General features: G+C 47.4%; 1 protein-coding gene and 1 long non-coding RNA gene across 2 annotated transcripts; one reads left to right on the top strand and one right to left on the bottom strand.

Annotated features, from left to right (window-relative positions):
- Nucleotides 1–3,313: 3,313 nt before the first annotated feature.
- LOC138567658 (zinc finger protein 585A-like) lies at nt 3,314–201,876 on the bottom strand. The gene is made up of 6 exons (XM_069646131.1): nt 201,648–201,876; nt 198,062–198,100; nt 147,210–149,618; nt 85,560–85,921; nt 35,300–35,375; nt 3,314–9,373 (listed from the first exon to the last, which is right to left on the bottom strand). The coding sequence occupies exons 3-6, from the start codon at nt 149,089–149,091 to the stop codon at nt 8,094–8,096; spliced, it is 3,600 nt and encodes a 1,199-aa protein (XP_069502232.1). The 5' UTR covers nt 149,092–149,618; nt 198,062–198,100; nt 201,648–201,876; the 3' UTR covers nt 3,314–8,093.
- A 10,956-nt stretch (nt 201,877–212,832) lies between these two features.
- Nucleotides 212,833–223,919, top strand: LOC138566131 (uncharacterized). Its single transcript, XR_011301845.1, has 2 exons — nt 212,833–213,024; nt 223,570–223,919. It is a non-coding gene; the product is annotated as an uncharacterized lncRNA (long non-coding RNA).
- Nucleotides 223,920–231,833: the final 7,914 nt, after the last annotated feature.

Here is a 231,833-nt window from a genome sequence, read left to right as displayed (position 1 = left end):
TACTGGGAGTGTCCAGGCCATTACTTTAACTAATCCACCCGAGGACGTGCTGCTTTCATCATTTTGGGCACGGATGATGATGAACTACCACTTGTGTGGGTCAGCACAGCGCAGGGTGTGGAGATCCTCGAGAGCAACCGATTGCAAAACGACCCGAAGGTGAGGGAAGCACCAAGGCTACACAATGTACGCGAAGTGACTTCAGGTTTGCCACTCTACCCCTGGAACTTACAGCACTGGCACCGCCTTGGGCCCCAAAGAGCCCCACAGCAGCAATAGAAAACGTGGACATAGATGATCAGGCTAACTTGTGTGTTGGTAAAGTTGCATGCCCCACCTCCATGGACAGACTCAAATAGGAATGGGGCGGCTGAATATGCACCCACTATACCCACCCACCTGGTTTGGCCGATGTGCATATTTTGCAAGCGGGGGGCACCAGGGGCGAGCTGCAAGGGGGGGGGGGGGGGCACCTGGGGCGAGTGGGTGCAGATGTACAGCTGCAAGGGGGTGGGGGGGCACCTGTGGCGAGTAGGTGCAGATGTAGAGCTGCAAGGGGGGGGGCACCTGTGGAGAGTGGGGGCAGATGTAGAGCTGCAAGGGGGGGCACCTGTGGCGAGTGGGGGCAGATGTAGAGCTGCAAGGGGGGGCACCTGTGGCGAGTGGGGGCAGATGTACAGCTGCAAGGGGGGGCACCTGGGGCGAGCTGCAAGGGGGGGCACCTGTGGCGAGCTGCAAGGGGGGGGCACCTGGGGCGAGCGGGTGCAGATGTACAGCTGCAAGGGGGGCACCTGTGGCGAGTGGGTGCAGATGTAGAGCTGCAAGGGGGGGCACCTGTGGCGAGTGGGGGCAGATGTACAGCTGCAAGGGGGGGTACCTGGGGCGAGTGGGGGCAGATGTAGAGCTGCAAGGGGGGGGCACCTGTGGCGAGTGGGGGCAGATGTAGAGCTGCAAGGGGGGGCACCTGGGGCGAGTGGGGGCAGATGTACAGCTGCAAGGGGGGGCACCTGTGGCGAGTGGGTGCAGATGTAGAGCTGCAAGGGGGGGCACCTGTGGCGAGTGGGTGCAGATGTAGAGCTGCAAGGGGGGGCACCTGTGGCGAGTGGGTGCAGATGTAGAGCTGCAAGGGGGGAACCTGTGGCGAGTGGGTGCAGATGTAGAGCTGCAAGGGGGGGCACCTGTGGCGAGTGGGTGCAGATGTACAGCTGCAAGGGGGGGGCACCTGTGGCGAGTGGGTGCAGATGTACAGCTGCAGGGGGGGGCCACCTGTGGCGAGTGGGTGCAGATGTAGAGCTGCAAGGGGGGGCACCTGTGGAGAGTGGGTGCAGATGTAGAGCTGCAAGGGGGGGGCACCTGTGGCGAGTGGGTGCAGATGTAGAGCTGCAAGGGGGGGGGCACCTGTGGCGAGTGGGTGCAGATGTAGAGCTGCAAGGGGGGGCACATGTGGCGAGTGGGGGCAGATGTAGAGCTGCAAGGGGGGGCACCTGTGGCGAGTGGGTGCAGATGTAGAGCTGCAAGGGGGGGCACCTGTGGCGAGTGGGGGCAGATGTAGAGCTGCAAGGGGGGTGCACCTGTGGCGAGTGGGGGCAGATTTAGAGCTGCAAGGGGGGGGGCACCTGTGGCGAGTGGGTGCAGATGTAGGGCTGCAAGGGGGGGGCACCTGTGGCGAGGGGGTGCAGATGTAGAGCTGCAAGGGGGGGCACCTGTGGCGAGTGGGTGCAGATGTAGAGCTGCAAGGGGGGGGCACCTGTGGCGAGCGGGTGCAGATGTAGAGCTGCAAGGGGGGGGGCACCTGTGGCGAGCGGGTGCAGATGTAGAGCTGCAAGGGGGGGGGCACCTGTGGCGAGCGGGTGCAGATGTACAGCTGCAAGGGAGGGGGGCACCTGTGGCGAGCGGGTGCAGATGTACAGCTGCAAGGGAGGGGGGCACCTGTGGCGAGTGGGTGCAGATGTAGAGCTGCAAGGGAGGGGGGCACCTGTGGAGAGCGGGTGCAGATGTAGAGCTGCAAGGGGGGGGCACCTATGGCGAGTGGGGGGCACCTGTGGCGAGTGGGTGCAGATGTAGAGCTGCAAGGGGGGGGCACCTGTGGAGAGTGGGTGCAGATGTAGAGCTGCAAGGGGGGGCACCTGTGGCGAGTGGGTGCAGATGTAGAGCTGCAAGGGGGGGGCACCTGTGGCGAGTGGGTGCAGATGTAGAGCTGCAAGGGGGGGGCACCTGTGGCGAGTGGGTGCAGATGTAGAGCTGCAAGGGGGGGGCACCTGTGGAGAGTGGGTGTAGTTTAGTCTTGGCCTAGCTTAAGAGGTCCTGCTCGATGCTCATGGAACGGGGGGGCTTCCATTGGGGGCTCCCCCATGACCCTCTGCGAGTGTAGCCCCCCCGCCCCCCATCATGTTCTGACTCACGCCCCTGTGGCATTGGCTCACGGGCCTGGAGACCAGGGAGAGGGGCCCCCCACCCTCTGAGGCCTGGGACTGGGGCCATGAGTTGGGCTCTGGATTCAGGCGCGCGGGGGGGTGAGGAGTTTGGGGGGCTGGCTGCGTGTACTGACCTCGGTCCCCGGAAGTGCTGCCTTCTCCTCCTCCGCAGACTCGGGGCTCCTCCTCGCCGCTGCTGCTGCTGCTTCCCGCCTTCCCAGATCCAGGGGGTTCAGGCTCGCAGAGGCGCTGCACATCCGCCCACTCTCCTCCAGCCCTGAGAACGCTCCCGTGCACCACAACCCGGAAGTCTCTCTCCTGCGCATGCTCAGTACTCAGCAAGCGTCTGCGCATGCTCCATGCACCTAACCCGGAGACTCTCCTGCGCATGCTCAGTACTCGGCAAGCGTCTGCGCATGCGCCATGCACCTAACTCGCAGGTCTCTCTCCTGCGCATCCTCCATGCACCTAACCCGGAAGTCTTTCTCCTGCGCGTAACTGAAGGCACGTGATCAGAAAGTGGCCGCGCATGCTCAGTGCTCAGACATTTCTGCGCGTGCTCAGGATACTCCTGAGTGGCGCCTCAGGGGCAATTCAAGAAACACAACAATAATCCACAGGGAAATGTTCACTTCCCCATTGCTGCCAAGTTTCAGTGATTGAATGAATGAATGAATAAACAAATGAATGTGCTCTCAGAATCACTTAAAGGAATGGGCCTTTGCCATAGCTCTCAACCATTTGTGTCGCAAAGGCGGGTGAAAGCACCCGATTTTATTTTTGGCGGGTGAGAGGCCCATTGAAACGAATGGGCGTGCAGGAGGCTTGGCGGTGAGTCCGCTGGTTACAAGGTCTTATACCTGGAGGGGGCATACGAAATTAAGGACAGACACACCGAGTTGGATTGCACGTCTTACTTTATTGGCGTACATACAAATCAGATTCTATGGCATGACAGGAGGCTTCATATTATGCATTTCCATCTTTACTCTGAAACCACAGCAGCAAAGAAAAAACTTTACAAACAAAAAGTTTCAACAACAGAACTAGATAAGAGTTCAATGTCCATGCATGGGGACCTCCCCAAACCATCATGGAGGACAGGTCATGCCCTGCAGGGAACCAATGAGCAGGGAGCCTCCTCTATATATATACATTACTCTAACCCCAACCCCTCTTTCTTTGCTGCTGACACCACAGAGCTAAGTCACCCCTTTCAGTTGTATCTTACATGTTAGTCAGTGTTTGCCATATTAATTGGTGTTGCATATATATGTGTGCCTTGCAGCTTTCACTTTGGAAAATTGTGTTTCCTTATTTTAAATTTATTTGCTGTTTTATTTGAACGGCCACTTACTTTGTGGCGTCTAACAGAATTAATGGGCCACGAGCGCCCGTGCTTCTTCCTGCAGTATGGTTCCTTTTATGGGTTTGGGGTGCCTGGCAGCGCCGAGCTGTGTGTTTATTTTACTTTCTTTCTGAGATAATGCGAGCAGTCGCATGGGCCCTTGTGGACGCTAAAGCTTTAGCTTCAGGCCTGTCCAGCGTGATTTATGTACAGAATGTCAGCTGTGCTGGGTCTTTGAAGCCTGGGCTTCAGACCTACCGTGCACACCCTTTGTTTATCTTGTTTATTTTTCGCGTGAGGCCCATTTAGAAGCTGTTGCTTACAGGCCTGTCACGCGTGGGTTGGTGTGCCTAGTGCGCCCAGTTATGTTTTCTTTTATTTTGAGAGTCTTTGTCAGCACAGGTCTTTGAAACCTTTGCTTCGGACCTCGCACGCACAGCCAAGGGGTAGGGCTGAGCAGCGCTTTTTTTCTCCTGTAGCTAGTACAGCCACCAGTGGCTCAAATGGTAAGTGCTTGGTCTTGGATTGCTGGAGACCTGAGTTCTAATCCAAGGTCTGGAACATCCTTGGCATTATTTAAAAACAAATTTAAATCTTTTTATGCTGAATTATGCATGTCAAATTTTTGAATTTATCCATAAGGGAATTTTCCTTTCTTATACGCTGCCCTGACCCAGGGGTAGGGTTGAGCAGCGCTCGGATACCTGTGGGTTTGTAGCGCTATATATATAATTGCTGACTTATGAATGCTAAATTGTTCACTTTATACCAAATGAGATAAAAAGGGGTTTTTCCCTTTAAAGTAATCCTTATGGGAAAGGTGCAGGCTTCCACATATGGGTCTCCCATTTCAAACCCCATGCGCGCCCTGGCAACAGCTTTGCTTACTGAAGCGCAGGTGAGGGGAGCGCCATGCACCACCTTTACATTTTAGAAATGAAATACAAAATACTACAAGGTGTCTCACTATTTTTGGGTATCTTGCGTCAGAATTTCAGCACCTTTATTTTGAGTGCCGCTGCCTGCTCGGCTTCAGGTTTCACCCGAGTTTGGATGCAAGGGTTGTTCCCTGGCGTGCTGCTGACTTCCATACCCTGCTCGGGTAAGCAGCTTGTGGTGCGCTTGCTTGGCGTATTCCTTTGACACAGCAATGGTCAAGCTGTGTGTGAAGCATTGCCGCTTCTCTTTGTTTAAACAACTATTTTGTTTGTTTTATTTGTTTTCTCACTTTATCCTTCAAAGAAAAGACAGGGGTTGGTGGAGGAGGTTGTTAAATGACCTAGAGGGGGCTTGGGCCTTCCTATCCAGCCATCATTCAGGCACAATCCTGTACTAGAATGATATTTCATGTGCCTTTACGGGGGAAAAGAAATGTCTGCTTAATTACCCCTCTCTCTCTCTTTTTCCGTTAGGTAAGTTCAGGACAACTCAGTCCGTTTTCCTTTAGGTTTCTCCTCCCCTGAAGGGGTTAAGTTCGCAGGTTAGGGGGTGTACCCACAGTTCTGGTCTGTTCCTCATATCCTGTTTTTTTAATATATATCTCCCCTAATGCATGGTTCTTGGTTTCTGTGTCAGTTAATTTGGCGGACCCTACTTGCCTTCATGAGGTGTTAAGAACCTTAGCCTTCTTCCCTCATCAGGGGGGCGGTCTTGGGAGACAGTGCCATCCTCTTGTTTTGTGAGCTAACCCTCTCGACATTGATTGCACAGTCCTGGGTATCCTTCTTTGCCCTAGGGGACATAAGGGGTAGGACCGTACGAAGGAAGAGGGTATCTGGGTTTTTTAGGACATGTATAACCCAGTTTGCTCACTGGCTAAAGAGGGATGTAACCTCTATGTTCACTATTTGATGTGCAAGTACTGGGCTACTTGATCGAGATCCGTTTGCCTGCTCGGCAACGACGGCGCCTCTGCTCTTACGGAGCAGCGTAGTTACCCCTCTTGTGAGAAGGGATGGCTCAAGGGCAATGCATTCCTCTGAGAGGTTAAACTATACAATCCAGGTTCGGATTATAATACTAGCACTTGAAAATGTGCGGATCATGAAGGACTGGATTATAAGAGCGATTGCCTGCTCGGCTTCGATGGAAAACCTTCACGGCCACAGAATGACCTAAGCCCTTACCCGTGCAATTTCATCTCAAATTATTATTGAACAGGTGGCTTTATTAAGATCTTGCCCCTAAAACATACTTTAAACATATTTTTAATGAAAGTTCCTATTTAAACACTTTTGAGCAAACGAGGCTCAAAGCGTTTACATGGGAGCATCCATTTAGCCATTTCAGGCAGCCTCCTCAGCTCATGTTAAGCTCTGCCCTGGCGGCACTAAACAAGCAGCAAAAGCCCCCTACTGGGAGCTTTTGTTTACGGCAGCCAGAGCAGAGCTGCATGAGCTGAGGAGGCTGCCTTCACTTTCATTTTACGTTTTCGGTGCTCCCCAAGCCCAGGGAAGCACAGAAAACAAAATGAAGGCAAAAAGCAAAGGGACAGCAATTACAAATACAACGTTGTTGTATTTGTGATTGCCTTGGTTGGAAAACCACGGAAATCAAATACAAGAACGTATTTCTGACCGTGGCGGCTTTCGCGTGGAGTCTCCTGGGCTCCGGGAGACACCAAGCAAAAGCCGCCGCTGTCAGAATAATAACGTTCCTGTATTTGTAAATACAGCGGAATTTGCAAATACAACAATGTTGCATTTCTCACTGCGGCACCTTTCGCTTGGAGTCTCCTGGGCTACCCTGGGGGAGCCCAGGGGACTGAAAGTGAAATCCACGGCAGGCAGAAATAGAACGCAGTTGTATTTAAAAATGCTGCGGTTTCTCTTTCTAAGTTTCTCGGGCTCCCCCGGCTCAGAGGAACGCGAGAAATTTGGAATGAAAATCACAGCGTTTTCAAATAATACAACGTTGTATTTATGTTTGCGGTAGCCTCCGCTTGGAGCCCAGGGGGCTACAAGCAGAAGCCACCGCAAACATAAATACAACATTTTAAAAGCTGCGGTTTTCTTTCTAAGTTTTCCATGTTCCTCCAAACTTGGAAAGAAAACTGCAGCTAGTGCTAAGTTAAAAAAAGAAATAAGCCCTTACCCAGATGCAGCTTTCCTGCCTGCAGTCTCTGGTCTCCGGCACCAATGAAGCAAAAGCCACCCAGTGGTAGCTTTTGTTTATTACAGCTGGCTGCCTTTTGCTTCATTAGTGCCGCAGGGGCAAGCACAGGAGGCATCCATTTCACAAAATGGATGCCTCCTAGTGCTTCACATTTTTGAGTTTGAGCTTCATTTGCTCAATACTTTACATAGGGACTTTGTTTAAAAATATATTTTAGATATATTTTTGATTATGGGCCATCTTTTTAGCCAATAATATTTTAGAGCACACTATTCTTTTAATCTGGGAATAAACTGCTGCCAGCCACAGCATCTCAGATACAAGTGAGAGCTCACAGGCAGATGGCGTGAGCACCAAGCTCGGAGGAATGCCAGGGAAGCATGCCAAGTGCCCGGTGCAACCCCAACAACCAATATGTACTGGTCAGTCACTGAGAAACCATTCACTCGTTCACAGTTATCAGACAGCTGGTATAGTGATACCTTTGCTGAGCTCCCAAATAAGCAGAAGAGGATCAGGCTGTTAATAAGGGACTCTGATATCAAATGCAGCATCATTACCGCTAATGCTCTATTATCCTGCAAGGATTGTACAAAGGATAAGTCTGAATCCCAGTGCAGGCATCTCATAGATTAAGTAGGAGCTGATGATTAATGGCGTCAAAGCAAACAGAGAGGTCCAAGAGAATTAGAAAGGTTTCCCACAATCACTTCACCAACGCGGGCTCTCATCTGCATATGTTCTCTTGCACCATCTACACAAATGACTACTCATTTAGTGCTAGGTGGCCACTTAGAAAATAATTCATAGGACAGTTCCCCAAATAAATCCAAAGAGTGTCTATAGTTATTGATTCAACTACTGAGTCTTTAAACTTTTTCAAAATGCTGTTGCACATTAATCTGCATGAGTTCCTTAGGCAAAGTGTTGTATAGGATGGGTACCTTAGTACAGAAAGTACAGTCTCCTTTTAGAATATTCCATAAGGTCTGCATTTGAAATAGCAGGAATTCAACCAATCATAATCAGCCACCATTTGTGTGCCAAAGGAAACTGGGAACAGCTGTGGTGATAAGTTCACAGTTTTAGTAAATAGCCATGCCAAAGTCAGGCCCATTGAAGAATCACCACCTCCTCTCTGAAGCTTCAATTGCAGAGGGGACTTCACCACATGTCCTCTCGTCTGGCAGATGAGAACACTGGAGTATTTTCCACATTCACGCCTCACACATGTTTATCTGGTGCCTAATAAGGTTACTGTTCACAATGCAGCTCTTTCCATGTTCTGCACACACAATTTCTGGGCACACATGACGTTTCTCAACTGTATGTGTTCGCTGGTGGTGCTTAAGATCGTGTTTCGCAGCAAACCCTTTCCCGCATTCAGTGCACACATGAGGTTTCTCTCCTGTATGTATTCTCTGGTGACAAATAAGTTGTCCCTTCTGAGCAAACCCTTTTCCACATTCAGTGCACTCATGAGGTTTCTCACCTGTGTGCGTTCTCTGGTGAAGAGTAAGATCTCGTTTCCCAGCAAACCCTTTCCCACATTCAGTGCATTCATGACGTTTATCACCTGTATGTGTTCTCTGGTGGATAGTAAGATCTCCCTTCAGAGCAAACCCTTTCCCACATTCAGTGCACTCATGAGGTTTCTCATCTGTATGTGTTCTCTGGTGACGAGTAAGATCTTGTTTCCTAGCAAACCCTTTCCCACATTCAGTGCACTCATACAGTTTCTCACCTGTATGTGTTCTCTGGTGGCTAATAAGATGTCCCTTCTGAGCAAACCCTTTCCCACATTCAGTGCACACATAAGGTTTCTCACCTGTATGTGCTCTCTGGTGGATAATAAGAGCTCCCTTCAGAGCAAACCCTTTCCCACATTCAGTGCACACATGAGGTTTCTCACCTGTATGTGTTCTCTGGTGGCAAATAAGACCTTCCTTCCGAGCAAACCCTTTCCCACATTCAGTACACACATGAGGTTTCTCGCCTGTATGTGTTCTCTGGTGATGAATAAGACTTCCCTTCTGAGCAAACCCTTTCCCACATTCAGTACACACATGAGGTTTCTCGCCTGTATGTGTTCTCTGGTGGTGAATAAGACCTCCCTTCTGAGCAAACCCTTTCCCACATTCATTGCACACATGATGTTTCCCACCTGTATGTGTTCTCTGGCGACGAGTAAGATCTTGTTTCCCAGCGAACCCTTTCCCACATTCAGTGCACTCGTGAGGTTTCTCACCTATGTGTGTTCTCTGGTGGATAGTAAGATGTTCCTTCTGAGCAAACCCTTTCCCACATTCAGTGCACAGGAGATGTGTTTCACCTGTATGCATTGTTTGGGGGCAGACAGGTGTATCATGCAAATGGACACTATTCTCAAATTCAGTGAACGGATAAGGTTGTTCACCCATGTTCTCACGTGGGCAATATCTATGTTCTTGAGATGGCAACTTTTCCCCTATTCTGTGCATGTGTAAGGTTTCTCGTCAATTTACTGCATCAGGTGCTTAATAAGAGGACACTTCCCACTGAATCTTTTGCCAAATTCAGAGCACAAATGAGCTCTCGTGTGAAGAACATTTCTGGTGACAAACACGATTTTTCCTCTGACTGAAAGTTTTAAAACATTCAGCCCAAGGATACATTTTGTCCAGTCACATTAGAAAGTACCTTTACATTCAGAATGCATATAAAATAACACTCACATGTGTGTTATCAGGAATACTAGTAAAAAAAAAAATGTCATTTCTTACTGCACATCAAACATTGTGGTTGTCATGCCCACTATCCCTCAACCCCAGGATTGACAGAAGAAACAAGCTTGGTTACTGGATGTAGCCAGGAAGGAGTTGCATGGACAGAAGCCTGACAGCTGGAACCCAAACTTGCACACTTGTCAGGTGCTTGTAAGTTGCATATTCTAATAATGACGCTTTTCACTGCATCAGTCCAGAGAATCTAACAGTCACTGCGGTTGCATTTCTGGGGCATCAGTCACCTGTTGAAATAAAAGGAGAATGTTGCAACACAATCACAGGCATCACATGTAAAAGGCAGACTGGTTCTCAGTAGTAGTGATGTGCACTAGTTAATTACTCACACAGTAGCTTATAAGACTTTGAATACTAGGGTGCCATCTATTGGGGACACAAAGTCTAGACGGCAGAGTAGTGGTTCTCTGATGATAACATAATCTGATGGAGACAGAGGAAATGATTTTTACGAAGACCATTTTAGTATCCAAGAATAGGAGAATGAAACATAGGGTGAACACAATTTAAGTGGGAACTTTAATGATCAGGGCCGTGTATATACATTCTACCATTTTATTTATTCAGAAATGACTAAAGTAGTTTGAAAGCGCCAGATTTCCATAAACAAACGATAAAGGCAGGTGTTTGACACTAGGTCAGCAGTTTGACACCAATCGGGCACATGTTTGTCTATTTTGTAATCACAGATTACTGCCTTACATTTAGGCAAATGTATATTCACCCAAACACAGACTGATAGAAAGCAATAAGGCAAATTGTACGGTAGACTCCCCTCCTACTTTTTTTTTATACATATGCCCCATTGCCATGTACTGAAGATAATTTGCCAAAGGGATACCACTTTTGTTGCCTTTTATATATACCACTGGGTAGCGTTCAGGAGGGGGAAGACACACGGTTTCATTGTTGAGTGGGTGTAAATGGGCCTGTTACTTGCCAGTTTCCCATAACCCGATCCAGACCCCCCCTTTTTTGTGGACTCTGATTATTGCACCCTAGGTTGCATCTCAGCAGCCCCTGTACCCGCTGCACTGTGAGGAAGGATTGCTTTCATGACATCTCCAGTAACCAATGGGAATGCAGCCCCAACATTGTAAATATCCAAGAAGAGATCAGCACCATTTACTGATTACACACCAGTTGTTTGTGTCCTATATGGCATTGATCCTGGAATAAGATTTATGTACTTGTGAATAGTATGCATAGTTAGTCACCCCATGATGAGCGGGCCGCCAGTTGTCTGCCTGTCTTTCAGACAGTCCTAGATTATTCGTTGTGTGACAGACTATATGAGAAACTATGAGCATTCCGGTATGGGACCCAAGCAGTAGTTTTAGGAGAACCGATGCAATCAATTCCCTTTTTGGCTTCCCCTTCTTGCAACTTCAAGAAATACAATGTATGTACTTGCGTGCGTGTATGTGCGTGTGCACGCTGATGGGAAAGATTTCCATTTACATGTAATTTTCCCTCCAGTTGGGCCCCCCTCCCCCAACTTGTTGCTATTGTCGGACCATCTTAGCCTGATTTTTGCCAGTGGAGCCCAGGCTTCTGCTGCACTCCGCTGAATTTTCGATCACTTTGTTATGTGGAAACTGACATGCCCTTGAAGACAGTCAGTACTGGGAGACTTGGTTTCCCTTAGTCTTTCACTTTGTTGCAAGTTCTCTGCAACATGTTTACCAGTGCAGAAAGTACCTTACAGTATAGTGCGCGGGGGTCTTCCTTTCATTTCATTTTCTAAGGCCCTAGACACCCTCAAATGATTTATGTTGAACTACTGATGTGCCTTGGACAGAGCTGTTGACAGCTGTTAATTTTCACATATGTTTAACCCTTTCTTTCGGTCCATATCGCGTTTACCACGTTTGGCCTTGGACAGTGGCTTGGCCCCAAAATAGCCATTCCACAAGATCCTTTGTTCTTTCCTTTGGCCATCTTGTCCCTTTGCCTTCCCCAGGTGGAGCTGACACGGGCCAGTGCTTATTTGGTCATGCATTCTCCCACGAAACTGCAACCTTTCGCAGGCTTCTGCATGCCTTGTGTTTGTGCTTCCAGGATGTGGGCTGGACTGTCTAGTTCCAATACACATCCTGGGTGCCAGAGAGTCTGGTGTGCTGGGAATGACTGGGACCACCGCAGTCCGTGATTGGTCCACGTCTGGCATGGCTGTATGTGAGCAGGTCTCTCATTGGGTCCTCTTCATTTTGGCACGAAGGAGATTCTGGATAATATAAGGGCCCAAACACCCACACCAGGTCAATCTCTTGAGTTCTCACTGAACCTAGGATAGGACCCATGCATCCTGAAGCTAAGAAGCTGAGTCAAGGAACCGCTGGTGACTCACTGGAAAGTTTGGCACCATGAGCCCGCTGTTGTCCCGCAGGACCCTTCTGCCTCTGATCGAACTAGGTCTGCAAAGGCGCTTCAACCCATTTAAATAGTGGGAACAACTATTCACAGCACCACCACCTTTACCTGCAAGTGAGCCTTTTCGGATGTGTCCCCGGGACCAACCAGTGAACTGACCAGCTTGCGCAGGACCTTTGCCCCGGACCTGCCACCGCCTCGAGTTAACTCTTGAGACTTTGGAGATTGTAAGTACTGGTCCAAGGCACTCTCTAGCCGTGTTTCGTACACCTAGGTGCCCTAGGTCTGGAATTAGGAGAGTATGCCTGAACCCGTGTACACATGGGCACCGTGTCGCCCAACTTTGTGGGTGCCCTGCTGCTGTGCCTTCCTCTGCCTTGCGACGAGATGCAGTGACATTGAGTTGATCCCTTCACCAGGAGAGGAGAAATCGCCACTGTCTTCACTAGTGAGAAAAGGACCTTGGTAATGAGCTAGCGGCACTCCCAAATGCCAAAAAACATATGAATATATTTTTTGACTTCCTTCATCTTGATAAATTACACTGATTTGTGTTTCTTCACACCAGTTGCGATTTATTCTTCAATCAATCTCTTTACTCAATTGTCGTTATTTTCAACTTTGCCTAGACAAGGGCCCATGCATTTCGTACATCACAGTCTTTCATCAGGGCCGGTTCCATCTTTATCAAGAAGCTCGAAATCATGATATTGAAAGAACCAAAGTAAAACTAAAATTAAAATAAATATTTCCATTTCGTCAGAATATTCAGTGTGTGTGCACCAAAAAGGAAAGTAAAAAAAAGTCCTGTTAAATGCTGTACATATGGTAACTGACTCATAATTTGTTCTGTAGAGTGAATAATCTACCTACTGACCTACATACTTAGTAAGTGTAGCTTACGTTCTGTGAAGGAGTCTCCGTCATCCACGGAGAAAGAATGTCCAGCTATGCTATCTTTGTGTCCGCTCGTCACTGTTAATAAGGGCTAAATGTAAAACTTGTCTGTCACTATCATGTATTTAGATGACAGTATAAAGTGCATCTTACCCAAAGGTTTGGCATTATGTAGACTTCGTGCGGGGCACTGTACGAATTCTTCCTGCTGGCTGTGCCGATAATCGTATGCACGTCCTAGGTGTAAATCAGCACTCGTTTAATACGTGTACATGCCTTATATTGTGAATAGAATAGTGTGCCTTATATTGTGAATAGAATAGTGTATAACTAACCAGAGTTCGATATACTCAAATCGCATTCCTGCAGTGATACGCCAACACCACAGCAAACAAGTCTGTAGTTGTGCGTTACTGTAAATGTAAACTCATGGTTACCATGGAGCTGGACCATGTGTTCAGGACAGCCATGTTGGGGTGGGAAAAGTGAAGTGAATATCCAACAAAATAGTGCATGTATGTTGACACATAGTTCGTATGGAACAAACTCATCAGAATATTGTCTAGATGCATAGGACAGTGTAAAAATATAATCATAATTGTGACCCCTTATACTAGGTCATGGCTGATCTGTATTATCTAGGGAGTGCAGCCCACACTGCTGGCTCATTAGCCAAGGCCCTTTTCTCACTATTGTGGAGTGGAGGCACCTTTTTTACTGGGTTTGCACCCCACGCAGACACAAATTCAACAAATAATTAAGGAATACATTGAAAAAATTGCTGTGCACACCCCCCACTCTTATAAATTACATCTGTGTATTTCTTTGAGTGGACGCACCCCTAACATGTCTTATGAGGAAATTGATCATCTTACAGAGAATAGAGCAACCACCCTCGGCTTCACAGCTGACAAAGCAGATGCGATCCTAAGACTGATCAAGGAGACGACTATATCAAGCACAGCTACTACTAATCCGCAAAGCAAAATCAAGCACTTACAATACGCAATTCACAAAGCAATTAATAGGAAACTTAACTCAGCTACATTAGGAAGATATTACAAAGCTCAAAGGATTCCGAGAGGACTAAGGGTTCCGTTATGACCAACCCTTTGTAAAGAAAGCAAAGATTTTGTGGCCAGATGGGAGCAGATATTGAACAAATGTTCCCTGGACTTAACTCTATTGACTATTCAAGAATTATCTAACAACATAGCACAACTTGACAAAGAAATTGAAACATTGAGTTAAGAAATCACTGATTTGACGGATGCGGCTTCTTTCAGCGAAATATTGTTAGACATTAATACCAAATTAGAGGGATACACAGATCTAGAAGCCTGTAAGGGTAAGAAATTTAAGCAGGATACATATGAATATTTAAATAATCAGGTCTAGACATGGGCCGACAAGTGTCAGTTTCAAGGAGCTAGACCCAGTAAGACATCCACAGATAATAGCAGTTCCAAATCTGATACCACAGAACCAAGAGACAACACAACAACAGATAGTCAAACAGCAAGCACTTCAGGTGCAACAAGAAAAACCACTAATCAAAAAGGAAAAGGACGAGGAGGGGGCCAAGGAAAGAAATCAAGGAATGCAAACCAGATTCCAAACACAGCGGAATTAGTGGTTAACTTATCCAAAAGGAGACTGTCTAATCATGAAATTCAAAGACTTAAAAAAGGTCTGAAGTATGTGCCCACGTATAGTACCAGTAGGTTTAATACTCAAGACGAACTACACAAATTAATACGTAAGCTTAAGCTGAAGGTATTTTTTGTTGAACTTCCACCCTCTACAAATCTGACTCTGGCAGAGAATGAATACAACAGGGTCGCATATGGGGACACTTTTTAGAGACATGGGGTCTTCATAATGCCTGAGATCTTTTGAAGAATGACTCGGATCACTTTACTTGGTTCAGGTGTGTTTACCACTGTAATTCATGATATTTTTTTCTCTGCACCAATGATGAATTCGGCAATGGACTATAAACTGCTGAGAACCAGATGTAGTAACCACAAGATTCTACAGCTAAAATGTGTGGGGGTGTGGAGTAATGCGTGTGATACTTTTTGTGAATCCAATTTACAGGTTATATACTGAAAACTTGGTGTTAATTATTCAACAACTTGAAGTTACTCTGCGACCCAATTATAACTTAATCGTCTATGATTGTGTCGCACTTCCAGGAGGGTTAGAGGCCCAGACCCCACCTCTAAACTTGAATCATAATGAAGAAAAACACCCTCCTGTATAGGAATGCGCCACACAAAGGAATTGCGTGATTCTGAACAAGTGTTTATTGTCACACTCAGTTCAAAATGCATGCTACATTGATAGCCCTGTATCGGTGACACGTGTTTCAGGGCTCTGTTCCAGAAATGAACAGTTTTATTTGCGCAGTCTGTAGATGCACCTAATAACTGGGTTAAATCCCCTGCATGTTTGTGGTTCTTCACGTCGTCATAGTAAGCTTACGTCGTTGTAGTAAGCTTACTACGACGACTGAAGAACCACAAACATGCAGGGGATTTAACCCGAAACACGACTCATTGATCTAGGGTTATCACCGATGTGCATTTGGGTGTGACGACGACGCAATTCCGTTGTGTGGCGCATTCATATACAGGAGGGTGTTTTTCTTCATTATGATTCAATTTACAGGTTAATGTGGCAAAAACGAGAATCATTTGGCATAAAGGCAATGTTGTGAAATTGAATGCAGATTTCCCGTCGGATTTTACCACCTTTAGCTATGGGAAAAAAAACAGTGTACACTAATGATTCCTTTTGCTATTATGTGGGGAATGTAATTAGGCAGTCTTTGGGTCGATCTGCAAATTCTGGTGTTCGGAAAAAACATTTGCATATCTATGATCATGTGATTACAACCTTTAAGAACAATAGAGCCAGGGAGCTGCGTAACCAAACAAAAACCAGTTTTCCATTGTCTAAAAAATTGAAATTAAGGAAAAAGATTAACAGCAAATGGAAATACAATATCAAGGCTCAACGTGCTGCACTTTATCAGGCAGACAGTGAAAATATGATTTCCTCTTTGAAAGACAACACAGCTAAAACCTTTTGGGCTCTTATGAACAACCAAATTAGCCAGGAACTGTGAGGCCCTTTCCTGCTCTATTTCTGAACTACAATGGGCTGGACATTTTGGGGATCTGTACAAACCAGCTCAGTGTCATTTGTTACTCCCAGAGGGTGTACGAGATGCTGTGTGGCTAATTAAGATCCAACAGGCGGATGTTGAAGCTCCGATTCAGAAGGTATCAGCATCTAGGGCGGCAGAACCGAATGGTCTTGCAAATGCCGTCTTTACGCAAAATCATGGTCTCAGGGCAAAAATCGTGTATATACGCTTTAATGACATTGTTAGGACTCGCACAATTCCCCTCTCATGGCACATTTCCTTTGTTGCGCCCATCTAGAAGAAAGATGATCGGTCTTGTCCTAAAAACTATAGGCTAATCGCCCTTACAGATGCAGACTCCAAGCTATTCTTTGGAATTATCTTAAAGTATATCCAAGATTGGATTAAGTCTAACAGCATTTTGTCCAGATTTCAATTTGGCTTCAGGAGAGGTGTGGGAACGGATGCTTGTGGTCTGCTCTTGAATGTTATGCAGGCAAAGGCGTGGAGAAAGGGCTCGGTACCAATCTATATCGCCTCCATCGATTTATCGATGGCGTTTGACAAGGTGGAGAGATGTGTGCTTTCGGGAAAATATTTTATTTTTTTACATTTGTAAAGCGTCACACAGCCCAGAGGCATCAGGGCGCTGTTGCACGAAAATGACTTAGTTGCAGTGCAGGGAGGGGTAGATCGAGGGTGTTACAGCGAGATCCTGTCTACCAAAAGCCTAGAAAAAAGGATGTTTGCCTTTACAGAGGTTATACAGTTGACAGGGCCCAGGTGGGGTTTATACAAACAGCATAGTTTTTATCGATTAGGGATGCCTTTGGACCTCCTTTCTATATTAGTTCATTTACAGGAGGGGTCAATGCTGCAGGTTAGGCAGAATAATCAGGGCGGTTTATCCCCTTTGATTGATGCCTCGAACGGCCTCCGACAAGGGTGCATATTCGCACACACCATCTTCAACCTCTGTTTCCGATGCCAAAGCTAAACTTGAAGAAGCTGCATTCGCTCCACCAATGGTGGAAGGAGTCAAATGTTTGCTCTTCGACCATACTCCAATTGGTTTACAGCGTTTACTGAGTACATTTAGAGACTACACTGTTGCCAACTTTCTCACCATAAATGAAAAAAAGACAGTAATCATACGGTTGCACCCTAGGCCCTATGCAGTGGAGTAACTTTGCTGAAAATGTTGGGGTCGAATGGTAGATTTGACTGAATTCGGTCACCACCATTAGTTCAAAGCCGAAGATACCGAACATGAAGAGCTGGGGTTGCGGGGGCGTCTCCCGTTCCCTATGTTTGGTATTTTTGGCTTCAGCAGTTGCTGGGGTGTCCCCTGCGTCCTCAGCATTGGTGGAAGGGGACACAACAAAAACAAAGAAAACGGGACCCTGCAGCGTCAGATCCAACCTGCGTTGGATGGATCTGACGGTCCAGGGTACAGGAGAGGCAGCCGATGGAGAAAAGGTAAGTTGGGGGGCGGGGGTTTATGGGTGTACTGGCGGTTTGGGGGATATGGGTTTGTTTTTTTGTATCGAGGTAAAAAGGTAGTCGCAGCGAAAATGACAACTGTCAATTCCGCTGTGATTTTGTAGATCAGTCAAACAACAAAAACACCGAGGGATAATAGACTACTACACCACAAGAGTCCATTGCTAACGCTCTGTTGTAACTTTCATGATAGGACTGGTGGCGTATCTTTAAAATTCAACTGGGCCCCCACACATCTTCAGCAAGCCTGCCATGCACCCAGTGACACAACATAACAGTCACAAACTTACTTCCAATAGAACATACAAACCATGCATTATTTATCATTCATTCAGACACAAAAGACAACACACTCATGCTTGCATACACTCTCACTCATACACAAATGCACCCAGCACCTCCATTGACATGTATATGTACATATACAATAACACATGGAAACAGTGGCGCAACGTCCATTGAGCAGACCAGACTTCATCACCCCTGACCCCTGAAATTTTGGGCTAAGTTGACTTGACCTAGCTGAACTATGAAGCCATGTCCGAAAGGACCAGATTCACTGGAATGTCAGCAATTCCCTTGATATTTCCTTTCATTCAAAGGCAGCAGCCATTCGTTAATGCAGTGCAGTGGGTGACCAAGTATACTTGCTATCAATTTCTAAATGCCATATATCTCCAAACTTGGGCTCTGCACAGCACCTTATACGTGTACATGCTGAAAGATTTTTTTCTACAAGATTCTGACAGATCAAAATTAAGGTATGTTTTCCTGTGTTCAAATGGCTCCAAGCAGTGGACTACCAAGCGGGAGAGGCAGTGGAAGGGCAAGCTGACCCCCATGGCTCTTTTAAGAGCCAGAGTGGGACATTTGTCATTGGGACACCTCTCCCGTACGGCACCTCAAAGAGGGTGCCCAACAGCAAAGGTGTCTCGCTGGTAGGACAATGTGTGCTGAGCAATTCCTGCTCAGCACGCTCATTGTCCTGGCAGCAGGACACCTTACCCGTTCGGAATGGTAGAGGTGTCCCACTGCCAGGACAATATCCCAGGGAAGTCCGGGCAGCAGAGGGTCCTCACGTTGGAGGATTAGAATGTGAGCCATAAGGCACTGGTGGGAGGGGGGGGTACTATAGCAGGGTCTTTTGTCCCTTTAGAAATGTGAATGGGAGGGAGTGATCAGAAGTGAGAAGGGTGCATAATGTTGCATACTTTATGAAATAATGACTATGGTTATACAACCCAAGGGGGATTTGTTTTGCTCACTTTAATCTACATGATGCTTTTGAGACTTTGCTTGCAGGATGGGGAGAATAAAACTAAAGCCATACTCCCATTGCTCAACATATTTATGACAATGTATATAGCGTATGGTTAGTTTACTATGAAAGGCTAGTTTATTATGTAATGTGGTTTGCTTCCAAGGCATTGCTATAAATAATGAAAGCACATGAAATGTAAAGCAAAACCTTTTTATTAAGTGTATATGGTTTATTACAAATCTTTCACAATCTACAGTTTAATTTTAAAAGACCATACACAGCAGACAAAGCCAGCCGAATCAGATACAAACAGTAGTCAATTTACACTTTAACGCTAATCTAAAATAAACATTAAAGTTTTGTGCAGCAGAGTTTTAGTTGATTTTGCTTAGTTTACCAACTTTTGGTAGTCCTAGTTGTCATCGTTCTCGCTAGGGTGTGCTAACACTTTAAATAATTGTTAGAGGAATTTGGATTTCGCATAATTAAATCTCGTTGTTCCACAATCATATCAAATTCCACCATTTTATTGATTCTAGGTCGCATAGATCTACGATGTTACACCTGAGATATATATTTCTTACATCTCTCAATTCTGTGCAGAATAATATCAGGTGACTTAGGGATTCTTTTTGTTTGCGGAATCTGCATTTTTTACATATTGGTTCTTTACTGTATCTCACCATAGTTGTTTTGTTATGTGAGATATTAAGGGGGTAATTCATAGAATTTAGCACACAAGTGGCGCACGCGGCTGGCGCACAGTGTGCGCGTGCGAGTGTCTGCGCCAGCCGCGTGCACTAAAATCAATTTCCGCGCACAGCGTATTCGTGGATTTTAGCTACCAAAACCAGCCGTAGCGCAGCGACCCTGCAGCAGCGCCAGCTACGCCCCCAAGAATGCCCCTAGCGCAGGGAAAAGCCATCAAAATCCCCAATCCAGTGCAAAGGACTGTGCTAACCCTGTACCAGTATACATGGCCGCCACACAGCACACGGCAAGCGGGGAACGCGTATTACTGGGGTTCGCGGGACGTTTTACACGCGACTGGCCCTGTGCGAGTGGAGTATGTGTATTACTGGGGTTCACAGGAAGTTTCACACGCGATTGGCCCTGTGCGAGTGGGGTAGATGTATTACTGGGGTTCGCGGGACGTTTCACACGCGAAGGGTCCTGTGCGAGTGGTGTATGTGTATTACTGGGGTTTGCGGGAAATTTTACACGCTAAGGGCTCTGTGCGAGTGGGGTACGTGTATTACTGGGGTGTGCGGGAAGTTTTACACGCGATTCCGCTGTCAGAGCAGGTACGTGTATCTAGTGGAGTGCACGGGGAGTCCCACACGTGAATTGGCAATGTGGGTCCTCCCAGGTGTGCCCTCCACCCCATCCACGGCCCCTGCAGGCAACCCACAACACAGGGGACTACCCTGCACCCCTGGCCATGCCCCCCAGCCAGCCCACATGTCACCTTCCACTAGTGATCACCAACTCATATCCCCCTGCACCCCCACCCCCCAGCAGTGAAGGGCACCTGCCAGCAGGCCCCCACTCATGTCCCCCTGCACCCCCACCCCCCAGCAGTCAGGAGCACCTGCCAGCAGGCCCCAGCTCATGTCCCACTCATGATCCCCTGCACCGCCCCCCCCCATCAGTGAGGGGCACCTGCCAGCAGGCCCCAACTCATGTCCCCCTGCACCTCCACCCCCCCCAGCAGTCAGGGGCACCTGCCAGCAGGCCCCCACTCATGTCCCCCTCATGTCCCCCCGCAACCCCACCCCCCAGCAGTGAGGCGCACCTGCCAGCAGACCGCCCACTCATGTCCCCCTGCACCCCCTGCACCCCCCTCCCCCCATCAGTGAGGGGAACCTGCGAGCAGACCCCCCACTCATGTCCCCCTGCACCCCCACCCCCCCCATCAGTCAGGGGCACCTGCCAGCAGGCCCCCACTCATGTCCCCCACCCACTCAGCAGTGACATGCCCATCTCATGACACAAACCAAAAGTCAACTATGTACATCAACACATGTCCATCAGTCACACACACACACACACACACACACACACACACACACACGTTGCCATTTGTATTGATTTATAAAGCACAGCCAGGCACGGGGGCATAAGGGCGCGTAAGTTAGATCCGGTTACAGTTACAATTAAAACAGTCAACAATGGTTACGTTACAGGTAGGTACAAACATAGTATTGAGTAGCATTGAGTAAACCCACATGTCAACATGCATGAACCCAATGAGTGAATCCCACACATTGAAGTAAAAGATCAAAATGTATTAACATGAAAAACAATTGAAAGTACTAAAAGCATAAAATAATGGCAAACATGAAATTAAATGCATGTCCAAATTTAAAAAAAAAAAAAATCCTCAAAAAGATCCAAGTCCAAAAGAAAAATGGCCAAACCTCTCTGTCCACCAAACCAAATCCAAATGAAACGCAAAAAGGTAAATCCATTGATCCATGGTGAAATGAAATTAAAATGTCCAAATAAATCCAACGTCCACCTATGTACAATACAATTTTCAAGGGTCCATGAGCCCAACGAAACAAATAAAACCTATCTAATAACCTACCTAACAAGAAAAACTATTTACAAAAGTGTGGGGCATAGTCCAAAAGCCCCAAAATAAAAGGAAACCTAACACTATAAACTATTTACAATGGCGACGGGCAAGTCCTGCGGCTCACTCATTGATGTTTTCGGCCAGGGCATCATCGAACTCCATGTCTATTTGCTGGAGGTGGGCCTCTGTCCTGGCCCCAAGGTCTCGCCTCGAGGCACTCTGCCCGCCTCAACGCCCGACGCATGGAGAATTCCGCCCTGACCATGGTGAGCCATGCCTCTTCCGCCCGCCGCCGCTCCGCACCTATACGCTGGCCCAACCGCAGCCACACGGAAGACACACCCATTCCAGGGTCCTCCTGCCCTCTGGCCGATGCCTGCCCCTCAGATGTTGATGGCCCCGAGCCATCATTGCTCCCACCTAGAGCCTGCTCCTGCTGCTGCTGTCCATGTGCCCTGTCCGATGGTGCCTGCACATCCTCCATCTGCTGGTGTCCACCCCTGCTGGACCGCCAACTCCCGACTGTGGCAGGGATGGGATCTCCACCAAGCTGGCTGTGTTGTTCAGGCCAGGTCCACAGCGGGCCCTGTTGGAATCTGGGCCGGAAGACGGCAGGGAGAACGACTGGCACATGGTCTCCACAGAGGAGAGGTCCGCCAGAGTGCGCATCACATGTAGGAACCCACCAACCAGGGCCCCTCCCAACAGTTCCACGTCGCAACGCTGCTCTTCGTGATGGCGGGCGTTCTCTGCCCAGGAAGAACGCACGTCATTACGAATGTCACGTGGGCGCAACGCGACACCAATCAGGACGGCGCCCATACGTTCATGGGACCCCTCGTCCGCAGGTAGTGGAGAGGCAGATGACATGGCACTCTCCCCTTTCTGCGGACGGGCCTGGGACGGGGCCTCCCTGCTGGTGCATGGTGGTGCAGTCACAGGGTCAAGGACAGGGACATGCACAGGCCCCTCCGCGGTGACCTGTGCTGCCTCCTGACCCTGGACTTCAACACTTGCACCAGTGGTACTACCCCCACCAGCCCCAATGTGCGGCTCAGTTGCGGGCTCCTCTTCCTCTGTGGAGACCACCAACCTGGATGTCTCGTACCGTCTTCCGCCATTGCAAGCCCCTGGGGCTCACCCGGCCCTTCCGCCACAGCCATAGTGGCAGACGCGGCACCAGCCCCCTCGCTCCCGGATGATGGCAAGTCCTGGGAGGGTGGCTGGGCCTTGCGTCGCCGCCCAGTGGGGGCATCCCCGCCGCTTGGCTCCACAGCGCCTTCTCCGCCCTCTTCTTCACTTGACGCTGCGTAGAGGGAGACATAGAACACAAGCATCAGGGTACAGTACAATATTCCCCTAGACAGGAAGCAATAACACATGAGTGGCAGTGTCTAACGTCACTTCCATCCTGTCCCTCCACAACACATGGGTGAATGCCCGCAAAACACATACATAAACAGGCATTGCGCCTGCAATCAGCAACCATGTACAAGGGCCTCTATTAATCAAAATGTTGCCTTCAAACTTACATGCATCCTGGCTCACACTGATCCCATGCACACACATCACCGGAGGGTCATGCATCATGCCTTGTACACCACAGACACAGTGGATAGACACAGTGCATACAACGGTGACCGCACTGCATGAGTGAATCTACACATCATCATGGACATGTGTCATGAATCCATGGCGTATCGAAGTCACAGACACTTCTCAGACACACACACACATGCACCATACATGTACATGACATCAGCACCCATCCCTCACACCCCAACCATGTGCAAGAACAGACACTGGAATGCTTTCATGTGTGCATTTGCCATACAGCTTCCCATGTAGCAGTGGAACTCATGCACCAACCATGTGGTTCGCACATTACTGGTCTCACATGCATGACCATGATGTCCCTGCACACATACATCCATACATGGCCCATGTCACACATACAGGCAAGTATCAGACTACCAGCACACTGCAACATGCCCCGTCTCACACACCAATGCTTGGCCACTTACCGCTCAACTCCAGACGGGTCTTACTCCGAAGGATCTGGGCGTGGAACGCTGGGCATACGTGTTCCAGGACCCTCGTCTGGATGTCACTCATGCTGACCCGGCCCCCCCTCTGCGAGGCGCCGGGCCTTGTGTAGGGTCCTGGACCTGAAGTAGTCCTAGCGCTTCTTGACGTGCTTGATGTCACGGGTTGCCACCCCCTCGTGTTGATGGCAACCACTACATCATCACAGATCCTCTACCATCCTTCCTTGTTGGCGCGTGATATTCCGAAGAGGGCATCATAATGCCCCAGGGCATGCTCCACCAGGACACCAACTTCCTTCACACTGAAGCTGGTGGTCCTCTACCTCTCTGACTGGGGGTCACCAGTGGTCTCAGATGGTGTTTGCCCCGACATGGCGACCCCCGAGGCAGGCGTGGGTGGGCAACTGGGTCCTGGGGCTGTGGAGCGATGGTATCCCAGTCGGGAGTCTTCTGTTCCAGCAGGGGTGGACAGAGCAACTGGAACCCTGGTTGACGTGCAGGCACCAAATAGAAGGGCACGTGGGCAGCAGGCAGCAGCAGAGGGCAGGTGGGAGCATGCTCTGGGCTCTGGGGGGCAGTAATTCGGCCTTCTGGGCAGGAGCGTGGTCTTCCGTGTGTTTTCGCGTGGCCAGCTTGATACGGAGTGATTTGGCACGTGAAAAAATTGCATGTCAGTGTGTAATTGGAGGAAATGCCCTTAGCGTGTAAGCGCGTCAGCACATGTACGCATTTTCATTGGACCAAAGGCCCTTAGTGCGTAAGCGCTTCTCTGATGTTACGCGCACAGGCGTTCCCTCGTGACGTGGGCATAGTGGTTCAGCGCACGTGAAAAACCGCATGTCCGTGGGTGAATGTGTGGAATCCGAGGAAAGGGCCTACGCGTAAGTGACGTGACGCGCTTGGGCATTTCCCTCAGCAAGGGTTAAGGTGAGCGGGGCCAGCAGTTCGCTGTACGTGCCTTTCGTTGAGACCGACGTATGTAGCTGCTTCGTGTTTCGCGCGCCATCACATCTTCACAGCGATCGAGGACGTATCTCTTCTTTTGGCGGGGGGTATTGGCTAAGCGTGTTATTCATTATCACGCTAGTCAGACGGTGAGTCGCGCACACTATTTTTCCCACTGCGGGTGCCCCTGTGTATCGCACCCATTTTCAAGGTCATAGTAGCCTGCGTGTCCCACGCGTACGCATTTTTTTGTGTTACTGGGTGCCGCTGCGTACTGTGGGAGGTTGATTCCACACGCATAGGCTGCAGGGTTGTGTGCACTGTTTTACTGCAGTTTTGGGGTGCCTGAGCGTAGCGTGACCCATCACTACATCTCTGACTGGGGTCACATACAGCCTTGCAGGTGCAGGGGGGCTGTTAACATCTTGCATCCCACCCCCTTCACCCCAATTGCCCAGGTCAATTGTGGTGTACACCTCCCATTGGCACTACTCCATCTGTGCCGGCACTACTCCATCTGTGCCATGGTTGGGAGGCCACCAAAGGTGAGGGGCGCCCCAGCTGGGCGTACTCCTCGTGGTGGGCGTGGCCAGGGACGTGGCCAGGGTGACCAGGGAGTAGGGGGACTCCAGGGTGGCCGCAGAGGGGTGTTAGGGAGAATTCTCTGTTTAGGCTGAATTTCCTAACCTAGTGAGTCCCCCAGCAGCTTTGCTGGATTTCTGGAGTTTGTTTTTTTCATCCTGCCAAGATTGAGACTCTTTTCCTCCCACTCTTGGACATGATTGTGGTATTTCTTTGAATGTTAATGTGTTCTATGGGGTCTTTTACTCCATAAGGCCTCATGTGTTTTGCTATGTGTGTTACACCGCACCCTCCGTGCCGTAACACTGGGGTGTCCTAGGTGACCCCCACCATAGACTCCATACCCTGGGACTGACTACTGTCTCCCAGGGCATGTAAAGTCAACATTGGCTTTACTAGACCTAAATTTACTAACAGAACCAGTACAAACCATCCTATTGTGGATGCACTGGTAGGGGTAATTCGATTACCCCTGGGTCTGTTGTTCGAGGGGGTACTGTCCCCCCTCGTCGGGTTTTGGCTGGTGGCAGTGGATACTACTTTTTATATTCGACCGCGAATATATCCCTATGGGATTTTCCCATTGTTCGAGGCTAATACTTGTTCTATGTAGCCACGGTCATACCGCCGGTTTATTAAATTAATATAAATTCACCGGTTGGTATTTTCTGCCAGAACTCGGTTTTTAAAATGGCGTATGTGTTCGCCTCTGTAACTCCAAACCAAAGGTTGCGCCCTTTGTTCCACTTTTGGCGGGCTTCTGCACAGAAGCCCTCCAGAGTGGTGCCATTCTGTCTGGGTGCCACAGGGGGGGTGGGAGGGGATTTAGGCACCCTGGACTGAGTTGCCTTGCCAACTCAAGTCGCACTCTGGTGTGATTGGCCCAAGTGGTGATCCGGACCGCTCACCACTTAGCGTGTGTTGATTGACAGCTAGGCTGAATGAATGGGGTTTTTCTGCATAAAAGCAGGGCTTTGGGGACTGGAACTTCAGAAGTTGCCACAGGACCTAAGAATCTGACGAGGATAAAGCTGAGCCGACCTGCAATGACGACACCTCCGGTGGAGCCCTGCTGAACCGACTCACCACTTCCCAACGACAGAGGAGATCTCCCTGCTGGAAAGTCTTCTTCCCCTGACTGGTGGGAACAACCAGTCCCTTGCTTTTTCTTCGCTTCGAGGACGTCAAGTGGTCAAATTGCCCGTGCCGAGCACCCCGGCAACCGGATAGCCACTACCCACTGTACCGCGACCAAAAGGTGGTGCCTTGTGACTCAGCACTCCGCGGCTGGTCTCTTCCCTGGTGGTGCAACGATCTTCAACTTTCCTCTACGACGAGATCATTTCTTCTTCTGGCAAAGCCCCGACTTGCATCCACCACCAGGAACAACTGCCCCCGCCGGAGCTGTCTCTTCACTCTCAAGGTACTGTGTCTGCCTGGCTTACCTTGAAACGGTTAGCGTGAGGGGTCTTAAATCCTTAGCTTTCCACTGGGTCGCCTACAGACGTTCTTAACTTTCGTTCTAAAACTGGTCCAACCTTGCTGTGACATTTTTGCTACAAAGACGAAGTGCATTTCCACTGTGGTACTTTTGGGACATACCGCCTTGCCTCTCTCCGAGTGGGCCTGGCCTCTGAACTTTGTGATCTACAGTAGACCCCGCCTTGCTTGCCTTGCATTTGTTTCGTAAAAGTGTTGGTACTGAGTTGGTTTCATACCCTGCCTTTTTCTCTCCCTTTCTAACGAATACTAGAGTGCCATCTAGGTTAAGCACTCACCTCTGTCTGCAAATAAGTGGTGCCTTTGAACCTAGACTTGTCGAAATATTGTTATGGGATTGATATATACTTATAGTAACTGTGATTGAAGTTGTTTGCCATATTAGTGCCAGTGTGTTTTTCATAGATGTGTTTTTAAATAAATAATTATATATCTTTACACCCAAGCTCTGATCCGTGTCTGCTTGTTCTACTGTGTAAATTGCCCCATCTTGTATACTCCAAATACTGCCCAACTCGTCTTGAGTGAAGTCTGACTGCTCAGCCACAGCTACCAGGTAAATCTGGGTGGTATAGACTGCTACCAATTGGGTTTACTGCTAACTCCTGTAGTCTTAAACTTTTTGCAGTGATCCCAGAGGGAACTGCACAGGTTTCTGCCTAACAAGGGGGAAAAGGCAAGGGTGCGCCACTTTAGCACATTGTTATGCCGGTGCAGTCATGCCACCACCCCCTGTGGTTCTGGGAGATGCAGATTCTGCATCTGGCACTGGTGCCTGTGTGACCCGGCAGTCCGTTTCATCGACTGCCACGGGCCCAAGGGTAGTGGTAGCTGCAGGTGCAGCTGTGGACACCACCACCCAGGCTCAGGGTCTGCCAGCGCAGGCTGCGTTGACAATTGAAGAGCCCTTGGAAGATTTCAAACAGGCCCGGAGGGAAACCGTAGGGGCACGCAGGGCTGCCCTGACCAAGACACGTGTCCCTGGGGCAGTAATGTCATCTGCTGCCCCGAACAGCTGGGTGTTGGCAAGTGCAGGGGCAGCCAACAACACCCCGGTTGTGAGTCTGCCAACCAGGACAGTCGAGGTCAATGACCCTGCCACAGTGGATGTAGCTGCGCAGGATCCATTAGAGGGCACCGAGCTGACACTGACACAAGTCAGCCCTTTGGTCATCCCGCCACCTGCCACTCACTTGTCTCAATCCACCAGTCCCACTGGCCATACTGATCAGGGCGGTATCAGCCAGCCAGGGTCTGCGCCACAATCCAAGAGGAGGAAGGTTGCACCTGCAGCACAGGCTGGGACCCCACGCACAGGCTGGCACCCCACACACAGCCACGACCTCCTGCACATCGAGGAAGAAGCCTTTCTGCAACCAGGAACTGGACTACCTCGTGGACTACGTGAGGGACCACAGCCGTGACATGCTAGTGTGTGCTAATTGTCAGACCACGGCTGCCCACCGTGATACCCACTGGAAGCAAGTTGCAGAACATGTGAGTGCATTCGGTCATGAGGTGTGCACGGCGCAAGAGTGCAAAAAGCGTTGGAATTACCTCAAACGCAGCGCTAAGGCTAAGTGTGCCTCAAATTACAACTGGACTCTGGTGACTGGCAGTGGGCCTGCACCGGAGGAGGGTGACCACACTCTGCATGAGTCACTCGTTACAGAGTTCATACCATCAGAATCAGTCGAAGGAGTGGGAAAGATGCCGGACTTTGATGCACAGTCCAGTGAGTGTTGATGCGTGTTTGTCGAGGACGTGTGCGTTTTACTTGTGTGATGTGATGTGCATGACTGCCACTACATGTCATGTGTACATAGTTATGATGTGTGAGTAATGCAATGCTTCCCTGATGCATGTCTACTCTGCTGGATGGTGGACATGTGGAGCAGACTGGGACTGTCCACATCACCACTTTTGCACCCTACTCACATGCTGGTTACCAGTTTGCTCCTCCAGTCCATGTTCCAGCTGACTGGCACTTCTGCATGTAGCGTGGGGTGAACTTCCCATCAGCCCAGGAACTATGCATAGCATGACTGACGTGCATGTGTACGCTGCCTGCAAGGGGGTACCCAATGTAGGCATGCTCCCTTGCCCCTCAACCCCCTGCTCTGCACCCCAATTCCACCTTAGCACTGGTCTGCTACAATATTGCTGTTGGGTACTTCCCTGTTCATGCCTCCTGTGTACATGCTAACATCCAGCGGCCAATCTGCCAGACATATCCTTTGTGGTACATCCTTAGTACTTGATGCAGGGTGTCTCACTTGGACTGTGCAGAGGTCAGATGCCCCGCAGGGACATGAGTGCCCATTCATGCTCCATGTGCATTCCACGCATGCCCATATGTTTCCATGACTGGATGATTACTGTAATACAAGTCCAGGATGACCTAAATTGCACAGCATTTCATCTGCATTCCCATGTCAACTGTGGCTCAGTACTGCGTTGCACACATGTTTAGGGTCTGACAATCTGAAGGTCACAGGCCTCAGCCTATTTAATGGCCAATGACTCTGTCCAACTGGTGTAGTGCCTTCTTCACACGTGGGTGGACTCCAGAGGTTTCATCATGTGTCCTGCTTACTGTCCCATCATCATTTGCAGTGTTGTTACTTGACTCACATGAAGCTGTTGATGCCAGTCAACACTGCCTGTCAATACACTGGTCTATGGTCAGCCTTTTGATACCATGCTAGGCATCCCTGCTTTTGCACTTGGGTGGAGGGGTGCTTTGCTTGTAGATATGCTACCCATAGAATGCACATTGCACACGATGCCTGAAGTTGACCTTGCACTGCCTTCACATTTTCTGACACACACCATGGAGTCCTTGTACATGTAGGTAGTGAGTAACATACATATTTGCTGCACTGCATAGACCCACTTCAGTGCAAACTGCCACCTTTCAACAGGTCTAATCACAGAAGCAATTTCAAGTTGACCCAGCATGCATGTCAGGTTCTATTTTGTGTGTCACATGTCTGCCTGATGTGTTTGCTGTCGGTGTGTGTGTGTTTTGTGTGCTTCATGTGTAGTGAACTATTTTCTCTCTATTTTTCAGATGATGACGCAATGGAGCCAGAGGATGGTGTTGTCATGCCAGGCACAGGGCTGGTATCACTACATCAACCCAGCACAAGTGGGGGTAGTGGGGTGGTAGGCCACGAAAACCCCCAAGTGCAACAGTCCATCTCGTCTCTGGCTGCCTAGGAGTCCAGCCCTGATGACGACCGACGTCCATGTTGAATTGGATGAGCATCAGGTCCATATGTCACGGGCAAGCGATTCTGATGTGGACACTCCTCTGTCCGCGACACCTGCACTGAGGTGTCAGACAGTCTTGGAACCTCCGCCCGTGGTGGATCGGGACGCAGGGCCATCCTCCACACCAGTCACTGATGTGCCTGGGACATCACATTGACAGGGGCATGTAGTAGTGCAGCCGTGGGCGGTGCTAACACAATGAGGACACCCGGTCCTTGGGTCCCGCAGGGATCAAGCCCAGCAACGTGGTCGCCGCGCACAACCACAGCATACTGAGTGGGAGCAAGACATGACTGCCAATTCTGAATGGCAGGGGGCAGCAATGGAGCATGGCGCATGTGGCCCAATCTGTGCTCCCCCCTGCTGGGCAGGTGCTTCTCCAGCAGCAGGCGGCACGGTCCACGGCCCGCTCTCAGGCTGGGCATGGCGGCCTCAGACGTGGCACGCCAGGCTGAAATGTCTCTGCGTCAAGCAATTGCAGCTCACGCAGAGGCACACATGAAGGCCCTGAGGGAGGCGCATGCTTCCCTCAGATCCACTCTGGGTGTCCTTCTGATGTCCCAGAGGGAGCGGGCAGAGGAGAGGTTTGCACAGCATGAGCGTACCATCTCGGCTGAGCTACATGCTTGCTGGGAGGTGCAGCGGTTGTCAAGCCAGGCCGTGCAGGACGAACTCTGTGTTATACATGCTACCTTGCAAGAGGAAGCACGTGTATCACGGGAGGTTCTGCATGCAGACCTACATGTCATCACCACACAGAACCAGGCTCACCCGTCTGGCAGACCTGCTGCCGACGAGGGGCAAGCAGCGGCTAGGCGTGGTCATGCTCCTGTGCCACGTCCTCCTTTCCAGGAAGAGCCAGACTCGGACGGCAATCTATCTCACATAGGTCGGGCTGTGCAGGCGTTGAGCCCATGGAGTTTTTTTTCCCCTCAGCATCATCGCATGTGGGTGTTGAGCAGCACCCTGTACCTCCCCCCCCACGGGTCGTATGTGGCCATTTTTGATTTTTCTTTTAGTTTAGTTAGTTAAGTTTCTGTTTGATAGTTAGTTTAAATAGGTAGAGTAGATTTTTCATAGTTAGTGTAATTAGTTAATATCGTTTAAAATTGCTAGTCTATTCTGCTTTCATGTGACTGTGTGGTGCTTTGTGGCTTTTGAAAGCATCCACCGTCTGTTCCAGCTGGGCCCTTCAAGCTTGTCTTGTGTATGTGTTTGCTGCTTGTGGTCCTTGACTCACATATGCCACTCCTGCTTCCCATATCATTGGGCTCGCAAGAATGGTTCGGTGTAACAGCCTATTACACAAGGGCAATTGACTGTCATATCTGTGGCATGTCTGCTGCTGTGGAACTTGTGCTAACACCCCTAGTGGGGTTGATTGGGGTGTAATTGTCCACTGTTCTTCTTTTGCTAGATGGGGTGTTTAATGATTCATGTGTACATTCATTGCTATGCATTGTGTAGTATGTTTCTTATCTTTAATGAACATGTGCTTGTTGCAAATCATGCCATAGATAGTGTGTTCCACACTGTTGCTGTGAAAGACGGACTGATGGTGTGATTTCTGATGCACATCTCTGACATGGTCCAGTCATGTAATGCCTGAAGAGACACACACAGATGAATATTAAGCATTAATCATGTGTTTCATGCACTTTCTGCAGGGGGATGAGCCTCAAGACCACCTTTGCCAGCAGACATGGGCCATTGGACGTCTGGAAGCAGGACACGTTTGGTGCTGCCGACATGCGCATGTGTGCGCAGGCAGAGGCACAGGGATTGCGATCATACATCCGAAAATCAATGACGTGTTTCAAGGGACTCCAGGCAAGGTGAGCACCACAGGGGGTGGGGGGGGGGTCACAACACAGCAAACCTTCCACCTGGCCAGTTGAACATGCATGCTTAGTAGCAGAACTGACGGTGAACTTGGACAAATATTGGTGTAGAAGCGCACAATACAGCTCAGATGTATTAGTGGACTGATGGCTTGTGCAGTGCATTTCATTTCCAAGTAGAAATTGATACATGCACTGGCTACTTTATTTTGGTCATGGTGGTACAGGACTTGTTCTGAAGTCAGACCTTGCTATATGCGTCCGTCTGCTTACACAGGGAACATTGCATGTTGTGTGAATCGTGACACATCGGTGTTCCATTTGCCACGCACCCACCGGTGCCTGACTTACTGCATTGACTGTGTATGAACCATCAGAGGGGTAATGTTACATATGGGTATGAAGCATCCACACAAGTTTGTCTGTTTGTAGTGTATTTTGTTACTTTGGGGCATATTTGGTAGTGTGTTTGTGTGTTTTGGCATTGAAATGCTCCTGTTACCGGACCTGAGAGTGCGCAGGCAGGAGGCCAGCACTCACCCCAGAGATAAGTTTCTCTTTGTCTTACATTTGAGTAATTTGGTGCTATGTGCATGTGAAAAAGTTTACTTTCCCGTGTCAATCTTACTCCCCTCTCCTGCCCCTCATTCCGGTTATCCAGCATGCCAATGCCTGTCCCGACTGCATATCCCTGACCCTCCTTCCCCACCAGGGTCTCTCCATGCAGGCACCCAGACCACGGTGTGGGTGGTTGTTTGGTGCCACTCCTGCGCCTGTACACTGGAGCTGTGACAGTAGACATCCATTTGTGGTGCATCATTCTATGTTATGTGCCACACATGGTTCAGATCCTGTTGTGACATTGTTTTACTGTGCTACCTTGGTTGTTAACATCATTGTGGTAGTACTTGGCCTTTGTGGCGTACTGCTACTTCAATTCATCTACTGGAGGCTGTTCTGGTTTGTTTTACTGCCTGTAGGCTATTTGCTTGGCTTCTGTGTTGTCCTGATTTGATTTCTGTTGGATTTTGTACTTTTGCAAATTGAGGTGGACTCTGAGGGTGCTGACAACTTTTTACACACAAGGTGGGAGATGGTGACAAAGGGGAAGGGTGATCCTGTGGCCAGGTGCAATTCAAGGATGTCGGATGAATAACCCAGATGCAGCTCAGTGGGTCGTGGTGATTTGTGAGAGAGAGAGGGGGGGGGGGGGTGTTTGTTGTTGATAGTTGCCTTGCCCTGCAGTGTGATGGGCACCCTGAAATTGTAATTGTGCTTTCCTATTTACATGATGTATTCTGCTGATCAATGCCTGTTCATGTGTTGTGTTTACCTTTCAGGTGTGAGGGGATAGTTGTGATTTGACATGCTGGGGTATACACATGGTGAATGTTCACATGTGATGTGTAGACGACACTGATGGTCACTTGATTTCACATGCATATGTTGAATGCATGTCCCTACTGACCCACACACTCGCACTATGATCCACTACATGTACAACCACCCTTCCATGTCCACCTGTACACTCCGTTTGCCTTCTGGTGCCCACTGTGTCCCTGCAGCACATGTTCGATGACCATTTGTGGATCCTGTACATGCCTATTTTGTTTTTTTTTAATGTAGTTTGTCGCTTAGATGTGATGCTCAGGGTGTGCATCACACACAATGGCTGTTCACTGTGCTGTGCGCTGAGCAGTGTGTTGCAGGAGGTGGACACGGCACACAGTAGCTGCAGTGTTGATTTTGCAATGCACATTGTGCATGTGAACAGGCATTCATTGTTATGTTTAAAATAAGACTTTTAGAATGCATTTGGTTATGACTTATTTTGGGGGGAGGTTGTTGGTCAGTCATTTCATCTGATTCCATGTCAGGCATCATTCTCTGATGCCCATTTAAATGTTTCACATGGCAATGTGTACCTCTTTGGTACTGTGTTGGTGTATGGCTATTGCCTGCCATGTCATGTTGTGGTTTTGGAGGGTTTGAGTGACATACCAGTGATAGTCATGTCCTGTTTTTGCAGGTCTGTGTGATTCACACCTTGCATGTGTGCCTTTTGGTCACACAGGATTGCTTGTGTTTAAGTAGCTAGGGATGTACACAATGTGGCAATTCCATGGCAACAATCTCAGGGTGGTAAGGTTGTGACAGTTGACTGTCTCTTTGCCATCATCGATTGTCACCTGGTATGTGCCAGGCCTGTGTGCACTCTGCAGGGTTGGGAGTTTAGGTGAAAAATCTGGCCACAAGCTGGGTCCGGACTTCCTCGCCACGTGCCCTATCCCCTCCCATGGGCAGCGCCTGTGCTTGGGGATGTGGGGGCACCACCATGTCCACCCGTACACCCTGTCGTGTTGCAACATTGTGCAGGACACATGCTGCCACAATGATCCTGCACACTACTGGGGGTGCATAGACTAGCTGCCCGCCAGAGCGGTCAAGGGAGCGGAAGCGTGACTTGAGCACTCCGAATGTGCGCTCCCCACTATGGGGGTGGGGTGGGGGGGAGGGGGAGAAGAGAGAGAGAGAGAGAGAGAGAGAGAGAGAGAGAGAGAGAGAGAGAGAGAGAGAGAGAGAGAGAGAGAGAGAGAGAGAGAGAGAGAGAGAGAGAGAGAGAGAGAGAGAGAGAGAGAGGTGTGTGTGTACACACAGGCATTTGTATTCACCTAGGAGCCATGTGTCGCCATGCTGCCCAGCTTCCAGGGCCCGGCTCAGGGTGGACATTCTGTATATGAAACTGTCATGGGTAGACCCAGGGTAATTTGCATTCATGTGCATCGCATGCAACCTGTACATTGATGGAATGCCAATGCTTGCGGTTTTGGTAGATGTGCTCAGTGGCCCTGGGTGGACGGAGGGCCACATGGGTGCAATCTACGGCACTGAGCACTTTGGGGAAGTGTGCCACCCTGTAAAAGTCCTGGACAATGGCCTGCCTTTCTGCGGGTGTTCTGGGCATCTATATGTGCCTGCGGACTGAGGGGCGCGCTGTCATGATTGCCAATACCTGGTGTAGGCAGCGTGACTGTGTGGCCTGTGAGACCCCCCCACTATGGCAGTAGTCCGCTGAAAAGACCCAGTCGCCAAAAAATGCAGGACATTGAGCACCTTCTCCAAGGGGCTCAATGCTTGGGAGCAGAGGGTGGGGGATGTTAGGTCATCTTCCCACTCCCTGACCAGGTCTAGGATGATATGGGGTGGAAACCTATACCTGCCATATACCTGGTCATCTGGCATCCCAATAAGGCTCTTCCGTGGTGAAAAAATGCACGCCCTGGATATTCTCCTCCTCCTGCGGTGTCCCACGGAAATGTGTTACTACTACTGGTTTTGTTAACCTGGACCAATTGTGGTGGAAAATTTGTGATGTCATCTTTCATGTCCTAAGTGTTAGTCTAAGCAGTGCACAGTGGTGGCGCGATTGGTTAGCTTACCATAATTGGCGAATTTCTGGGGGGAGGGGGGTTGTTTCGATTTTACTGGTAACCAGAACGTCCCTTTAACAACTTTTTTTTCATTGAATCCTATATATATATTCATTTGTTTTAGATGTTTTTAATTGTTACCAGGAAGGCGTCTCCCACCACAGCAACATTTTCACCCTCCCAACACACCATTAACTTCAAGGAAAAAAGCGTGCCAGCAAAACCTTAAAGAGTCAAAGATAATTTATCACCTGTAGGAGTGAACGGAACAAACTGCCAGACACACCCTATTTGGTTCCATGTGATTTCATCGCGGGATGTTTTTTCCTGCAGATTTAAAAAAAAATAATTACAGAATAATTTTTGGGGGGGGGTTACCCCCTAACCCCCGATCCCCTTTAATTTTTTTTTATATCCCCGTACACCCTCACCCAATTTATATAATTTTTTTAACCCCCCAAAAATGCGATGATATTTTAAAAAAAATATCTGCACCAAAAAACCCTGTGAAAAAACATCCGGCGATGAAACGCAGTCGTACCCCCTATTTCACCTGCCTTAGGTCGTCAATCCCATTCTAAGGGCAGAACTAGCGGAAGGCTTCTTAAATGATGTGTGTGAACATTTCCATAGGCCTTCATACTGCAGCCTGCCCCCCTCCCTCCAAACACCTGTCCCCGCAAGGTGTTTCCACAGCCTTACAAGTGTTTTTATTATTATTTTGTTAAGCTGGCATGAAGCTGTGATGTTGTGCTCCCTTCCATTCAATGCACTTTATAGGAGAGGTGAATGAAGGGACGGGTGGAAATCAGATGAAAATCAATTATGAGTTACTTATTGGACATTTGTATGGCGCCTATACACAAGTGTTTCCAGGCGCTACAGGACAAATTGGGGGGTGGGAGGCATTACAAAAACAATAACAGTAGTTATATTGGCCTTGTGACAATCCTACTGTGCAAGTCCAAGACAAAAGGGGGTAAGTGTGGGTGAGGGGGAGAAGTGCAGGAGGGGATGCCCAAAAAAGGGGGAAGGATATGAGCAAGTGCTGGAGGAGGGCCAGGATGGCAAGTGCCTGGGGAAAGAGAAGGGAAAGGGGGGGTATGTGCGATGCACAGGGTGGGCTAGTCCAGAGAGAGGGCCAGGGTGGCAAGTGCCAGGGGAAAGAGAAGGGAAATGGGGTTTTGTGCGATGCACAGGGTGGGCTAGTCCAGGGAGAGGGTGCAAGTGCTGGGAGGACTTGTGGGGGGGGGGGGGGGGGGGGGGGCTGGCACCCGTATGATTCAGAAGGGACCAGGCCCCAGTCATAACGGCAAAGGGACATTAGCTGGGGTGGGGGAGAGGGAAGGAAGAGGAGAAAAGGAAAGTCTTGAGAGGTTTACGGAACTAAAAAAGATCTGGCTCAAGTCTGAGGTGGGACACAGAGGCAGTTCTAGACAGAGGAACCTGCTGAGGAAAGATCTACGGCCCACACTCTGCTTGGAGAAACGTTTGACCAGCAGAGAGTTTAAGCCTGATGACCAAAGAATTCTGTCAGCGAGGTATTTAGAGAGGGAAAGGTGGATGTTGAGAGGTCCCAGGCCCCAGACAGCCTTGTGGATGATGCAAAGGGTCTTCTTTTTGATCATTGTGGTCACTGTGAGCCAGTGGAGAGACTTTAGGGCTGGAGAGATGCAGTCCCTGGGCTTGAGGCCAAGGATAACTCTTGCAGTCCTAGTTTGGATTAGCTGAAGGAGCAGAGGGAGGAGAGAGGCAGATTGAGGAAGAGGTTGTTACAGTAGTCCAGCCTGGAGAGACCCATGGCTCTGGAGACTGTGAGCTTCTGGGGGAAGGTGAGAAAGGGTAGAATGCATCTCAGGAGGTGGAGCTGAAAGTTGGACTTCTTGGCTAGGTCCGCGATGTGTGGAAAGAAAGAGAGGAGTCATAGAACCCCAAGGAGATTGGGGGGCGGGGGAGGTGCCCAAGGAGGGTGGCCAGAGAGCGGAGGGGGGGGGAACAAGGAGCAGGCGTCCCATTGAGAAGGATTTCTGTCTTACTGGCATTAAGTCAGAGATCGTTGGCAGGGCACCATGCCTAACTGGCAGTCAGGCATGAGAGGAAGGAGAGGAGGGCGAGGACGGCAACTTAAAGGAGAGCTGTGCGTCATCTGCATAACAGAATGGAATTCTGCAGGAAGAACACATTTTCCAGAGAAAATAATTAAATGAATCATGCAGACTCATGAAGATTGGGGGATAGGCGGCATAAGAAAGGTATCCTCGCAAAAAGGGACCATACTTTTTGGAGCAGGAAAAAGAAATTGCGAGAAGATCTTTGTGTTTTATTAAGCAAGGAAGACTGCTGCAAGCCTATCCAAACTGGCGTATAGGGTGTAAGAGATTGTTACATTCTGCCAGAAACAGCGAGTTCCGACAATGACATAACATGGAGGGAGTCAAAGAGTCACTGATGAAATAGAATGGGTACAGCTTTATGAAGGACATAGGCATAGGCATGAGCGAAGATTTCTTCATGCACATAGGTCTTTGGAATTTCATTAGTCTAAAGAAGAAACAGGTGAAGCTAGAGGAACATTAAATCCACCGGGCAAGCAGGTCCAAGATTCTGACCTGGGTATAATAAAATCAAACTCTAAACCCTGGACGGGGCTCAATTGGGAATGGGGATGGAGCAGCTCCGGGTTCCCTGAATTGGGAAATACCGGGCCCTCCAAGGTCGGAATGGCCCGGTATTTAACCATTCATGGAACCCGGATCCGAGTTTGGGGGTATTATGGGCATGGCTACCCCCAAACTCGTAATGAGGCCCCAAGACTTCAGATTCAGTGACCTCCCTTAATGAGAAAGGTTTTATGTTGTTCAGAGTGCTTTTAGTATCTGGGCAGGAAGTTGGGTTGGTCTGTTTAGAGAGGTTATTATGATGCTCTTCTATTTTCTTTTGCATCTGATGAGATTTAGTAGCTGGGGTGAGTAGCTCTTTGAAGATGGCAAAGAGTTTCTTAGACTCGGAGGTGGTGTTGATGAAGCGTTCGTTCTAGCAGGATGATTTGGCTGTCATTATTGCTTTCTTGTATTGAGTGGCTAAGGTCTTGTAGGAGGATAATGTGGATTACCTTGGGAAACATAACCACTTCCTTAGGGCTTTATATTTTGGATATGCAGTGCTTTCAGTTCTGCGGAGAACCAGGTATTGCAGCGTTTCATTTCTTTGCTTTTTTTACTTTGTAGGGGTGCAATGGTGTTGACCACTGTGGTCAGAGTGGCGTTGAAGATGTCCGCCAGTACCGAAAGGTCTGGGGAGGTTAAGTGCTAGTGGGTCAAGGTGAGGGAGGATCCTTTCTTTGGTAAGGTTCCATGCACTTCTTGCTAATGCAGGTGGGATAGGGCTGAGATTTTTAGGTCAGCTAGCACCGGTCGGTAAGAAGTGTATAAGGTGGTGGTCAGACCAAGGAGTAGGGGTGTTGGAACTGACGTGTATACCACCGTTAAGATCTACCAGACAATCAAGGGTGCCTCCTATACAGTGGGTGGGAGTGAGGATTTTTGGTAGGAAGCCGAGTTCCTGCAACGCCTGGGCCAAGGCTTTAGATGGTTTATCTTTCTGGTTGTTAGGTCCCAGGTTGAAGTCACCTAGAAGAATGAGGTTTTCACCTAGGAGGTAGGGTACCCGCTGTAGTGAGTGTTGCTCTCTGTGGGAAGTGCATTGTAGCTCGGGAAGGCAGGGCCGGTGTAAAAGAGATATCTGTGTGGTAGGTTGTGGTGTTGGGCTATGGGCTGGCTAGGGCTGCTATGAGTCAGTGTGCGCAAGGAGTTAGTAGTAGGGCAGGCTAGCGCAGCGCGCTCCAGGCAAGGAACTAGTATATCAAGGCAGTGGGGAGCAGTGCAGAGCGATTAGAACCTATACAGTACATTTTGCAACTTGTGACAAGCAGAATATTATCTACATAATTAAATGTCCATGTGGACTTTATTACTCAACTCAAATAGAGGACTTAAAATATAATGGCAAACTAGCCCTACTACTACTCTTGGACCTCTCTGCAGCCTTCGATCTGGTCAATCACCAGATCCTATGCCAACACCTGAAATCGGCTGCCCATTTTTCAGAAAACGCCACTAACTGGATCAGATCCTTCCTGGACAATAGACTAATGAGAGTATTCTCACCCACTGCATCTGCGACCCCATCGCCGGTCCCATGCTGAGTCCCTCGAGGGTCGTGCGTATCTCCTACGCTCTACAATGTTTTCACCAAACCATTGTTTGATGTGCTTGACTATCTGGGTGTCACCTATACCAACTATGCGGACGACACCCAGATACTCATCCCCATCACTGGTGACTACATTGCAGATGCCAAAGCTCTGAACGACGTATACCAAGGTGTACAAGCTTGGATGGCTCACCACAAGCTCTGTCTTAATGACGACAAGACAGAGCTCCTCATCCTTGGCACCCAACAAAAACTTAGCAAACTGGACCCATCCTTCAGCACCTTCAACATTGATGGTAACTCCATCAAAGTGGCGAAAGAGACCAAAACTTTAGGTATCTACCTTGATGCCACCCTATCCCTAAATCGACAAACTAATGCAGTCTCCGCAGCCTCGGCTTACACTTGTAAGTTGATTACAGCCTGTCGCCCATTCCTCTCTACCCAGAACTGCATCACTCTTGCCAGAACGCTGGTGATGTCAAAACTCGACTATTGAAACGCACTTTATCAAGGCACCAACCAACGTAACCTTAACAAATTGCAGATCTCCCAAAACAATGCTATCAGAGCAGCCCTCAATATTCCTAGGTCAGCGCACATATCCGACACTAGGAAGAGCTTACATTGGCTCTCGGTAGCCCAAAGAATATCGCTCAAATCACCGACTCTCACCCACAAATGTGTCAACCATCAGGCCCCCATCTACTTAACTTCCCGCTTTTCTCAGTACATTCCTGCACGGACTCTAAGATCTGCCCAAGCACAATCGCTCACCATTCCTAAATACAACTTACAGACTGCTGGAGGCGTTAGCTTCTGGGTCCTCGCTTCCAAACTTTGGAACTACGTGCCACTGTCCATCAGAACTATCCCGTCCGCCACGCTCTTCAAACACAAAGCCAAGCTCTGGCTAGCCTCTACTTCTCACCCACTACCAGCCTAGCCACATGTTTCACTACCCTTGAACTACTGGTATTGTTTGCATGAATAGTTAACTCTGCCTGCACCTGCTTTTATGCTCTTATGTCTAATGTGTACCTCGCGACCTAAGTTATGCTCCTGTGAATTTAATCTGTAACTGTATCAATGCCAGTATTGTACCCTGTGCCTCTAAGATATGCGCCTGGTTGCCCTCGGGCCTAGCGCGCTATACAAATAAACAAAATACAAATACAAATTACGTAGGACAATCAAAGAGAACTGCGAAGATCAGGTGGAACGAACACAGATCATGTATCCGAGATCACATCAACTAGGCAGTGGCGAGACACTGGTGGGGAAAAAAAACATTATCTTGCTCAGATCCACTTCCTGATCTTGGAAGTGGTAAGAAGAATGAACGCCCATGAGAACATCCAGAAAAGACTTGATCAAAGAGAATCCTTTTGGATCGATGATCTTGGAACATTGACACCAAAAGGTCTCAATGAGGAGATAAACTAGATGTGTTTTGTATGAGCTGGTTGTAAATGAGAACAATATAGGCGGCACATGAAAGAATGATTTGGGAAAGCTTGAAAAAACATGCGGTGTGGGATCATGCCTATTAGAGATATACAAAATCGCTCCCAAGAGAATGAATAGGGTCCTCTCTGCTAAACAGCTCTTTGGGCTTATAGTGGGGGAGAATATGCATTGGGCTCTGAAGCAATATGAAGGAAAGAAGACTAGAGTAGTGGAAATAGGCACACAACTGTGCATCTTGACACCTTTGAAAGAGATATGGTTAAGCGCCTGTACAACAGTAAAATGTACCATACACAATACACTCAGTTAAAATTGAATGCTTGTCTAATAAAATGTACCATATAATGCCCTGTAAAGCAAGTACCAAGTTGCATATTCAATAGAATGTTTAATATTTTGCGTTTTCAGAAAGAGTACGGATATGTAAATACATAGTGGCCACGACATCATGGAGATCGGACATTGATTGAATCTCCATTGACACACACAGAAACGAACCACAGGGAAGCATGTTAATAGTGTACACCCCGGAGAGCTTAAAAGGTAACAGTTAAACTGAGTGTGTTATGTTTATTTTGTTAGATTCACGCATAACGGTAAGATTACCTTGAATACACAACGCGTAGCCATGGAAACTATCCCACCCTCCCGTTGCCATGGGAGGGTGAGACGCGAGGCATACGGGCACTGGCTCCGAGGAGCACGAACCCTTGTTTGGTCGCCATGGCTACACATAAAAACCGAGAAGAGTAGCGTGTCCACGCAGCTCTCCCTCGGTTCGTGTAATGACAACAGAACTACGAGGGTAAGTGAAATGATCCTCGAAACTGTAATGCATGAACCAATTGCTGTTAATTCGCCGAATTGCTAAATATACACATGTATCTAGGTTACTACATTTTACCTATGTATCAGAATATGGGTTACACGTGTTTAAGAATACACAGCGGCACAGACTGGGGAATGAGGTACGATGTCTCTGTTAATGTGAGTTCATTAAGATTGTGTAACAATGGATGACCAGTGGATAATTGCTGACCTAGTTTCTTTTGTTTGTCTATGGGCCTCATTACACGGTAGGCGGTGGACCAAGGTGCTAATAGCACCTTGGTCCATGCCGGTAAAATACCGACACCGCCTTGGTGGAAAGAGGAATTACCGCCCTATTCCAAGGTTGGCGGGCGGTAATTCCCCCTTCCACCATTGCCCTTCCCCATTCCCATTTTTGCCTCATAGGGCATAATGGGAATGGGGAAGGTGCTAATTATGGTACCGCAAATTTGCGGTGCCGTAATTAGCACCAAGGTCCCTTAGCGGGTTGGTTTTTAACGCCTGCCACCCATGTCCTGCACTTCTCCTCCCCTTACCTCGGCACTTCCCCTGGAACTTTTCCCCCTTCCCTCTCCCATGCACTTGCGCAATCTCAATGTCACTGGGCCTAGTAAGATCGTTGCCTTGTCTCCCCCCTATGCCCCTATTGCCTTGTTGCGCTTTGAAACATTTGTGTATGGGCGCGCTATAAATAAAATATCATAAAACTGCTATTGCATGGGCCACCCCTTATGTAGTGGCAACATTCCATTATTGATGGATTATGGTGGCTTTTAAACAACTTGAGTCCATATTCGATAGACAATATGCCTTACAGTCACTACGCAATGAGTTTATGGGCATCTGTCAGGGAACCTCAGATCGCCTATTGTATATAGCTCATTTACGAGGATTTGTGGTGCAAACTAAGTGGCCTGAAGACGCCCAGCTATCCATATTCAATTAGAGGCTAAGAGAAGACTTAAAGAATGCACGTAGTACCGTTGTAGCCCCTCCTGATAATATGAATGACCTTGTCTCTCTCGTGATCAGAATAGACCAGAGAACTACATTATATAGGAAGGGCAAAAAAAAAGATGGGAAGATAAAAAACCAAACCCCCGATGGGAGAAAGGAAATCCTTCCTCAGCCGACCCCATGCAGCGAGGGAGTATTCAAGGTCTGATTACCATGGAAGAGAGCGAGGGAAAGGAAAAGAGAAAACAGAACATGTGTTATATTGCAGGGTCATTCCGTGTGAGTGTGCCCTAAAAGCCCTCTTCAGGGGGAAACACCCTGACTCGTTCTTGAAGGGGAATGCCAGTATGCGTTGATGTGAAAGATATTCCCCACATTATCTTTGCCCTGTTACACCTAGTCAATCAGAACATGTGTTTATACACATGTCACTCTCATGGGAAAATCAAAGAAGGCATACGGTCACTGCTTTAATAGCTAGTGGGGCCACAGGGAATTTCATGGATATCATGATCCCCTTGATTCCCAAACCTCATACTGATATCCATGGGCAGCTCGCCCCTCATTTCCAGACCCATTACTCTCCAGACCCCTAGCTTACTTGTGACTGGTGCCACTTACCACGATGAATATATGGCGTTTGAAGCCGAGCCGCTCCACACTACCAGATAATTCTTGAATACCCTGGCTAAAGCATCACAACCCCCATATAGATTTGAAGAAACAAAATGCCTTAAATTCCAAGGCGATCAATGCCCCTTATCTTGATCACAGACTCAGCCTCCTTTCTTCTATACTGATAAAATGACTGTTAGGAGGAGCTTAGTGTCATCCATGTACATCTCCTCTCATGTATTGTTGATACCATGCTACCTGCATCATGTATCCTAGTTACCGTGGAACCTACTTGTTATAATTCAGGAAAGGTTCCGGATCCTAGACAGTGAGAGTTGGAGGAGGAGGGAGAGAGGTGGACAAGGCAGTCCATGGCTGGGGGCCGTTTCTCCTGGATGAACCCATCTTTTGAATAAACCCTTCAACCCAAGTCATGTCTTTGGGGTGTATCCTTACAATTTAACATTGGCGACGAGGACTGGCCCAGGGAGTCACGGCCCCTGGCAAACAGCAGGAATTTATTAGCAGTTTGGAGTTCACCAGACGTGCGGGTGAACAGGAACAGTGTCACCGGCGATTGGAAATCGCATACCAGTGAGGAGAGCCTGGAGAACCAAGCATTTGCCCCAGAGCGGAATGCTGGTACCGAAAAGACACCGCTCCTCGACATTGGAAAGAGAGTGCCCGAGAATTCCAAGGACAGTGTCGTGGACGAAGGTCTGGATATATCAAGTTGAATGTGTACAGAGATTTTAACTGCTTGGTTGACAAAACGGTACTGTTACCTGATTGTGACCTGATACAGTCCCTGGACGCTATAATTGCACCCGCCGCCCACTGTTTACTTTTGAGGAGGCGAACGGAACTGTGCTTTGCCATTCTCCTGTTCCACATCTGCACGTCACTGCAGTCCCAAGGAAGGGAACCTGGAGCGTGACAGCCGCCGTCTTTGTCGATGCTCTCGCTGCGGCCGCACATCAACACGCTCTTAGAATAAGGGACCCTAAAACATGGCTTCCATCTTTGGCCTGTTTCAATTTCCTGCTTCTCGGAGCGATGCAACAGTTTCTTAATGTTGAAGGGCACTTGTGATTAACAGAGCGATAGTTTGCGGCTGCGAACTCATGTGTGTGATGACATTGGTGGGTGCATGTATGGAAATTCTGATAATTTTTCTTTGCAGATTGGGGATGCGTCTCTAAGTACTTATAACTTTAAGGTGCTCTACTCTTGAACAGAGTAATTGCTTGTATCTGAAGGTGATATTATACAGTCTTGAGCATGGCTAATGTACCAGCTCCGATATTCTTTCTTCCAACACCAGGCGAACCTAGAGTGCGTTGGTTGGACTGGAAGGAGGGATTTCATAAGTATGTGTTGGCAGTGTTTGGGCCCAACTTCTCCAATGAGCACAAAGAGGTGTTGCTCTTTCATTGTTTGGGTGCTTCAGGGCAGAAGGTATTGAAAAAAACTCACAGAACCTTCAGATATTCCTGAGGGGTACCTTATGAAAAAACATTAGCAAAATTGGATAAGCATTATTGTGTTCAAGAGAACATAATACTGGAACGATACAAGTTTGCTACAAGGAGCCAGAAGAGTGGAGAGAGCATTTAGGATTGTGTTACTGCCCTGAGGGGTTTGGCCGTTAAATGTAGATTTGACCATTGTCAAGACGAGCACTTAAGGGATCAGTTGATGATCAAGTGTTCTAATGACAATATCAGAAAGGAATTGTGGAAGGAAAGAAACCCTTCTCTAGACAGAGCAATTTAGATTGTGAAAACAGTAGAGCATACAGATAAATGCATAAGAGCACTTCAAGTTGACAAACCATCTCTTGATAAGCCCAAGTCAGATGACAATGAAGGAGCAATACAGAAGGTTTCCAAAGTGGTGCAGAGACATGGTGCAGGGCCTTCACCACACTCTACACAAATGGGCAGAAGGCCAGAGAGTCGTCAAGGTGCTACCCCCAGAGCGAGGGGCCCAACAATGGTCATCCATGAGGGTGACCAAAGGACCACCCAGCGAGACTAATGTTTTTAGGAGTGTTAGAGACTCTGGTTGCTCCATGGTTCCACCAGGGAGGAGGTGTTTCAAGTGTGGGAGCCTGTCACATCTGGCATCTGATAAAGCGTGTTATGCAATTCACATTATATGTAATGACTGTGGGGTGAGAGGACACATTGCCAGGTTTTGTAGGAATTTCAATGCAAATACGGGTCAAGTACATGGAGTTAGTGTAGAATATGAAGATGACCCAGACGGTGATACTGGGTCATCCCAAAGAGAGGTTGTGTTTCAGTTAATGCCAATGGTGGTAAGGTAAAGAAAAAGAAACCTTATGCCACTGTGATAATTGGAGGGGTACCAGTCTCGATGCTCATGGATAGTGGAGCGGATTACACTTTGATAAGTGTGTAAGTGTGGAGAGAAAAGTTTGGATGCTGTAATTTGTGGGAGAACATTGTGAGAGCAAATGCTTATGGAAACGTCCCCACAGAAATCATAGGATGTTTTGAGGCGGAGTTGCAGTTTAAAGACAGATGGTCGACAGGGACTGTCCATGTGGCCAATAGAGGTGGAGAACTTCTGTCTTGGAGTGATCAAGCAGAACTTAGAATACGACTTGAAGCAAGCCACCCTGATCAGGTGTTGGCGGTGGGGAGTGAGAGCACCACCATCACCACTGTGGGTGACACAAGAGTACAGACCAATTCCACATCTGATAAGTTAGGATGTTTGAAGGGGTTTGTGCATAAAATTCATTTAAGGAGAGATGCCATTCCAAAAATTGCCAAGCTGCGTACAATTCCTCTAGCTCTCAGAGAAGGTGTAGAGAAAGAATTGAAGAGGATGGAAAGAGAAGGAGTGATAGAGAAGATTAATTCTTCAGAGTGGGTTAGTCCTATAGTAGTAGTGTAAAAAAGTAATGGGCCTTTACGACTATGCATTGACCTCAGACATTTGAACAGATAGGTTTTCCCTTGCCCAGGATAGATGACCTTTTAGTGGGTGTGTCTGGTTCTAGGGTCTTCCCCATTCTTGACTTAAAATCTGCCTACCATCAGGTGGAGTTGCATCCCGACTCCAGGGAACTCACAGCATTCATTACACCAATTGGTCTTTTCAGATGTGTGCGTATGCCATTCGGATTGGTTTCGGCAGCAAGTGTTTTTTCAAAGCATAATGTACAAGTTACTAGGAAGCGAGAGAGGCGTCATGTGTTACCAAGACGATGTGCTTGTGTGTGGGAAAGATGAAATGGAACATGATAAGCAACTTGAGAGAGTTTTAAATATACTTAAAGAAGCAGGTCTCACGGTGTCTTTGGAGAAATGCACTTTCAAAGCTGACAAAGTAGTGTATCTTGGCCACAAAATCACAGGGGAAGGGGTCAAAACCAAAGAGCAAGCCATAGAAGCCATTTGTAGGATGGAAGCACCCAACTCTAAAAGGAGATGTTTTGTCTTTTCTTGGCCTAGTTGAATTTTATGGCACGTTTATTAGAGGCCTGTCTGATATGTCAAGAAATATGAGAATGTTGACTCGCAAGGGTATTCCACTCCAGAATCTAAACAAGAGTTTCTCCAACAAGACAGGTCCAGTACCGAAGAACAAGGGTTACTTTATCATGAACAATGGTTATGGTTAACCACCCGATGTATTTTGATGTGTTTTACTTTTGTGTTCTTTGGATATGGCGGGGTCAGTGTTGAAGCCCTCTTCTGGCACCCGAGTGTCTGGGGTGGACAGGATGTGAGGGAGGTGCCCGAAACTCCCTGTGCTTAGTCTCCTAGGAGACCTGAATGCACTCTGGTGTGATTGGCTGGCTGACAGTCCGGCAAGGACAGCCCTCCTACTGGGTGAGTGACAGCCAGGCTGAATGAATGGAAGAAAACTGTTTAAAAGGCGAGTCTCCAGGACTGGAAGGCAGAGTCGACCACTGGAACGAAAGAATCGAAGACCAGCTGAAGGAAGACAACTGCTGCAACTCCTGGACCTTTGGTTTGCCCGGTGAAGCCCTGCTGCAGGTCCGAATTGCCTGAAACGCCATCGACAGAGAAGCTCCTTCAAGGACAATTTCTTCCTTTGAGCTGGTGGTAACAACCAACTCGTAAGCCACCTGGACACCGTCTCCATACTGGCCTAATTTTCATCAGAGTGCTGTTGAAAACCGGATAGCCAGTGAGAAGGATACCAGTTTAGTGACTTTAAAGGCACTCGCACCTTAAAACCGACGCTTAGCCAAGCCTGTGGCCTCTTCCCTGGGCAGTGCAGGAACCTCGCGACAGCATCCTTGTCCCCATGACTGAAGCTCAGGAACAGCGAGATCTGCGAGAATAACTGCCTTAGCTACAGTTTTTCTTCATATTAAGGTACTGTGCAAACCCGGTGTGGAAATCCTTTCTGCCGCAGTGAAAGTTTGAGAAACTTTCCTAACTTTGGGGCCTTGTTTGCTCCTAAACCGACATAACTCTTTTTCTGGCAAACTACTTCCTCGAACATTGGCAAAGACTTAACCGTTTACTACCAGAACCGTGATAACCTATCCAATATTCTGAACCATTGGGGCCATTACAAGGTTGGAAGTAGCCATCCTGCTATTAGCGGCATGGCTACCCCTTTACCGGGTACCAGGTCCGGGTTCCTCGAATGAGGAATTACCAGGCCATTCCAACCTTGGAGGACCTGTTAATTCCTCTTTTAAGGAATCCGGACCCGGTACATCCCCATTCCCATTCAAGCCCCCATAGGGCTCAATGGGAATGGGGAGGGTGCCAACAACGGGCCCGTTAATAACGGGCCGGTTGTTAGCACCCTGGTCTGCTCACGGGACCCGCTAAGGGTGCCTGGTCACCCTTACCGGGTCTCATGAGCTCTACCGGCCCCGTTAAACCCCTACCGCCAACCTTGTAATGACCCCCATTGACTTTGGCCCAGGCCTATTGAATTGCTGGTTGTAGTGAAGTGAAACTATTCGCCCAGCCTATGGAAGTCATTGTGCTTTAAATACTTTTAACCCTATCTTTCTACACCTTTTGAAAGTAACTCAAGGGCCATTTTGCTCCCACTTCAAGGGAGCTTAACTTGTTCAGAGATGTAGTGGTTGTGTACAGTAGTGTATTAGATTGTGATATTGAGCTGCTTCCCTACTAGTGGAATGTTTTCCAAATGACTGTGTAAATAAATGTATATTCTTTTACCAAGAAACCCTGAATAGTGTTTGTTTGAACTACTATGATTGCAAGTCCTTTGTGCAACATCTTGTACTGCTCACATTACTCTTGAGATAAGTCTGGCTGCTCAGCCACTGCTACCACATAACTGTGCAGTACAGGCTTGTACCAAAGGGTACTGCATGTAATTCTGCCTAACAACCATTAAGAAAGATACCATAGATTGCGTTCAAGGGTGTGGGGTATGTACCCATTCCAAAACAGTTTGAAACAAACCTATGGGGTTACTTCATCCCTTACAGATTCCTGAAGACCCTTGGCAGACCTGCACTATGGATTGTATAACAGATCTAATGAAATAAAACAGATGCACCGTCATCATGACCATGTTAAGATTCCTTCACCAAGACGGATCACTTTGTCGCATTAAAAAACATACCGTCAGCTCCTACGTTGGCTCTGTTTTTTCTAAATAGCCATATACACGAGTACCTCACAACATCATAACTGATAGAGGAACTCCATTTGTATCGTATTCTGGAAGGCTCTAGGTAAAAAGAGTTGGTTATCCAACTTCATTACTCTGCTGCCTACCATCCCCAGAGCGAAGGTCAAAGCTGGGTCCTGTGCCTATGCTAGAACACAAATACCTGCACTGTGAAATGCTAATGGTGTCCAGCAAGATGAGGGAGTCAGGGGACTTCCATGCAGCTGGTTGTGATTGCTGCAGGTCAGCTTATTAAGGAGCAGGTATTAACAGGTGTGAAGAGGTCCGGGGAAAAGAGTCTTGGATTTCTACATTTCCTTTGATTGGATTGAAAGACGAATGTGGCTGCATAGGCCCCCAAAATAGGTCGAAGAGGGTTACAACATGACTTTTTAAAAACTGTTCATGGATAGCCTCATCCAAACGCTCTGTGGCGGTGCTGGGATGGCTCGCTATCCATCTTTGCTCCACGCAACATGTGGCCATTTGCAAAAGATTTTCCAGGGCCAATTTTGGTTCCTAGTCTACCCCTGGGAACGAGCGGAGGGAAAAAAAAGTAACGAGAGGGAACGGGTACACAGGTCAGTAGACGGAAGCAGAGAGGCATACATATATTACATTAGTTATTTATGTTTTGTAGCCTTTTCTCCTTACCTTTTGCTGAACATGACCAAACACCTAATGTATTGCTGTCTGGAGAAAGAAAAGATTATAAGAGTTACATAAATGAAACTCTCCACACATTCATCACATTTAATTGAAAAGAGGTCGCTGCCGAGTCACCCCGTCACTTGCTCCGAACCTCCCGCCAAGACCGGCCTACATTTCAGAATAAACCCTGAGATTCCTGCAGCCCGCGATGTGCGCACACGTTGCAGCACCTGTGGGTACCATAAACTCTGCCCTCATCACTACCCTAGCTAGAAAGGCGGAGATTATATATAAATAATTACATACACACAATGAAATAATGCAGCAACAGTAATTTAACACACTGTTGTAGCTTTTTCCTTCTAGCTCTTGAATGCAGGAATCTAAGTTCCAGAATGCAAAGCAATGCCAGTTAAAAAATGACCCTTATATTTTGCAGATGTGCTCTCAACATGTAGAGCTCCATTACAAAGGATATAGTGATGCCCATGTCTGCTTCGCTATGCCAGGCATCCTGATTGCTTACAGGTAGTGTGAAGAAAAAGTTACATTCTGCATAAATGCAAACCCTCCTTTGTGGGGTTCAAAATAGGAACGAATAAAGGTATTGAAAGACAGTTTAAATGCTTTTGCCTTGAAATAAGGCACAGACTTGGGCATACATCAATTATGATGCAAAATAGCTAATGGCGCCCCAAGTTCTTATCTATGGCCATAAACAACGCTGTTAAATGTTTAAAGGTCCCCGTGGGAGACCTGTGAACTTTGCTGCCCCTCCACAGACATCTTCTAATCACTGTCAAAGGAAGACATCCACACATTGCATTACAGCCTTGAAAACCCTGAGGCTCCGGGCAAAGCCGAAAGCTAGGCAGCGCCCCCCCACCAGCATCACCGGCCCCCCATCCCATGCACAGCTGAAAGGCTTAATGTAAGGCTAGGCAGACCCCTCCCCGCCGCACCAGCTTCACCCGCCCTCCATCCCATGCACAGGTGAAAGGCTTAATGTAAGGCTAGGCAGCCCCCCCCGCCCCACCAGCATCACCCCACCTCCATCCCATGCACAGGTGAAAGGCTTAATGTAAGGCTAGGCAGCCCCCTCCCCACCCCACCAGCATCACCCCACCCCCCCTCCATGCCATGCACAGGAGAAAGGCTTAATGGAAGGTTAGGCAGCCCCCTCCCGACCCCCACTAGCATCACCCCCCCTCCATCCCATGCACAGGTGAAAGGCTTAATGTAAGGCTAGGCAGACCCCTCCCCGCCGCACCAGCATCACCCCCCCTCCATCCCATGCACAGGTGAAAGGCTTAATGTAAGGCTAGTCAGCCCCCTCCCCCCCACCCCACCAGCATCACCCCACCCGCCCTCAATCCCATGCACAGGAGAAAGGCTTAATGTAAGGCTAAGCAGCCCCCTCCCCCCCAGCATCACCCCACCTCCATCCCATGCACAGGTGAAAGGCTTAATGTAAGGCTAGACAGACCCTCCCCGCCCCACCAGCATCACCCCCCCTCCATCCCATGCACAGGTGAAAGGCTTAATGTAAGGCTAGACAGACCCTCCCCGCCCCACCAGCATCACCCCCCCTCCATCCCATGCACAGGTGAAAGGCTTAATGTAAGGCTAGGCAGACCCCTCCCCTCCCCACCAGCATCACCCCCTCCATCCCATGCACAGGTGAAAGGCTTAATGTAAGGCTAGGCAGCCCCCTCCCCACCCCACCAGCATCACCCCACCCCCCCTCCATGCCATGCACAGGAGAAAGGCTTAATGGAAAGGTAGGCAGCCCCCTCCCCGCCCCCACCAGCATCACCCACCCTCCATCCCATGCACAGGAGAAAGGCTTAATGGGGGGCACCTGGGGCGAGATGTACAGCTTCAAGGGGGGGCACCTGTGGCGAGTGGGTGCAGATGTACAGCTGCAAGGGGGGGGGCGCCTGTGGCGAGTGGGTGCAGATGTACAGCTGCAAGGGGGGGGGCGCCTGTGGCGAGTGGGTGCAGATGTACAGCTGCAAGGGGGGCACTTGTGGCGAGTGGGTGCAGATGTAGAGCTGCAAGGGGGGGCACCTGTGGCGAGTGGGTGCAGATGTACAGCTGCAAGGGGGGGCACCTGTGGCGAGTGGGTGCAGATGTAGAGCTGCAAGGGGGGGGCACCTGTGGCGAGTGGGTGCAGATGTAGAGCTGCAAGGGGGGGCACCTGTGGCGAGTGGGTGCAGATGTAGAGCTGCAAGGGGGGGGCACCTGTGGCGAGTGGGTGCAGATGTAGAGCTGCAAGGGGGGGGGGGGCACCTGTGGCGAGTGGGTGCAGATGTAGAGCTGCAAGGGGGGGGCACCTGTGGCGAGTGGGTGCAGATGTAGAGCTGCAAGGGGGGGGCACCTGTGGCGAATGGGTGCAGATGTACAGCTGCAAGGGGGGGGCACCTGTGGCGAGTGGGTGCAGATGTAGAGCTGCAAGGGGGGGGCACCTGTGGCGAGTGGGTGCAGATGTAGAGCTGCAATGGGGGGGCACCTGTGGCGAGTGGGTGCAGATGTAGAGCTGCAATGGGGGGGCACCTGTGGCGAGTGGGTGCAGATATAGAGCTGCAAGGGGGGGCACCTGTGGCGAGTGGGTGCAGATGTAGAGCTGCAAGGGGGGGACCTGTGGCGAGTGGGTGCAGATGTAGAGCTGCAAGGGGGGGCACCTGGGGCGAGTGGGGGCAGATGTACAGCTGCAAGTGGGGGGGCACCTGTGGAGAGTAGGTGCAGATGTACAGCTGCAAGTGGGGGGGGCACCTGTGGAGAGTGGGTGCAGATGTACAGCTGCAAGTGGGGGGGGCACCTGTGGAGAGTGGGTGCAGATGTAGAGCTGCAAGGGGGGGCACCTGGGGCGAGTGGGTGCAGATGTAGAGCTGCAAGGGACGGGGGCACCTGTGGCGAGTGGGTGCAGATGTAGAGCTGCAAGGGGGGGGCACCTGTGGCGAGTGGGTGCAGATGTAGAGCTGCAAGGGGCGGGGGCACCTGTGGCGAGTGGGTGCAGATGTAGAGCAGCAAGGGGCGGGGGGCACCTGTGGCGAGTGGGTGCAGATGTACAGCTGCAAGGGGGGGCACCTGGGGCGAGTGGGTGCAGATGTACAGCTGCAAGGGGGGGGGGGCACCTGTGGCGAGTGGGTGCAGATGTAGAGCTGCAAGGGGGGGGCACCTGTGGCGAGTGGGTGCAGATGTAGAGCAGCAAGGGGCGGGGGGCACCTGTGGCGAGTGGGTGCAGATGTACAGCTGCAAGGGGGGGGCACCTGGGGCGAGTGGGTGCAGATGTACAGCTGCAAGGGGGGGGGGGCACCTGGGGCGAGTGGGTGCAGATGTACAGCTGCAAGGGAGGGGCACCTGGGGCGAGTGGGGGCAGATGTACAGCTGCAAGTGGGGGGGGGGCACCTGTGGAGAGTGGGTGCAGATGTACAGCTGCAAGTGGGGGGGCACCTGTGGAGAGTGGGTGCAGATGTACAGCTGCAAGGGGGGGGCACCTGTGGCGAGTGGGTGCAGATGTAGAGCTGCAAGGGGGGGGGCACCTGTGGAGAGTGGGTGCAGATGTACAGCTGCAAGGGGGGGGGCACCTGTGGAGAGTGGGTGTAGTTTAGTCTTGGCCTAGCTTAAGAGGTCCTGCTCGATGCTCATGGAACGGGGGAGCTTCCATTGGGGGCTCCCCCATGACCCTCTGCGAGTGTAGCCCCCCCGCCCCCCATCATGTTCTGACTCACGCCCCTGTGGCATTGGCTCACGGGCCTGGAGACCAGGGAGAGGGGCCCCCCACAAGGCCCCCCCTCTGAGGCCTGGGGCCATGAGTTGGGCTCTGGATTCAGGCGCGCGGGGGGCGGGGGGTGAGGAGTTTGGGGGGCTGGCTGCGTGTACTCACCTCGGTCCCCGGAAGTGCTGCCTTCTCCTCCTCCGCAGACTCGGGGCTCCTCCTCGCCGCTGCTGCTGCTTCCCGCCTGCCCAGATCCAGGGGGTTCAGGGGGTTCAGGGGGTTCAGGCTCGCAGAGGCACTGCACATCCGCCCACTCTCCTCCAGCCCTGAGAACGCTCCCGTGCACCACAACCCGGAAGTCTCTCTCCTGCGCATGCTCAGTACTCTGCATTCGTCTGCGCATGCGTCATGCCCTATCCCGAAAACTCTCCTGCGCATGCTCAGTACTCAGCAAGCGTCTGCGCATACTCCATGCACCTAACCCGAAGTCCCTCTCTCTTGCGCATGCTCAGTACTCAGCAAGCGTCTGCGCATGCGCCTTGCACCTAATCCGAAGTCTCTTTCCTGCGCATGCTCAGTATTCAGCAAGCGTCTGCGCATGCTCCATACACCTAACTCGAAAGTCTCCTGCGCGTAACTGTAGGCACGTGATCAGAAAGTGGCTGCGCATGCTCAGTGCTCAGACATTTCTGCGCGTGCTCAGGATACTCCTGAGTGGCGCCTCAGGGGCAATTCAAGAAACACAACAATAATCCACAGGCAAATGTTCACTTCCCCATTGCTGCCAAGTTTCAGTGATTGAATGAATGAATAAACAAACAAATGAATGTGCTCTCAGAATCACTTAAAGGAATGGGCCTTTGCCATAGCTCTCAACCATTTGTGTCGCAAAGGCGGGTGAAAGCACCCGATTTTATTTTTGGCGGGTGAGAGGCCCATTGAAACGAATGGGCGTGCAGGAGGCTTGGCGGTGAGTCCGCTGGTTACAAGGTCTTATACCTGGAGGGGGCATACGAAATTAAGGACAGACACACCGAGTTGGATTGCACGTCTTACTTTATTGGCGTACATACAAATCTGATTCTCCTTTGCACCCCCTCCCCCTTACGTGCTACGTCTCACGTGACATGGTGTCGTTCTCTTAAGAGACACAAACACTCTAACATCACCCCGGACGAAATGTCCTTACAACGTTCTCAGCACTCTTCAACCAGGCGTGCTGGCTTCTTCACGGCTCGTTGGGCACGACTACTAGTGCCTTCTCCTGGATCCTCATCAGGCTTCTCTGTTCTCTTCATTCCTGGACGAGGGGAGAATCTTGGAGGTGTCCACAGTGTGTCTCGAGAATCTATTGACATTGGTTCAGGATCTGGAGGCTGAAGTCTCTCATTTTCTGTGGTTGTTGCAAGCTTGAATTTTGAGCTGTTCCGTGTTATTTGTCGTTCTTCTTTGTTCCTTTGATGGCCGTGACTTGTAGTGTCTGTGGGGCGAATCTTGACTTAGTCTTCTTAACTGTTGACTGTTGCACCAGTACCTCGTCTCCTAATTGAAAGTCCTTTGGACGCGCTCCTCGTCTTTCATCTGTTTGGATGCAGGCTCGTTCCTTCTTCTCTGCATCTCTCCATAGGATTTGTGGATCTGTTTCTGGTTTGTTTATCGGATAGTGTATGATTCGTGTGCGAACTTGGTACTTTACCATGAGTTCGGCCGGGGTCTTGTTTGTGGCTTCATGAGGCGTATTTCGATAATCTCGAAGCATCCTACATAAGGCTTGGTGTGGATCAACATTTTCCAGTCTGGCTCTTTGCAACATCTTTTTAATCGATGACATGAATCTCTCGGCTATCCCGTTCGCCTGGGGCCACAGGGGTGTTATCTTCTGGTGCTTGAACCCTAAGTGCTTGGCGAATGTCGTGAAATCGTGGCCGCAGAAGGGCGGGCCATTGTCTGACTTGATAACGTCCGGTATGCCCCATTCTCTACACAACTTCATTGAAGATTACTGCGACTTGTGCAAAGGCTATGGATGATGATCTTTTTACAATTGGGAACCTTGAATATTCATCCATGAATAAAAGTAGGTATTCCCCTGATTCTAGGGGACCATAAAAGTCTACCACCACTGTTTCCCATGGATGTTCTGGTATCTGTGTCAGCAGTAGGGGTACTGGTGTTTCGGCTCTGGCCGTGCACTGGCACGCCATGCAATGCCTTACCCACCGGTCGACTAGGGCGTCAAGGAAGGGGAACCACACATGGCAGCGTAGTTGACATTTGGTGTTGTCTGCTCCTCAGTGTCCCTCATGGGCTGTCTTAATTATTTCTGATCGCAGGGCCGCTGGGATTACTATTCTGCACCCTCTGAGGAGTATGGGTTTGTCTTTTACAGCCAGCTCGGAGTGGATTCTTGCGAGCCTCTCCAGTTCGTCTCGGTTTGCCCCTGGATGCGTTGACAGCGATCTCTTGTAGTCTTTCCACTTGTTGTGTTCCGTGAGTTCAATCGCCAGGGCCATGGATGGATCAGCAGATGTCGCAAGTGCGACGGTTTCTAATGATAACCCTGGTGGTAGTGTGCTTTTGGTAACATAGCTTATATATTCCATGTCACCCTTTATAGCTTATATATTCCATTTCACGACATACAAACCTGTGTCTGCACTCCTCCCTTGAACCTTATGGATACTTGTGCCACCCCGCCTTTTCCTAGGGTGGCAACACCACATACAATGCCGTCACCAAAGCCATCCTAAACTCACAGGCGTGAGTCATACCTCACTCCCCCACATCGTGCTTGTCCGCATTTTTATTTTGCTGACCTATAGTCCTAATGCAATACCCAAAGTTAGCTGCCACTACCACTGCATTGTGCCTCTACTTATTATTACTTGTTAACAGTGCACATTGCCTAACTGTGTTAACAAATCACGCTTACAGCCCTTATCTATGTTTAATATGTTATGCATTCTTCTTCCTGCCTGATTATATACGTAATGGTCCTCAGAGTACCCCTACAATTGTACCTAGACTGACTATTTGCTCGCCTTCTGGCCACACAACCAATTTATAATAGCAGCATAATCCAACTGTATGTCGCCAAATGCCCCGACTACTAACCTTGCCAAACCTAGATGCCCTATCGCTGTGTGCATGTTAGTCACCTCTAGGTTTGCCAAATTTGGAGGCCTTTCTCTTCGCCGTCTGCATTTTAGCCACTGTCAGGAATGCCAAATCTAGACGTCTCTGTGTTATACGCATGTTAGTCACCATTAGGATTGCAAAATATAGATGCCTTCTTTTCACTGCTTGCATTTTAGCCACTGTTAAGAATGCCATATCTAGCTGTCTTTTTGCTGCATGTATTTTAAATCACTGCTAGGTCTGCCAAAGTTAAATGCTTCCTATTGCGTATATCCTAGACACAGATAAGACGGCCAAATCCAGATGTGCCTGCTGTGTACTTCTCAGTCAATGTTAGGATTGCCAAACTTTGAAGCCCTGTGCAGCGCACACCCTAGGCATTACTGGACTTCGAAACCCAGTATCCCCTTCGCTTAATGCCACTGTCCACTATGTGCACCTCTAAGACCTACCTCTTATACGCACTTTACTCCCTCCTCTGGACCATACTAACTATTATCTTAACAATGGACCAGTTCAATACCACTCCATGTAACCTGCTAGAGAGAAACATCCGGCTCAGAGCTAGACTGCCCCGTCTATATAACCTTAAAAATAAAAGAACTATTCCTCTAGGGGCCAGTCCTATCATGACTGCTCCCAACTGCAACTTGCTTACCCGATCTGCAGATAGACGACCCAAGATACAAATAGACCAACCGCAGGTCCAGAAGAAGCCTAACCTTCCCCCGCCTAGAATCACACAAGGGAAAACTATATCCTCCACCCTGCCAGGTGCCCTCATCAACGCTAGATCCCTCGTAGCACATAATACTGAAATTGCCGACATACTTGCCTCAGCTGACTTAGATCTTTTTGCGATCACTGAGACATGGCTCCATGATGCCGCAAGTCCCGCACTCATGATTGCCATACCCGACAATTACAATATACGATCGCCCCAACTCCAGGGGAGGTGGCCTTGCTATAATTTCCAAAACTAAATTAGCTGCTAGACTCTGCCCTCACCCTGAAATCACATCCTGCGAACTTCTCTCGGCTAAAATTCCTATTTCAAACAACAGTATCCTAACGGTCCTCCAGTATACAGACCACCAGGCCCTTTGGGTAATTGTGAAGAAGACCTATCCAGCCTCCTCAGTAACATCATCAAAGACCCCACCCAGCTCCTTCTGCTAGGCGACTTTAATCTGGGCTTTAATGATGTTGAGGATAAACAGACCCATTCTATCCAATCTATCCTAACCGATCATGGCCTTACCCAAAAAGTCTTAGCCCCTACACACATGAAAGGTCTCACATTAGACTGGATAGCTAACAGAAACTGCACTACCACCATTTCTAATATACTACCTCAGACATGGACTGACCACCACCTCATCTGCTTCTCATCCACCATAGAGCCTCCTAAACCAGCCAACCTGGAAACAGCTCCACCTGTGCATACAAGAAGCAAAAGAGACATTACGGTTGAAAAAATAATTCCGCTTCTCCTACCAGATCTTAGAGCTAGTACTATTGACACTAATCCAAATATGCTCGTGGAGACATTTAACAATACTATGTCCAAAGCATTGGATGCCATTGCCCCTATCAAAGAACGCAAAAGTAAACGAAAGGCCCACCTTAATTCATGGTTTACCCCCTATCTTAAAAAATTACGAACCCAAAAACGTAAACTACAAGCCATTCGGAGGCACACACCCTCAATTGAGAATAAAACTCTACTTGACAATCTTGGCAAACATTACAAGAAGGAAATAATTCAAACTAAAAAAAATACATTCAACGAGAGAATCAGCAAAGCTAACTCCAACTCGAAAGAACTCTTTTCCATCCTTCGGGAAATGGAAAATCCGATCGCTCCCATGGACAACGTTCCCAAGGACAAACAATGGTGCACGAGTATCCAAAATGCCTTAGCGAACAAAATTACAACTCTCCAATCTAAAATTGCTAAATAAAAACCCTACCTGAGTGCCACTGCAACCCAGACTACCCAATTGCCTGATACACCTAGAACAGTCACCCAATTCAACTGTGAACCATTCAGATTCACCAATATATCCATAGTGGAAACTGAAAAGGTGATATCTTCCCCGAAACCTTCCAATTGTCAAGGCGATAGCTGCCCTGCACAAGTCATTAAGGACGCAGCCAGAGACTTAGCACCCTTCATAGCTAAGCTAATTAACGCATCCTTTAGAACTAGCACTGTACCCACTAACCTAAAAGAATCTTGGGAACTGCCCCTCCTCAAAAAACAGACCCATGACCCAGCCATCCCTACTAATTACAGGCCCATCACTACGGTACCATTTCTCCTTAAAATCATCAACAGAGTAGCCTACCTCCAGATACAAAACTAGAGACAAACCAATTACTAGGATCGCGCCAATCTGCTTTCAGACCACTACACAGCACTGAAACGGCCCTAATTGCCCTTAAGACTCAAATCGACGAATTGAAGGATAAAGGCAACACAGCTATGCTCCTCCTCCTTGACTTATCGGCGGCCTTTGACCTGGTGGACCATGCAGTGTTATGCAACCACCTAGCCTCTGCCGCCTACTTCTCAAGTGAAGCGATAGCTTGGGTACAATCCTTCCTGGCCAACCGAACAATGAGAGTGTTCTTCCCTTCAGCCTCGGCGGACCCAATACATATCAGCTGTGGTGTCCCACAAGGTTCCTGTGTCTCCCCCACAATGTATAATATCTTCACTAAGCCACTCTTCGACAAGCTTGACAGACTGGGGATAACATACACCAACTATGCGAACGATACTCAGATCCTCATACCACTTTCTGGCAACTTTGTCGAAGATACAGCTCTAGTAAATAAGATTTATCTCCTCATTCAGGCATGGATGGCCTCACACGCCTCTGCCTGAACGATGACAAAACAGAGATACTGATCTTGGGCTCCGACTCCAACCTCAAAAAACTCAGTCCCAATTACCTTGCCTTCAATATTGATGGCAATTTAATCAAAGTGGCAACTGAGGTAAAAACTCTAGGTTTCTACCTTGACGCTACACTTTCTCTCAAAAAACAAACCAATGCCCTCGCATCGTTGACGGCCTACACTTGCAAATTAATCAGGGCTTGCAGACCTTAACTCTCCAAATCCAACTGCATAGCATTAGCCAACGCCCTAGTAACAAAATGCAAACACTACAAAATAATGCCCTTAGAGCAGCTCTGGACATACCTTGCAGAGCACACATATCCAATACTAGGAAAGAGAACCACTAGCTGAAAATTAGCGACAGAGTCCTCCTTAAAACACTACCCCTCACTCACAAAGAACTGAACAACAATGCCCCTCCATACATTTCGGATAAACTAAATAGAAAATCGTTCACATACCACACGAGAGCAGCTAACCACCTCTTGCTTGTAATTCCGAAATGTAGATTAAAAAAAAACAGGCGGAGCCAGTTTCCCTGTAAAAGCTGCTTGCGCATGAAACGCCCTCCCCGATGCACTGAGAGCTAATCTACCATACTAGAGCTTTAGACGCCACGTAAAAAAGTGGCTCTGGTCTAACGCCAACTAACTAACTCTCTTGGCCTGGACTCACCATTGGCTACCCACGGTGAATAACTACTTTGTCATTCCTGTTCCCTGACCTGACTTCCTCGTGGTATAGGAACCCCCCTCCTCCTGTACCCTTATACATGCCTGCTAAATTGTTAATAACATTTGTACTGTATCTTCTGTATGCACTATTGTATGTAACTAAGCTCAAGTATTCTTGTAACTGCTGCGCCCGGCTACCACTGGGTTTTGGTGCGCATTATCAAATAATAAACTAAACTAAATTAAACCCTGTCTTGGTGTCGGCTTTCCTGTAGGGTGTCTCGACAGATAGTCGGCTGGGTTGTGCTCACCCCCCGGACGATGTATTATGTGGCAGTCATATTCTTGTAGGCAGATGCCCCACCGTTCAATTCTGGGGGGCATCTTTGTTCGTGGGTTTCCAAACAATGACAATAGGGCTTGATGGTCCGTAATAAGGGTGAATCTTTTTCCTATAATGAAGTTGTGAAAATGTTCACATGCCCAGCCTGCCGCCAGACTCACTTTTTCCGCCTGGGAGTACGCAGATTCGGGGGGCGCCAGCGCCCTGTGGCGTAGGCCACAACGTGCCTCGGGTGAGTGTCGATTCCGCCCCACTGGGCTTGCATCGACCACAATTTCAGTGTACTAGTCCGGGTTGAAGTAGGCCAGTTTCCTGGCTTCTGCTAGGGACTGCTTGATGGTGTTGAATGTCCATTTGGCATTCTGCCGTCCAGGCGAAGAGCATGTCATTCTGGAGAAGTTTTCGGAGAGGTTCAGTCTAGAATTATTGATTGATTGATTGATTGATTGATTGGAAAAGCTGCCAGGAAAAGATCCTGGACATGGCGGGTCCATTGGTGAAAATTGGTGAAAATTATGGACCTGGCAGAACGGGCTAAGGACACCGGAGAAGAGGTGGACCCAGGAGTCCTAGCAAACTGGGCGCAAAGAGCCGTATGCTTTCTAGGCAACGCGAACTGCGCAATTTCTTCGGAGCGCAGAAGAGGCCTCCTGCTGAAAATAGACAAGAAACTAGGAGATCTGTCGTTTTTATGAAGCAGGCGAGGCAGCGCAAGGCCTTTTATTCGGTGACACATTCGGCAAAGAAATGGGGAGGTTCGTGGGAACTTACGCCTCCCTAGAAAAGGCGCAAGCCTCGATGAAGAAAATCTTTCCTGAAACAGTTTTCAGTGGGACCGGTCGGTTCAGAGGCCAAGCGGCCGGTCGTTTCCAATCGTACAGAAGGCCTCAAGGAAATAGAAACAACTACTGGGAGAGCCGACAACCAGACTCATTCTTCCCACCATGAGGACGCTTCCCGAGAGGGAGGAGAGGCAGAGGACAGGGAAGAGGACACAACTTCCCCACAGGTGAGAGTTTCTGCATACCCACCAGTGGGAGGGAGAACAGCGATGTTCTGGGAAAGCTGGCGCTCGCTTTCCAGCGACATCTGGGTCCTTCAGACAGTACAAGGCATGCACATAGAGTTCATAGGGACCCCCTACGAAAGCTAAACACCCCACCCTCTCGTCACAATGCAGATGGAGAAAAAGCTATTATACGCAGAATTGCAGAAGCTAGCAGAGAAGCGAGCGATAGAGCGATGCGTCACACACCCAAAATTCGTGAGCAATATGTTCTTAGTCCATTGAAAGGACAAAGTAAGACCGGTAATAAATCTAAAGAGCATGAACAGATGGGTAGTTTACAACCATTTCAAGTTGGAAGGGACCCATCAGCTCAGGGATACACTCAGGCAAGACAACTGGCTAGTAAGGATAGACTTAAATGATGCATACCTGACAGTACCAGTCCACAAGGAGTTTTATCCCTTTCTGGCATTCGACTGGGACGGGCAATTATGGCAATTCACCACAATGCCTTTTGGGCTGGCATCAGCGCCATGGGTGTTTACGAAGATCATGAATCCAGTAGCAGCAGCGATCAGGGAGAGGGGGATTCGTATGATCATATATCTGGACGATATCCTACTGATGGCCGGCTGCAAAGAAACACTCCTCTACCAAGCCGACTGGGTGGCGAAACTCCTGACGTCTCTAGGTTTCCTAGTGAACAAGGAGAAGTCGGAGATGATACCAACCAAGAGGATAGAATTCCTAGGATTCATGTTAGATACCTGAACGGCAACTCTAGAGATTCCGGGTAGGAAGATAAGAGACAAAGAGAGAATTGAGAGCATGCCTCAACAAAATAGTTATATGCCTCCGCACAGTGGCACGAGTGGTAGGCTTGTTAGCAGCCTCGATACAAGCAATCTTTCCGGGTCCACTTCACTATCGAGCTCTGCAAAGGTTAAAAATAAGATATTTGCAGCAGGGCCTCCAGTATCACCACTTAGTACACATCGATCAAGAGTCCAGGACGGAGTTACAGTGGTGGCTGGCGAACATGGTAGCATGGAACGGAAGAGCCATTTTTGGCGACCGCCCCGATCAGATAATAGAGTCGGATGAAAGCCGAGCAGGCTGGGGAGCCCGATGCAGGATCTCCAGACAGGGCGGAGGTGGAGCGCGGAAGAACTCCAGCTGCACATCAACTGTCTGGAACTATTAGCCGTATCTTTTGCGATCAAGGCTTTTACCAAAGGGAGAGTGAACTCCTGTATTCTGCTGAAGATGGACAACATTTCAGCAGTCAAATACATAAATCATTTAGGTGGAACGAGATCCAGATTACTGGCAGAAAAAGGATTTTTGGCACACCTGCCTGGAATCAGGGATTTCAGTGGTAGCCGAGTACCTCCTGGGATCGCTGAATGTTATAGCGGACTGGAACTCCAGATACCTATCAGACTCCAGCGATTGGATGCTGGAGAAGAGCATATTCCGACAGCTGGAAGAACTGTGGGGACCGATTCACACAGATCTGTTTGCGTCCAGACTGAACGCACAGAAAGAGAGATTCTTCAGCTGGAGATCAGACCAGCGGCAGTGGGAGCGGATGCTTTCCTGCAGGACTGGAGAGAACAAGTACTCTACGCTTTCCCGCCATTTATAATGATTAGCAGGGTACTGGCGAAAGTACGCAGAGAGGCAGCGAGCCTCATAGTAGTAGCCCCGATCTGGAAATCGCAAGTGTGGTTTCCGACGCTCATGGAGCTGTTAATAGACTGCCCGAGATTACTACCTCAAGAAGCAAGCCTGCTCACGGACCCAGCTGGGTCATATGACCCTCTGAGGGTGAAGGGGACACTGCCGCTGATGGCTTCCAGGATAGCAGGAGACGCTGGAATCTCCCAGGAATTTCGGCACAGGCTGCGAGCCTCATCGCCGAGTCTTGGGCACCCTCTACCAGAAGGAGCTACGATGCAGCTTTGAATAGGTGGGCGTCGTGGTGCAGAAGGAGAAATATTCATCCCGTTTCTGCCCCTCTAGTCGAAATAATACATTTCCTAGCAGAGCGGCTCCAAGACGGTAAAGCTTACAGGACTATAGGAGTGTATAGGTCTGCAATCTCAGCAGGACATCTGCCTATAGAAGGGGTTCCAGTGGGAGAAAACATAGCTGTGATAAGGCTCTTGAAAGGGATAAGATTTAGGAAACCCCTGCAACCAAAGTACGACACACTATGGGACATGTCGATAGTGTTAAGATTTCTGGCAGGCTGGCCGAACAATAGGTATCTGTCCCTGGCGCAGTTGTCTGGTAAGCTTGCTATGCTCCTGTGCATGATATCATGTAGGAGAGTAGCAGACGTTAAAGCATTAGAGATCAATCGGAAGACTTATGGCCCCGAGGGAGTGACATTCAACATAGCCAGGAGAACAAAGACAGATTCTGCTACTATCACTTACCCGTATATGCAAGAACATCCCAAGTGGTGCGTGGCATCATGTATTAAGGAATACGAGAACAGGACGGCGGAAGTGAGGCCAGCGGGAATAACCCAACTATTAATAGCGCGTAGGAAACCACATAGAGGAGTAGCAACAGCTACTATAGCGAGATGGGTCAGAGACATCATGAATCTGGCAGGCATTGACAATTCAAATTCGGTGCACATTCAGTCAGAGGAGCTATGGCCTCGAAGGCAGTAGGGCAAGACGCAGCATTACAAGACATCATGAAAGCAGCTGACTGGGCTAGCGATTCAACGTTCAGGACGTTTTATTTTAGACCAATAAATGTGATAGCAGAGACAGTGGCGCGAAGCTTTGAACAAGCTTAATGTTCGCCTCCGTCTTGACATAGAATGAAGATTCCCCCTGCTAATAGCGCAGGAAGCTCTTGATTCTATTAAAGACAAGGAGGCGAGCATTAAATTCCCGTCCCGAATACACAAATTAATGAAGTAAATGATGTAATGCATTGTTGATAATTAACATGACTATTTCTTCCAGAATAGGGTGTGTATTCCCCGCCCTAACATACACAATTTTGTTTCTTCCTGGCATTAGAAGATGAGCAAAAGAACAGCTGAAGATCCTGATTAGATCAGTTATCTGGAACAAGCTCGCAAGTTCGAATGTGAGAGTCCAATCCAGCACAAAGCAGGAAGTTCAGAGCAAGTTGGACAGTTTTTTACGCAGTTAAGAAGGATTGCAGTTCAAGCAGTCAAAGAAGAGGAAGGACAGAGGTACAGGAAGGACTAGGTCACATGGCCAGAGACTGTGGGACTACAGGAATGATGGGACTTGAAGTTTCTTTGTAAAACAAAAAAAAATGTTAAATTTTAAAGGAAAGTTTTACAAAGTTTATATTTGTTGAGACTGCTGGAGAGTGAAAAATAAAGAAGATGAAAGCTTAATGCTCGCCTCCTTGTCTTTAATAGAATCAAGAGCTCCCTGCGCTATTAGCAGGGGGAATCTTCACTGTATGCACAGTGTTGACCATGTTAAATGAAAATGTGCACATTTGTATAAATAACACTAAAGTCATTCAGTAAAGTCACCCTGACGTGACTCCAGCAGCAGTGGCAGACTGGCAGTGGCACCTGATCACTTGCCAGTTGCCAGCCAGCCTGCCTGCATCTTGCTTGCTTCCAGCGATTGCCTTCAGAAAGGTAAGACAAAAGGTAGGACCCGGGTCGACTCATAAAAAAACAAGCATTGGCAATGCCAACAGTTTGGGTCTGTGTTACCTGCCAAATGCCTTATATTTCTACAATAGCCAAAACTATTGGCTTTGCCAATGTTTGTAACAGGACTCCAGAGAAGGACACACAGTGCGCATACATTGAGTGGCTGAAGCAGATTCGGTTTTATTACACCAATAGCGGGTTTATAGCTCGAAATGAAGCCATTAACTCTGGCATGACTGCCTTGAAAAAACACTGGCAGGCACTTCCAGCACCAAGTTTAATGTTAAGGCTGGATTAAAGTGAGCAAAAAAAATTCCCACGAGGAGGTGTTTTGGATGGGCAGGGGTAGCAACTGGGTGGGAATGGCCATAGGGATTAGCATGACCAGTCAATGGATGAGCAAATAAACAAACCATGTCTCCCTCCTCATGTAGCATGTTTCCCTATCTGTACTCTAATGCTTTATTTTAAAGAAATTTCTGCATGGCTTAGTTGTAGCGCTACAATGCCTCACAGGCTTAAGTTTTCAGTTTTAACACGTGATTTAACACGTGCATGCTATCGTCATACCCATGCCCCTCCCTGTTTATGAGTAAACTGCAAAGTAATGGCGTTTGTGTCGGAGAACTTTGCCAAACCTGCCAACACTAGCCTACCGCATAGGCAATTGCATGGGAAGTACAATGAACTATGGTGGTTGCATAACCTATAACAGGTGGACTGTATAGTGGGAGACATGTGCCAAGATCACTGGCAGTAATAGCCCACGAAGTCAAGCAGGCCGAAGGAAAGTGGAAGCAGAAAGTGAACGAACAAACTCGCAATCCCGAGTGATGCGTCCCCCCAGAAGGTAACAGGAACAGTAATAAGTCCAGGAGGCAGCCGGGAAAACTTGAGCAGGTGATAACATAAGACGAGAGAGAAGTAGACCATTTTGTGAGGCAACTTCCTGGTCAGTTTCATAAGATCATGCAAGTGGAGCATCGAGAAAGACTGGGGAAACGTCTTCCTTGTCATCGTGTGTGGGTGCACTGAAGGACATCTGTGAAATCTTGAGGAAGCAAAGAGAGCTTGAGGAGCATCTCCTTAGTCCCGATAGGGGCAAGTCGAAGGACAGTGTGCAAGTAAAGTCAGGAGTGTGGGGGAATGCAGTTTTAGTCAGTGTGGCCGTAACCATCAGTGGTGGGCTAATAAGCCCTAATGTTGTATCTTAATGGCTCCCAGAACTATATTATCCAGGAGAACGAGGGGCCAGCATGCATTGCTAGATGCTTACCATCTGAAACGTGTAAAAGAGGGAGATGAGTGGAAAATGGCATTTAGGACAAAGTTCGGGTTGCTCAAATATTTGCTAATGCCATTTGGGCTGTGTAACCTCCCTGCTACATTTCAACATTTTATACAGGAGGTGTTAAGGGACTATATTGATGTGTTGGTCATTGTATACGTTGAAAATATTTTGATGCACTCTGAGTCAAGGGAACAACACGTCTTATAAGTTAAGGCAGTGCTTAAACGGTTGCAATTATATCAAGTGTATGCTAAATTGAAGAAGTGTGTGTGTGTGTTGCAGAAAAGGTGTAGTTCTTGGGAGGTGTTTTGGGAGTGGTCATGCACAAGGAAAAGGTGCAGTCTACAGTAACTGAGTGGCCCTCACTACAGTGCTTGAAGGATATGCAGTCGCTTTTGGGTTTTGCACATTTTAATCTGAGATTCATTACCATTTTCCCCCAATGATGACACCTATTAGACAGTAACTTAGGAAGAACAAGCCTTTTCCATGGAATAAGGAGGCAGATGGAGCATTTCATGAGCTAAAGACAGCTTTCACGAGAGCACTAGTATTAGGACACCCAGTGGTAGAGAGACCTTTTCAGGTTGAGACGGATGCGCCGAATTAGGCATTGGGGGCGGTATTGTCTCAGAGAGATCATGACAGAGTTTTGCAAACAGTGGCATTTTATTGCAGGAAACCTACGGGTTGAGAGCAATTACTGACACAGAGTTATTGTCCATTAGAGCAGCTTTTCAGGACTGGAGGCATTACCTCATGGGGGCATGTCACCAAGTCACAGTGGTGACGGACCATAAGAATATGCAGTATTTGGAGTCAGCTAGAACATTGAGTCAGGCTGTTGAGGTGATCCCAATACTTTAATGAATTCGATTTTGTGGTGACCTATCGGCCTGGAAAGAAGAATGGGAAAACAGATGCATTGACTAGCAACATCAGTAGGTTCCTATTACAGAAAGCAATGCAATAGTTCCCCCGCGGAGTGACAGAAGGCTTACTAAAACAAGTATGGACGAGTACTCTCCTGGGTGGCAGGTCATCCTTTAAGAACCCTTCGGGATGGGCTTTCTTACCATGCCCAGCATCTGTATTGGCCTATGTAGGCATTACGAGAGAAAGCCTTGTATTGGTGCCAAAACTCACGATTGGCAGTTCATTCTGGGGAATGAAATACCCAATGCATGCTGGGAAAATATTTATGGTGCCCTGGTATGAATAGGCATGTAACATAAATATGTGGAGGGTTGTGATGTATGCATGTGGAGCAAGTCGGATCATTCTAGCTTGGACTATTGTAACAGCCTCTTTCTAAATCTACCTGCCTCTACTCTCCACCCTCTGCAACTAATCCATAGCAGGACTGCTAGCCTTGTCCTTGGCCTCAAGCCCTGGGATCGTATCTTTCCAGCTCTGAAATCTCTCCACTGGCTCCCAGTGGATGCAAGGATTAAATTCAAAACCCTCTGCATTGTCCACAAGGCTTTCTGGGGCATGGGTCCAAAATACCTTCAGCTGTTTCTCTGCAAATACCTCCCCTCTCGAGCTCTTCGCTCCTCTACCTCCAACTCCCACAGGGTCAGTCGTTTTTCAAAGAAACGAGCTGGGGGTAGATCTCTGTCTTTGACTGGGGCCCCCCTTCTGGAACAGCCTCCTGACATTCTAAAACTTGAGGAGAACCATCTCTGGTTCCGGAAGCACCTCAAGACCTTCCTCTTTTCTTCTGCCTTCACTCCCCCTCTCCCCTGCTGATCTGTTCTCTCTTGGCACTGTGCACCTGGCCACCCTCTGTCCTCCGGGCCCAGGTACCCGCTCACCCTGCCACCCTCCCGCACTGCCTCCGGGCCACCCCTTGCACTGGGGTCTGTATCTGTACCCATACAGCCCCCCCTTTTTCTTCCTGCACTTATCAGACCTACACTGTCTGCTGCCTTAAACCTAGCACTTGCAAATTGCTGGCTGCATTACCACTGTTTATTGCCTTTATTATTTATTGTTATTTATCTCTTTCTCCTCTGCTTCACACTTCCCACTTCTCCCTCCTTCCATGCACTTTTCCCCTCCCCCTCTCCCATGCACTTGCTCGTTCTCAATGTCATTGGGCCCAGTAAGATTGCTGTTTTGTTCTCCCCTGTTCCCCTCCCTTGCCTTGTCACGCTCTGAAACACTTGTGTACGAGCGCGATAGAAATAAAATATCAATCAATCAAAATTCTAAGAAGATGGATTTGATGCAACCACTGCCGACTCCTGATGTTCCTTGGACACACATTTCTATAGACTGTGACGGATTTACCGAAGGATCATAGAAATGACATAATTATGGTGGTTGTTGACTATTTCTCTAAACAGCCCCATTTTGTTCCATGTAGAGGAATACCTAGTGCTAGTCAATTGGCAGAATTAGTCTTACAACACATGTCACAAGGCCTATTAGGACCATTAGTGTTATCCTCTCCCTTGCCCCCCCCCTTTTTTTGTCTTGTGGTACCTTGAAACAACATTTGTTGTACAGGCGCCTTACATTGATCCAATAAATAAAATAAGATATAGTGCAATCACATGGTTTGCCTAAGACGATAGTGTCGGATGAAGGTTTGCAATTTACCTCTCGGTTTTGGCAGGCCTTCTGCAGAATGTTGGGAATCAATTGTGTGCTTTCAAGTAGTTACCATCCGCAAACGGATGGACAAACGGAAAGGGTGAACCAGACCATGGAGCAATACATAGTGTTTTTTGGTTCATGGAATGACCTCTTGGGTACAGGCGTTGTGGTTAGCGGAATTTACATATAACAATACTGAGCAAGTCGCATTAGGAACAGCGCCAAATGAATGTGTATATGGATTGGCACATAATATGCTTCCTGAAACGAACCTGATGTGGACACAGTTACTGTGTTAATAGAGCACAAACAGGTACTTCTTGATATCAGGCAGAGGGCACGACAAAACTTGGACAAAAAGCTAAAGAGGTATATAAGAAACAAGCAGATAAGAAACGCTGATTGGTTCCCACATATGGGGTAGAAAACAAGGGGCCTCGTTATGAGTCAGGCAGTAACCCTGTCGGTGCTAGCGGCGGGTTGCTGCCAGACTCGTAACATTTTACTGATGCCTGACTTCCTGGTACCACCAGGACATTACAAGTCTGGCGGTCCGGGAAGTCAAGCGCTGGGAAAAATGTTAATCCCCATTCCCATAGGACTCTATGGGAGTGGGGACTCGGAAGGAAGGGCACCGTTGCAGGCGCTTCTGTGAATTCTACCTATCGTGGCCGATGCGCCTGGCATGGTCAGACCTCTTGAGCGCAGCAGGCCCGACAGGCAAACTTGTAGTTTGCTGGTCTGGAAACAAGGGTGCCGGTGAGCTTACCAGTACCCTGGTTTCCGGACCGGCAAACTTGTAATGAGGCCTAAGGTGTTGTTATCGACTCAATATTTAGGGCTACTGGGGCCATGGAAATTCATGCCTAGGTTCATTGGGCCTTATGTGATCAATAAATGTGTGTCGCAATCAGCAATGAGATTGTAATTGTCTAGTCATTTAAAAAACCATCTAGTCTTTCACGTGTCTCTGCTTAAACCTGCAGCTCCTGATGTCCGCGCTGAAAGAGCACTGGTCATCATGAAAGATGAAAAAGAGTAATGTGAAGTCTAAAGTATTTTGCATTCAAGATGACAAAGACAATTGTGGTACCTTGTGGAGTGGTTGGGGTATGGACACGAGGACTGCTCATGGGAACCAGCTGATACGGTACATGACCACGTCTGGTGAGACAATTCCATACTTGCTTTCCAGGAAAGCCAGGGCCGGATCGGCCCCCTGAGATGGCGGGTACTGTCAGATGTGTGGTGGCATGTAGTATTAGTCACTGTGTCTGTAGCCATCAGTGGTGGGCTAAAAAGCACTAGTGTAACTTACTAGACCCCCAAACTACATTTCCCAGGAGTCTGGGGGCCAGCGTGCATTGCTTCGTGTTTAGTCCGTATGGGCTTTTAAGGCCCACCTCCGCCTGTGCAAGGTGCTGATGATTGATGTTTGGAGGCACGGGCGGAGGTCATCATGGACAAACGCTTATACTCACTGGCAGGCTGCCTTCCCCGGGCTTTAGCGATGAGCATATTCATCCCGGGCGCTGTAGTCAACAGTGTAAGCGCACTGTCAGTGGTGGGACAGCCTCGTGGGGCTACCGGCGACACAAAGTAACTCTAGGTCCTCGGCAAAATATCACGAGTCCCTCGCTATTCGGCTGAGTAGACTGAGAATCTTCCCGTGGACAATGATAGTGTAAGTCCATAAAAATCTGCAGTGGGTCTGAAGGAACCCGTCTTTCAAAGCATAACCCTTCTCATTCCTATGGGCAGCCGATCGGAAGAAAAGAACGAAGGAGGCGGTAAAGGAGGGGTGGTGATCCCGAAGATCGAGAGGAACCATGTGAGCGGTGAGTGAACCAAGAAATTCAATACTTTGGCAAATGTCTTATAGGCATTAGAACAAGTAAGGGAAAAGTTAACGGAGGGAGGCGGAAAATAAAAATAGTCAGAAGTAGAGAAGAATATATTATATATATATATATATATATATATATATATATATATATATATATATATAGGGATAATGACTCAAGCATAAGAGAGAAAACAGTGGTTACCGGGAGGACACCCGAGAGAAAAACAGAGGATACCAGGAAGGACACCTGAGATAAAAAAAAAAAAAAAAAAAAGTGTGAGGAATCACCTTGTTCCTGCACTTTAATATAGCGGTCAGAAGAAACGTGAACTCATAGTTCCATATAATAGGGAAAAATTAGGCTACTATGACGATTAAAGACGTCATAAAAGGAGTTTGTTTAAACTCCATGGGCCTCATTACACGGAAGGCGGTTAAAGGTTAACGGTCACTGGTAATGGTACCGGTGACCGTTAACCCTTACCGCCTTACTGCGTGGTCCCTTTGCGGGTTGGCACTTTAACGCCTGCTTTTTAGCAGGCGTTAAAAACCAACCCGCAAAGGGACCAGGGTGCTAATTACGGTACCGCAATTTGCGGTACCGTAATTAGCACCTTCCCGATTCCCATTATGCCCTATGGGGCAAAAATGGGGAAGGGCAATGGGCGAAGGGGGAATTACCGCCCCACCAACCTCGGAATAGGGCGGTAATTCCCCTTTCCTCCAAGGCGGAGCCGGTATTTTACCAGCATGGACCAAGGTGCTAATAGCACCTTGGTCCACCGCCTACCGTGTAATGAGGCCCTATGTCGGGTAATTGATTAGAAGGCAGAGATATAGGTGTCCAGCTGGTGTCTGTCTAGTCTGTCAAGTGTCTATTGTACGTGTTCTGTTGAATGTCACATGTAAAGAATTGTGTATCATTGATTGGTTGAAGCAAAGTTTTTGGGTTTGAAGCGATTCTGTAACTGAGTGGGAATCGCACACAGATTGATGTTCTTGAAGTAAATTGATGACATAAAATTTTGACGAGGAAAGATTGGATTGGAGCTTGCGGTATTTGGTGCTCGCTCATATTGTGGAAGTGGTGAAGTTGCATGAAAGTATTGCTAGAACCAGAGTACAAGCATGGAAGAGATAACCCCACTTGCTCACTTATGTAAGCAATTGCCTAAACAGGCACCCAAGCTTAAGAAGTACAGCACCGAGTGGGGTAAGGGCACCGCCCACAAGATGTTTATGCCGTGGCCACAGAACGGGTCCTTATCTAAAGCCGTTTTACAGCATAAGACGACTTATCTACATGCCACATATACAGGTAAAAACCTAGAGAAACGCCTCGCTGTTCTAGAACTTTGGAAAATGTACAACTGCAGACTGGATATTAAATGTATGCACGGAGGAGGGTGAGACGCCTACCGCGCCACCAGCCCCGCCTGAGCCAGAAATCGAGGGAAGTCAGAGGGACTCTACCCGCTAAGAGAGCTGAAGGCAGCTACTGGGTATAGTAACCCCACATATGAGTCACCCACGTACAGTAGTGACGAAATTAAGGGGCAGGATCAGGAAATTAATCTTACCTCCGCAGTCCTGAGGGACAAGGAGAGATGCAATGAGGGAAGGGAGGATAAGGCACATTTTAGTGCACCTCTCGATAAAGAGAGAGAAGGGAAGAAATGGAAAGGAAGTGAAGACAGAACTGATGAGATAGCATTCGCAAAAGACGAATGGATAGGAGGACAGATATTGTTGAAACTCCATGGTAAAGGAAGTTATGACGTGAGGCCGAGAGAGAGAGGTCTGATGAGGCACAGAGAAGGGAAAAGGAGAAGGAAAAGGAAATAAGGGATGAGAGAATAAGAAAGAAAGATAGGCTGAGGCGAGAACAGCTATATCGCAAAGAGCAAGAAAAACAGCTTGTTCGCAAACAGAAGGCAGCCTATGACCAGTACAGACAGAATCAGCAAACTTTGGAAGAAGAGCAAAGAGTATGTGAAAAAAGGATAAAGAGGCGAAAGGATGAGGAAGTTAGAAGGGCAAATGAACGTAGAGATGAAAGGAGAAGGGAAGAAAATGAGACCAGAGAAGAACCGAGGAAGCGCACGGAAGTTGATGATGAAATAGAACGTAAGCGTAGACAGATGGCACGCGATCTTCAATATTTGGAGCGATAAGTTAAAAAACCCAATCCTGTTGTAGAATGGGAAGATATTGAAGAATTCTTTCCTGCATACGACTCAGTACCAGGCACGAGTGGGGCAAATATTGAAGATGACTTCGACACCAGAAGCATCGGGGAAACGATCGATAAAATATACGATGAAATGGGGCTATAATCAAATTCCCACGGAGGAAGAGAAGACAAGCACTTGGAAAGCACTCAGCTGTATGACACTCAGGATGTCACCCGAAGTAGTGGAAGCAGGGGACTGTCCCTGGACAGGCTAGAAATTAGTAAGAACGACGAAGATGCAAGGGGTTGCGTGAATTGGGAACAATCAATGTCCGACTCCAGAGGAGAAATGGAGGACGAGACAAATGAAGAAGAGAGACGGCGCGAAAGCGACTCCCAAGGGACAAAGGGGTACGATGGTCAGGGGCTAGCAAGTCTTCACCTAGGGCATCAGAGTCTGCCGCGCAGCCTAGCCAGCATGAAGGAACACCCCATGGTCAGAGGGGGATGTCAGCACCCGCCTATGTAGACAGATTGAGGACATTGCCAGGTAGACGGCAATGTGGGAATATTACCCAGGCAATAGACAGGAGGGCCATGGGGAAAGAAGGAAGACTGCGCTTTCCAATTCCCGCTGAAAAAGGGGGAGTAAGACCACAATATATTCCATGGCCACACATGGATTGAGAGAACCTGAAAAACAAGCTTCCAATGCGGACAACGGGAGCTGGGAAGTGGATACATGAGTTAGAAAAAATGACAGGGGGTGTCACGTTAGCTATAGGGGACATTGAGTGTCTCCTAATCGCCATACTCGGTGAAAGAGCAGACGATGTGTGGAAGCGGGCAGGATACCCTGGGGTAACCATAATTAAATCTACCCATGACGGAGAACCATTCAATAACTGTAGAGCTGCAGTGTGGAAAGCGCTACGAGTGCTGTATCCAGACACTTCCGATATGGGAGCTATAATGACTCGGAAAATGAAAGCGTCCAGAATTTTCAAGACACGTGGGTGCTCAAAATGCATGAATCTTGGACGAAATCTATCCCTGTATTCTACCACATATTGTGCCAGGGGTTCACAAGACCCGGTGCAGAAACAGCTCAAGAAATTGGTAGGAGTACAAGCTAAACCGTGGGCCAAAATACAGTTGACTATTCCACATTACTGTAGATTGTTGCAGGAAAAGAATCGGAAAAAGGAGACAACTCGTAAGGGTGAGGAAGCGAAGCTGGTGCAAAAGAAATTCTCAAAGTATGCTCTCGAAGGAGCCATGCTAACTAACCCAGCTGAACAGAACGTACAACAGGCGACTAACCCGCCGCAGAACAACCAGGGTAACGCAGGATTTTACCCCAGGGGAAGGGGATTTAGAGGAAGAGGATGGCAGAGTAACCAGGAAAGGTTTCAAAGTAATCAAGGAGGCTTTCAAAACGTGCAGATGGGCAGTCCAGATATGTCAAATGGGCAGATAGCCCGACCACCACCAGTGTGTTGGCTGTGTGGAATGACAGAACATGTGGCGCGCTCGTGCAGAAACCAAGGGGCATTGCAAAATGGTCAAGGAATGGGAGCAGGCACGGTGAATCCACCTGCTATCCCACAACAGGGCGGTGCACAGAATCACACAGTGCAGCAGCAAGCACCGGGCTTGCAGCAAGGTGCACAGCAAGGTGTCCAACCCTCGAACATGGGGAACCTGCCAGAGGGGCAATCTCAACAGGCACCACCGCAAATGTCTTAGGGCACAACCTCCGGAAGGGGAGGCAACCCTGGGAATGGAGAAAATCCACAAGCATACAGTGGACCGAACTTATATATGAACTAGGACAGCTCACTGGGAACTCTGATGTGCTCTATCCTATCAGTGACACCAGACCCTAACAGGGAACCAAGGGTGAATGTCGTCATAGGGGGGAAAGAATATTCCTTCCTAGTTGACACGGGTGCAACACGCTCGTGCATACGAGAAGGCAAGTTTTCCTTGTCCGGCCAGGCCATAGATACTCCGAGTTTTACAGGAGCTCATAGTCGAGTTCCCTTCACGGACAATCTCCCAGTCTCCATAGGAGAGTGTGAAATGAATGTACCTTTATTGTATTCACGTCAGACCCCAGTAAACATTTTGGGTCGAGACTTAATGACAAAGTCGAATATGACAATCTCGTTCACGGAGGAGGGCATGGTATGCCCCGCTCCTGGAATGCATTATTCAAACGTGTGCAAAATGATCAGAGCATACTCCGGACGCATAGCCATGAGAGCTATACCATTAGAACCAGAAGTCTTCGCATACGGCATGCGTGTGCTCATGGCGGGATTGCCAGGCCTTGCAGATAGGCCCATGAGAACCCCCGACGAGTTTCTATTCAGACCAAGAATACCTATGCATGAAGAAGGGGGACAGGTATTTCCCTTGACGATACATATTGCAGCAGTACGAGAGAAAGTAGCGTTGGTCGAAGGGTATGATGACGAAGGCAGGCAATGGTGTGCGATTATCGCCATTGAAGAAGGGTTTCAAGTCGCTGATGTCTCGAATGAGGATCTGTTCGAAGAACACCCTAACTTGGAAGAGACAAGGGTGGAAGTAAGTCTAATATTCTGGGTCAAAATGATCAAACGAGAAGTGCCACAAAGAATGATGTTGGCACTGACCCGTCCCGCATATTTTGATGACAACATGGCCCAGGTGCCTGTCTCAGTATGGACTATGGGACCCTTTGACGTAGGCCTCCTAGAGGGGGTGGGAGAAGTGAAAATCAAACTGAAACCAGGAGCAATTTTACCAAGAGCATGACAATATCCCATGTCCAGAGAAGCGGATGAAGGGATCGCGAAGACAATTTCCGCCATGATGGACCAGGGCGTTTTAGTGACGTCAGAGTCACCATGTAACACAGCGGTTTATCCTGTCAAAAAATCAAAGGGGGGGGTCTTGGCGTTTAATCCAAGATTTAAGAGCATTAAACGATATTGTCAAAGCCGAATTCCCTCTGGTCCCTAATCCATCTATGATCCTGTGTAATATACCGATCAAGACGCACAGTGATTGACTTGAAAAATGCTTTTTTCTCAATCCCGTTGCACCGTGACTCACAAGATCGACGTCATTTACTTTCAGACAAATGCGTCCGAAAAGCACGAGGTTGCCACAGGCTATTGTGAGTCCCCATCCATTTTCAACAGAGTCTGACAAATGGACCTAAGCAATATTGCTGTAGACAGTGTTGTGTTGCAGTATGTGGATGACATTCTGATCTGCAGCACCACTGAAGAGCAATGCAGGCGCGATTCTATCCGGCTACTGACTATACTGGCTGAGAAAGTATATAAGGTTGACAAGGAAAAACTACAATACTGTCAACAAGAGGTGCTGTACATAGGCCAGTTAATCTCACATGAGAGGAAAATAGTCACCCCAGAAAGGGCTGAAGCTATCATGAACACGGCTAAGCCACTCACGATAAAGCAAATGCAGAGCTTCCTAGGCTTATGCAATTATGTTAGAGCATGGATCTTCAATTACAGCACGTATACCAAGCCTTTGCTCCAGGCCCTAAAGAAGGACCAGGCGACAAAGGAAAAAAATTGAATTGACTGAGGCAATGGAAAAAGGGTTTGCAGAACTCGAGAAAGCAATTTGCTCGCCTCCGGTTCTCGGGATTCCTAATTATGCAGAGGAATTCTACCTGTTCTCACACACGAATGGCAGCGTTATGACAGCAGTGCTCGCCCAAAGAATCTCGTTGGGGTACAAGCCCCTAGCGTATTACAGTGGGAATCTGGACCCAGTAATGAGAGGCCAGTTGCCATGCGAACAAAGCTTAGCTGCCGCAGCGTTCGCCATAGAGAAGGCGGCAACCATAGTAATGGGATGCTCCATGACGTTATACGTCGAGCACTCATTATTTGCCATCTTAGAGAAACCAAAAGGCACATTGACATCTCAGAGAGCTTCTGCATATGAAGTGATCATATCTAATCCATCGATCAAAATAGTTCGATGTAAAACAGTAAACCCAGCTACGTTCATAGCTGAGCCAGTCACTGAAGGAGAGCCTATACATGACTGTGCGAACTACGAAGAATTCTATGATGAAATCCCCAGGGTGAAAGAAAATGCCCTGGCGGGAGGGGAAATCATCTTTATTGATGGGTCTTTGAGAATCGACCAAGAAGACGGACAAAGATATACAGGCGTGGCCGTAATAAAACACATAGCACACAGAGAATTTCAAGTACTTGTCAGTGCATGAATACCATCTCACTATTCAGCACAGGCTGCAGAAATTTTGGCGTTGATACTCGCCATTGAGAATCACGCAGATCAGGAAGTAACAGTGTACAGTGACTCGGCCTAGGTGACGTCAACACTGCATGCTGGTTTAGCGTGCTGGAAAAGGAGGGGCTACCTCCGAGCGGACAGCACGCCAGTGCAACACGCAGCCTTATTGGACAGGCTGATTAAGGCACTACAGCTCCCAGTGGGCATAGCGGTCATGAAATGTGCCGCCCACACCTAAGGGACAGATTTCGTGTCACGCGGAAACCATGCAGCAGACACGGAGGCCAAACGTATGGCGTCTAAAAGTGAGACGATCATGGAAGTAGAAGTGGCACGCACCCATGAACGAATGATGGTAGCTCGAGCCACACCAGAGTCCTACAGTAATATGGGGCAGACTCAACTAATAGAGCTTCAAGGGGAGGCACCACAGGATGAAAAGAACCTGTGGAAGCGTCGAGGGTGTTCTTTAAACCTCTCAAACGTATTGTGTCGGCAAGACAGCACTGGTAAACCAGTAATGCCTGTAGCCCTATTAAAAAGAGCATTGGAACAGTTCTATTACCCATTTCATTTGTCAAAAGAAAATCTTGCTGCAACACTCACAGAAGACTAGTTTATACCGAATTTAGCAGAGCATGTTGCATTCTTTATGGTGAACTGCATAATCTGCCAGCAATTCACTGCTTGGCACACATAAAAAGTAGTGAGAGGAATCCTCCCCCGGCCTAATGGGCCTTTTCAGCACTTACATATCAATTATGTCGACATGATTCAAGTGTGTAACAGGTACGTAATTGTAGTGGTGTGTCCATTCTCTAGATGGATAGAAGCAGGTCCCTGTACACGCCCAGACTCAACCTGTCTTGTCAAATTCCTGGTGAGGGAGGTGTTCCCTAGATGGGGGGTACGTGAGGTGATGAGGTCAGAGAACAGGGCTCATTTTGTCAATGCAGTCATCTTCCCTGGAGATGCCTTGTTGGTAAAGAACAACACGAGAAAAAGGGGGGACGAGCCAAGATTCAACGGCCCTTTCATCGTAGAGGACTGCACTCCGTCAGCCGTTAAATTGCAAGGCAGGCGAGCATGGATCTTCCTTAATAACATTAAACCGTATATCGGTGAGATCCCTCTAGCTGCAGCCCACTGCGAAGAAATCACAGACAACGGGGAAGAACCACAGCACGTGCAGACGAGATCCATGATGAGGAATAAGGACGCATGAGCCGCAAAGCCAAGACAAAAGAACTCCGTTTGAAAGTTGTGGCTTTAAACTGGACATTTCCTCTAAGCATAAAAAGGGGCTAAGGACAATAAAACGGACACTCTGTGCAGCCTAGTTGCAGGGTGAAGAAGAGAATTGTACACCCAAAGCTACAACACACTGATATTACGAACGTTTGAATCAAGCCACACTTAAGCATTGTTGAAAAACAAGACTCCGATAGGCAGTGAGCAAAGACTTTTCGTTTAAGAGTGTAAAACAGTCACCTGAAGCAACCAACACCAAGACTTTGCTTTGCAGAACTTATGGTATCCCCCAGCTGGAATATCACAAGGGATGTGCTGTCCTGTCTCCACTTAGTACTAGAGACATACCCGTTACTTGTAGGGAGAATAACCAGTGTCACAGACTTTGTTCAAGATCCTGCTAACAAGAAAGTAATACAGCAACTGCTGACTGTCCTCGCGGAAGGAAGCCTTCGCCGAGCTGCCCAAATACAGTGATAAGGACATAAATGCTTCCACCACAGGTGATCATAGATGAACTCACGTATACACTTTTCTTTCGTATCATAGAGGAGTGCCCAGGACTCGTCGGGAGAACCACGGAAACACTTACGTACATTAGTGATCCAAGAAACAGTGAGCATTTGAACCAACTGTGAATCAAGCACAACTACATGGTCGCAATCAACGCAGCCGGAAAGTGTAGAGACTGTTTACATCAAAAGAAAGGCCTATGATCTAGAGACCAGCAAAGCAGAACAATGTCCCTTTCACCCGAGGACAGCCGGCTGGCTCGCAACGTCCTATTCCGGCTAGTCACTGACTTTCCCGAAATGGTTGGGTGACCTACCGAGGTTGACGTCATCACCTTCATCAGAGATCCAGCTAATGTTGCACACATAGGAACACTCCTCCATGGATTCATGCTCCAAGTGGAGCTGTCCAACTTTCAACGAGAATATCTACGGAGATTCCAGTGAAACCTTCCGTCGAGGGACAGATCGAAACGAAGGCAGTTCTTCATCTTTCTGCCGAGGGACAGATCCAGGAGATGGACACAGTTCTTCACCTTTCCACCGAGGGACAGATTGAGAGCAGAGACGTGGACGCCACCATTTATTTTTATTTTTTATTTTTATGACTTTGATTTGAATTGATTGCTATTTTTCTATTTATTTATTTTAACAGGACCCAGCATGTCTTCTGGACTGAAGCAAATTCGGGGGGTGGACTGGGAATGGACCTATTTTGAATATGCTCAATGAATGTGACTCACCAAAGGGGATAGTCTAATCTTTTTCCATAGTCTAGCAAGGGAACTGCATCCCGTAACCAGAGACAATTGACACCCTCGAGAGGGAGGACACTTACGAAGCACAAGACACTTTATGTTACAAACTTTGAGAGACAATAATGGAGTAAGCGAAAAGTACAGAACTTTATAAAGCTACTATGATTGAAATGGGGGCCCAAAACAGCAACTTATTCCTCCCACAAACAGAGGGGCGCACCCACTTCCCTGAAAGGATATGCTGCAAATTGTCATACCGCACGATTATGTGCATATGTATAGTGATTGTCATTGTCTTTGTCATTAATAATCAGACCTGCATTCTTTATTGGTGCACAAAACAATCCAATTTCGGTGCACCCACCAGATAATGTATGCATAATTCCCACGAAAGCACCCAGGCCCTATATAGTTATTCCAGTTCCAAGAAAATCTGATGGTAAAGCGAACTAACTAAAATTTTATGTAATTAGCAGTGATTCATACACACTTGAGGTAACGAATGAAGAGAAAAGCTGGAGACAGGGTCAGCACGGAATTAATTAAAACGTAGCACTGACCACTACACGCACACACACACTGAATGCACATGAACAATGGCAAGTGTCAATGGCTGCAGAACCTCGAACAAAGGCAGCATAGAGCACAAGGCTGCCTACCGAACAATCAGTTCCAGAAAACGATAAAGGAGACCGAGAAAAGCTGAGCGAAGGGCTGACCAAAGTAGATATAGCAAAAGTCCTCGAAAGGACAGAAGTGGCTACAAGAGAATTCACTGCAAGGACACAAGTGCCAATAGATCATCTATTCCCGTTCATAGCTAGAGCAAAGAAACTACATGATGAACTGAAAACTAAATCTGCAAGGATGGGATTGACAAGCACACAAGATCTCAACCCAAGGAACAAGCTTCAGACCGACCATACAGCCACATGCAGGACCAGTGTCAGGCTGGATAACATGGACACTTGCACACCGAAAAGAAAAGATGCATGAGGACCAGGAAGGAGCCAACACATGAAGGAGGTCGGAAGACGAAAATCAGAAGGAGAATGCTTCGTCTGTGCACTTCTACCGTACAGCATGGGAAAATCCAAGGTCTTTGTTGGTGTAGAAATTGATGTCCAGACAGCACACTGCATGTCGCACGTAGCAATGTGCAAGACCAGAGGCCAGTTCATGGGGAGTGATGCCTCCCTGAAATGGGCAACTGAAGCAACTGATCCTGACGAGGATGATTAAGTTCAAGACATAAGACAAGAAACAGAGCTCCTACTAAGAATCATGTAATCAGGTACGAGAACCCTGGAGTAAAAGGGGCTGGAATTAGATGGGAAGTGAATCAGAAGCTAAATGTCCAAGGAAAAACTCCAGAGGAGGCTTGAAGTTGGAAGAACAGAAGCCAAAGGCATATTTGGGGGACAGTGCTTTCACCAGACGGATGGGAGAAAGGAGTGGTGATCTGCAGAGCTTGGATGGTCATTGGACAGTACAAACCTACCATCAACATTGTGCGGAACGGATGCAAGCCATTATGGCCGAAACTTGCAAAACTACTCACATGGGTCGAAGACAGAGGAGGACCAATGCAGATAGTGCCACTAGAAAACCCAAAACTCTGTTTCAGAAACAATGGCACAAGGAAGATGGGAGAGAATCAGAACTGCGGACGAGTCTTCGACACTCCAGGAATGGTACATGGAACCGCAGTAATTATGGATCATTACTGGCCGTGTGGATCTAAGGCATACATAAGACTGCCGAAAAACTGGGGAGGCATATGCACAATAGTGAACGTCCACGTTCCTGCACTAGTGAGCACAAAAAGAGACCCGAGTATTGACAGTTTCCCGAAAGCAAATGATCACCTAAGGAAGGGGAGGTCTGTGGAACTGGTATCCCGAATGAAGAGAGAGAATTACTTTTCTGCCAAATCAGAAGTAGCATTTTATGCTATCCCATATGACCACAGGCTGTTTAGCCTCACCTAATCAGTATTCACAACAATACTCTTGCCACACATCCAAGTAGGAGCAAATACTAAATGGTTGCAGATAACCAGATGGGAGTTATTGCAGGCCATCAACACCACCATAAAAGGATTCAACGCGATCAAAGAAGAACTAAGAGCAATCCGATTGATGACCCTCCAGAACAGATATGTACTTGACATGATCACAGCAATGGATGGAGGTGTTTGCACAAAAATCGGAGAATCATGTTGCACATTTATACCTTCGCATGATGAAGAAAATGGAACCCTAACAGAAGCCATAAGTATGCCGACAACCCTGCAGAACCAGATGATTGATGAAACTGACAAATTACATGATGACAGCTGGTTTGGAAGAATATTCTCATGGGTCCCACAATGGATGGCGGATATAGTCAAGTTTCTGGGAGCCTTACTAGTATTGATACTGCTAGGATCCTGTGTTATCAAGATAATCATCACACAGTGCCAGAAAACTGTGAAGAAAGCCATTGGAATGAAAAGCATGGTCGATGTCGAACCAGGATGGAAGCCCAGAGACCTGACTGATGAAGAAATAAGAGACTTTGTGAAGGCCAGCAAATTTGCGCCAGTAGGAACAAAGTTTGTATATCCCAGAAATCGAAGATAATATAAAGGAAAATTGATCTATTGTAGCCCAAACAGACAGTGTCAGCTTATGACCTGGAACAAAGACGAACACATAAAAACAGCAGGAAGCCTGAAAGGAGTGATAAAGATATGGACCCCTAAGAAACGCACGTTCACGCCCTCGTGTACAAACCCAGAAGACGAAGAAGTGGATACGGAAGAACAAAGTAACAAGAATTCAAAGGGGGAAGCAGAAGTGGTCGATGAACCGACCATAGGGGGGTGTGTAGATGAGGTCCCGGATACGGCCTGCACTCCAGTCCCCCATTTTGAGGTACCTGAAGCATACTCGCCAAGGTATGTGACGCATAAGGAGCAAATAAACCAACAGAGAGCCACAGTGGGGCTCTGTCCAGTACCCATCAGAAGGACTTGTATACCTATTGAAGCACCAATCACCAGACAACCATGGGCTGCACAGTATCCCTTGAAACAACCATACCAGCAGTTGACATGAAATGAAGATTACGTACAACCTGTCCCCGAAGAGACCCAAAGGGCCTTAATCGAAGGCAAATGGTGAACAACACAAGGGCCCGGAGAGACGCACGGACGAACAAGACACGGATTAAAGAAGTCACACAAGGATGAAATGCTATGAATAATGACGTAATGAACAGTGAAGAAGAGACGCATTGAAATGTAAGGAGACGTAACCATGATCAAATTATGCAACTGGCTAAATGTCTGTAAATAGGCTCGGAACGCAAGAAGCTAAGCAAACTGTACTGCTTGCAATGCTTAGTAGAATAATAGAGTGGCAAGCGCCAAGTATATAACTACCTCAATGAAGCACAATATACAAGTGCGACTCCATTTTGTAAAAGCAGAATTAAGCCCAGGCTGCAAGGGACTAACAAGGCCAAGATTCATATTCCAGCCAGAGCAAAAGGAAAGAGCGGAATCGAAACTCAGTAAGAAGTAGCTCATGCCTGGGAATTCGAGGTCAACTCCAAGAGGGGAGGAGAGAGGCAGCTTCGAAGAATCGAAACTTCAGAGCATACCAGCCAGCCAGTGAAGGTCGAGATAAAGAGGCCCGAGGCAAGAGGATAGGCTATGGAAGAATCAAATACACGAATAACAGGAAAATGAAGCAGATTCACGGTGAACAGACACGTGACCAGCCATGGGCGAAGAGGTACCAACTTCTGATGTCACCCAGAACCCAAGGATGCCCTATCTTTTCTTGATAAGAAGCTACAGTTTGAGGCCATCCCTAGCCAACTAATTGACACATAGTCCTAAAAATGCTGATTGATGGAAGAGAGGCAAGGTGAATCCTGGGGCACAAGGCATCTGGATGTCCATTCTGCATGCTGCTAATTAAAGTGGAGATTTATGTCTAGGGGTGTAACCTACCCAATCACAATGGACAAAATAATCTGGGGTCCTATAGTTTGTAGAACCAATTAGACGTTGTACTTGTAGTGACGTCTATCACGAGTGATGTAGAGGGATGGGCATAGACACCCACCCGATAAGAGTTATCCAATCCTCACGCTCTGTTACAATATACAGATATAGCACCTATACTTAAGTTACCTTTCCCGACCAATAGAAGTGCATGATAAACTTTGAGTGTTACATGTCAATGATGACGAGAATTTGGTATAACTATTGCTGTCTGAATGAAGAAGTTGGAAATTGAAGCGAGACAGGTGATCGCATCACTGATGATTTCATTTGTTTCCCCGTTTTTTGTACTTGTCATTAAACGGACTTCCCTAGTTGTCCTTATTGATTTGTGTTGGAGTAAGATAATCCTGCACCCTCATCCACCTCAAGGTGCAGCTATCTCATCTTAAAAGTACTCGAGGGTGAGCTCTGATCCCATGGGCCCGTCAGAGGTCACTCCGCCCTCTTGTACAAAGTTTTAAGTGGCAAGAAAGGGAGGTAATTTTCTGGGGTGGTATGAGCAATGTGAAATGGGCATAATTATTGATCACAAAATCCCTCAACATATTGCCACAGTTCAACAGAGTCAAAAAAACTTGACTATGGCTTTGAGGAAGTTTTCAGTGACGTCATTTGTTGTTTGAAGGGTTTCTGTCATAAGATGCAAATACACAAAGAGGCAGTTCTTGTAGCAGCTGGGAGCAGATGTGTACCTATAGAGATCAGGAAAGATGTTTCTAAAGAAATAAAAAGACTTTCTGAGAAAGTGATTATTCAGGCAGTGGAAGCTTCAGAATGGATTTTCCAGTTGTAATTGTCAGAAGGAGCTATGGTAGTGTCAGACTTTGTGTGGACCTTCGTGACCCTAACAAATGTGTGGTGGTAAACATGTTTTTTCGTTACCCAATTTAGGGGAACTTGTGAGTATGACAGCCGTGCCACTGTGTTCAGCACCTTAGACTCACCCCCCCCACCATCAGGTAGTACTACAACCAGAGAGCAGAAACCATATCACTTTCATCACACGTTTGTTTGTTTTACTTATTTCTATAGCACATGTTAACCCGGAGGTATCTGGGCGCATTGGACGGCTGCAGAAATTACAAAAGTTACAGACATGCATATTATATATAGAACGGATTTACAGAGGTAAAACACATAGAATTACAGACAAACAATACTAGTGATACTAACTTATTCGGAATGTGCAGTCATTGATTCGGATTGGGGGTTCGGAAGTGGAAAGGTAGAGAGGAATGTTAAGGTTAATACTACTCGGTTAGCCATTTGATGGAGTTGCTTCTGAAGTTTGCAAATTACTTCAATTTCTTTAAGGATAGAGGGAGCAAGTTCCACAGCTGAGCAGCCATGACTGGGAAGCTAGTCCCACCAGATTTTAGTAATTTATATCTGGGGACTATCAAGCCGAGTGTATTAGTTGACCTAGTGGTTCGGGTAGATGAATTTAACTTGAACTTTTCTGTTAAGTACAGGGGGCTGCATGGTTTAGAGCTTTATAGGCGAGGGACATAGTTTTGAGTTGTAGCTTGTCCTTGATCGACATTCATTTATATTGTCTACTTGTTTCAGATATGTGAGCTCTTCTTGAGATGCTCAGAGCTGATCTAAGAGCATTATTTTGCAATGTTTGTAGTTTATTGAGCACATATTTTCTGGTTCCCAAATAGAGTCCATTGCAATAGTTCAGCTTGGACAGTATTAATGCTCTGGCAAGTGGGATGCAACTTTCCTTAGAGAGCAGGGGTCTGCATGCCCGGATTAGTTTCCCGGTATAAGCCATGGCTGAGGCTGTAGCGTTCACCTGTTTATGTAGATTTAAGGTGGCGTCGAAATAAAAGCCTAGCGTTTTTACCTCTTTGGCCATTGGGATCTTGTTTCCATCGATGTTGAATGATGCGTAATCGGAGTTCCGTATTTTTAGGTTAGCTGTGGAGCCTACGATCAGCAATTCCGTTTTGTCATCATTCAGGCAGGGACTGTGTGTGGCCATCCATGCCTGAATAATGAGGTAGATTTTGTTCACCAATGCTACATCATCTTCATAAATACCCGACAACGGGAGGAGGATATGGGTGTCATCTGCATAGTTGGTGTAGGTGACACCCAGGTGATCCAGTTTATCGAATAAGGGCTTTGTGAAGCTGTTGTACATAGTAAGTGATACACAGGAGCCTTGGGGAACTCTGCATGTGATGGGAATAGGGTTGGCTGCTGCTGAGGGGGAGAAGACTCTCATAGTCCTATCATTTAGAAAATATGGTATCCAGGTAATGGCGTTCTGGGAGAAGTGGCCTGCAGAAGCGAGGTGGTTGCATAGTACCTTGTGGTCAACCAAGTCGAACGCAGCCCATAGGTCCAATAATAGTAGTAGGGCCATTTTCCCATTGTCCTTCAGTTCATCAATCTGAGCTTTTAGGTCAATGAGTGTTACACTCCCCTGGTCTCTGCGGGGACGTTGGGGCACAGTCGCAGCCCTCCCTGGAAGTGAATTCCCCTCGTCAGGGTCCCTCCCCTGCTCGTGTGCGGTGGACTGCGCTGGTTGTCGGCACTGCCCCTGTTTGATGATGGCGAGCTCTCTGTCCTGCTTCTCACAGCAAGGGCACGTTGACGGGACCGAGTTCCTTCACTGATCCATGTGATGTGCGCGGCAGCCCAGACCGGCTGTGGCTGATCCACTCCTAAAGGTAAGTGTCTTTTGGCTTTTAAAATATTGTAGTTTTGATTATTGATTGATTATTGTCCGTATCCTTGTAATAATGTCTTTCCTCCGCTTTCTCCCAATAGGTGATATGCAGCCCAGCGGTAGTTGCGGTGCATTTGGCGAGGCCAAATGGGAAGAGAATGGAGGTCACGATGTTCCAACAGATGGTGAGTGTTGGTTTTAGGTCAAGCATGAGGATTGGGCTAAGCGCGACCTTAAACGTATTGTCTTATAGGTTTCTCACCTTGTCTTTGTCTTTTTCCCATGCAGGCACTGTCTGTCACAAAGTCGAGTTGGAGCGCCGCTACCCAGAGGTCTGGAGATGGAAGATGGATGTCTGACTCCACGAGGAGGCGTACCGAAGGAAGCGGATGGCAGGTAAGATGGAAGATGAATGCCTGACTCCACAAGGATGCGTGCCGAAGGAAGCAGATGGCAAGTTAAGTGTTGTGGCTGGTAGCTGACGGCAGGTAAGATGCACTCTGGAGAGTTGCTGAATGAAGGTAAGGTGTGCTCTGGCCAGTAGCTGAAGACAGGTAAGATGCGCTCTGGCTGGTAGCTGCGCTTAGGCGGCAGTGAGCGTTAGCAATAGCAGAATAACGCGAAGCGCATGCTGGGAGGCAGAACTGGCTTATATAGCCTGCTCTGGCCACGCCCATAGTCATGACTCATCGGCCCCACACTGGCACTCCTGAAAGGATGCTACCACGTGCATTCAGCCTCTCCAGCAGCCACGCCAGACCCAACGCACATGGGGCCCCCTGTAGGGGAAACCAAGTACCTGCAGCAAATAAAATGTGCTAGTGCACATTTATTTATGAGCCTGGCACCAAAGGTGCCAGGACTGAGTCCAGTTGGGCTCTCCAAGTTGTATTGTCCCCAAAGGACAATAAAAGGTCATGTTGCCCCTTGATCTCATGCCCTGATGGTGCAGGGTCTGGGCTTCTGGGGCCATGGCCATGACAATGAGTGCCGTTTTTCGGTCCCATGTTGGGGTCTAAATCCCGATTGGCGAGTCCCAAGAAGGTGGTTAATCTCTAGGTATTCTTGGATCTGTAGATAAACTACGCTGTCCAGAATCATTAATAAAAATGGGACTCTCGCAATTGGTCTATAATTTGTAGGGATGGTCGGGTCCAGAGATTGTTTTTTAATTAGGGGTAAAAACCCAGGATTCCTTCAGCTTATTACTTACTGTACCCGATGTGAATGAGCCGTTGATTAGTTTGGAAATGAAGGGTGCTAGATCTCTAGCAGCATCTTTAATTATTTGCGCCGGGCAGCTATCGCCCTGGCATCGTATAGGTTTGAGGGAGGCAATGATTTTTTGAACCTCCAAGGCAGAGACTTTAGAAAATGTAAAGTCTGGGAACTTTCAGGTTCACACGCATGCCGTTTGGCCCAGTATCGGCAGCGGCTTTCTTTGAATGAGTTATTCATGTGGTACTAGGACATATAAAGGGGGTGCTGTATTTCCAGATTGACTTCCTAGTGACGGGAAAGACTGGAAGAGCATGGCTATAGGTAGAGTGAGGTACTCAATGAACAGAGCAGGCTTGGACTAACATTACAGAAGAGTAAATGTCACTTCAGGAGTCAGGAGATTGATTATTTGGATCTACGTGATCCGACCGCGGCCAATTTTCCTGCAGCCGAAAGTTTGCATGTGAAATGTACGAACCACCAAAGGTTTGTACATTTCCCATGCGAACACACGCCTAAAACCCCTACATACCCACACCCCCACCCACAACACAGCCAAGACACACCCCGCACCCACACCCTCAACACACCCCCACCTACACCCCCCAATATAAACAAACCCTACTTACCTTTTCTTCAGGCTGTGACCCTGCAGCGCCAGTTCCCTTTCACTTCTGTGATCGGGAACTGGCGCCGCAGGGTCCTTTTCTTTTTTTCTTTTTTTCGGGAGCTGTAGGGGTTTCCCCGCAACCCCTGCTCACTATACTGGGCGGTATAGTGAGCGGGGGACAGCCTGCAGCCTTTTTTTTTATACTTACCGACATTGCTACCACCAAAGGTTTGAACTTTTGGTGTTTGAACCTTTGGTGGTAGCATTTTTCGGACATTTTCTACGGTCGGACCTTTATTTTTGGTCTGATCGTACAATTCCAATTATTTTGACACAGGCTAAGTGCAATTGATGTGTCTCCAAAGAAGAGCTTGGTCTCTGCCATTTTAGATATTGTGTCGACTACAGGGTCGGACTGGCCCCTCGCCCTTTCGGCCCGTGGCCGGGCCGAAGTCGGCCCTGGGGATTGGGGGCCGGTTTGGCAAAAATAAAATGAGGAAAAAAAAATGTTTTTTTCTTTTTTCAAAAAGCCTTTCATCCTTCTTAGGTCGATAAATGAGTACCAACACATGTGCTATGCAATAACATATCATTTGGCCTTGTACGTCTGCTTGGATTCACAGTAATTTGACAATATGGATCTATACACAAAGATATTAATGATGCATATGGTGATCCATTCTTGTATGAAATCTATATCACATTAGTGAAATCTTAACAATTTTTTTCGGAGTGTGCTTAGGAACAATGCCATTTGATGCCACTTCCTGTTTTGTCAAGGGGTGAAAGGTCATGTTTCATCACTTCCCAGGATGCCACTTTGGGGTGGGGTCAAATGACATCACTTCTGGTGATATCATCAGAGGTCAAGGGTCGTGAGGCAAGGGGTGGGCCACTTTTCTGAGGCGAGGGGTGGGCCTATTTCTTGTCCCAGTCCGACCCTGGTCGCCTACAGACAAGCAGGGTGCGATATCCTTTCTAGGTGTTGAAGAACACTATTCAAAGTTTGTCAGGAATTGTTTTGATTGTTGCAAAAGCATAAGATGGATGTGGCTTTTGTTTGGTCCCAGGAGTGTGACATGGAATTCGAGGAGATAAAAAGAGCTATATCAAATGCTCCCACTTTGGGGAGTTTTGATTCAGAGTGTGACACTTATAGTATGGCGGATGCCAGTAGCACCGGGGTTAGGGGCAGCTTTAATGCAAAAGCAAAATGGTTGTGACAGGGTGATTGCCATCACATCTAGGGTCCTCGAGGGGGTGGAGACTTAGTATTCTGTAATAGAAAAAGAAGCCTTGTGTGTGATGTGGGCAATAACGAAGTTCAAGGCATTGCTGTGGGTAAGGAGGTTTAAAGGGTTCAGTGATCATAAACCCCTGGGTCAGTATTTTTGGCAGTAAGGGCCTGGATGGAGGGTCCCGCAGGATTGTGAGGCGGGTCACAGGGCTTCAAGGACATGAGTTTGTAGTTGAGCATATCCCGGGGAGAGAACATATCTTGGCAGATTTTCTTTCTAGGGCACTGAGCAAGTCTGCTGCATTAGGGGAGGTTGAGGAAGATGGAGAAGTGGAAGATCAGGAGGTATTTGTTATTTGCAGTGGTGCGATACGAGAACAAGACTGGAAAGATGCAGAGAAGGTGGACGAGGTGCTGGAAACATGAAGAGGTGTGTGTTGGACAATTGGTGGAGTTGGACCAGTGAAGATGGTTTAGGCCCCTTCATTGGGTGAGAGTTGAGCTGAGTGTGCAAGGGAACAAAGTGCTGAGATCTGGGCCGGTGATACCGCCGCTTGGGGTGAGGAAGCGATTGTTGGAATTAGGCAACAAAATTCACATTGGAAAGAACAAGACCAAGGGGCGTCTAAGAGCGGACAACTAATGGCTGAGCCGAAATGGAAAGGTGGAGGACTTGGTGAAGAATTGCAGTGTGTGCTGTGATGCAGACAAAGTATTAAAGAATCATGTTCAACCACTGAGGCCTTTAGAGTTTCCAGAAATGCCATCAGAGTTCGTGGCTATGGACATATTTGGTCTGATTGTAGGTAGGGGAGGTGTCAAGAAATATGTTAAAAGTGTTAGTTGACTTCTATTCCAAGAGGTTTGAGGTGGAGATTGTGCAGGAGGCGGATTCAAGGACTGTGGTGGTGTTTTTTCTGGAAAACTGCTCACTGATAATGGTGTTCAGTTCACTTCCAGGATAATGAAAGAGTTTCTGTTAGGCATTGGGGTGGCACATCACAACACGGCAGTGTTCCACCATGAAATCAATGGGGCCGTGGAACAATTAATCGTACAGTGATGTAGGGTACGCACCCGTTTATAGAAGGATATATGCAGTGTAAGGGTGCAGAAGGAGGAGGCTGACACACAGGTGGCATGATTGTTGCTAAAGACTTTCATTGCAATGTAAATTAAGAGAAAACCTACCTTCCCTATTACTAAGAGGGGGTTCTCTACCTTAAGCAAAAACTAAGTGCGATGTCGGAATGTCCGTCTAAACTAAATAGTCCACCGTCTTGGCTCAAAACCTATTTTTGCTGAGTACCTGAGAGGAATCATTTGGAAAAACGAACGTTGTGGAGCAGGGAAACCGGCATTGCGAGCTGGCCAGAGGCTCTTGCCGGCATCCGTTCGCTTCCAGGAGGAGGAGGCGGAGCCACCCTTCCCACGTGACCTATCACGTGGTATCACCCGACCTTAAAGCACTGAGGCTACCACCCTTGCGGCGGTAAGCCCGTCGGAGGCAAGCCCACCGGCTGTTGTGCGGCGCTTTGGCGCTGGTGTGCGCTACCGCAATTTGGGGAGACTGCGGAGAAATTATCTCTTTGATCCCCATTCTGAATACCAACTCATGTCAGTCCAGCATCAAAACCCGCCGGAGAGGATCTGTATTTATAGAACCCCGTATTGACTTACCCCTCGGACTCAGGGCCGTGTTCGAACTCTACTAGAAAAGCACAACGGGAGTCCGCAGGAGCTAAGGCTGCATGGTCCGGACCTTGACGAGTGCAAGCAACGGTCCATGTAACACTGCATAGATGGCTCATCTGGAATGCCTCAATGAAGGAGAAATAGAAGAAATCCCAGAAAAAGCTAGAGAAACCGGCGATCCTGACATGGACAATGAACAATCCCGGTGCTGGCTGAGGAGCGACAAAGCAGAAAAATCCCCCCCAAAAAAGCCAAAAGTAAAATCTGTCGGGAGCGAAGAAGGAACCCAGGCAATGAACAGAGTAACACAAGCCCTAAAAGCTCGCCGGAAGGCTCTTGCAAAAGAAGCAGGAAAGTTAGCCTTATCGGGGACGAAATTATTCAATGAAATAAACCCTCCCTCTGCGTTGCACGAAGTAAATGAACAGTACAAATCACATGAAAAGTTGTCTACAGAAAAAAACCACTTACCAGGGCAAGAGGTATCCAACATTCCGAGTTCCGCCGGCAGGGCGAGTGGGTTTCCAGCACTGGCGGCCGTAGGGCCGACAGTGACGGACCCTCAACGGATTTCCAGCGACACTGACGCCAGGGGAAAGTCGCACGCACAGACGCTCACGAGGTGCAGCGAGGAGGACCAGCAACACGTGTTAGAAGCAGGAGAAACGACAGGGACCACCGCGGAGAGGGAAGAGGGGTCTGTCCAATTCTCAAATGAAGAGAACCTTGACAACCAGAAAATCCAGGAAAGATCACATGAGACAATTAGGGCGAATTTAGCCCAGGCTCTGATTCACAGTGCACTGAATCCAATAGAAATTACCGAGATACCAGCAACAAAGAAAAATAATGTGACTCTAAATGAAGAGGACAAAGAAAAAATAGTAAGCGAAAAAAACAACATCGTTGACCAGGCAAATATCACCAATACAGAAGCAAATAAAAAAGGAGGAACAGACACAAGTTCGCAAGAAAGCGAATCTACGTCTTCAGACTCGGACATGGAGCTGGGGAGAAAAGAGCAAAAGGCGAAACAGAAAAAAGGAAAACATTTAAACAAAACAGAGTGGCTAAGAAAAAATAATGAAAATAGCAATGTGACAAAAACAACTAAATGCAACCACGAGAAAGTAGCTAAAGTAAACCTGACAGGAGAAAGCAGTCGTTTAAAGCAGCACAAAGGACACCCACCACCCTTGATTTCAGGAACTTTAAAAGCTTTTTTCTTCAACCAACAGAAACGGAAACGGGACTCAGAAATTGAGGTATCTGATGCGGAAATCTTAGAGGCGGCGATGGACCCAGTACCAGGAAATAGACAACATCTACTAGAACCAGAAATAGCCCAGGAAGGCACACTGAATTCGGACTTAACGAAAGCCTTGATGGAGAAAAGAAAAGCGGCCTTAGAAATTAGACGTCAAATAGTAGAAAGAGATGAACTTCGAAGACAGAGTATGTTGAAAGAACAACAAGAAAAAACACTAGGAAATGAAGAACGCAGCCAAAAAAGCCAACAGACTGATAAGATGGTCGATATCTTACAAGAAAGTAACAATGGAACACAAGGAAAGTCACTAACAAACATGCAGGCATCTATCAGAGAGGAAGTTTTAACCCTCCCTAAACAAACACAACAAGAAAAAGACTCGTGGCTAATCGATCTGCGGCCAAACGGGTCGAAAGGGCAACTAAAACCAAGCCAACAAGAACAGATACCTGTCAAAGCAAGAGCAACAAACGATAAGAGCCAATTAAGAGATAGTGGGGCAGACATAACAAAACAAATGTCCCCAGAGACAGAAGTACACAAAATCAGACTGAGTGAAATCCTATTCATGGAAGCAATGGAAACCCCGAGAAAAATACCCAACATGCTAAAATCAACAAACAATGAAAGGCTGAGTGAACTAACTACTCCAATGCAGAAAGAAACACCAAATAAAAAGACAGATCTTATGACCATCATGTCAGCCATAACAATTGCAAATTATACGAGGCAATTAAAGAAGGAATTCAAGACAACACTTCGATATTAGCATCGATGTCTGCAAAAATTACACACATAGAAAACTGCATGACATCAACAGAAAGCAAGACCATGGATCACCAAAAAGACTGGGAAAAAGAAGTGGAGGAGTTAAAAAAGCAAATCAGGCACCTAAATATGACGAGAAATCAAGAAGAAGAAAAAATCAGAAAATCCCATCTGGATAGACAAAAGGGGGATTCAGTGGGAAGGAAGGAGGAAAGTCACAGAGATAAGGAGGAGAAGGATCCATGTTCAAGTGGTCAACAGCCATACCCAATCAAATCGGGACTTTGTACTAAGGCTAAGAAAAAACCTCCAGTCCTACTAAAACTAACCAACAACGAAAAAGCGCAGAAACAAGCGATGGCAGAAAAGGTAAACCAGCAAGACTCAAACAAACAAAAAGAAAATAAAGAAAAGAGTCGAAAGGATAGCCTAAGAGATACGCAAGAACGGGTAATAAAGGAGAAAAAGATGAGCTCCCCACGATCGACAGAAGACTTCATGTGTGATACAAATATGATGAATATATCCCAACATTGGGAGACGGCTTCGGAAAATTCAGTCATTGAGGTCAGCCAGGATAACCAAGAACTAGAACAACAAGAAAGAGCACAAGAAAAACCAACTTTAGAAGTCATGAAAAAACAAAAAAATATTGAAAGACAACAAAAGCCTGAAAAGGAAATACAAGAAGAAAAAAAGGAAGACACCGACAATTATTCAAGAGATCATAAACAAAGGCGACAATCACCAATACACCGAAAAGAAAACAAAAAATCAAATGACAATAATGACAAAGCAAGAACAAATAAAACAGAAAAACAAGTACGGATATTCAAAGTCACCCAAGTAGATCCGAACAGAGGACACATGATCCTGAACAGGAGGACATTTCTGAAAATAATGAGCACATATCCATTTGAAAGAAGAATGTGTACAAAATATGGACAAGATAGTAGGCAGAGAGATGGAAGAAAAGGGGCTTGAATTAACTGAAATAACTACAGATAAACAAACAGGGAAATTAGACTCTTATCTCAATCGACAAGGCAAAAGGAAAAACCGTTATACATCACGCACAGACGAGTGCTACCGAGGCAATAGAATCGGAAAAAACCAGGAAGTTGACGACTACAGCAGGGAAAGAGCTTACGTACACGATAAATATCGAAAAGAATACCATAAAAGAACCAGTGATGAGAATAACAAACTTTACGGACAAAGAAGAAATGAGCAACAGGGAACAGAGACAAGTAACCTTAGACACCGATTAAGAAGGGACACCAGATGCGATAAACAACAAGCAAGTCCGAGACATAGATGTCCCTCGGGTGGAAAGGAGAAGTGGGGAAAGCCTGTTCTGGTGAAAATAAAAACCAAGGCACCAGGAACTGGTCCGGTGGCCTGGATAAAAACGGTACTCAATTTGAATTCTGAAAATTAGCAACGAAAACAAACTTCGACATCCACAACAACGAGTTTACGGTATGAAGAGCCAGAAGAAGAAATGACAAGCTTCATACTTGGTTCATGGAATACAAGGGGGCATGTTCATCTAACTAGACCTGGAACCATTGATCTAGGTCAACTAGACATTATATGCCTCCAAGAGACGTGGCTTCAAGTGAAACCTAGCTTAGATGGTTTTGCAGTGGAAATTTCACCAGCAATCAGAGGAACCTTTGGATGTCCGTCGTCTGGTCTTCTAACAGCGATAAAAATGGGAGCAGGGTTGTCAACACCGATAAAATTGCACGAATCCTACGAAACGCTTGTCCTGATGACCGCATGGACGGAACAACGGGAAGGACATAAGAAAAGGCTCACTAACCAAATAATTATAATAAACACTTATTGGAACCCCTTAAAAATGACAACTAAATCCTACTGCACAAAAATGGAAGACCTTATAGATTATCTACACACAGAATACGAGAGTGCCTATTACATAGTGTGTGGAGATCTAAACACGGACTGCATAGAGTGGACCAAAGCGATAAAAAGAGGAAAATCCAGAGAAGCCACGCGAGAGAGAGGAAAAGCTTGGAGAGCCATGATCAAATCTAGAAACCTTCACAACGTCGCTGAATTGTTCCCAAAACAAAAGAACATTCCAACCTGGGAAAATTCGAACTTGAATGCTTCCTTGGATTACATATACGTGGCAATTGAGCCGACAACACGGATCCAGGAGTATAAAGTCATTAAAACAACACAGAGCGACCATAATATGTTAACATGCAAATGGATAGGCAACCATTCACAAAACCCAAGATACAAATATAACTTGGACTTAAATAAACAACAATCAAGAGTTTCTTTGAACGAAGAAGAGATTAAAAGAATAACAGAAAAATACGCACTGCCGGACTTAACTAAAACGCAAGAGACAAATCGACCGAACTATTTACCTTTACTGATCCCATTTAGAAAACCTGTGGGAAGTCAATTGAAAAAGAAATCGACCAACCCGTATGTATACGATAGATTGGTGGTGGAAAAAAGAAAAATTGTCAGGAGACTGAGAAAAAACGCAAAAAAAACAGACTCCAAAGAAGATTGGGAAAAATGGAAGAGGGAGTTGAACTATAAACAGTGGGTAAAACATCATAGGTTACAACTCTACCAGCAAGATGCAGAAAATATGCAAAAATGTCTCAGTTCAATGAAATCAAGTGACTTTTGGTCAATAATCAAAACATCTAACCCTGCAAAAGAAACAGATTTAACGAACGCGGTGGAGGAAAAAAGATGGAAAACATATCTAACGACTCAATTCCAACAACCAGAGACGCGAGAACCACCCCAAATAATTAATCACATAATACCATGGGTAGACGTAGCAGATCCCGAAGAAATCGAAAAAATCATAATCAACTTGAAAACATCAAGGGCCCCAGGACCAGATGGGCTGACTAACGTCGAGCTGAAGCAAGCACCGAAAGCTTGGGCAGCGATTATAAGCAAAATTTTCACACACTGTGCTCAAACAAAAATGGTCCCAGAAACGTGGTTAAAGGCAATAATAGTGCCGATTTATAAAAAGGGCGGAAGAGAAGATCCGGAAAGCTACAGACCCATAGCCCTATTAGACATTGTGGGAAAAATATACACATCACAGCTACTAACCCACTTTAGAACCTGGGCAAGGCAGGCGCCGTGCTTTGACATCTTACAGACTGGTTTTCAAAAAAATGGAAGTACAAGCATTAATATTCTAATACTTCAAATTTTGAAAGCAAAAGTGAGAGAAGGGGCTCCCTGCGTCTATTTGGCCTTTGTAGATCTATCAAAAGCCTTCGATAAAATCGACCGGGAAAAGCTATGGTCTAAACTAGAGAAATGGAAATGTCCAAAATCTATCACGGGACCCATAATAGCACTGCACAAAGATACAAAGATCAGAGTGAAACTAAGCAAACAAGGCGCCCTGAGCGACGAGGTAATGGTCTAGCGCGGCGTTAAACAAGGCTGTCCGTTAGCTCCGGCCTTGTTTATAACCTTCTTGGGAGATTACCAACAAGAGGAAGAAACGGTAAGAAGCTTCCCTCCCAAAATTGGCAAAAGAAGTATTTCGAGGTTGTTATATGCAGATGATGCCATTATCATCGATCAGACGCCCATCGGCCTACAGAGAAAATTGGAAAACCTGGCTAGATACATGAAATCTAATAATCTCGAAATCAATACAACAAAAACTAAAGTGCTGGTTATGGGAAAAAATACGACGAAGCGAAGAAATCTACCAACATGGAGACTTGATGAGTACAAACTAGAAGTAGTGGAAAAGTTTAATTACCTAGGGGTGTCCATAGACGGATCAGCAGTTGAAAAAACAATGCAAGACCACCTATGGGACAAAGTGAAAAGGCTTACGGTTCAAATAAAATTGATCGACAAAAAATTTGGCAAATTCTCCATCATGCCAGCAATAAAATTCTATAACGCAAAGGTGGTGCTGGCGATCATTTATGGTATGGAGGCCTACCTCAACGTGCCCCAACCATTATGGCAAAAACTGGAGGGCTACGTGTGGAAATCTGTCTTGGGTTTACCCAAGTCGACGTCTATGCCAGCAATAAGAAGGGAATTGGGTCTGGTTTCTCTTGCGGCTTTGGTGGAACAGAGCAAGCTAAGGCTTTATAGAAAAATCATAATGGCAGACTCACTCCCAATATTCACAGTGATCGCGGAAGAAGTGAAAGACGGAACCTGCAAAGCTCTCAACAGATGGGTGGCAACAATCCAAGAGTCTTTGAGAGAAATTGCATGTACAGAAGAAGACTTAATAACCAACCCTAATCGAGTAAAAACAAAAATAGAACTCATGGATTGGATTCGATCGATAGAAGCGGCAACCTCGAACAAGCTACTCACTCATCTCCCACCGACATACAACAAAGTAAAAACGCTGCTAAATTATTGCAGGAAATTTCCTAACAAAAAAATGCGAGAAACATTTCTAAAGGCCAGACTTAACTTACTAAGGACACAGCAAATCCTAACAATTAGGTCAACAAAGACAGACAATAGCTGTCGCCTATGTGGAGTAAGAGAGGAAGTGGAAACACTGAAACATCTGGTCCTAAAATGCTCAAAGACACGTCAGAACAGAGACACATACCTGCTGCCCTGTGTGAAAGAGGTGACCACGCTAGATACGGAAGAGGTATGGTGCAGATTGATTTCGGGAGACATGACAAGATGGACAATCGTAATGGTAAAGTTGATAGAACTGGCTTTCGAAATGATCTCAAAAGCACCATTAATTGATCCCGCCTGAGAAGAGATGGATAATTTTAACCCATCCATTAGTTACATTACGTCAACGAGAACTTGAAGACACTGGAAAATTTTAACCCCACAAGAGAGCCCTGAGGCGCATCGGAAGAAGCAAGAAAAACTTTTTCTTCTTTTTGTAAAAATCGTTAAAATCTTTTCGATTAAATTAAAAAAATAAAAATAAAAATAAAACTATTTCCGTCCCTTACACTCTTATCTGAAGTAAGGAAAATGCTGGTCTCCTTGGTCCAGAAGAACGGCTCCCTTTGTGTGGCCTGTTATTTGTAAGACCAAAACTGAAAGTTCCACAAACTTCCCTGGATTGGTACTCTACAGGTGCACACAGAAAAGACAGTCTCTCAAGTTTGCTTCTCAGTCCACACCGTTATTGATATTGATATTGTATTTCTATTGCGCTCGTACACAAGTGTTTCAGAGCGAGACAAGGCAAGGGAGGGGAACAGGGGAGAACAAAACAGCGATCTTACTAGGGCCAGTGACATTGAGAAAGCGCAAGTGCATGGGAGAGGGTGAGGGGGAAAAGTGCATGGAAGGTAGGAGAAGTGGAAAGTGCGAAGCAGAGGAGAAACAGATAAATAACAATAAATAAATAATAAAGGAAACAAACCGTTTTAGTGCAGCCAGCAATTTGCAAGTGCTAGGTTTAAGGCAGCAGACAGGGTAGGTCTGATAAAAGCAGGAAGAAAAAGGGGGGGGCTGTATGGGTACAGATACAGACCCCAGTGCAAGGGGTGGCCCGGAGGCAGTGCGGGAGGGTGAGCAGGTACCTGGGCCCGGAGGACAGAGGGTGGCCAGGTGCACGGTGCCAAGAGAGAACAGATCAGCAGGGGACAGGGGGAGCGAAGGCAGAAGAAAAGAGGAAGGACTTGAGGTGCTTCCGGAACCCGAAATGGTTCTCCTCAGGTTTTAGAGTGGCAGGGAGGCGGTTTCAGAGGGAGGCCCCAGCCAAAGACAGAGATCTACCCCCAGCTCGTTTCTTTGAAAAACGACTGACCCTGAGGAAGTTAGAGGTAGAGGAGCGAAGAGCTCGAGAGGGGAGGTATTTGCGGAGGGATAGCTGAAGGTATTTTGGACCCAGGGCCCAGAAAGCCTTGTGGACAATGCAGAGGGTTTTGAATTTAATCCTTCATCCACTGGGAGCCAATGGGGAGATTTCAGAGCTGGAGAGATACGATCCCAGGGCTTGAGGCCAAGGACAAGTCTCGCAGTCCTTTTCTGGATTAGTTGCATAGGGCGGAGAGTAGAGGCAGGTAGATTTAGAAAGAGGCTGTTACAATAGTCCAAGCTAGAGAGAACCAGGGCTTGGGATACCATGAGCTTCTGGGGGAAGGAGAGGAAAGGCAAAGTACCTCTGAGGAGGTGCAGTCGTAAATGTGACTTTTTAGAGACCTCAGAGATGTGGGCGGAGAAGGAAAGGGTGGAGTCAAAGATGACCCCGAGGTTCTTAGCATCGCAGGTGGGGGTAGGAGGAGGGCCAAGGGACGCCGGCCAGAGAGTGAGGGGAAAGGATGGTGAAGGTGTGCCGATGAGGAGGATCTCCATCTTTCTGCCGTTCAGAACAAGATCATTGGCGGCACACCAATCTTGAATGGCAGTTAGGCAATCAGAGATGGGAGAGGAGGTGGCAGAGGGCAGCCTGAAAATGAGTTGAGTGTTGTCAGTGTAGCACTGGAAATTTGAGCAGAAAATGGCAATGCAGTCGGCGAGAGTTACCAGGTATTGGTTGAAAAGCCAGTGCGAGAGGTTAGACCCCTGGGGAACACCACAGGTAGAGAGGAAGATAGATGATGGGAAGGACCCAAGTTGGACCTGGGAGGGTCGATCTGAGAGGAAAGAGGTCAGCCAGGCCAGAGCCTGATCAGTGATACCCAGGTTTTCACGGAGACGGTTGAGCAGGATGGTATGGTTGACCGTGTCGAAGGCAGAAGAGAGATCAAGGAGGATGAGGACAGAGGGAATGTTAGAGTCAAGGTTGGAGAGCAGATTTTCACGGATGTTCAGGAGAGCAGTTTCCGTGCTTCTGGCAGCTCTGAAGCCAGACTGGTGGTCATGGAGAAAACCAACAGAACTAGAATGAAGGTTAAGCTGAGAGATGGCCAACTTTTCCAGGAGTTTGCCAAGAAAGGTAGAAATGTAAATTGGGCAATAGTTAGCTGGACAAGAAGGATCAGCTGTGGGTTTCTTGAGAAGAGGATGCACAAAGGAGCGCTTCAGAGGGGAGGGGAAGGATCCCAAGGCAAAGGAGTGGTTGCAAAAATCAGCAAGGGCCGGAGCGAGGGTGTCAATGTGGTCCTTGATGGTTTTAGAGGAACATGGATTAAACTGTTTTGACAAGGCTTTCATAGATCGGACTTGTCTAGCGACCTCGTCAGGATTTGTATTTGTATTTGTTTTATTTGTAACACGCACCATCCGGCCTGGAGGCATCAGGGCGCAATTTAGACATGGTTACATAAGCATACAATTAAATATATTCAAAGCATTAAACAGTACATAGTATACAAGGCATACAGCAATATACATATTTACAGAAGGTAAATTAGCGCAGGAGTTTCCCAGGGCTGGTCCGGACATCATGGCTGGTTGGAGAGCCAGGATTTGGTTTTAGCTTTGAAGGCACTAAAGCGTTCTTCGGATCGGATGGTGAGAGGGAGGGCATTCCAAAGCTTAAAGGCTAGGACGGGGAAGCTAGATCCACCCGCCTTTTGTAGTTTGAACCTAGGGATGGTTAGGCAGTGGGTCTGAGCTGTTCTTTGTGGACGGGTGGGCGCGTGTCGGGATAGCCGGCTACAGAGGTATGGTGGGGCTTGGTTAGCTAGGCATTTGTGGGTGAGGCCTAAGGCTTTCAGTGAAATTCTCTGTTTGACCGGTAGCCAGTGTAAGTTAGATCTAGATTCCGAGATGTGGTGGTTTCGTGGGATGTTTAGGGCTGCTCTGATAGCGTTATTCTGGGTAATTTGCAGTTTATTCATATTCTCTTGGCTCGTTCCAAGGTAGAGGGCGCTCGCATAGTCAATTTTGGCCATGATAAGAGTTCTGGCCAGAGTGACTGCATTGGGGGTGGTCAGGAATGGCCTGCAAACTGCAATGAGTTTGCAGGTGTATGCTGAAGAGGATCTGACTGCATTTGTTTGTCTGGATAGGGATAGGGTGGCGTCAAGATAGACACCTAGGGTTTTGGTGTCTTTCGAGACTTGGATGGTGTTGCCATCGATGACAAATGATTGGTAGGATGGCTCAAGTTTACTAAGGCGTTGCGTAGTGCCCAAGATGAGGAGCTCAGTCTTGTCATCATTGAGGCATAACTGGTGTTGTACCATCCAAGCTTGGATAACCAAGTAGACCTCGTTCAAGGCCTTAGTGTCAGCCAAGTAGTCACCAGGGATGGGAATGAGTATCTGGGTGTCGTCAGCGTAGTTCGTATAGGAGACACCCAGATAGTCTAGTACATCAAAAAGTGGTTTTGTAAAGACGTTTTAGAGCGTTGGCGACACACAAGAGCCCTGGGGGATGCCGCAATGAATCGGGGAAGGATCTGCAGCTGCAGATTGAGAGAAGACCTGCATAGATCTATTACTCAAGAGTGATTTGATCCAGGACGTGGCTGATGGTGAGAAATGGGCGGCCGAGTGAAGATGCTTGCATAGGATTTGGTGACTGACCAAGTCAAAGGCCGCAGAGAGGTCAAGTAGGAGTAATAAGGCAAGTTTGCCATTGTCCTTTAATACTTCGATTTGGGTTTTTAAGTCAAGTAGAGCTGTCTCTGTTCCGTGTTTGGGTCGGAAACCAGATTGTCTAAGGCCTAGAAGATTGTTGGCTTCCAAGTGCTCTTGGATTTGCAGGTATGCTGCACGGTGTTGGATTTTTAGCAGGAACGGGACAGTGGTGATGGGTCGGTAGTTGGTGGGTATGCTAGGGTCGAGGGAAGGTTTTTTGAGCAAGGGGATCACCCAAGCATCCTTAAGGTTGTCGGGGACAGTTCCTGTTTTGAAGGATGCGTTGATGAAGGATGTGATAAATGGGGCCAGGTCGTGGGCGGACTCCTTAATAATTGGGGAAGGGCAGGGGTCGCCCTGGCAGTTGGACGGTTTGATCATCAGGATAATAAGGATGGAGAAATGAGGAAAGGACGAGAAGGATGGTGGGGGGGTGGCTAAAGGAGGGTCAGCAAGCACATATGGGGAGGGGAGAGAAGGGGTGTGGGTGGACAGGATGTCCTGGATTTTTTAAATGAAGTGAGAGGCATGGGCATTGCAAAGAGCCTGGGAGGCAACAGGAGGGGTAGAGACTGCAGCAGGGTTGGCCAGCTCCTTGGAGATTCTAAAGATTTCGGCCGAGTTGTTAGATGCCGCAGAGACACGAGCTTGAATGTGGACTCTCTTCTTGGTGAGGACAGAGAGTCGGTATTGCCTTTGTAGCAGGCTGTTAGGGAGAATTCTCTTCTATGGCTAATTTCCCTTACCTATAGAGTCCCCCAGCAGCTTTGCTGGATTTGAAGGGTTTATTTTTTTCTCCTAAGAGTGAGACCCTTTTTTCCCCACTCTTAGGCAGATTGCTAGTGTGTGTTTTAGGCTATCTTGTGTGCTTATGGTCTATGGGGTTTTTCTCACCCTCATAGGAATCATCTTTTTACATGTCTGGTACACAGCACCCTCCGTGCTGTACCACAGGGGTGTCATAGTGACCCCCAAACATAGACTCCATACCCTGGGACTGACTACTGTCTCCCAGGGCATGTAAAGTCCCCATTGACTTTACCAGTCAAATCTTATGTTAATGTTAAAGGATATTTGTACCGCGCACTATCACCACCGGAGCGGTCCCCTGGCGCTCTGGCGGCGCTGAAAAAGAAAGGGGGAAGAGGGGGGTGTTAGTGGGAATGAGCTGGAAAAGTGCAAGAGAGCAGTGATGTGCTGTTGGCAGCCTCAGCCCGGTGGTTCTTGGCTGGGCTTGTGGTGTTTTTCGGTCGGTAGTCATCGTGTGCTATTCTGCAAGTCTATGTGCAGTTTGTTTTGTTGTTGCAGTGTAGTGAAGTTTGTCCAGTTTGCTGCGTTTCGGGCTTGTGGTTGCGTTTGGTTCGTGTTTGAGAGGTGTATGCAGAGGAGTGACATTGTTAATGGGTTGGTTATTGTTTCATGATTGCACACTTAGTCTAGGCAGGAGAGTCATATATCAATCATTGAATAACATTTCTATCTAGATGCGACGCCGGCTATGTTGAGGATTCCATCTAAGTGTGGCATATGCTAACATTTATAATTCTATCTAGATGCGACGCAGGCTATGTTGAGGATTCCATCTAAGTGTGGCATATGCTAACATTTACAATTCTATCTAGATGCGACGCCGGCTATGTTGAGGATTCCATCTAAGTGTGGCATATGCTAACATTTACAATTCTATCTAGATGCGACGCAGGCTACGTTGAGGATTCCATCTAAGTGCGGCATATGCTAACATTTACAATTCTATCTAGATGCGACGCAGGCTACGTTGAGGATTCCATCTAAGTGCGGCATATGCTAACATTTACAATTCTATCTAGATGCGACGCAGGCTACGTTGAGGATTCCATCTAAGTGTGGCATATGCTAACATTTACAATTCTATCTAGATGCGACGCAGGCTACGTTGAGGATTCCATCTAAGTGCGGCATATGCTAACATTTATAATTCTATCTAGATGTGGCGCATGCTAAGCTTAGGAGTTCTTTCTATGGCTGCACATGCCAACATTTACGATTCTATCCGGATGCGATGCAGGTTATGTTGAGGATTCCATCTAAGTGTGGCATATGCTAACATTTACAATTCTATCTAGATGCGACGCCGGCTATGTTGAGGATTCCATCTAAGTGTGGCATATGCTAACATTTACAATTCTATCTAGATGCGACGCAGGCTACGTTGAGGATTCCATCTAAGTGCGGCATATGCTAACATTTATAATTCTATCTAGATGCGACGCAGGCTACGTTGAGGATTCCATCTAAGTGCGGCATATGCTAACATTTACAATTCTATCTAGATGCGACGCAGGCTACGTTGAGGATTCCATCTAAGTGTGGCATATGCTAACATTTACAATTCTATCTAGATGCGACGCAGGCTACGTTGAGGATTCCATCTAAGTGCGGCATATGCTAACATTTATAATTCTATCTAGATGTGGCGCATGCTAAGCTTAGGAGTTCTTTCTATGTGTGCACATGCCAACATTTACGATTCTATCCGAATGCGATGCAGGTTATGTTGAGGATTCCATCTAAGTGTGGCATATGCTAACATTTACAATTCTATCTAGATGCGACGCAGGCTACGTTGAGGATTCCATCTAAGTGTGGCACATGCTAACATTTACAATTCTATCTAGATGCGACGCCGGCTATGTTAAGGATTCCATCTAAGTGGGGCATATGCTAACATTTACAATTCTATCTAGATGCGACGCAGGCTACGTTGAGGATTCCATCTAAGTGTGGCACATGCTAACATTTACAATTCTATCTAGATGTGACGCCGGCTACGTTGATGATTCCATCTAAGTGCGGCACATGCTAACATTTATAATTCTATCTAGATGTGGCGCATGCTAAGCTTAGGAGTTCTTTCTATGTGTGCACATGCTAACATTTACGATTCTATCCGGATGCGATGCAGGTTATGTTGAGGATTCCATCTAAGTGTGGCATATGCTAACATTTACGATTCTATCCGGATGCGATGCAGGTTATGTTGAGGATTCCATCTAAGTGTGGCATATGCTAACATTTACAATTCTATCTAGATGCGACGCAGGCTACGTTGAGGATTCCATCTAAGTGTGGCATATGCTAACATTTACGATTCTATCCGGATGCAATGCAGGTTATGTTGAGGATTCCATCTACGTGTGGCATATGCTAACATTTACAATTCTATCTAGATGCGACGCAGGCTACGTTGAGGATTCCATCTAAGTGTGGCACATGCTAACATTTACAATTCTATCTAGATGCGACGCCGGCTTGAGGATTCCATCTAAGTGCATCTTATGAACAAAACCAGTACAACCCATCTTACTATGGAGGTACTAGGAAGGGTTAATAGTTTTTCCCTAGTGTTCATTTTCGAGGGGGTACCGTACAGTCCCTCTCTCAAAAGTTTCTGGCTGGTGGCAGTGTTTACTACCGTAAATATTCGACCGCAAAAATTTCCCTATGGGATTTTCTGATTGTTCGAGGCTACCACTTTTACTGACAGCCTCTAACATACCGCCGGTTTATTTTAATATTAACTTTACTCCGGTAGGATTTTATTGCCAGAACTTTGATTTCATTTCTTTCTCGTGTCTTTCTCTGTAGTCCTAACCCAGATCGGGGATCCTTTGTTCGTCCTTTTGGCAGGCTTCTGCACAGAAGCCCTCCTCTAGGTGCCACTGAGTCTGGGGTACACAGGATGTGTGGGAAGGGGAATAGGCATCCTGGACAGGGTTGCATACGCAAACCAAGTCACACTCTGCCCTGATAGACTGGAGGGGGTTCTCCCACCAGGAGAGGCACCCCATTGTGTGGGTGACAGCTAGGCTGTATGAATGGGGGTATTGCTGCATAAAAGCAGGGACCTGAGGACTGGAGGACAAGATGTCGCCACTGGAACTAAGAAGCCGAAGAGGAGAGAAGCCAGAGACATCTGCAATGACAACCACCGGTGAAGCCCTGCTGCAGATCCTCACCACTTTTCTCCAACGACTCGAGAAGATCTTCAACTGCAAGAGTCTTCTACCCTTGAGCTGGTGGGGCCAACCAGTTCGCCAATCACCTTCCAGGACCTGCCTTGGTCGAATCACCAGTGCCAAGCACTAGGAGACCGGATAGCCAGGCACCCGTCCACCGGAATGCGATTTAAAGGAGCGTACCTTTTATTCGTTTGGCAGCACCGCGGCTGGTTTCATCCCTGGTCAGTGCACTATCTTGAACCTTCCTCCATGAGAAGAGCTTCTCTTCCTCTGCTGATCTCCAGAACTGCAGGAACTACCGCCACCGCAGGAGCCACTTCCACTTTTAAGGTACATTGTTCCGCCAGGCCGCCCTTTTCGTTGGGTACTGCTAAAGATGTTTTAAATCCTTTACTTACCTACTGGGTTGGCCGCCCCTTTCATCTTTCACCTTCTGCAACCGCCTTTTCAAATCCTTTAACAAAGACTTGACTGCAGCTACAAGAACATTTTTGCTCCTGGGCAATTTGCCCTGTACCACTGACTCTTGGACAGGCCTTTTGACTCTGGCTAAATCTGTATCAACTGCCTTCTCTAGATTGCTTCTCACCTAGAAATGTGTTGGTGCACCTAACTCTTATGAACACCTTTTTCTTCCCTCTTTTTAAAGTTGTGAAGTGGCATTTTGCTCGGTTTTCACCTCAGTATTATACATGCTAAAGTTCTGCCTTGCCTAACTTGTTCACAATCTTATTGGGAAGTGTTGCTAGTGTGTTTAAGAGTATATTCCTGTATAACTTGGCGTTTCCCTCCCTTTTGAGAAATTGTTAGTGCCATTTCTGCTTGGATTTCACTGTGCCGTTTTGCTCAGTTTTCACTCTTGCTCAAACTTGTCTACAATTTAATAGGGAGTTGTGTATACTTTTCTTGACTGGTTTAACTTGCTTTTATAATAGTGATTTGTGTGTGAACATCAGAGTGTGTAAAATAAATATATATATTCTTTTTGATACAAAGCTTTGGTCAGTGTTTCCTTGTTCCATAGTATTGTAGTCCTATTGTGTAAACCCTGAATACTGCTCATATCTCCCTCTTGAGATAAGTGACTGCTTAGCCACAGCTACCAACTAAATCTTTGTGGTACAGACTGATACCAAAGGGGATTTATTGCATATACCTGTAGTCCTAATCTTCTGTAGTGCTCCCTAAGGGAACTGCACAGGATTCTGCCCAACAAAGACGACAGGCCAGTTTGTCAGAAGATGAACACGAAGTCCTCCATTTCCTCTCAGCCGCCCTACACTTACGTTTATGTTTAGCTAGGTGACTCCCTCCCCCTAACCTTCTTCAGGTGTCTCTAGGTATTTTGCATTGCCAGGAAGAATGACTCCCGCCCCCTGGACTTTCTCAGGCTTTACAATACATTTCTTAATGCCAGGAGGAATAACTCTCTTCCCCTGGCATTTGACAAGCTTTCCAATGCAGTTCGCAATGCCAGGGAAAGTGACTTCCTTCCCCTGGCCTTTTTCAGAAATGTAGTTCCTTGCGGGTCCTTGTCCCAGGTTTCTTCCGTGGCTCATCTGGGCAGACTCGCTTCTCTACCCTGCCAGGCACGACCACGAGTAGGATCCAAAAGGAGGCTCTCCTGCTGTTCCTGCTGCGGGTGCCAGACCCCTTTCTCTCTATTATTTCTTCTTTCTGTTCTACCTGGGTAACGGATCTGCCTGGTATTATATTTTGTATCAGGGTCCCAGACCCTAGTTATGCAGCGTCTATAATTTCCCTTTCCGACTTAAGCAGCCCCTGTACCTTCTGGGTGGTTGTCGGACCCCTGCTGCAGGTCTCTGGGTCTTCAGATGCCTTTCTGGACTTTCCTGCTCTCTTCCACTGGCTCATGCTGCATGCCACGGCTCTGCAGCACTCCTTCGGGGACCGTCTGCGTGTCTCCCAATGACCGCGTGGTCTTATGGCGTCTCTTGCCGTGACTTACACCTTCTGCTGTGTCCAGTCTGCCTCTGCACAGAGAACCAAATGGGGATGCCTGGGCTTCTCTGCTCGCGTTCCGGTCAGGGATTCTCCTCCCTTTACCAAGGGATGTCCCCCTCGTAGGCAGTGACTCAAGGGAGGGTCTGACTGCTGCGTCAGTCCTGCCTCTCTTTTTAACCACTGTCCAGAGTCGCTAGGTAGGGGACATTTTGTGGAGTGGGATGTGGAGGCATTAGGAGAGCAGGTCAGTGCAAGGAACAAGATGATGGAGAGGTTGGACTACAGAAATGGTGCTTGACTGACAAGGGTGACTGAAGGTGTGGGGGTGTTGGTGCGCAGACCAGGGTTTGTATGCAAGGGGCAGGGCAGGTTTGAAGTGCCGGTGAGAGTGTTGAGTGATGCAATGGTGTTGGAGGATGGTAGGGTATGGAACAAAGGGAGAGTTGCTGTGAAGTAAGGCAGGACGTTGTTTTATTCTTGTCTGGGGGAGGTGAATATATATATTCACTGAAAAAAACATTTTTAAAGGGACGGTATGGTTACAAGTAAAACCGAAAACCCACAGAAATTCACCAGTTATGGCAAGCTAAGAAACCATAACTTGCGCCACCACAGTGCACTGCTAAGACTAACACCCAGGACATCAAAGATGTCATTACAAATGTCATTGATGACATCACATATCTGGGCCACTTCTCTTTGTTCACTGACTTATCTAGGCCACATGGTTTGTTAAAAAATCGAAAGGCATTACATATGTAGACATTGGGCCTCATTACAACCTTTCCGGTCGGGAAAGAACGGTGCCGGTAGCATCGTACCGGCACCCATTCAGACCCACAATGGCGTTAACACCGTCACTGCAAAGCGACCACTGCGGTGCTACCGCACCCGGTAGCCCCGTGACTGCAAACAGCAGGACGATGTGCCGGACGTCCCTCAATTACCGGCACAGCGGTATACCGGGTACATTACGAGTACCACCTAAACAGAAACACCGCCATGAAAATAGTGGTAGCACTGTGACCACTGTGCCTGTAATACTGTCCCTGCGGACCAGGCCTTGTGCAGTGCCAGCTGAGCAGCAACAGGCCCCAGGTGGGCCAAATTAGCCCAGCTGCACACCTTTGGCCACTGGGAATATACAAAAGGACCACACCCACACCCAACCCACCTCCCAACACAACCATGCTGGCAGTCAGTCTAGCAGCAATTAGGATGTAGAACCAGCAAGCAGCAATGGAGTTAGAAGCAGCACTGAGGCAGAGTAGGAGGCGTAGGTGCAGGAGGCAATTGAGGAACCCGTGGCCATCCCAAACATCATTGTACAGCTGGTACCACCCCGCAGGCAACCACCAATAACCCGCATCAGGGCCTCGCCCTGGGACCTGACCCCAAGTCAAATCCACACATTATACCGGCTTGACAGGGACACAATATTATCAATCGTCTCCCTCATCAATGATGACACCTGCAGCATAATTAACATCCGGACTGCAATTCCACCCTTGCTGAAGGTAGTGTCGGTACTGCACTTCCTTGCAACTGGCACCTATCTGTACACCGTTGGTGAGCTGCACGGGCTATCACAACCCTGTTTTTCAAGGATACTCTTCAAGTTACTGGATAGGCTGCTGCGCCATGTGTCAGACCACATCGCCCTACCCCGAACCCCTGCACAGGTCAATGCCACCAAAGTGGCCTTCCATTCCCTGGTACGCATGCCCAATTGCATCGGTGCCTTAGATTGCACCCATTTGGAGTTGACTACAAGACATGTCATTGTGGCTGTCTATCGAAATCGGAAACAATTCCACTCCCTGAAGGTGCAGATGGTCTGTGATGCACAACAACTCATCACACATTGCTGCGCTCTCCCGACTCCATGGTATTGCGGAACTCCACGTTGCCAGGGTACATGGCATGCTACGGGGAGAGCGCACTGGCTGTTGGGGGAGTAGAATGAGCATGTGTTCTCTAGCTCACTCAGAGGTCTCTACTATAGTGCCATTTAGTGATATTTGTCCAACCGTTTCCATTGAGATTGGTACCTCTTACAACCATAGTCCTCCAACTTGCAGCACTCCTTTGCCCACTATTAGCCCTTATGTGCATTTAACAGTATTGCCCACCATGGTTGCATTTCTAGCAATGCTCTTTGCTTGACTCAGTTATGATATGCCTAGCAATGCCTACCCTGTTTGCATTAACCCTCTATTGCTCACTACCTGACTCAGTTATGATATGCATTTAGCCTAGCAATGCCTACCCTGTTTGCATTAACCCACTATTGCTCACTGCCTGATTCAGTTATGATATGCATTTAGCCTAGCAGTGCCCTTCCTGATGCATTAACCTATTACCATCACTACTGCTTTGTACTGCATCTAGTGGTTTACCATTGCTCCACCCGCCCACAAGTGCTGATTTTACGCAGCACTACCCATAACTGGTCGCCACTGCACTCAAGCTGATTCACTTAATTGGCTGTACCCCACAAGCTACCACCATATACAAGTACTCTCAACACAAACCATCTATGGCATGTCTTCAATTTACTATCATCACACTCTCCATATACCTCTACCACATCCATTCCACCACCATACAGCCCCTCCACCCCCCCAAGAGCCAATATGCAACTCCCAACCATCAGTCCACCTTTCCACTATACGACTCACAGCACCATTGGCCCATCCCACCCCCCTGAATTCCACTTCACTCAAGCGCCTTACAATCTCATACGCAGAAACTCCTTCTTAGGATACCATACTTCCCAAGTCCCTGCTAATAAATTCAGCCACAACTCCCAAACAACGCCACATACTAACAATCACAAAAACCTAAGCACCACATCGCTTGACAAACCTAAACGTCCTCTAGACACTCCGCCACCAGCCACCATCAAACTCAATTGTGCCCTCATAAAGGCCAGATCCCTTGTCGCACATGCTCTCAAGATATCAGATCTCATCCTAGCCAACAACCTGGATCTACTACCAATAACTGAAACCTGGTAACATCCAGCAGCAGGACCTGCCCTTATGCTTGCAGTTCCAAAAGATTACACCATCACCAAAGCTGATAGAACTTCCAGCAAAGGGGGAGGAATTGCCTTCATTTCCAAAACCCAGCTATGCCTAAGAGAATTCCCCTCTCTTCCGTTCCCATCTGGGGAACTTATTTCCGCAAAACTGCCACTCTCTGCCCAAAGTACACTTCTGATTCACCTGATCTATAGACCACCAGACCCCACCTCCACATTTGAAGAAGACATTTCTAACCTACTCTTCCACAACACCAAACCCACTCATAAATCCTACTACTAGGAGACCTGAACCTAGACTCCCACGCCCTAACTGTAGAACAATCCCTACTTGAACTAGGCTTCAAACAACACATGTAGGGACCCACCCAAAGCCATGGCAGAACCCTCGACTGGGTTGCCAACTTAAACTGCAATCTGAACCTAATCTCTAATAGCCCATGTGCCTGGTCCGACCATCACTTTATCCGCTTCGAGCTAGATGCTTCAACCAGCATCCCTCCCATGACCACCCATTCTCCTCCAGCTTCCACTAGGAACAATAAGGCCATCACCATGGATTCTATCCACCCACTCATCCGACCCATAATCAATCCATCACATGCCCTTGAACTTGATCCAGAAGCTCTAGTGAACATGTTCAATAAAAACCTACAACTAGCCCTAGACCAAATCGCCCCTATCAAACCCAGAAAAGCCAAACAACCCAACCACCTCAACAACTGGTTCACACCTGAACTACAAGCATTGAGGAAAGCCAAAGGATCTGCAGAATCTACCTGGAAAAAAAAAAAAACATAACCCCACAACAAAGATCTCTTCAAGACAGCAGCCGCCACCTATAAAAAAAAAGCTATGATCAACACCAAAAGCGACATTTTTAACAACAGGATACAAAATGCAAAATCCAATGTGAAAGAACTTTTCACCATCCTCAGAGAACTGGAAGCGCCCATACCCCCTCAATCCACTTGCATCAAAGACGCCACATGGTGCGCCAAAATCCAAAAGGCACTATTAGACAAAATAGCCCTACTCCAAACTAAAATAGAAGCCAAAAGACTCCTCCTAGCCACTAAAGGTACAAACAACACCAACCAAACCCACCAACCGCAACCCAACAACTCTGATCTCTTCGAATTTGCCCGGTCACCATCGCTCAGGTTGAAGCAATAATTACCAGTCTCAAACCATCAAAATGTCAAGGGGACATCTGTCCCACATCCTTCATCAAAGAAGGAGTTAAAGACGTTGCCCCATTCATCACCATGCTCATAAACACTTCCTTTGCATCATGCACTGTACCCAAGAATCTCAAAGATGCCTGGGTCAAACCACTGATAAAAAAAAACACCCTAGATCCAATCATTCCCACTAATTACTGTCCCATCACCACCGTCCCATTCCTGCTAAAAATCCTTGATAAAGCAGCCTATATCCAAATCCAGAACCACCTCGAAACGCTTAATCTTCTTGGCCTCCGCCAATCTGGTATCAGACCTAGACACGGCACAGAGACAGCCCTTCTAGATCTGAAAATCCAAATGGACGAGGCCAAAGGTAAAGGCCATCCTTCCCTCCTCCTACTTCTTGACCTCTCGGCGGCCTTCAACCTGGTCGACCAAAACATCCTAACTGCACATCTAACCACCTCCGCTTCCTTCTCGCCAAATGCAGCCAAATGGATCCAATCCTTCCTAGCCGAAAGATCTATGAAGGTTTTCTCAGACAACGCATCTGCAGAACCCGCACCCATCACGTGCAGAGTTCCCCAGGGTTCCTGCATCTCCCCCACCCTCTATAACATCTTTTCCAAGATGTTATTTGACCTCCTTGATGACATGAAAGTCCTATAAACCAACTACGCTGATGATACACAGATCCTCATGACGCTCACAGGCTCACATGAAAACGACTCAGCCCTTCTCAATGAAATTTACAGCAAGATACAAAACTGGATGGCCAAGCACGGGCTTTGTCTAAACGATAACAAAACCGAGCTCTTACTCATTGGCTGTAAACAACGCCTCAATAAACTCGACCCAAAACACAACTCATTCAAGCTCGATGGAAACTTTATTAAGGTCTCCAATAATGCCAAAACACTCGGTGTCTACCTAGACTCCACCCTGATACTATCAAGACAGGTCAACGCCACTGCCTCCGCCTCCGCCTCGGCCTACACCACTAAACTTATAACGGCCTGCAGACCTTTTCTATCCACCCACTGTTGTATCATATTGGCAAGAGCCCTAATACTTTCCAAACTTGACTATTGCAACACCCTAGATCTAGGCACTAGCAAGCAAAATATCCACAAACCTCAGATTTTGCAAAGTAACACTCTTAGGGCAGCCCTCAACATATCACGCACGGACCACATCTCTCACACAAGACAGACTGCCAACTGGCTCCCTATAAAAGACAGAATCACCTTCAGGACCCTCATGATCACTCACAAATGCCTCAACAACACTGCTCCAAAATACCTTGTCGACAAATTCTGCACCAGGACATCTTCCAGAACCATCTACGCGCATTGCCTCAACATTCCCAAATACAGACTCCAGAAATCAGGCGGCACCAGTTTCCCAGTCTTAGCGGCAAAAACATGGAGCTCTATGCCCACATCACTGAGAGATGAACACTCCTTCCTTGCCTTCCGCTTCAAAGTCAAAGCATGGCTTTTCTCCTCAATCCCTTGCTCATAACCTATACTCATTTCTTCAACCCTCACCTTGTATATAGTTCAAACTCCAGCCTGCACCCTCAGTGTTCCTACTATTTAATTTTGTAAATGACGTTAACACTGCATCTTATTCCTGTCTGTAACCAGCATCCCCGTTCATACGTGTACACTTCTGTATACTGTATTTTATGTAACTGTACATGTATGTAACCTTCACACAAGACCAAGCGCCTAGCTACACCTGGGTTCAGCGCGCTATATAAGCAAATAAAACAAAACAAACAAACAATGCAGGAGCTGTGTGTAGTAGCTGTGTGTAGTGGGGGAGTGGGGCAAATAGACACTCACCAGGGTTCACCCAGCTTACCGCTGCAATAAGCAAATGGCAGTTTGCTGTGTCACAGTAAAACATACTGGCAAATGGAAATACCCTAAGAGAAACAGCACCTCAATTTTGAGAACTCATCTCACTGAAACTCACTGAAACTCTCCCCATCTCCAACGAACACCCTTACTCTCCACCTAATTTACAGACCCCCAGATCCTCTGACATCATTTGAGGAAGACCTAGGCCACCTCCTCACCGCCAACACCAAGCCCCTATCAAAAATCATCCTCTTGGGGGACTTCAACCTAGGCCTCAACGACCCCTCAGTCCCTCAGGCCCTCAGGCCCTCACTCTTGCAAACACCATCGAAGCTCAAGGCTTCACCCAACGAATCTCCAATCCTACACACGACAAAGGAGGCATACTGGACTGGCTAGCAGACCAACATACTAACTAATAACCCATGCCCGTGGTCACATCAAAGTATTAACCATCAGTCATTTTACCCAATCTAACATCCCACTGCAACTCTCCAAAGCAATACCTTCTAGAAACTCTCGAAACATCACCCCAGCCAACATGCTCCCCAGGCTACTACCGCTCACTGCCCACCACCTTAAGACCAGCTCCGATCCCATCTGCATGGTGACACTATACAACCAAACCTTCCTAGGCACTCGCAAAGCCAAACCTACAGATCAGCAAAATTCCTGGTACACCACTAGCCTCAAAGACTTCAACGCTCTAGCTACAGAGTACAAACAAGCCACCATCCAATCGAAAGGCAACTTCTACAATGCAAGAATCGAGGATGCCAAATGAGGCACAAAAGAGCTCTCCTACATACTCTGAACTAGAATCACCAGCCCCACCCCTAACCACTGCATCAAAGATCAACCTTGGTGCCTAAGCATTCAAAACGCCCTCATCGGCAAAATTGCCCGACTCCAAAATAAAATCAACAATTAAAAAAAAACTCTCCATTGCTGCCGAAAGCATTGACCATTGATGCCCCCAGATTCTAATTCACCCCTGTCACCACCACCGAAACCTCAAAAATCATCAAAGGCCTGAAACCCACAAAATGCCACAGAGACGTGTGCCCAGCCTCTCTTATTACAGACTGCGCTGACAAACTCTCTCCATTCATCACAGCCCTGATTACCAACTCCTTCTCATCCAGCAGAGTCCCAGAAGACCTGAAAGAAGCTTGGGTAATCCCGCTACTCAAAAAACCTACACTGGACCTAAATGTCCCGACCGACTACAGCCCCATCACAACAGTTCCCTTCCTTCTGAAAATACTTGACAGAGTTGCTTACTTGCGAATACAAAAGTACCTGGAAACCCACAACCTCCTCCGTCTATGTCAAATCAGGCTTCCGCCCCAGTCATGGAACATAAACTGCCCTTTTGGACCTCAAAATCCAAGTGGAACAGATTAAAGACAAAGGCAACATGGCCATTATCCTCCTACTTGACCTATCCGCAGTCTTTGACCTGGTAAACCACAATATACTCTGCCAACACCCGACTATAGCCGCCAACTTCTCAACCAACGCCATAAATTGTTTTGAATCCTTTCCATCCAACCGAACCATGAGAGTCTTCTCCACACCTGCTGTCCCCCCCCCAAAACCCCAGTCTCCTGTGGAGTGCCACAGATGTCCCGTGTCTCGCCAACACTATATAACGTGTGCACCAAGCCCCTCTTTGAGCTGTTAGACAAACTGGTTGTCACGTACACCAACTATGCAGACAACACCCAAATACTCCTCCCCATTACAGGAGACCATGACACAGACACAAACTTACCTGACCATCCAAGCCTGGATGACACAACACGAACTCTGTCTCAACGACGAGAATACAGAACTACTCATCATTGGCAATCAATCCAAGCTCAATAATCTACCACATTCCTATAATTCTTTCCTTATTGACAAGAGCATCATCAAGGTAGCAAAAGAGGTAAAAACATTAGGCTTATACCTAGATTCCTCACTCTCCCTAACAAAACAAACCACTGCTATTGCAACGGCAGCTGCCTACACTGCCAAACTAATCAACGCCAACAGACCCTTCTTATCCACTGACAATTGCATCACCCTTGCCAGAGTCCTCATTCTTCTCAGCATCGATTACTACAATTCCCTCTTTGCAGGCTCCAGCGCCGGAAACCTAAAAAAAAACTACAAATAGTCCAGAATAATGCAGTCAGAGCTGCACTCAACATCCCTAACTAAGAACATATATCCTCAGCCAGACGTAATATCCACTGGCTACCAGTGCGGGTCCGCATCACCTTTAAAACCCTATCACACATGCCTCTCTAACAGTGCACCGATCTATCTAGCCAAACAAATCTCCAAAACACACTCAAAAAGACCCACCTGATCAGCCTACTCCTGCCACCTTGTCCTCCCAAGATTTAGACAGCAAAGAGCTGGAGGGTCCAGCTTCCCTGTGATTGCGGCAAGGCAATGGAACGCCATGCCAATATCCCTGAGATCAGACTCCTCCATCTGGTCCTTCTGCAAAAACCTCAAACCTCGCTCTTCGCTCAAGACAGGTAAGAGTACCTCAGCCCCCCCATTATACCCGCCTCCCCCAACCTCCCATAGCAGTAACTAATATGTCCCAACCTACCTGTATTGAAATAGTGCCCCTCCGGCAAATTTTAATCTGATGTAACCCAACTGTATAATGCAACCACTGTAACCAAGACTGCATCCTAGGTCTGTATTGTTCAGCAACATGTAACCACTGCAACTAAGGTATGTATCCTATGATGTAACCATCCAACCTAAGCAAAAAGTGCCGAGATGCCCATGGGTTTGGTGCCATACAAATGTCAAAATAAATAAATAAAATAAACATCCAATGTTTGAGAGATTCAGGCTCCTCACCCTGAGACGGCATCAACCAGTACCCAGATCTCTCTCTAGTGTGGAATTGATTTAGCTTAAAGCGTGGGAAAACCTGTCAGGTCCTACGACAAGGAAAACACTTCAAATATACAGGTAGATTCCCCCCCGCCCCTTTTTCTGGGGAACTTGGCATATTTGCTACTGAGTGAATATTTAGACAAGGCCTGGATAGTCGGCCTCCAGTCATCTGGAAGAGTTTGAATTTCACTTGATCTGGATTCAACTTAAGTTCTATGTCAGATGAACTGATTGGTTCCAATAATTCCCTCATGCAAGTCCTGAACACATTCACGGAGGGAACTATACCACATCCTGCCATAAGATGAAAGTCCACAAATAAGGAGTTTGCTGGAGGCCTCAAGAACTTGGAGTAGAGCGAGAGTTGTTTCAATTGCAGTTGAGCCTGAAGTGTTACAAGGTTGAGTTCATGGTGAATTATCGCATTAGGGATCGAGGATGCCACCCCAGTACATTCTTCCACAAAATTCCTCGCAAGGTATCAAGAACAGGCCACACATCGACAGCCGCCATATCAAGCCCATACAACAGTACAGGTTCTACCGTACCCAGGTAGTATTTGAGTGCTTGTAGAAGAGAGAAACCACATACTCTCCTAACTATACGTTTCATATGGGACCTCAGAGGGATTAGATTGGCCTTTAACAGATCATTCTACATCTTAATAGAGGATACATATGTCAAATTATACTCCAAATAGCGGATGGAAGCCACCCTCTCCACGTGATCAGTGCCCAGTGACCACTGTTGAACCACCGACTTCTTGCCACTAGAGAAAACCACCACCATGGACTGATCACCATTTACCACCAGATTATTACACAGAGCATACTCATGAAAAATATGAAGCTGACAATATCACCAGCAAAAGCCAACCAGTGACTGTCAAGATGGCCAAGCCTGCCAGTAATCAAACCCTGAGCGCGCCAAATCGCCTCAATATCACTTAGATAGGCATTGAAGAGAGTTGGAGCCAAGGTACAATCCTGCTTGAGTCCCACCTTAACCAATATATGTCCCGTAACAGCACCATCCTTTCTAAGGTGAACCTGAAGGTTGGAATCATGATGGAGTTAAGAAATTAGCTGAACAATCTTCATGGGAACCTTATATCCGAGTAGTTCAGCCCACAGACATTCACGTACTAAGCAGTCAAAAGTCACAGATAAGTCCAACGAAGACATGTATATTTCCAACCCCTGTGTAGCTTTTACTTTCAGCAATAGACGTTTCAGCAGCGTAGCATTTAGAGATGTACCAATTTCTAACCGAAAAACCCACCTGAAAACACGAGTGAGTGTTGTTTTGGTTCAGGGAGATGTTGAGATCCATTAAGAGCAGTATATGTGGAATCAGTCAGAGCGATGGGCCTATAGTTCCGAGGGTCCATAACACAACTTTTTTTGAATATGGGAATAACTATAGACTCATTTCATGACAAAGGAACCTCATTAGTGACATATTTCCTCAAAATAAGGTTTAAGGAAACGCGCCCGAAATTCTGGTTCCCGTTTAAAAAAAAGTGGCGGCAAACCATCAGGACCAGGAGCCCTAGATGGCTTAAGTCTATTTATAGCCCAGACTATATCCTCCATAGTCCATGGGCAGGGTTCATCAGTGATAGGTCGTTAAAGACACTAGGAAAGCGGGCAGCCAATAGAGGAAGCGTACCACATTTATTAGCATAATAGGAAACCCATGTGCTTTCTTGTATAGAATCCACCATGGAATCATAGGCAGAATCTTGTATTTTTAAACATTCTTAATTTTTATTTTAAAATGATTTAGTTTACACATGTTAAACTTTTCATTTATAAAATTTCATTTAAAGTGATGTGATCGAACTTCAAGGGAAACAAAACCTAAGGATAGATAATTGAATACTGTTCAGCCGTTTGATCCTCGCCGAACTTGGGAGAGTTCCGTGATATTTAGAAACTGAATGATAGTGTAAATCGGTGTTTTATCCTTTCGCAGAAGAATCTGTGCCCATCTCGTTTCTGAGTCCATCTGTATGGTTGAGATCTTAAAGTAATCTCTATGTAGGTTTCTCTTTTCTGCTTGGGTGGTACATTCCATTATGATGTGTCGAATTCTCTCTTGTGATTCTTTGTTGAGGCAGAATCTACAATATTGATCCGTGGTAGGAATTGTTTTCATTTTTGCAAGTCTATGTATGGTAGGAAGAAGATTAAGTCTTAGTTTCAAGTATGTGTCTCGCAATGCTTGGTTTGGATATAGGATTAGATAACTTGGGAGCTCGTTGATAGCTCTTATTTCAATCTCGCAGTGTAAATTCATGTGGTACATTGATTTTTCCTAAATTGTTTTGTTCCAGTCATTTCACTTGATCTTTGTGTTTTTGCATTCTGCGGCTGTGCTAAGAGCATTTCAAGTGATATTTCTTCTCTTGCAAAATTCATTTCCATGTCACGTTTCCAGGCATTCAAGACGGTGTTGTTCATACCGGTCAGGTTTGTCTTAAGAATTTCGATTGCCGGAATTTTGTCATTGTTCATCGTTTTTCGAAATAGGTCTAGCTGTTTCCCCAATACCATTGATGCAAGTGACAGTTGCAATTTCGAATCTGATTCTTGGCATGGGAAAGGCAGGAGGGAGTGCTAGAATTTTCCTCCTGAATATTCCTTTGTATTTCTGCCACATGGTTTGAGAAAAGTTGATCAAGGTTTCGCTCCCATAATTCAGAACTGGTACGACCCTTTGTCTATAGAAGGCGATGATAGGTTTAAATGAAAACTCTGCAAATTTGCAGTGCAGGAATCGGCCTTGTCTGGAATCCTGTATTTTATTTATACAAGATCAAAATTGTCTATTGTCCGAATGAAGAAGAATCTTTATCATAAACTGATTGTTTTGCCGATAAGGGGCATATTTGAGCACTTTAACCAGATTCCTGTGTTTAGTAGCCTCTGAATGTCATACGTCGATGAAATTCACAATCAGAAAGTTCCAAGCCCCTCGAATGCTTAATAGCCTGTCTCTTTTATCATCCCTAATTCTAGGGTGATATTGTTGAGTGTGGGTGACTGAGGGGAGGAGAAACCTACCACTAGAGGCCATTCTAATGCCGTCAACAATGCATCTGTCCAGGGGTCTGTCACCAATAGTCAGTGAGGAATCAAAACAAATGGACTTTACAACCCCTATATTGCAAGCCTGCTTCAAGTAGCCTGTGGACGGCCATAGGTCCTATTATGGCATCTACAAGATAAGCCATTCATAGAAGGTTTTACAGGAATCGAAAAGGGCAGAGTATCACATTTATATGTAGATGCCAGCATGATAAAGTGAATAATAAAATGATCACTAATTCCCGGGTCCATCAAACACATAGGAGTACGCCTAGATTTCATGGAAGAAGACAAAAAAAGTAATCGACTGATGAAGTGCAAGGACCCCTATGCCAAGTATAGACAGGAGCGCCAGGTGAGGAGGCGGCCTCAATTTGCAAAAGATCCCAGAAGGTCATGAAAGAATCCCAATCCATACCCGTCCTGAGATTAGGGGAGCATTCACAAGGTATGATAGATTTGCCATTATGGATTTACCCTTCTGCACAATAAGCACTGAAGTCTCCTCCAACAACCATAGTGTGCTGGTATCCATCGGCCAGCCAACAATCAAATAGTCTAGTAAATAGTTCCAGAAATGCCTGGATAGGATGTTTAGCACCTGGATAGGATGTTTAGCAGGATTCCAATGAACCTGTGTGATTTTTCCGTTGCGGAAACGTCTGCGACGGAAAAGTTTGCATGAGAAATGTACGCACCACAAAAAGGTTCGTACATTTCCCATGCCAACATACATTTAATACCCCTACCAACCCACACCCCCCCACACCCACCCAAACCCCCATGCACACCCTACTCTTTCAAGATGCGCTGTGTCCCTGCGGCGCCGGTTCCTTTCACTTCCGTGATCGGGAACCGGCGCCGCAGGGTCCTTTTCATTTTTTTTTTTGTGTTTTCAGGCAGCCCCAGATTTTTCCTCAGGTGTCCCCCCCACAACGCCTGCTCACTATACTGTACAGTGTAGTGAGTGGGGTGTTGAGAGGGACACGCAGCCCCCATTTTTTTTTTTTTTTTTCTCGGGTGTGTGCCCCGCAACCCCCACTCACTATACTGTATAGTATGGTGAGCAGGGTGTTGCGGGGGACAGCCCCCGCAGTCTTTATTTTTAACGTACCTAAAATGCATGCCACCAAAGGTTCGAACTTTTGGTGTTCGAACCTTTGGTGGCCTGCATTTACAACCTTTTTGTATAGGTCGGAACTTTCGGTGTGGTCATTTTGGCCTATACCGATTCCACTAGACATTGACCAGTAGTACATTACCTATACAACCCGACAAGCAAGCATGTATGCCAGGGTGCCTTCAGATATATACCACACTGAGGCTAATATTTAAATACAAATCCTTAAAGGGACAGCGTCCCACGCAAGGAGCACTATGGAGCGCCGGTCCTCTCTACTTCAAACACAAAGAGCAAATGCAGTTAAACTCTGTTCGCACCGGAAGACTTTGCCACACTTCCAAGACTTGAAATTGTTTACTTGTCTTGAGGACGGAGCCTCAGGATATTTTGTGTTTTCAACTGTGCTTTGGAATTTGGGAAAGGGAACCCAGAGTATTGCTCAAACATATGATCTTTTTGGAACGCAAGGCAATCTTAAGACTGGTTATGAGAACTGCTTTATACTTGGGGAAGGGAGCTGAAAGAACATTAACCAAGCACTGTTGGTTTAGTTGTGAGGGCAAGCATAGGTTTTCAACACAGATTCCAAAGTTGAACTTATTGACATCATCATCCCGAGTTCAAAGAAACTCAATAAAAGGGGGGTGTAACATGTCATAGCTGATTGTATGATATGCATTTTGTATATATGTAACTGATGTACGTAATTCGTTCTCTTGCGTCCTTCGAGGTCTAGAGAATACACGTCGCGGGGCGTGAGACCATAGTTGACCAATTGGGACTATTTTGCTTGCAATAAACCCTAGCATTGGGAATTTTAACCTCGTGTCTGGCGCATCCTTTCGTGTATGGTTATTGCCTTGTTTCCATATCGCGAGGGACCCCTAAGGGCCCCTTTCAAGATGGCGCCTGAATAGGGACCCTCCCCCACTTGCACCTTCATAGACATAACGGAGTAGAGGCGGAAGAACGGCGAGGACGGGACGATCGAGCCGGGATCAAGAGGTGTACGGGGCGCCCTGTAGAAGTGAAGAGAGATTCCTTCGCAGATCTGCACACATCTGATCCCTGATCGACGTACCGGGCCAGAGGGCAAAGGAGGCGAGGGTCCCGAAACGAGGCAGAAGCCAGAGAAGCACAGACACGACGTTGGGAGGGGTTGCGTCAGGACACAGGTGACTTGTTTTATCAGGTGAGTCATTCCCCGATTCAAACGAAACCCTGATTATTGGTAGAGTGTTGATTTTGCAAATTCAAACATCCAGAGTAAGGTTGGTTAACCAAGGGGAAGGTTAAAAACATGCCTGGAGTACTGTCCACTTTAGCGGGGCTTTTCCGCTGCGGTAGACTGTCCTTGGAAAATGGCCAAAGTGCACCGCATGGGGGTCCGCCGGCTTATGACATGTATGCAAAATATGGTGTGGGTGCGATAATATTTTGTGAAATTTGGCATAGGCAAACTAGAAAGCAACAGGACCATCAGTGGCTGATTAATGGTAGCTTTGAGATTGCAGGAATAGATAACCTAGAAAGGGTGTTGATAAAGGGAAAAAGCGCGACCCGCAGCTTTTGAGACTATCAAAGATTGGAGGAGGGAAGCAATGCTCCGACTTAGGAGTAGAGAGAAGCATGCACGTAGGCACAAATCGAAGCTTGAGGTAGCAGAAGAAAAGGAGGAGGAGGAGGAGTGGACAGCAAGTCTAAGACGGGAAGGGAGACGTGAGCAAATGAACATAGAAGGAATATACCTGCAGCGGGAACTACACATAGCAGACGAATTAATGGAACATTTGCTAACCCATACGGGTCGAGGCCCAAAACCAGGATCGAAACCAAACACGCCAGTAGTGACTGCGCAGGCCCAACCAGTAGCTCTCATACCCCCTCCCGCAGCCCAAGCACTTCCCCTCACGCAAGCATTAACCCACGCCCCACCCACAGCTCGAGCCCTCCCACAAGCGCAGACCACACACGTGCAATTTCCCAGCACCCAGCAAGGCCCTTCACAGATGCCACCTGTGTCTTGACCCATCCGCACCTCCCGCTCCAGAGACAGATTCAGCACCATCCGCCCCTCCCAAAGTCGAAATTGAGACCGGGGAGGCGAGAGGTGGGGCTGAAGGAACAGGATTTGGACGGGTAACTCGCAGAGCGATCAGCAAAGAAAGAAAGGTTGAATTACAGCAAGAGGCAGAAAGCTACATAGAAGGAAATGATGGGACGGCAGCATTGGCCTCATTATATGGGTACCGAAGAAGCAACGAGAGACAGGTAGTGTTGGAATACATGGGGGAATTTTTGGTGGGAGAATGGAAAGAGTTACTTGGGAAACTACCGCCACAACGATTGTTAGATTTGAACCAATTAGCACGTTGTAGAATAAAAGATGAAGTAAAAGAACATGTGAATGGACTTTTTGATCTTAAAAATGAGTTGGATAATGATTATGCTGAAATGTTTGCTGCACCTGGGCACAGGGGTTGGGATATTAGAAGAGATGGGAGAGGGACGGTAGAACCATACATACAGCGGAGACATTCAATGTCATCTGTACAGAGGGGTGACAAGCTGAAAGTATGTATACGGGAAGCGATAAAGTGGATGTCGAATCCTAGTATCCCAACAATGGTCATAAATGACATATTTGACGAATATTCCATGCCAATGAAAAGAAAGGCACTGCAATCGATGGCTGAACATTTAATAGACAAGGATATAAAAAACGATAAGGCTAGCCCACCCGAGATAATAGCGGTATACAAGAGAGCATTTGAGCGAAGTACAGGAGAAACGGGCCTATCACTGGACTTAGGAATACTATTGAACCTAAGAGAAGGGGGAGGGATCGTGAGTGGGGCATTTCCAATGAGAGAGGTTCCGCCCACGTTTGTACCAAAAGTAGAGGTCCCTGCGACGGGTACAGTAGGAGCGCAGGTAATACCAGCCCATTTCACCGCCCAGTATGTGCATGTCCCCTTTCCCAGGCAAGAGGTGAATACTATAAAACAGACGATTCCCGATATAAGAAAGAATCCAGCAGGTTTCTACAAGGAAGTAGAGTCAACCCTGAGATCAGCAGTGCTTACTATGAGCGATATAGATTTGATTTTCCCAGTCATTTTGCCAGCAGATATATGGAAACAGATAAGGACGGTAGATGACGTGGGGGCTTTTGGCGCCACATGGGCTGAGTTACTATTGGAGGACAAGAATAGAAATGTAGGGGAAAATCCAGGAACCCGCATGGCAGATCCGGATCTACCAGAACGGATAATGCGGAGATTGAGAGAAATAATTCCAGAAAGAAGGATTCAGTGGGACAAATTAACTACATGTGTACAGGGCAAGGATGAGCAAGTAATGGATTATTTCAATAGATTTGAAGGAGTATTCACAGACTTCAGTGGGCAGGATGTGAGCACAGAGTCGGGGAAAAGGCTATTTGTTGATAAATATGTGAGGGGTCTAATATTACCAATTCAAGATATGTTAATGGCGTTGGAAAGTGCCTGGGCAGCAAAACCGGTGAGTGAGATATTACACATAGCCCAATATTACGAGAACAGGGTAAATGAGGCGAAAGAAAGAGATGAAGGATAGAGTAAATTTAAAAACGAGGGTGTTACTGCAGCAGGTAATTGGATACAATAGAGGTAGAGGAAATGCACAAGGCAGGGGAAATTTAAATAATATGCACGGGGTGTCATTGGGATTAAATCAATGTGCGTACTGTAAAGAAGGACACTGGCGAGCGCAATGCACGCACCTACAGAATAGAGGTGGGTTTGGCCAGAGCAGGCCTCATAGAGGACATCAGGGGTCAAACGGCCCAAGCAGAAATAACATGCAGCAGCAGCAGGGATATACCACTGGAGGTACTCAAACCCAATCCTATGGTCAAAACCAAGCGCAACAGAACCAGGCATTGAACTAAAATGTTCCGAACCAAAATCAGGGCGGGCAGGGCCAACAGAGAAATGATCAGAGTGGAGGACACTGAGGGGGAAATGGGAATATTTTTGATACACAGCCAAACACGTATTATAGCAGCAGCGGTGACTACGCATCGGACGATGCATTATTTTCGCAATAGGACAGCCCACGGCAGGGGTCGGAACCAATGTCTATTACCATGAATCAGAGAGGACCCTACGTAGAAATGAGAGTCGGGAATAAGGAGCACCGTTTCCTTGTAGATACATGGGCACAAAAGTGTTCGATAGACCACCACTTGGTTCCGGAGATCCCACTGTCGGGGCAAAAGAATGTTTCTGTAGGTTTAGCAGGTAAACCAGTAATTAACCCCGTGTCCAAAGCTGTCCCAATTACAATAAAACCATTTACGGAACAGTCTGCATTTCTTCTGACAGAAAATTGTGGGGAGAACTTGCTAGGATTAAATTTGTTGAGAAAATTGGGGGCAGTTATACATTGTACGGCAGATGGGGTGTTGCTCACGATTTGGCCTCACGATGCACCGGTGACGGAATTTATGTCAGAAGCGTTACCAGAAGAGCTAAGTAGAGTACCAACCTGTCTGTGGGCAATGCATGATAACGATGTAGGATGCTTGAAAATAGAGCCAGCTAAAATAACTTTGAAAGTAGGTGTTACATTACCACGAATTCCCCAGTATAAAATTTCTGTTGAAGGTGAGAAGGGATTAAAGAGTATTGTTACTGACCTGGTGAGATTGGGGGTGGTTGAAGAAATTGCAGGTAGCACGTGCAACAGCCCGATTCTTCCAGTTTACAAGAAAGGAGGCAATGAAGTACCATATCGTTTCATAATTGATCTGCGCGCATTGAACAAAGTGGTAGACCCACAATTCCCTTTGGTCCCAGATGTCACAACAATACTGACAATGATACCAGCCACTGGAGAATACTGTAGTGTAGTTGATTTGAAGAACGCGTTCTTTAGCATTCCAGTGGATAAAAGCAGTAGATATCTGTTCGCGTTCACTCTAGGAGGTCGATCATTCACATTCACACGCATTCCACAAGGATACACAGAAAGCCCGAGCATTTACAGCAGGGCACTAAAGGAACAGCTAGATATGCTAGAACTACCAACAGGTTGCACACTCTTGCAGTACATAGATGACTTGTTACTAGCTGCTGACACAAAAGAGATCTGCAATAAAAGTACTATATTACTATTGACACACCTAGCGACCCATGGTCACAAGGCAAGTTTGAAGAAATTCCAGTATAATCAAAAGGAGGTGTCTTATTTGGGTTACCTACTTTCGAAAGAAGGGAGAAGATTAACACCAGAATGCATAGAAAGTATTTCTAGTATGCCTATTCCAAAAACTCAAAAAGGAGTGAGAGCTGTAATAGGCATGGCCTCTTATTGTCGGCAGTGGATCAGTAATTTTGCGTTGATTGTGAAGCCGATGATAAAATTAACTAAAAAGGATGCAGTGATGCCTTTGTAGTGGGATGAGGAATGTCCGAAAGCGTTTGAAGAATTGAAAGTTGCATTATGTTCTGCGCCAGTTTTAGGCACACCAAACTACAAAAAAATATTTAGACTATTTGTGAGCGAGAGTGAAGGATGTGCATTGGCGGGACAGGAACAAGATGGAAGAAATAGGCCGTGCGGCTATTATTCTTCCTCGCTGGACCCTGTAGCGGGCGCACTACCACGATGTTTGCGATCTGTTGCAGCGGCTGCTGCATCAGTGAAACAAACTAAGGAATGGTATTGGGGCACACTTTAATTCTGATGGTGCCACATGCTACAGACGTTCTATTAAATAGGACCCAGACGCAACACCTCACCTCCGCGAGATTAACAAGATATGAACTCATCCTGTTTGCACCCCACATCCAAATTATGAGGTGTAGCGCATTGAATCCTGCAGAATTAATGCCATTGCCCATAGCAGAAATTGGTGACAACGAATCACCACCCCATGATTGTTTAATGGTCACCGAGGAAGAAACGAAGGGAAGAGTTGATCTGAGTGTCACCCCACAAAAAGAGCCGGATGGGGAGTTGTTTTGTGACGGCTCTTGTTTCAAATTACCAGATGGCACGTCAACTGCCGTGTATGCTATCACTACTCTAGAAAGGGTTGTGGAAAGTAAAAGAATCCCATATAATTCAGCACAAGCCGCAGAAATTATAGCCTTGACTAGAGCTTGTGAACTCTGAGAATTTGAACGTGAATATTTATACGGACAGCCAGTACGCCTTTGGCGTGGTTCATAACTTTGGCCGACTCTGGGCTGAGAGGGGCTTCTTGACATCACATGGGGCCAGGATTCAGCATGGCCCTTTGATTGTACGATTGTTGTCTGCACTCACGTTTCCAAAGCGCCTAGCTATAATAAAATGTGAGGCGCATAAAAAAGTAACATGTAAAGTGGGAGAGGGAAACGCATTTGCAGACAGGATTGCGAAACAAACAGCCACTGATTTGGGAAATAAAATGAGGACAGTACAGACTGAGGAAGTACCTTGTATGATAGAGAATGGAGTTGCCACAGTCAAAGAAATGCAGGCTGAGGCCACGAGCAAAGAGATTCAGGGGTGGGCTGAGGGCTCTGCTGAGTTAGATTTGGAAGGATGTTGGGTGGACAAAGACCAAGAACTGGATGTTGCCAAATTGTTACGTAACCGCAATGGTTACAATGGCGCATAGCCCTACCCACATTTGTGTGAAGAAGATGGTACAGCATTTATCCACAGTATAGAAAAATTAGCACACAAAAAAGAATGCAGAAAGGCTAGTGCAGAATTGTATAACGTGCCTGCAACACAATGTAGGGAAGGGAACCGTGACTCCAGTAGGTAGTTTTGGCCCACCCTCTATGCCATTCGAGGTGATCCATTTTGATTTCATAGAAATGGAAAGGTGCCAGAACTACAAATATGTGTTAGTGGTGATTTGTGCATTTAGCAAGTGGGTGGAGGCATATCCTTTAAAAGACTGTACTGCCATATCAACAGCAAAAGTAATGTTGAAGGAGTATTTCTCCTGCTTCGGGCTAAGCCGTGTCCTGTGGTCAGATAACGGCCCACACTTTGAGGGCGCAGTAGTACTACAGATCTGTGCAGGTCTGCAGATTGACAAGCGATTCCACAGCTCCAGGCATCCGAGTTCCGCCGGACTTGTTGAGAGACATAACGGCATCCTAAAAGCTAAGATAGCAAAAATATGTGCCGGAAGCAAGTTGAGTTTTGTAGATGCATTACCTCTAGCACTTTTATGCATGCGCACATCTGTACAGGCTAAAACTGGGCTCTCTCCCTATGAATTTATCATGGGGAGACCGGCAAATGTATGGTGCGCACCGCAGCCCAAAAGATTAAGTGAGGTCGAGCATCCTGTGTTAAGAACGTACTGTGGCCTTTTAATGCAGAAGTTGCTTTGATTCATCAGCAGGTGCAGGAGGCGTTACCAGTGCGATACACCGGACCGGGGCACGCGCTGGAGCCTGGAAGCTGGGTCCGGATTAAAAACTTTCAACGGAAGACGTCATTAGCACCCAGGTGGCGCGGCCCCTACCAAGTACTTTTGGTGACACAGACGGCCATTCGAGTGGACGGTCGCAACGCATGGATCCATGGGACACATGCCAAAAGATTCCCAGGACTGCTGACAACTTCCGACGACCAGAGAAAGGAAACGGTCTCGGAAACTAAAGAAACTGTTGCCAATCGAATGACACAGCACCAGCCTGAGCGTGAAGTGAAACTCGAAACAAAGCCTGAGCAAGAAGTGAAACAGAAACCAGAGCCTGGAGAAACTGCCAAAAAGGGGGAAGGGGGAAAAGTGCCCCAACGTTGCTCAGCAGAAACAACATCACTGCCGAGCGACACAAACTCTGCATTGCAAACACGAGCAGAAACAACGCGTGTACCCCTTTGGCGCCCAACAGCTTCTGCAAACGCACCAAGGCCAGAGAAAGAAACTACATCATTGCCACGGCGCTCATCTCTACCTATCGTTTCGCCACAGGCTGACACTGAGGCTGATACTGGAAGTGCAACGGCACTATTCACGGATCATACAATACCAGGAGTGAAACGGTATAATTTGCGGCCTCGACAGGCAAAGTGATCCACAGATCTTTGGTGCTTTTCTTTTGCCTTTGGTTCCACTCACAGACGGAGTAGGAACCAAGGGGCGTAGAGGAGAGAAGTGTGGGAGTTGAGCAAGTCGGACAATTCAAGACTCACGGCTCCTCGGTGCGCTTATAATAAAGTACATGTGTCAGGAGCCAGAGCAGGACAAGCTGGATGCACATAGTACTCTGTCAATAAAGAACTGTTCAGAAATCGTCTGAGCAGTGGGAGAAAGAACAACTAATCTTGTTCGGAGTGGATAATTGATCTAGGCTGTGAAAAGGCTGGCAGAATTGAACTGTGACATTTTCATTGAACTTTTGGCCTCAAGAACGAGAGAGATCTGCAACGAACTTTGTCAGCAAGAAGAAGGACGATGAAGAGCAAATCAAGACCGATTTCAGCCTCCTCCTGCACCATTGCTGAAGAAATCATAGTTTTAGAGACTGTAAATTCAGGGAAAACGCATGCAAAGAAAAATCATGTACTGACTTGGACACTGGTCCTGTGTTTCTTAAGTATGGCAATACCAACAATAATAGCTATTAAGCTATGGTTTATGGAGTCAGCACACCCATTAGAAACACTCTTGCGAAAAGTGACTACTGAAAGCCCGGTTCATGTAATCACTGGTACATTGTCCCCAATGGAAGAGAGACATAGAGAAGGGTATGGCAAGAACACATTGTTTGCAGTTTTAAAAAGAAGAGATTATTGGGTTTGTGCCCATTTACCACACAGGGTGGGAAAGGGATAGGCTGGTATGTACAACCATTGCCACTAAATTCTGCATGCAGAGCATCTTTGGGTGCAATGTTTTTCGGGAAATAGAACAGAAGCAGTACAAGTAAATTAGATAAAACAAATATGGATGAATTTGAAGAAATTGTCATGAGACCTGTGGGCTGCTCCATATTCCACAAAACACGTGTAATAATCCCAAAACCCACGCCAAAGATTGCACGAAAGATAACAAACCAATATAGGCAGGATAGATTGTCCCCGTCAGAAAAAACATCAGTAATGACGTTCCGCAAGAGAGCAGAATGGAACAAAGATGCTGTGCCACCTTCCTATGTGGTGAATTACAGCCCAAGAACTGTCCCGTTATGCCTGAAGAAAAAAGGTACCTACTTAATAGGCACCTACTCTGGGTGCATGAATACAGTGGTCTTGAACCAGTATATGTAGGAGACCCTGTTTATTTCATATGTGGGGAAAGAGCATATCCATGGTTACCTAGAAACTGGGGAGGTACGCGTTACTTGGGTCTACTATTCCCAGGAGTGTTCCTCTTGGAAACTGCAGAAGTAGTGAGGCGATTAAAAGGTAGAACCCGAAGGAGTAGTGAAGATGGAATGATAGCAATGGAAGTAGCCAAATCGTTGATACCATTCTTGGCCCAAATAGAACATTCCTATAATATAAGAAAACTGTCTAGAATATTAAAAAATACAATAGATTCAACAACTGATATTTTATTCAATATGACGTTAGAAGAGAAAGAATAAGACTAATGGCACTACAAAACAGAATGGCTCTTGACATAATATTAGTTGATCGTGGGGGAGTTTGCAAACTCGTAAAAACTGCATGCTGTGTGTTCATAGATGACTACTCCCCTACCATATTCAGAGCCATCAGGAAACTACATGTCCTTAGTTCCACACTCTCTAATGAAGAAGGGGGTTGGGGGATAGGATCCTGGTTTTTGGGGACTATTGCGGTCCTGGGGCTGGAAGCTAATTTTGATACTAATGGTGGTACTTGGTATATTCATAACATGTTGCTGTTGCATACAATGCCTACCAATAGTATGCACTGAGATAACTGAGGGATGTACTAAGGGATGTATGCACATGGTGTCGAGAGGAAAACAAACGCATGGCCGGAATAACAGAGACACTGATGAAACAAAAACAGTAAAACAATTCATGGCTATAGACATTAATGATGAAGATGATGCTTATGATAACATGAAAGGTTCAGGCATAGATACCCAGACTTATCCTCATCAGAGGAGGATACAATGAATGAATAAGACGTTTGGCATACGGCCAAAAGGAGGGTTTGTCAATCTCGAAAAGTGAATACCCTTCATTTGGATGATAAACGTATCTTGATGGCCGAAGGCCAACCGTTTTATGCACAGAATTATAGAAATACAGACTGCTATGCTTGACCAACAAGCGGCCATTTTAAACGTAGCAGGAATCGCCATTTTGCTTGTTAACCATTGCTCATTGCTTTCTGTCTAAACTGCTTTGCCGCTTGCAATTCTTGCGAATTCTGCTTACTCTGCTCAACTGTTAACATTGTTGTCTGAATATGAAAGGGCAAGGCCGCGGGACTGAGGAGTTCGTTGAAACTCCTCATGAGCAGCCCAGAAAGGAATGCTCACGCTCCCTCTCTGTAGCCTTGAGGGAGAGCTGCAGGGCATTTAATCATTTCACAGCTGCCAGCCAGTCTCGTACTGTGATAGAATATGTTAGAATAAAGCAGCTAAAGGCTTGAATTATGCTCCTCTTACGGCCCCCCTTCACAAAACCCTTTAGAGCGTGTCGGCTCCCAGGACACGAATAGCACCTCATAGATGGCAGAGCTTGGAATGTGACTCTTCCCCCGTGTGCGGCTTGCTTCCAAGAACAGAAGCACCGTGTTCTGTTCAACAACTAGAAGATGCCTCCGCACTTTCTAAATTGCACATTGTTACTAGAATAGACATCGAAAGTGTCATAATTGTCATACTTGTCGGAAATGTCCATCATCATCCCGAGTTCAAAGAAACTCAGTAAAAGGGGGGTGTTAAACATGTCATAGCTGATTGTATGATATGCATTTTGTATATATGTAACTGATGTACGTAATTCGCTCTCTTGCGTCCCTTGAGTTCTAGAGAATACACGCCGCGGGGCGTGAGACCATAGTTGACCAATTGGGACTATTTTGCTTGCAATAAACCCTAGCATTGGGAATTTTAACCTCGTGTCTGGCGCATTCTTTCGTGTATGGTTATTGCCTTGTTTCCATATCGCGAGGGACCCCTAAGGGCCCCTTTCATTGTGAGTATTCATAACAAGCAAGTGCAGCAAGGAAGAGGGATGGCGGGGGTGTGCTAAAGTGTCCGTGAGTGAGCCACCGATAAATGCAAGCTGGAAGTGCATGTTGAGGAGAAAGCTATACGTCCTGGGGCCGCCATGGGTAAGTGTGAGCCTCCAAGGCAGAAGGAGTGCAAGGGCAAGTGCTGAGGGTAGACAGGAGCTGGGACAATTGGTTGTGGGAGGTCAGGGGTCCCGAGCATGCATGAGGGCCCAGGACACTAATCACAGCAGCTGTGCAAATTAGTAGAGAGAAAAAAAGAAGGAGGTAAAGAGGAACGTCTTGAGTAGCTTCCTGAATTTAAGGAAGTCCTGCTGAAGGCGCAGAGAGAGGGCGAGGCTGTTCCATAGGAGGGAGCCAGCAGAGGAGAGTGATCAACAACCTACTCCCTTTTCTCTGTACGCTTTACACAGAGTTGGTGCCAGAGGAACGTTAAAGGAGAGTATTTAGTGAGATAAAGTTGAAGATAGTGTGGTCCGCAGCCCAGACAGCCTTATGGATGATACAGGAGGGATTTAAATTTAATCCACGCAGTAACCGGGAACCAGTGAAGACTTTTTAGGGCAGGAGAGATGCAGTGCCAGGGCTTAAGGCCAACGATAAGATTTGCTGCCCTATTCTGGATTAACTGGAGGGGTCGCAGAGTGGAAGAAGGGAGATTCAGGGGAAGGCTATCGCAACAGTGAAGCCTAGAGAGAACCAGGGCACGGGTAACTTTGAGCCCCTTACGGAAAGTGAGAAAAGGGAGAATTCCTCTGAGAAGGAAGAGCTGAAAGTGGGACTTCTTGGCAATGTGCTAAGTGTGAGGGAGGAAGGAGAGAGAGGAGTCGAAGATGACTCCAAGGTTTCCGTCTTCAGAGGAATGATCAGGGGGAAGAGCCCATTGTGGAAGGCCAGAGTGAGGATAAGAAGGAGGAACAGGGGTTGTGGCAGAGATCATTGGCAGTGAACCAGGATTAGAAGGCAGATAGGCAGTCAGGGATGATGGAAGGTGCAAAAGGGTCAGCAGGAACTTTGAACAAGAGTTGTGTGTTATCAGCATAACACTGGAGAGAAAGAGGAGATGAGGCGAGCAAGCAGAGCAACGATAGATGTTGGAGCCAGGGGGAGAGGATAGAGCCCTGGGTGACACCACAGGAGGAGAAGGAAGTAGGAGAGAAGAAGCCTGGGATGACCTAGGACGTGTGTCACATAGGAAGGATGTCAGCCATTGCAGTTCCCAGTCCGAGATACCAAGGGTATCGTGGAGCCTTTGTATGAGGATGGAATGGTTGACCGTGTCAAAGGCGGTGGAGAGATAGAGTACGATCTGTACAGCTGGGGAGTTGGAGTCGAGAGATGCGAGCAGTTCTTCACAGGTGTTCAGAAGAGCAGTTTGTGCATCTGGAAGCTCGGAATCCAGATTGATGGTCGTGGAGACCACCAACAGGTTCTGTGTGCGAGCTGAGTTGGGGCAAGGCCAGCTTCTGCAGAAGTTTCCCCAGGAAGGGGGTGATGGAAATAGAGCAGCAGTTGGCTGGACAGATAGGGTCTGCTGAAGGTTTTTTCAGGAGGGGATGCACAAAGGAGTGCTTGAGCGAGGAGGGCAAAGATCCAGTGGAAAATAGTAATGACAGAAATCAACAAGTGTGGGAGCAAGAGAGCCAATGCTGTCCTTAATGGTTCTGGATGAGCAAGGGGAAGCCTGTTTAGAAGAGACCTTCATGGAGCGGACAACTCTGCTACCCTCTTTAGGTTTAACAGGGCAGAGGGAAGAATGTGGAAGGTGCACAGCCAAGGGAGGCAAGGGGGAGTGGCAAGGGCTGGGCCGGTGAGTAGCAAGGGTGTACAGGATGTCATGAGTTTTTGTGGAGAAGTGAGTGGCCAGAGCATTGCAGTGAGCCTGGGAAGGGGAAGGGGAGGAGGAGGAGACTGCGGAAGGGTTGACAAGTTCCCAACAGATCTTGAAAAGTTCAGCCGTGTTGTTGGATTCACTGGAAATTCGTGCCTGTATGTGGGCTCTTTTCTTGGCTCAGATGGAGTCTGTATTGCCTTTGGAGCAGACGACAGGCCATTTTGTCAGAGGATGCACCAGAGGTTTGCCACTTACGTTTGGCCAATGTGCACTTTGTTTTCAGGTGCGCAAGTTCAGAATCATACCAGGTGTTACACTTAGAGGCGGGTTTGAGGCGGATCCTCATGACTAGGGCAAGAATGTCAAGAGTATTGGTAATGGACAAATGGAGGTTGCTGAGGGCAGAGTCAGTGGTAGGGGGTGTGGTGGGATGAACGCAGAAACTGACACTTTTCTTTGGGCAGATGTTAGTGTATGAAGTTGGCAGGGCTTTTGGGGGTGCGGTCACAGTGCCAAAGTACCCAAATGGGAGGAGAGAAGAGAATGGCCTGACAAGGGGGGAGAAGAGAAAAAGAGAGGTCAGAGTGAATGAGGGCATCAAGAGTGTGTCCAGCAGAGTGGGTTGGACCAGAAGGGAGAATGGAGAGGGACAGAGAGGTGCAGAAGCGTAATGAAGAGTAGATGTTGCGACAGGGGAGTGCAACTGGATGTTGAAATCCCCCAAGAGGAGGAGATTGGGGGTGGAGGAGATTAAGGAAGAACAGAAATCATCCCATTCAGAGGGGAACAGGGTGGTAGTGTCTGGAGGCCTGTAAGGGAGGAGGGAGTCAAAAGCAATGGCTGAGCTGGCATTGAACCAAGTGTAATGCTCACCTGATTCTCGCAGAGGCGCCGGTCTTGACTGGGCGACTACCATATCTTCAAAGGTGATGTGTAGCACCCGGTTGGCTCTTTGGGCTGGACCTCTGTGCACTGTATGCCTGACTTCAAGAGTAAGATGTCTGCAGATAGAATATGGGATTAATGAACTGGGGTTATTGGGGTGTCCCTATCTCTTTCCTTTTTTGCTCTCCTGTAGACCCCCAAAGGTTAACGCTCTCACCTTAGGTAAGTGAATGCCGAGCTCTCCATCTGCCTCGGGGCAGGGTGCTGTAATCAGTTTCTTCACTGGATCGGTAGCGCAGGCCTCTTGACTTCAGAGGACTGCTGTCCGTCGTTTACTGCACGAACGGTAAGTTTCGAGTAATTCTATTGTCTTTAAAGTCTTTAGTAATGATGTCTCTTGTTTTGCAGGTTCCGGCGATGGCGGATGACGGGCTGAAGTGAGTTGAAGATGGAGTCCGTGTGATGAATAGAAGCGCCTGGAAGCACGTAAGTAAGCGCTTGTTGCCTGCTTCACGATGCGCTCTAACTGTCTTTTATTTTGCAGGTACGAGTTCGGAGCGGCTGCAGGGTGCCGGAATACCCACTGGGGTTGATGTGGAAAGGAGTAATGGCACGTGAGTATCAAAGTTCCCCAATGTCTTTAAACGCACCTTGTTTTGTCTTTCAGATGCAGGATGCAGCGCCGAAGGCCTCCGGAGCGTGCGAAGAGTTGGTAAGCTTTTGTCTTTCAGATGCCGGAATGCAGTGTGAAGACCTCCGGAGCGCACGAAGAGTAGGTAAGCCTTTGTCTTTCAGATGCCGGAATGCTAACCTGTTCTTTCTTGTCTTTATAGGTGTTGCTGAAGACTGGATTCAGGATGGTAAGCCTTTTTCCTTAGGCCCAGGATCCGATGCAGAAGACACGATGAGCGTTCTGCTGCAGAGGATGCAGAATAACGCAAAGCAAGATTCATCCACCGGGTGTGGTTTAAATAGCCTCCTGTAGTGCCTAGGTGTCTCCTTCCACAGCCACGCCTAGGTAAGAAAAGAGTTCCTGCTTTCCAGAAGAGTTCCAGTGTTCTGAATCTAGGAAGTGGCTCCTGCCCCACCCAACAGGAAAAGTAGTTCCAAACAGAAGAGGATCAGAGGCTCAGCTGGCAGGCAAGTAAGCAGCATGGTCTGCTGCAGGTAAGTCCACCCAAGCATTATGAGCCCGGCGCTTCCAGCGCTGGGACTGGGCATATTTATGAGCCTGGTGCCACTGGCGCCAGGACTGGGTCCAAAAGGTCCCAATTGGGACTGGTTGGCCCTCGGAACCTGGGTTATGGATCTGCTTCCAAGGGAGTTGGGAAAACCCTGACCTTTTGGAAGCAGAGATCATGACACCAAGTCTCGGTAAGAGTGAGAATGTCGAGATCAATGTCTTCAAGGAGGAGGCAGATGTCAGCGGAGTGTTTGTTGGCTGAGCGGGCGTTAAGAGTAGCCAGGTGAAGGAGGTCTTTGCCTTTGAAAGTTTTCTGAGGAGGGGTACGAGGGCGTGGTACACTGGTAGAATCTGGTCAATGAGAAGGAGGTTGGTTTGAGGGCCCCGACCCAAGATAGTGCCTGTGTGGTAGACATTAACGAAGCAACGTGTAGATGTGAAGCCAGCCAAGAGGACTTCCCACTTGGAGCCACCGTTAATGGTAGAGGTTGTGGAAGGAGAAAGAGCGGCGATGAGATGGGAGACAGAGAAAAGGATGTCAGCGAAAACCTCTCTGGAAGAAGCGCTGTCTTAGGTGTCCGCGATGGTAAGGCCAGGGTTTAACTCAAGATGTCTTTTTGTGCTTTTGTCTTCCTGATTTTGAGAGTGGGGGGGATAGGTGATAGTGTAGCAGGTAGAGAAGATGGGAGAGATGTGAGATCCATAGGGGGCGAAAGAGGATAGTAGAGGAATGAGGAAGAGTGGCTGCACTGCACAGTTCTAGCTAAACCCACCATGTGGCCTAGTAGACACAAAAGGCAAAAAGTGAAAATCAAAAGGAAAGCGACTTTTCAAAAATAGGACTTAAATGCAAACCAAAAAAGAGGTGCACAGATGAAAGGGCACAGCTAAAATCGATTTTCAAACATAGGCCTTAAATGCAAATGCAGTGAGAGAAGTGGTAGGATTAGGTGTGGGCAGGGAGGCAGTAAGGCAGAGAACAAAGGCACATGACAAAGTTCAGTTCGTGGAGCAGGCAAAGAGATAGTTCAGCCATCACTCACTAGTAAGTGTGCATGGAGCGTGGTGATCCATAGGTCCGATGTCAATGGAGAAGCAGTCATGACGTCTGGAGGTAGAATCATACTTTGAGAGGGGGCAAAGTGCAGAGAAGGACCACCAGGCCCTCCTTGGCCCGGACAGGCACAGACAGGGCCTTAGGTGAGGGCCATAGTTAGGGGCCGGCTTGCCGGCACCAATTGGGTTTATGAGGCCCCATGGTGGCCAATCACAAAGACTGTAGGGTTTGCAGGAGAGCCACTGCTGGAAGACAGATGGCATCTCTGTTACGCTCATCTGGTATCCACGGGGACGCCACCCAGCCCTGGTTGGATGATTTGCACCCTCGAACTCTCTCCCGGTCCCTTGGTAAGGCCTCTGGTTAAAGATGGGTCTGCAATATAGGAGAGCTGGATTCAATACCAGATTGTCTTTATGTGTTCCCACCTCCCTTGACCTCAACTCCTTCCACCCCCTTGGGCCTTCTCCTCACCTTAATATTGTAAAAGGTGGATTCTCCATCCTGCTCCTCATGGCAGGGGCGTGTAGATGTGGGGAGCGAGCATCGACCAAGTGACTTCACTGGTCAAGCCCCCTGTGGGAATCCAGGCCTGCTGCGACTCCGTAGATTTGCTGTTTTACAGTCTTTATATGTAGTTTTTATGTTGCTCTTAGTTCGAATAATAATGTCTTGCTTCTTTCCTTTTAGGTATGGAAAGGCATTTTGGTGTTGTCATGCAGTTTGAAGATGAGCATGGGCCGGTAGATGAAAGCACAGTGTGCGCGATGCTGTCCGGTGAGTAATGCGCGATGCACGGCGCTGTTTCGCCTTTTATATTGCTAACCTGTGTCTTTTCTCTCCTTGCAGGTTGCGATGTTCCTCGCTGAGCACCGTAACATTCCAGCAATGATACTGACCAGGAGATGACTACCCAGGTAGGAATTGTGTGGCTTTCTTCAATGGGAGGAAACGTGAGTAAACGCTTACTAATGCTGTCTTTCTTTCTCCTCTTTCCAGGTTATGGTATTCCAGGATGCATGCGGTGCCAGATGATGGAGTTCGTACCTTCAGGTGAGTGGACCTGAAGTCAGCGATGGATTGAAGACCGGATCCTGTTGCAGGTAAGTTTCGCAGTGTTCTTTCTCTCTCTGCAGGTCCTTGGTTTCACGCAAAGCATGTTCTGCTGTTTGGGTGTGGTTTAAATAGTCTCAAGTAAAGTAGTCCAGGTAAAATAGTCCCAGGCCTGCCACAACCAAAGTAGTCCAGGTAAAATAGTCCCAGGCCTGCCACAACCAAAGTAGTCCAGGTAAAATAGTCCCAGGCCTGCCACAACCAAAGTAGTCCAGGTAAAGTAGTCCCAGGCCTGCCACACCCAAAAGACTAGACCGCATAGCTCAGTTCCTTGTAACTGAGCTATGTTTGTGCCTCCATGTTGGCTGACTCCCCCCCCCCCCAAAAGTTAAATAATCCCAAGTAAATAGTCCCATTCTAATGTTGGTCTTCATGATGGTTATGCGCCAGGACTGACTCCAAGAGAGTCTTGGATGAGGATTTAAGGCCTTTGACCTGGTCCTAACTGGAAGGCTGACTTGCCAGTAAGGGCCAGGGGCAAGGGTCATGACAGTCGGCCATTTTAAAATGGGAGCCCCTGGAAGCAAGGAGAAAGCCAGGGGGACTAGCAGCACCAATAGTTCCAATATGCACCCTTGCATCACAGATAAAAAGACAAAAATAATCACGCTGATCCCACAGCGAATATTAAATGCTAAATGTGTCTAGAGATGAAAAGCGCCACAAGTGCACCACAAATTGCAGGCGCGCAAAGCCCAATACTCCATCTGTTCCTTCATACACCACCTAAAATATAGGACATCACTTCTCACAGCTGTCAGACGGTGGGACGATGAGGTTGTTGGCTGGAGCCCTACGGTAGACATTTTTCTTCTGATACACCGGGGAAGAGCAAGAGAACACACTGCCCTTCCCAGTGAAACAGAATCAGAATACCAGGCATTCACCGACAGTAGCCTCATGAGTGCGCTCCAGAATCCTGAGATGAATTGTGACCCTCCAGCTGAGATATAATAATAATAATAGAATTATAATAATAATGGCTGGTAGACCAAAAAAGACAGAACATGTGTTGAAAATAAATACATTTTAAATCGTTTATGACCGGGGAGGAAGGCAGTCCCTTGCACGGTATGAACCGAGCCATCTTGATGAATACATCCACCACAACCCACGCAGGTTTTATTCCTCGCACATCCAGGAATTCGCAGATGAAGTCTGTGATGATCGTAACCCAAGTCTTTTGGGGTATGAGCATGTTCATTAAAACCCCATGGGTCACCCCAGTTGTTTTTGTCCCTGAAAACAAACGTAGCAGGACGAGACATTTTCCTCAACAGAATTGAGGCACACCCAGCGACCAACACCATTGGTGTAACATTTCTCCTGTCTGCTTGGTTCCTGGGGGGAGCACTGACCGAATCCTGACACCACTGTAATGCATTCAATCACACCTTATCAGTAGAAAGGAAAAGCCTGTTCTCTACATCCGGTAATCCCTCTAATGGTATCACAGGCAGCTTCTCCAGTACTTAGGGATGGGCTTGCACTCGGATCTCTTGCCACACGATGGAGTTTGGGAATTTGGACAGAGGAAACGCTGAGATGGCAGTTACTTCAGGAGAACGCGATAAGGCATCAGCTTTTCTGTTCCGTGAGGCCGGGCGGTATTTGATCACAAAGTCAAACGTAATGCAAAACAGGTGCCATCATGATCAGCAGGCCAGAACACACTGAAGCAGCACAGTTTCTTTTTACTTTGAATATTAGTGAAATTGGATCTGTACAAGGTTCCTGGTGCCCATTTACTGCTGCATAACCAGGCCTGGTTGCATATTTATATATCCCATATAATTCTGGATTATGTACACTTTGAATTGGTTTTACAAACAGTTGACGCACACCAGGGCATTTATTTCTATATTCTTTTTTTCTGTTTACCAACATAGACCATGTCATATGACATGCATACAGGCATGTTGTTGAACAATGGTAGTATTATTTCTAAAAGATTATCTCCTGTGGAGGAGACACATCATACGTTTATTTGTTTGTATCATAATTGTTCACAGTGAGAGGCCCTGAAGATGGACTCCCCAGTCCTAATGCATTGGCCAACACAGGATGCCTTGCAAAAACATTGAAATAAACAAAAATCTAATACAAAAATCTACATTATTTTTAAAAAGGGAGAGTTGGATCTAATGAGCCTTGTGTGAATGTTTCTCACCTGCAGTAGTTATACACTACAGGGGTGCAGCCAGAACTGCGAGTGCTTCCCACAGTAGTTTTTGATCATTTGATAGTGGTAAATCTGCCATAAGTAGCCGCTGAACCCTTCTCTGTGTGTTCCATCGTGTGCCATTTTCTCCTCTGCCTCACCTATCGCACTTTCTGTCCTTCCTGGAAGTAGTGGTGTGCTTTTAGAGGAGTGCCAACACCTAGGAGTTGTAGTAAAAACAGAACTGAAGCCAACGGACGCTGCGCGCACTATGTGTGCCTTCAGTGACGTCGACATCGAGACAGAGGCCTCCGAGGGACATCAAGATCAGAGCCCTCTGCTGGAAAACTCTTCCGAAGCAGCTAAGCTGGATATTGGAAATATCTTAAGATAAGGAATAGGTGGGCAGAACATGCAGTCGTAAGAACGTTACCAGTGGCAAGTAACTTGTTCATCCAGTGAGTACACACAATGAGCAGATCAAGGTGACCTGCTTTGGGAAGCCTACTACAGCATGGTTTTAGCACACACATACTCTGGGTTCTTGGACTTCAAGATCTAGCACCTCTGTGTGGGAAAAGGTTGGTAAACAACTATTCCAGGTAAACCAGCAGCCTTCGCTGTGGCACACCTACAACAATCCCACTGCACCCGCCACTCATCAGAACCTTCCACAAGAGAGACCACGAAAAATGAGATAAATAGCCCATGGAAGCCCACACCCATCACTAAGACAGCGCAATATACCCACCCATGCCCGGCGCATCCTAGGACACTTTTCACCGAGAGACCATGAATGACAAGACCCCGCCGTCTGCTCTGAACGGGGATCACACCAGCCATACAACTCCGAAGGCCACAGTGTGTATAATCCCTGAAGTCCTTCGGTATGTAGACCTACACCACATATGTGGACACAGGCTGCAGGCACGACCAAGCACCCATGCACCATAGAATGCAGCTACAGCTAGGCTTTCCGGTCTAGCAGCACATACAACTGTCCACATTGAAACACCAGACGTACCTCAACACCTCTGCCACTAGCATACAGCGACTACAAACAAAAAGAAATTCAGTATAGCCAGCCACACACCGAATCTCTCAACAATAGCTCTCCATTACAACCTCCAACAGCGCCCTCCTACATGCCTAGACCATTCAGGCTGCTTAGTCGAGCCAGGCCAGCCACCCAAGTCCAACAAAAAATATATATAACACACACACACCTCCTAACCTAAACCTCTAACTTTCCTTGACATATGGACTACGGTCACGGAGGGCGTTCCATTCCGGTAAAAGCACATTGAGGTCATACAAATGGGGAAGAGCGCTATAAAAATAACCAAATACAATATAATACATCATCATCATCTTCCCCTGTATTTTCAGAGCACCCAATGTCCAATCAGCACAAATCACACTGTGTACATGTTTACACAAGACTTTCTGGGGCCTGGGGCCAAAATACCTTCAGCTATCCCTCCGCAAATACCTCCCCACTCGAGCTCTTCGCTCCTCGACCTCCAACTCCCTGCGGGTCAATTGTTTTTCAAAGAAACGAGCTGGGGGTAGATCTCTTTCTTCGGCTGGGGCCTCCCTCTGGAACAGCCTCCCTGCCACTCTAAAACATGAGGAGAACCATCTCCGGTTTCGGGAGAACCTCAAGACCTTCCTCTTTGCTTCTGACTTTGCTCCCCCTCTCCCTTGCTGCTCTCTTGGCACTGTGCACCTGGCCACCCTCTGTCCCCTGGGCTCAGGTACCTGTTCACCCTGCTAACATCCTGCACTGCCTCCTGGCCACTCCTTGCACTGGGGACTGTATCTGTACCCATACAGCCCCGCCCCCCACTTTTCCTTATCAGACTTACCCAGTCTGCTGCCTTAAACACAGCACTTGCCGGCTGCACTACCACTGTTTATTGCCTCCATGTTCTATTTATTATTTTTTTATCTACTCCGCACTTCCAATCTCCCCCTTCCATGCAGTTTTTCCCTGTTCCCTTTCCCATGCACTTGCGTGTACTCGATGGCACTGGGCCTAGTAAGATCGTCGTTATGTGTTCTCCCGTTCCCCTCCCTTGCATTGACAAATAAAATATCATATCATACATTGGCTGAATTGATCATTGCATATACCAATATTCCTATTGCAGTCAGAATCGTGTAGCCTCAAGGAAAATTCGGAGAGATACAAACATGATAAGAACGCTTAAAAAGTTGACAATCACATTCATTCTAACAAAGAAATCAAGACAGTCACCCACTACCTAGAACACATCAATCGCCTCTGTTACAGGAATCAGTTTACTCCAGAGTAAAGACAGAAAATAAACAGATTTACCATACAAATGTAGGTTCTACTAAAGATTTATTTGTAATGTAACACAGCAACATATTGGCTGAAGTGCAATATTCTTTTAATCAGCATTTCATTCAATGTGTGAATACCAGTGGGTAACGTTTAAATTCAGCTTGTCAGTTTTCCAGGATTACTTTAATTTGGTAAACATTTGTGTCCACTATTCCTGCTCAGAATTCAGAGAGCACGGCTATGATATCATTACACCCAAAACACGTTCATTTCAGACAGAAAGGCACCATTTCATTTCCATGTTTTCATGGATTTCATTGTCTCACAATTTATTCCATGTGTCCTTTCTACTCTATTCATAAAATGTCACTTTTCTAAAACACACGTCCACATAATATAATGGAACTCTTGACTTCTTCCCCAGGCCCTTCACACCAGGCCAGTTTCTTATAAGACAGTGCTTTGACAGAGGGCCTTCACCCTCCCGCTTATGTAACTGCACCTCCATATTGTAGATATAGGAAACCGTGAAATACACCAGAAGGGATCCTGAGAAGAGTCTTGGCAACAGTGTAATACACTAGAGGGGATCCTGAGGAGAAGAGTGTTCCACTAGAGACGGGCAATAGTGTAATACACTAGAGGGGATCCTGAGGAGAAGAGTGTTCCACTAGAGACAGGCAATAGTGTAATACACTAGAGGGGATCCTGAGGAGAAGAGTGTTCCACTAGAGACAGGCAATAGTGTAATACACTAGAGGGGATCCTGAGGGGAAGAGTGTTCCACTAGTGTTCCACTAGAGATGGGCAATAGTGTAACACACTAGAGGGGATCATGAGGGGAAGAGTGTTCCTCTAGAGAGAGGCAACAGTGTAATACACTAGAGGGAATCCTGAGGGGGAAGAGTGTTCCACTAGAGATGGGCAATAGTGTAATACACTAGAGGGGGTCCTGAGGAGAAGAGTGTTCCACTACAGATAGGCAATGGTGTAATACACCAGAGGGGGTCCTGAGGAGAAGTGTGTTCCACTACAGATAGGCAATAGTGTAATACACTAGAGGGAGTCCCGAGGAGAAGAGGGTTCCACTAGAGATAGGCAATGGTGTAATACACCAGAGGGGGTCCTGAGGGGAAGAGTGTTCCACTAGACATGGGCAATAGTGTAATACACTAGAGGGGGTCCTGAGGGGAAAAGGAGTGGAGTGTCGCAGAATGTGCTGCCAAAGCCTTTTCACATGTGTGTTGCCAAGCTTAGTCTAATTAGCCATATGAGAATCCAACTTTCTCCCAGTGTATTAAGGAGGGCTCCAATGTGGAATGTTTTAATCCATATGTTGTGAAGTTGAAAGTAATATTACTTTATGGGGGTGTAAAAGTAGGATTCTCATTTTCAGTAGAATTTTTTTACTTAAGCTGAAAGAAATGTAATTGTTTGTTTTTCACGCATCTCTGTATCTAGCAATTCATGTAAAAGAAAATATGCCTTCTTCCTTTAGAGTTTCTCTACATATCAGTCAGTAACACCTGTAGAACACCTCCGAGTGGTGAAGCGTGGCTGGTATCACCGGGCTGAACATATCCATTGAACTGAGGGGTGAAATCAGGAAAGCCGGCAGCTATGTGCCCATTGCTTCCGATGTTATAGCTGGGAGCATTGCTACTTTTACATTGAGAGCGTTTGAAAATTCTTGGGGAGTAAATGTGATCAATACACCGCTTATCTGTAGGGCTGGGATTAAGAGATGCCTTCTTTAAAAAAACTAAGAAAGCTTTCTCTACGGTACTTATTCATCCAAAGGTCACATGGTCTGTGGTGGCGTGCATTCTTAGAAGGCATTCCAGATAGGAGGAGCTAAAACCCAAAAAGCTACACCACCTGGTTACCTTCTGAAACAAGAAATCCTCGTCTAGAGGGGTAGAACTAAAAATACAGGCAGGACAAGGGTGGAAGGATGGACTGCAGAAAAGGGGGAAAGTGTGCCATACAGTACACAATGGGATAGACACAGCACCTTAAACCCAATGAGCGGTCACATGACCTCTCGCATTAGCCAGTGCAGATTGTAACAGACCAGAGTGATATGGTCACATTTCTGAACACCTGAAAGAAGCAGGTTGGCACGTTCTGTGCCACCTGAAGTTAGTCACATATGCCAGGGTGCACAGAATAAATGGCATCGCCATAGTCACGTCTGGAAATAATGAGGGCTATAGCAAGTGAGTATGAAGGTTAAGAAATGGGAGGTTATTGTGCAGCAACTTAAAGGAATAGTGCGCTCTAAAATTGCCTTAAGAGATGGGCAATAGTCTAAAACATACTTTAAACATATTTTTAATGAAAGTTCCTATGTAAACACTTTTGAGCAAACGAGGCTCAAAGCGTTTACATGGGAGCATCCATTTTGCCATTTCAGGCAGCCTCCTCAGCTCATGTTAAGCTCTGCCCTGGAGGCACTAAACAAGCAGCAAAAGCCCCCTACTGGGAGCTTTTGTTTACGGCAGCCAGAGCAGAGCTGCATGAGCTGAGGAGGCTGCCTTCACTTTCATTTTACGTTTTCGGTGCTCCCCAAGCCCAGGGAAGCACAGAAAACAAAATGAAGGCAAAAAGCAAAGGGACAGCAATTACAAATACAACGTTGTTGTATTTGTGATTGCCTTGGTTGGAAAACCACGGAAATCAAATACAAGAACGTATTTCTGACCGTGGCTCCTGGGCTCCAGGAGACACCAAGCGAAAGCCGCCGCTGTCAGAATAATAACGTTCCTGTATTTGTAAATACAGCGGAATTTGCAAATACAACAATGTTGCATTTCTCACTGCGGCACCTTTCGCTTGGAGTCTCCTGGGCTACCCTGGGGGAGCCCAGGAGACTGAAAGTGAAATCCATGGCAGGCAGAAATAGAACGCGGTTGTATTTAAAAATGCTGCGGTTTTTCTTTCTAAGTTTCTCGGGCTCCCCCGGCTCAGAGGAACGCGAGAAATTTGGAATGAAAATCACAGCGTTTTCAAATAATACAACGTTGTATTTATGTTTGCGGTAGCCTCCGCTTGGAGCCCAGGGGGCTACAAGCAGAAGCCACCGCAAACATAAATACAACATTTTAAAAGCTGCGGTTTTCTTTCTAAGTTTTCCATGCTCCTCCAAACTTGGAAAGAAAACTGCAGCTAGTGCTAAGTTAAAAAAAGAAATAAGCACTTACCCAGATGCAGCTTTCCTGCCTGCAGTCTCTGGTCTCCAGCACCAATGAAGCAAAAGCCACCCAGTGGTAGCTTTTGTTTATTACAGCTGGCTGGCTTTTGCTTCATTAGTGCCGCATGGGCAAGCACAGGAGGCATCCATTTCACAAAATGGATGCCTCCTAGTGCTTCACATTTTTGAGTTTGAGCTTCATTTGCTCAATACTTTACATAGGGACTTTGTTTAAAAATATTTTTTAGATATATTTTTGATTATGGGCCATCTTTTTAGCCAATAATATTTTAGAGCACACTATTCTTTTAATCTGGGAATAAACTGCTGCCAGCCACAGCATCTCAGATACAAGTGAGAGCTCACAGGCAGATGGCGTGAGCACCAAGCTCGGAGGAATGTCAGGGAAGCATGCCAAGTGCCCGGTGCAACCCCAACAACCAATATATACTGGTCAGTCACTGAGAAACCATTCACTCGTTCACAGTTATCAGACAGCTGGTATAGTGATACCTTTGCTGAGCTCCCAAATAAGCAGAAGAGGATCATCCTGTTAATAAGGGACTCTGATATCAAATGCAGCATCGTAACCGCTAATGTTCTATTATCCTGCAAGGATTTTACAAAGGATAAGTCTGAATCCCAGTGCAGGCATCTCATAGATTAAGCAGGAGCTGATGATTAATGGCGTCAAAGCAAACAGAGAGGTCCAAGAGAATTAGAAAGGTTTCCCACAATCACTTCACCAACGCGGGCTCTCATCTGCATATGTTCTCTTGCACCATCTACACAAATGACTACTCATTTAGTGCTAGGTGGCCACTTAGAAAATAATTCATAGGACAGTTCCCCAAATAAATCCAAAGAGTGTCTATAGTTATTGATTCAACTACTGAGTCTTTAAACTTTTTCAAAATGCTGTTGCACATTAATCTGCATGAGTTCCTTAGGCAAAGTGTTGTATAGGATGGGTACCTTAGTACAGAAAGTCTCCTTTTAGAATATTCCAGAAGGTCTGCATTTGAAATAGCAGGAATTCAACCAATCATATTCAGCCACCATTTGTGTGCCAAAGGAAACTGGGAACAGCTGTGGTGATAAGTTCACAGTTTTAGTAAATAGCCATGCCAAAGTCAGGCCCATTGAAGAATCACCACCTCCTCTCTGAAGCTTCAATTGCAGAGGGGACTTCACCACATGTCCTCTCGTCTGGCAGATGAGAACACTGGAGTATTTTCCACATTCACTACACTGCAATCATGCCTCACACATGTTTATCTGGTGCCTAATAAGGTTACTGTTCACAATGCAGCTCTTTCCATGTTCTGCACACGAAATTTCTGGGCTCACATGACGTTTCTCAACTGTATGTGTTCGCTGGTGGTGCTTAAGGTCTTGTTTCCAAGCAAACCCTTTCCCATTCAGTGCACTCATGAGGTTTCTCACTTGTATGTGTTCTCTGGTGACGAGTAAGAGCTTGTTTCCCAGCAAACCCTTTCCCACATTCAGTGCACTCATGAGGTTTCACACCTGTATGTGTTCTCTGGTGACGAGTAAGATCTTGTTTCCCAGCAAACCCTTTCCCACATTCAGTGCACTCATGAGGTTTTACACCTGTATGTGTTCTCTGGTGGCTAGTAAGAGCTCCCTTCAGAGCAAACCCTTTCCCACATTCAATGCAATCATGAGGTTTCTCGCTTGTATGTGTTCTCTGGTGACGAGTAAGATCGTGTTTCGCAGCAAACCCTTTCCCGCATTCAGTGCACACATGAGGTTTCTCTCCTGTATGTATTCTCTGGTGACAAATAAGTTGTCCCTTCTGAGCAAACCCTTTTCCACATTCAGTGCACTCATGAGGTTTCTCACCCGTGTGTGTTCTCTGGTGAAGAGTAAGATCGTGTCTCCGAGCAAACCCTTTCCCACATTCAGTGCATTCATGAGGCTTCTCACCTGTGTGCGTTCTCTGGTGAAGAGTAAGATCTTTCTTCAGAGCAAACCCTTTCCCGCATTCAGTGCACACATGAGGTTTCTCTCCTGTATGTGTTCTCTGGTGGCGAATAAGAGCTCCCTGCTGAGCAAACCTTTTCCCGCATTCAGTACACACATGAGGTTTCTCACCTGTATGTGTTCTCTGGTGACGAGTAAGATCTTGTTTCCCAGCAAACCCTTTCCCACATTCAGTGCATTCATGAGGCGTCTCACCTGTATGTATTCTCTGGTGACGAGCAATATCTTGTTTACCAGCCAACCCTTTCCCACATTCAGTGCACTCATACAGTTTCTCACCTGTATGTGTTCTCTGGTGGCGAATAAGATGTCCCTTCTGAGCAAACCCGTTCCCACATTCAGTGCACACATGAGGTTTCTCACCTGTATGTGTTCTCTGGTGGATAGTAAGATCTCCCTTCAGAGCAAACCCTTTCCCACATTCAGTGCACTCATGAGGTTTCTCACCTGTATGTGTTCTCTGGTGGGTTATAAGACTTCCCTTCTCAGCAAACCCTTTCTCGCATTCAGTACACACATGAGGTTTCTCGCCTGTATGGGTTCTCTGGTGGTGAATAAGACGTCTCTTCAGAGCAAACCCTTTGCCACATTCAGTGCACTCATGAGGTTTCTCATCTGTATGTGTTCTCTGGTGACGAGTAAGATCTTGTTTCCTAGCAAACCCTTTCCCACATTCAGTGCACCCATACAGTTTCTCACCTGTATGTGTTCTCTGGTGGCTAATAAGATGTCCCTTCTGAGCAAACACTTTCCCACATTCAGTGCACACATAAGGTTTCTCACCTGTATGTGCTCTCTGGTGGATAGTAAGAGCTCCCTTCAGAGCAAACCCTTTCCCACATTCAGTGCACACATGAGGTTTCTCACCTGTATGTGTTCTCTGGTGGCTAATAAGACCTTCCTTCCTAGCAAACCCTTTCCCACATTCAGTACACACATGAGGTTTCTCGCCTGTATGTGTTCTCTGGTGGTGAATAAGACCTCCCTTCTGAGCAAACCCTTTCCCACATTCATTGCACACATGATGTTTCCCACCTGTATGTGTTCTCTGGCGACGAGTAAGATCTTGTTTCCCAGCAAACCCTTTCCCACATTCAGTGCACAGGTGATGTGTTTCACCTGTATGCATTGTTTGGGGGCAGACAGGTGTATCATGCAAATGGACACTATTCTCAAATTCAGTGAACGGATAAGGTTGTTCACCCATGTTCGCACGTGGGCAAGATCTATGTTCTTGAGATGGCAACTTTTCCCCTATTCTGTGCATGTGCACGGTTTCTTGTCAGTTTATTGTGTCAGGTGCTAAATAAGAGGACACGTCCCACTGAATCTTTTGCCAAATTCAGAGCACAAATGAGCTCTCTCGTGTAAAGAACATTTCTGGTGACAAACACGATTTTTCCTCTGACTGAAAGTTTTAAAACATTCAGCCCAAGGATACATTTTGTCCAGTCACATTAGAAACTACCTTTACATTCAGAATGCATATAAAATAACACTCACATGTGTGTTATCAGGAATACTAGTAAAAAAAAATGTATTTTCTTACTGCACATCAAACATTGTGGCTGTCATGCCCACTATCCCTCAACCCCAGGATTGACAGAAGAAACAAGCTTGGTTACTGGATGTAACCAGGAAGGAGTTGCATGGACAGAAGCCTGACAGCTGGAATCCAAACTTGCACACTTGTCAGGTGCTTGGAAGTTGCATATTCTGATAATGACGCTTTCCACTGCATTAGTCCAGAGAATCTAACAATCACTGCGGTTGTATTTCTGGGGCATCAGTCACCTGTTAAAATAAAAGGAGAATGTTTCAACACAATCACAGGCATCACATGTAAAAGGCAGACTGGTTCTCAGTAGTAGTGATGTGCACTAGTTAATTACTCACACAATAGCTTATAAGACTTTGAATACTAGGGTGCCATCTATTGGGGACACAAAGTCTAGACGGCAGAGTAGTGGTTCTCTGATGATAACATAATCTGATGGAGGCAAATGCAGCAGGAACAGAGGAATTGATTTTTACGAAGACCATTTTAGTATCCAAGAATAGGAGAATGAAACACAGGGTGAACACAATTTAAGTGGGAACTTTAATGATCAGGGCCGTGCATATACATTCTACCATTTTATTTATTCAGACATGACTAAAGTAGTTTGAAAGCGCCACATTTCCATAAACAAACGATAAAGGCAGGTGTTTGACACTAGGTCAGCAGTTTGACACCAATCGGGCACATGTTTGTCTATTTTGTAATCACAGATTACTGTCTTACATTTAGGCAAATGTATATTCACCCAAACACAGACTGATAGAAAGCAATAAGGCAAATTGTACGGTAGACTCCCCTCCTACTTTTTTATTTATACATATGCCCCATTGCCATGTACTGAAGATAATTTGCCAAAGGGATACTACTTTTGTTGCCTTTTAAATATACCACTGGATAGCGTTCAGGAGGGGGGAGAAACACGGTTTCATTGTTGAGTTGGTGTAAATGGGCCTGTTACTTGCCAATTTCCCATAACCCGGTCCAGACCCCCCTTTTTTGTGGACTCTGATTATTGCACCCTAGGTTGCATCTCAGCAGCCCCTGTACCCTCTGCACTGTGAGCAAGGATTGCTTTCATGACATCTCCAGTAACCAATGGGAATGCAGCCCCAACATTGTAAATAAACAAGAAGAGATCAGCACCATTTACTGATTACACACCAGTTGTTTGTGTCCTATATGGCATAGATCCTGGAATAAGATTTATGTACTTGTGAATAGTATGCATAGTTAGTCACCCCATGATGAGCGGGCCGCCAGTTGTCTGCCTGTCTGTCAGACAGTCCTAGATTATTCGTTGTGTGACAGACTATATGAGAAACTATGAGCATTCCGGTATGGGACCCAAGCAGTAGTTTTAGGAGAACCGATGCAATCATTTCCCTTTTTGGCTTCCCCTTCTTGCAACTTCAAGAAATACAATGTATGTACTTGCGTGCGTGTATGTGCGTGTGCACGCTGATAGGAAAGATTTCCATTTACATGTAATTTTCCCTCCAGTTGGGCCCCCCCCCAACTTTTTGCTGTTGTCGGACCATCTTAGCCTGATTTTTGCCAGTGGAGCCCAGGCTTCTGCTGCACTGCGCTGAATTTTCGATCACTTTGTTATGTGGAAAATGACATGCCCTTGAAGACAGTCAGTACTGGGAGACTTGGTTTCCCTTAGTCTTTCACTTTGTTGCAAGTTCTGTGCAACATGTTTACCAGTGCAGAAAGTACCTTACAGTATAGTGCGCGGGGGTCTTCCTTTCATTTCATTTTCTAAGGCCCTAGACACCCTCAAATGATTTATGTTGAACTACAGATGTGCCTTGGACAGAGCTGTTGACAACTGTTAATTTCACATATGTTTAACCCTTTCTTTCGGTCCATATCGCGTTTACCACGTTTGGCCTTGGACAGTGGCTTGGCCCCAAAATAGCCATTCCACAAGATCTTTTGTTCTTTCCTTTGGCCATCTTGTCCCTTTGCCTTCCCCAGGTGGAGCTGACACGGGCCAGTGCTTATTTGGTCATGCATTCTCCCACGAAACTGCAACCTTTCGCAGGCTTCTGCATGCCTTGTGTTTGTGCCTCCAGGATGTGGGCTGGACTGTCTAGTTCCAATACACATCCTGGGTGCCAGAGAGTCTGGTGTGCTGGGAATGACTGGGACCACCGCGGTCCGTGATTGGTCCACGTCTGGCATGGCTGTATGTGAGCAGGTCTCTCATTGGGTCCTCTTCATTTTGGCACAAAGGAGTTTCTGGATAATATAAGGGCCCAAACACCCACACCAGGTCAATCTCTTGAGTTCTCACTGAACCTAGGATAGGACCCATGCATCCTGAAGCTAAGAAGCTGAGTCAAGGAACCGCTGGTGACTCACTGGAAAGTTTGGCACCATGAGCCTGCTGTTGTCCCGCAGGACCCTTCTGACTCTGATCGAACTAGGTCTGCAAAGGCGCTTCAACCCATTTAAATAGTGGGAACAACTATTCACAGCACCTCCACCTTTACCTGCAAGTGAGCCTTTTCGGATGTGTCCCTGGGCCAACCAGTGAACTGACCAGCTTGCGCAGGACCTTTGCCCCGGACCTGCCACCGCCTCGAGTTAACTCTTGAGACTTTGGAGATTGTAAGTACTGGTCCAAGGCACTCTCTAGCCGTGTTTCATACACCTAGGTGCCCTAGGTCTGGAATTAGGAGAGTATGCCTGAACCCGTGTACACATGGGCACCGTGTCGCCCAACTTCATGGGTGCACTGCTGCTGTGCCTTCCTCTGCCTTGCGACGAGATGCAGTGACATTGAGTTGATCCCTTCACCAGGAGAGGAGAAATCGCCACTGTCTTCACTAGTGAGAAAAGGACCTTGGTAATGAGCTAGCGGCACTCCCAAATGACAAAAAACATATGAATATATTTTTTGACTTCCTTAATCTTGATAAATTACACTGATTTGTGTTGCTTCACACCAGTTGTGATTTATTCTTCAATCAATCTCTTTACTCAATTGTCGTTATTTTCAACTTTGCCTAGACAAGGGCCCATGCATTTCGTACATCACAGTCTTTCATCAGGGCCGGTTCCATCTTTATCAAGAAGCTCGAAATCATGATATTGAAAGAACCAAAGTAAAACTAAAATTAAAATAAATATTTCCATTTCGTCAGAATATTCAGTGTGTTCGCAACTCGCTATTCAAATAAATTCACATTATTCAATGCATTTACCCCAAATAACAAATGGATATTGAAACGATATGAAGCATATACATACGTATTGTGGCGTACCCATGTAGCGGTGCACCAAAAAGGAAAGTAAAAAAAGTCCTGTTAAATGCTGTACATATGGTAACTGACTCATAATTTGTTCTGTAGAGTGAATAATCTACCTATATTGAAAATCTCTCTACTGACCGACATACTTAGTAAGTGTAGCTTACGTTCTGTGAAGGAGTCTCCGTCATCCACGGAGAAAGAATGTTCAGCTATGCTATCTTTGTGTCCGCTCGTCACTGTTAATAAGGGCTAAATGTAAAACTTGTCTGTCACTATCATGTATTTAGATGACAGTATAAAGTGCATCTTACCCAAAGGTTTGGCATTATGTAGACTTCGTGCGGGGCACTGTACGAATTCTTCCTGCTGGCTGTGCCGATAATCGTATGCACGTCCTAGGTGTAAATCAGCACTCGTTTAATACGTGTACATGCCTTATATTGTGAATAGAATAGTGTATAACTATAGAGTTCGAAATACTCAAATCGCATTCCTGCAGTGAAACGCCAACACCACAGCAAAAAAGTCTGTAGTTGTGCGTTCCTGTAAATGTAAACTCATGGTTACCATGGAGCTGGACCATGTGTTCAGGACAGCCATGTTGGGGTGGGAAAAGTGAAGTGAATATCCAACAAAATAGTGCATATATGTTGACACATAGTTCGTATAGAACAAACTCATCAGAATATTGTCTAGATGCATAGGACAGTGTAAAAATATAAATATAATTGTGACCCCTACTAGGTCATGGCTGATCTGTATTATCTAGGGAGTGCAGCCCACACTGCTGGCTCATTAGCCATGGCCCTTTTCTCACTATTTTGGAGTGCTGTTCACGGAGTCACCTTTTTTACTGGGTTTGCACCCCACGCAGACACAAATTCAACAAATAATTAAGGAATACATTGAAAAAATTGCTGTGCACACCCCCCACTCTTATAAATTACATCTGTGTATTTCTTTGAGTGGACGCACCCCTAACATGTTTTATGAGGAAATTGATCATCTTACAGAGAATAGAGCAACCACACTCGGCTTCACAGCTGACAAAGCAGATGCGATCCTAAGACTGATCAAGGAGACGACTATATCAAGAACAGCTACTACTAATCCGCAAAGCAAAATCAAGCACTTACAATACGCAATTCACAAAACAATTAATAGGAAACTTAACTCAGCTACATTAGGAAGATATTACAAAGCTCAAAGGATTCCGAGAGGACTAAGGGTTCCGTTATGACCAACCCTTTGTAAAGAAAGCAAAGATTTTGTGGCCAGATGGGAGCAGATATTGAACAAATGTTCCCTGGACTTAACTCTATTGACTATTCAAGAATTATCTAACAACATAGCACAACTTGACAAAGAAATTGAAACATTGAGTTAAGAAATCACTGATTTGACGGATGCGGCTTCTTTCAGCGAAATATTGTTAGACATTAATACCAAATTAGAGGGATACACAGATCTAGAAGCCTGTAAGGTTAAGAAATTTAAGCGGGATACATATGAATATTTAAATAATCAGGTCTAGACATGGGCCGACAAGTGTCAGCTTCAAGGAGCTAGACCCAGTAAGACATCCACAGATAATAGCAGTTCCAAATCTGATACCACAGAACCAAGAGACAACACAACAACAGATAGTCAAACAGCAAGCACTTCAGGTGCAACAAGAAAAACCACTAATCAAAAAGGAAAAGGACGAGGAGGGGGCCAAGGAAAGAAATCAAGGAATGCAAACCAGATTCCAAACACAGCGGAATTAGTGGTTAACTTATCCAAAAGGAGACTGTCTAATCATGAAATTCAAAGACTTAAAAAAGGTCTGAAGTATGTGCCCACGTATAGTACCAGTAGGTTTAATACTCAAGACGAACTACACAAATTAATACGTAAGCTTAAGCTGAAGGTATTTTTTGTTGAACTTCCACCCTCTACAAATCTGAATCTGGCAGAGAATGAATACAACAGGGTCGCATATGGGGACACTTTTTAGAGACATGGGGTCTTCATTATGCCTGAGATCTTTTGAAGAATGACTCAGATCACTTTACTTGGTTCAGGTGTGTTTACCACTGTAATTCATGATATTTTTTTCTCTGCACCAATGATGAATTCGGCAATGGACTATAAGCTGCTGAGAACCAGATGTAGTAACCACAAGATTCTACAGCTAAAATGTGTGGGGGTGTGGAGTAATGCGTGTGATACTTTTTGTGAATCCAATTTACAGGTTATATACTGAAAACTTGGTGTTAATTATTCAACAACTTGAAGTTACTCTGCGACCCAATTATAACTTAATCGTCTATGAATGTGTCGCACTTCCAGGAGGGTTAGAGGCCCAGACCCCACCTCTAAACTTGAATCATAATGAAGAAAAACACCCTCCTGTATAGGAATGCGCCACACAAAGGAATTGCGTGATTCTGGACAAGTGTTTATTGTCACACTCAGTTCAAAATGCATGCTACATTGATAGCCCTGTATCGGTGACACGTGTTTCAGGGCTCTGTTCCAGAAATTAACAGTTTTATTTGTGCAGTCTGTAGATGCACGTAATAACTGGGTTAAATCCCCTGCATGTTTGTGGTTCTTCAGGTCGTCATAGTAATCTTACGTCGTTGTAGTAGTAAGTTTACTACGACGACGTGAAGAACCACAAACATGCAGGGGATTTAACCCAAAGCACGATTCATTGATCTAGGGTTATCACTGATGTGCATTTTGAACTGGGCGTGACAAACACTTGTTCAGAACGACGCAATTCCTTTGTGTGACGCATTCATATACAGGAGGGTGTTTTTCTTCATTATGATTCAATTTACAGGTTAATGTAGCAAAAACGAGAATCATTTGGCATAAAGGCAATGTTGTGAAATTGAATGCAGATTTCCCGTCTGATTTTACCACCTTTAGCTATGGGAAAAAAACAGTGTACACTAATGATTCCTTTTGCTATTATGTGGGGAATGTAATTAGGCAGTCTTTGGGTCGATCTGCAAATTCTGGTGTTCGGAAAAAACATTTGCATATCTATGATCATGTGATTAGAACCTTTAAGAACAATAGAGCCAGGGAGCTGCGTACCCAAACAAAAACCAGTTTTCCATTGTCTAAAAGATTGAAATTAAGGAAAAAGATTAACAGCAAATGGAAATACAATATCAAGGCTCAACGTGCTGCACTTTATCAGGCAGACAGTGAAAATATGATTTCCTCTTTGAAAGACAACACAGCTAAAACCTTTTGGGCTCTTATGAACAACCAAATTAGCCAGGAACTGTGAGGCCCTTTCCTGCTCTATTTCTGAACTACAATGGGCTGGACATTTTGGGGATCTGTACAAACCAGCACAGTGTCATTTGTTACTCCCAGAGGGTGTACGAGATGCCGTGTGGCTAATTAAGATCCAACAGGCGGATGTTGAAGCTCCGATTCAGAAGGTATCAGCATCTAGGGCGGCAGAACTGAATGGTCTTGCAAACACCGTCTTTAAGCAAAATCATGGTCTCAGGGCAAAAATCGTGTATATACACTTTAATGACATTGTTAGGACTCGCACAATTCCCCTCTCATGGCACATTTCCTTTGTTGTGCCCATCTAGAAGAAAGGTGATCGGTCTTGTCCTAAAAACTATAGGCCAATCGCCCTTACAGATGCAGACTCCAGCTATTCTCTGGAATTATCTTAAAGTATATCCAAGATTGGATTAGGTCTAACAGCATTTTGTCCAGATTTCAATTTGGCTTCAGGAGAGGTGTGGGAACGGATGCTTGTGGTCTGCTCTTGAATGTTATGCAGGCAAAGGCGTGGAGAAAGGGCTCGGTACCAATCTATATCGCCTCCATCGATTTATCGATGGCGTTTGACAAGGTGGACAGATGTGTGCTTTGGGGAAAACTATTTTATTTTTTTACATTTGTAAAGCGTCACACAGCCCAGAGGCATCGGGGCGCTGTTGCACGAAAATGTCTTAGTTGCAGTGCAGGGAGGGGTAGATCGAGGGTGTTACAGCGAGATCCTGTCTACCAAAAGCCAAGAAAAAAGGACGTTTGCATTTACAGAGGTTATACAGTTGACAGGGCCCAGGTGGGGTTTATACAAACAGCATAGTGTTTATCGATTAGGGATGCCTTTGGACCTCCTTTCTATATTAGTTCATTTACATGAGGGGTCAATGCTGCAGGTTAGGCAGGATAATCAGGGCGGTTTATCCCCTTTGATTGATGCCTCGAACGGCCTCCGACAAGGGTGCATATTCGCACACACCATCTTCAACCTCTGTTTCCGATGCCAAAGCTAAACTAGAAGAAGCTGCATTCGCTCCACCAATGGTGGAAGGAGTCAAAATATGTTGGACCGCATATGCAAATGACTGTTTGCTCTTCGACCATACTCCAATTGGTTTACAGCGTTTACTGAGTACATTTAGAGACTACACTGTTGCCAACTTTCTCACCATAAATGAATAAAAGACAGTAATCATACGGTTGCACCCTAGGTCCTATGCAGTGGAGTAACTTTGCTGAAAATGTTGGGGGGGGCCTGTGGGAGGGCGAATGGTGGCTCTTAGGGATTGTTACAGCCAAATTGTTCGTAAAAATGTGGTCGAATGGTAGATTTCACTGAATTCGGTCACCACCATTAGTTCAAAGCCGAAGATACCGAACATGAAGAGCTGGGGTTGCGGGGGCGTCTCCCATTCCCTATGTTTGGTATTTTTGGCTTCAGCAGTTGCTGGGGTGTCCCCTGCGTCCTCAGCATTGGTGGCGTGGGACCCAACAAAAAACGGGACCCTGCAGCGTCAGATCCAACCCGCGTTGGATGGATCTGACGCTCCAGGGTACAGGAGAGGCAGCCGATGGAGAAAAGGTAAGTTGGGGGGCGGCGGGGGGTTTATGGGTGTACTGGCGGTTTGGGGGATATGGGTTTGGTTTTTTGTATCGAGGTAAAAACGTAGTCACAGCGAAAATGACAACTGTCAATTCCGCTGTGATTTTGTAGATCAGTCAAACAACAAAAACACTGAGGGATAATAGACTACACCACACCACAAGAGTCCATTGCTAACGCTCTGTTGTAACTTTCATGATAGGACTGGTGGAGTATCTTTAAAATTCAACTGGGCCCCCACACATCTTCAGCAAGCCTGCCATGCACCCAGTGACACAACATAACATTCACAAACTTACTTCCAATAGAACATACAAACAATGCATTATTTATCATTCATTCAGACACAAAAGACAACACACACATGCTTGCATACACTCTCACTCATACACAAATGCACCCAGCACCTCCATTGACATGTATATGTACATATACAATAACACGTGGAAACAGTGGCGCAACTTCCATTGAGCAGACCAGACTTCATCACCCCTGAAATTTTGGGCTAAATTGACTTGACCTAGCTGAACTATGAAGCCATGGCCGAAAGGACCAGATTCACTGGAATGTCAGCAATTCCCTTGATATTTCCTTTCATTCAAAGGCAGTAGCCATTCGTTAATGCAGTGCAGTGGGTGACCAAGTATACTGGGTATCAATTTCTAAATGCCATATATCTCCAAACTTGGGCTCTGCACAGCACCTTATACGTGTACATGCTGAAAGATTTTTTTCTACAAGATTCTGACAGATCAAAATTAAGGTATGTTTTCCTGTGTTCAAATGGCTCCAAGCAGTGGACTACCAAGCGGGAGAGGCAGTGGAAGGGCAAGCTGACCCCCATGTCTCTTGTAAGAGCCAGAGTGGGACATTTGTCATTGGGACACCTCTCCCGTACGGCACCTCAAAGAGGGTGCCCAACAGCAAAGGTGTCTCGCTGGTAGGACAATGTGCGTGCTGAGCAATTCCTGCTCAGCACGCTCATTGTCCTGGCAGAAGGACACCTTACCCGTTCGGAATGGTAGAGGTGTCCCGCTGCCAGGACAATATCCCAAGGAAGTCCGGGCAGCAGAGGGTCCTCACGTTGGAGGATTAGAATGTGAGCCATAAGGCACTGGTGGGAGGGGGGGGGTACAATAGCAGGGTCTTTTGTCCCTTTAGAAATGAGAATGGGGGGGGGGGGGAGTGATCAGAAGTGAGAAGGGTGCATAATGTTGCATACTTTATGAAATAATGACTATGGTTATACAACCCAAGGGGGATTTGTTTTGCTCACTTTAATCTACATGATGCTTTTGAGACTTTGCTTGCAGGATGGGGAGAATAAAACTAAAGCCATACTCCCATTGCTCAACATATTTCTATGTCAATGTATATAGCGTATGGTTAGTTTACTATGAAAGGCTAGTTTATTATGTAATGTGGTTTGCTTCCAAGGCATTGCTATAAATAATGAAAGCACATGAAATGTAAAGCAAAACCTTCTTTTTATTAAGTGTATATGGTTTATTACAAATCTTTCACAATCTACAGTTTAATTTTAAAAGATCATACACAGCAGACAAATCCAGCCGAATCAGATACAAACAGTAGTCAATTTACACTTTAACGCTAATCTAAAATAAACATTAAAGTTTTGTGCAGCAGAGTTTTTGTGCAGCAGAGTTTTAGTTGATTTTGCTTAGTTTACCAACTTTTGGTAGTCCTAGTTGTCATCGTTCTCGCTAGGGTGTGCTAACACTTTAAATAATTGTTAGAGGAATTTGGATTTCGCATAATTAAATCTCGTTGTTCCACAATCATATCAAATTCCACCATTTTATTGAGTCTAGGTCGCATAGATCTACGAGGTTACACCTGAGATATATATTTCTTACATCTCTCAATTCTGTGCAGAATAATATCAGGTGACTTAGGGTTTCTTTTTGTTTGCGGAATCTGCATTTTTTACATATTGGTTCTTTATTGTATCTCACCATAGTTGTTTTGTTATGTGAGATATTAAGGGGGTAATTCATAGAATTTAGCGCACAAGTGGCGCACGCGGCTGGCGCACAGTGTGCGCGTGCGAGTGTCTGCGCCAGCCGCGTGCACAGCGTATTCGTGGATTTTAGCTACCAAAACCAGCCGTAGCGCAGTGGCGCAGCGACCATGCAGCAGCGCCAGCTACGCCCCCAAGAATGCCCCTAGCGCAGGGAAAAGCCATCAAAATCCCCAATCCAGCGCAAAGGACAGCGCTAACCCTGTACCAGTATACATGGCCGCCACACAGCACACGGCAAGCGGGGAATGCGTATTACTGGGGTGGGCGGGAAGTTCCACACGCGATTGGCCCTGTGCGAGTGGGGTACATGTATTACTGGGGTTCGCGGGACGTTTCACACGCGAAGGGTCCTGTGCGAGTGGTGTATGTGTATTACTGGGGTTCGCGGGAAATTTTACACGCTAAGGGCCCTGTGCGAGTGGGGTACGTGTATTACTGGGGTGTGCAGGAAGTTTTACACGCGATTGGCCCTGTGCGAGTGGGGTACATGTATTACTGGGGTTCGTGGGACGTTTACATGCGATTCCGCTGTCAAAGCAGGTACGTGTATCTAGTGGAGTGCACGGGGAGTCCCACACGTGAATTGGCAGTGTAGGTCCTCCCAGGTGTGCCCTCCACCCCATCCACGGCCCCTGCAGGCAACCCACAACACAGGGGACTACCCTGCACCCCTGGCCATGCCCCCCAGCCAGCACACGTCACCTTCCACTAGTGATCACCAACTCATATCCCCCTGCACCCCCAATCAGTCAGGGGCACCTGCCAGCAGGCCCCCACTCATGTCCCCCTGCACCCCCACACCCCCAGCAGTGAAGGGCACCTGCCAGCAGGCCCCCACTTATGTCCCCCTGCACCCCCACCCCCCAGCAGTCAGGGGCACCTGCGAGCAGACCCCGCACTCATGTCACCCTGCACCCCCCACCCCCCCATCAGTCAGGGGCACCTGCCAGCAGGCCCCAACTCATGTCCCCCCACCCACTCAGCAGTGACATGCCCATCTCATGACACAAACCAAGAGTCAACTATGTACATCAACACATGTCCGTCACACACAAACACACACACACACACACACACACACACACAGGTTGCCATTTGTATTTATTTATTTATAAAGCACAGCCAGGCACGGGGGCATAAGGGCGCGTAAGTTAGATCCGGTTACAGTTACAATTAAAACAGTCAACAATGGTTACGTTACAGGTAGGTACAAACATAGTATTGAGTAGCATTGAGTAAACCCACATGTCAACATGCATGAACCCAATGAGTGAATCCCACACATTGAAGTAAAAGATCAAAATGTATTAACATGAAAAACAATTGAAAGTACTAAAAGCATAACATAATGGCAAACATGAAATTAAATGCATGTCCAAATTAAAAAAAAAAAAAAATCCTCAAAAAGATCCAAGTCCAAAAGAAAAATGGCCAAACCTCTCTGTCCACCAAACCAAATCCAAATGAAACGCAAAAAGGTAAATCCATTGATCCATGGTGAAATGAAATTAAAATGTCCAAATAAATCCAACGTCCAACTATGTACAATACAATTTTCAAGGGTCCATGAGCCCAACGAAACAAATGAAACCTATCTAATAGCCTACCTAACAAGAAAAACTATTTACAAAAGTGTGGGGCATAGTCCAAAAGCCCCAAAATAAAAGGAAACCTAACACTATAAACTATTTACAATGGCGACGGGCAAGTCCTGCGGCTCACTCATTGATGTTTTCGGCCAGGGCATCATCGAACTCCATGTCTATTTGCTGGAGGCGGGCCTCTGTCCTGGCCCCAAGGTCTCGCCTCGAGGCACTCTGCCCGCCTCAACGCCCGACGCATGGAGAATTCCGCCCTGACCATGGTGAGCCATGCCTCTTCCGCCCGCCGCCGCCGCTCCGCACCTATACGCTGGCCCAACCGCAGCCACACGGAAGACACACCCATTCCAGGGTCCTCCTGCCCTCTGGCCGATGCCTGCCCCTCAGATGTTGATGGCCCCGAGCCATCATTGCTCCCACCTAGAGCCTGCTCCTGCTGCTGATGTCCATGTGCCCTGTCCGATGGTGCCTGCACATCCTCCATCTGCTGGTGTCCACCCCTGCTGGACCGCCAACTCCCGACTGTGGCAGGGATGGGATCTCCACCAAGCTGGCTGTGTTGTTCAGGCCAGGTCCACAGCGGGCCCTGTTGGAATCTGGGCCGGAAGACGGCAGGGAGAACGACTGGCGCATAGTCTCCACAGAGGAGAGGTCCGCCAGAGTGCGCATCACATGTAGGAACCCACCAACCAGGGCCCCTCCCAACAGTTCCACGTCGCAACGCTGCTCTTCGTGATGGCGGGCGTTGTCTGCCCAGGAAGAACGCACGTCATCACGAATGTCACGTGGTCGCAACGCGACACCAATCAGGATGGCGCCCATACGTCCATGGGACCCCTCGTCCACAGGTAGTGGAGAGGCAGATGACATGGCACTCTCCCCTTTCTGCGGACGGGCCTGGGACGGGGCCTCCCTGCTGGTGCATGGTGGTGCAGTCACAAGGTCAAGGACAGGGACATGCACAGGCCCCTCCGCGGTGACCTGTGCTGCCTCCTGACCCTGGCCCTAGACTGCAAAACTTGCACCAGTGGTAAAACCCCCACCAGGCCCAATGTGCGGCTCAGTAGCGGGCTCCTCTTCCTCTGTGGAGACCACCAACCTGGATGTCTCGTACCGTCTTCCGCCATTGCAAGCCCCTGTGGGGGCTCACCCGGCCCTTCCGCCACAGCCATAGTGGCAGACGCGGCACCAGCCCCTTCGCTCCCGGATGATGGTAAGTCCTGGGAGGGTGGCTGGGCCATGCGTCGCCGCCCAGTGGGGGCATCCCCGCCGCTTGGCTCCACAGCGCCTTCTCCGCCCTCTTCTTCACTTGACGCTGCGTAGAGGGAGACATAGAACACAAGCATCAGGGTACAGTACAATATTCCCCTAGACAGGAAGCAATAACACATGAGTGGCAGTGTCTAACGTCACTTCCATCCTGTCCCTCCACAACACATGGGTGAATGCCCGCAAAACACATACATAAACAGGCATTGCGCCTGCAATCAGCATCCATGTACAAGGGCCTCTATTAATCAAAATGTTGCCTTCAAACTTACATGCATCCTGGCTCACACTGATCCCATGCACACACATCACCGGAGGGTCATGCATCATGCCTTGTACACCACAGACACAGTGGATAGACACAGTGCATACAACGGCGACCGCACTGCATGAGTGAATCTACACATCATCACGGACATGTGTCATGAATCCATGGCATATCGAAGTCACAGACACTTCTCAGACACACACACATGTGCACCATGCATGTATATGACATCCGCACCCATCCCTCACACCCCCAACATGTGCAAGAACAGACACTGGAATGCTTTCATGTGTGCATTTACCATACAGCTTCCCATGTAGCAGTGGAACTCATGCACCAACCATGTGGTTCGCACATTACTGGTCTCACATGCATGACCAGGATGTCCCTGCACACATACATCCATACATGGCCCATGTCAACCATACAGGCAAGTATCAGACTACCAGCACACTGCAACATGCCCTGTCTCGCACACCAATGCTTGGCCACTTACCGCTCAACTCCAGACGGGTCTTACTCCGAAGGATCTGGGCGTGGAGCGCTGGGCATACGTGTTCCAGGACCCTCATCTGGATGTCACTCATGCTGACCCGGCCCCCCTCCGCGAGGCTCCGGGCCTTGTGTAGGGTCCTGGACCTGGAGTAGTCCTAGCGCTTCTTGACGTGCTTGATGTCGCGGGTTGCCACCCTCTTGTGTTGATGGCAACCACTACATCATCACAGATCCTCTACCGTCCTTCCTTGTTGGCGCGTGATATTCCGAAGAGGGCATCATAATGCCCCAGGGCATGCTCCACCAGGACACCAACTTCCTTCACACTGAAGCTGGTGGCCCTCTGCCTCTCTGACTGGGGGTCACCAGTGGTCTCAGATGGTGTTTGCCCCGACATGGCGACCCGCGAGGCAGGCGTGGGTGGGCAACTGGGTCCTGGGGCTGTGGAGCGATGGTATCCCAGTCGGGAGTCTTCTGTTCCAGCAGGGGTGGACAGAGCAACTGGAACCCTGGTTGACGTGCAGGCACCAAATAGAAGGGCACGTGGGCAGCAGGCAGTCAGGCAGCAGCAGAGGGCAGGTGGGAGCATGCTCGGGGCTCTGGGGGGCAGTAATTCGGCCTTCTGGGCAGGAGCGTGGTCTTCCGTGTGTTTTCGCGTGGCCAGCTTGATACGGAGTGATTTGGCACATGAAAAAATTGCATGTCAGTGTGTAATTGGAGGAAAGGCCCTTAGCGTGTAAGCGCGTCAGCACATGTACGCATTTTCATTGGACCAAAGGCCCTTAGTGCGTAAGCGCTTCTCTGATGTTACGTGCACAGGCGTTTCCCTCGTGACGTGGGCATAGTGGTTCAGCGCACGTGAAAAACTGCATGTCCGTGGGTGAATGCGTGGAATCCGAGGAAAGGGCCTACGCGTAAGTGACGTGACGCGCTTGGGCATTTCCCTCAGCACGGGTTAAAGGTGAGCGGGGCCAGCAGTTCGATGTACGTGCCTTTCGTTGAGACCGACGTGTGTAGCTGCTTCGTGATGTTTCGCGCGCCATCACATCTTCACAGCGATCGAGGACGTATCTCTTCTTTTGGCGGGGGGTATTGGCTACGCGTGTTTTTCATTATCACGCTATTCAGACGGTGAGTCGCGCACACTATTTTTCCCACTGCGGGTGCCCCTGTGTATCGCACCCGTTTTCAAGGTCATAGTAGCCTGCGTGTCCCACACGTACGCATTTTTTGTGTTACTGGGTGCCACCGCGTACTGTGGGAGGTTGATTCCACACGCATAGGCTGCAGGGTTGCGTGCACTGTTTTACTGCAGTTTTGGGGTGCCTGAGCGTAGCGTGACCCATCACTACATCTCTGACTGGGGTCACATACAGCCTTGCAGGTGCAGGGGGGCTGTTAACATCTTGCATCCCACCCCCTTCACCCAATTGCCCAGGTCAATTGTGGTGTACACCTCCCATTGGCACTACTCCATCTGTGCCGGCACTACTCCATCTGTGCCATGGTTGGGAGGCCACCAAAGGTGAGGGGCGCCCCAGCTGGGCGTACTCCTCGTGGCAGGCGTGGTCAGGGATGTGGCCAGGGTGACCAGGGAGTAGGGGGACTCCAGGGTGGCCGCAGAGGGGTGTTAGGGAGAATTCTCTGTTTAGGCTGAATTTCCTAACCTAGTGAGTCCCCCAGCAGCTTTGCTGGATTTCTGGAGTTTGTCTTTTTTTCATCCTGCCAAGAGTGAGACTCTTTTCCTCCCACTCTTGGACACGATTGTGGTATTTCTTTGAATGTTAATGTGTTCTATGGGCTCTTTTACTCCATAGGGTCTCATGTGTTTTGCTATGTGTGTTACACCACACCCTCCGTGCCGTAACACTGGGGTGTCCTAGGTGACCCCCACCATAGAATCCATACCCTGGGACTGACTACTGTCTCCCAGGGCATGTAAAGTCAACATTGGCTTTACTAGACCTAAATTTACTAACAGAACCAGTACAAACCATCCTATTGTGGATGCACTGGTAAGGGTAATTCGATTACCCCTGGGTCTGTTGTTCGAGGGGGTACTGTCCCCCCTCGTCAGGTTTTGGCTGGTGGCAGTGGATACTACCTTTTTATATTCGACCGCAAATATATCCCTATGGGATTTTCCCATTGTTCGAGGCTAATACTTGTTCTATGTAGCCTCGGTCATACCGCCGGTTTATTAAATTAATATAAATTCACCGGTTGGTATTTTCTGCCAGAACTCAGTTTTTAAAATGGCGTATGTATTCGCCTCTGTAACTCCAAACCAAAGGTTGAGCCCTTTGTTCCACTTTTGGCGGGCTTCTGCACAGAAGCCCTCCAGAGTGGTGCCATTCTGTCTGGGTGCCGCAGGGGGGGTGGGAGGGGATTTAGGCACCCTGGACTGAGTTGCCTTGCCAACTCAAGTCGCACTCTGGTGTGATTCGCCCAAGTGGTGATCCGCCCCGCTCACCACTTAGCATGTTTGATTGACAGCTAGGCAGAATGAATGGGGGTTTTCTGCATAAAAGCAGGGCTTTGGGGACTGGAACTTCAGAAGTCGCCACAGGACCTAAGAATCCGACGAGGGTAAAGCTGAGCCGACCTGCAATGACGACACCTCCGTTGGAGCCCTGCTGAACCGACTCACCACTTCCCAACGACAGAGGAGATCTCCCTGCTGGAGAGTCTTCTTCCCCTGACTGGTGGGAACAACCAGTCCCTTGCTTTTTCTTCGCTTCCAGGACGTCTAGTGGTCGAATTGCCCGTGCCGAGCACCCCGGCAACCGGATAGCCACTAACCACTGTACCGCAACCAAAAGGTGGTGCCTTGTGACTCAGCACTCCGCGGCTGGTCTCTTCCCTGGTGGTGCAACGATCTTCAACTTTCCTCTACGACGAGATCATTTCTTCTTCTGGCAAAGCCCCGACTTGCATCCACCACCAGGAACAACTGCCCCCGCTGGAGCTGTCTCTTCACTCTCAAGGTACTGTGTCCGCCTGGCTTCCCTTGAAACGGTTAGCGTGAGGGGTCTTAAATCCTTACCTTTCCACTGGGTCGCCTCCAGACGTTCTTAACTTTCGTTCTAAAACTGGTCCAACCTTGCTGTGACATTTTTGCTACAAAGACGAAAGTGCATTTCCACTGTGGTACTTTTGGGACATACCGCCTTGCCTCTCTCCGAGTGGGCCTGGCCTCTGAACTTTGTGATCTACAGTAGACCCCGCCTTGCTTGCCTTGCATTTGTTTCGTAAAAGTGTTGGTACTGAGTTGGTTTCATACCCTGCCTTTTTCTCTCCCTTTCTAACGAATACTAGAGTGCCATCTAGGTTAAGCACTCACCTCTGTCTGCAAATAAGTGGTGCCTTTGAACCTAGACTTGTCGAAATATTGTAATGGGATTGATATATACTTATAATAACTGTGATTGAAGTTGTTTGCCATATTAGTGCCAGTGTGTTGTTCATAGATGTGTTTTTAAAATAATTATATATCTTTACACCCAAGCTCTGATCCGTGTCTGCTTGTTCTACTGTGTAAATTGCCCCATCTTGTATACTCCAAATACTGCCTAACTCGTCTTGAGTGAAGTCTGACTGCGCAGCCACAGCTACCAGGTAAATCTGGGTGGTATAGACTGCTACCAATTGGGTTTACTGCTAACTCCTGTAGTCTTAAACTTTTTGCAGTGATCCCAGAGGGAACTGCACAGGTTTCTGCCTAACAAGGGGGAAAAGGCAAGGGTGCGCCACTTTAGCACATTGTTGTGCCGGTGCAGTCATGCCACCACCCCCTGTGGTTCTGGGAGATGCAGCTTCTGCATCTGGCACTGGCGCCCGTGTGACCCGGCAGTCCGTTTCATCGACTGCCACGGGCCCACGGGTAGTGGTAGCTGCAGGTGCAGCTGTGGACAACACCACCCAGGCTCAGGGTCTGCCAGCGCAGGCTGCGTTGGCAATTGAAGAGCCCTTGGAAGATTTCCAACAGGCCCGGAGGGAAACCGTAGGGGCACGCAGGGCTGCCCTGACCAAGACACGTGTCCCTGGGGCAGTAATGTCATCTGCTGCCCCGAACAGCCGGGTGTTGGCAAGTGCAGGGGCAGCCAACAACACCCCGGTTGTGAGTCTGCCAACCAGGACATTCGAGGTCAATGACCCTGCCACAGCGGATGTAGCTGCGCAGGATCCATTAGAGGGCACCGAGCTGCCACTGACACAAGTCAGCCCTTTGGTCGTCCCGCCACCTGCCACTCACTTGTCTCAATCCACCGGTCCCACTGGCCATACTGATCAGGGCGGTATCAGCCAGCCAGGGTCTGCGCCACAATCCAAGAGGAGGAAGGTTGCACCTGCAGCACAGGCTGGGAACACACGCACAGGCTGGCACCCCACACACAGCCACGACCTCCTGCACATCGAGGAAGAAGCCTTTCTGCAACCAGGAACTGGACTACCTCGTGGACTACGTGAGGGACCACAGCCGTGACATGCTAGTGTGTGCTAATTGTCAGACCACGGCTGCCCACCGTGATACCCACTGGAAGCAAGTTGCAGAACATGTGAGTGCATTCGGTCATGAGGTGTGCACGGCGCAAGAGTGCAAAAAGCGTTGGAATTACCTCAAACGCAGCGCTAAGGCTAAGTGTGCCTCAAATTACAACTTGACTCTGGTGACTGGCGGTGGGCCTGCACCGGCGGAGGGTGACCACACTCTGCATGAGTCACTCGTTACGGAGCTCATACCATCAGAATCAGTCGAAGGAGTGGGAATGATGCCGGACTTTGATGCACAGTCCAGTGAGTGTTGATGCATGTTTGTCGAGGACGTGTGCGTTTTACTTGTGTGATGTGATGTGCATGACTGCCACTACATGTCATGTGTGCATAGTTATGATGTGTGAGTAATGCAATGCTTCCCTGATGCATGTCTACTCTGCTGGATGGTGGACATGTGGAGCAGACTGGGACTGTCCACATCACCACTTTTGCACCCTACTCACATGCTGGTTACCAGTTTGCCCCTCCAGTCCATGTTCCAGCTCACTGGCACTTCTGCATGTAGCGTGGGGTGAACTTCCTATCAGCCCAGGAACTATGCATAGCATGACTGACTTGCATGTGTACGCTGCCTGCAAGGGGGTACCCAATGTAGGCATGCTCCCTTGCCCTCAACCCCCTGCTCTGCACCCCAATTCCATCTTAGCACTGGTCTGCTACTATATTGCCGTTGGGTACTTCCCTGGTCATGCCTCCTGTGTACATGCTAACATCCAGCGGCCAATCTGCCAGACATATCCTTTGTGGTACATCCTTAGTACTTGATGCAGGGTGTCTCACTTGGACTGTGCAGAGGTCAAATGCCCCGCAGGGACATGAGTGCCCATTCATGCTCCATGTGCATTCCACGCATGCCCATATGTGTCCATGACTGGATGATCACTGTTACACAAGTCCATGATGACCCAAATTGCAGGGAGTTTCGTCTGCCTTCCCATGTAAACTGTGGCTCAGTTCTGCGTTGCACACATGTTTAGGGTCTGACAATCTGAAGGTCACAGGCCTCAGCCTATTTAATGGCCAATGACTCTGTCCAACTGCTGTAGGGCCTTCTTCACACGTGGGTGGACTCCAGAGGTTTCATCATGTGTCCTGCTTACTGTCCCATCATCATTTGCAGTGTTGTTACTTGACTCACATGAAGCTGTTGATGCCAGTCAACACTGCCTGTCAATACACTGGTCTATGGTCAGCCTTTTGATACCATGCTAGGCATCCCTGCTTTTGCACTTGGGTGGCGGGGTGCTTTGCTTGTACATATGCTACCCATAGAATGCACATTGCACACAATGCCTGAAGTTGACCTTGCACTGCCTTCACATTTTCTGACACACACCATGGAGTCCTTGTACATGTAGGTAGTGAGTAACATACATATTTGCTGCACTGCATAGACCCACTTCTGTGCAAACTGCCACCTTTCAACAGGTCTAATCACAGAAGCAATTTCAAGTTGACCCAGCATGCATGCCAGGTTCTATTTTGTGTGTCACATGTCTGCCTGATGTGTTTGTTGTCGGTGTGTGTGTGTTTTGTGTGCTTCATGTGTAGTGACCTTTTTTCTCTCTATTTTTCAGATGATGACGCAATGGAGCCGGAGGATGGTGTTGTCATGCCAGGCACAGGGTTGTTATCACTACATCAACCCAGCACAAGTGGGGGTAGTGGGGTGGTAGGCCACGAAAACCCCCAAGTGCTACAGTCCATCTTGTCTCTGGCTGCCTATGAGTCCAGCCCTGATGACGACTCTGACGCCCATGTTGAATTGGATGAGCATCAGGTCCATATGTTAGGGGCGAGCGATTCTGATGTGGACACTCCTCTGTCCGCGACACCTGCACTGAGGGGTCAGACAGTCTTGGAACCTCTGCCTGTGGTGGATCGGGATGCAGGGCCATCCTCCACACCAGTCACTGATGTGCCTGGGACATCACATTGACAGGGGCATGTAGTAGTGCAGCCACGGGCAGTGCCAACACAATGAGGACACCCGGTCCTTGGGTCCCACAGGGATCAAGCCCAGCAACGTGGTCGCCGCGCACAACCACAGCATACTGAGTGGGAGCAAGACATGACTGCCAATTCTGAATGGCAGGGGACAGCAATGGAGCATGGAGCGTGTGGCCCAATCTGTGCTCCCCCCCCTGCTAGGCAGGTGCTTCTCCAGCAGCAGGTGGCACGGTCCACGGCCCGCTCTCAGGCTGGGCATGGCGGCCTCAGACGTGGCACGCCAGGCTGAAATGTCTCTGCGTCAAGCAATTGCAGCTCACGCAGAGGCACACATGAAGGCCCTGAGGGAGGCGCATGCTTCCCTCAGATCCACTCTGGGTGTCATTCTGATGTCCCAGAGGGAGCGGGCAGAGGAGAGGTTCGCACAGCATGAGCGTACCATCTCAGCTGAGCTACATGCTTGCTGGGAGGTGCAGCGGTTGTCAAGCCAGGCCGTGCAGGAGGAACTCTGTGTTACACGTGCTACCTTGCAAGAGGAAGCACGTGTATCACGGGAGGTTCTGCATGCAGACCTACATGTCATCACCACACAGAACCAGGCTCACCAGTCTGGCAGACCTGCTGCCGATGAGGGGCAAGCAGCGGCAAGGCGTGGTCATGCTCCTGTGCCACGTCCTCCTTTCCAGGAAGAGCCAGACTCGGACGACAATCTATCTCACATAGGTCGGGCTGTGCAGGCGTTGAGCCCATGGAGTTTTTTTTTTCCTCAGCATCATCGCATGTGGGTGTTGAGCAGAACCCTGTACCTCCCCCCTCCTGGGTGCCTCCCCCCCTGGGTCGTATGTGGCCATTTTTGATTTTTCTTTTAGTTTAGTTAGTTAAGTTTCTGTTTGATAGTTAGTTTAAATAGGTAAAGTAGGTTTTTCATAGTTAGTGTAATTAGTTAATATAGTTTAAAATTGCTAGTCTATTGTGCTTTCATGTGACTGTGTGGTGCTTTGTGGCTTTTGAAAGCATCCACTGTCTGTTCCAGCTGGGCCCTTCAAGCTTGTCTTGTGTATGTGTTTGCTGCTTGTGGTCCTTGACTCACATGCCACTCCTGCTTCCCATATCAATGGGCTCGCAAGGATGGTTCGGTGTAACAGCCTATTACACAAGGGCAATTGACTGTCATATCTGTGGCATGTCTGCTGCTGTGGAACTTGTGCTAACACCCCTAGTGGGGATGATTGGGGTGTAATTGTCCACTGTTCTTCTTTTGCTAGATGGGGTGTTTAATGATTCATGTGTACATTCATTGCTATGCATTGTGTAGTATGTTTCTTATCTTTAATGAACATGTGCTTGTTGCAAATCATGCCATAGATAGTGTGTTCCACACTGTTGCTGTGAAAGACGGACTGATGGTGTGATTTCTGATGTACGTCTCTGACATGGTCCAGTCATGTAATGCCTGAAGAGATACACACAGATGAATATTAAGCATTAATCATGTGTTTCATGCACTTTCTGCAGGGGGATGAGCCTCAAGACCACCTTTGCCAGCAGACATGGGCCATTGGACGTCTGGAATCAGGACACGTTTGGTGCTGCCGACATGCGCATGTGTGCGCAGGCAGAGGCACAGGGATTGCGATCATACATCCGAAAATCAATGACGTGTTTCAAGGGACTCCAGGCAAGGTGAGCAGCACAGGAAGGTCACAACACAGCAAACCTTCCACCTGGCCAGTTGAACATGCATGCTTAGTAGCAGAACTGATGGTGAACTTGGACAAATATTGGTGTAGAAGCGCACAATACAGCTCAGATGTATTAGTGGACTGATGGCTTGTGCAGTGCATTTCATTTCCAAGTACAAATTGATACATGCACTGGCTACTTTATTTTGGTCATGGTGGTACAGGACTTGTTCTGAAGTCAAACCTTGATATATGCGTCTGTCTGCTTACACAGGGAACATTGCATGTTGTGTGAATCGTGACACATCGGTGTTCCATTTGCCACGCACCCACCGGTGCCTGACTTACTGCATTGACTGTGTATGAACCATCAGAGGGGTAATGTTACGTATGGGTATGAAGCATCCACACAAGTTTGTCTGTTTGTAGTGTATTTTGTTACTTTGGGGCATATTTGGTAGTGTGTTTGTGTGTTTTGGCATTGAAATGCTCCTGTTACCGGACCTGAGAGTGCGCAGGCAGGAGGCCAGCACTCACCCCAGAGATAAGTTTCTCTTTGTCTTACATTTGAGTAATTTGGTGCTATGTGCATGTGAACAAGTTTACTTTCCCGTGTCAATCTTACTGCCCTCTCCTGCCCTTCATTCCGGTTATCCAGTATGCCAATGCCTGTCCCGACTGCATATCCCTGACCCTCCTTCCCCACCAGGGTCTCACCATGCAGGCACCCAGACCACGGTGTGGGTGGTTGTTTGGTGCCACTCCTGCGCCTGTACACTGGAGCTGTGACAGTAGACATCCATTTGTGGTGCATCATTCTATGTTATGTGCCACACATGGTTCAGATCCTGTTGTGACATTGTTTTACTGTGCTACCTTGGTTGTTAACATCATTGTGGTAGTACTTGGCCTTTGTGGCGTACTGCTACTTCAATTCATCTACTGGAGGCTGTTCTGGTTTGTTTTACTGCCTGTAGGCTATTTGCTTGGCTTCTGTGTTGTCCTGATTTGATTTCTGTTGGATTTTGTACTTTTGCAAATTGAGGTGGACTCTGAGGGTGCTGACAACTTTTTACACACAAGGTGGGAGATGGTGACAAAGGGGAAGGGTGATCCTGTGGCCAGGTTGAATTCAAGGATGTCGGATGAATAACCCAGATGCAGCTCAGTGGGTCGTGGTGATTTGTGAGAGAGAGTGGGGGGTGTTTTGTTGTTGATAGTTGCCTTGCCCTGCAGTGTGATGGGCACCCTGAAATTGTAATTGTGCTTTCCTATTTACATGATGTATTCTGCTGATCAATGCCTGTTCATGTGTTGTGTTTACCTTTCAGGTGTGAGGGGATAGTTGTGATTTGACATGCTGGGGTATACACATGGTGAATGTTCACATGTGATGTGTAGAGGACACTGATGGTCACTTGATTTCACATGCATATGTTGAATGCATGTCCCTACTGACCCACACACTCGCACTATGATCCACTACATGTACAACCACCCTTCCATGTCCACGTGTACACTCTGTTTGCCTTCTGGTGCCCACTGTGTCCCTGCAGCACATGTTCGATGACCATTTGTGGATCCTGTACATGCCTATTTTGTTTTTTTTAATGTAGTTTGTCGCTTAGATGTGATGCTCAGGGTGTGCATCACACACAATGGCTGTTCACTGTGCTGTGCGCTGAGCAGTGTGTTGCAGGAGGTGGACACGGCACACAGTAGCTGCAGTGTTGATTTTGCAATGCACATTGTGCATGTGGACAGGCATTCATTGTTATGTTTAAAATACGACTTTTAGAATGCATTTGGTTATGTCTTATTTTGGGGGGGGGGGTTGTTGGTCAGTCATTTCATCTGATTCCATGTCAGGCATCATTCTCTGATGCCCATTTAAATGTTTCACATGGCAATGTGTACCTTTTTGGTACTGTGTTGGTGTATGGCTATTGCCTGCCATGTCATGTTGTGGTGTGGTTTTGGAGGGTTTGAGTGACATACCAGTGATAGTCATGTCCTGTTTTTGCAGGTGTGTGTGATTCACACCTTGCATGTGTGCCTTTTGGTCACACAGGATTGCTTGTGTTTAAGTAGCTAGGGATGTACACAATGTGGCAATTCCATGGCAACAATCTCAGGGTGGTATGGTTGTGACAGTTGACTGTCTCTTTGCCATCATCGATTGTCACCTGGTATGTGCCAGGCCTGTGTGCACTCCGCAGGGTTGGGAGTTTAGGTGAAGAATCTGGCCACAAGCTGGGTCCGGACTTCCTCGCCACATGCCCTATCCCCTCCCATGGGCAGCGCCTGTGCTTGGGGATGTGGGGGCACCACCATGTCCACCGGTACGCCCTGTCGTGTTGCAACATTGTGCAGGACACATGCTGCCACAATGATCCTGCACACTACTGGGGGTGCATAGAGTAGCTGCCCGCCAGAGCGGTCAAGGGAGCGGAAGCGTGACTTGAGCACTCCGAATGTGCGCTCCACTATGGCCCTGCTTGCAATACAGGCCACGTTGTATCTTACCTGGGGTGGTGTGGTGGGGTTCGGATTGGTGTCATGTGGTTGCTCAGAGGGTAGGCACTGTCCCTTGGAGAGGTGATAATGGTTGTGATTATTTTGGGGGGGGGGGGGGGGTGTGTGCGTGTGCGTGCGCGCGCACACAGGCATTTGTATTCACCTAGGAGCCATGTGTCACCATGCTGCCCAGCTTCCAGGGCCCGGCTCAGGGTGGACATTCTGTATATGAAACTGTCATGGGTAGACCCAGGGTAGTTTGCATACATGGGCATCGCATGCAACCTGTACATTGATGGAATGCCAATGCTTGCGGTTTTGGTAGATGTGCTCAGTGGCCCTAGGTGGACGTAGGGCCACATGGGTGCAATCTACGGCACTGAGCACTTTGGGGAAGTGTGCCACCCTGTAAAAGTCCTGGACAATGGCCTGCCTTTCTGCGGGTGTTCTGGGCATCTATATGTGCCTGCGGACTGAGGGGCGCGCTGTCATGATTGCCAATACCTGGTGTAGGCAGCGTGACTGTGTGGCCTGTGAGACCCCCCACTATGGCAGTAGTCCGCTGAAAAGACCCAGTCGCCAAAAAATGCAGGACATTGAGCACCTTCTCCAAGCGGCTCAATGCTTGGGAGCAGAGGGTGGGGGATGTTAGGTCATCTTCCCACTCCCTGACCAGGTCTAGGATGATATGGGGTGGAAACCTATACCTGCCATAGACCTGGTCGTCTGGCATCCCAAAAAGGCTCGTCCGTGGTGAAAAAATGCACGCCCTGGATATTCTCCTCCTCCTGCGGTGTCCCACGATCAGTGCTGCGACAAAAGGGGCATTAATCGCAGATGTATATACGCGTTTGTTGTTTGCGCGCACTTTTATGCTGTGTACGGGGACGCTTCCGCCTGCCTTCGTGTGGCGGACGCGTTGACGCCTGTGCGCGCCTTTTGCCGTGCGCGGGTTTCCCGTATTCGAATCCATGAATACGGGTTGTTCGCGTGCGTGTGGCCGTTCTGTGTAGTTCCCTGCAGTACTTCCCCAGTTACGCCTTCTTTTTCACGCGTTATTCCCTTTTGCGCGTGTTACACCCACTGTTCCGCCCACTTTTGTTGTGTGCGCTGCGCTATGTGTGCTTTCGTTGTGCGCTTAACGCACGCTGTTTGGAGGCGCGTGCGCCATGCACGGATTTGGCGCACAACCAGTGTGAAAGTAGCGTTGCGCCTTCATTGAATCGCATGCGTGCGCGTGCTTTCTCCCGCTTGCGCCTCCTTGCACTGGGATTTTCGGCGCACGTTTGTTCCATGAATCGGCCCCTTAGTCTGAAGCGCAGCAGTAGGCCTCTGTTTGCAGTTTGGACATTTTCTCAGATATTCAGGTGTTATTGACATCACTCCACAGTTTGTTTTTAGAAGTGAATGAGTCTTTGATGTTCCTCTTTTTATTTCAGTTTTGAACCAATCTTCAGCCCATATCATTCTTTTGACCAAATTTGAATTTTCTGCTAGGATGCTTGCGTCAAAGCCCAAAGCTTCAAGCGTCTGGGTGTACTCTTTTTTTCCAGTCTTCCACTGAAATTGTTGTTTTCACGTAGCACTTCAAATTGTGGTGGTATAGTGCTAATCATTGACTTTCTGTAAAGCATAAGCTTATTATATGTAATGTGCGCATACAAGGCCGTTAAGCCAAGTTCACAACGGATCACAATCATTGGAGTGGTTTTCGGTATTGGTAGAATGGTTTTCTAAAATAGCCCTTCCAGGGCGATCCAAAAATCTTTCTTGCAAGTAGCTCCGCCATATGTTAGTGTTGGTATTACTTTGAGCCTGTAGAATGTGATTACAGGTTGGAGCGAGAACTTGCCGTATCTTTTATCAATGATGTTGGCTTGTGCAGTTAGTTGTTTTGTTTTTATCTTTAGCATCTTTTTCCAAGGCTCTTTGTTCCTTGTCCCGCTTAGTTGTACACCTAAGTATCTTATTTCACTACTTCGCTCTATTTGCTTGTTGTTCTGATTCCATTTGGCGCTTTTACTCCTTTTCCATCTTCTGTCACCAAATAGCAGGATTTCAGACTTTTCTGCATTTATTAAGTCTTTATCAGAAAAACATCTTTCGACCTGGGCCAAGGCGTTTGTAAGCCAACTTGGGTGTGATCTAGTATGATCAGGTCATCTGCATATAATAAACGACTGACTAGTCTGCCATTTATTCTTGGCAGAAAAGATCTTTCAAGGGACTATTGCATGTCTTCAATATAAAAGAAAAAATACCTTAATAAATATCTATATGAACTAAACCTGGAAAGATGGGCGCGGTCGCTTAAATTGTCCACATCCCAGTTTCACCATTTAACCAAGTGTGCGATCCTGAGCACTTCATTTAATCACATTGGGCCTCATTACGACCCAGGCGGTAAGTTACCGCCTGGGCAGTGACTTTACCACCATGGCGTAAACTACGTTTACGCCATGGTGGTTGGCGGACTTACCGCCCCATTCCGAGGTTGGCGGGGGCGGTAAGTCCCCAATCCCCATTTACCCTTCCCCATTCCCATTTTTGCCCCATAGGGCATAATGGGAGTGGGGAAGGCGTTAATTACGCCACCGTAAATTACGGTGGCGTAATTAACTCCATGGTCCCTTAGCGCCATGGATTTTAACACCTGCTAAAAGCAGGTGTTAAAAGCGCCATGGCGCTAAGGGACCTCGTAATTGGCGGTAAGGGGTCGGCGCAGCTAACGCTGGCGTTAACCCCTTACCGCCAGGGTCGTAATGAGGCCCATTGTGCCTTATCTGCAGCTCTGCAAGTGACTCTGATTCACTTCAAAGCTTATGTTAATGTATCATGGTATTATAATGGACAATTCTAGTGATTATAGAGTTGCTCCACATATAACAGTGCAATTTAGGTATTTTGCACCACAAAGTTATTTGTCACTTGGCTTATTTCTGGCAACTTATTCTAAAGTCACTTTCATGGTGCCTCCAAGTATAGACTGATGATGCACCTGCACCTTGCAATGTGCTTTTACGTGAAGTCACTTCTGTTGGTGCAATCTATATAATAATTAGGAAGTTTGCATGTATTTTACCTCAGCGGGCTTGGGCAGAGCTCTAATAGAGGAGTTTCCTGCATCTGGAATGATCATGCAGTTTTATTTTTGTTGTGTGTTAAAATGCCATCTTCCACTAATGTTACCAAAAAGGTAGAGTGGGGCAGGGGTGGGCGTCAATGAGACCATGTGGAATTCCACACATTGCATTCCGTTGCTCACTCCCCCTCCCTGTGCCCCCCCCCACACTCCTGCAACACCCAGTTCAGCACCCTGGCTGCTGACGGCCAGCCAGGGTGAGGGACTGAGCCATGCAGGGCATCCCAGCCCTGAATGTGTTGCAGTGCGACTGCCAGGCATCTCAGCATTATGTAATGAGACAGCGCAAGCCTTGCTGGGCACCCCAGCTGGGCTTGCGCTGTCCAATTACATAATTGATGATTGTGGCCCCCCTGCACTCCCTCCAAAAGATGGGGGGGACAAAAAGGCATGCCACAGAAGTTGGGGGGGGACAAAAACCCCTGCCCCCCCCCCTAGAATTACGCCCATGGCCCTATGTCAAACAGTTCTCTTGGTTTCTGGATCACATAAAGTTAGTGGTGCGACCATGTTTAAGATACTTGGGCTACCCCATTTATGGGCGTTATCAGAAATCCCACTATAGGGAGTATATGGAGATGAAGGTAGCGCCCCTGATCGTACAACTATAAAAATTTGACAGTAAATGTGTAAAGTTTTCATTTGTGCCTTTTCTTGGCTATTATAAACTGAAGACATTACCTCAACTGTGCTATGGCCTTGAGCTGTTTCCAAAATGGATGCTAGCTGAATTTCCTAAATTTGAAGCTTGTCTTTTAAGGGCATCTGTCAAGTGCTTACCCAGTTGGGTACCGGTGGAAGCTATCGGCATGAACTTGGCCTCATGTCTATTGTCAGAACAATTATATGGAGAAGGTCGAGGCTGTTTAGGAAATTAATAACTTCTCCTAAGGACTCTCTGTATGATCTTCTGGGCTCGGGGCTCCGTTTTGATGCCACTGGATCAGAGTATCTGTTAAAACTGAAATTCGATTGCTTTGAATATCTGAATCATTTGGATATTCTAATATTTAACCCACTAAAAGTGAAAAAAATATTTGAATGGTGGGATTGGAGTGTCACTTCTAAAAATGTAGTTGCAACACGTCTTTACAAACGTGCCACTCTAAACAAATGGGCACTCTTGAATCATATTTAATTCTGTTCCCAAATAAGCGTGCTCGTCAGAAATGTATGCGTTTCAAATTGAATGTACTACCAACACGTGAAATTTTACATGCACAAAACGTGGGAGGGGGGGGGGGGTCGAGTACCCGTTAACATGTAGATATTGTAACACGGTAGACATAATTGAAAATCTAGAACACCTAATGGTGGACTGTGTTACACTTAGGAATGTACGCATTCAGCATTTTGGGAAATGTGTTACTACTACTGGTTTTGTTAACCTGGATCAATTGTGGTGGAAAATGTTGCATGGTAAAGGTAAACCGTTACAGCTTGCTGTAGTCAGGTTTTTAGAAAGCATATGTAAATTGACAAATGAATACGAAAATTCAATCATTATGTTGATTGAAATTTCTTTTAACTGTCTGTATTGGATGCTCTGTTCAGTTTTGTGCGTCATCTGTAAATATTCAATGTTGTTTTAAATCTGGTTCTTATTTTGTTTTATACTTTTGTAAAGGTTATGTTTATAACCATCAACAAATACATAAATAATAACATCACTGATGACATCACATGTGAAATAAATTTTGATGAAAAGTCCCTACAAGGAGTTGTGTTTATATTGTTGGTAACAAGATGTCAGGAGTGATCGGGAGACCTATCATAAACTACTTAATCTATTGTGGCGATGTGAGGGTGGACGGAGAGGGAGAGCGGGACGCACGGCCAGAAGAGCCCGCTGTGCCGCGGGCGTCTGCGGCGCCGTACGTGGGCGCCGGGAAGGCGTCCCTCTTAAAGGGAGAGCCTTGTCGGCGTCCCGCGACGGTGCCGACGTTGCAGCCGCAGCGCCGCGGGTGCTCACAGCCGCAGCGCCGCGTGTACCCACGAGGAACGGGTTCACTGGCGCTGCGGCTGGGAGACCCGCGAGCACAACGCACCTCGGCGGCCTCCGGCGGCGAGGCTCGGGAACTAGAGAGCCCGACTTGTGCCGACCGCTCGGCGTCGGAGGTGCGCCAGACAGCTGGGCCAGGACCCATAGGGGGCAGCCAACCAGAACCCCCTCCTTACCTCATGCAGGGCAGACCCAGAGCGGCAGCGTGGGGCCTCAGGCAGGATGGGCCTCCGGGAGACATGCCTCGAGAGAGACACAGTGTTGGGGGGCGGGGCCAATGGAGAGGGTGTGGTTGACAGCAGGGAGGGGAAGCTAGAACCAGGCAGCCAGAATAAGGGAGGAGGTGGGGAGGAGGCAGCCCTATTCATAGAGGGTGGGTGCCTAGGGTCCCCACCAATCAGACAGGGGGGGAGGGAAGTTGTCCCCGATTGGCCCTTTTTCCCACCAAACCCCAGGTATAAAAGGCACTGGCCTAATGGCGTTTTTGTTGCTTTTTGCAGGGGGAAGGAGAGGAGAGTGAGAGCAACTGGTGGGCCTATCCGGGTCCGTGAGAGTAGGAGACACTCAAAGAGAAGAGGAACTCCTGGTGCCTTTTACTCACAGTGAAGTAACTGTGGGATCAACCTGGAGTCCAACTACCTTGGTTAAGACATTGTGTAATAAAGGTCTACAAAACTCCACTTCGCCTACTGTCCTGATTTCTACATCTATTAAAGAATGTACTCATCTAAAATCATTGTATTAAATCGTACATATAAAATCATATATGAACATAGGCAATGACTGCAGCATGCACCATAGAAGTACACTATTTATAATCTTGTCATTTTGGATAGTACAATAACGAATGCTACCTTATCAGAGTTTTGAGTAATGTTAACCATGTAATAACTAGCTAACAATTCAAGACTTACTACACACTTGTGCTAGTACAAACAATACATATGAAGAACCACAATGCATATAAATGAGAGGCACATACAGGGAAACTAAAGTAACGAAGAAAGAAACACTGTCATCAGAAAATGTTAAATGACATTAAAAGTTTATCTTCATGTATACAAATGAATTGTGCGTTTGAGGCCTGCTCATTTCCCCATGTATGTGCACCATGAGCTGAGACCAAACCCTAAGGAAAGAACTAAATATATGACAAGGTTAACGTCTAGATATATAGCTTCTTTTTCAATTTTAATATTCTGACTGTCAGTGAACAACACCACCTGGCCTATATATGTCAGTGAACAAAAACAAGTGGCCCATATATGAGAGGTCATCTGTGATGTCATCAATGACATTTGTGATATCATCTTTCATGTCCTAAGTGTTCGTCTAAGCAGTGCACAGTGGTGGCGCGATTGGTTAGCTTACCATAATTGGCGAATTTCTGGGGGGAGGAGGGTTGTTTCGATTTTACTGGTAACCAGAACGTCCCTTTAACAAAGGTTTTTCATTGAATTTCATAGATTTTTAACAGTGCAACTTAACCATAACGTCCCTTTAACAACGTTTTTTTTCATTGAAATATATATATATATATATATATATATTCATTATTTGTTTTAGATGTTTTTAATTGTTACCAGGAAGGTGTCTCCCACCACAGCAACATTTTCACCCTCCCAACACACCATTAACTTCAAGGAAATCAACGTGCCAGCAAAACCTTAAAGAGTCAAAGATAATTTATCACCTGTAGGAGTGAACGGAACAAACTGCCAGACACACCCTATTTGGTTCCATGTGATTTCATCGCGGGATGTTTTTTCCTGCAGATTTTAAAAAAAATAATTACAGAATAATTTTTTTTGGGGGGGGGCGGATTACCCCCTAACCCCCGATCCCCTTTAATTTTTTTTATATCCCCGTACACCCTCACCCAATTTATATAATTTTTTTAACCCCCCAAAAATGCGATGATATTTTTTAAAAAAATATCTGCACCAAAAAACCCAGTGAAAAAACATCCGGCGATGAAACGCCGTCATACCCCCTATTTCACCTGCCTTAGGTCGTCAATCCCATTCTAAGGGCAGAACTAGCGGAAGGCTTCTTAAATGATGTGTGTGAACATTTCCATAGGCCTTCATACTGCAGCCTCCCCCCACCCCCAAACACCTGTCCCCGCAAGGTGTTTCCACAGCCTTACAAGTGTTTCTATTATTATTTTGTTAAGCTGGCATGAAGATGTGATGTTGTGCTCCCTTCAATTCAATGCACTTTATAGGAGAGGTGAATGAAGGGACGGGTGGAAATCAGATGAAAATCAATTATGAGTTACTTATTGGACATTTGTATGGCGCCTATACACAAGTGTTTCCAGGCGCCACAGGACAAATTGGGGGGTGGGAGGCATAGGAAAGAAAATTACAAAAACAATAACAGTAGTTATATTGGCCTTGTGACAATCCTACTGTCCAAGTCCAAGACAAAAGGTGGTAAGTGTGGGGGAGGGGGAGAAGTGCAGGAGGGGATGCCCAAAAAAGGGGGAAGGATATGAGCAAGTGCTGGGGGAGGGCCAGGATGGCAAGTGCCTGGGGAAAGAGAAGGGAAAGGGGGGGTTTGTGCGATGCACAGGGTGGGCCAGTCCAGGGAGAGGGTGCAAGTGCTGGGAGGACTTGTGTGGTGGTGCGGGGGTGGTCTGGCGCCCGTATGATTCAGAAGGGACCAGGCCCCAATCATAACGGCAAAGGGACATTAGCTGGGGTGGGGGAGAGGGAAGGAAGAGGAGAAAAGGAAAGTCTTGAGAGGTTTATGGAACTAAAAAAGATCCGGCTCAAGTCTGAGGTGGGACACAGAGGCGGTTCTAAACAGAGGAACCTGCTGAGGAAAGATCTACGGCCCACACTCTGCTTGGAGAAACGTTTGACCAGCAGAGAGTTTAAGCCTGATGACCAAAGAATTCTGTCAGCGAGGTATTTAGAGAGGGAAAGGTGGATGTTGAGAGGTCCCAGGCCCCAGACAGCCTTGTGGATGATGCAAAGGGTCTTCTTTTTGATCATTGTGGTCACTGTGAGCCAGTGGAGAGACGCAGTCCCTGGGTTTGAGGCCAAGGATAACTCTTGCAGTCCTAGTTTGGATTAGCTGAAGGGGCAGAGGGAGGAGAGAGGCAGATTGAGGAAGAGGTTGTTACAGTAGTCCAGCCTGGAGAGACCCATGGTTCTGGAGACGGTGAGCTTCTGGGGGGAAGGTGAGAAAGGGTAGAATGCATCTCAGGAGGTGGAGCTGAAAGTTGGACTTCTTGGCTAGGTCCGCGATGTGTGGAAAGAAAGAGAGGAGTCATAGAACCCCAAGGAGATTGGGGGGGGGGTGCCTAAGGAGGGTGGCCAGAGAGCGGAGGGGGGAACAAGGAGCAGGCATCCCATTGAGAAGGATTTCTGTCTTACTGGCATTAAGTCAGAGATCGTTGGCAGGGCACCATGCCTAACTGGCAGTCAGGCATGAGAGGAAGGAGAGGAGGGCGAGGACGGCAACTTAAAGGAGAGCTGTCTGTCATATGCATAACAGAATGGAATTCTGCAGGAAGAACACATTTTCCAGAGAAAATAATTAAATGAATCACGCAGACTCATGAAGATTGGGGGATAGGCGGCATAAGAAAGGTATCCTCGCAAAAAGGGACCATACTTTTTGGAGCAGGAAAAAGAAATTGCGAGAAGATCTTTGTGTTTTATTAAGCAAGGAAGACTGCTGCAAGCCTATCCAAACTGGGGTGTAAGAGATTGTTACATTCTGCCAGAAACAGCGAGTTCCGACAATGACATAACATGGAGGGAGTCAAAGAGTCACTGATGAAATAGAATGGGTACAGCTTTATGAAGGACATAGGCATGAGCAAAGATTTCTTCATGCATATAGGTCTTTGGAATTTCATTAGTCTAAAGAAGAAACAGGTGAAGCTAGAGGAACATTAAATTCCACCGGGCAAGCAGGTCCAGGATTCTGACCTGGGTATAATAAAATCAAACTCTAAACCCTGGACTGTCATTTGTGAAGCGTCATTTAAAACGGTGCCAAAAAATCTTTTGTTCCGGATTCATAGAAAGAAAGGGGTTCTTGCAAACTCCTTGTCTATTGGAGAAATTACAGGAGTGTTCTAAACAGAAAGCTGCTTTAGACGCCTTGCAAACGGGATTCAGGAAGGAGCTCGGCAGCTCTTGAATAATGTGATATATGAGCAATGTAGCGCCAAGAAGACCCCTTTATATGTTGCCTTCCTAGAATGTAAATCAGCCTTCGATAATATTGAAAGACATGTTATGAAGAAAATAAAATAGGGAAAAAGATCCGAGCCGGTCTGCTGAAATCGATCATTAATTTGCATGAAAATAATAGATACAAATTCAAACACACAGGGTGCTCTCTCAAGTAAAATGTCTATACAGAGGGGCGTGAAACGGGTGCATTTTGGCACCCTTTCTTTTTAGTCATTATTTAGCAGAATGAAGGCAGCGATTGAGCTTTGCGATACATTTTCCTCCTAAAAATGGGATATCTTTGTACATCTTGGCTGGTGTACGCGGATGACATCAGTGGGGGTCCAGAAATGTTTAGAAGTGATATACATGCACGTACAATAGAAAACTCACTTGAAGTACATCCTGAAAAAAACAAAAGTGATGATTATAGAGCCGCCGGCAAAGTATAAATGTGGATCATTGGCATCTAAGCTTTTGCATTCTCAATTAGAACTGGGGGATGAATTTACCCATGTGGGATTTCAAATCAAATCTAGAATGCTTAAGATAAGGAATACATTTATTTATTTGCATGTGTATAGTGCACAGGGGCCCTGAGACATCATGGCGTGGGTACAGAGAGTTTGCTTAGTACATACATGAATGAGTCAAAACATAATACAAAAAAGGAAAAGGATACATTATATACAGAGAGAGAAGATGTGTGTGATATTTGTCAGGAGGTACAGCTTCCTGTGGCAGTGCCAAAATCTTTTCAAATGCATAGTGGGGACATGGTTAGTTGAACAATTTGGTTTTTAGCAATGTGCACAAGACATTGTAGGATTCTTCATTTCTAAGTGCAGTGGGGAGGGCATTCCAGTTCATGGGGGCTTGGTGTTGGAAGCTGGAGCCTTCTGCTTTTACCCTTTTGAAGGGGAAGGATGGGGGGACATGGATCTGGTTGTCGAGATGTGTTCTGATGGGTCTGGATGACGGGTTGCGGGTGATCCTTTCTGAGAGGTAAGGAGGGGCGTTGAGTGACAGGCACTTGCGTGTGATGGCCATTGTTTTAAAGAGGATGCTTTCTCTGATAGGTAACCAGTGCACGTCTTTCCTGGCCTGGGAGATATGATTCATTTTGGGAATGCTCAATGCTGGTTTGAAGGCATTGTTTTGTGTTACCTGGAGCTTATTGATGTTTATAGCTGATGTGCCAAGGAAGATTGCATTGCAGTAGTAGAGCTTGGTGCCTACTGTGGCTCTGGCAATTGATAGGCGGTTTTTGACAGACAGGAAGAGCTTGTCGGTGTTGATTTTAATAGTCAGGGCAGCGGAGGAGGCTATTGCGCTGACCTGACGTGTCATGGTCAGGGAGGAGTCGAGGTGTACCCCTAGGGGTTTGACTGATGACGCAGTAATGCGGTATTGTCAATGTTAAAAGGTGCTGTATTGGGGGGAGAGTTTCTTAAGTGTTTTAGTGCCTACCACGAGGATCTCCATTGAGACAGAGGCCATTGGCTGCCGTCCATGTTTGGATAGCTGTGTAGATGTTGGTTAGCGCAGTAGCGTCTTGTTCGTAGATGCCAGTTAGGGGGAGAAGGACTTGGATATCGTCGGCATAGTTTGTGTAGGCTATGTCACGTCGATCCAGGTCATTGAAAAGGGGAGGGAGAAGATGTTATAGAGGGTGGGTTCCGTGCATGAACCTTGTGGAACTCCACAGTGTATGGTGGTAGGAGAGGCAGAGTCTGAGAATATTGTCATGAGTCTCCCTTTGAGGAATGACTCAATCCAGACAGTGGCTTGTGGAGAGAAGTGGGGCGCATTTATTAATTGCTTGCCGAGAATATCATGGTTTACAAGATCAAAGGCAGCCGAGAGATCTAGCAGAAGGGGAAGTGTTGGTTTGCCTTTGTCCATGATGTCGTCCAATTGGAGTATAAGACCGAGAAGGGCAGATTCCGTTCCATGGCCTAGGCGGAAACCAGATTGCCTTTTTCCTAGGATCTTGTTTTCTTCCAGGAATTGCTGGATTTGAGTGTATGCCACCTTGTCTAAAATGTTGAGCAAGAATGGGACGGTGGTGATGGGCCTGTAGTTGTTGGCTATTTCAGGGTCCAGAGAAGGTTTTGATAGGAGTGGGTGTACCCACGCCACTTTAAAGTGGACAGGAACGGAGTTGGTTTTGAAGGATCCATTGATGAATGTTTTCAGAAAGGGGGCGAGGGTTTCTGCGCAGTTTTTGATTAGTTTGGCTGGGCAGGCATCACCTTTGCAGTTTGATGGCTTGTTTTTGTTGGCGATCTCTAAGGGCCTCATTACGAGGAGGGCGGTAAGGGGTTAACGGCACCGGTAAAGGTGCCGGAGCCGTTAACCCCTTACCGCCTATCGCGGGACCCGCTCAGGACGCCTGGTTTTACCGTCACTAACGGGCCCGTTGTTAGCATGCTCCCCATTCCCATTGAGCCCTATGGGGGCTCAATTGGGAATGGGGATGGAGCAGCTCCGGGTTCCCTGAATTGGGAAATACCGGGCCCTCCAAGGTCGGAATGGCCCGGTATTTAACCATTCAGGGAACGCGGATCAGAGTTTGGGGGTATTATGGGCGTGGCTACCCCCAAACTCGTAATGAGGCCCTAAGACTTCAGATTCAGTGACCTCCCTTAATGAGAAAGGTTTTATGTTGTTGAGAGTGCTTTTAGTATCTGGGCAGGGAGTTGGGTTGGTCTGTTTAGAGAGGTTATTATGATGCTCTTCTATTTTCTTTTGCATCTGATGAGATTTAGTAGCTGGGCTGGATAGCTCTTTGAAGATGGCAAAGAGTTTCTTAGACTCGGAGGTGGTGTTGATGAAGCGTTCGTTGTAGCAGGATGATTTGGCTGTCATTATTGCTTTCTTGTATTGAGTGGCTAAGGTCTTGTAGGAGGATAATGTGGATTACCTTGGGAAACATAACCACTTCCTTAGGGCTTTATATTTTGGGTATGCAGTGCTTTCAGTTCTGTGGAGAACCAGGTATTGCAGCGTTTTATTTCTTTGTTTTTTTTACTTTGTAGGGGTGCAATGGTATTGACCACTGTGGTCAGAGTGGCGTTGAAGATGTCCGCCAGTACCGAAAGGTCTGGGGAGGTTAAGTGCTAGTGGGTCAAGGTGAGGGAGGATCCTTTCTTTGGTAAGGTTCCATGCACTTCTTGCTAATGCAGGTGGGATAGGGCTGAGATTTTTAGGTCACCTAGCACCGGTCGGTAAGAAGAAGTCTATAAGGTGGTGGTCAGACCAAGGAGTAGGGGTGTTGGAACGGACGTGTATACCACCGTTAAGATCTACCAGACAATCAAGGGTGCCTCCTATACAGTGGGTGGGAGGGAGGATTTTTGGTAGGAAGCCGAGTTCCTGCAACGCCTGGGCCAAGGCTTTAGATGGTTTATCTTTCTGGTTGTTAGGTCCCAGGTTGAAGTCACCTAGAAGAATGAGGTTTTCACCTAGGAGGTAGGGTACCCGCTGTAGTGAGTGTTGCTCTCTGTGGGAAGTGCATTGTAGCTCGGGAAGGCAGGGCCGGTGTAAAAGAGATATCTGTGTGGTAGGTTGTGGTGTTGGGCTAAGGGCTGGCTAGGGCAGCTATGAGTCAGTGTGCGCAAGGAGTTAGTAGTAGGGTAGGCTAGCGCAGAGCGCTCCAGGCAAGGAACTAGTATATCAAGGCAGTGGGGAGCAGTGCAGAGCGATTAGAACCTATACAGTACATTTTGCAACCTGTGACAAGCAGAATATTATCTACATAATTAAATGTCCATGTGGACTTTATTACTCAACTCAAATAGAGGACTTAAAAGATAATGGCAAACTAGCCCTACTACTACTCTTGGACCTCTCTGCAGCCTTCGATCTGGTCAATCACCAGATCCTATGCCAACACCTGAAATCGGCTGCCCATTTTTCAGAAAACGCCACTAACTGGATCAGATCCTTCCTGGACAATAGACTAATGAGAGTATTCTCACCCACTGCATCTGCAAGCCCATCGCCGGTCCCATGCGGAGTCCCTCAAGGGTCGTGCGTATCTCCTACGCTCTACAATGTTTTCACCAAACCATTGTTTGATGTGCTTGACTATCTGGGTGTCACCTATACCAACTATGCGGACGACACCCAGATACTCATCCCCATCACTGGTGACTACATTGCAGATGCCAAAGCTCTGAACGACGTATACCAAGTTGTACAAGCTTGGATGGCTCACCACGAGCTCTGTCTTAATGACGACAAGACAGAGCCCCTCATCCTTGGCACCCAACAAAAACTTAGCAAACTGGACCCATCCTTCAGCACCTTCAACATTGATGGTAACTCCATCAAAGTGGCGAAAGAGACCAAAACTTTAGGTATCTACCTTGATGCCACCCTATCCCTAAATCGACAAACTAATGCAGTCGCCGCAGCCTCGGCTTACACTTGTAAGTTGATTACAGCCTGTCGCCCATTCCTCTCTACCCAGAACTGCATCACTCTTGCCAGAACGCTGGTGATGTCAAAACTCGACTGTTGTAACACACTTTATCAAGGCACCAACCAACGTAACCTTAACAAATTGCAGATCTCCCAAAACAATGGTATCAGAGCAGCCCTCAATATTCCTAGGTCAGCGCACATATCCGACACTAGGAAGAGCTTACATTGGCTCTCGGTAGCCCAAAGAATATCGCTCAAATCACTGACTCTCACCCACAAATGTGTCAACCATCAGGCCCCCATCTACTTAACTTCCCGCTTTTCTCAGTACATTCCTGCACGGACTCTAAGATCTGCCCAAGCACAATCGCTCACCATTCCTAAATACAACTTACAGACTGCTGGAGGCGTTAGCTTCCCAGTCCTCGCTTCCAAACTTTGAAACTCCGTGCCACTGTCCATCAGAACTATCCCGTCCGCCACGCTCTTCAAACGCAAAGCCAAGCTCTGGCTAGCCTCTACTTCTCACCCACTACCAGCCTAGCCACATGTTTCACTACCCTTGAACTACTGGTATTGTTTGCATGAATAGTTAACTCTGCCTGCACCTGCTTTTATGCTCTTATGCCTAATGTGTACCTCGCGACCTAAGTTATGCTCCTGTGAATTTAATCTGTAACTGTATCAATGCCAGTATTGTACCCTGTGCCTCTAAGATATGCGCCTGGTTGCCCTCGGGCCTAGCGCGCTATACAAATAAACAAAATACAAATACAAAATACGTAGGACAATCAAAGAGAACTGCGAAGATCAGGTGGAACGAACACAGATCATGTATCCGAGATCACATCAACTAGGCAGTGGCGAGACACTGGTGGGAAAAAAACATTATCTTGCTCAGATCCGATTCCTGATCTTGGAAGTGGTAAGAAGAATGAATGCCCATGAGAACATCCAGAAAAGACTTGATCAAAGAGATGATCTTGGAACATTGACACCAAAAGGTCTCAATGAGGAGATAAACTAGATGTGTTTTTTTGAACTGGTTGTAAATGAGAACAATATAGGCTGCATATGAAAGAATGATTTGGGAATGCTCGAAAAACCATGTGGTGTGGGATCATGCCTATTAGAGATATACAAAATCGCTCCCAAGAGAATGAATAGGGTCCTCTCTGCTAAACAGCTCTTTGGGCTTATAGTGGGGGAGAATATGCATTGGGTTCTGAAGCAATATGAAGGAAAGAAGACTAGAGTAGTGGAAATAGGCACACAACATCATGGAGATCGGACATTGATTGAATCTCCATTGACACACAGAACCGAACCACAGGGAAGCATGTTAATGGTGTACACCCCGGAGAGCTTAAAAGGTAACAGTTAAACTGAGTGTGTTATGTTTATTTTGTTAGATTCACGCATAACGGTAAGATTACCTTGAATACACAATGCGTAGCCATGGAAACTATCCCACCCTCCCGTTGCCATGGGAGGGTGAGATGCGAGGCATACGGGCACTGGCTCCGAGGAGCCGGAGCACGAACCCTCGTTTGGTCGCCAGGGCTACACATAAAAACCGAGAAGAGTAGCGTGTCCACGCAGCTCTCCCTCGGTTCGTGTAATGACAACAGAACTACGAGGGTAAGTGAAATGATCCTCGAAACTGTAATGCATGAACCAATTGCTGTTAATTCGCCGAATTGCTAAATATACACGTCTCTAGGTTACTACATTTTACGTATGTATCAGAATATGGGTTACACGTGTTTAAGAACACACAGCGGCACAGACTGGGGAATGAGGTACGATGTCTCTGTTAATGCGAGTTCTTTAAGATTGTGTAACAATGGATGACCAGTGGATAATTGCTGACCTAGTTTCTTTTGTCTATGGGCCTCATTACACGGTAGGTGGTGGACCAGGTGCTAATAGCACCTTGGTCCATGCCGGTAAAATACTGGCACCGCCTTGGTGGAAAGGGGAATTACCGCCCCATTCCAAAGTTGGCGGGGCGGTAATTCCCCCTTCCACCATTGCCCTTCCCCATTTTTGCCTCATAGGGCATAATGGGAATGAGGAAGGTGCTAATTACGGTACCGCAAATTTGCGGTGCCGTAATTAGCACCAAGGTCCCTTAGCGGGTTGGTTTTTAACGCCTGCCACCCATGTCCTGCACTTCTCCCCCCCCCTTACCTCGGCACTTCCCCTTCCCCTGGAACTTTTCCCCCTTCCCTCTCCCATGCACTTGCGCAATCTCAATGTCACTGGGCCTAGTAAGATCGTTGCCTTGTCTCCCCCCAACCCCCCCATTGCCTTGTTGCGCTTTGAAACATTTGTGTATGGGCGCGCTATAAATAAAATATCATAAAACTGCTATTGCATGGGGGCCACCCCTTATGTAGTGGCAACATTCCATTATTGATGGATTATGGTGGCTTTTAAACGACTTGAGTCCATATTCAATAGACAATATGCCTTACAGTCACTACGCAATGAGTTTATGGGCATCAGTCAGGGAACCGCAGATCGCCTATTGTATATAGCTCATTTACGAGGATTTGTGGTGCAAACTAAGTGGCCTGAAGACGCCCAGCTATCCATATTCAATTAGAGGCTAAGAGAAGACTTAAAGAATGCACATAGTACCGCTGTAGCCCCTCCTGATAATATGAATGACCTTGTCTCTCTCATGATCAGAATAGACCAGAGAACTAAATTATATAGGAAGGGCAAAAAAAAAGATGGGAAGATAAAAAACCAAACCCCCGATGGGAGAAAGGAAATCCTTCCTCAGCCGACCCCATGCAGCAAGGGAGTATTCAAGGTCTGATTACCATGGAAGAGAGCGAGGGAAAGGAAAAGAGAAAACAGAACATGTGTTATATTGCAGGGTCATTCCGTGTGAGTGTGCCCTAAAAAGCCCTCTTCAGCGGGAAACACCCTGACTCGTTCTTGAAGGGGAATGCCAGTATGCGTTGATGTGAAAGATATTCCCCACATTATCTTTGCCCTGTTACACCTAGTCAATCAGAACATGTGTTTATACACATGTCACTCTCATGGGAAAATCAAAGAAGGCATATGGTCACTGCTTTAATAGCTAGTGGGGCCACAGGGAATTTCATGGATATCATGATCCCCTTGATTCCCAAACCTCATACTGATATCCATGGGCGGCTCGCCCCTCATTTCCGGACCCATTACTCTCCAGACCCCTAGCTTACTTGTGACTGGTGCCACTTACCACGATGAATATATGGCGTTTGAAGCCGAGCCGCTCCACACTACCAGATAATTCTTGAATACCCTGGCTAAAGCATCACAACCCCCATATAGATTTGAAGAAACAAAATGCCTTAAATTCCAAGGCGATCAATGCCCCTTATCTTGATCACAGACTCAGCCTCCTTTCTTCTATACTGATAAGATGACTGTTAGGAGGAGCTTAGTGTCATCCATGTACATCTCCTCTCATGTATTGTTGATACCATGCTACCTGCATCATGTATCCTAGTTACCGTGGAACCTACTTGTTATCCTTCAGGAAAGGTTCCGGATTCTAGACAGTGAGAGTTGGAGGAGGAGGGAGAGAGGTGGACAAGGCAGTCCATGGCTGGGGCCTGTTTCTCCTGGATGAACCTATCTTTTGAATAAACCCTTCAACCCAAGTCATGTCTTTGGAGTGTACCCTTACAATTTAACATTGGCGACGAGGACTGGCCCAGGGAGTCACGGCCCCTGGCAAACAGCAGGAATTTATTAGCAGTTTGGAGTTCACCAGACGTGCGGGTGAACAGGAACAGTGTCACCGGCGCTTGGAAATCGCATACCAGTGAGGAGAGCCTGGAGAACCAAGCATTTTTCCCCAGAGCGGAATGCTGGTACCGAAGAGACACCGCTCCTCGACATTGGAAAGAGAGTGCCCGAGAATTCCAAGGACAGCGTCGTGGACGAAGGTCTGGATATATCAAGTTTAATGTGTACAGAGATTTTAACTGCTTGGTTGACAAAACGGTACTGTTACCTGATTGTGACCTGATACAGTCCCTGGATGCTATAATTGCACCCGCCGCCCATTTTTTACTTTTGAGGAGGCGAACGGAACTGTGCGTTGCCATTCTCCTGTTCCACATCTGCACGTCACTGCAGTCCCGAGGAAGGAACCCTGGAGCGTGACAGCCGCCGTCTTTGTCGATGCTCTCGCTGCGGCCGCACATCAACACGCTCTTAGAATAAGGGACCCTAAAACATGGCTTCCATCTTTGGCCTGTTTCAATTTCCTGCTTCTCGGAGCGATGCAACAGTTTCTTAATGTTGAAGGGCACTTGTGATTAACAGAGCGATAGTTTGCGGCTGCGAACTCATGTGTGTGATGACATTGGTGGGTGCATGTATGGAAATTCTGATAATTTTTCTTTGCAGATTGGGGATGCGTCTCTAAGTACTTATAACTTTAAGGTGCTCTACTCTTGAACAGAGTAATTGCTTGTATCTGAAGGTGATATTATACAGTCTTGAGCATGGCTAATGTACCAGCTCCGATATTCTTTCTTCCAACACCAGGCGAACCTAGAGTGCGTTGGTTGGACTGGAAGGAGGGATTTCATAAGTATGTGTTGGCAGTGTTTGGGCCTAACTTCTCCAATGAGCACACAAAGAGGTGTTGCTCTTTCATTGTTTGGGTGCTTCAGGGCAGGAGGTATTGAAAAAAACTCACAGAACCTTCAGATATTCCTGAGGGGGACCTTATGAAAAAACATTCGCAAAATTGGATAAGCATTATTGTGTTCAAGAGAACATAATACTGGAACGATACAAGTTTGCTACAAGGAACCAGAAGAGTGGAGAGAGCATTTAGGATTTTGTTACTGCCCTGAGGGGTTTGGCCGTTAAATGTAGATTTGACCATTGTCAAGACGAGCACTTAAGGGATCAGTTGATGATCAAGTGTTCTAATAACAATATCAGAAAGGAATTGTGGAAGGAAAGAAACCCTTCTCTAGACAGAGCAATTTAGATTGTGAAAACAGTAGAGCATACAGATAAATGCATAAGAGCACTTCAAGTTGACAAACCATCTCTTAATAAACCCAAGTCAGATGACAATGAAGGAGCAATACAGAAGGTTTCCAAAGTGGTGCAGAGACATGGTGCAGGGCCTTCACCACACTCTACACAAATGGGCAGAAGGCCAGAGAGTCGTCAAGGTCCTACCCCCAGAGCGAGGGGCCCAACAATGGTCATCCATGAGGGTGACCAAAGGACCACCCAGCGAGACTAATGTTTTTAGGAGTGTTAGAGACTCTGGTTGCTCCATGGTTCCTCCAGGGAGGAGGTGTTTCAAGTGTGGGAGCCTGTCACATCTGGCATCTGATAAAGAGTGTTATGCAATTCACATTATATGTAATGACTGTGGGGTGAGAGGACACATTGCCAGGTTTTGTAGGAATTTCAATGCAAATACGGGTCAAGTACATGAAGTTAGTGTAGAATATGAAGATGACCCAGACGGTGATACTGGGAGAGAGGTTGTGTTTCAGTTAATGCCAATGATGGTAAGGTAAAGAAAAAGAAACCTTATGCCACTGTGATAATTGGAGGGGTACCAGTCTCGATGCTCATGGATAGTGGAGCGGATTACACTTTGATAAGTTTGCAAGTGTGGAGAGAAAAGTTTGGATGCTGTAATTTGTGGGAGAACATTGTGAGAGCGAATGCTTATGGAAACGTCCCCATAAAAATCATAGGATATTTTGAGGCGGAGTTGCAGTTTAAAGACAGATGGTCGACAGGGACTGTCCATGTGGCCAATAGAGGTGGAGAACTTCTGTCTTGGAGTGATCAAGCAGAACTTAGAATACGACTTGAAGCAAGCCACCCTGATCAGGTGTTGGCGGTGGGGAGTGAGAGCACCACCACCACCAGCATCACTGTGGGTGACACAAGAGTACAGACCAATTCCACATCTGATAAGTTAGGATGTTTGAAGGGGTTTGTGCATAAAATTCATTTAAGGGGAGATGCCATTCCAAAAATTGCCAAGCTGCGTACAATTCCTCTAGCTCTCAGAGAAGGTGTAGAGAAAGAATTGAAGAGGATGGAAAGAGAAGGAGTGATAGAGAAGATTGATTCTTCAGAGTGGGTTAGTCCTATAGTAGTAGTGTAAAAAAGTAATGTGCCTTTACGACTATGCATTGACCTCAGACATTTGAACAGATAGGTTTTCCCTTGCCCAGGATAGAGGACCTTTTAGTGGGTGTGTCTGGTTCTAGGGTCTTCCCCATTCTTGACTTAAAATCTGCCTACCATCAGGTGGAGTTGCATCCCGACTCCAGGGAACTCACAGCATTCATTACACCAATTGGTCTTTTCAGATGTGTGCGTATGCCATTCGGATTGGTTTCGGCAGCAAAGTGTTTTTCAAAGCATAATGTACAAGTTACTAGGAAGCGAGAGAGGCGTCATGTGTTACCAAAACGATGTGCTTGTGTGTGGGAAAGATGAAATGGAACATGATAAGCGACTAGAGAGAGTTTTAAATATACTTAAAGAAGCAGGTCTCACGGTGTCTTTGGAGAAATGCACTTTCAAAGCTGACAAAGTAGTGTATCTTGGCCACAAAATCACAGGGGAAGGGGTCAAACCCAAAGAGCAAGCCATAGAAGCCATTTGTAGGATGGAAGCACCCAAATCTTTTCTTGGCCTAGTTGAATTTTATGGCAAGTTTATTAGAGGCCTGTCTGATATGTCAAGAAATATGAGAATGTTGACTCGCAAGGGTATTCCACTCCAGAATCTAAACAAGAGTTTCTGCAACAAGACAGGTCCAGTACCGAAGAACAAGGGTTACTTTATCATGAGCAATGGTTAACCACCCGATGTATTTTGATGTGTGTTTTACTTTTGTGTTCTTTGGATATGGCGGGGTCAGTGTTGAAGCCCTCCTCTGGCACCCGAGTGTCTGGGGTGGACAGGATGTGAGGGAGGTGCCCGAAACTCCCTGTGCTTAGTCTCCTAGGAGACCTGAATGCACTCTGGTGTGATTGGCTGGCTGACAGTCCGGTAAGGACAGCCCTCCTACTGGGTGAGTGACAGCCAGGCTGAATGAATGGGAGAAAACTGTTTAAAAGGCGAGTCTCCAGGACTGGAAGGCAGAGTCGACCACTGGAACGAAAGAATCGAAGACGAGCTGAAGGAAGACAACTGCTGCAACTCCTGGACCTTTGGTTTGCCCGGTGAAGCCCTGCTGCAGGTCCGAATTGCCTGAAACTCCCTAGACAGAGAAGCTCCTTCAAGGACAATTTCTTCCTTTGAGCTGGTGGGAACAACCAACTCGTAAGCCACCTGGACACCGTCTCCATACTGGCTGAATTTTCATCAGAGTGCTGTTGAAAACCGGATAGCCAGTGAGAAGGATACCAGTTTAGTGGCTTTAAAGGCACTCGCACCTTAAAACCGACGCTTAGCCAAGCCTGTGGCCTCTTCCCTGGGCAGTGCAGGAACCTCGCGAGGTCATCCTTGTCCCCACGACTGAAGCTCAGGAACAGCGAGATCTGCAGGAACAACTGCCTTAGCTACAGCTTTTCTTCATATTAAGGTACTGTGCAAACGCGGTGTGGAAATCCTTTCTGCCGCAGTGAAAGTTTGAGAAACTTTCCTAACTTTGGGGCCTTGTTTGCTCCTAAACCGACATAACTCTTTTTCTGGCAAACTACTTCCTCGAACATTGGCAAAGACTTAACCGTTTACTACCAGAACCGTGCTATCCTATCCAATATTCTGAACCATTGGGGTTATTACAAGGTTGGAAGTAGCCATGCTGCTATTAGCGGCATGGCTACCCCCTTACCGGGTACCGGGTCCCTCGAATGAGGAATTACCAGCCCATTCCAACCTTGGAGGACCCGTTAATTCCTCTTTTAAGGAATCCGGACCCGGTACCTCCCCATTCAAGCCCCCATAGGGCTCAATGGGAATGGGGAGGGTGCCAACAACGGGCCGGTTGTTAGCACCCTGTTCTGCTCGCGGGACCCGCTAAGGGTGCCTGGTCACCCTTACCGGGTCTCGTGAGCTCTACCGGCCCCGTTAAACCCCTACCGCCAACCTTGTAATGACCCCCATTGACTTTGGCCCAGGCCTATTGAATTGCTGGTTGTAGTGAAGTGAAACTATTCGCCCAGCCTATGGAAGTCATTGTGCTTTAAATTCTTTTAACCCTATCTTTCTACACCTTTTGAAAGTAACTGAAGTGCCATTTTGCTCCCACTTACAAGGGAGCTTAACTTGTTCAGAGATGTAGTGGTTGTGTACAGTAGTGTATAAGATTGCGATATTGAGCTGCTTCCCTACTAGTGGAATGTTTTCCAAATGACTGTGTAAATAAATGTATATTCTTTTACCAAGAAACCCTGAATAGTGTTTGTTTGAACTACTATGATTGCAAGTCCTTTGTGCAACATCTTGTACTGCTCACATTACTCTTGAGATAAGTCTGGCTGCTCAGCCACTGCTACCACATAACTGTGTAGTACAGGCTTGTACCAAAGGGTACTGCATGTAATTCTGCCTAACAACCATTAAGAAAGATACCATAGATTGCGTTCAAGGGTGTGGGTATGTGCCCATTCCAAAACAGTTTGAAACAAACCTATGGGGTTACTTCATCCCTTACAGATTCCTGAAGACCCTTGGCAGACCTGCACTATGGATTTTATAACAGATCTAATGAAATAAAACAGATGCACCGGCATCATGACCATGTTAAGATTCCTTCACCAAGACGGCTCACTTTGTCGCATTAAAAAACATACCGTCAGCTCCTACGTTGGCTCTGTTTTTTTCTAAATAGCCATATACACGAGTACCTCACAACATCATAACTGATAGAGGAACTCCATTTGTATCGTATTCTGGAAGGCTCTAGGTAAAAAGAGTTGGTTATCCAACTTCATTACTCTGCTGCCTACCATCCCCAGAGCGAAGGTAAAAGCAAAAGAGCAAATCAAACTGTGGCTCAATACCTCTGGTGTTTCGTGACGGATTATGAAAAAGAATGGACCTGGTTATTGGCCCTTGCTGAATTCACCTATGATTCGTTTCATACTTCCATTCAGTACACCACTTTTCATGTAAACTCGGGCAACCATCCCATGTCCATTCCGATATCTCTTCCAACAAACAGTTTAGTACCAGCAGTTCAGGATCATGCTTCTCTTATGCATCAGAGAGCGACTCTGTTCCCTTCCTCAGCATCATGCTCTTGCAATGGTCTTACTTCCCTGGGAGAACAACACCTCCAACCTGCTAATCCTGACTCATAGGTATAAAATTGCTAGGTATTTAGGATCCTATTAATTTGGTCTTAGTACGGTTTCTACTTCTCAATGGTGTATTTCAAGCAATCTTAGATTTACTTGCGAGGTTGCACAGATAGCAGGTACCTACTTTTCTGTTACTTAAGGGGATACCTGTTGTCATACAATTTTCACTCTATTAATCCCTGTTTTTGTTCTCATCCGCTTTAATTTCCTATTCCACATTGAATTCAAGGGAATGGAGCGTGTCACATAGCAACTCCTGTCTACGGGGAGGGAGGGTCCACTGGGGGTGACCTTAAGGGTCCTGGAAGATTCTTCCCTGTGCATTGGGGCTGTGCTGTCTCCAGAACTCCTGAGAATATTCTCAACTGCCTCGATCGTCCAGGTACCTGACATTAGGCCTGTAAACCAGCCTCATACCTGCTATTATTGGAATAGGTCCGATGCCTGTACCTGGGTAGATGTCCTACAGCTATACTACAGTCCGTACACATGCCTTGCACCTGCTATTATTAGGCTGGGTCCTGTGCCTATGCTAGAACACAAATACCTGCACTGCGAAATGCTAATGGTGTCCAGCACAGATGAGGGAGTCAGGGGACTTCCATGCAGCTGGTTGTGATTGCTGCAGGTCAGCTTATTAAGGAGCAGGTATTAACAGGTGCGAAGAGGTCCGGGGAAAAGAGATTCTTGGATTTCTACATTTCCTTTGATTGGATTGAAAGACGAATGTGGCTGCATAGGGCCCCCAAAATAGGTCGAAGAGGGTTACAACATGACTTTTTAAAAACTGTTCATGGATAGCCTCATCCAAACGCTCTGTGGCGGTGCTGGGATGGCTCGCTATCCATCTTTGCTCCACGCAACATGTGGCCATTTGCAAAAGATTTTCCAGGGCCAATTTTGGTTCCTAGTCTACCCCTGGGAACGAGCGGAGGGAAAAAAAAGTAACGAGAGGGAACGGGTACACAGGTCAGTAGACGGAAGCAGAGAGGCATACATATATTACATTAGTTATTTATGTTTGGTAGCCTTTTCTCCTTACCTTTTGCTGAACATGACCAAACACCTAATGTATTCCTGTCTGGAGAAAGAAAAGATTATAAGAGTTACATAAATGAAACTCTCCACACATTCATCACATTTAATTGAAAAGAGGTCGCTGCCGATTGACCCCGTCACTTGCTCCGAACCTCCCGCCAAGACCGGCCTCCATTTCAGAATAAACCCTGAGATTCCTGCAGCCCGCGATGTGCGCACACGTTGCAGCACCTGTGGGTACCATAAACTCTGCCCTCATCACTACCCTAGCTAGAAAGGGTGAGATTATATATAAATAATTACATACACACAATGAAATAATGCAGCAACAGTAATTTAACACACTGTTGTAGCTTTTTCCTCCTAGCTCTTGAATGCAGGAATCTAAGTTCCAGAATGCAAAGCAATGCCAGTTAAAAAATGACCCTTATATTTTGCAGATGTGCTCTCAACATGTAGAGCTCCATTACAAAGGATATAGTGATGCCCATGTCTGCTTCGCTATGCCAGGCATCCTGATTGCTTACAGGTAGTGTGAAGAAAAAGTTACATTCTGCATAAATGCAAACCCTCCTTTGTGGGGTTCAAAATAGGAACGAATAAAGGTATTGAAAGACAGTTTAAATGCTTTTGCCTTGAAATAAGGCACAGACTTGGGCATACATCAATTATGATGCAAAATAGCTAATGGCGCCCCAAGTTCTTATCTATGGCCATAAACAACGCTGTTAAATGTTTAAAGGTCCCCGTGGGAGACCTGTGAACTTTGCTGCCCCTCCACAGACATCTTCTAATCACTGTCAAAGGAAGACAGCCAAGCATTGCATTACAGCCTCGAAAACCCTGAAGCTTTCATGCTCTTTCCCAGAGACCTGGAGGGGGCATGAAAACCCAGAGGCTCAGGGCAAAGCCGAAAGCTAGGCAGCGCCCCCCCACCAGCATCACCGGCCCCCATCCCATGCACAGGTGAAAGGCTTAATGTAAGGCTAGGCAGCCCCCTCCCCGCCGCACCAGCATCACCCCCCCTCCATCCCATGTACAGGTGAAAGGCTTAATGTAAGGCTAGGCAGCTCCCCCCGCCCCACCAGCATCACCCCCCTCCATCCCATGCACAGGTGAAAGGCTTAATGTAAGGCTAGGCATCACCCCCCTCCATCCCATGCACAGGTGAAAGGCTTAATGGAAGGGTAGGCAGACCACCCCCCTCCATCCCATGCACAGGAGAAAGGCTTAATGTAAGGCTAGGCAGCCCCCTCCCCGCCGCACCAGCATCACCCCCCCTCCATCCCATGCACAGGTGAAAGGCTTAATGTAAGGCTAGGCAGCCCCCTCCCCCCGCCCCACCAGCATCACCCCCCTCCATCCCATACACAGGTGAAAGGCTTAATGTAAGGCTAGGCAGCGCCCCCCCACCAGCATCACTGGCCCCCCAACCCATGCACAGGTGAAAGGCTTAATGGAAGGCTAGGCAGCCCCCCCCCCCGCCCAACCAGCATCACCCCCCATGCACAGGAGAAAGGCTTAATGGAAGGGTAGGCAGCCACCCCCCCCCCCCATTCTATCCACAGAATGTGCCCCGTCTCTGGAGTGCTTCCTCCTTGCCCTTCTTTGGTGAGGATCCACTTCAGGCTCCTGTCGCCAAAGAGGCCTTCTTGCTCTGGGTCCATACGGCGTGTGCCTCCTCCACTTGCAGCCCCTTCCATGCCCACTTCCATCTGGCGGGTGTAGAAGGCACCCGAGCAGCCCGTCGGAGCTGGAATGGGTCATAGACGTTTCTACAGATAACGATTTAATTGGTTCCTCAATGCCTGAGTTTTCATCGAGGTGAATGTTCACCCTCCCAGTGAGGCCCACCACTGGTGGAGGGCATACTGGGAGTGTCCAGGCCATTACTTTAACTAATCCACCCGAGGACGTGCTGCTTTCATCATTTTGGGCACGGATGATGATGAACTACCACTTGTGTGGGTCAGCACAGCGCAGGGTGTGGAGATCCTCGAGAGCAACCGATTGCAAAACGACCCAAAGGTGAGGGAAGCACCAAGGCTACACAATGTACGCGAAGTGACTTCAGGTTTGCCACTCTACCCCTGGAACTTACAGCACTGGCACCGCCTTGGGCCCCAAAGAGCCCCACAGCAGTAATAGAAAACGTGGACATAGATGATCAGGCTAACTTGTGTGTTGGTAAAGTTGCAAGCCCCACCTCCATGGACAGACTCAAATAGGAATGGGGCGGCTGAATATGCACCCACTATACCCACCCACCTGGTTTGGCCGATGTGCATATTTTGCAAGCGGGGGGCACCTGGGGCGAGTGGGTGCAGATGTACAGCTGCAAGGGGGGGCACCTGGGGCGAGTGGGGGCAGATGTACAACTGCAAGCGGGGGGGCACCTGTGGCAAGTGGGTGCAGATGTAGAGCTGCAAGGGGGGGGCACCTGGGGCGAGTGGGTGCAGATGTAGAGCTGCAAGGGGGGGCACCTGGGGCGAGTGGGTGCAGATGTAGAGCTGCAAGGGGGGGGGGGGCACCTGTGGCGAGTGGGTGCAGATGTAGAGCTGCAAGGGGGGGGGCACCTGTGGCGAGTGGGTGCAGATGTAGAGCTGCAAGGGGGGGGGCACCTGTGGCGAGTGGGTGCAGATGTAGAGCTGCAAGGGGGGGCACCTGTGGCGAGTGGGTGCAGATGTAGAGCTGCAAGGGGGGGGGCACCTGTGGCGAGTGGGTGCAGATGTAGAGCTGCAAGGGGGGGGGCACCTGTGGCGAGTGGGTGCAGATGTAGAGCTGCAAGGGGGGGGGCACCTGTGGCGAGTGGGTGCAGATGTAGAGCTGCAAGGGGGGGCACCTGTGGCGAGTGGGTGCAGATGTAGAGCTGCAAGGGGGGGGGCACCTGTGGCGAGTGGGTGCAGATGTAGAGCTGCAAGGGGGGGCACCTGTGGCGAGTGGGTGCAGATGTAGAGCTGCAAGGGGGGGGCACCTGTGGCGAGTGGGGGCAGATGTAGAGCTGCATGGGGGGGCACCTGTGGCGAGTGGGTGCAGATGTAGAGCTGCAAGGGGGGGCACCTGTGGCGAATGGGTGCAGATGTAGATGCAAGGGGGGGCACCTGTGGCGAGTGGGGGCAGATGTAGAGCTGCAAGGGGGGGGGCACCTGGGGCGAGTGGGTGCAGATGTAGAGCTGCAAGTGGGGGGGGGGCACCTGTGGCGAGTGGGTGCAGATGTAGAGCTGCAAGGGGGGGGCACCTGTGGAGAGTGGGTGCAGATGTAGAGCTGCAAGGGGTGGGGGGCACCTGTGGAGAGTGGGTGCAGTTTAGTCTTGGCCTAGCTTAAGAGGTCCTGCTCGATGCTCATGGAACGGAGGGGCGGGGGGCATCCATTGGGGGCTCCTCTGCGAGTGTAGCCCCCCGCCCCCCCATCATGTTCTGACTCACGCCCCTGTGGCATTGGCTCACGGGCCTGGAGACCAGGGAGATGGCCCCCCCCCACAAGGCCCCACCCTCTGAGGCCTGGGACTGGGGCCATGAGTTGGGCTCTGGATTCAGGCGCGCGGGGGGCGGGGGGTGAGGAGTTTGGGGGGCTGGCTGCGTGTACTGACCTCGGTCCCCGGAAGTGCTGCCTTCTCCTCCTCCGCAGACTCGGGGCTCCTCCTCGCCGCTGCTGCTGCTGCTGCTGCTGCTTCCCGCCTTCCCAGATCCAGGGGGTTCAGGGGGTTCAGGCTCGCAGAGGCGCTGCACATCCGCCCCATCTCCTCCAGCCCTGAGAACGCTCCCGTGCACCACAACCCGGAAGTCTGTCTCCTGCGCATGCTCAGTACTCAGCAAGCCTCTGCGCATGCTCCTAACCCCGAAGGTCTCTCCTGCGCATGCTCAGTACTCAGCAAGCCTCTGCGCATGCTCCATGCTCCTAACCCCGAAGAATTTCTCCTGCGCATGCTCACTACTCAGCAAGCGTCTGCGCATGCGCCATGCACCTATAGACTCTCCTGCGCATGCTCAGTACTCAGCAAGCGCCTGCGCATGCTCAGTACTCAGCAAGCGCCTACGCATGCTCAGTACTCAGCAAGCGCCTGCGCATGCTCAGTACTCAGCAAGCGCCTGCGCATGCTCCATGCACCTAACCCTCAAATATCTCCTGCGCATGCTCAGTACTCAGCAAGCGCCTGCGCATGCTCCATGCACCTAACCCTACAGTCTCTCTCCTGCGCATGCTCAGTACTCAGCAAGCGTCTGCGCATGCTCCATGCACCTAACCCGGAAGTCTCCTGCGCGTAACTGCAGGCACGTGATCAGAAAGTGGCTGCGCATGCTCAGTGCTCAGACATTTCTGCGCGTGCTCAGGATACTCCTGAGTGGCGCCTCAGGGGCAATTCAAGAAACACAACAATAATCCACAGGGAAATGTTCACTTCCCCATTGCTGCCAAGTTTCAGTGATTGAATGAATGAATAAACAAACAAATGAATGTGCTCTCAGAATCACTTAAAGGAATGGGCCTTTGCCATAGCTCTCAACCATTTGTGTCGCAAAGGCGGGTGAAAGCACCCGATTTTATTTTTGGCGGGTGAGAGGCCCATTGAAACGAATGGGCGTGCAGGAGGCTTGGCGGTGAGTCCGCTGGTTACAAGGTCTTATACCTGGAGGGGGCATACGAAATTAAGGACAGACACACCGAGTTGGATTGCACGTCTTACTTTATTGGCGTACATACAAATCTGATTCTATGGCAAGACAGGAGGCTCATATTATGCATTACAATCTTTACTCTGAACCACAGCAGCAAAAAATAAAAAACTTTGTAAAAAATTTTTTTTCCAATAAACATAACGTTATAACAATGCAATGGGAAACATCCCAGTCCAACATGGTGGGCAGGTCATGCCCTGGGGGTAGCCAATAGGGAGCGAGCCAGTACCAATATAGGTCCATTCCTTTAATAACTTCCCCTCTTTCTTTGCTGCTGACCCACAGCTAAGTCACACCTCCGGTTTTCTCTTAGACTGTGTGTTCAAAGTGTTACTTGTATCACTTGGTTTCAGGAAGCAGCGTTTGGGAGAACACGTTTCTTTTTTCTTGTTACATTGTATATGCTGCGACTTTCCTCAAGCAGGCAAGCGGAGCGTTTGTTTATCTCGCCCGCGTTCACCTGAGGTGATTTATTCGAGCGTGGCGTTCGCTCGCATTGTGTGGCACTCTTCGTGACCTTTCCTTGGGGAACGCTGCAGCGTTCTATTTACTCGTGCGCCTGTTGTGAGGCCGCGAGCATTTGCTTTGTTTGTTGCGCGCGTCGACCGGCTCAGAACAGTTACATTCTGACGGACGACGCGCGTTGCCTAAGGAGCTCTGTGGCACACGCGGTAAGCGTGCTGCTAGTGAAAGGCAGGTTTAGCAGATCCGCCACAAAAAATGTATATATATTTATTTTTTCCGTAATATGTTCCATTTTCTGTTATAAATTGGTAATAGTTTTACAGTTGTTTTGTATGGTAAAATTTTGCTTCTTTGCCCTCACACGCTGCTCGCGTGTTTGTCTGTGGGAATTCAGACACTGCCCATGTTCTGCCTTGGTGGCCCTTACCTGAGGTTTGTGGCACACTATTAACTTGAGTCCTTACAGCCTGCTCGGCTTGTGTGAGTGCAGCTTTGACCCGGCTGTGTTTAATTAACGGTATATATATATATTTATATCTATTTTACCAAAGAAATTGGTGCTGTCATGGACAAAGGAGTGCTTCCCTCCTCTGCAGATGCCAGCACTCAAGTGCGCACTGCCAAAAAAAGTGAGAAGGTTCTTGAAAACATTGGGGATCAAGCCTGTCATTCCCAGCCTTTAGTGGCACAAGCTATTCAGTCCTCTTTGGACTCCGCTTTAACTGATTTGAATAATACTTTGGCGTCAGCCTTTGACAGATTGATTACCCGCATTGCGGATTTTCATCCCTCCCAGGACGCTGTCCCATCTGTGGCGTCCCAGGCACCCAGAAAATGTAAAGTTAAAACTAAACATACCCAGGGACAACTCAGTCCCCTAGTGGCCATATCTCCTATTGCTTCCCCTAAGGGTAATTTAAAGCGTGGGTGGGAAGAATCTCGACCTATCTCTTCCACCCCCTGACCGGCCCCGCGCCTTTCGCGCCGGTGGAGCCCCCTATTGATGTCTCATCCTCTGACAGTGCAGAGGATTCTGATTCGCCCCCTAAGAGGCAAAAAAGGAAGGTGACCTCGGTAGCCCCTCAAGGGGGTCCCCTGCTGGATGGTAGTGGTGTACCTTTCTTTGATCCTGCCCTGATTCAACACCCCAGGTCTGCTGAGTGGCAACCCTCTGAGGAGGTTTCCTCTTTCCTCAAGTTCTGGATCCGGCGCCCTATGGCCAAAGAGGATCGTAATAAATTACGGGCGAAATGTCCTAGACCGTTGCTCGCCGACAAGGTAGCTCTAGCGCCAGAAATAGACCAGTCTATGGCGGCTTTTCTTTCCCAGAAAGGGAAGGACCCCAAGAAGGGGGTCGATAAAGCGTGGCGTAGTTGTCAAGACAGACTATTGGACATCCTGGGTCCAGTCACGCAGATTTTTGAAATGGCAGAAGAGGCGGCATCCTCTAATACCCCGATAGATGTTGACGCATTAAGGGGTTGGATCCAACATACGGTATGCCTGCTCGGCAATGCTAATGCCTCCATATGTAGGGAGAGGAGAAAATCATTATTAATGAGGTTGGATTCCAAACTGGCAGATATGTCGGAGAGGGAAGGTGGCCCTGCAGCTCAGGGTAATTTGTTTGGGGATTCTTTCCTGAAAGATTTGTCAGCTTATGTTCACACATTTACAGCGCTGGACAAAGCGCAGGTTAATATAAAAAAGGTTTTTGCCCCAAAGGTTTTTAACAAGGCTGGGCGAGGTAGAGCCCGCTCCTCCGGCCGTTTTTCCCAGGGCTCCTCCCGCCCCTGCCAGTTTGCGCCCCGTGGCGCATAACATACCTCCTCTGCTCGAGGAGCACATAATCAGTTCTATCCGCAACAAAACTCCAGTTGGAGAGGACGTGCCGGCAGGGGAGCCGGAAGATCAAGAGGGCCATCAGGTAATTTCCGAGGTGCTAAAAGTTTTTTCCCTCAAAAGTTTAGGTGGCAGACTAGCCAGGTTCCTTCCACAGTGGGAGGCTCTCACTTCGGATCCTTGGGTGCTACAAACGATTCAGGGTTATCAGATAGAGTTCTATGCCCCTCCTTGCCAGTTGTCCTTTCCCCTTCCTTTGGTGTTCGACGAAGTCAAACAATCCCTTATAGATGGGGAGGCACGGGATCTCATCTCCAAAGGGGCGGTAGTCCCGGCCTCTTACAGGGCCTCTCAGTTCCTGAGTACCATTTTTCTAGTTCCGAAACCGGACCAGGGGTTTCGCCCAGTAATCAACCTGAAAGCTCTCAACTCTTTTGTGGTTTATCACCACTTCAAGATGGAGGGAATTCATTTACTCAGGGATACTCTTCTCCCTGCAGACTGGATGGTCAAATTGGACCTCAAGGACGCTTACCTAGTGGTTCCCGTCTTTCCCCCACATCAGGAGTATCTTCAGTTTCAGTGGGGGGGTCGGGTGTGGCAGTTTGCATCCCTTCCGTTTGGCCTGTCCTCGGCCCCATGGTGTTTCACCAAGCTCATGCGCCCTGTGATGGCTCTTCTCAGATCCAGGGGGATTCGGATCATAGTTTATCTGGACGACATGTTGCTCCTAGCCCAGAATTATCAAACTCTGTGTTCTCATCTGAAATTTACTGTGACCCTCTTACAGGATCTAGGTTTTGTGATAAATGTAAAAAAATCCATATTGAAGCCTACGCAATGTATCCAATTTCTGGGCTTCAATATAGATTCAAAGCTTTGCATCCTTCTTCTCCCAGACAGCAGACTGTCCAAGATAAAGAAGGAAATTCGTCTACTCCTCAGGAGAGCGAGGATCTCCCTCAGGCAGTTGGCCAGAGTTGTAGGGATGTTGTCGGCATCCATTCAGGCTATCTTCCCTGCTCCCCTACATTACAGAGCACTGCAACGCTTAAAGGCCAAGCATTTGCGCAAGTGTCTCTCTTACTCCCAAATGGTGGAATTGCCGCCAGAGGCCAGGTTGGAACTTCTGTGGTGGCTCAGGCACATGGAGGCCTGGAATGGCAAGGCAATTTTTGGCCCATCGCCGGATGTCGTTCTGGAGTCAGATGCGAGCAGATCGGGTTGGGGAGCCAGATTGGGTCAGGTCTCCACGGGAGGGAAATGGTCAGAGTCAGAGAAACTACTCCATATCAATTGCCTAGAGTTGTTAGCGGGGTCTTTTGCTGTTCGGAGTCTCCTCAAGGATCAGGGAAATTGTTGTGTTCTCCTCCGCATGGACAACATATCTGCGGTGAGGTACATCAATCACCTGGGGGGTACCAGGTCCAAAGTCTTGGCGGATTTGGCGAGAGAGTTTTGGCATTTTTGCCTCGACAGGGATATTCTCTTGAAAGCGGAATACCTTCCAGGAGTCAGCAACGTAGGAGGAAAGGAGCGATTGGATGCTGAACAGGTCTCTTTTCGCCCGCATAGAGTCCCTCTGGGGTCCTCTGATGATAGACTTGTTTGCCTCCAGACTGAATTGTCAAGTTCCCAGGTTTTACAGTTGGAGACCAGATCCGTTAGCTCTAGCCACTGACGCTTTCCTCCAGGATTGGTCGGGTCAGTTGGGGTATGCCTTTCCTCCCTTTGCAATGATAGCCCGGGTTCTGGTCCAGGTTCGCACTCAGGCGGTGTCTCTGGTTCTGGTTACCCCCTTTTGGCCTTCTCAAGTGTGGTTCCCGGCCCTTCTAGAATTGGCAATAGATATTCCCCGTCTTCTCCCTCGCGATCCCCTGTTGCTAGTGGATCCAGAGGGTCTCCCTCACGAGTTGGTCTCGCAGGGACACCTTGCCCTTATGGCTTGGAAGATTTCAGCTCTTCCTGGTGCTTCAGAGGCCTGTCGCAAGACTCTATGGCGGTCATCCGGGACTCCTGGACGGTGAATGTAATGCAAGGGCTTTGAACTTGCATAATATGAGCCTCCTGTCTTGCCATAGAATGTCTAATCCCCCACACTAGCGTGAGATGGGGGTTTAGATTCTATAAAAGACAAGGAGGCGAGTATTATCCCACCCACCCACCCACCCACCCTTACTGGTGTCGGTTGTTGTTTCAGAGGGCAGTTGATGACTTCGATGCAGGAGGAAGTGGGAGATTGAGCTCCAGGTTGCAGAAGGTTTCAGCCCCGGCGTCTCCATGGGAGTTTGTTCTTCGTTCTACGTGGAGAAGGTGTTCGGTGGTCGTGTGAGACAGATCAGCGTCAGAAAGAGGGGGAGTTATTAAAGGAATGGACCTATATTGGGACTGGCTCGCTCCCTATTGGCTACCCCCAGGGCATGACCTGCCCACCATGTTGGACTAGGATGTTTCCCATTGCATTGTTATAACTTTATGTTTATTGGAAAAAAATTCGTTTTACAAAGTTTTTTATTCTTTGCTGCTGTGGTTCAGAGTAAAGATTGTAATGCATAATACTCGCCTCCTTGTCTTTTATAGAATCTAAACCCCCATCTCACGCTAGTGTGGGGGATTAGACATTCTATGGCATGACAGGAGGCTTCATATTATGCATTTCCATCTTTACTCTGAAACCACAGCAGCAAAGAAAAAAACTTTACAAACAAAAAGTTTCAACAACAGAACTAGATGAGTTCAATGTCCATGCATGGGGACCTCCCCAAACCATCATGGAGGACAGGTCATGCCCTGCAGGGAACCAATGAGCAGGGACCCTCCTCTATATATATACATTACTCTAACCCCAACCCCTCTTTCTTTGCTGCTGACACCACAGAGCTAAGTCACCCCTTTCAGTTGTGTCTTACATGTTAGTCAGTGTTTGCCATATTAATTGGTGTTGCATATATATGTGTGCCTTGCGGCTTTCACTTTGGAAAATTGTGTTTCCTTATTTTAAATTTATTTGCTGTGTTATTTGAACGGCCACTTACTTTGTGGCGTCTAACAGAATTAATGGGCCTCGAGCGCCCGTGCTTCTTCCTGCAGTATGGTTCCTTTTATTGGTTTGGGGCGCCTGGCAGCGCCGAGCTGTGTGTTTATTTTACTTTCTTTCTGAGATAATGCGAGCAGTCGCATGGGCCCTTGTGGACGCTAAAGCTTTAGCTTCAGGCCTGTCCAGCGTGATTTATGTACAGAATGTCAGCTGTGCTGGGTCTTTGAAGCCTGGGCTTCAGACCTCCCGTCCACACCCTTTGTTTATCTTGTTTATTTTTCGCGTGAGGCCCATTTAGAAGCTGTTGCTTACAGGCCTGTCACGCGTGGGTTGGTGTGCCTAGTGCGCCCAGTTATGTTTTCTTTTATTTTGAGAGTCTTTGTCAGCACAGGTCTTTGAAGCCTTTGCTTCGGACTTCGCACGCACAGCCAAGGGGTAGGGCTGAGCAGCGCTTTTTTCTCCTGTAGCTAGTACAGCCACCAGTGGCTCAAATGGTAAGTGCTTGGTCTTGGAATGCTGGAGACCTGAGTTCTAATCCAAGGTCTGGAACATCCTTGGCATGATTTAAAAACAAATTTAAATCTTTTTATGCTGAATTATGAATGTCAAATTTTTGAATTAATCCATAAGGGAATTTTCCTTTCTTATACGCTGCCCTGACCCAGGGGTAGGGTTGAGCAGCGCTTGGATACCTGTGGGTTTGTAGCGCTATATATATAATTGCTGACTTATGAATGCTAAATTGTTCACTTTATACCAAATGAGATAAAAGGGGTTTTTCCCTTTAAAGTAATCCTTATGGGAAAGGTGCAGGCTTCCACATATGGGTCTCCCATTTCAATCCCCATGCGCGCCCTGGCAACAGCTTTGCTTACTGAAGCGCAGGTGAGGGGAGCGCCATGCACCACCTTTACATTTTAGAAATGAAATACAAAATGCTACCAAGTGTATCTTGCGTCAGAATTTCAGCACCTTTATTTTGAGTGCCGCTGCCTGCTCGGCTTCAGGTTTCACCTGAGTTTGGATGCGAGGGTTCTTCCCTGGCGTGCTGCTGACTTCCATACCCTGCTCGGGTAAGCAGCTTGTGGTGCGCTTGCTTGCTGGCGTATTCCTTTGACACAGCAATGGTTAAGCTGTGTGTGAAGCATTGCCGCTTCTCTTTGTTTAAACAACTATTTTGTTTGTTTTATTTGTTTTCTCACTTTATCCTTCAAAGAAAAGACAGGGGTTGGTGGAGGAGGTTGTTAAATGACCTAAAGGGGGCTTGGGCCTTCCTATCCAGCCATCATTCAGGCACAATCCTGTACTAGAATGATATTTCATGTGCCTTTACGGGGGAAAAGAAATGTCTGCTTAATTACCCCTCTCTCTCTCTTTTTCCGTTAGGTAAGTTCAGGACAACTCAGTCCGTTTTCCTTTAGGTTTCTCCTCCCCTGAAGGGGTTAAGTTCGCAGGTTAGGGGGTGTACCCACAGTTCTGGTCTGTTCCTCATATCCTGTTTTCTTAATATATATCTCCCCTAATACATGGTCCTTGTTTTCTGTGTCAGTTAATTTGGCGGACCCTACTTGCCTTCATGAGGCGTTAAGAACCTCATCAGGGGGGCGGTCTTGGGAGACAGTGCAATCCTCTTGTTTTGTGAGCTAACCCTGTCGACATTGATTGCACAGTCCTGGGTATCCTTCTTTGCCCTAGGGGACATAAGGGGTAGGACCCTACGAAGGAAGAGGGTATCTGGGTTTTTTAGGACATGTATAACCCAGTTTGCTCACTGGCTAAAGAGGGATGTAACCTCTATGTTCACTATTTGATGTGCAAGTACTGGGCTACTTGATCGAGATCCGTTTGCCTGCTCGGCAACGACGGCGCCTCTGCTCTTACGGAGCGGCGTAGTTACCCCTCTTGTGAGAAGGGATGGCTCAAGGGCAACGCACTCCTCTGAGAGGTTAAACTATACAATCCAGGTTCGGATTATAATACTAGCACTTGAAAATGTGCGGATCATGAAGGACTGGATTATAAGAGCAATTGCCTGCTCGGCTTCGATGGAAAACCTTCACGGCCACAGAATGACCTACGCCCTTACCCGTGCAATTTCATCTCAAATTATTATTGAACATGTGGCTTTATTAAGATCTTGCCCCTCAGGAGAAGGAAGCAGCGCCTTTGGAGGTTTTCCTGAGTCTACCTATCCGGTAGAAGGTGCATCAAGAAGTGCGCACAGTTACTCCTCTGCTCGAGGGGCTTGAGCACGGTGTTTTTTGTTCCTTTGGAAGGATTGTGCCGACAGCAGTCCTGCTAGTCATAGGATATCTCCTGTAATGCCTTTGGTGTTCACTAGGTTTTTCGTAGATGATGTTCATCTCAAACCCCTGGGGGTTGCTGTGGGTTAACAAGGATCCTATTTGTGCTCTTCCTCTGTCAGTTTTTCCCTTGCCCTCATTTTAGAAGGGGCGGTGATAACAACCTCCCTCGCGGTTTCTCAATTATGAATGAGATAAATATGCTCTCACTAATTGGGAGTGGACATATAGGATACTTCTAATAATAAGTATTTTACACATTTTAACATATATTCATGGCACTCTTTAAATGGAAGTATTGTTATGCTCATTGTTTCCTGTCTCCTGGCAGATGGTATGGTCGTATTAGACCTCGAGGGTTAGTGTTGGGGGGTTTCCTCCATTATTCCTCCCCTCAGGAGTTTCCGCGTCAGTTCTACTGATGGGTTCACTCTTATCATTGTCCCTCCCTTTCGGTTTGGCCTTTCCCTTCAGCCCCTGGTGTCACCAAGTTAATGAAGAAGGTGATAACTCACCGAGGGTGAGTGAGTGAGTGAGTGAGTGAGTGAGTGAGTGAGTGAGTGAGTGAGTGAGTGTGTGTGTGTGTGTGTGTGTGTGTGTGTGTGTGTGTGTGTGTGTGTGTGTGTGTGTGTATATATATATATATATATATATATATATATATATATATATATATATATATTTGTTTCTTGGATACAGTTAGAGATGTCCCTTCCGCAATCACAGAGTTTGTTCTTGGTTTTAGGCACGTCATTATAACTCTGCATCTTATCCTTTGGGATGATAGACTGTACTTAAGTAAGGAGTTAGCAGTTTTCTCCCCTGGAAAGGGTGATTTTTTTTTTTTTTCCCTTAGCTAGTTAACCTAGATGGGCAGAGGGCCAGCTCCTTCAGTGTCATTGTTCCAAGCACCCCGCGAGAATCTATTGCTCTCGCATTTAGATCAGCCTTTGGAACAGTTACCTAACCCTGTTACACACAAGAGCCTTTCTCTAAGATCAATTCCAGTTAGCGCCGTGACTGGAGCAACATATTGTCAATCAGGATGTCGGTCCGATAACTCAGCAAGTGCATCACTCGCTTTAACATCTGTGCAAAGCCTGCTGATGCAGGATCCAATGGGCAGAGCCACACTCAGCCTTTCATACTTGCGAGATCGATAAATGAGCTCCACACACCGTGTGTTATAACAAGCAGGGCTCAGATGACTGATGGTTTGTAGCGCTTTATGAAAGCTACATTATTAGCTCTCTTTGGCCTCAATCTGGTACGGTTGGAGTTCCAATTGGGTAATCTCTTTTCCTTGTGAGAAGGTGGATGCCAGTCCACTGTCTTCGGACGGTTCCTCCGGGATTGCTCGGTTCCTTTTGGGGCCTTCTCGGGAGGGGGATGGTTCCCATCCCTATAGCATTTTACGGTGCATGTTGTCTAGTGTCATCCCTATCCACCTTTCTCTATCCCTGCCCTTCACTTCTCTCTTATGGTTCCTCTGTTATTCATTAGAATATATTTTCATCTCTTCCTGGGGCTTCAGAAGTTCTTTGCGCAGTGCACTATCTGGGTCGTCAAGGACTTTTGGAAAGCCTTTAATAAGCCTGTTTTCTTTAGATGGCGGCTATTCAGTGAATGGGTATGTGATAAGATTTTGCTTCTGTTTCTCCCTTAACGGAAATAGGTTGTTCTGGTAGAACGGTCTACGAAGGCTACTTTACATGGCAACGATTGCACTTTACTGCCATTATCGCAGCGAAACATGGTCGCTAAGGGTGAAAACGGTGGTTGGCAGTACTTGGTGCGCGGGACCTTCAGGTCCATTGGTTTTGGGGTTCCACCTTGACTAGGTGTTTCTTATCGGCTTCGATTATATCATCTGGTATTACCACATCTTTGTTTTTTCAAGTAAGGCTTGTCTGTGCTACAACGGTTTTCAAAGTTATCCATGTGGAGTTTCTTTCCTGTTAAAGTACATCTCCTGTTTCAGCCCTTTAGATATGGACAGTGGCATGTTCTCCCGGGGGTCAGGATTTAGTGCCCGATTGGGTACCCATAGGGTTTCCTCCATTTATTATCCAGGTCTGGGTCATTTTCTAATGTGTACGTTTTTAAGTGTTTATAAATGCTTAAGTTGGACTTAACCCCTAAATACCTCTCAGCTGCTTTCCTGTGGGAACATTATTGCGGGGTCTCTTACCCTTGGGCCATATGGATTAAGTAGATTTGCAGAGAAAGGGAGTTAATTGCTCCTTGGTCCTTCAATGGAAGATGCTATAGTGTTTAAGATGCTCTCCTGGGGGAGGGAATTGTCAAAGCAGCCGTTTGGTCATGGGAATAATATGAGGAATAATAATTGTATTTTATCACTAGTGTATTGCTCAGGGTGGGATTTGGATTGGGATGCAAGGGCTTTGAACTTGCATAATATGAAGCCTCCTGTCATGCCATAGAATGGGAAATCCCCCTCACTAACGTGACAGGGGGTTTAGATTCTATTAAAGACAGGAGGCGAGTATTATCCCACCCACCCTCCCTTTGTATTGGCTGTTCTGCTTCCACCCACCCACCCTGTTATATTTCATATTGTTTCAGATTTGGGTGAGAAGTCCTATCCAGAAGAACTTCGTCATAGATTCAGGCTGTGGGAAGGTGAGATCTCCAGTTTCTCTAGATCCTTTCTCCGCGCTACGCAGTTCAACCGTTTCATTGGACGTCTGGTGCAAGACAGCTGCAGAAAGAGGGGTTGGGGTTAGAGTAATGTGTATATATATATATATATATATATATATATATATATATATATATATATATATATATATATATATATATAGAGGAGGGTCCCTGCTCATTGGTTCCCTGCAGGGCATGACCTGTCCTCCATGATGGTTTGGGGAGGTCCCTATGCATGGACATTGAACTCTTATCTAGTTCTGTTGTTGAAACATTTTGTTTGTAAAGCTTTTTCTTTGCTGCTGTGGTTTCAGAGTAAAGATGGAAATGCATAATACTCGCCTCCTGTCTTTAATAGAATCTAAACCCCCTGTCACGTTAGTGAGGGGGGATTTCCCATTCTCCTTTGCACCCCCTCCCCCTTACATGCTACGTCTCACGTGACATGGTGTCGTTCTCTTAAGGAGACACAAACACTCTAACATCACCCCGGACGAAATGTCCTTACAACGTTCTCAGCACTCTTCAACCAGGCGTGCTGGCTTCTTCACGGCTCGTTGGGCACGACTGCTAGTGCCTTCTCCTGGATCCTCATCAGGCTTCTCTGTTCTCTTCATTCCTGGACGAGGGGAGAATCTTGGAGGTGTCCACAGTGTGTCTCGAGAATCTATTGACATTGGTTCAGGATCTGGAGGCTGACGTCTCTCATTTTCCGTGGTTGTTGCAAGCTTGAATTTTGAGCTGTTCCGTGTTATTTGTCGTTCTTCATTTTCAGCAGTCACCATTGTTCCTTTGATGGCCGTGACTTGTAGTGTCTGTGGGGCGAATCTTGACTTAGTCTTCTTAACTGTTGACTGTTGCACCAGTACCTCGTCTCCTAATTGAAAGTCCTTTGGACGCGCTCCTCGTCTTTCATCTGTTTGGATGCAGGCTCGTTCCTTCTTCTCTGCATCTCTCCATAGGATTTGTGGATCTGTTTCTGGTTTGTTTATCGGATAGTGTATGATTCGTGTGCGAACTTGGTACTTTACCATGAGTTCGGCCGGGGTCTTGTTTGTGGCTTCATGAGGCGTATTTTGATAATATCCTCCTACATAAGGCTTGGTGTGGATCAACATTTTCCAGTCTGGCTCTTTGCAACATCTTTTTATTCGATGACATGAATCTCTCGGCTATCCCGTTCGTCTGGGGCCACAGGGGTGTTATCTTCTGGTGCTTGAACCCTAAGTACTTGGCGAATGTCGTGAAATCGTGGCCGCAGAAGGGCGGGCCATTGTCTGACTTGATAACGTCCGGTATGCCCCATTCTCTACACAACTTCATCGAAGATTACTGCGACTTGTGCAAAGGCTGTGGATGATCTTTTTGCAATTGGGAACCTTGAATGTTCATCCATGAATAAAAGTAGGTATTCCCCTGATTCTAGGGGACCATAAAAGTCTACCACCACTGTTTCCCATGGATGTTCTGGTATCTGTGTCAGCAGTAGGGGTACTGGTGTTTCGGCTCTGGTCGTGCACTGGCACGCCATGCAATGCCTATCCCACCGGTCGACTAGGGCGTCAAGGAAGGGGAACCACATATGGCAGCGTAGTTGACATTTGGTGTTGTCTGCTCCTCAGTGTCCCTCATGGGCTGTCTTAATTATTTCTGATCGCAAGGCCGCTGGGATTACTATTCTGCACCCTCTGAGGAGTATGGGTTTGTCTTTTACAGCCAGCTCGGATTGGATTCTTGCGAGCCTCTCCAGTTCGTCTCGGTTTGCCCCTGGATGCATTGACAGCGATCTCTTGTAGTCTTTCCACTTGTGTTCCGTGAGTTCAATCGCCAGGGCCATGGATGGATCAGCAGCTGTCGCAAGTGCGACGGTTTCTAAGGATAACCCTGGTGGTAGTGTGCTTTTGGTAACATAGCTTATATATTCCATGTCACCCTTTATAGCTTATATATTCCATTTCACGACCTACAAACCTGTGTCTGCACTCCTCCCTTGAACCTTCTGGATACTTGTGCCACCCCGCCTTTTCCTAGGGTGGCAACACCACGTACAATGCTTTCACCAAAGCCATCCTAAACTCACAGGCATGAGTCATACCTCACTCCCCCACATCGTGCTTGTCCGCATTTTTATTTTGCTGACCTATAGTCCTAATGCAATACCCAAAGTTAGCTGCCACTACCACTGCATTGTGCCTCTACTTATTATTACTTGTTAACAGTGCACATTGCCTAACTGTGTTAACAAATCACGCTTACAGCCCTTATCTATGTTTAATATGTTATGCATTCTTCTTCCTGCCTGATTATATACGTAATGGTCCTCAGAGTACCCCTACAATTGTACCTAGACTGACTATTTGCTCGCCTTCTGGCCACTCGACCAATTTATAATAGTAGCATAATCCAACTGTATGTCACCAAATGCCCTGACTACTAACCCTGCCAAACTTAGATGCCCTATCGCTGTGTGCATGTTAGTCACCTCTAGGTTTGCCAAATTTGGAGGCCTTTCTCTTCGCTGTCTGCATTTTAGCCACTGTCAGGAATGCCAAATCTAGACGTCTCTGTGTTATTCGCATGTTAGTCACCATTAGGATTGCAAAATCTAGATGCCTTCTTTTCACTGCTTGCATTTTAGCCACTGTTAAGAATGCCATATCTAGCTGTCTTTTTGCTGCATGTATTTTAAATCACGGCCAGGTCTGCCAAAGTTAAATGCTTCCTATTGCATATATCCTAGGCACAGATAAGACGGCCAAATCCAGATGCGCCTGCTGTGTACTTCTCAGTCAATGTTAGGATTGCCAAACTTTGAAGCCCTGTGCAGCGCACACCCTAGGCATTACTGGACTGCGAAACCCAGTAGCCCCTTCGCTTAATGCCACTGTCCACTTTGTGCATCTCTAAGACCTACCTCTTATACGCACTTTACTCCCTCCTCTGGGCCATACTAACTATTATCTTAACAATGGACCAGTTCAATACCACTCCATGTAACCTGCTAGAGAGAAACATCCGGCTCAGAGCTAGACTGCCCCGTCTATATGACCTTAAAAATAAAAGAACTATTCCTCTAGGGGCCAATCCTATCATGACTGCTCCCAACTGCAACTTGCCTACCCGATCTGCAGATAGACGACCCAAGATACAAATAGACCAACCGCAGGTCCAGAAGAAGCCTAACCTTCCCCCGCCTAGAATCACACAAGGGAAAACTATATCCTCCACCCTGCCAGGTGCCCTCATCAACGCTAGATCCCTCGTAGCACATAATACTGAAATTGCCGACATACTTGCCTCAGCTGACTTAGATCTTTTTGCGATCACTGAGACATGGCTCCATGATGCCGCAAGTCCCGCACTCATGATTGCCATACCCGACAATTACAATATACTAAGAGTCGATCGCCCCAACTCCAGGGGAGGTGGCCTTGCTATAATTTCCAAAACTAAATTAGCTGCTAGACTCTGCCCTCACCCTGAAATCACATCCTGCGAACTTCTCTCGGCTAAAATTCCTATTTCAAACAACAGTATCCTAACGGTCCTCCAGTATACAGACCACCAAGCCGATTTGGGTAATTTTGAAGAAGACCTATCCAGCCTCCTCAATAACATCATCAAAGACCCCACCCAGCTCCTTCTGCTAGGCGACTTTAATCTGGGCTTTAATGATGTTGAGGATAAACAGACCCATTCTATCCAATCTATCCTAACCGATCATGGCCTTACCCAAAAAGTCTTAGCCCCTACATACATGAAAGGTCGCACATTAGACTGGATAGCTAACAGAAACTGCACTACCACCATTTCTAATATACTACCTCAGACATGGACTGACCACCACCTCATCTGCTTCTCATCCACCATAGAGCCTCCTAAACCAGCCAACCTGGAAACAGCTCCACCTGTGCATACAAGAAGCAAAAGAGACATTACGGTTGAAAAAATAATTCCGCTTCTCCTACCAGATCTTAGAGCTAGTACTATTGACACTAATCCAAATACGCTAGTGGAGACATTTAACAATACTATGTCCAAAGCATTGGATGCCATTGCCCCTATCAAAGAACGCAAAAGTAAACGACAGGCCCACCTTAACTCATGGTTTACCCCCTATCTTAAAAAATTACGAACCCAAAAACGTAAACTACAAGCCATTCGGAGGCACACACCCTCAATAGAGAATAAAACTCTACTTGACAATCTTGCCAAACATTACAAGAAGGAAATAATTCAAACTAAAAAAAGATACATTCAACAAGAGAATCAGCAAAGCTAACTCCAACTCGAAAGAACTCTTTTCCATCCTTCGGGAAATGGAAAATCCGATTGCTCCCATTGACAACGTTCCCAAGGACAAACAATGGTGCACAAGTATCCAAAATGCCTTAGCGAACAAAATTACAACTCTCCAATCTAAAATTGCTAAATAAAAACCCTACCTGAGTGCCACTGCAACCCAGACTACCCAATTGCCTGATACACCTAGAACAGTCACCCAATTCAACTGTGAACCATTCAGATTCACCAATATATCCATAGCGGAAACTGAAAAGGTGATATCTTCCCTGAAACCTTCCAATTGTCAAGGCGACAGCTGCCCTGCACAAGTCATTAAGGACGCAGCCAGAGACTTAGCACCCTTCATAGCTAAGCTAATTAACGCATCCTTTAGAACTAGCACTGTACCCACTAACCTCAAAGAATCTTGGGAACTGCCCCTCCTCAAAAAACAGGCCCATGGCCCAGCCATCCCTACTAATTACAGGCCCATCATTACGGTACCATTTCTCCTTAAAATCATCGACAGAGTAGCCTACCTCCAGATACAAAACTAGAGACAAACCAATTACTAGGATCACGCCAATCTGCTTTCAGACCACTACACAGCACTGAAACGGCCCTAATTGCCCTTAAGACTCAAATCGACGAATTGAAGGATAAAGGCAACACAGCTATGCTCCTCCTCCTTGACTTATCGGCGGCCTTTGACCTGGTGGACCATGCAGTGTTATGCAACCACCTAGCGTCTGCCGCCTACTTCTCAAGTGAAGCGATAGCTTGGGTACAATCCTTCTTGGCCAACCGAACGATGAGTGTTCTCCCCTTCAGCCTCGGCAGACCCAATACATATCACCTGTGGTGTCCCACAAGGTTCATGTGTCTCCCCCACAATGTATAATATCTTCACTAAGCCACTCTTCGACAAACTTGACAGACTGGGGATAACATACACCAACTATGCGAACGATACTCAGATCCTCATACCACTTTCTGGCAACTTTGTCGAAGATACAGCTCTAGTAAATAAGATTTATCTCCTCATTCAGGCATGGATGGCCTCACACGCCTCTGCCTGAACGATGACAAAACAGAGATACTGATCTTGGGCTCCGACTCCAACCTCAAAAAACTCAGTCCCAATTACCTTGCCTTCAATATTGATGGCAATTTAATCAAAGTGGCAACTGAGGTAAAAACTCTAGGTTTCTACCTTGACGCTACACTTTCTCTCAAAAAACAAACCAATGCCCTCGCATCGTCGACGGCCTACACTTGCAAATTAATCAGGGCTTGCAGACCTTAACTCTCCAAATCCAACTGCATAACATTAGCCAACGCCCTAGTAATGCCGAAATTAGACTACTGCAACGCCCTCTACTCGGGGGCCCGCAAGTCTATCATAAACAAAATGCAAACACTACAAAATAATGCTCTTAGAGCAGCTCTGGACATACCTCGCAGAGCACACATATCCAAAACTAGGAAAGAGCATCACTGGCTGAAAATTAGCGACAGAGTCCTCCTTAAAACACTATCCCTAACAAAGGACTGAACAACAATGCACCTCCATACATTTCGGATAAACTAAATAGAAAATCGTTCACATACCACACGAGAGCAGCTAACCACCTCTTGCTTGTGATTCCGAAATTTAGATAAAAAAACAGGCGGAGCCAGTTTCCCTGTAAAAGCTGCTTGCACATGAAACGCCCTCCCCGCTGCACTGAGAGCTAATCTACCATACTCGAGCTTTAGACGCCACGTAAAAAAGTGGCTCTGGTCTAACGCCAACTAACTAACTAACTCTCTTGGCCTGGACTCACCATTGGCTACCCACGGTGAATAACTACTTTGTCATTCCTGTTCCCTGACCTGACTTCCTCGTGGTATAGGAACCCCCCTCCTCCTGTACCCTTATACATGCCTGCTAAATTGTTAATAACATTTGTTCTGTATGCACTATTGTATGTAACTAAGCTCAAATATTCTTGTAACTGCTGCGCCCGGCTACCCCTGGGTTTTGGTGCGCATTATCAAATAATAAACTAAACTAAACCCTGTCTTGGTGTCGGCTTTCCTGTAGGGTGTCTCGACAGATAATCGGCTGGGTTGTGCTCACCCCCCGGACGATGTATTATGTGGTAGTCATATTCTTGTAGGCAGATGCCCCACCGTTCAATTCTGGGGGGCATCTTTGTTCGTGGGTTTCCAAACAATGACAATAGGGCTTGATGGTCCGTAATAAGGGTGAATCTTTTTCCTATAATGAAGTTGTGAAAATGTTCACATGCCCAGACTGCCACCAGACTCACTTTTTCCACCTGGGAGTACGCAGATTCGGGGGGGTGCCAGAGCCCTGCTGGTGTAGGCCACAACGTGCCTCGTGTGAGTGTCGATTCCGTTGGTCTAGGCGAGTATGGCGAGTATGGCTGCTAGCCCCACCGGGCTTGCATCGACCACAATTTTAGTGTGCTAGTCCGGGTTGAAGTAGGCCAGTTTCCTGGCTTCTGCTAGGGACTGCTTGATGGTGTCGAATGTCCATTTGGTATTCTGCCGTCCAGGCGAAGAGCATGTCCTTCTGGAGAAGTTTTCAGAGAGGTTCAGTCTAGAATTATTGATTAATTAATTGGAAAAGCTGCCAGGAAAAGATCCTGGACATGGCGGGTCCATTGGTGAAAATTGGCGAAAATTATGGACCTGGCAGAACGGGCTAAGGACACCGGAGAAGAGGTGGACCCAGGTGTCCTAGCAAACTGGGCGCAAAGAGCCGTATGCCTTCTAGGCAACGCGAACTGCGCAATTTCTTCGGAGCAAAGAAGAGGCCTCCTGCTGAAAATAGACAAGAAACTAGGAGATCTGTCGTTTTATGAAGCAGGCGAGGCAGCGCAAGGCCTTTTATTCGGTGACATTCGGCAAAGAAATGGGGAGGTTCGTGGGAACTTACGCCTCCCTAGAAAAGGCGCAAGCCTCGATGAAGAAAATCTTTCCTGAAACAGTTTTCAGTGGGACCGGTCGGTTCAGAGGCCGAGCGGCCGGTCGTTTCCAATCGTACAGAAGGCCTCAAGGAAATAGAAACAACTACTGGGAGAGCCGACAACCAGACTCATTCTTCCCACCATGAGGACGCTTCCCGAGAGGGAGGAGAGGCAGAGGACAGGGAAGAGGACACAACTTCCCCACAGGTGAGAGTTTCTGCATACCCACCAGTGAGAGGGAGAACAGCGATGTTCTGGGAAAGCTGGCGCTCGCTTTCCAGCGATGTCTGGGTCCTTCAGACAGTACAAGGCATGCACATAGAGTTCATAGGGACCCCCTACCAAAGCCAAACACCCCACCCTCTCGTCGCAACGCAGATAGAGAAAAAGCTATTATACGCAGAATTGCAGAAGCTAGCAGAGAAGCGAGCGATAGAGCGATGCGTCACACACCCAAAATTTGTGAGCAATATGTTCTTAGTCCATCGAAAGGACAAAGTAAGACCGGTAATAAATCTAAAGAGCATGAACAGATGGGTAGTTTACAACCATTTCAAGATGGAAGGGACCCATCAGCTCAGGGATACACTCGGGCAAGACGACTGGCTAGTAAGGATAGACTTAAAAGATGCATACCTGACAGTACCAGTCCACAAGGAGTTTCGTCCCTTTCTGGCATTCGACTGGGAGGGCAATTATGGCAATTCGCCACAATGCCTTTTGGGCTGGCATCAGCGCCATGGGTGTTTACAAAGATCATGAATCCAGTAGCAGCAGCGATCAGTTAGAAGGGGATTTGTATGATCATATATCTGGACGATATCCTACTGATGGCCGGCTGCAAAGAAACACTCCTCTACCAAGCCGACTGGGTGGCGAAACTCCTGACGTCTCTAGGTTTCCTAGTGAACAAGGAGAAGTCGGAGATGATACCAACCAAGAGGATAGAATTCCTAGGATTCATGTTAGATACCTGAACGGCAACTCTAGAGATTCCGGGTAGGAAGATAAGAGACATAAAGAAAGAATTGAGAGCATGCCTCAACGAAATAGTTATATGCCTCCGCACAGTGGCACGAGTGGTAGGCTTGTTAGCAGCCTCGATACAAGCAATCTTTCCGGGTCCACTTCACTATCGAGCTCTGCAAAGGTTAAAAATAAGACATTTGCAGCAGGGCCTCCAGTATCACCACTTAGTACACATCGATCAACAGTTCAGGATGGAGTTACAGTGGTGGCTGGCGAACATGGAAGCATGGAACGGAAGAGCCATTTTCGGCGACCGCCCCGATCAGATAATAGAGTCGGATGAAAGCCGAGCAGGCTGGGGAGCCCGATGCAGGGATCTCCAGACAGGGGGGAGGTGGAGCGCGGAAGAACTCCAGCTGCACATCAACTGTCTGGAACTATTAGCCGGATCTTTTGCGATCAAGGCTTTGACCAAAGGGAGAGTGAACTCCTGTATTCTGCTGAAGATGGACAACATTTCAGCAGTCAAATACATAAATCATTTAGGTGGAACGAGATCCAGATTACTGGCAGAAATAGCCAAGGATTTTTGGCACACCTGCCTGGAATCGGGGATTTCAGTGGTAGCCGAGTACCTCCCGGGATCGCTGAATGTTATAGCGCATTGGAACTCCAGATACCTATCAGACTCCAGCGATTGGATGCTGGAGAAGAGCATATACTGACAGCTGGAAGAACTGTGGGTACCGATTCACACAGATCTGTTTGCGTCCAGACTGAACGCACAGAAAGAGAGATTCTTCAGCTGGAGATTAGACCCAGCGGCAGTGGGAGCGGATGCTTTCCTGCAGGACTGGAGAGAACAAGTACTCTACGCTTTCCCGCCATTTATAATGATTAGCAGGGTACTGGCGAAAGTACGCAGAGAGGCAGCGAGCCTCATAGTAGTAGCCCCGATCTGGAAATCGCAAGTGTGGTTTCCGATGCTCATGGAGCTGTTAATAGACTGCCCGAGATTACTACCTCAAGAAGCGAGCCTGCTCACGGACCCGGCTGGGTCATATGACCCTCTGAGGGTGAAGGGGACACTGCCGCTGATGGCTTGCAGGATAGCAGGAGACGCTGGAATCTCCCAGGAATTTCGGCACAGGCTGCGAGCCTCATCGCCGAGTCTTGGGCACCCTCTACCAGAAGGAGCTACGATGCAGCTTTGAATAGGTGGGCGTCGTGGTGCAGAAGGAGAAATATTCATCCCGTTTCTGCCCCTCTAGTCGAAATAATACATTTCCTAGCAGAGCGGCTCCAAGACGGTAAAGCTTACAGGACTATAGGAGTGTATAGGTCTGCAATCTCAGCAGGACATCTGCCTATAGAAGGGGTTCCAATGGGAGAAAACATAGCTGTGATAAGGCTCTTGAAAGGGATAAGATTTAGGAAACCCCCGCAACCAAAGTACGACACACTATGGGACATGTCGATAGTGTTAAGATTTCTGGCAGGCTGGCCGAACAATAGGTATCTGTCCCTGGCGCAGTTGTCTGGTAAGCTTGCTATGCTCCTGTGCTGGATATCATGTAGGAGAGTAGCAGACGTTAAAGCATTAGAGATCAATCGGAAGACTTATGGCCCCGAGGGAGTGACATTCAACATAGCCAGGAGAACAAAGACAGATTCTGCTACTATCACTTACCCGTATATGCAAGAACATCCCAAGTGGTGCGGGGCATCATGTATTAAGGAATACGAGAACAGGACGGCGGAAGTGAGGCCAGCGGGAATAACCCAACTATTAATAGCACGTAGGAAACCACATAGAGGAGTAGCAACAGCCACTATAGCGAGATGGGTCAGAGACATCATGAATCTGGCAGGCATTGACAATTCAAATTCGGTGCACATTCAGTCAGAGGAGCTATGGCCTCGAAGGCAGTAGGGCAAGGTGCAGCATTACAAGACATCATGAAAGCAGCTGACTGGGCTAACGGTTCAACGTTCAGGACGTTTTATTTTAGACCAATAAATGTGATAGCAGAGACAGTGGCGCGAAGCTTTGAACAAGCTTAATGCTCGCCTCCGTCTTGACATAGAATGAAGATTCCCCCTGCTAATAGCGCAGGAAGCTCTTGATTCTATTAAAGACAAGGAGGCGAGCATTAAATTCCCGTCCCGAATACACAAATTAATGAAGTAAATGATGTAATGCATTGTTGATAATTAACATGACTATTTCTTCCAGAATAGGGTGTGTATTCCCCGCCCTAACATACACAATTTTGTTTCTTCCTGGCATAAGGAGATGAGCAAAAGAACAGCTGAAGATCCTGATTAGATCAGTTATCTGGAACAAGCTCGCAAGTTCGAATGTGAGAGTCCAATCCAGCACAAAGCAGGAAGTTCAGAGCAAGTTGGACAGTTTTTACACAGTTAAGAAGGATTGCAGTTCAAGCAGTCAAAGAAGAGGAAGGACAGAGGAACAGGAAGGACTAGGTCACATGGCCAGAGACTGTGGGACTACAGGAATGATGGGACTTGAAGTTTCTTTGTAAAACAAAAACAAAATGTTAAATTTTAAAGGAAAGTTTTACAAAGTTTATATTTGTTGAGACTGCTGGAGAGTGAAAAATAAAGAAGATGAAAGCTTAATGCTCGCCTCCTTGTCTTTAATAGAATCAAGAGCTCCCTGCGCTATTAGCAGGGGGAATCTTCACTGTATGCACAGTGTTGACCATGTTAAATGAAAATGTGCACATTTGTATAAATAACACTAAAGTCATTCAGTAAAGTCACCCTGACGTTACTCCAGCAGCAGTGGCAGACTGGCAGTGGCACCTGATCACTTGCCAGTTGCCAGCCAGCCTGCCAGCATCTTGCTTGCTTCCAGCGATTGCCTTCAGAAAGGTAAGACAAAAGGTAGGACCCGGGTCGACTCATAAAAAAACAAGCATTGGCAATGCCAACAGTTTGGGTCTGTGTTACCTGCCAAATGCCTTATATTTCTACAATAGCCAAAACTATTGGCTTTGCCAATGTTTGTAACAGGACTCCAGAGAAGGACACACAGTGCGCATACATTGAGTGGCTGAAGCAGATTCGGTTTTATTACACCAATAGCGGGTTTATAGCTCGAAATGAAGCCATTAACTCTGGCATGACTGCTTTGAAAAAACACTGGCAGGCACTTCCAGCCCCAAGTTTAATGTTAAGGCTGGATTAAAGTGAGCAAAAAAAATTCCCACGAGGAGGTGTTTTGGATGGGGAGGGGTAGGAACTGGGTGGGAATGGCCATAGGGATTAGCATGACCAGTCAATGGATGAGCAAATAAACAAACCATGTCTCCCTCCTCATGTAGCATGTTTCCCTAGCTGTAGTCTAATGCTTTATTTTAAAGAAATAGCCAGTTTCTAACAGGTATAATAGTGGCCCCAGTTCATAATTCTGAATGGCCCCCATTTCTGCATGGCTTAGTTGTAGCGCTACAATGCCTCACAGGCTTAAGTTTTTAGTTTTAACACGTGATTTAACACGTGCATGCTATCGTCATACCCATGCCCCTCCCTGTTTATCAGTAAACTGCAAAGTAATGGCATTTGTGTCGGAGAACTTTGCCAAACCTGCCAACACTAGCCTACCGCATAGGCAATTGCATGGGAAGTACAATGAACTATGGTGGTTGCATAACCTATAACAGGTGGACTGTATAGTGGGAGACATGTGCCAAGATCACTGGCAGTAATAGCCCACGAAGTCAAGCAGGCCGAAGGAAAGTGGAAGCAGAAAGTGAACGAACAAACCCGCAATCCCGAGTGATGCGTCCCCCCAGAAGGTAACAGGAACAGTAATAAGTCCAGGAGGCAGCCGGGAAAACTTGAGCAGGTGATAACATAAGACGAGAGAGAAGTAGACCATTTTGTGAGGCAACTTCCTGGTCAGTTTCATAAGATCATGCAAGTGGCGCATCGAGAAAGACTGGGGAAACGTCTTCCTTGTCATCGTTTGTGGGTGCACTGAAGGACATCTGTGAAATCTTGAGGAAGCAAAGAGTGCTTGAGGAGCATCTCCTTAGTCCCGATAGGGGCAAGTCGAAGGACAGTGTGCAAGTAAAGTCAGGAGTGTGGGGGAATGCAGTTTTAGTCAGTGTGGCCGTAACCATCAGTGGTGGGCTAATAAGCCCTGATGTTGTATCTTAATGGCCCCCAGAACTATATTATCCAGGAGAACGAGGGGCCAGCATGCATTGCTAGATGCTTACCATCTGCAACGAGTAAAAGAGGGAGATGAGTGGAAAATGGCATTTAGGACAAAGTTCGGGTTGCTCAAATATTTGCTAATGCCATTTGGGCTGTGTAACCTCCCTGCTACATTTCAACATTTTATACAGGAAGTGTTAAGGGACTATATTGATGTGTTGGTCATTGTATACGTTGAAAATATTTTGATGCACTCTGAGTCAAGGGAACAACACGTCTTATAAGTTAAGGCAGTGCTTAAATGGTTGCAATTATATCAAGTGTATGCTAAATTGAAGAAGTGTGTGTGTGTTGCAGAAAAGGTGTAGTTCTTGGGATGTGTTTTGGGAGTGGTCATGCACAAGGAAAAGGTGCAGTCTACAGTAACTGAGTGGCCCTCACTACAGTGCTTGAAGGATATGCAGTCGCTTTTGGGTTTTGCACATTTTAATCTGAGATTCATTACCATTTTCCCCCAATGATGACACCTATTAGACAGTAACTTAGGAAGAACAAGCATTTTCCATGGAATAAGGAGGCAGATGGAGCATTTCATGAGCTAAAGACAGCTTTCACGAGAGCACTAGTATTAGGACACCCAGTGGTAGAGAGACCTTTTCAGGTTGAGACAGATGCGCCGAATTAGTCATTGGGGGCGGTATTGTCTCAGTGGCATTTTATTGCAGGAAATTTACGGGTTGAGAGCAAACTATTCAATTACTGACACAGAGTTATTGTCCATTAGAGCAGCTTTTCAGGACTGGAGGCATTACCTCATGGGGGCATGTCACCAAGTCACAGTGGTGACGGACCATAAGAATATGCAGTATTTGGAGTCAGCTAAAACATTGAGTCAGGCTTTTGAGGTGATCCCAATACTTTAATGAATTCGATTTTGTGGTGACCTATCGGCCTGGAAAGAAGAATGGGAAGACAGATGCATTGACTAGCAACATCAGTAGGTTCCTATTACAGAAAGCAATGCAATAGTTCCCCCACAGAGTGACAGAAGGCTTACTAAAACAAGTATGGACGAGTACTCTCCTGGGTGGCAGGTCATCCTTTAAGAACCCTTCGGGATGGGCTTTCTTACCATGCCCAGCATCTGCATTTGCCTATGTAGGCATTACGAGAGAAAGCCTTGTATTGGTGCCAAAACTCACGATTGGCAGTTCATTCTGGGGAATGAAATACCCAATGCATGCTGGGAAAATATTTCTGGTGCCCTGATATGAATAGGCATGTACATAAATATGTGGAGGGTTGTGATGTATGCATGTGGAGCAAGTCGGATCATTCTAGCTTGGACTATTGTAACAGCCTCTTTCTAAATCTACCTGCCTCTACTCTCCACCCTCTGCAACTAATCCAGAGCAGGACTGCTAGCCTTGTCCTTGGCCTCAAGCCCTGGGATCGTATCTTTCCAGCTCTGAAATCTCTCCACTGGCTCCCAGTGGATGCAAGGATTAAATTCAAAACCCTCTGCATTGTCCACAAGGCTTTCTGGGGCATGGGTCCAAAATACCTTCAGCTGTCCCTCCGCAAATACCTCCCCTCTCGAGCTCTTCGCTCCTCTACCTCCAACTCCCACGGGGTCAGTCGTTTTTCAAAGAAACGAGCTGGGGGTAGATCTCTGTCTTTGGCTGGGGCCTCCCTCTGGAACAGCCTCCCTGCCATTCTAAAACTTGAGGAGAACCATCTCTGGTTCCGGAAGCACCTCAAGACCTTCCTCTTTTCTTCTGCCTTCGCCCCCCCTCTTCCCTGCTGATCTGTTCTCTCTTGGCACTGTGCACCTGGCCACCCTCTGTCCTTCGGGCCCAGGTACCCGCTCACCCTGCCACCCTCCCGCACTGCCTCCGGGCCACCCCTTGCACTGGGGTCTGTATCTGTACCCATACAGCCCCCCCTTTTTCTTCCTGCACTTATCAGACATACACTGTCTGCTGCCTTAAACCTAGCACTTGCAAATTGCTGGCTGCATTACCACTGTTTGTTGCCTTTATTATTTATTGTTATTTATCTCTTTCTCCTCTGCTTCACACTTCCCACTTCTCCCTCCTTCCATGCACTTTTCCTCTCCCCCTCTCCCATGCACTTGCTCGTTCTCAATGTCATTGGGCCTAGTAAGATTGCTGTTTTGTTCTCCCCTGTTCCCCTCCCTTGCCTTGTCGTGCTCTGAAACACTTGTGTACGAGCGCGATAGAAATAAAATATCAATCAAAATTCTAAGAAGATGGATTTGATGCAACCACTGCCGACTCCTGATGTTCCTTGGACACACATTTCTATAGACAGTGACGGATTTACCGAAGGATCATAGAAATGACATAATTATGGTGGTTGTTGACTATTTCTCTAAACAGGCCCATTTTGTTCCATGTAGAGGAATACCTAGTGCTAGTCAATTGGCAGAATTAGTCTTACAACACATGTCACAAGGCCTAGTAGGACCATTACTGTTATCCTCTCCCTTGCCCCCCCTTTTTTTTGTCTTGTGGTACCTTGAAACAACTTTTGTTGTACAGGCGCCTTACATTGATCCAATAAATAAAATAAGATATAGCGCAATTACATGGTTTGCCTAAGACTATAGTGTCGGATCAGGGTTTGCAATTTACCTCTCGGTTTTGGCAGGCCTTCTGCAGAATGTTGGGAATCAACTGTGCACTTTCAAGTAGTTACCATCCGCAAACGGATGGACAAACGGAAAGGGTGAACCAGACCATGGAGCAATACATAGTGTTTTTTGGTTCATGGAATGACCTCTTGGGTACAGGCGTTGTGGTTAGCAGAATTTACATATAACAAGACTGAGTAAGTCTCATTAGGAACAGCGCCAAATGAATGTCTATATGGATTGGCACAAAATATGCTTCCTGAAACGAACCTGATGTGGACACAGTTACTGTGTTAATAGAGCACAAACAGGTACTTCTTGATATCAGGCAGAGGGCACGACAAAACTTGGACAAAAAGCTAAAGAGGTATAGAAGAAACAAGCAGATAAGAAACCCTGATTGGTTCCCACATATGGGGTAGGAAACAAGGGGCCTCGTTATGAGTCAGGCAGTAACCCTGTCGGTGCTAGCGGCGGGTTGCTGCCAGACTCGTAACATTTTACTGATGCCCGACTTCCTGGTACCACCGGGACATTACAAGTCTGGCGGTCCGGGAAGTCAAGCGCTGGGTAAAATGTTAGTCCCCATTCCAATAGGACTCTATGGGAGTGGGGACTCGGAAGGAAGGGCACCGTTGCTACCGGTGCAGGCACTTCTGTGAAGTCTACCCATCGTGGCCGATGCGCCTGGCATGGTCAGACCTCTTGAGCGCAGCAGGCCCGACAGGCAAACTTGTAGTTTGCCGGTCTGGAAACAAGGGTGCCGGTGAGCTTACCAGTACCCTGGTTTCCGGACCGGCAAACTTGTAATGAGGCCTAAGGTGTTGTTATCGACTCAATATTTAGGGCTACTGGGGCCATGGAAATTCATGCCTAGGTTCATTGGGCCTTATGTGATCAATAAATGTGTGTCGCAATCAGCAATGAGATTGTAATTGTCTAGTCATTTAAAAAACCATCTAGTCTTTCACGTGTCTCTGCTTAAACCTGCAGCTCCTGATGTCCGTGCTGAAAGAGCACTGGTCATCATGAAGGATGGAAAAGAGTAATGTGAAGTCTAAAGTATTTTGCATTCAAGATGGCAAAGACAATTGTGGTACCTTGTGGAGTGGTTGGGGTATGGACACGAGGACTGCTCATGGGAACCAGCCGATACGGTACATGACCACGTCTGGGGAGACAATTCCATACTTGCTTTCCAGGAAAGCCAGGGCCGGATCGGCCCCCTGAGATGGCGGGTACTGTCAGATGTGTGGTGGCATGTAGTATTAGTCACTGTGTCTGCAGCCATCAGTGGGGGGCTAAAAAGCACTAGTGTAACTTACTAGACCCCCAAACTACATTTCCCAGGAGTCTGGGGGCCAGCGTGCATTGCTTCGTGTTTAGTCCGTATGGGCTTTTAAGGCCCTCCTCCGCCTGTGCAAGGTGCTGATGATTGATGTTTGGAGGCACGGGCGGAGGTCATCATGGACAAACGCTTATACTCACTGGCAGGCTGCCTTCCACGGGCTTTAGCGATGAGCATATTCATCCCGGGTGCTGTAGTCAACAGTGTAAGCGCACTGTCAGTGGTGGGACCGCCTCGTGGGGCTACCGGCGACACGAAGTAACTCTAGGTCCTCGGCAAAATATCACGAGTCCCTCACTATTCGGCTGAGTAGACTGAGAATCTTCCCGTGGACAATGATAGTGTAAGTCCATAAAAAACTGCAGTGGGTCTGAAGGAACCCGTCTTTCAAAGCATAACCCTTCTCATTCCTATGGGCAGCCGATCAGAAGAAAAGACCGAAGGAGGCGGTAAAGGAGGGGTGGTGATCCCGAAGATCGAGAGGAACCATGCGAGCGGTGAGTGAACCAAGAAATTCAATACTGGCAAATGTCTTATAGGCATTAGAACAAGTAAGGGAAAAGGTAACGGAGGGAGGCGGAAAATAAAAATAGTCAGAAGTAGAGAAGAATATATATATATATATATATAGGGATAATGACTCAAGCATAAGAGAGAAAACAGTGGTTACCGGGAGGACACCCGAGAGAAAAAAATGAGAGGAATCGCCTTGTTCCTGCACTTTAATATAGCGGTCAGAAGAAACGTGAACTCATAGTCCCATATAATAGGGAAAAATTAGGCTACCATGACGATTAAAGATGTCATAAAAGGAGTTTGTTTAAACTCCATGGGCCTCATTACACGGAAGGCGGTAAAGGTTAACGGTCACCGGTAATGGTACCGGTGACTGTTAACCCTTACTACCTTACTACGAGGTCCCTTTGCGGGTTGGCACTTTAACGCCTGCTTTTTAGCAGGTGTTAAAAACCAACCCGCAAAGGGACCAGGGTGCTAATTACGGTACCGCAATTTGCGGTACCGTAATTAGCACCTTCCCCATTCCCATTATGCCCTATGGGGCAAAAATGGGAATGGGGAAGGGCAATGGGCGAAGGGGGAATTACCGCCCCGTCAACCTCGGAATAGGGCGGTAATTCCCCTTTCCTCCAAGGCGGTGCCGGTATTTTACCGGCATGGACCAAGGTGCTAATAGCACCTTGGTCCACCGCCTACCGTGTAATGAGGCCCTATGTCGGGTAATTGATTAGAAGGCAGAGATGTAGGTGTCCAGCTGGTGTCTGTCTAGTCTGTCAAGTGTCTATTGTACGTGTTCTGTTGAATGTCACATGTAAAGAATTGTGTATCATTGATTGGTTGAAGCGAAGTTTTTGGGTTTGAAGCGATTCTGTAACTGAGTGGGAATCGCACACAGATTGATGTTCTTGAAGTAAATTGATGACATAAAATTTTGACGAGGAAAGATTGGATTGGAGCTTGCGGTATTTGGTGCTCGCTCATATTGTGGAAGTGGTGAAGTTGCATGAAAGTATTGCTAGAACCAGAGTACAAGCATGGAAGAGATAACCCCACTTGCTCACTTATATAAGCAATTGCCTAAACATGCACCCAAGCTTAAGAAATACAGCACCGAGTGGGTTAAGGGCACCGCCCACAAGATGTTTATGCCGTGGCCACAGAACGGGTCCTTATCTAAAGCCGTTTTACAGCATATGACGACTTATCTACATGCCACATATACAGGGAAAAACCTAGAGAAACGCCTCGCTGTTCTACAACTTTGGAAAATGTACAACCGCAGACTGGCTATTAAATGTATGCACGGAGGAGGGTGAGACGCCTACCGCGCCACCAGCCCCGCCTGAGCCAGAAATCGAGGGAAGTCAGAGGGACTCTACCCGCTAAGAGAGCTGAAGGCAGCTACTGGGTATAGTAACCCCGCATATGAGTCACCCACGTACAGTAGTGACGAAATTAAGGGGAAGGATCAGGAAATTAATCTTACCTCCGCAGTCCTGAGGGACAAGGAGAGATGCGATGAGGGAAGGGAGGATAAGGCACAGTTTAGTGCACCTCTCGATAAAGAGAGAGAAGGGAAAAAATGGAAAGGAAGTGAAGACAGAACTGATGAGATAGGATTCGCAAAAGATGAATGGATGGGAGGACCGATATTGTTGAAACTCCATGGTAAAGGAAGTTATGACGTGAGACCGAGAGAGAGGTCTGATGAGGCACAGAGAAGGGAAAAGGAGAAGGAGAAGGAAATAAGGGATGAGAGAATAAGAAAGAAAGATAGGCTGAGGCGAGAACAGCTATATCGCAAAGAGCAAGAAAAACAGCTTGTTCGCAAACAGAAGGCAGCCTA

The sequence above is a fragment of the Ambystoma mexicanum genome, chromosome 2p, assembly GCF_040938575.1.
Source record: "Ambystoma mexicanum isolate Mex_15411 chromosome 2p, UKY_AmexF1_1, whole genome shotgun sequence".
Classification (NCBI taxonomy): Eukaryota; Metazoa; Chordata; class Amphibia; order Caudata; family Ambystomatidae; genus Ambystoma; species Ambystoma mexicanum.
Note: the sequence above shows the minus strand (reverse complement) of the source record. Positions and strands in the feature narration are given on the sequence as shown.

Coding starts and splice junctions, on each gene's coding strand:
- LOC138567658 (XM_069646131.1), bottom strand. CDS start 149,091: ATGCACAGAATAGGGGAAAAGTTGCCATCTCAAGAACATAGATCTTGC. Junction 85,922..147,209: donor GGTTTGCTTGGAAACAAGAC/CTTAAGCACCAC, acceptor TCTCCCCCTCAG/CAGCAGCCAACCCTATTCCC. Junction 9,374..35,299: donor TGTTCCGTTCACTCCTACAG/GTGATAAATTAT, acceptor ATGCAGTAAATT/GACGAGAAACCTTACACATG.